The sequence below is a fragment of the Pithys albifrons genome, chromosome 4, assembly GCF_047495875.1.
Source record: "Pithys albifrons albifrons isolate INPA30051 chromosome 4, PitAlb_v1, whole genome shotgun sequence".
Taxonomy (NCBI): domain Eukaryota; kingdom Metazoa; phylum Chordata; class Aves; order Passeriformes; family Thamnophilidae; genus Pithys; species Pithys albifrons.
In genome coordinates, this window is record NC_092461.1 from 41148571 (window position 1) to 41392363 (window position 243793).

The window sequence follows — 243793 nt, forward strand, 5'->3', positions numbered from 1 at the left end:
TTTTCTGCTGTTTATAAATCATTCTATTCTTATTTCTGGTTTTCTATGGGTTTATGCTTAGTTTATGCTCTTAGGAACAGGCAGTCTAATATAACTTGCCATACTGTTTCTCTCCATGAAGCAGATTACCTTGAAAGGCATCAGTAATCTCCTATTACAGATTCCCTATTACAATCAATCTTTGGAAAGCAACTGTTAGTTAAAGTAAAGTAACATTTTTTAGTGCTATGTCTTATTAAAAAAGTCAATTTTTGTCATGTACCATGATAAGATACATCTGTGTCATGGTTATAGGGCTAAGAAGTAACAATAACATACAATAACTAACTTAGATATATGTGCTTAAAAGCACGTAGTTTCCAGTTTAGGGACTCCCTGCTTATTATCACTCTTCTTTTCAAAGATTAAATACTTTGCAATAGATATCATTAGTAACACTGCAAATGGCTGATGGTAGAGCTGCTGCAGTGCACATTCCTGCTTGATAATGTGTAGCTCCCTTGAGAACCTTTGGTGGGTTTGGAGCCATGTGGCCAAGTTTAATTTGGTTCAGCTAATTTGGCCCCTTACTGCTGTGTTGCTGTGTTAAAAAGCTATCGCAAAGGCATGTGGTGTGTGTGGTTAAACTCAACTTCATAATATGTAAGGAAATTTTAAAATTTGTGCCTTTTCTGAAAAATGTACTTTTGTCAACCAGCCAACACTCAAATAATGGAAAAATAAAGTGTAATACAGTAGCTTGAACATGTTATTAATTTTTTTCCTTCTGAAGAGATTAGTCAAGGCCCATTTCATTACACACAATTTAGTACTGGTCATAATTATAGTTAGCCATAACAGCTGAAATACTTTCCTCTCGATACTTTGAACCAAACACATTAAATTCCCTGCTCCTACCTTGTTAAAATAATTTTTGTCTGGAAAATTGAGCAAGCAAGTAAATAATGAACACCTGGGCAAAATTGGAGGGCACCCTGGGAAATTTAAGTTGGATATCAGAAAAAAATTCTTTACACAGAGAGTGATCAGGCATTGGAATGGGCTGCCCAGAGAGGTGGTGGATTCACCATCCCTAGAGATTTTTAAACACAGATTGGACGTGGCGCTGAGTGCCATGATCTAGTAAATGGACTAGAGTTGGGCCAAGGGTTGTACTCGATGATCTTGGAGGTCTTTTCCAACCCAATCAATTCTATGATTCTATGATTCTATGATTATCACAGCCAAAGGAAAATGCATCTCCCAAAGAACATCAAGTGTGTTGTAAAGAGGATTGGGGCTCTGACACCTAGAAGCATAATGCACAAAGGCCTCACTTATATTCTAGGTCATTCTAAAAGCAAGAAGCATCTAAAATTTTGTCTCCCAAACTGCATAGACATTTAGCATTTTGTAACAGAACAGTGTGCCTAACTGGGGATACAGCAGCATGAAATTAGTCTTAAAAATTTATCAGTGATGGCCTGGGCAAAGAGGGTCAGCTGATCAGTGATAAGATTGAGCAAGGAGCATCTGCTGGTTTTAGTGTAGAAAAACACTGAGACCAGTTTGACCAAACTGTCAGACCCCACCATGAGGATATGCAAGGCATGATTCATGACTGAGTCTGGGAGCAGCAAGGAATTGCAGGCTCTGATATGAAGCCTCTGATATGAGAGTCAGGAATGTTGAGCAAAAGGAACTAAGGAGTTGCTAAGATCTCTTTCAGCACAAAGCATATTTTGGTAATTAAGTCTGTTAACACATAATTTAAAAAAAATGCATATGATTGACGGTCAATCACTTTATACTCTAAGAGACCAGTCCTGCTTTTGCGGCTGGAGGACTTCTAGCATACCACCCTAAGATGTGTGAAGATCCTCCTGTTGAATGGGAACACCCCTAAAGGTTACTCCTTGAGTCTGAGCAAGAGATATTTGCCCACAGTTGTTGGTATGAGTGAGTAATATCAAGCTCTACTTCATAATTGTTTAGCTAGCTTTAATATAATTGCTTCAATATTGCTTCAAAAATAGTGCATTATACTAGTAGCTGTAGCTATACATACTAGGTAGCAAATAATTCTGATTAAGCTCTTTTTTCCTAATATTTATAATTATTGTAGTCAAATAATTTAATTTATTTGTATAAATATATTAGGTTTGCCATCCTTAATCCTGCAGGACAAAATTGTATAAAGGTTCAATTACACCTGTGTAATCCTTTAGACATAAACCATTGACAAAGTCTGCAGCTAAGATTTGACACAGTCCCATCCAGGCTCCTCTCTGGGGAGGAGTTTAGAAAGCAAGGGGGTCCTTGTGACTCAACAAGGGAGTTTCTCTAATAAACTTTGTATAAATCACCCACAGTTCCTGCAACACATATTCAGCACAAAATCTCACAGCCACAGACAACCCTTTCTCCCCCAAAGACAGGTTTTCTGCCCTTTGTAGTTGGCAATCTCACTGAGGAAACATGGCACCTTGGCAACATGTTGTTTTCAGTTTTAGAATTTGCTTCTTCCTTCTCCCAAAAAAGGTGTACTAAGCCCTGAGCTGAAGGCAAGCCTGGAGAAAAGTCGTGTCCCCTCTCTTGAAGCTGTACCCCTCCAAGAAGACACTGTCTCCTTGATCCAGGAATATTTTTAATTCATTGTTGTTTAATAAAATGCACTCTACTGACAGAAAAGCCAGAGACATTAAACATTATTCAACAAATTTTGGAATAATGACAGTGGGTATTGGAGTGAATTATGAAGATTACAGTTAGTTACCTGCATTTTCTGTGAATTCACAATGTTTGTGCAAATACTTTGGGAAAATCTCCCCATGACAAATGTTGATGTTTGTGGATCTTGTCAGAAGAGGTATTTTAGCTAGGCAGCTCCATTAGCTGTCATTTCATCTTTGATATCTTTTCCTATCTGCCAAAGAGACATCCAAATAGATGTGATCTTGTCGGCAGCCTTTAAAGCCATGCCAGGCACAGGGAAAACCATGTGCCTCAGGTCCATGAGTGCTTATTTGTGGAACAGTGTACAGAAAAGGAAGGGGAACAGATTCTTTGAGAGGGTTTTACCATCAAAAGTAGTAGCTGAAGAAATAAGACAGAAAGCAAACCTGTCACAGGCAGGGCTAAAACACAGACACACCAAATTTGTCATTGATTCAAACTGGTCTTCTTGACATGGAGACTAGTCTGACACTAGTAAAGTTTTGCATGCTGCCATCACAGTTATATCATTTCAGAAAGCATGATTAGCAAGTTCTGCTTTTATAAGCAATCTACACTTTGCTTTGTCTGAAAAAAATACAATCTTGTGATTTTCAAATTGCCCTACATAACCTTTGAGAGGTTGACCTCACAACAAATGGACACAGCACTTCAAGATGTACTGACTGAATTGGAAAATATGGGATCCAAGATGACATCATCCTCCAAGAAAGCAAAGATGAAGACAGTTGAGAAGTAGATCCATATCTAGAAAGCGTTTCAGCTGCAAAGAGACAACTAAGGTACTCTCAAGTGTTAGGGCTTGTAGGGTACCTATGTTTTGTTTCATTTACTTTGACTCCTACCAAGACATTTGCAACATTGTTGTTTCTATTTCGATTTGTAAATACTTTCCCTATTTTACTGCAAGTTGTTCTGAACTAAGAGTGCTTTTATAGCAATATGGCATAATAGAAATTCTACACAGTCAGGAAAAAATCCCCTTAGGCAGTAGATAAGGAACAAAAGATATTAAACAGAAAGGGGCAAAACATGAAATAGAAACGGCAAGATGGGACTGATAAAATCTAAGGGCAAAGTAGGATTTATGGAATTAAATAGACAAATATAATAAATCTCATTCTAGCAGTCAATTGGGCAAAATGAAGTAAGAATATTAACAATTATAAATGCAATTAAAGAATTAAAAATTAATGACCATAATAATTATTGTTAATTATAGGGATACAGTCCACTAGATATTCATCCATCTTTGTTCTGGTTCTTTGGCTTGCAAGTGACTCTTTTTTTCCCTGCACACCTTTCTTTTCTCACTTGTGTGTTTCTGTCATTTTTTACTGAAAAGCCTCTGGGACAGAAGCCATCTTCCACTTGCTGACTGAAATCCCCGGGCTATGTTAGAGTAATGTAAAATGAATAATCCCACCAAATTTAATAATAAAGTTTGTTACCTCTGTAGAAACGTTAATTAAAAGGGCATTTCAATTATAAAAGGGAAGGAACTGTTTTATCCTGATCCTTAGCTGTCAAGACAAAAATTGCCTTGTCTTTCAATAAAGCCAGAATTCCACTTCATTTACTCGAGAACTAGTTCTGGATTCACCCAGAAAATGGCCTTTTCACAAAATACACATGGGAAGCCTAGAAATAAGGTCACAAATTTCCCGTGTTTGTGTTTTCTGCCTGAGACAAAGGATGGAGGAAGTTGCAGAGGCCCCTATACTGTATCCTTGCAGAAATGCTGAAGGCTTTGGAGCAAGGGACTGGGTTAATGATGCATGCAGTATTGTAGTCTTGCATCTGCCATCTTTGCAGGCTCCCAAATGAGACTGAACTGGCCAGGAAGTTTTGTAAGGGAGGGAATAGAAGCAGGATAATTTGGCCAATATAATTGTATTCATGTTCTAAATTGCATTTTTATGTGCATGAAAAGACATAAAGAAATTATTTCTCCATTATGTCAGCTGGGTAACTTCTTCAACCCAATGTTATTTAAAAAAATTTAATAAAAAGAGTTGCTCTAAAATTTTGGAGAAAAAAAAGTCAAAATCCTAGAGAACTGGAGAACAATAAAGACCAAAATATTCAGAGTAAAAAGTCCTAACATTAGGTCCTCCACCAGCTCACTCCCTGATACACTGGCAGTCACCAACAAAGTAGAGATTGCTTGCAGAATGGTGACTCTCCAGCCTACAGAACGAGTTTCATTTGACCCAACAGGCAATTGTGAGCAATCAACACATCCAGAAAGATCAGGATAATTTCTCCTGATGATTAACTTAGTGACAAAGATTTTATGCTTGTTTTCAATGCCCATCTAGTTCCCAGATCTATAAAACAAAAGGACATAATCAGTAACTTTCTAAGTTTATCTGAAACTTCATTGTGGAAGGGGTCCCAATAGGCCACCTAGTTCATTCCTCACTGTAATGACTGCATCAGTTATCTCTTTGGCTTTCCTGGCACATCTGTCTAAGCATACTTAAAATCTCTGCATGATGGAAACTCCACTATCTCTTTAGGCAAGTCATTTCAGTGTTTATTTATCTTTATCTCAGAAGCTGGAGCTTTCCTTTGCTTGCTTTCTTGAAAACATTTGGATGCACCTCCTCGATACTTCCTTCTTCACACTTTACAGTATTTTTTTTCCATTTCACTCATAAATTATGTCTTTTAGAGCTTTAATGCTTCTGGACTGCTCAAATTATTAAGGAGAGAAGCTCCAAACTGAGTACAGTGTTCCAGCCAGGGCATTACCAGTGCTGAGTACAGCAGGAGGATTATTTCATGAGTCTACAGGCTGTTTATGTTTTTATGTAGCCAAGGTACTGTTTAAAGGGTTTTATAATAGCATGAATTTTTTAATTGTAGAAGGTGTGTGACCTTCCATAGCTGCAGATCGTTTTCTCAGGAGTTACAAGCTAAGGAGTTGTTCCCATGAGCTTTTTATATGTAAGATACTATTTCAACTGAAATATACCATGTGGGAATTGTCCCTTGGGTTTTGATTATTTGGAGTTTTTTGGACCACAGAGGCATCATGTCCTCTCCAGATTTCTTAAATTTAATCCCTGTTTTGACATTTGTGTCAATGAAAACAGCAAATGAAAAAGATGCAGGACAGACTCCTGCAGGTACCATTTAATACAAGCCTTGCATCCTAATAACGAACAACTTCCAAAATTATAAAACAGTGGAATTGAGAATATATTTCATGTGGATTCGAGAAAAATAGAGAACCCTTTTTTCCCTAGAAAGAGCACTAAGAATATAAAATGTTCAACTTCCTTCTTTTCTTTGCTTCCATAGCTCTTAAACAATGGACCAATTCCCACAGTCTTCAGCTGTCTGTTTCAGGACTTTTCCATAAACTTGTCTTTGGAATAGTCACTGCACATGAGCTCACTGATAGCAGTTATTCATTGCTCAATCAATCAAACTGATACACTTCAGGGGGATCTTTCAGCATTTCAATATTGTCTTTCAGACAACTTCCTTAAGACAAATAGGGATATGCTTTTAAAACTATTGAGGGAGCTCTACTTATCCTATCTAAACATCTAGCCCTCTTAATTCCTACCTATGTGTTGCTAAAATTCTTTAGAATCTTCACAAAGAACCCCCAACATGTGCATGGTTTACAGAGCTTGCAGGCAGATAAGACACACTTTTGTGTGAAAATGCTGAAGGTATGATAACACTGTTTTTAAGATTACTTATATTTTTAGACTTCATGTACTTTTTGCAGTCTTCCTAGGAGTACATTACTACCAGCAATGTTGTAGAACTGTCTTTCCTGGATAAGAAAACCTTTTCTGGTCAAGCATTTTGAGTCTCTTACTTTATTTAAGAGGTACTTACAAGGCAAGTCGTGAAACTGTAGAATTTGTGACTTCAGTTTTCATTGCCACCTTCTGCATTCCTAAGTGTCTTAATTAAGGCATGGCATGCTCATACTTGCCCATTGTGTATACTAAACATTAAAAAAACTGTTGGAGTGTACCCTGTCCATATTCAGTACAGAAAGCAATTTAATATGAAATTTGACATACTTCCTCCTATTTTCATGAGTTAAACTACAGTGCTGTATTTATCTATATTGCCTTTTAATAACAGTAGTTAAAATGGTGAGTTTTCTCTTTTGTTTTCCTCAAGCAGTTAACCAAAACCAACTTCCCAGCTAGAGAGAGTGCAGAATTTGCACTTAAACTGCAGCTGTTTCTCATATGGGTGAGCTCTGGAGACGTTATGAGGGATTTGAACCCTGGGAGGAGTCAGACACAGAAGGAAAAAGATCTGTTTCAAGTAATTTTCTGCCTTCTTAGTTACTAGAATATCATAAAAAATTTTAAAACCCTTCCATTAAGGTTTCTATGTTGTTTTTTTATCTGTGCTCTCATTTTCTTTTAATTGAAGAATTTTAAATTCATGGTATTTTGGGTGATTTTTAAAAAGAGGGCAGAAAATGTCGTGCAAGAATGTTAACACATAATTTTGTTCACCATATAAATTATATGTACTTTGTAAAATAAAAGACTTTTCAAACAATATGCAACAATTACCATCAGTCTATGACAGAACTCTAACATAAAGCAATCAAGAACAGGACAGAGAGATCACCACTTTGAGGGTGCATCACTTAAAATGGTTGGCTTTGTGCAGTGAAGTTTTACTGTAGAGTATTTGTCATCATAGAAACTAGTGATGGTAAAAAGCTCTTTTTCACCTCCTTCCTCTCCAATCCCAGCCAGCTGAATTCTTTAATGAACATGTAACACCACTTTGCTTGTTTGCTTGTAACAGGGCCGAAGAACTGATCTCTCTAAAGTGCACACTAATGGCCACTAACATCACCTGCTTCCACCATCACAGATTTTGCATTGTTTTCAGTCTTCTTTCCTTATTTGTCTTCCATTTAAGTAGGCCAAATGTCTCTTTTCCTATAACTTCAAATAGCCCAAGGAATTAGAGGAAATAAGTGTTAGTGATATCAGAATCAGATATTTTATTTTTTTTTATTTGTATAAAACAGAGCATAGACTACTTATGAAAGACTGATAGATGGCTTTCTGACCCTGGAGGTCACTCATATTTAAGACATCCCAGCGCAGCCCTATTGATCTGTATATTCTCTCAGTGCTTGCTGACATATTGGAGATGTGTGAGGTTATGCTTTTTTGACACCTGCAAAATCCTGAGCATTTATCTTGCATGTATGTCCAAATAACATCAGAAGAAGAATAAGTCTTTCACCAGCCTCAGAGTGGAGCCAAATCAGATCCATGGTCTGTGCACTCAGGCTGCCTCCAGCCCTTCTTGCTCAGCAGTTCATGCCCTCATCCAGAATATGGAAGTCAGGAAAGCAAACAAATGTACCCTGGCCAAAAAAATATTAAAAAAAAAATAGTCATGCCATGATATGAATGGCTGTAGGAACTTGATGTAACACTTTCCTATCCCCAGGCTATTCCACTTGAATGATCATGTGCTGAGGACTAAATATATATTCATCTGGGAGTAAGGAAGTTTATGTAATGTTACATTTGACCCACTTACCAGGGGCTGTGGAAATAGTTTAGTCCCTGTTCCAGGGACCCACTTGGTGTGGTGTTATGGGTTCCCCTAGGTGGGCCTAAATTTGGGCTCTGAAGTTTGGATTAGGCCGAAGCTGTCAGCTGACTTGAGTTGGGCTGAGCTAACAGCTGACCTCTTCTAGCCAGTAATTTTATATTCCATACCACATTATGACATCATCTCCAGGGAAGTAGGAACCAGTGTGGCAGTGGTTAAGGCAGTCACTTCTCAGCCCTCCTCTTGGGAGGATGCACGATGCTGTCCCAGGGGGGATGGAGAGGACCAGGCCCACCACTGGCTCACAGGGTATCTCAGGAAAGTAAATTGTGTTGTTCTGGGTCTCCCCTTTCTGCTTGGGTTTGCCTCGCTGGGGAATAAGCTTCTTCTTAAGTAATGTGTAGTAAAGACAGTAAAGTTTGTGTGATCGTTAAGAAGTGAGGAATTTGTTGTGTGTTGCAGACTTGTGTGAGTGTATATATGTACTCTCTTCTAATTGTCTCTTCCTTTCTGTAAAAATATATGTAGTTTTAGTATAAACGTGGTTTGAAGTGTTCTTTTTTCCTTTTCCCTCTCTTTTCCTCCCTTTCCCTGGTGTTAGGAGGGAGGCATTTCTCTCTGTGCTTGGGGGGGTTGGCAGTTGCTTATCTCAAACCAAGACATGTGGTATTGTGAGGTTTGTGCATGAACAGGGCCTTTGGCCCCTTTCTGGTGACTATTCAGGAAAAAAATGAAGCAGAATTTGTTAGGAAAAATACAAAATCACAAAACCTCACTTTCTGGTTGCCAAAATAGCTAAGCATTTTTCACAAGGTTGGTTTCTCACAGAATTAATTGAGTGTCTGTAACTCCACATTTAGGGTGTCTTTCAGAAAGCTGGGACAAAGTTTCCTAAAACAAGGAGGTTGGACAAAATAAGGGGGAAGGAGACATTTCTACATCTAATAATTATTTAAGAAACCCAGTCCTCTTCCCGGTTGTCTGCATGCTTACAGGAATGAAAAGTACCTCAGTAAGTCTGGTAGTCCATTTCCAATTATGAAGGGGTATCGATGATTTACTCCTTGGAAGAAGGGATTATGGCACTTAATTTGAGTTGACGGTTTATGGCAGGACTTGGCTGCTCATATTGTATTCCCTGTAGGTGAGACGCCCCAGAGCCGGACTGAGAAGGCAGTGGAGAACAAGTAAGGTTGAATTAGTCAAGTAAGGCTGAATTACATCAATCAGCTAAACAGGTTCCCTGTTAGCCATTCCAACAATATCCTTTCAAAATCAATAAAGCTTCTGTACTCTCAGTTTTGGTCTCGGAAATTTTCCCATGTGTATGTAAAAATCCCTGAAACTGCATTTACTGTGTATTAGTCACCTTAAAGTAATGGAGTACCTGAAATTAAATGTTATTGAATTGCAATGCCTAAACTTCTCCTACCAAATAATGAAGAAATTTAGTACAAAATTGCAGCTCTTATAAGGCGGACTGGTTCTCTCTGGATTTGCCTGCCTTATGGCAGCATGAAAAGCCCACATGAAGGAGATTTTTGTAAACTATTTCAGAGGCCTGAACAAAAAGCAATACATAATAGCAAAAGGTTAAAAAAATAATTAATACCAAGCCAGAATAACTAAGACAACAAGTGACAAAGTGGAAGAAAACTGATGTTCTGAGACAAGGAAATAATATATGATGAGAGCAAAGGGCCAAGGAAGAGTATCTTTAGAAGTGCAAGAGTTTCCAGGATGCAGATTTGAAAGACATCAGTATGCTGGGCAATGGCTGTCTTTCCTGCCATCAGCATAAAGCATCTTTAGAAGAGAAAAATAAAATGGGTGCAGTAGAAGAAAGCAGGATTGAAAATGTTCCAGGATCAGTGAATTTGTAACCCATTTGCATGAAATTAGTTACTCCCGCACTCTCCCAGAGCAAGTTTGCACCTCAAGGACTCCTCTGAGCTGCTGCCAGCACATACGGGGACAGACCCTTCCACACAGCAGAACTGCCTCCCAGCCAGCAGTGCAGCTGTTTGCTGGTTAACAGCTGTCTGTGCAACAATATGGATGTTATCATTAATTAATTACAAATTCAGTAGATGACTTCCAAACGGAGTACAATAGTTATGAAAATGCTGAATAGTCCCAGATCAATAACAGACAAAAGTTGGGAGCCTCACTGAGTGCACATTGACCACAAGCTGTTGCCAATCATTTTCTGAGCATAGATTTTTTTCTAAAGACATACTACAGTTTTGCTCAGACCAAATTTCTGCAGCTTCATTGGCAGTATATAATGCAGGAGAGCTATATTTAAAAAACAAGATGCTTAATATCCATTGCTTATTTTGTTCCTTAAATCCTACTATCAAACCAATCTTAGTTCATTTGGAAGAGTCTGGCAAATCTACCCCTTCCCTTCTCTTTTCAGGTAAACACCATGTTTCAGACAGCTTGGAACAGTCTATATGGTACTCAGAGTGATTTGCACCATTGACCAGTGCTGAAAACACTCTGGTTAAAGTTCTGGTGGGACTGTTTTGTGATGAGTGCCTTACACTCACCTTCATCTTGACAATGGCTCAACTCTTTGACTCAAAGAGAATTGTTGGGAACAGAAATCACCTTTGCACTTTGCACAAGAGAAATTTTTAACCTAGCCAATGAATAAAAGTGATGACAAATTTCCCATTAAATGAGAATTCAGAGAACTTCAGTGCAGAAGTACAGGAAAATTTGAATTGCATAAACCACAGTTTTACTTCTAACAAAGAAAACCACTTTCCTCTCTGGAGTACTTGCTCTGTGACAGACCAAAAGGGGGAATGGTCTCAGAAGGTTGCTACCTTTGAAGGGGCACTCTCAGGAACGCATTCCCTCCCAGGCTATGCAGAACCCTTAGGCACTATTGAGCCCCTTAGATAGGCAGAAACACAAATATGTAGCTGGACACCTCAGTCAGTTTATGCCCCTTGACTATTTTGTGCAGGCATATATGTGTTACAGGAACTAGAAGTTCCCAGTGAAAAATTAAACCAGTACCTCTTGCACTGGGCCAGGTGGGGGAAGAAATATACAAGCATTCAGTTGGCTGACTTCTAAAACGCTTTGGGGCCATTCAGTCAATTTTCAATCTTAAAAGTGTTTAAATGCAACTCGACTCTTTTCTCAGGTATCCTGCATCCCCTTATAGCTATGTGAGTACACCTGTAGGTTGAAAATAAATGTGAGTGGTTTAGAGGACATTTCAAAGTATAAAGGTCAGTCTAGCAAACCCATCTATTTCCTCCATTAGGTGATACTACGCTTGGGATTCCCACCTTTGAGAGTTGCTTTTTTTGGCTGGCAGGGATAAAACCTGCACAGACAACGTAGAGCGAAAGAGTCTGTAAACCACCTGGGAAATTTTGCTCCCAGGACAAGCAGGGATTATAGAGGATGTGACATTTATCTGTGTCATCTTTTGGGCAGAGAGGAAGAATCAATAAGGTTTTACTATGTCTCACTATTTTGCACATCCTTGCAGCTGTAGTTTGGAATATCCTGGTCTCCCTAGGGCAGTGTCAGCTTCTGCTGTGTTCTCTCAGAGAAAAAATGCTGTACTTAGAAAAATACAATTCAAATCAGGGCTGGCAGAGACACCCCAACTTTTACTGTGACTTAATTCATGATGAGTTACTACTTTGAGTTACAAAACAGAGTTTTTGGCAGGAGCTTTGTAAGGGAGCAGGTGGGAGAATGTATGGGGTCAAACATGATCATTAGAATTCTCTGTCCTAAGAGGAAAAAAAGGAGAGAAAAAAGGAAAAAGAAAATTAACAGGAAATAGAAAAATTCCTCCTCTTGAGGTAGTTTAATTTAGTGCATCTAAAAAAAAAGAGGAGGAACAAAAAGAAAAAGCCCAGAGCAAATAGCCTACCAGCGACTTGAAATGACAGCAAATAACCTCCATATGGACATAATATCACATAATTACTGGGGCAACAATTAATGATTCTTTATGCAATACTTCAAAACCATTTTATAATTAAAAACATTTCTTTGTGCAAGCTATTCTGCTTTTCCCTTTTAAATGACTTGGCTTCTCTGCAGCCTTTAGAGAAAGCCATAAATCCAATTTGTTTTCATCTGGCAGCAAAGAGGAGCTGCAAAAAAGAAAACCTTCTTTTTGTGAAGATGGGAAGCTTGCTCCTGGATAAGTGTTAACACAAAGAAGTGATCCAAATGCTCAAACACCCCTTCCTCCCCAAAATACACCAAAGATTACCATTAATTCTAGTGGGGTTTAGTTCAGGATCCTAATGATTTTGAACTGTGCTAACCTTGGGCCCAGAGTTCCTACCCAAACCCCAGCAAAGGCTCCATTCACATGCACTGTAAATGCTGTGAATGTGAATTTCCTCCACTGCTCTTCTGTCTGTAATGTGTTGCTGCCTCCTGGAAGCACACAAGCCTGCCTTCAGGAGCTGTAGCAGTTTGGCTTGTAATCAGAGATATTTCCCAGCAGCAGGTATGAAGTCTTCCAAAACCTAAAATCCCACTGATGTGGAGAGATCTGCATGCTAGGAAATGTGTGGTTAGAGGGATCCAGAAGGATGTGTATTATCCCACACAATCTGGATTGTGCTTTGACCTGTCCATTATGTGGGAACGGCTCTCAGTGGAATTGCTCTCAGCTGATCAGGACAGTGTCCTAAAAGAAGTTAGGGGATTTCAGCATCAGGGGGCACAGTGTACAGGTCATGATCACCACTGTGCAGTCCTCCGATTTGGATAGGGAGGAAACCACAATTTATTATTCCAAAAGTGCCAATTGTGGAAGGAAGAGCGCCACCAGTACATCCCAGGTGATCCGAACATTGCAGCACTGGGACACGGCACAGAGGAACCTGCAGATGGCTGCTGGGGGCCTGTGGTCTCAAGAGTTAAAGGCCAAATTCTCTTTCTTTAAAAGATCTACTGCCCCTTTCCAAGATGTAGAAAATGACAAGGACTGTATTCTTCATTTTAAAAAGGCTTCAATAAATATAAACTTGTCTCAACTCATCCTTATATTATTTTTCCTTGATAGTCCTATGCTCATTCCAGTGGTAAGGAGAGTGGCAAAGTCAGCTGTCAGAGCACTGCAGGCACCAGCACACCACGCCACCCATGGCTCTGTCAGGAACCATAAGAAAACATCTGGAACAACCTGCTAGATGCTCTGACTTGTGTTTGGAAGCAAATATCACTAGAAAAGCAAGGAGCAGTCTCCTTTGCTGACCTTAGTGAGGTGCTAAAGATGGGAAAGAATATGGGTTTTAATTTTCAGCATAATTTAGTAGTATGTAAGATATGAACAAGCACAAACTCAAGGTGATGCTGGACTGAAATACAATGCTAAGAAGTCAGCTCTTTTCCTGGTATGTGGCTAACAGGCCAAGACAGCTTTCATTTAAATTGTGTTAGAAAGAAGCTTTGCCCAGAACGACGTGGGGAACCTGGTGAACAACATGCTGTCCATGAGCCAGCAGTGTGCCCTTGTGGCCAAGAAGGCCAATGGCATCCTGGAATGCATGAGGAAGAGCACTGCCAAGAGGTCGACGGAAATGATCCTGTCCCTCCCCTCAGCCCTGTGAGGCTGCATCTGGAGTGCTGTGTGCAGTTCTGGGCTCCTCAGTACAAGAGAGACATGGACTTGAACCAGGTCCAGTGGAAGGCTGTGAATATTATTAAGGATCAGGAGTATCTCTCTTATGAGAACAGGCTGAGGGAGCTGGGTCTGTTCAAACCCAAAAAGAGATGACCAAGAGGGAACCTTACCAATGTAAATAAGTATCTGAGGGGAAGATGTCAAGGGGATGGAGCCAGGGTCTTCTTCGTGGTACTAAGCAATAGGCAGAAACTGATGTTCAGGAAGTTCCACCTGAATATGAGGAAGACCTTCTTTACTGTGCAGGTGACTGTGCATGGGAACAGATTGTCCAGAGAGGTTGTGGAGGTTCCCTCACTGGAGATATTCAAGAGCTGTGACCATGACTGGAGTGTCGCTATTGATGACTACAGGCTGCTCAGAAGAGACAGAAGAAGGAGAGGTGGAAGGTTGTCCTCTTGATCAGGAAGTTAATCGAGTCTAGAGCTATCTCTGAAGAACAGCCACGAGCAGGTCAAAACCCTGTGGGAAAGAATCAGGGACTAAGGCAACAAAGGGAACCTTGTGGTCAGTGTCTACTACAGGATGCCTGATCAAGGGGAGCCAACTGGTAAATCCTTCTTGCTCCATCTACAGGGCTTCAGTGATCATGTGTTGGTGGAGTTTGCAGCCTTGAGCAATGTGGGTCAGGTACGGAGTAAAGTTAGGCTACTGAACTTTAGGAAAGCAAACTTAATAAGGACATAGTGGGATCCCCTGGGAGACTGCCCTCAGGGAGAAGGGAGTGGGAACAGAGCTGGCAGATCTTTGAGAAAGTCTTTCATCAAAAGAGCTAACGATGCCCAGAAGTAAGAAATTGGTCAAGGAAGGCAAAAGAGGAGGGAACTGCTAGTTAAACTGAAGGAAAAGCAAATTCAGTGAAAACAAGACAGTTGACTTGAAGAGTATAGGGATGAAGTTCAGTTCCACAGGGATAAAGTGAGAAAGGCCAAGATGAAGCTTGAACTGAACTTGACAAGGGGTGCCAAGGGAGGGCTTCTACAGGTATGTTAACAAGAAAAGGAAGGTTAAGAAGGTGTATCTCCTCCAAAAACAAAAATTCTGGAAAACTGACATCTATGCATGAGGAGAAGGATGATGTACTCAACTTTTTTGCCTTGATCTTCAATAGCAACTTCTTTTCTCACACCTCTTGAGTGGATGGACAGCAGAATGGAGACTGAGGGAGCAAAGTCCTTCTAACTGTAAGAGAAGATCAAATTTGTGACCATCTGAGGAAACTGAACTTGCATAAGCCCATGGGACCCTGTGGGAAGAATCTCAGAGTCCTGAGAGAATTGGCTGAGGTACTTGCCAAGCTACTTGCCATGATATCTGAAAAGTCACGGCAGTCAGGTGAAGTTCCACATGACTGGAAAAGGAGTGACGTTGTAGCCATGTTTAAAAGGGCTAGAAAGGAGGACCCTCGGAACTACCGACCTGTCAGCCTCATGTCTGTGCCTGGAAAGACCATGCAACAGATTCTCCCAGAAGCTATGCTAAGGCACATGGAGAATAGAGAGGCAATTCAGGATAGCCAACACAGCTTCACCAAGGAAAGGTCCTGCTTGACCAACCTGGTGGCCTTCTATGATGGAGTGACTACATCACTGGACAAGCAAAGGGCTACAGGTGTCGTTTATCTGGACTTCCATAAAGCCTTTGATACAGTTCTCCACAACATCCTATCTCTAAATTGGAGTGAGATGGATTCAGTCGGTGGACTATTAGGTGGATAAGAAATTGGTTGTAAAGTTGCATACAGATGGTTGTGGTCTACAGCTCAGAATCCCAATGGATATCACTGACAAGGTATGTCCCTGATGGGTCCTCATTGGGACCACACTATTTAATATCTTCATTAATGACACAGACAAAGGTACCAAGTGCACCCTCAGCAAATCTGCAGATGACGCCAAGCTGAGTGGTGCAGCTGACACCCCTGAAGGACAGGATGGAGAGTAGTTCCATTTAGAAGGACTTGGGGGTGCTGGTAGATGAAAGGCTGGACATGAGCTGGCAATGTGCACTCGCAGCCCAGAAAAACAAATATATCCTGGGCTGCATCCAAAGCAGCGTGGGCAGCAGGGTGAGGGAGGGGATTCTGCTCCTCTACACCCCACTGGTGAGACCCCAGGAAGTGCTGCATCCAGCTCTGGGGCCCCAGGACAGGAGGAACATCAAACTGCTGAAGTGAGTCCAGAAGATGGACACTGTGTTTGGTTGAGCTGGCAAAAACGTCAACTACGTAAACACAGAGTAAGAGTTCCCTCACCCTGCCAAGAAAAGGGAAAAAAACCCTGGAAAACTTAAAACAGGTTTATATATTTATACAGAAAAGAGAAAATTAAAAGTAGACTACAATATAACACACAGCTACACAAGTTAGATATAACAATCCTCTACCTCCTACTGAAAACAGATTTCATCACTCTGGATCCATAAAGCACCCCAAAAGACACCCAGCAAGGAAAAGAGAGAGAGAATAATATTAAAATATTTACTTCCCTGAACTAAAACAAAATGTGACATAAGCCCATGACAGCAGGACACCAGCAGCGTGTACTGTCTCTACCTTGGCCATGATGGGAACTGAGAGAACTCCTCCTACTCCACTGTATTTATACTTGAGGTGATGTCAGAATATGGTATGGAATACAATTGGCCAGTAGCAGCAATCAGCTTTCAGCTGGCCTGACCCAGCTTGAGTCAGCTGATAATCTAAGGCCTGCTCTGAAAACTAAAGCCTAAATTTAGGCCTAGCTAAACCCATGACAGACACCAAGATCATCAGAGGGATGGAGCACCTCTGGAATGAGGAAAGTTTGAGAGAATAGGTTTTGTTCAGTCAGGAAAAGAGAAGGCTCAGGGTGACCTAATTGCAGCCCTACAGTACCTGAAAACAGCCTACAAAAAAGCTGGTCAGAGACTTCTTACAAGGGCATGCAGTGATAGGACAAGGGGGAATGGGTTTAAACTGAAAGAAAGTAGATTTATTTAGATACTAGGAAGAAATTTGTAACTGTGAGGGTGGTGAGGCACTGGAACAGGTTTCCCAAAGAGGTTGTGGATGCCCTGTCCCTGGAAGTGTTGGACATGTTGGATGGGACTTTGGGCAACCTAGTTTAGTGGAAAGTACCTTTGCCCACAGCAGAGAGGTTGGAACTAGACGATCTTTAAGGACTCTTTCAACATAAGCCAATCTATGGTTCTATGATGACCACTGCAGTCCCTTCCAACCTTACCCACTCTGTGATTCTGTATTTTAATCTCTTTGGTATTGAAATCATTGTGTCCAAAAAGATGTATTTTTCTCTAACTTGGAAAAATACTGGGTTTTCCTACTGTGGTAAGAGGATTTCTGGTATTATTGCATTGACTGTAGTGTCTTTGAAAGCATTGAAAAGACAGATATCCTATTATAAAAAGAGTGGAAAGATGCCACATTGAATGTTCACAAGATTAGGGTAATTAAAGAAAGATTTTTAAATCATGCCAGGTGTTGTCACACCTGTGTATTCAGAGCTTTGGGAGAGAGAAGTAGGGGGTTAAGCACAGTACATCTCTTCTGTGGATACACTCCAGGTTTAGATATTTTGGAAGCAGAAAGAACAGAATTGAGATTAAAGAGTAACTGCAGAACAGTCACATTGAAACTCAGGAGCTTTCTTATGGATTTGAGATCACAAATACAAACTTGTGTCAAGTGAAATGCTTGGCTGAGGTGTTGTTTCAACAGGATCTGAAGAATCATGGACTGTGATGTATGAACAAAGAAATAGATTACAGACTCACAACACTAATTGCCAAGGCCTCCGGTTACCATTCTCCATGTTTTGATGTATTCTGTAGATTTATAATGGCCAAGGGCCCCCATTTGCATCACCCAACAGTATAAAGTGAAATAACAGCAGAATAAAAGGATGTGAATGCAAGTGAGAATCTGGCCAAATACCTGTATCTTTTAAAGTTTTGGCTGGCACCCAGAAATAATCTGGAGAGTGAATCTTCCTGCTTATTATCCAGTTGCTGTAACCCAGATGTGCTCGAACAAGGGCACAAGACTTCAGCTGGGGAAAGGACAGTCCTGTGAGGGTGACAAACCTCACAGGAATTTATTGATTATTCTGTTGTTCAGCTGGTAACCAGAGAGATGGGAGTTTGTGGGAGGCATGAGGGTGATCAGAAACAACATAGTGCTGTGCTGCTTGGACTGGTCTTCATCTCCCTTACAAGAAATCAGAAGGCATCTGAAAAACTGATCAAAGAGCCACAATTTTCCCTAGGATGGTTGGCCTTCTGAAAGCACTGAAATCAAGTTGTATGACATAACAAATTTATCAAAAAAAAAGCTATTACCAAAGCCACTCTACAAAGTACAGAGAAGCTTTCCCCACATTTGTGAAATGCTTCCAAACCAAATTGCTGCATACCATCCTACATAACAACCTTTACAACAGTTGCCTGTTCAAATGTTCCTTTTTTCCCAGATCTCTCCTAATGAATACTAAAATTGAGTCTTTCAATCTTAAGCAGTAGCTGCATATACATAACCTTGCCTACTTATCTCAGGAAAGCAAAATATTTTCTTCAAAGTAAAATTTTTTTGAGTTAAAACCAACTCTGTTATCATAGCTCTAATTGATAAGGTTCACATTAGGCTTTGACAGGACCAGACAAATGCAGAAGATTTATATGCTCTACCTGGCTTGTGTTTTATATCTGTAGAAAGATCTGCATTTAGGAAAATTATTTTTCCTATTATATCTAATGTGATTATGAAAGATCTAGCTCTCTGTACAAACCTTCATTTGAATCCTTAGGTCACCACAGCAAACTGGAGATTGAGTAAATTTACTGTTGACACCAGAATGGGCAGGAGTGTTGATTTGCTTTAGGGTAGGAAGGCTCCACAGAGAGACCTGGACAGACTTGATCAGTGGGGTAAGGATAAGGGTATGAGGTTGAACAAGCTGATATTCTAGGTCCTGCACTTGAGTTGCAGCAACTCCATGCAGCACTAGAGGCTGGGGAGGAGTGGCTTGAGAGCAGTTTGGCAGAAAGGGACTTGGGGCTGATAGTTGACAGCTGACTGAATATGAGCCAGTAGTGTGCCTAGATGGTCAAGAGGACCAATAGCATCTTTCCCTCTATCAAGAAAAGTAGAGCCAGCAGGACTAGGGAAGTGATTGTACCCCTGTACTCGGCATTCATGAGGCTGCACCTGGAATGCTGTGTCCAGTTCTGGGCCTCTCATTTCAAAAAGGGCATTGAGGTGCTGGACCATGTCCAGGGATGGGCAGCAAGGTTCACAAAGGGTCTAGAAAACATATCCTATGAGGAACAGCTGAGGGAAGAGGGTTTGTTTAGTCTAGAGAAGAGAAGGCTCAGAGGGTACCTCATCACTCTCTACAACTACATCAAAGGAGGTTGTAGTGAGGTAGTGGCCAGTCTCTTCTGCTGAGCCTGCAGTGAGAGGACTAGAGGAAATGGTCTTACACTGAGACAGGGCAGATTCATATTAGATATTAGAAAAATTCTCTTCACTTGGGTGGTCAAGCATGGGAATCGGCTACCCAGGGAGGTGTTAGAGTCATCACCCCCACAGAGGTGTTCAGCAGGCATCTGGATCTGGTACTGGATGATACAGTTTAGCGGTTAAGGGGTCTCACTTGTGGTGCTGGGTGGATGGTTGGACTGGATGACCTTGCAGTTCTTTAAAGCTTGATGATTCTGTGTAAGCAAGACCTTTATTAGTGTTCTTGAATAATGTCTGCTTTTCTGGGAAGGAGTGCTCTAAGTCTTTCAAAAAACCTGCCTGACTTCCGCTAGGCTATCTTAAACACTTGAAGTTGGCTTTTTCCTGTTATGCAACATTTGAGGATCACGTTCTGCTGCCTTCATCACATTCAGAGAGACTACAAGATGACATGCTTCTCCTTTCATTCTTGACATCACAGAACAGAGACAGCAGGTGACCTTTCAAGAGCCGAACCAAATCTGGATGTCCTGACTTGTCTGGGTCAGAGTCCCAGCCCCACTTGAAACACTGTACAAAAGACCAATAGCACCAAACATCAGCCTTTGTATGTACACCAAAACTCACTGAAAATCAATCTATTGCTTAGTTAGCAACAAGTAAGAAAAACAGTGACTGTAACTATTTTTCAGGGAAAAAACCCTCTGGTGGGTAAAGCATTTGTTTGTTCTACTAACATCCATTCCATTCCTGTAAGTGTTTACTTCTGTTATCATTTGCCATGGTGACACAGGATATAATGTGAAGCACTTTGCATTAAGGACTCTGTTTCCAATTTGTTTATCTGCTCTTTGTGCCCAGAAAATATAACTAATGACAAATTAATCTCAGCAGTACCTGTAGGGACACAAGTATATAAATATCTATGGACTGCATCAGTCTTAATCCAAAAGGACCTTTATGCATGTCATGACCATGTCAGTGATCATGACATTCTTTAATCTCATGTTGAAGGAGAGCATATGGTGGCCATGATGCTTAGGTTTCCATCAAACTAAAAGAAAAATTACATATGTTGATGGATGACTATAAGAGATTGATGGGAATTCACAGCACTAGCTGTAATGACTCCCAGTGTTCAGAAAAACTAAGTTACAACTTTTGATCAGCAAAGGATAGACCTTACCCCTTAAAGTGGTGAGTTTCTGAGACACTTTCCATGGGCCACACAAAAAAAACAGTTTTGAAGGGAATACTGCTCTATTTTTAGGAAACTAGCCTGACAGTAGACCTTGCATAATGGAGGACTGGGGGAAACTCCTATTATAGTTCAGTAAGAGTAGATAAGTTTCTTCAGTGGTATTTTGGGATTGCTGTTAGAGCATGCCACATAATGTCAAATGCTTTCCCATACTCTACAATAGTATGGCTACAGTTTCTTCAAGTGTACTGCAGTGCAGAGGGTGTACTGCATGGTATCCCAGAGGCTGTGTAATACCAGCTCCAAAGGGGAAAAACACATCCTCTTCTTGCTGTGTTTGTCCTAGAAAAAAATCTGTGAAGAGAAAGCAGATGGAAACAGTATTGACAGATCAACAACTTCTTCCACAACTAAGCAAATATTAATACGGTAAAGATGTGTAGATGATATTTTCAAAAACTATTTCTTCATTTACATTAAATTATATTCTTCACATGGAAAGAGATGAAATTATGAAACTTGGAATATATGATTTAGGGCTTGTTTTTTTGAAAATCCTGAGGGTCTGAATGAAAGCCCTCTTTAGTCTGTGGCAATATCCTCACTGAATGCAGATTTGAATAGATTTTATTTTGGAGACTGTTCTCACATGGACTTCTGGTTTGACCAACTATAGCTTATAAAAGATTATTTGTTGACTGTGAATATCACTGGGGTGGTAGACAAGTGAATGTATATTCATATTTTATTTTTATGAGTCAGGGTACCATTTGCAAAATTCAAACATTCGTAAATAACAGAGAAATCCTGATCTTAGATTTTGACCATGGTCTAGGTCTTGTTTACAGGAAGCTGTCAGGTACATAGGATCATGGAGGATGGAAATCTTCCAGGAGTCATCTGCCCAAGACAAGCCGATACTCTTAGACTTTTCTTACTATTCCAATAATGTCCCCTAAGATGTAACCAGCATCTTGTGTACTGTATTTTAAGCCATTTATATTTTGTCTCCTGCACAGTCATAAAGAATAAATTACTCCCTTTTCCTTAAAAGCAAGCCTCTAAGACTTGCTCTTCCTTGTCTCTCCTTGTCCTCAAGGTTCTCTTCTTTAGCTAAATAACTTTAGTTCTGCTTATCACTCCTCGTGGGATAAATTTAACCCTGCCAAAGAGAAATACCTTGTTATTGTTCCTTTTAATTTTACCTTATAATTTTCTTGACTATTTCTGGAGCTTGTCAAGACCATTTTGAATTTCAACCCTGTCTTTCAGTATACCTGTAGACTCCATATCACTTACAAACTGATAATCACACAGAGTATTTAATCACAGCTATAGGAATGAAAAATATGAACAGAATCAGATCTAGAGGAAAAACATCCCGAATATTCAATATTTTTTTTAACAGTCAACCATTGAATAAAAGCACTTTGAAGGTGTTTTTCACAGGTCTGTGACTAATAGAAGTTCCATAAAAATCATATCCTCTTAGTTACTAATGAAACTGGTGTTTGAAAGAGTTTTGGATCCCTCCTACTTTTTCTAGGCCATTTACTGCTTTTGCCCCGTTCCCAAAGTTTGTTTCATATCACATAAAAATATGACTTTTTTGACACAAAACTTTAGTGACAGAGATATGCCGGACAATGGTAATTTCTTTGAGGATTGGTACATTCACCTCTGATATTTATCAGTTGTTTAGATTTTTCAAGTGTTCTCAGCTTGTTTGACTATGAAATTCTTTCTCCAAGAAATCAAGTTAGACTGGTAGGTTCCCTCTTGATTTTTCATTTTACTTTTAAGTTCCATTTAAAAAAAAGTAGATGCTTTTCCCAAGCCTTTTACATCCTTCCCCAGCTATCACAGATTTTTAAAGGTCATTAACAATGGTGCAGTGATTGCTTCAAACTATTTTTGTTGTGTACTGTGTAACAAGAGCAAAACTCAATCTGGTATCTTACACTAAGGCTGATTGGGACTCCACATGCTCATTACAAAGTGAATGAGAACTTTTTGAACATGAAATCTGTGCAGCCTGCACTATTTTCTCACTCCTCTCTATTCTGAACATTCTTCTCTCCATCTGTGACCTAAGGCAAGAGACAGCCCAGGTACCTACACCCCATGTCTGTGAGTTTCTTGGACAAGTTTCAGCAAGTGAGCTCTGCTCTCATACATATCTCAGATGCCAGAGCATTCCTCCTCCAAGTCACTTCTCTCCTTTGCCTAAAAGTGGTGAAGCATTATTCCCCAGTCAACCACAGAACACCGATCACTGGACTCCAACTCTACTGAGGTAGATCTGACAAGGTGAATCTTCCTTGAAAATCTCTCCATTTTATATAAAAAGAATTGATTTACTCAGCCAGAAAGATAACAAAGAATAGTTTAGTCTATTCTAGTGATTTATAGCATTCCTCCCCTAAAAATGGGGAAATCCCTGCTTTAAGATCTAACCACATATTTATTCAAAGGTTACTTCATGTCATATATACATATATGCTTGAAATGTGGAAAGACTCTAGGAGTAGTTGTATCATACCCTGCAAAGAAATTCAGGAGACCAGGAGGATAACATGCTCCCTTCAGCTCAGCCTTGACAGGAGGTGGGAAAGAGAGGTCAGTATGCCATCACCAAAGAAAGGTCTCCCTCATCAAAGCTGAATATTCTAGCTGCTGGATGCCAGCACACTACCATCACACATTTTTTCATCCTTTATTAAAAGTGAGGTCTCTGCATGCATCCATAAGTAGCTTTGAGCAAAAAGCCATGGGCTGAGAGGTACAGCCAGGGAGAGCCACGAGCTATTCAGAGTGCTCCAAATCCAGCAAGGAGGAGGAATTGAATCTTTGTCCTTGTCCTCTGTCTTCCTATAGCCAGTAGATCTTTCTAGGGGCTGCACCATATTTTGTGAGTCACACTCAGAGACCCTCCCAAGCACACTGCATCCAGACACAGTTACAGATTTTCCCATTACAAACAGACAGCTGAAAATAAGACTCAGAGCAGAAGCATGTTCACAACACAACAACAAAAAATGCTTTCAGCCTGGAGGTTAAGGTTTCACATTCTTCTTTTCCTTTTTACTTCTCTGGTTCCCTCTCTTTGTGTCTTGAAATAAGCTTTTACTTATGCTTAATCTGGCTCTCAGTTCTGTTGCAGCTTCCATTTCATTTTTTCTCCACAACAGAAAATAAAATCATATTCAGAGTGTTCTTTCAGCTTATTAGCAGACCTCCCAATGCTGTTTTTGACTCACACCCCTCATACAGTAGTTTTTCCTAGCAGACTTGCCCTGCACACATAGTGCTCTCCTATTATTCCTGATGGGTTTGCTCTTTTCTTGCTCCTTATAAATGTCACAACATCCCTGTGCTCATTTCCTTCATCTGCAGTCAGAGGCCAAAGCTGGCTCAGGTGCAGTTCTCTCACAGGGCTTGCCCTTCCTCCCCCTCCAGCCTGATTCATTCAGATGTCACAATCCAATGTTTATGAAACATCGCCATGGCAGTGAGTCAAACGTCACTGCCACTGCATCATCGAATGAATCAGGCAGGAGAAGGATATAAAAAGGGAGAGCTACTATTTATACACAGACATTACAGTAATCAGCAAAGATGAGAACACACATGGAAGGCAGTCACTAGGCATCATATCCATCACCTTAGGGTATTCTCCAGCAGGTACCGGGAGCAGCAGGATTGCTCCTCTCCTGCTCACCAGACTCTCCATGCAGCATTTGTTTAGAGAGTTTGTGCATTCCCTGGGAGGGAACACAGTGAAAAACCATATGACTTCAATAACCACAAAAGCCACTGAGCATGGCTGAGTGTAGGGAGCATCTCAAACAGAGCCAGGTTGTAGGAGCACAAGGGAAGTGTCCTGCTGGACTCATGATATCTGGCTCTGAGGGATTTGCTTCAGTTTGGAGTGCTTGCTGATTGCAACGGAGGGAGTATTCTCTCTTGTGTAATCATCATTAATGGTTAAAACATTTAGTCTGTAGAGCAACAGGGAAGGAACCCCCCTTTCAGAATTTACTTCTCTCACTTAAACTGGTGTCATATGGGAGTAAGTCCACCTGACTCCATGAAATTATTACAGAATTATACCAGTACAGGCCACAACCAGGCCAGTTGCCAGTCAAAAGTGCTGTTTCAAATTTCATCTCTCACCTGTGGTACACAACACATTTATCTCACAGTGTTTATATGGCACACAACTCACAGGTCCACCATAGTTCCAAGTCTCCATGCTTGTTACCAGGAGTACCGGCAAAAGAAAGGAGAAAAAGAAAGAGAAAAAACAACAGTCAACATCATAGTCAGCCAGTTTTATGTGCTCCTTTGGGGTACATATTTAACCTTGGAGCAGTCTCTCCTCCAAAACAACTGCAACTTGACATGGCTAATAAGTCATGCCTGTCAAACAAGGGTTGCTATTAGTAAAAAATATCAGTCAAATAGATAAAAGTTAGCAGTTTTTAAAAAAAATTAAAATAGCAGGCGATTAAGACAGTATTTTTGATGATTTTTCCTGATGTAGACACTACAAGAACCTGATGAAAATTGAGATTTGACTTGATAATAACCCAAATTAGAAAAGATTACATGATAACATTGTTCTTTGAGTTAAAACAAAAAACAATAAGCCACTTTTGAACACACAACAAGAAGAATTTAGAGCTTGAAAAGAAATAATATTGTAACTCTGACATTTGCCAGTGAACATAGGAGTGGTCCATTCTGAATTCGGATCTCATATTTATTTAAACACTATCTTCTTGGATAAATAATACAACATTCATGTGCTCAGGCAAACAACCTCTGTCTTGAATTCCAGGCAGAAGAGCTCATTTAGGTGTAGTACAAGCTGAGATTGGCTTAAATGGAGCTTTCATTGTTTATAAGAGGACTATAAGGTCTATTCCATCAGTTTATACTAAATTATTTTAGGAAAAATAAGTGAATTGGAATAAAATCCTTCCTCATTAAAGATAGTAGTATTAGACCTGCTATCTCTGATGTCATTGGTTTCCCCTTTGTCCAGTCCCAGCTATAACAAACTTTTCTTTTATGTTGTTCATCCCAAAGTAGTCAGCAGGATGGATATCAAATGGAAAGAAACCTGCCAGTAGGCAACTAAGTGCAAATGTTCCGGGTGAGATTTCAAACCTGTGCTGGACACCTTTGAAAATGTAGCACAGGAAAAGTCACAATGCACAGGCCAAACCAGCTCTGGCACCTCTGCAAAGGATGGCAGGAGCACCGGCGTTCCCTCCCACATTCCCCATGCACCGCAGGCTATGCGAGCCAGCATTGCTCTGCTGAAAGGGCAGAGGCTGCAACTCAGCCTGAGGAGAAAAAAACATACCTGCCCATGAGCAGTATCTGCAGTTTCAGCTTCACAGCTACACAGTGGAGCTGCAAAGGTTCCTGCCAAGGTGTGCTCTGCCAGAGGGCATTAACTGCATAAAAGCAGACATAATGATACTTTTCACTCCATTATCTGACATGGGTAAGGCAGTGTGATGCTCCTATGAGCAGGTTTACGTTACGCTGCCTGTGCTTCCAATGTATAAACATGAGTTCTGATGTGGAAGCCATGGAGCACAACGGTGAGCCTGGTCAGTTAGCCCTACAAGGACGTGAGCTGGGGACCACCTCTGCTCTAGTGCTGTTAGTAAAGCTGCTACAGCATGGCAGAGCATGGAAACTCTTGGTGGTGGAACTGCTTTGTTTCTCAGTTCTTCAGGGTTTTTTTCCCCTGACACAGGACAGATTTGCACGTGGATAGGCAGACAGGCAGAGTGCTACCTGAAACCATCCAGGTATGGTTGAACACCTTACTACAGTAAGTTCTTTTACCACCAATACACATTAGTCAGGTCTCCAATCCAAAAAGGGACATCAGTGGAATTTATGTTCCCTCTCTGGGTGCTGTGGGCTGTGAATATGTTTCCATGTATGTCTGAGAGCTTTCCTGTTTGCTGCCCAGCACAAGGAATGCGTCTGGTAGAGACATCCTTCCTGGGAACACTTCAGTGAAGGACATCCTACTTGACTGATTAGACAACAGAGAGCTGTAAACACTGGCAGAGATCTTGATCTTGATGGAGGACTTGCAAGGTCAGCCCCAGAGAAGGAAGTGAAGGAACTCACAGGCACTTATGAGATAAGGGACTTCAGAGTACTCCAAAAGGCAAAAAGTACACTCCAAAAAAGTGGATATGGATATTTAGATGTGTGCAGTGCTAGTTAAATGCTTATCTTTACATAACAAGGAAATTCCTACTGATACCAAACAACTCGAGACAACAGATTTCATCAGTGAAAATAAAAACTATATTTAAAACATTTGCATTTGAGTTTCAGCTTTGTACAATAAAACATCAAATTTTCAGGTGAATCCCCCTCAGAAGCTGACAAAAAATATTAAATTTTTGCTTAGCTTCTAAGGCTTGGTCACATCTGCAGAGTATCTTCAGTGTCATCTCTGTGACTCCACAAATCAGCTTGCTCCACAAGAGGAAACACAATCTGTCTCTTAGATCTCCTAAGGAAGATAAAAAGAAGGATTTTAGTCAGGTTTGTAAGATGGTTGATCTCAAGTTTTCAGGCTTTTTTCCTCCAGCAAATTCTGTGGGTTTTTTGCATGTGATTGTTCAGTTACATCAGTTGAATCATCAGCACTTGCTCTGTTCCCACTTTTCAGCAGCCTGACAGAGGGAGTTCCTTTGTAGTTATTGTTTTTCACTATGTGTTTGCAGTCCAAGAGGTCTGAAGCGATCAGTTTCAAGACTCACTTGATCTTCTCTAGCTGTTGTAAACCTGGTGCTAGGGTAAATCTCCCAAGCTCCCAGAAGGTCTTACTTTTACACCTCTTTCACACCTAAGCTTTTTTTTTCATTATGTGCTTTATACATAATTAGCGTCATCTTCCTTTTATTTACCCGGAATAATTTTTTCTCAGATATTTAGAAGACCTGCAACTCTAAATCATTTTAAATAATTGTGTAGATTTTCCATTTTTTTCTCATGTAATAAATACTGTGATGACTTCAATAAGATATCAAGTAAGTCCTCAATGGCAAGTTAGTGAATAAGTAATTATACTACAAAAGCAGTGAATATTTTCCTTATTCAACTTCTCCCTAAAATTCAGACTCTTTAGAGGCTTTGATGAAAACCATCTATTATCACTTTTTTAAACTGAAGATTTCAGCTTAGTTGCCTGTTTCAATTGTCTCAGGTTGGAAAGCCGTCTGTATGTCTATTGCTCCTTTTCTTAGTATCTCTTCAACATCTATGTCCTTCTTGGGGACAGAATAATTACAGCCATGCTCTGAATCCCAAATTCTTTGCTATTATAGGCTTGCGGAATGGCACAACAATTTCAGTTCTTTTGCCATCCATTCTTAAAATCTTTTGAAGTCTATTTGCCTTTATAATTGCTTATACATTCAGGAAATGATCAACAATGCCTTTTCAACCAAGTACTATTTAATGATTTTATGTTTGAACATCAGTGGTATTTTTCTAAATATGAGTTACTTTGCTTTGACATTCCCTTTGCTTGTAGACACTTATAAGGTCATTCTACATTCTTTAAAACTTAGCTTTGGGTTTGACTGTCCTAACCCACTTCCTAAAGTACTTGTGTAGTCAGAAAACTGAAAATTAATGGAAAGACCTGCCACACAGCTTGAGACAAGCAGGACTCAGAATTCAGAGAGAAAGAGTACTGCCAAGACAGCAATCACCCAAAACCCAGACCTTTGGCTCAAATTGCTACAAAATAGCTATTATTTAATTCTATTATGCTATACCTGATATTTCTTAATTTGTTTATTTTATATAACTGCTCTTCCTATCTCTTTCAGTTAATTATTTTTGACTGCTTTTTTATAGTAAATGATGAACATGTGTTATGTTCTTATGAATGTAATTTTCTATTAATCATTTCATCATAACTGTTCTTCAGGAGTAATAGTGTATGCAAAAAATAGGAATTTTACATTCAAGAAACCAAATCAAAAGTGATACATACTCCTCATATGTAACAGATCATAACTTTACCCACATAGCCTCACGTTCAGATTCAGATGATGTTTATGCACATGCAGCATTATATTATCCTGAGAGTATTTTCATATAAACATAGTTCAGTGGATATCCAATGCCAAATTACATGCAGATAAGTACAGTATCTAAAATACTGTCACATTAATTTTGTGATCATGTAGGCTCAGAATTTCTCCTACTGCAAAGCTCAGAAAAGCAATGGCTGTAATGGCATACCCATTGCTGCCTGTCATAAAGCACCAGAGATTCTCTTGAATTTTGTGTATTTGCACTATTTTTTCTCTAAGAAACAGATGACATGAACAAACTATGGGGCATCTTCTATCCATAACCAATGAAGTCGAGCTTTGTCTCCCTGGCCTTGCAGCTGCAATTTAGTCCATTTATAAAGAAAGAGTTTCTGAGAACTGCAAGTTCAGAGTTAGATGAAGAAGCTGGTATAACCTGTTGACTTTAGTTTCTTTATGTATAGACATATCCCAGACTATCAACCTTTACTGTTTCACCAAGCAATCACTCCCTTTGGTGCTGAAGGATCTAAAATAGGGTGAAATTTTTGTCCCATGGAGTTCTGCACACAAATTGTATCCATACAGGACTGGGGCAGGGAATATCCAGCACGTAAAGTTTGCTTCTCAATGAACATGGACTAGCATGCACTTTCCTTGAGCCTCATTTGGAGCAAGGAAGAATTTCAAAGCTCCGTTAACAACTCAGAGGAGGTGATGTAATTTGTTTTGGTGATATTTCTCAGTTACCACCTATTTAAGGCTGGCAGTTTTAGATGATTTGTGCTGAACAAATGGACTTTAATCAAACTTCCTTTTTAAAAAATAGCAGAATCAGGTACAACAAGTTGACAGGGAAAATACATAAGTTTAATTGAGGAAAGTAATCTGGATATAATGTTGGCCGGAATACTAATTCAGTTCTTAGCAAAAGACTATCATTTGTGCACAATTGTTCAGCACATAGAAAAGCTGCCAGAAAAAGCACATTTGAAAACATTCATTTAGAAAAAAAAAAAAAAGATATAACCATATGCGTCCAAATCATTCAGCATTTGCAAAACATAATTGATTTTTTTTTTATAGTTCAGAACCTACAAAGAACACAAACTAGTGCTGTCAGAGCCTCAGCTGTGCCATCTTCATACCTTGGACAACTTAAAGGAAGACAAGCTTGCGAAAAACTAGTTGCTGAACTGCATCCCATTGCTGGACCAGTTGCTAAAAAGCAGAGCAATGACCTTGCAGCTCTCTGCTCTTTCTCCAAGTAGCTGCACTGCTGTGTTCAGCTCAGAGGAAAGCTCCTCACACTCTTCCTCACCTGCCCACATCTTGCTCCCAGTTGCCCCTTTGCTCACTTTTCTTGCCTGGAGTCTGGTGGTTGTGGAACCCACCACTGTTCCTAGCCATCTTCCACTCCCTGGCCCCTCCTTGGGTCAGATTCGTGGCCTTTTGGCAGGGACACATCTGACAACAGGAGAGGAACATTTTCTAACTGAAGAACTCATAAGCTTCTCAGAACTTTTCAAGTCTCTGAAGAAATGTGTTCAGAAGAACACCCCTGTGTCATATTATTTAAGACACAGTTGTGCAATAATTAGATCCTCAGCTTCCCGCTCCCCTTCCTCAGCAGCTCCCCAGTTCTGGAATTACCTAAAATTTCAGATGTTTCTCCCAGTGAAATTACCCAGATACTAAACAGTCAGTCACACCCAGAATTGCTTAATTCTTGACAGTGCTGAGAATCCAGACACCAAATTCACATCTGAATTTTGTCAGAATTTATAGTCTAAGCTTCTCACCCGTGTCTAGCAGGACAGCACTGCCTTTTCTGTGTGCATGCTGCCAGACAGTGCCTAACACAATGCAGAGACATAAGAAGGTTCTTCACCCCTTCTTCTGCTTGGTCCCAGCAGTCAGATCACTCAGCTAAGATGTGGGAAGATTTATCAGCAAATTAAGAAACTATAATTTCTCCTACTCTACAAGAAATCTCCCTGGTGTTAGCACCACCCAGCACAGCATAATAGCAGGCTTGCTTCTGTAATACGTGACGCTGTTGAGAGCTAAACAGCCACCCCATTCACGCAGTCTGCATCTGATTCAGTGGTGCAATGCAAATCCTTAATGCTGTATAACTCACAAGCTTTCCAAGTAACTTCAGAGCATGAGAGGATAGGAAATTTTCTCACTGGCTTAGCTCAGCCTTTTCTGCCTAGACACTAGCACAGCTCCCTGCCATCATGACTAAGAGCTACAAGGTTCTGTACCACTTGTCACACTTCTGCTCTTTCTATGTCCCAGTAAATATTTCATGGTTTTCAATAAAATTAAATCGGTGCAGCTTTAAGACTGACTTTAGCAGGAGAAGAAGTGCCCAGGAGCTAGGTTCTCCAAAGTCTATGCCCTTTCATGGATCTAGGCCTCAATTCCGGTGCATAAGTGCATTTTGGATATGATGTTTCTGTCTTCATAGGTGCTGTTCAGAACTGGGAAATGGAGCTTAATCTCCTTAGCTGTTTTTGGAAATCTGACTGGGCAGTAATTTGGACTTTTTGCTTTCCATTTTCATTTGCATCACTTGCATTTTCACTCAGATTCTTTCAGGTTCTGACTATGGAGCACTTTTGAACATGTTATCCATGTACCTTTTCACTCTGTAGACAATGCCCAAGCATGGTGTGCCAGGACAAAGGTGATCATGCTCACTTAAGGGACTTAAAGTGCATGAAGATTGCTATACCAGGCTGGCTTCAGCAAGAAACCTCTGCTTTCTGGCACCATGATCTTACCATGGGAGATACCCTACAGGCATCTTTGCCATCAATGCAGTTTCACAGATGTGAGATTGAGACATTAAGCCTCAAAAGGAGTAAGTCTTCCACCCCATTATGCAGTTTTATGAGAAGAGAAATGCGCTAAAAACTGAATTAATGTGCTGAGCTTTATACTCGAAGGCTTGACAATGAATGGAGGTGCTCTAATTTTCACTTCTAAGCTGCTGTTCAAGCTAACATGAGAAGTGTTTGCTGCAACGATACTGACATTCTTAACTGATTTATAGGAATCCTTCCTCCTGTTTCATCTAACTTCTTCCTCTGCTTTGCATTTTATCTTCTTTTAACTGGGTTTCTTAACATTTCTCAGCAACAGCAAGAGGGTCTATTTGTTTGCAGAATGAATGAATTTCCAGTGTTAGATTTATTTAGCTCTGTACTGTTGTGTATTTGGTCTGATTGTTTCTGGGGTTTAACACATTTTAATTTGGTCTTATTATCCAATGCTTTATCATTCAGTGCTGTGATACTGACAATTATAGGTGTCATGATTAAAATCACAGAATCATAGAAGTTGTTTGGAAGAGATCTCTGAAGTTTGGGGTCCAAGTTTCCACCTACAGCAAGAGTTGCAGATGAGGTCAGCTGTAGCTATGCCTCATACAGCCCTTAAAAACCCCTAGAAGAGACTTCACAAACTCCCTGGGTAACTTGTTCCACCTCTGCTCTATCCACTCAGCAGAAGAAAACAGTAGCTTCCCTTGATCTGATGACCAAGGTTTCCACCATGCATCACAATATGAGGTTTGCTCTGTTTGCAATGAGAGTACAGAGGTGGCTCATGTTCAACGTGGCATCCACCTCCTCGCTCTGTCATTGAGCCAGTCACTTCCCAATCTACAGCCATTCCTCTGGATGTGCAGTTTTTCCTTACTGGTCCTCACAGAGGCTTTGCTGCTGCAGCCAGCTTTACTGGGGTAGCTGTGCTGAGGGCTCACATCCTTCAGTGCCCTTACCTGAAGGCCATCACAGGTTTGCTGAGGGTGAACCTACTGTCCAGGCTGCTGGTGATGCTGAGCAATCGTGTGCCTCAGTATCAACCCCTGTCTTGCTCTCGCATTTCTGATACAATTAGATACACTGTGAGACTTCATCATGGTAACCCAAGAAAAGATCCAAAGCCTAAAGAAGTAAATAGTAATATTTTCAAAGGTTCTGCCAATGGTCTAGTCTTTGGGATTCCCATATAAGATTAAGCTTGTCTTGTAGTTCCAAGCTGCCTGGGCACAGGCAGCAGCAGTTTCAAGCAATTATTCTCATGGCTGAGCCACAGACAACAGTGTGTAACATGTTGGGCCAGAAATTTTACTTCTCTGGGCTGAGGGCCAGGTATTTAGTGACTAGAGGCATCTTGTGCCAAAACACATCTTCACCTATTATGGAAGGTGATAGAATGAATATTACACTAGGGCTTTGCTATTCCCAAATGAAGTGTGGAATACTGTAAGAGTACTTTTTGTTCATTACCAGATGAAGTACTATCTCACAATCACCAGCATCAGTTAAAAAAGAGAACAAGATCACATCATGAATTAATAAAGTAACAGCTAATACATCATATTCCAAACTGTCCTACTTTATTTTTAATAATGAGTTAGTTTTGATTCTTCATGTATACAGATAAATCTGAACTAGTATATTTTGCTTGAAGAGATAAAATGTTACTGTATAGGGACATTGTTCAGACATGTCTTTATGTTTTCCTTGAAAGAAAATCTTTTTTTTTAAGTTGTGAAAAACCTCATTCACTGGGGACAGCTCTGCACTATGCAAGGGACTATGAGTTAGTTGTTCCCCTTCAATATTCTCTACACTTAAGCTCATATGCTTTGAAAAGATGTCTAAGTTTAAAAGAATGAGGTTTTTCTATTTTGCACATGAAATACATACATATATGTTACTCATTTGCCATTAAATAGAGCATGTGGTAGAGTGCAGCAACTCTTCACAAGATTGTATATGCCTGGTTGCATTGTGAACTCCTTTTTCTGTGGCAATTACTTGACCTCAGTAGTAACACTTTTTTTTTATTCTTCTAGCAGGGAACAGAAGAAAGAGGAACACCTGACAGTGGATTAGCAACATGAGTCTATCAGGGCCACCTTGAACTCAAAGCCCAGGCCAGTTCTGAGGACAGTGATTTGTTGGGATGGGTCCATCTGGTGGCTGAAAATCGGTTGTGTGAAAGTTTGGCAAAATGTTCAGCAAAATAGACTTAAATGCAGTAAGGAAATCCAACTGATAAAAGAGAGCAACCAGACCTCATGCCAGAAGACCAACCTGGAGAAACAAAACGGAGAAGCACATCTGCCAAGCCTAGGATGCTCTCCAAGGAAAGACTCACAGGAAGAATGAGGTCAGAGTTGGAGCAGGGTGTGCAGAGTCTAGGAAAGGGGTCTGTAACTTTTCTAGCACTTTAAAAAAAAATATTAATAAAAGTGAATGTGTTTGAGAAACTCTTCTGGTAGTAGTCTGCCTCATATGTCCAGCACACAACATGCTGGAACCAGGAGGCACCCAATTATCACTGGCTTCAGGATTGTTGAGTCGAAAACAAGCAAGCAGAAAGTCTCACATTCCAAAAACACCTTGGAAACCTGGACTAAGCAAAACTGACCTGGCTTTTCCCAGGCCCACTTGGCTCACAAGTACATGGGACTCAGCTATGATTCACAGAGCACTGGTATTCATCCAGAGCCAAGCTGCAACTTCTGCACATCATGTTCCCTGGATGGATACACGATCTACCCCAGTCAGTTAACAAACTGAAAGCATCATTCGGCTCATTGTTACACTGCAGCAAAACTGGGTGAGGCTTCATGGACCTGTGCCAATTTTCAGACTTTGCATTCTGGCCCCACTGAGTTCATCAGGGTGAAAGATTTTATTCAAGTGCTTCAAATCAGGTGAAATTTTTATTTTCTTATTAGAATCATTAATTACTGGGAAAAATTGGGACTTAAACCAGAAACTCTTTAAAAATGTAAGTAAACCAGAATATTTCAAAATGCTACCTCAGCATCATAGACAACCAGAATTACATTAATGTGTATTTCCTTCTCTATGCTGTCTTCTTTTGGAATATCATCTCAGCCTAAAGATCTTAGCATTTATTAAGGTAGTCCATAAACTGCCTCCTTGGTATTTTGGTACTTTTTGGTAGTGTTGTCCAAGGACCATATTCTTCCTTTACATTAAATTCATCCATGCAGGCAGGAATGAATATCTTTCAGGAGATGGTCCACTGCTGCAGAGAAAGTCTTGAAACATGCACTGAGCTGCAGGTATTCTTAAGTCCCATTCTGTGGAACTATTTATGGAATAAAGTTGAAACTGGGAACAAGTCTCCCAGACTAGTTTTATCAGAGAAAGTGGTGTTGCTCAGAATAGTTTTGTTGTGGTTTTCTTTTTCAGTTTTTATTTTGTGCATTTCCTTTGGAACACAATGGGTAAGGCTGCAAAACACTATTTATATGCTGCATAGGGAAAAATTAGTCTCCTCTTTACATATTTTTTCCCATTTTTAAACCATGGGAACCATTAAAGTCTACAGCATCCAGGTGTTTACTATAGCAACACAGACCTGATACAGACTCTGCTGCCACAGGCTGCCACTTTTATATCCTCAAGGCAGAGGAAAGATCTGGTTTAATGATACCCTTTTGCGCAATGCTAAAATCTATGCTCTGGAGAAAAAACAGCTGCAATACAAACACAAAACTGACTGCCAGTTGGCTCTGCTTGCTGAAACAAGAGCAAATCCCTTCTAATGTAATCTTTACCTCAGGAAGGGTGAAAAAAAAAAAGAAAAAAAGACACTACCAACATCAAACAATGTGAAGTATCCCTGTGTTTTGCTTTCCAGCTAGTCAGGAAACAGCACTGTAAAGTTGGTTATTAGCCTTTCAGATTTAAATACACACTAAGACTACAAGCTTTTCCATTAAAAAAGCAAGAAATGCTTTTCCATATTCCTTCTCTTGTCTCTCAAAGGACCACAGAGGTGATCTCCCCTTTCATTCAGAAATAACCTACAATAGGCAAGTCCTTAAAGATAGTAAAAAGCATCTTGTTTGCCAGGTGGTTTTGGAAGGGGGAGAAGATGTTTATAAGAGTGATGAGTAGCTGAAAATAAGGACATGGGTGCTGCAGGTATTTCATGGATGTTCATTCCAGTCAGCTCCAGACTGCCTGTAACAGTTGAGGAGCTGACAGGACACTTAAACTTGAACTTAACTAGTTATATATTTACACAGAAAAGGGAAAATTAAAAGTAGACTGCAATATAACATACAGCTACACAAGTTAGATATAACAACAATCCTCTACCTCCCACCGAAAACAGATCCCATCACTCCGGATACATAAAGCACCCCAAAAGACACTGAGCAATCAATAAAGAGAATAACAATAAAATGTATACTTCTCTGAACTAAAACAAAATGCAAAGTAGCGGCAGGGCAGCAGCCAAGGTCCACTTCAGCAAGACGGCAGCGTGTCTTGTCTCTACCTTGGCCATGAACAGAAAGACCAAACTCCTACTCTACTGTATTTATATCCCAGTTTATGTCATCTGATATGAAATATCTCTTTGGTTACTTAAGTCAGGTGACACCTGTCCCTCCTAATCTATGTAACACTATCAGGCCTAAATAAAATTAAGGCCTACATCTAGGCCTAACTAAAACTAAGGCCAAAACTACCGCAATCTGGACACCAACATGAGCCCATCTCCATCTCTCAGCTCCATCTCTCCGTCTCCTGCAACCTCTCTGTGATGTGAAGTGGTGCTTGGTTTGCTGGGACAAGCAGGAGATAACCCTCAAACTTGCACTCCTGACCCAAACTGGCATTCACACACTGAACAATGTCTGCTGTGAAATATGGCACATAAATGCACTCACATCCGGAGGAGGAATTTGCAAGAAAACTGGGAATTGTAGAGGTAGCAAATCAGTGAAAACCATGGTAAGAGGTTGCTTTCTCTCTGCCTTTATGGTATTTTGCTTCCTCTGCTTTGTTTTCTTCCTATTTGTCCCAACAGCAAAATTAATGCTGTTCTCTTTTTCTTTATCATAGAATTTTATTTTTTCAACACAGGAAAGGACTGTGAAATAAAATTTTGACAGATAAATATGTTGCAAACCATGCTCTAGGGAGACTGCACACACCAATGTGATGTTCAAGCAAATCCCAAGTTTATTCAAAAACACAGGTAATATATGACCTTAAGTGACCCCGCCCCAGGTGCGGTGGTCTGACTCCAATTGGTTGAGGCTGGGAACATGTCCTTTTAAGGTGAAAACGAAACCTGTGAGGTGGTCCTCCAGACCCACCTGAATCAGGGGCTGCAACATAAATAGGTCTTCTTTTAGCACAAGGGAGACACTTGACTAGCTGTGATTTTAAAATAAAAACTCATTTGAAAGATTGCATGCAAAGGGGAAGGAAAAGCATATTTTCTTTGAGTTATTTTTTCTTTCTTTTTAGATGCTGAATAGCACTTTTAGCTATGGCATAGACATTGACATATATAATGCTCTTCTGACACAAGCAGCAAAGAGAAGTCTGCTGCCTCTCTTCTCTTTTGCTGAATTTTTGTGCTATGGTTTTCACCTTATGATGCTTTTGCTACCAGCTTTCCCCTACTTAGGGAAAATGAATACATAATATTTACCCCAAAACACTGAATGCGAATAAAACAGAAGGTCACACTCATCAACAACGTTCAAAACAAACTGAAGATTCACATTAGATACCAATAGTTTGAAAAAACATTTTCAGAGAATCCTCAGAATTAGTTACCAAGAGAAGACTCTTGGGAAGCTCTAATTGCCAAGGGGCTTCAGCAGCAATACCAGCTTAAGGAATTTCATTTTTCTTCTCACAAAACTTTTCCCAGTTCTTCTGATTTCAAAACGTTTTTGAAAGTCATGGAAATGTCAGAAATAGATTTCATCACTAATTGTACCCCAAAGATCTGTTACAGTGATAAACTTCCATAATGTGAAATAACCTGCCACATGCAGTGGTGTATACTATTCCACTGTATGTTCATGTATGCACCCAGTTTCTTTTTGGAAAACAATTATTCTCACAGTACTAGCTGGTCAGTCAGCCACAGGGCCTGGATAAGGAGCTTTTTAGTGTCTTTAAACAATATTAAATGTAGATTAATTCTATTTAAAACAGAAAAAAAGAAGAAAGAAAAATAGAAAATTGCCACCAAGGCCTGAAAGCTTTGTTTTGTGCAGGCCCATTGAAGTAACTGTTACTCTATTTTCATCAAGCTGCCTTGCAGGGCTGTCTCTTCAGTATGAAACTAGCTTTCAACAGGACATTTGAGGAAGTTTGCCAAAATTTTAAATGCTGTAACAATTATTAATGCAATTGTGAGAGGGTAAGGTGGTGACTGTGAACTCACAGCCCTTCCACCCTCTAACACAGTTCATATGCCTGCTGTATCAAGGGGTTTAATTTCAGCCTCTGGCAGCTTTGTACTCAACTGAGCAGATAGAATTAAGGTTCTCTTTCCTTTAGTTTTTAGTCTTATTATACTGGTCTAAATCTAATGTATCCCTTTATTTTCAAAATGCAATGGAAAAAATGGACAAAATATAAAAGAAATAATAAATAAAATAAAATTTCAGTGGCAGTACTCAGAATACATCCATTTCCTCATAATTCCTGGGTCACAGAAACTCACTGATCTCTTCTAGTCCCTATACTTACATCCAATAGACCTGCAGAGATCTGTCAGTGAGGCTTGAGGTAGTGGTGGTTGTGACAGTTCCAAGTGCTCCAGGAAAGCCCAAAGTGACTGTGACCATCAGAGATCAAAGCACAGTAAACCTGTGCCTTGGAATTAAAAGCAACTTCATAGTTTCTTTTTTCTTTTGATTATTTTCTTTCTTTTTTTTTAATAGGAATTAGATTCTACAGAAAAAAGGCATTTAGAAAACTACAGGCAGTTATTCAACAGCTGTTTCTTACTGAGAACTTTAATCTGATATAAATTGTGAAGCATTAAAAAAATAACGCACATCTATGGAAAAATGACAGAATCATGGAATTTGTCACTTTTCTGCTCTTGTCTGGTTGTGGCCATTTAATTGCAATGACACAAAAATGTCTTACTAGAAAAATGTAAGTATGACCTTAGTGTTTGTTCTTACAGAATCATAAAATCATTTAAGTTGGAAAAGACCCTGGAGATCATCAAGTATAACTGTTAAAACAACACTGCTAAGTTCACCTCTAGACCATGTCTGTAAGTGCCACATATACACGTCTTTTAACTGCCTTCAGAGACAATGGCTCCAAAGCTTGCCTGGGCAGCCAGTTTCAATGTTTGACAACCCTTACAGTGAAGAAATTTTTCATAATATCCAATCCAAACATCCCCTGGTGAAACTTGAGGCCATCTCCTCTAGTCCTGTTATGTGTTATTTGGGAGAAGAGACCAGCTCCCATCTTGCTACAACCTACTTTCAGGTAGTTGCAGAGAGTGAGAAGGTCTCCTCTGAGACTCCTTTTCTCCAGGCCAAATATCTCCAGTTCCCTCAACTACCTCTTGTAGGACTTGTGCTCCAGAATCTTCACCAGCTCACTGCCCTTCTGTGGACAAACTGAAGCTCCTCAAAGTAGCCTTGCTGAAGCAGCCAAGTCAGCTGGGCAGCTCCTGTCAGGCACAATGCTGCTGTCTCCTCCTGTGGAGCCCCTGTACCTTTGTTTACAGAGATTCAAATGGATTTCAGATTTCAACAAGAGATGCCAAAATTTGACATGTTGTGACTTGTAAGCAGCAAGGAAAAAAATGCAAAAGAGTTACATTTTAATGGTATTTTTTAAAATCTAATCTAATTGGAAGAAAATCTACACCTAGGAAGTTTATGTTCTCTGGTCCTGTGAGCTCTGGAGGAACATCAGAGATTGTGAGTACATTTATGAACTCTTTTCTTGAACAATTTGGTTACATCTCACCTATGCTTGAAGTCCACTGAAAGACCAGGCTCCTACTCTATCCTCCATACTGTGTTTTTACTCCTCCTACAGCATCCATGTGCTAATGAGTACCTTCTACCCCGAGTTCATGCACTGTGGTAGAGCTGTGGTGTCACATACTGCCATGTACAGTCAGAACAGTCCACTGCCTGCTCCTGAGTCAGCTACATGGATAGAAAACTGGTGAGCCAAGTAGACAAAACAATGCTCGCAGTTGCTCCAGATGTGAAGATGGTTCACTGCTGTGGCTTTGTGTTCCACAAGTGCAGGAGGAAATATTGAAGAAACTTTCTAGCGCGATACTCACTAATACACATATGAGGAGACAGGATCACAAGTGTCTTTTAGCTTTTCAGTGGCATCCGAGAGTCTTTCAGGTAAATTCAGCAGTAATTTCAAAGTTTCTGGTTGACTTCACATAGTTGGCAAAATGTTTGGACTATTTAAGGTACTAAAAAATTTCCATCTGTACCGACCTGATGCTATGTTCCACCAGTGGGATATGCTTCAGAATTTCAAGATGTGTAGTGTGATTTATGCTCTGCAAAAATTGTAGGGGTATTCGCTAGTCAACAACAATTTATTGTACTCCCATAGGGAAAAATAAAATTTGGAAAGAGATAAGAGAAGGATGATCTCAGAATGGGGCCTATTAGAAGATAAGGATCATGATTCCCCATCCCACTCCTAGGAGATTTCATTCAGACCTGCATTTTGGATATAACTCATAGAATATACATAAAATTAGGGCCAGTTCCATTGAAAGAGAGGACAAGGGAATTGGAATTATATCCCTGGAGTAAAATTCAATCACTCTGGGCTTGTATAGCTATATTGTATATGGCAGTCCCAGCCATCACTGATCACAGCAGAAAAGGGAGGATGAATATTTCAGAGCAAAAGGGGGAAGAAATCAAATCCAGATAGAACAAGATCTCACATTTCAATTTGTATCTGTATCATCTTTGAAGCTGTGGTTGCAATTATTGAACGGAGATGACTGGAAATGTCTTTCATACCAAAATGTCTTGGTTGCACTGAGTTTCTCTTTTAGCATGTCAAGTCCATTAGCTAGTGCTTGGACAATGCTTTGAAAAAAGGAAGCAAGATATTATATACACACACATATGTACATGTGTAGTCACACAACCTTCTGTGCAATTAATATTTGTAAGGAGTGGAAATTGATGTTTTAACTTGACAAAGAAGTATATAAAACAGATATTTAAGGCTTAAGTTCCTTGGCAGATTTTATTAAATGTAACAGAACAAAGAAATTGAGTCACTTGAGAAAAAAAAAACAACTGGTAAAAAGGAATAAGAGCAATATATGGAAAAATAAAGGATTTTAAATGTTTTCATTTTAAACCAAGTTTAAGACTGTACTGGTACCAAACAAAATCTGCAGCTCACTACAGTATTACAGGCTTTGGAAAGTAATGTTTCTGTATCTTATATCATTCCATTGTGTTATGTCAATATGCTAGTCTGGTAGTACCAAGGTAAATGTAGCATTTTGCTTTACTTACCATGTCATATTAAAAAATGGCAGTGTGAACAACTATTAATCCAGAAATCAGCCCAAATCAAATATGAAATAAGAAATACGCAACAGTTTTTTATTACACCTACATAGGTATCTTTATTTTATCTCTCTCTCCTGTTTTGTCACCATTTATGGCTATGTAAGTGCCAAAATTTAGCTAGGTGAAAAGTATGGTGAAATTTTGAAAGAATAAGACTGCAACAAAACATCCTATGATTCAAGAAGACTACGCAGATCTTTGAAATCTGTTGCATGTAAGGTGGTCTTTATTGGCACACTATTGCAGGTTTAAACTAAACCTGTGGCTCCAGAGTCATTCTGTAAGTTTTTCCATAAAGTTCCATTTGCTTTACTCTACAAAGATCTCCCCGTCAGTGCCAACACATACTGTGCTGGTTTAAAGGTGAACCAGCAGGGGAAATGAACTCACCACGAGAGAGATTATAAGTCAGACCTAAAATTTAATAATAATATTACAATAGCAACACTGACACACAAGGAAATTGCTTTCAACTCACAAAACCCCAGCAGTATAACCCAGTGTCCTGGGGCACAAACCCAAGGGGGTTTGTTTGCCCTTGTGCTGAGACCCCTGTGGTTCCCCCAAGTCCAGAACAAAAGGAAAAGAAAAACCTGTTGGTGCAGGCGAGGGCTGTGGTCTGGGCGAGAGTGGGGATCTCCTCCTGTCAAGGTCCTGCTGCTGCTCTGGATCCAACGAGAGGTTTCCGAGGTCTTCTTACCCACCCCTTATGTACCCTCAGGGAGCTCTCAGTCCCTCCCCCTGGGCGGGGACTCACACAATGGGTGATTAACTCTGGGAGCCAGGGGGTGTTGAGCTGTTGATGGCCCATTAGCAGCTCCGCCCCCCTCAGGCTGGGTGTGAAAGTGATAATGGCTCCCTGGGCAGCTGCTGCTAATGGCCCATTGACCTTGGGGAATGAATAGAGGGGGTAGAATACACAGCTTTGATCACCCACACACAGGGTTAGCTGGTCCCTCCAGCTGAACCAGGACACATACATAAAAGGAAATAATTTGTCTCTTCTAACAAATTGCTCTAGGCTGATGAACATCACTTTATAATTCAGATCTCAATCAGAAAAAAAAATGTGTTATCTTGGAGTAATATGTATGCATTTTGCTAATTTGATGTCATAATGACAAAATGTACTAGAGATACATAGACAATGAGGTTGTGCCTACCTAAGGACTTTAGTTTGGCTCAGGAGGACACTTCTGATGTGAACCTCACAATATCCCCAACATCACGTGTTTCAAATCACAGAGCAGTGTTATAGTTTCAAAATATTTCATGGAATTTTTTTCTATCCCTTACCAACACAGTGGTTTGGGAGTCGGAGGCCAGGACAAGATGGCTTGTTGAAGTCCAGCCCCCCACTACCTGCTCCCAGAGACAGCTAACTGTCTAAAGTAAAAACAAAGGGATGGATGATAGCTTTGCATTCCAATATGATGGCTGGGGAGAGGACTGGGGGAAGGTGGGGAGAGAGATGTTTCCTGGTGCTTGCCAAGCTCTCTCCTCTGTCTGCTTGGGTGACCAGCTGCTGCTTTTTGGGCTGGTGGAAACACTGGGAGGGCGTTCCTGGCTCGCCCCAGGCTCCGCATAGCCTGTGCCATTCTTCTGGAGAGCAGTCGCTGCTGTCTGGATTCACTACAGGATTATTGACGGGCCAATGCCTTGCGCAGAGGAGTTGCTACCCCCCACCCCCAATGCTTTCAGACAAAGAACGGTGAGAGGGCCCTTGCAATGCCCACAGGAAAGGTTTCAGCCCGTCCCTGTGGCTGCCATTCCCACATGAGTTTTCAGAACTAGTACCTCTCCCTACTCCCATCTTTGCCTCTCCAAAGCACTTGTGTGAGTCACCGCAGCCTCTGCCACCAAAGGCACAGCATCACCTCCCACTGTCTGTAACTATATTTGCACTAAAGGGGCAGCGACAGGACTTGATTTGTTTGAAAATTTTGGTTATGCTGTTGCTGTTTGTTCTGTTCTGATTTTTCTTTTTTTGTTATGCGTATATGTATTTGTAGTAAAGGACTGTTATCCTTTTTCTCTACATTTTCTGATTAAAGTCTCTTAATTTCAAACGTGGTGGTGGTTTTTGGGCAGAGGCTCCCTTCCTAGTCCACAAGGGTTCCTCCCTTTCCTAGATAGACATTTTGATTTCTTTTAAGCTGAGACAAGCGGTTGCAGAGCAGACATCATATTCCCTAAATGAAACAAAATAGGAAGGTCTGCTCCAGCTACTAATGAGTTTCCAGGCCATGGGACCAGACTAGAGCTTGCACTGCAGCGCAAATACACACCTCATGCTGCAGCACCATTTCTCTGCTTATTTGCTCCTGCTAGATGCCACTACTAGCTAATGTGGAAAGCCCCAGAGCATGACTTTAGTTCCTCTCTCCTTCCCATCTCTCTGCATAAGACCATATTTACTAATTCATTTTCTATTAATTTATATTTTCAAAGAGCCTAGGATTTCCAGTGGAATTCCAGGACATAACTGCATTAACTGCCAACACAGAAAACAAGAGCTTCTCCCTAGAGAGCTTCTAACGAACTAAATAAAAGACATGGGATAGATGGAGATGAACAGATCAATGGCTGTCTGAATAACATGAGTCAAATGGGACTGATCAGAGAAAGAAGACACTGTTTCAGTACTGAAAATCAGATAGGTGACAGAGATTAGGCCAAGAAAAACTCTGAGAACAAAGGAAAAATTACTTGTGATGTGATGTGATGTGATGTGATGTGATGTGATGTGATGTGATGGAGCAGTTACAGTAGAGAGGACAGAAAGTTAGGTCAAAACTATGCTTTAGAAAAATGCATTTTTCAGCATCAATCTAGATGGATATAAATAGTCCAAAGCTAACAAAAACCTAACACTGTACCCCAAATGACCTAAACTAAGGCACAAACCTTTGGCACATGATGTCAATTCCTTCTTCTATCCAGAATCACTTAAGAGATGGAAACATCCCCTTTAACACGTCCATTACCACACATATTCCATGTCAACAGCGGAAGCATAATCTTAAAATAAAAATAGAAATGTCCCTTTTCATTTGAAATACTTGGACAGTGGTGCTTTCAGCTGGAGAAGTCTTGTGACATAAAGGGACCTGTGAATACTCAAACAAAAAAGACTATGTAGCAGACAAGTGAAAGAGGATATTGATAGCGTTGTTATCACCACAGTGAAGTGATTTAGAAGGCATGAATTTAATGTACCAGCTGTTCCATTTACTTTTCCTGCTTTCAACACAGCACACATAAGTGAGGACACTGGGAAGATGTCTTTTCCTGCCCAGAACAGGAACATGTCCTGATCTATGAACAAGAGAAAACAAGAACTCTGAAGACACTGAGCTAGCTTGGGTTTCTTTTAGTGACTGAACCTCCCTTAAATTCACAGCTCTTCAGCAAAGATCTTCAGCAAAATGAGCAAAATGCTCAATATATTTCCAGGTTCACACAAAAGAGCCTTAGTGCAAACAAGAATTAGGACTGTAAGTGCAAAACACTTTACTTGGTAGAGTATTTCTTATTTTCAGTGTATGTCAATGAAGAACCATATTGTCCTGTGCACATTCAACACAGGAAATACTTCTAAAATGACCAAATAGATGCCAAAAGGAAGTAACATCACTCCTCATTTTGAATCCAGGGTATATATATGGTCCATCTTTTACATCTGCAGAAGTAGACCATCAGCCTTATCAAAACAGGTTTATTGCTTTGGTTTTTGTTTTGCACTTTGTGGCAAGAACTATTGATCTTAATTTATGAGTTAAGGCTGAAATTCAAGTTTGTCCTGTAGTCACAGCTGTGCTGCAGCTAGTATCAGAATGCACAGGCATTAGTTCCCTGGGTGGTCCCAGAACTAGTCTCTGCAGAGGTGACACAAGGGACTGAACTGAATTAAGAAATGGTGATCAAGCTCTCTGACAGCCTCACAGCAAAGCCTTTTCCCAATTTCTGCAGAAGGTGTCAAGGTGGGAATTTTGGGCAGTCCCAGAAATTTAGTGTTAGCATCTAGAATGGAGAATCAGGCCAGGCTGAGGACTCCTCCAGGCAGCTTCTGCTGTAGAATTAACAAAAGTGTACACAGATATTTCTAAATAGTCAATAGAAACCATTCTTGTAGATGCAGAATGGGACATGTAGAGCAGTCATTTTTACAAAGCCAAGACAGAATTTTTAAGGACTTTACCATAATCTGTAGTGTGGCTGATGCCTGTAATGGAGTGGTCACATAGACCTCACAGCAGTCTGCAGCTTCCTCACGAGGGGAAGTGGAAGGGCAGGCACTGATCTTTGCTTTCTGGTGACCAGCAATAGGACCAGAGGGAACAATATGAAACTGTATCAGGGTGGTTTATGTTGAATATTACAAAAAATGTTCTTCACCCAGAGAATGGTTGGGCACTGAAGTAGGCTCCCCAGGGAAGTGGTCACACCACCAAGCCTGACAGAGTTCCAATAAGTGTTTTCATGATACTCTCAGGCACATGGTGTGACTCTTGGGGAGAATCCTGTGACAGACCAGGAGCTGGACTTCAATTATCCTTGTGGGTACCTTCCAGCTCAGGATATTCTATGACGCTATGTAGAATCACAGCCCTATATAGTCACATGAGCAGAGCAGAAGGGAGTTTCAGGAAATCTTACTCTGTCTGGCTGAAGATGCCCTTGCAAGGACCTTCTCATCAGGGACTCCCATCATCATCTAGGTAGTGATTGAGCTCCTATTCAACAAATTTGACTTCTTGAGTGAGGGTTACCCTGTGCACAGATTCCAGTAAATTAGTTTAGCAAATGCTTTGTCCATGGCTGACATAACTGTAACAACTTATTCCTGCAGGCTGTGCCCACTCTCATCATGGCAGTTCCACTGATTCATAGGAAGGGTTGCTTTCACTGACTTTCTACTTTGCAAAGCCAGGCTCTACAAGATGTCTCTGCAACATGGAAAGAAGTATCAGATATCTTTTTCTTTTGATACAGCTTTAGGAATTTCTACTCTTAATTCTTCTATATGTACACAAAGGGCACCACCCAATCAACTCACTAACCCTAAACTCACAACAATAGCCATAAAAAGAAACCGAAATTTTAGCTCTAGTTCTGTAGTTTGGACAAAGATGATTATTGCTTTTATTGATATTTGATGAAGGTGTTTATGTACTTTCTGTTTTCACCCTGAATGAAAAGGTACAGGACTATTAAGCAAGTTTCATCCAGTTCCATCACAACAATTAAATAAAAAGTCAAATAGAGAACTTCTTGGCCAAAGTCCAATTAACATTATGCTGGTTTACATCACAGCATTATTCTAACTGCCAAAGGATAACGCATTAACTTTAAAAATTAATGAGTAATCCTGAATTTCTTTGGCAGCTTTAGCTGGAATATAGCAAAGGTGTTTGTTGTAAACATTAGGATCACTATGACTTGTTACTCAGGTTAGGTACAGATTAATTCATTGACCCTATTGTAGAGGATATGGCTGTCCAAAGCAGTATTTTAACTAAAGTAATGCAATAAGAGCTGGTTTGCCTGCGGAATTTGCTTGTAAAGCAACAGGGTAAAAGGAATTCTTTTGTTGTCTGTGTATGGGAGGATTAGGTTCACTGCACTCATCTTTGCAGCAATATTAAAGGCTCCATGTTCAAAAATCTATCCTTCTCCAGTGTTCCTACCAACACTCAGAGTCTGAAGAACACAAACCTTTCCCAGAAATGTCTTTTTGTCATCACACTTGTTAATTACAGCAGTAGTTTTACAGTTAATAGCTGTATGTCTGTTGTACTGGCAGCTTTCATTGGAAGCAGTGGTTCCAGTTTTGAGTTACACTGTCCCGCATAAGAAATCACCAACTTTTAAATGCTAATGTCATTCAAAAAAACCCAACCAAACAACATAAAACCAAGACCAAAACAAACAAACAAAGCAGAAATACCACCTACAAGTTCTCTAATAAGTCTTAAAGTACAAGTATGAAGTGTACATGAAGTATAGGAAAACACAGTACACAAACATGACAAAGTAGCACAGAAAAACTACATTGATGGCTGAATTCCTTCTGAAATGAGGCTCATAAAACCTTTATTTACCATCTGATATAAAAATTGCAGGCTTGATTTTTCTTTTAGAAGCCAGCATCTAACTTAAAATCTATTTCTCATTGTCTTGTTTTACATTTTACAGGGCAGTCATACTAAAATAAACTCTCAATTAATAAGATGTTGCATAACCTTTTTCTGATATCTCTAGATAGCATATGTATCTTATCTTCCTGAGGACTGTGCATCATTATAGAAGGTGAAAATCCATATAATTTCAGAAAATCTATTCCTATTTCAGTGTAAAGTTGCAAACACTTCAAAAAGAAAAGTAGAAAGAACTGGGATCTGATAGAAATGAAGGAATGAACAAAGACCTTAAGCTTTGTCCCATGAAAAAGACAGGAACGCTATCAGCACAACTGCCACCACCACCCACATACTAAGGGAGTGTACATGCTTTTGTAACAATACTACTGATCACTGGAACAGCTAGTTGACCAACAATGCTGTAATTAATAACAGATGATCACACAAAACAACTATTGCAAACAAACAAAAACTCCAGGGTGCTTTATACACGTAGCTTAACAAGAAGCTTTAGAACAACTGCTAACATGCCACAATTTGTTTACAATTGAATTTTAACTCTTAAAAGATACCATGTACTTAGCCAAAATAAAATCTAAGGAAAGAGTCATCTGACTTTTCATATTACATTTCTGTAGGAAATAATTCCCCCTTTTTGAAAAACAAGTTGAATTTTAATTAAAAATTTATGCATTCTGTAATGTAATAAAAGCAGAATCTTCCACAGTGTTCAATTAAAACATAAATGTCTGCCCAAATAGCAGGTTACGAAGGAATTCATGTTGGATTTACATTAGCAGCAAATTAAAAACACAAATTTTCTTCAATTTCTCATATTTTCCCCAAGGGTGCTATCTTCACCGGTCCAAACTCTGTTCTATTGTCCTATATTACTGTCATCCCTGGTTTGGACCAGAAATTTCATCCTGAAAAGAGGCACCTTTTCTCCCAAAATCACATCTAGATACTGATCTATTCCCACACACAGAGGGGGAAAAAAAAGGAAAAGAGTATTAACTTTATTGATTTCACGTTGCAAAGCAATTTCCTCAGAAAAATCTGACTAGTTCCTAGAATTAGTTCACAGCAGGTGATAAAATAGCATCATCACCATTAACTCAGGGTCTTCCTCGGGGCTTAGCAAGCAGCCTGGCAGAAGTTCACCCTTTTATAACTAAGCTATAAATCATCAAGGCAGGCAGCTTAGTAATTGTTTACAGCTGGTCATAGAAATTAGCTATTGCTGTGAAGAAATAGCAATTTTGTATTACTAGAGCAACAAGGAAAGTGGATTTTTTTTTTTTACACATGAGACACACGACATGACCCTCTGTGGCTTTACAACAGTTTCATATTGGCCTAATTGTTTATGTCAGGTAACTGACAGGGGAATCAAACTGGTGTGCTCAAATAAGGAACAGCCTGATGCAAAAATCAACACTTAGCATGGGGAAAATGAGACATCCGATAATAATAAAGCAGCAAGCTAAACAGTGGCAGACAGTAGGTAGGGGAGCTGATGTAGGCTCTACCTTCACCCCGTTACTGCTGTTCATCCAGAAATCATATGGTTATGTAATACAGTCAGATTTTACCATGGATATAGACGTAGTAGGAGGGAAAGGAAGGCCTCTTTCATGTTATGAACCAGGACAATATATCTTCCTGTCACTGATGGCCACTTCCAGTCCAGAGTGCTGGCATTGTCATTCTGGCTATCATAACAGAGGATGACAGCACAATAATGAGCTTGAAGCACAGGCAACCCTGCTTATGGTGCAATTTAAAGAATTGCTCAGGCTCTGGTAGTCAGATATGCCTACGCAGTCCTCACCTATTTCTCCAGCCCACGGGTATGCATCTCCTCTTCAAAGGTGCTTTGCACACCCTCCTGCTCCATCACTGTTTATTGCAAGTGAAGGTTTGGAAGTGTTGGCCTTTTAAGTGCCTGAGTTTGTATCCTTGAAGTCCATTTCTCAACTATCACACTCCTTCAGTGCATGGGAAGTACAAAATGAACAGCTCTCTCAGGAGCCAAACTATAAAATTCTGGATTGTTCATCTGTCGCTCCACTAGCTCTTACCTTCTTTCTAAATACAGATCAAGGTCCTATTCCTAAAGTTCCCTTTGTTTGCAATGCAGTGTTATTTAAGTAAGAGAGAGTGCACATAAGGATATCTGCACTGTGAATGCGTGTTGTTGAAGAAAAGGGTATGAGATGAACTCACTAAAGACTCAAACATTACCAGTCTTTAGTATGAGGTATTGCTAGTACAAAGAAAATTTAAATTGGTAAGGCTCAGAAGTTCTAGATAAGTTGTTAAATAAAGGATATGAAACCCAATGTCTCTTGCTCATTGTGTCTCTGCATGGTGGATCCTTTCCTCATCCTTCCTCTGTGCTCTATTATTTTTCAGTGTTCTTTTGGCTTGAATAAGAGTGACACAATCCTCTTATTGTCCCTAGGAAAATTTCCACCTCACAATCCATTTGGCCCAGAAGGCTGCCCTTTCTCCTGCAGGGTTTCCACTGCTGCCCCTTCTCCTGAAGAGTTTCCACTGCTCTAGGCAGGTGAAAGCAAACAGATAAAAGAAACCCCCACCACTGCAGATGACACCATCTTTATCAGAACATGGCACCTGCACAGCAGGCTACAAAACAATACATGGAACATCTACAGCCAACCTTTTGTCTAAAGGCACCTACATGTCTTTTAAAACACTCTAGCCACATACTGCAGTGATAGCTGAAGGACGACTTTCCTAAATTCAGTGAAGAAACTGATATAATTTTATATTTTACACAAAGATGAAGCTCAAATAAATTCTCCACTTGCAGTGATTTAGAAGTCATTGAATATTACATCAATGGAAACCACTTAGATCTGCATGTTCAGGCTTGTCATACACAAAATAGTTTGATAAAAGTTTGCATTTAGGGAAAGAGTTACCTAAGCCTCATAACTTGTGCTACATATGCAGGCATTACTACTTCTCAGCTGACTTGTAGTAACTTGTTTAGATTACAGTATCTTGATCACATGTCTAGGTGTCTGCACAGCATAAGAAGTATGCAAAGGCTTGTAATCCAGGATGGTATAAATCTGAGGAAAAACTACTGCAAACATTCAGGAGTCATATTGAAATTTTACTTACTCTTCCATTGTTCTCCAAGCAGAAGCTTTGTAAAAGCTACTGTCTCGGTTTGAGGGGAAAAAACCAAAATGTTTTACCCACAAACAGGGGAGGGGCCTCCTCCACGATAATCACACCACTCTTTATCAAATTTAAGAAAAGGAATTTTAATACAAGAAGGATAACTGATATATATATATATATATATATATATATATATATATATATATGTAAACAGACTAGTGCAACCCACTTCCCCAACACCACAAGAGAGGAAAAAAAAAACCAAAAAAACCAACAACAAAACCCAGCAGGTTTTTTTCTCCGGGAGGAAAGGTTATACTCAAGTGTTCATATCACAGCCCGGCTGGCTGCAGAGTGAGTTTCAGTCCCTCTCCAGCGAGACAGACGAGCAGTGAGCTTTCAGATGGACTCAGTCTCTTCCCCCTGTGTTCCCCGTCCAAGAAGCAGAAAGATACGAGCAACCAGCAGCAAATCCAAGGCAGGCAGCAGCAGCAGCACAGCACGAAAAAGTAGTCCGAAGTAGGCAGCGGCAAGACAGCCAGGAAAAACCCCAGCAGTAACCAGCAGGGCAGCCTGCCTCCTTCGAGCCCCCACTCCCTCGTTCCGCCAAGCCAAGACTGGGGAGAATATCCAAAAAAAAAAACCAAAAGAGACAAACCTGCCCCCACCCCAGAGATCAACAGTTAACTGCTTCTTTTGTTAACCGCTGGCCTGGGCAGTTAAGTGCCAGGGGAGAGAATTTACATAATAATCCCAAACTACAACAGCTACATACTACATCTGGATGAAATTAGGAATTTGGAATTTCTCAGGTTAAAATTCAGATGATGAGAGATATAGATAAGATCCAGTGCTCTTAGACAGTAAAATGGGATCTGTGAACATACAGCTCTGTAAAACAAACATTAAGAGCACCTGCAAATATGTGTAGCCAAATTAGGCCCATTGACTAAGCACTGGAGGAAGTTTAATACAAATAGGTTGTTCTTTTAATAAAACAGGCTTTAGTAAACATATCTTTACAATTACTTCAAAATTCAGTTATACAAGAAAAAAAATCACCCAAGCACTACTATTCACTCAGGCAGGCTCTGCAGAGCTGAAAAGATGTGCATTTTGGAGACTCTCTGAATGCTACCAATGTAAGCAGTGTGATGTGTCCTAGAATCGATCCTATTGTTCCTCCATACCTCCTGCTTTCCACATGTTCCTCTGACTGCTCCTTCTGGCAAGCTGCAAGACAACACTCACTCTGTGCACTCTGTCTTGTGTGCAGCACTGTGAGCATCACTCCAGATACTCCTTTACACAGCTTTCTTGCTCAGGTCACCCTGATGACCCAGCTAGCAGGGCAGTGGGCTATAAGCTCAGCTTACCTTGAGGAAACTCTGTAGGCTTAGGTGGAAGTAACACTGTGCTAGGAGAATAATATCTCTCCTGATAAATAAGTTGATAGGTAATTCAGACTTTAGGGTATTTATATGAAACACTGCACTGGGCCATGTCAGCCAGGAGTGAGAGCACATCTCAAGATGCAGGTCCATCCCCATCTCTAGCAAGCTCTTTGCCTGAACAAGGCTGAATGAAAGTGCTAATGTTCAAGGGAAGAAGTTCACATGGAGGTATGAAAATGTGACTACATTTTAAGCTGACTCTTTCCTTCAGCTCTGCAGCAAAAATGAAAATATCTACTTCTGGCAGGTTGGAAACTACTTACAGTCAAGTTATCAAATAGAATATACATATTTTAACAGCCAGGATAACTAACATGTGGTGCAACATAACAAGGTTACTGGCAAATCCTCCCCATGTGTGACTTTTTTTAAATCTAGGGGGTTTTGTAAAGGGCAGGGAAGAATTCAGAGGAGGATTCCTTCAAAATGGGTCTGGACCATACTGTCCTCACTGGTCCTCGTGGACTCTCCTGGCCATCAAATCCAAGAAGTTGCTTAATGTATCAATGCAGAAGCTGTAAGATTGTAGCTTGAGTGTGGTGCCAGAAGAATGGGAATGGTTTAGGAAAGAATAATGTGAAGTTTTTCAAGCATTCCCAGTAGAAAGGCATATGGATTCAGGCTGACTGCTGACAGGGGGAGTGGCATGCAGATATATGTCTTTGACCCCCAAAACTCCACCCAAAAATTCAAGCCTTCAATCCAGTCCTTCCAGCTGTTCACATCACTCTGACATTTGGGATAAAGTTTTTGCTTTGCTAGGGATGTTACAAAGCAGCCTTCTCACCTCCTTGTCTAGTTTTCTCTCTCTCTCTCTTTTTTTTTTTTTTTTATAGTTCCACTTCAAGATTTGGTTTTCTCCAGGGCAACCTACTGCTCCATCTGGCTGCACCATTTGACTAGACCCCAAAATAAAATATGGACAGCTAAAATGATTTCCAGGCTCTCCAAGAATCAGGTGGATCCAGCACATTCAGGGGACTCTGGCTAGGATTGAGTCAGCAGAAGCATCCACATGTCTTCCAGGGCAATGCAGCTGCAAAACAGAACACAAAACCAAAACCACCAACAATAAGAGCTTCCATGTCAGCCAGCTGAGTAATAGGAACATTTCCAAAGCACACAGGACACTCTGCTCTTATTCATGGTGTCCAAGAAACGTGATATTCAACAGGTCTCTGTAATTACAGTGTAATACCTTCACTGCTTGGTGTAGTTTTAAAGACAAAGCAGTAGTTTTTTGCTGTTAGAATGAAAAAAGTTCCTTAAAAGTGTGGAAAAAATGTATCTTTTCCATCTAATATCAAAGACCCTGAAAACCAATATCTGAAAGTTACAAGCAGCTCCTTTTTTAGTTAGGTTTAACTTAGTTATGAGTCTTTAAGAACTTCTCAGTCTTGGCAGAGAATCATATAATGAAGAACACAAGTGAACCAAACTTGGTCTTGATGCCTTGAGTATAGAAAGCCTAGGTGAAACTTCTCTTTTCCTACTCCTGAGCCTGCCACTCTTGCCAGCACAAATATTGTTTCCAGACTTGTCAGACAGCTCCTGTCCCCAGAGGCTTGTAGAAGTCCCTCCAAACTAAATTAATACTGGAGTGTGGATAACTTGATTTTTTTTTTTTTTACAAAGGCTCAACATTGTTTCTTTATTGTCACTTATTTTGCTCAGGACATCTTGCTACTCCTTTTCTTTTCTTGAGGAATTTTCAGGGAAATGTGCATGCTCAGCTGTTTGTTTCTTTCCAGGAGCACAGTAACTACACTAATGCATCCTCCTGTCCTGCCTCCTTCTTGATCTTTACAAAGCTGGCCAGACAACCAATCCCCAAGCACACAGATTCACCAGAAACCACCACATGGGCCAGTACATCATTCTCCAATGACAGTAGTCAATAAATTCTCATATAAATCCAATTCTTTTTCCTCTAAAGGATCTGAAAGTCCCAAGACCTATTCACCAAACTAAAATTTCATATATATTTCATTATTTCTCCCATGAGGAAAAAGATACTGCCATAATTCCTGTAATTCCCAGTGAAGATTATCAGTAAATCAGTGAAACTCATTAAAAAATATATGTTAATAAAATCATTGGGGTAACCAGGCTGTTGACTTTTTCTGCCTAGATAAAAAAGATATTTCTGTGTCTATCTCCTCACAAAATGAGATTGTTTTATCTGATATCATGAAGTACAGTGTAAAGCCACTACAATAATGAGAATAAAAGAGAGTTGATCCAAGAACTTAGGACCGCAAATATTTTGACTACTCTTTATACTGCTAAAATCAAAGCAATTTCCTAAGGCATCAACTCTTTTATTGTGTCATTAACAAAACTAGTATTTATTAATTGTTATGGGGCTATTTGCTATTCTGCATATTCTGTACAGTAGAACTGAAAATACTTTAAAAAATATATATGTGAATTAAATATCTTTGTGATGTATTGAAATATTTACTGTTTGTACCATATTCTTTATGCTATTAGCAGAAAAACAGTATATATTCTGGCTGTTAGCTAAAATCCAGTGTCTCTAAAATCCATTGATATCCCTGTGTGTTGTTTGGTCACAGCAAAAGAACTTACAACAATTCCTTGGTTGTAGAAATGGAGCAAGTTAGCCTACTGCCTAAGTTAGAAGTGCATGAGAAAAAACAAGACTGCAGCACAAATGTTTGTTCAGCTCCCATGGTTATTAAAAACATTGACCTAAAAATGAGGCGTTTGCACTGGAAACGGCAGCCAAACCCTACACCAGAGCAGAGCATACATAGCGGTCGGACTGCACGCTGCTTTCTGTGAGGTCAGAACTGTGGGCTGGGGAAGCCAACATCTGGGATACAAGATACATCCCTTCAAACACAAAAGGCTTTGGCAAATTTTAGGAAGAGAGAGACATCTCCTGGATGAATTGTTAATTTGCTACTCCTTCCTCTGTATGCTTAAAAACACAAGATGAAAAGTTACAATGATCTGCAATATAGTTACATAAGAGAAGTGGAATTCTCCTGGTTCCATAATTTATAATTTCAAAATAATTTAGAAGTACTGTGTATTTTATATCAAGAGGAAAATAACAGTGTGCCTACAAAGAAAAGGAAAATTAGTATTGCGATTACAGATGGATCCTTGGAAGAAAAAACTAGGTCTATGCCCTGTCTGAATTATCTTGTCTCATGACCAACATTACTGCAGATCATGACAGTAGTATTAATTTGGGTCTGGAGACAACCAAGAAGCAACAGTGAGAAGTTATACAGCTGCATTTGGCAATTACTGCAGCATTTCCCAATATTTACATTGGAAAAAAATAATGAACTGGCAAAGACAAATGGACAGTGAATGCAAAGTCATTGCTGATCAGCTGTGAATGTCAAAGACTTGCACTCAGAGCCCTCCCACTGGGATTTTACATAGAATTAAGTTGCTGCCCATTAAGGACCCTCAAAATCAAGCTATAATTGTAGGCAAGGGAGACAGAGAGTCAAGTCAGCCTACTTATGTACTAACTTCTCCACAAGGTGCATCAATGTGTTCAGTTATCCCCCACTGACACAATATCACTTTCATTAGGGCTGTAGCCTGGAAGTCCTCTCTCTGTATTAAGATATTTGGTTAAGTATCTAAGTCAAAGTGTGATAAATCTCAGCTTTTGCTGCCAATCCAGAAACAAAAGCACAAAAATGAAGTGGCAGGAACAGCTACAGATAGAAAGTTATTGCATCTTTCTTTGATGTTTAGGTTGATTATAAAGTATATTTATACTCCCTAAACCAAATGATTAAACAAAAACACAGCAAGACTAATGCAGTGCTATTCATACCACTCATCAGACCTGAGTGAATCTGGCTTGTAGAGGAAACTGTTTGCAATGTGTTCAGAATGCTATTGTGGGAATAATTTATTAAGTAACAACTTATTTTTCCTAGTGATTTCAAATTCATGTGCACTCCTAGATTGCTTTGAAATTTTCTGTTCCTTATCAAAGGCTCATCAGACTCCATGGCCTTGATTTGCCACCATTTTTTTTCTATGAGTTTCCAAGATATGTTATCCTCAACAAATCAGATTTCACTTTCCTACTTGTGCCTCGAATCTCTCCAGTTTACTCACAAACTGTGCTTTGCTGTTGGCACTCCCTGCCACTCTCCAAAAAATACTTAAAAGGCCACAAATGTATTGGTTGCAGAAGACAACTTTCTAGTAGCTCTTGACACACACACACTGACATGATAGAATCAAGGTAGTTTGTAAGCAGACTGGTCTCAAGGTGGTGTGTTGCAGGGTCTGAAAATTATATCCATGTATTGACAGTGCAATTCCTACTCTGCCTGCATCAGCATCCTTGAAAATTCTTCTTCTGGATACACCTAAGGTGGTACACCTAAGCACGGGACTTTAGACAGATCCTGTTGCCTGGTTGTGACCCAAACTCCTGAAGAAATAACTTCTTCCAGTCTTACATGCAAAACCAGGACTCAGCATAGCCAGGCTATCCTGGGGAACACAGATGAGACACACAATCCTTTTAAGAAGCTCTTTATCCCTCTGATTTTGTTACCTTTCTGACATTATGGAACAGGTAATTGGGATTTACCTTAATTTTACAGGATCACAGAATCACAGGATGGTTGAGATTGGAAGGACCTTCTTGGAGTTCATCAAGCACAACTCCTTGCTCAGGCAGGATCGTCTAAAACAGATTGCACAGGACCATGTCCAGAAAGCTTTGGAGACTTTCTGAGGATAGAGACTCCATAAGTTCCATTTACTGGTTTTGAAATGAGAGGTTATGTTAGCAACGATTGTTTCCAGGTTTATGACCTCAGGAACATCTGCACCAACACAGCTGAGACGGCAGGTAATTGCAACAGGGAGAGAAAGAGTGTAAAGGATTGTGTAGCTAGTAGGCAGGAACTTTTAAAGCCAGCTTTTTCTCCAGGGTGTTAGTTAACTACACCATGAGTTTGAATGGGAGCCAAGTTCCTGAAAACAACAAATATGCCCTCTATTCAGGTACAAAGATGGAGATATGCAGAGAAGAATGTATGTCTTGGGGTCTACAGTGTGCATTCAGCTTGTTGGTACTGCAGACTGTGGTCCTAAAGTATTTCTATAGATAAGATAGATGGGAGCACCTTGGAAGGGAGGGAACAAACCTGAGCAAGGACTATCCTTTAGGCATAATGGCTGGAAAGAGTAAGCAAGAAATCTCTCCTCAGTATGCCTTAGCTCTTCTTCCCCCATCAGTGTCCCTCAGAGTACTCCTGAAAGAAGAGGACTTGGAAAGGAAAGAGAAAGAGGAAAGAAGCAGAAGCAAGGTATCTCAACATCCAGTCCTATTCCTTCCCCGCTTTGTTGTTGATTCTATCAAAAGACTAACTTTCCTTGCAGCCTCCATCATGTAAAACATGAAGCAAGGACTCCTCCCATGAATCAAATTCTTTTGACGCCTCATTCCCATACGATTTTTGCAGCTTTCCAGTATCCCCTTTCAATGCAATTAACATCTTTTTCATACAAAGAGTAAGGCAGATGTATCTTCAGTGCATGAAGTATCTCGTAGGTTTACATATACTTTGAGAAAAACCCAAAAGACTGAGTTCAAGAATGGCAGAGCTGAGGCCATATGGCGGGGCAATTGTACTGTAACTCTTACTTTCCCATTTTATTTCCATGAGCTCAACATCATCACACGGCAGAGCATGAGGAAGTACAAGACCAGCATAACTCCTGGCAGAGTAATAACAGCAGTTGTTAACAAGTCTACAAGAGGTCTGGGTCATCAAGCTTGGGTTCTGCCAAATTTTCCAGGTCTGACCTTTCTTATACCATGCATAGGTTGACTGCTGGCTTGCCAAACACATTTGGTCTTCATGGATATTGCTTTATTGCTAGAGCATGTACCATGGGTTAGTCAAGCACACAGTGAGGGAGAGTTCTTTGTGGGCACAACATACTACCAGAGCTTCTTGCCTTCCACTTTAGCATACCTCCAACTCTTCCCAAGCCAAGATTAATTTTTCTGCAGTGCTCCTTCTCCTCATATTGTACAGCTCCCCATTCCCAATAGTTCTTACACATATCTTCATGGACCATACTTCTCGTTGTTACTTATCAACACACAAAGAAAAGCCACTTCTCATCCCTATTCTTAGGACTTCAGTCCTTTGACATCTGTTCAGTTGCAACAGTTCTAGTAGCAGTTTTGCTATCTGCAATAATTATTGGTTGGGGGACGGGGGAGGGTTTGCTAGAAGAATAGAAGTGTGAAGTATATCATAGTTATGCATGTGCTTGGTTTTCTTGCATTACAATTTATTGTTTGCACTTTATGACCTTTTGATTAATGTTTTATTCTACTTGGCTTGTAAGACATTGCAGCAGTTTCCAGAATTCATGTCTCTATGAGCCATTAAATGTCATGCTGGTTTTCCACTTCTCTGCCTGATCATGATGGATTATGGTAGTAAAGACTCACAGTGAATTAATGCATTGGCCATATTGGCTTGTCATTCTTAACAGGCTTGTAAATGGAACAATATTATTTTTCAAGACTTTATAAGTGACAGAATATTTTAAGCATTATATAGTCTATGGGATTTTTTGTATGTAAGCTTGATGAGCCTATTATATTGGACTGCAACATTTTCCAGAACTTCTGATTGGTTCTGAGTAGTCAAATCATTTTCTTCTCTCTAGGAACATACAATAAAAACTCATGTCCTGAAGAACTTGTCAGTGATTTCAGAGTCAGTCCTTAATAGCAGAGGAACTATTGCTTTCAGTGGTCAGTAAGGATATTTGGTATTGCATAGAATGGAGAGCAGCAAGCAGATCTCTTTTCAGATCTCATCCAGATGCGATGAAAGTTGATTCATCTGGAAACTGCAGTCCTGACCCCCTATGAACAACAATGGTATCACAACATTTTCTACAAGGAGATATATTAATCTCGGTGTGTGGCTGTGCCCTCATTCATTCATTCAGGTCTGTTCGTTGGACTGACTGGTTTTTTATCCAGTACAGCACAACTTGGCACACTGGGTACTACACTAAGTAGACAGATTAGGCATTACCAATGCATGGGTATTTTAATCCATTTCCCATGCAAGCCTCTTTGTCCAAGTGTACTTTTGGAGAGTAGGTAGACCGCTAATTATCTTTAAATTCAGGGTTTCTAGCTTTCTCATTAACACTCACTCTACATACATCTAGATACATCTATCTTTAGGTTTGGCAAGACAAAGACAGGAGTAGGCCCACTGAGCCAGGCTTAGTACCACCACCCAGTGAGAGATGGGCTCTAGAGAATGGTGGCTGTTTTTGCAGGCAGAAGCAGGTGATACTCCAGAGGCACTGCCATTGTTTCTGTCATCCACCCAACAGCAGCAGGAACAGCAATAGCTATAAGACCCTTGTGCTTCCCTGGCAGGAGTGGCTGGGCCTGGTCCCTCTTCCTTGTTAAATTCAGGAGTCTGAAGCCAGCTTCATTCTCCACATAGACAAGCCTTGGCCTTATGTATAACTGAAACCATTCTAAGGACTATAAAATTGCAATGAGAAGTAGCATGAATTATTTTACCTGTCACATTGAATACACTTTTCTGAAGTGGCGCCCCCAGTAAATTTGCAATGGTGTTTGCTCTAACTGAATGATTCTTGGGGGCAGGTTGTTCTCAAGTCTTGGATATCTGGCTCACTAATTTCATTTCATGAAAAAAATTCGATATCACATATCATAGAAAGAGAAAATAGGTTTCAAATCTACTTTCAAGATGTCTTGGATTGACCATTATTTAACTGAGGGAATACTTTTTGGGAAAATATTTCTTGAGACCTAGCACTTTCCCTCTAGGACAATCTAGAATCCCACTAGAGCTGATGTCACTCTGAATTGTTAAGGGGCATATTCAATCATGCAGCTACAGCTTCAGCACTGACCCTTCCTATCTCTGGGTCAATCTCTGCACCAGCTTCTTTAATCCTTGCTCATTGTAGTGAAACCTACTTTCCAAGCTGCACTTCATTTTTAATGGCTCTTCTTTGCTTGGAAGCATAAACAACAATGGATACCATGAAGGAATACTAGCCAAACCCTGTTCTGACCAAGCACAACCTGAGAATTTAACATGTTTTCTGGTAGATGTTATCCTAACCATTGCAAACTCAGAGAAACTGAAATAACGGTTTTCAACGTATAAAGTGCTCTCAGAGGACAGTGGAGAGCAGTGTCCATACCTGTTTATCAGTCAATGCGTCTCCATAATGACTCTCCAATGTCGTTGTCAACTGGTTGTTTCACAGCTCATGCAACAGCCCAGTTGTGGGGTCATATTTCCCCAGGTACTGTGACACATACAATCTTGAATTTCAGGCACAATGCATCAATAGCTTTTTTCTGAAGTTGAAAAGTTTGAGTTATTTCTTATAACTTAACAGCACCTTGGAGCAGGAATTCATGGATACCCTTGGCAAAACACAAATAAAACCACATGATGAAATACAGAAGGACAAATGTGATAGAGAGAAAGAAAATTGTCACACCCTTGAATTTGATACACAGAAACAATGCCAGAAAATACTTAATATATCACCAGGAGTAGAAAATAAGTAGATATTTCCTTATGTGCTTGACATGTTTCCATACGTATAGATATATGTCTATGTTTCTATGTTACATATGTTATATGTAAAGGGATCCATGATGCCCAACTCATAGAAGAACCAAGAGTACAGAGGTTACAAAACCATGCACTAAGAATCATATTGCAGGGTCCTATTTGTTTCTGTGCTGTGCTCCCCAGCACTCCAGGCTTTTTGACTGGTGTTCTAGTTCAGTTGAATGCTATATCCACATGCAGCCAAAGCAAATAAATCGAGCTGGGCCCAAACTGCCTGTACAGAACCATCTGGAAGTCTCTTGAAGGCATTCCCTTGTGGTTCTATCTTACTCTGGCTGCCTGCCAAGATATAACACATTACTGGGCAGATCTCCTGCACTTCATGACATGGCACCTGAGTACATACCTCCTGCAGACCACACCTAACCCTGCACAAAGCCAATTTATGTATTTTCATCTGCAGAAAATTTAACCAGAGACTGGAAAAACTGTCTGTTAGTAATCATATCTTAACTGTATGACAAAATGAAATTCCATCTTCTCTACTGAGAGTCACAAGAGACAGAGATGAAGCTATTTAGAGAGTTTAGGTTTCAAAAATGCTGGTACTTGATAATAACAATCTTATTGCTTACTTTTCTATGTTTGCTTCTGTCTATACAAAAGTCAAAAAATAACTTTGAACTTCTAGCAGCCTGTCTATTTCAAAAATATTGAATATAAAGAAGCACACACTAAATCTCAGAGGTAATGTCACTCTAGCACAGGTCCTAATCTTCTGAAGAATCAAACAGTTTTGAGATGAGAAATGCCACTTTCTTACTGAGCATGAAACTGCAGGTTTGACTTCTTGATAAAATGTGACTATCCAGGTGTGTCAACATTTCCCCTCTGCCCGAGGCAGGACCTATCAATTCACAGTATCGCAGCTGCCCAACTCACTTGCCTAGGCAATAATAGGTGTCATATCTGATTTAACTGACATTCACAGTCACGTTTCCGCTTCACTGCTTTGGACAGGCAACAGGATCCCTTTGAATAGAATTTATGACTTGTGGTAATACATCTTTGCAGTTATGTGGGCAATTTTAATATGCAGCGTCAACAAAATTCTGTTGTGTACAGGACAGAAATGTAAGTTCCTTGTTTTCTCAAAGTTTTAATCATATGAAATGAATCTTTCATGGGGGTTTCTAAGGTATTTGTCACCATGGTGTGTCAGTATAATTTAGGAATTATGGCATAGGAATGAACTAAACTAAGATCATCTCACAAGCTGCCAATTAGTGTCTTCTCATTGGCAGTACTAGCACCATCAGATATGACAGACATTTAATATTATCACCAGAGCAGTCTTAACCAAATTTAGCAGAAACATTGCAAAATCTCCATCCTGCCATCTGGAGTTTCTCAACAAAAAAAGTAGACCTGATAATGCAATAATTCCATAGGATGGATTTATCTCTCATTATGAGTCAAATCTCAGTGTATTTCAGCACTTTTCTTGAAAGAAGGTACTGGTATTAATGTTCACATAGTGAAAGACTTACTTCCACTACCCCTTCTAGAAACAATTATGTCCACAAGATATTAGGATCTCTGACCACTACAGAAACCTGTAGAACAACCCTATTTACCAAACAAAAAAGACGGCAAAGAGAGAACTTTCCATTTCTTTTGCAGGCAAACACTAATCTGTGAGCCCAGGAATGAGATCACTGATATAAGCTTGATATCAACATTTCTCAGAATACTTAGTTTAGAATTTTTATTTATCATAGAATGGTTTGAGTTGGAAGGGACCTTACAGATCATCTAAGTCCAATCCCTCTGCCATAGGTAGATACACTTTCCACTGTACAGGCTTCCTTAAAACCCCATCCAACCTGGCCTTGAAGACTTCCAGTGAAGTATCCACAACTTCTCTGGACAACCTGTTCCAGTGACTCACCACCCTCACAGTAAAGCATTTCTTCCTAACATCTAATCTAACCTACTTTCTTTCAGTTTGAAGCCATCTATGGTAGTTTTAGCTAGACTTCAAATTAGCAGGCTTGGAGACTCTATGTAGCCTAAGAGAGACAGGTATCACCTGACTTAAGCAACCAAAGAAATATTTCATACCGGATGACACAAACCTGAGATATGAAAACAGGAGTAGGAGGTGTTCACTCAGTTCCATCATGTCTGCAGTGGAGGCAAGACATGCAGCTGCTGCCCTGCTGTCTTGGGCCCTGCTCCTGTCACTGCTACATTGTACTTTGTTTTAGTTTCAGGAAGGTAGAAACATTTTGTTGTTATAATTTCTGTTCTTGCTGGGTGTCTTTTTGGGGTGCTTATGGATCTAGAGTGATGGACTCTGTTTTCAGTGGGAAGTAGAAAATCGTTGTTACATCTAACTTGTGTAACTGTGTGTTATAGTTTTCTTTTAATTTTCTCTTTTCTGTATAAATATTTATAATTAGTTTAGGTTTAAACTTGTTCTGAGTTTCTCGGATTTTTTTCCCTTTCTCCCTTTTCTCAGCGGTGGGGGGAGGAAGGCTTTGACTCTGTATTGAGCAGTTGACATTTTGACAGCTCAACCCAAGACACCATTCCACCTTGTGTTAATACTACATGCCCTTGAAGAAAGTCTCTTTCCAGCTCTCTCATAGCACCCTTAGACACTGGAAATTGCTCTGAAGTCTCCCTGGAGCCTTGTCTTCTCCAGGCTGAAGAGCCCCAACTTTCTCAGCCTGTCCTCATAGGAGGGGTGCTCCATCCCTCTAATCAACTTAATGGCCTTCCTCTGGACTTGTTCCAAAAGGTTTCTGTGTTTCCTGTGCTGGGAAGCCCAGAACTGGATGCAGTACCCAGATGGAGTCCCGCAAAAGCAGAATAGGGGGAGAGAATCTACTCCCTTGACCTGTTGGCCACTATGCTTTTGATGTAGCCCAGGACACAGCTGGCTTTCTGGGTTGCAAGAGCTCACTGCCAGGTCATGTTGTGCTTCTAATCTACCAACACCCACAATTCATTCTCCTCAATCCATTTTCTTCTCAGACTGGATTTGTACTTGGGATTGTCCCAACCCAGTTGTGAGACCTTAAATTTGGCCTTGTTGAACTTCATGAGGTTTGCACAGGCCTCTCTCAAGCCTGTCCAGGTCCCTCTGGATGGCATCCCTTCCCTCCTGTGTGTTGACTGCACCACACACTTGGTGTCATTGGCAAACTTGCTCAGGGTACACTCAATCCCACTGTTCACATCACCAACAAAGTTGGTGACAAGTTGTTGAACAATGTCAGTCCCAATACCAACCCCTGAGGAACAACACTCATCAGTCGTCTCCACTTGGACATTTAGTAGCTTCTATCTTGTTTTTAGTGCTAAGGGAACAAAACAGTCTGAAAAGCAGGGACTGGAATGAAGGTGTGTTTCACATGAATCTCATGGTTTCGGCAGCATTTCAGTATGACTTAAGCAAGACTGTGAATATCTAAGATGTTCATTTTAATACAGATGATTCCTGCATATTTAAATTTCTTAAGGTTGAATAAAGGACAGAAGACAAGTCGTCCTCCTCTAGGGTGTACACTACTAAGTCAGTGTATCAGTGTCAGGCACAACCCAGCATTTTAAAACAGTGAGCAATTCATCTATATCCAATCCCACAATTTAGATCTCAAAGAGCAGGAAATGTATTGGATCTACCAATGTTCTACAGTCTTGTTGAGACACCTAACTCCTAATCTAGGGGACAGATAGACAACCCATCTCCTATCTGTTGGTCGGTTAAGACATCTGCCCACCAACTGAGTCTCAGATGATTAATTTTCATGGCTGTGACAGCAATATAGGTGTTTTGTTGGCAATGGACAATTCTGCTGTGAAAGCACGACAGATAGAATTCAGGGAGATGTTAGTTATGCCAAAACACATTAGCAGGAGAAAAAAAAAAGAAAACATGTTTGGCCATTCCTGCACAGACCTACATACTAATGTCCCTTCAACCAGAAGTTACGCCTAGGCCCCTGGAGTCCAACTCTCAAATTTACTGTCAAGATATATGTGGCCTTTTTTTCTCCTCCTCATTCTCTGCTCAACACTTGAACTTGGATGCAGATGTGTTTTCACTATGTTGAACTCTTCTTCATTTATTTTCCTACTTTTATCTTCTTTTCTGCTTTGAGTTCAGCCAAAATCCACCATAAATCCAGCATTATCTGCTGGGGAAAAGTCATGTGGTATAAATGTGTTGATGGTTCTGGTGACTCTATCATATTACAAATCAATTTGCTTCACTGATAGAGTTGAAAAATTACAGTATCAAGTCCAAAACCATTACTGTCAAACACATCCTTGAGAGGCACATAAATTTCCTATGCACTTCTACATGTTCTTAGTCACAAAGTTATTTTAAAAAATGGTAAGTACCTTTTGCTTCTTACATGGGTAAGATGCTAACTATTTGTCACAAACTCAGCTTTCAATCTTGTGTGCCATTTTTCTTTACAACAGTAAACCTGATCACAGTTCAGCAGCAGCGGGGTTGTGACAAAGAATTTTACTGCAGTCAATTAGTTATTTTCTATTTTCCTTCAGTCTCTATGAGGTACCTATTAGCTCCCATTCTTATTGGTACACTGCTTACAAAGGCAATGAACTCTCTGCTTAGATATCATCTTTTTATTTTATATTACTTTATATTTCTGCACAATGCCCAAATTTGCTCTTGGTCCCAGACTGAGTCCTCATTTTTGACACATTTTAGCCAAGTTCCACTGTCAGAAACAAACACATATTATGCTTTTCCTTTTTCTTTGAGTTTAAGCTTATTCTGAACAAGAATTCTCATATTGTGCCTTAGAGAGTTTTGTGCCTAATGTTTCCAGCTGGCTTCCTATCCAGATACCAGCACCACACGGGGCTTCTGGGGCTGCAGGGTCAGGGAAGGGCAGCCTACATTTAGCCTGGTGCAGCTACAGTGCCAAGTGTGAGAGCTAAACAAGCTATATAAGACAGCTGCCACTACAGTCTACACTAATACCTGGCACCTCCTGAAGGCAATTATCTTTGCCAAAACTGTGTCTTTGTTTCCCTTTCATGTTACTGTGAAGGAACATGAACATTTTGAAATACCAACAATGAAAGTTTCTAGATCTCTCCTTGTAATCCTGTGATAAATGGGGGACAGGGGATTATTATGATAGACTTCCAATGAATTTTTCTACCAAAATCCCTTACATGCTCTAGAAATTCTCTTTCCATCATGAACAATATGACAAATTGACTGAAGTTTACTTCTCCCTGTTCCTATTTAACTGTCAAATTTAAGCTGCGTGATATTCACCAAGGCCATCTGAGAAATGCTTAGCAATATTCCCATATGTTGGCATCTTCCCTTGGAAAAAACAGCTATATATGTTATACCATAGTCATTTATAATTTTCATCATATTCTTCAGAGAAAATATACATCAGTATGTTAATTCATTTCACTTTTTTTTCTTCCTGCACCAACAGTTAAAAGCATCATTGGTTTTTGCAGCAGCTCCAGTAGGATATATATAAGTTTATCACCAGTGTTTCCCCACAAGTGGTGAAACAGCCCTAACAAAATTTTGTTCCCTTTCTAGCTATGTCTATAAAAGTTCTCTACAGGCAGAATTAGCAGTATTGACTAGGGTTCCCCCACTTAAATCTGCCCTTCATGCTTTGGCATACACTTGCAATTTGGGTCTAAGTTTGCCAAACGAAGGGATTGTACACACTCTGATGCTTGTATGGCTAGACTGACAATTACATGGGAAATTAGTGTCTATATTCTTATGAAGAAATAGTGAAACTCTGGGCAAAGCTTTTTTCCCACTCCTGCTTTGTTAGTTCTCCTGATGATACCAGATGAAACAAAACTGCAAAAAGAAGCTTGTGTAAGTTTGCAAATGAGGGAAAAAAATCTCAAAGTGCAGGATGAATTTGAAACATCTGCAACAATCCAAGTGGGCCAGGCATAAACTGAAAGGAAGGCCATAGACTGATTTGTACTGTCACATTTTTGCTGCAGAGTACAAAGAAAGCATATCCCAGCTGCAGGTATTGCAAAGAAATGAGGTCACAGATCTTTGCTCATACTCTGATGAGCTCTAGGAAGGGACTTACCTAACAGCCCATGTCAAACAGAAGATCCCAGGCAGGTCACAGAGCTTAACAGCATGCCTGCACTTTCAGGAATCACAATAAAAGCAGTCTTTTATAAAACCTCTGCCACAGCGGGGCAGTGAGTTAGCTGGACTCCAAATTTGTTATTCCTGCTGGTAGCAGCCATTCTCAAAACAGCAGTGGGTAGCTTGTGGGAGGTCACTCACTCCTCCCAGGTGGCCCTCAGAGCTGTTTCTGACACATGATGAAGCATCAGCTAATCTTCAAGCTGTGTCCCTTCCCACTGGTGGAAGGTCAGGTGAGGACTGTTTTTGGAGATTCAGAAAACCGTTTGCTAACTGCATTTGTCAGGAGTTGCTAGGGTCTAAATTCCCCTAGAGATACACGTTTTAAAAATTACACAACTTCACAAGAAGTAATAAAGTTATAGGAGAACAGAACCCAGCTGCAATGGTATGCCCGGAGATAAAGCACAGCATGGGCTGCAGGCAATGAACACAGGCAAAATATTTAGACCTGTATACCATTATACCAATATAGTCAATAGGATACGTGAATATAAATAAACAGCTACGACCATTTGTCCTAAACAAACTGATAGTCCACTGAATTATTAGCAGTCCAAGTGCAAATCTACAGCAGCTACAAGGGCAACATGAGAGTGATATCAAAAATAGTCTGAAAGAAGGAGGCTAATGGGACGTGGGCTTTCTCCTTTCTTTTATAAATATAGACATGTTAGAACAGGAAAAGTGAGAATGGAGCCCTCATATAAGGAGCTCCACTTGCTATACATGAGATGGGAGTAACGTTTTTTTACAGCAGTATGGCAAGGCAAAAATTTAATTTGGTGGGAAATTACAGGAAATTACTAAAGCTTTTCATTCTTCATGGATAATTGTGTTTAAGTTCTAACTTCGTGATTTGGAGGAGATTTTACTTTTGGGAGGAATCTCTGCAGTTAAGGTTCCCACTCTGATTAAAAAAAAAAAAACTACACTGAAAAGTAAATAAATAAGTGGAGTCTTGTTTAACTACACACTGAAGTATCACAGGGAGACTGTTCCCAGTGATTAATGGGTTTTTGGCCTGCTCAATAATTACATTAATCCGCTTATCAGCATGACTTGCTGTCACTTTTCTCAGCATCAGTTTCAGATGCATATGCAAACTAACTGCCATGTAGAAGAACAGCTTATGGTGCAGAAACTGAGACTGTCTAACCCAATTCAGAAATTTCCATCTAGTTTTTACATTTATTTTTTAAAGAAAAATCTCACTGAAAACACTCCAGGTCCTACGGAAAATATGTTTAGAGAACTTATAAAAAATTTTAACCCACTTTTCCCACAAGCGAAAAAAGTTTGAAAACTATTCTGTACCCACTATAAGGAAAACAGGAAATTAAATATTTGCCTCAAGGCATTTTTCTGGGTTTTATTGAAGTAAAGGTTTTAGCAATGTGTTCGACTGTGTAACACATTCAGCAATTGTTAGCATGAAGCTCCTGCTTTTCTGTACAGCATTTGCTGCCCCCCCTTTAGAAGTCTTCACATCACAAGGGTGTAAATGTTCTTTTTTATTTAAATTATGCTTATTAAGATCTTCAGAATTGCCAGGAGAGCCGCTGTGATGAAAACCCTCTTATATATTTTTCCAAGAAGATTTACAACCTACATTAGACACAGCACTCAGCCATAAAATCAAGAGAAATGTGCAGACTTGACACACTTCCTCTATGCAACAGAAATTAAAATATATATCCCATGAATGTTGTCATAGTAACATGTGGGAAACATTAGAAGAAGTCAACATGATGAACAGGTATAATTTATATTTCTCTAAAATCTGACCCCACACATTGCTCATAAATCATCCAGCGTGAGTCTGTATTACAGAGATGTTCAACTTTCCATCCTCTAGTCATACTGTTCCAACCCACAAAATAAGTGCTGGAAAAAATGACTCAATATCAACTGGGTCTTGCAATCTGCTCAATAATAGAGATATACAAACTTAAAAGCAAAGCCAAAAATGTTGATATAATTTTTACAGTTTCTAAATGGATCTGCTATATTTTGACATCAATAGAATTTACTTGTATGTTTAAATTAGGCACGCACACAAGGTTTGCAGGAGTGAAACTTCAAACAGTGCTCTAAGTGCATCTGGGGCAATACATTCCCATGCAGGCTTTTGGACCCCTAAATATTCCGTACAGCTCATCCTACACACTAATGGAAATCACTGCAAGTGCTTCTTGACCCAGCATTACAGACCACTGCTGCCTACCATTTCGGATGACAACCTCCAGAAAAACCTTCAGGAAAGACAGGTGATCTTAAGCATGTCTGGATTTGGCTGACATTTCTGAAGTGCCATAAAGCAGGGTATTCACATGTGTCTGCAAAGGAGCTCCTGCAAGAGGGGAACACAAAACTTACAGCACTTGGATCCTAGGTGAGCAAATCTTTCCCAAATGGTTTAGCTAAATGAATGGTTTCTTTGGAAAGCCCTGGTCTAATTAGCTGTTGAAGATTTTCCTGTTTCATAAAAGCCCTGTGGTTTACCCATCTGGAAAATAAAAATAAAAAGTGAGTCAAAGCACCTGTAGCCTCCTCTTACAGGGAGTTTCTTATGGCCCTATAACTTCAACAGCCATCAGTACACTGACAGGATACGGTTGGGACCTATAATGGTCCCCTCTGAAAATTACAGTCCACTTTGTATTTTTATGCCCCTAATAATTTAGTCCAATTTAATTTTAGTGTACATCACAGTCTATATTGATGGTAAAATAATTCTGTATAGTTGATTTACATAAAAACATCTTCTTAGACTACCAAGAAAATAAAAGATTTAAAAATATCCAGCCATTATTTCAACAGTTCCTCAAGCATTCGACACATATACAGAAATATTTGCACTGCCTTGTGCAGGATACTTAGCATATTATTTGATGTGGAGTGATGGTTATGACAATTTTTTCCATTTTTAAATCACTGTGGGCCTAAAAAAATTCCAAGGAAATGACATCACCAGATACAGGAAAGTGTTAGAAAAGTCTTCCTTAAACTGAGTAAAGTCTGACTGTTCAAAGCTGAGTGTGAGACTCCAAATTCAACTCACCCTGTTTGAGTTCAGAAGCAGAAGGGTTAGGTTTAGCAAGAAAGGCACTGGGCTAACCTCTGCTGGAGCAAGTGGCACAGCTATGGAGTATCAGCAACATGGAAATGTTGTGGAGCTGCTGACCAGGCACCAGATGAAGGGCAAGGGAAGGTGAGGACAGACCAGGCAGGTACAGGGTCAGGAGAGCCTAGTAGTGGATTCATACCAGCTTTAACCCAATGGTATTTGGGGGATTTACACCCAGCAGTAGAGTGAGCTCATGCATGGTTTTGCAAGGAAAGACTTGCCTGAGTTTTCTTTCAAATGGGAGAAGAGAGAGCAATCCTACAAATTTGTCCAAGAGCAACACAGGTTATGCTGCTGCTTGCTTGTTATGCCAGTAGCATTCAACACATATTGTATCCTGAATACACAGACACCCCAAAAATCATCCCAGAATTACCTGGGGGGTCACGTGCTTTGGGTGGGAATTTTAACACTGACCTCAGCAGGGCCAGGAGGTCTCTTGTGCAGAAAGCCACAGTGATCAGATCAAGACCTCTTTCATCTAGTGTCCTTTCTACCATGGTGGTCATCAGCAACTGTTAAAAAGTGTTTAGGGCATGAGAGTTTAGAAGCATAAGATTAGTTATAAAGATACTCCCTATATTTCAGTGATTATTTTCTGAGTAAAACCTTAAGATCCTTTAAGAACTTTTAGCCTAAGGTTGTAATATTTAATGTGACCAAATCTCTTTGGATTTGCTGAGAGGCCATTTTTGTGTATAATACAAGGATTGCAAGCGGAAGTCAAGTAATATTTTTTTGAAAATCCTAAGCAAAGTATCTCAGGCTTTTAAACATAAGCTTAACATAATTTTGATCTTTACATAAAAACCTATCCTAAAATAATCTGTAAAATAATTCTTTCATTAAATTACTACACTTCTCGGAAGAGAGACCTATACTTGTATTGACTATGTTCTTTTGAAGTTTACAATACAAATTTCTTCTACTGGCTTAGTATATAAAAGAAATAATAAACTAAAAGCCTTCCTTAAGCTTTTTAGTAGCAACTATTAACATGACTTTAATTTTGGGGACAGTCTTTTATAAAGGATTCTTTTTGCTTTGTAAACCACAGTTCTGCTGGGTTTTTTGTTTAGTTGGTTGGTTGGTTGGTTTTTTTAAGGAAGTTCTTTATGCAAATGCCTGTGAATAACATGGTATTTCTCAGTGTTCTATGCAAAAGTTTAAGTATTCCATGTGCTGTTTGACCTATATTCTCCAAAAGACCTATCTTTCCTGACAATCCATATTGAAATAAAATTATTACCTATGAATTTAATTATGTTGAAAGTAATTAACCACAGACCTTTTTGACCTATAAAAATGAAAATCCTGGAAGACCACATCACATATTCATGATGCAAACCATTGAGACATACTGATTTATATCATCTAAACTGCTTTGCTCTATTTTGATTGCTTGCATCCATTTCCAACTGTTTTACAGTACTCCTTTGTTTTTACATCAGAAAGAAACAGAATTCTGAAAGCCTAATTTTCATTCAACTGGATATTTTAGAAAAAATAATGAAAGGTAAGGCATCTAATCAGTGGGATCTTACCCCTTGTTGCAAAGAAACCACAGAGTTTGGAGAATGTCCAGCCTTAAAATTAATGACTCAGTGTGATCCACAGAGAAATAACTTCAACCACAATTTGGCTAAACCTTAAAGTCTGTATTTTTATTGGTTTTGGCATCTGGAACTCTATTTCTAACAGATTCACTTCCCTTGAGATAAGCAGTGAAAGAAAGGTGGCTAGTTCTAAACTTGAACCTTTAGTGGGTTTTTTGCTTTCTTTCCTGAGATTTAAATAGCATTAATTACGGTGTAAGCAGAAAAGTCAATTGTCTCACAGTCTGACAGCATTTGGGTTTGTTCCCAAGATGTTAGTCCTTGTGCTAAGAAGAAATTACATTCAAATGGGACTTGTTCCAACACTGACAACAGCCCTGGGATCAACACTGTAATGGCTTTTGGCTCTCACTTCCCTTGAACGTGGCTTATATAAGCTCTAAAGACCTGTTGAACACAAGACAACCATTACCTTCAGGAGCCATTGAAATGAATCAGGTGCAAATGAGGAGATCAGAGTAGCATACAACTGATCTGGTGAAGCCTTGACATTCTCTTCCTGTTGGACAGCACTGCTGAGGTGATAACTGCAGGTAACCAGCTTGCTTTGTTCTCCACCTAATTTTATATTGTAAAAACGACTATGAAAGCATCAGGAAGACCTTTTTGACCACCATCTTACCCATGAGGAATGGACTTCAACCACTGAAACAACACACAGGGAGGTAAGCAGACCTGTGGACAATGCTATCCACCAAACTTGGCACTGGATGGATGAAGGTGTTTTCTGATCTACAGCCAATTGAGCCATGCATAGCACAAGGCTGGGTGTAAGTGGGACACTTCCCCCAGGCATCTGTTTTGTGTCCCACTCTTAAGGGGAAGGAAGAATCCAAGATTCATAGATGTTTGTGGTCAAATAGAATAACAAAAATCAGAGGATCAACAAAGCTTATGAAGTTTTATTAGTAAATTATACACTTGGCATGGAAATTGGTATGTTATTTCCTTATCTCCTAGTATAAGCACACAGCAGTCTGTGTTGGATACAGGGGTAGGTTGAAAGGGAAAAAAGAGAGACAGATGGATTAAAGAGGTAGAGAGAGAAAGAAAGGAAGATAGAAACAGAAAAAAAGAGATCCTGGGTCCACCATTGATCCAGCCAATGAAGTTTCCAGGTTCTGTAGTGCATTCACACCAGGGCTTGATGGGGGTACCTTGTACAGATAAATAACTTGTCTCCACCCTGAAGATATATTTCTCACTTTCTATGCAAAATAATTATCATCACAGGCCGATCTGTAAGACCTTTCTGGAAATGGGTCAAAGGGCTTTGGGGTTTTTGGTGGTCTTGATCCCTCTCTATAGTCCTTGCCCTTTTCTCGACCTCATTCCTGAGCTTGCACTGTACTGTGCTGTGCTTATCTGCAGGAGCCAGAAAAAGGACTCTTGTCACAGAAAAGTGCTGCCCCATCTCTGTATGGCCACCTTTTCCAGCTTCATGCTGCCTCATGCAATGCCTTGTGTGGATTATAGTAATAGTTCAATATGTTGTAGACATAGGCAGAAAGACCCAATCAACAGGGCAAAAGAAATCTGCAATTCACACAGAATATAATTTAGAATTTCAGAGTTGTGATATCCACAAAGTCTTGGGTCATGTACTTTGTGGAAAGCATGAAACAAACAATTCATGTTGAAGTAGGAGCATAAGGGAAGATGCAGCCACAAAACATTTTCCAAGTGCAAAGACTCTTCTAAGGTTAAAAGAATAACAAACTACCACCAGAGTCTTCATAGGAAGAAAAAAAATCTACATTTAGATTTTTTCCAAAAATTTTATAAAATAAAAATCAAGTACAGAAGGTTAAAAATAGCAGAATTAGTATCACTTTAATATCTGAGGTTATTATGGCAGCCTGGTATTTTATACAAAGGTGAAGGAGACAAATCTGATTTTGACCAATATTTGAGTTTTCCCCTCTCGTGATAAAAGTTCATGCCAGTACTTACGATATTAAAGGTTCATACCAGGACTTGTGACATCCTCAAAATTGCTCAAAAAATAATGATGTCATCTTCATTTTTACAATTTGGAAAGGAAATTGCAAATTCAAAATTTCAAACCATGAATCTCAGGAAGAGTCCTCCTCAGTCTTCAAGGAAGACTGCATTTTCATGTGATATTTTCCTGAGAGTAGAGTGGAAATAAGCATACATGTTGAATTGAAAATGTCCTCTACTCATCCTATCACATACCTTCAGTGGAAGAGAAAATTGAATGAAGTCTTAGTGTATCATCTCTCTGTGCCTGGCTCCCCATGCTAGGATCGCTTTTACTACTTTGTGTCTTTCCTGCCATTCACGTAATTACGTTTCTTTCATCAATATGCTGCCAATCATCACCCTCTGCAGATTTGGTGAGGAGAAATTAAAGTTATTCTGCACCCATGAGAGAAATAGGAAGGGCTATGGGATGTGGGAGCATTAAACAGAACAGGATGAGGGCCCAAGCAAAAATCCATGATACTTAAAGAAGTTAAATGCAGTTGTTTTCTGAATTAAGATGTGCTATCTCTGCAAGAGCCATGCTGCAGAAAAAATTCTTTTCTTTTCCATGCCCATCACAGAGGACTGCTAGGGAGATGCCACCACAGACTGGATTGAAACTTTGAACTCTTTGCAGAAGACAGAGACATTTATTACTTAATCAGATATCAAGGATAATTTACAAAGGCCTTAAAAAGCTTTGGAAAACGAGATCTTAGATCTTGAGTAGAGAAACTGTGATGAGCTGCACCATGGAGCAGGGATATAGTGGTGCTTCAGAGCTGCTTTTCTTTCCCCTTCACCCAGTTTCTGCAACCTTTACAGACAGATATGGTTACTGTGGTGTCCGAGGGACCATCATCACTGTTTGCTCTAGGACAGATTGATGGGCTAATAAATGGGACAAAGAATCTTCTGGCAGCATTCACACTGAGCACCAGAAGGTAGACTGAGCTGTCTTGGACAAGGTGCAGCCCATATGTGTGCTCCTGGACCCAAGCTGACTGCACATAGTAGAACAGTTAATCCATAACCCAGATGAACTTCCAGGCATCTCTGCTAACATGATCATTTTCAAAATCTATTACTTAGTCACTCGATTATATACCCAAAAAGCTGAATACTGACTGATTTTTCCCAGTAATATTCAGTTCAACTTTCTTTATTTTTTTAATTTTGCATAATTTGGCAATATTTGATAGTGTTTTGTAAGTGAGAAATTAAAAGATTGTATTGTAATGATAAGGAAAATATCTGTTGAAGACTTAGAGGCATCCAAAGTTTCTTGTAGCTCTTCTAAGTTTTAAATAACAGGCAGCAATAAAGGTAGAAATTTAAATTATTAAGATAATTAAGGCACTGGGCGTTTAATAACAATCAAATTCCTGAGAGCAATGCAAAAGGGATTTAGAGTCTTTACTGAAAAGATACTTTTAGAAAATATATTTATATCTGAAATTCTAATCTCTATTATATCAATTTTGTGAATTTTTTTCAGTTTGGAGCAACATTTGTTCACTGCAATAAACGGTTAGAGGTTTATATGTATATGTGTGTGATTACATCAAGGGCAAAGCAAAGATGGCTGGAGTCAGAATTACAGTTCCAGCCTATAGCCTGCAGGGCAGATCTGCTGAGTGCATTTCCACTCTCTTTTTATATTTTTCTCATTGTGACAGAGAAAGCTTGTCATGAAGCTGGCTGGGGGATTCCACCTGGATGAGGAGAAATACTTTTTTACAGAGAGGTACAGGCAGCCCAGGGACAAATCCCCAAACCTGCCCTGAATTTGCACCCTTCTTGGTCACCTCACTGTCTGAGCCCTCCGTCCTGATGTTCACCTTTTCACAAAAAGCCCAGCTGAATCTCAGTCAAACTTCTCAATGTGAAAGCCAAATTTCATCCAGTTTTCTCATTCTTTAACTTTAGGTCATTCCGGTTGAAGGTCATGCTGCCCAGCAGGGTCCCCCTCCTCCAAGTACACACTTGGCCATAGGCAAGGGGGTGTAGTGGGGCACATGAGCACATCTGAAAGCACCTGGACCCTCCCAAAATTTTTACAATAAGCAGCTTTCAACAAGTCCCTGTGATGTCTGTCTTGGTCAAGGGCTGCCTAAAACAGCAACATCCCATTCTGAGAATCACCTTCCTTTCTTTTTGGCTTGTTTTTCAATTTCCAAAATATTGCAGAGATGTTCCTGTCCTTTGGGGAAGAGGCTTGTGCATATGCAGTTGCTGTGAACCAATTACACCTGTAAGAGATCTGCTACCTCTGTTTAATTGAGCAATATGACAAAGTGACTCATTTTGGCACTCTCTGAAGTTAACGGGAGATTTATCAGTTACTTCAGCAGCAGCAGGATCAGGTCCTTTGACTTCATCAGGCATGCCATTCATCTTCACATAAACAAGCTGATAGGACAGGAATTGAAATTTCACAGTCTGTGGTATATTTAGAGATTGTTTAGATTGCATTAGGCTATGGGAAATACTGTGCTGATCAAAATAATCATCTTTCAGATATTGATCTAACCCCTGTCTGCTCAAATTTGTTCTTTCAAATCACATTGCCTGCAGCTACCTACCACAATCTTAGGATAATATTGCAGTGACACCGCTGTGATTCTTGTTTTTTCCCCAGTGGAAATCAACAGTGAAACCCCAACTGACTTGAACAGTGCAGGATTGTGTGCTCTGGGTACCATTTTCAGCACCACATTTCCCACTAAAATGGGTCCATGTTTTAAGCTGCAATCCTCAAAATCACACAGTAATTTCCCAGCTCAGACCAATAATACAATGTTTAGCTTTGGGGCATGGGAAGGGAAATACATTGACAGAAATCATACCTACAATGCTACAAAACACTACCTAGACTAGCAATACCTAGACTATCTCTGAACAAATTAGTGAGAATGATCAGGTAATGTGACAAATTCCAAAAAGACTGTAACAAGGCTAACTCACATGTCTACAACAGAGCTAAAATGTCCCCAGGAGAGCTTTGTACTACCATGGCTACACTGCCTCCAGCACAGCATTAGCTTGTTCCAAGACAGCTAAGGTACCTCTGGGTGGTGCTGCCTTGCCATGTTTTGGTTTAGACACATTTTTAGACCTTTGCTGAACTGGGTCGAAACATGTACTTAGTAGAACAGCTCCATAACCTGGATCTCTATTACAACCATGGATTTTAAACGCAACTGTAAAGCACTTTTACTGGCTGAAAAGGGCACACAAAGACAATGATTATCAGCAGCCTGGAAAACTGGGGACTTCGCCAGCACAGCATAAGGTGAAATATGACCAACAGGACTCTTACAGCTGTGCCATTGCCTGTTAGGTAAAAGGCAGGACTAGCAAAGAACTAATTGCAGAAAGAAATAACAAAACATTATGTCAGTTTTGTAAATGCAATTCCTCTAGCAACAAAGGGATACAAATCACAAGACCTGGGGCTAGCACAGGACCTCCGTGAACAGGTCAAAGGATGCTTCAGAAATTAAATTCTGTTTGATTTCCTTAGCGTGCTTTGACTAAAATACTTGCTATGTCAATTCAAAGTATCCTTTCTCCTGAAGGGAGAGAATGCAATTAGGGTGAATTGAGTTTCCTCTTCTAGTATCTTACACACTGCACAAAATAAACTTAAAGCTCTACCAAAGCTATACAGATTTGGGGTTTTACAGTATTGTAAATTATTGCCCCCAGGTCAGAGCAATAGGCTACCTGATCCTTCTTCCTAAGAATTGCTGCTAATTCAAGTAACACTAGACTCCTGAGTCATGCTACTTTTCTTACTTTTCTTCTTACTATTCTTCTTAGAATGCAAGATCTCATGTTTAGCAGATCATGTAAGAAATTAGATGTCTTTTTCTTTTAATTTGTTTTGTGGTAATGTCATGAATAAGAAAATTCAGAGACAAAGCCAGGCTAAGTGTTCTCTGAGATCCTACCCTAGCTCCAGGTCTTATTATCTGTATTTCTTTGTTGCTGGAGGTGTTAAAGGATTTGCTCTATCTTTTGGGCTTTTATTCCAATGAGGTTCAGAGTCCATGTCAACAGTGCACAGAGTACAGTTCAATGCATAGGATTCAGTAGGCCTCAGTGTACTTTTGTTCCAAAAGCAGAAATATTTCCCTCAAAACTCTTAGCATACTCCTACACAGCACTACTTACGCTTGACTATAAAACCTTGTGTTCAGTTTCTGCTTTCATGGATTCCATGACAAGGGTAAGACAACCTGCAAGAACACATGGTTTTCTCCTAAAAGCCTTGTACATCCATACAAAATTTTCTTACAATAAATAATCTTCTCTCTTGAAGCATTACTCCCCAACTCATCAGTGGCTTGGCAATTTTCATCAGTTCTTGAAAGACACATCTCTTTAGCTTCTACATCCTCCAAAAATAGTGGCAAGGAGGGAATATTCAGAGAATTCTTTATCTAGCAAAAGCAGCAAACTGTCCATGTCAGGGTCAAGAAGATTTTAGAACCCATTAATAACATTCTCAATAAACCAATAAAAGATATAACTACAACACTGGCCCATACTTACTTATGGGTTTGATTTTTCTTCATGAAAAATTAATCTCAGTCTGTCATTTTGACATCAGAAGAAAATTGAAGTGGAACTCCAGAAAGTAATTTTAGAAAGACAAAAGTTCATATTGTATCAATTATTCTGAAATTGGGTTTTAATACATGCTGTATTTGCCAAGTACACTCACAGTATCTCACTTCTGATATTTTTGTCTCTTAGATTTGCAATAATGTAAATATTTCCAAGAATTTTCTTTATTGATTTATATATTTTTAAGTTAAATTTCTGAGATCGCTAGCATACAGTTTTATTGCATGTGTTAAAGAAAATGTGCTATTGGATTGCAATTTAGAAGTTTACTTGCTGCAGCTAAATAGATGGGACGTCTGAGGTCATGAATCTGTCACAGAAGAGGCAGATACAGCCTGAGATCAGAATAGGAGCTGAAAACACTCAAACACCTATCAGTATAGTAATAAAAATGACACTCCTAACTTGAGCTTTGGCTGAGTTGGGTGTTGTTTTGCTTTGTTCTTGTACCATACAGATGTCAGAGTGCTGAGAAGCAAGCAGGCATCAAACTTTCTCAAAGAAGAGTGTTTGATGTCAAAAACAGGTCTTGGTCTATAGGAAAAGGTCCAAAGCTTCCAGCTGTGACTAAGAGAGTCTGAGTAAAATCCTCAAATACTCTTGAGATGATCAGCGTGAAAACTTTCATGCTGGGGAGCTATTCAAGGTTTGGGTCAAAGATTTTTGAATTTCTGTCTTGCCTTGCCTGTCACCACACCACCAGCCACCCTAATGTGGGTCAGTACGAAGGATTCAATATCCAGCTCCTGCCATTGCAGGACATAGGTCCTCTCATTAACTTTTCAGGCACGCTCAGGAGCTAAAACCTGCCATCTCCTTTGCACAGATCTGACAGAAAACAAGTGCATGCCCAATTCTGCCTCCCTGTGGGCCCCAGCTCTGGCATCCTTCACTGCTCCCAGCCAGCTCACACTCCTCTAAACACAAGGGTAACACTCTGGGCCAAGATGAAGCCTCCAGTTCCTTGAAGCACATACAAAGACACAAAAGGTGTTTGAAGCCTCCAAGAAGTCATGCGAGAGTCTTTGTGAGCCAGGAGGTAAGTGGCAGAGAGGAGAGGTCATGTTGCAAGGAGGTGAGGCAGCACAGCCACACTCCTCCTTGGTGGGAGTGCAGTGGGGCCTGGGGTGTGAGGAACTGTGCACAGCACCTGGAGGAGAGGAGTAGGTGGTAGAGGTCCCCAGGTGTAGTGGTTTTAGCTAGGCCTCAAATTGGCAGGCTCAGAGAATCTGTGTGGATTGGGAGACAGCTATCACCTGACTGGGTAACCAAGGAAGTATTTCATACCAGATGACGCAAACCTAAGAAATGTGCGCAGCAGTGGGAGGTGTTAAGTCAGTTCCATTATGGCTGGAGTGCAGAGAAGAGTGCTAGTTCTGCTCTGTTGGGCCCTGCTCCTGCTGTCGCTACATCGTATTTTGTTTCAGTTTCAGGGAAGTAGAAACATTTTGTTCTTACTCTTTATGTTTCTTGCTAGGTGTCTTTTAGAGTCTTATAGATCTAGAATTTGTGTTTACTGGGAAGTGGGAAGTTATTTCTTGCTATACATAACTTGTGTAAGTGTGTGTTATGGTTTCCTCTTAATTTTCTCTTTTCTGTATAAATACATGTAGTTAGTTCCAGCATAAATCTAGTTTGGAGGGGTTTTTTTCCCCTCTCCCTCTTCTTTTTCCCTTGGCTGGCTGGGGGGAGGAGGAACCCTTTCTCTCTGTCTTGGACAGTTGGCATTTTGCCAGCTCAACCCAAGACACCAGGTCATGGCATGACCAAGTCACAGACTCAGTTCATCCAAACATGACTAAAGTGCCACGACAGCCAGGCCTAGCTGAATGGAACAGAGAGGTGGGTTTTAGGAGTTAGCATCCTTGACTAGGGTAAAGAAAAAAACACTCTGATCAGGGACAGAGATGAAGAGGTCAGCAGCCATACGCAGAGATGAGGTCTATAAATACAACCCTTTCTCATGTGCAGGCCTGTAGATAGAAATAAGATTTGAGCACCCGATGGAAAATGCTCGGGCTGTCACACTCTTCAAAAGGTGACGGCAGGTGCTCACCACAGCACATACACATTTCACGGCAAGCAACACTGCTGTTCTCTGCCCACAAGAGGGCCCTAGAGCCTCACTTTCCAGACTAAGGAATCTGGTCTGTTAAGGCTGTTCAATAACCAGTCCCACGCTGCCTGTAAGAGGCCACCGTGGGATATGAAAACAGTCTTGCCTGCTATAAAAGTGTAAGTCACTCCAGTGACTCCTTCTAAACCATAGGAGTAGGATCTGAGCCACAGCAGGAAAACAAGCCTCGATTAAAGAGAAATGAATAGTTTTCAGAGACCCTCAGCTAGAGTTGAAAGGTGCTGTTACATGGGACCCATTTCCTAAGTGCCGTGATGTGGCAGGGATCTGTCCCGGCTTGTTTTGTAGAGTTGCAAACAAAAGCAATGGCAGAGAAAAGATAAAGCACACAGTATAAGCAGGATTGGTTTCATCAAGGCATACTGCAGACTTGCATCCACTGGCAGGATAACGAGCAGAAGTATCAGCAGTGTGGATCTCACGGGTGTGTTTCCTCACCTGGCAATGCTGACAGGATGTCACTGCGCAAAAAATGACTGCAAGAAACACAGACTCTGGCTGGTCCCTTTCTCATCATCTCCTGGGCTCCCTGGGGGAGTCCTTTGCTGAGGAGGCTGTGAGGACTCCTGACAAGGTGTGCAGAGAAGAGCAACCAGTCAGGATGAGACACTCAAAAGGGATACAAGTCTCCTAGGAAAACTAGATCCTGCAAAACACAGACACAAAACTGGACTTCTGCTGCAGAACCTAGAAAGGCCATAGAGGAATAATGTCTTAAGAAGTGTAATCTTGGTAAAAGCTTTCCATTACCCCCAAGTGCTTCTTCAAACCAAGAGCTGGGCCCACGCCTTCCGACAGTGAGCTGTAAGTGAAAACCAGCATGACATATTTTCTCCCCGTCAATTTTTCCCATTGGTGTGCGCGGGTCCTGCTTTATGTAAAAGGAAGCAGCATCAAACTTCAAAAGTAAGTTCCAGACATTGCAAATAAACTTATTTTTCCTTCCCATGTGCACTGTTAATACCAGCCAAGAGATTCCCCTACAATAACTTTTTTCAGTGCTGGAGGGAAACCATTTTTGACAGAAAATGTGTTAAAATCATATTTCATGCTTTATATGTCAAATTCTTCAGCTACAATCTTATTTCTTTCTCCCTTAACTTCAGTAAACCATTGAAAATATTTTTAAGGATGATTATCACAATTGGAGTTATGTGCAATCATCTGATATAAAAGAACGCCCACAGGTACACCCTGTGCCCTCTTGAACCTCAGTAATACCCTTTCAGAAAACCAGTGGGTTGACACAACCTCAATCACACTGTAAAATTTCTTTTGTTGTCCCAAAAGTTACGAGGAAGATACAAAGGGATACTTGCAGCAACTCTTAGGACTACAGATCAGAACAGATAGAGTGTTTGCAGAACAGATGAACAATAGACCCTTGAGAAGTAAAAAAAGCAAGCAAGTGGAACAGGCAGCCACACTCAATACACATTAATCCCAAGAAAAAAAGGAATGTTTGTACAAAGCTGCACTACTTACGTGGTCAGTGAGAGGTTTTTTCATCATGTCTTTCATATATTGACTTATTCCAAACATATTTTTCTTGGGTTCACTTCCAGGTGCAGGTATGAAAATCAGCTTACCTCAGAACAATCAAGAGCTCGTTTAGGCATGGTTTAAAATGGCCACAATTTATAGCTTGTCCAGGGCTTGCAGAGGTAATATTTTTGCCAGAATATTGGAGCTCTGGATTTGCCAGCTATTTTCTGCTGCACTGCTGCATGTCAAGTATTTATTTTTTTTCCTAAAGATTTTTGTTTATCAGCGTTTGAAATGTTGTTGTGGAGACACACTCTGGAAAGAAGTAGCCTAATAACAGCTCATAATGAAGTTATTTTAATGCACCATTTGCTTCAGACTCAGGTTCCTGTTTCTATATAGTTTCTTTTACACCAGCTGCCCTCAAAAGTCCTTGTTAAAGGAAAATGAAAAAAACCCTTGAAAAATATAAAAAGTGTCAGTTCTCTCTTCATATTGTGGTCCAAAATTAGGAAGTCATGTCTCAACTACCTCTAGCCAGAAAAGAATTTAAGGCAGCATTTGATACTGAATGCTTGATAATGTCCCACTGAAAGAAAAATAAAACATTTTCTTATACACTGAAGTGGATTGTCTATATGGCTACAGAGGGATTTGGCCATTGAAAATATAATGTCTAATTTAAATTAGAGATTTCACCTACCATGAGAGGAAAGACATAAAACAGCTTCCTTGACCACTCATCCAACACACCTGCATCAGGCAGGTTGAGGGCTCCTTGAATGTCCCTGTCTAACCCTGGGGTCACAGAGGGACAGGCAAGCAAAGCCTGTCGCCTCTCCCAGCTGTTGTCTCCAGTGTGGGGATGTGCATCTGAACACAACTCTGCCTAATGCCTGTACGTGGTTATAATCTGCTCAAGACATTATTCTGCTAAAAACCAGAGGAGCCTCAATAGAAAAATAACAGAAGTAGCAGTTTGTTCAGTGAAAATGTCAAAGTGGCAGCTATGCCACGTTGTGCCACTCCTAGAATCCTCTGGTATTGAGACATGGGGTCATTCCCACATAGGCAGACTGCCTGCCACAGCCACTTCCAGCTCTCCTTTATTAGTTTTTTTTAGAAAGAACATGGCATGAATGATATTGCATTTATTAGTACCAAACAAAAAGTGTAACAGGTCACTTCTTGAGGACACAATTCAGAATTTTCCACCACTTCTGATTCTGTCTTCAGCTCCTACTACTTCAACTAAGGTTCAGAATCCTACTGGAATAATTGTATTATAAAGAGATATTTCCCTGGTCTATGACGATGGATTCAGAAACCTATTAGAAGAAGTGAAATTAATTAATATTTAGAATAAGTTCACAAGCACTTCTGCTTATTTTATTACCCCTAGACATTTTCTGTCTGCTTTGAGATTCACTGTTGGTTATTTAGGTCAGGTTTATAAGCTAGTCTCATTTCAGGCTTCTCTCAAGAATCCTGTGAATCCTGTGCAGAATTCAATTTGCTAAAGATTTATGAGTCCTTCCCATTCCAGAGTCACACGCATCATATGGAAACAACTATGCAATGGAGAGCTTCAAGGAAGTCTCTCCCTGGCTGTCTCCAGAACTGTGTTACAAACTAATAGCTTCTGAAAAGAACCACCATAAGAGTACCATAGTCTTTTTTTCTCTTTGATCTTGTTACATGTAATTTAGGCCCATTTTGCCTGTGCATCTGAATGTTTTCTAACCAAGGCGTTGCACGTTACCAGGGAAGCAGGTGAGGGAAAAGAAGATAGAAACTGCTCTTTGGCTTCTGCCACTGGCTCCCAGTTAGAGCAAATGGGCTGAAATGTCCAAAAATTGAATCCCCTGAGGCTGTAGTCAGAATATTGGTATGTGTATATTCTAGCCCATCAACTCTTTGAATGAAGAGTCACAGTAAAAACATTGCTTTTAAATTAGCTAACCTCTTATAACAGAGTTGTTACCTTGTCCGTAGAAAACATTTAATGCAAAGTGACCAACGGACAACAGACTCATCCAGTGCAGCAGCCAGCAGTGACCAGAAGCAGAAAGCACTTTAGAAAATAGGGTAAATTTAAAGTGGTTATTGCCTGCTTAGCATTACAGCTTCAAGCATTCAGAAGAGTGATATCCAAACCATTATTTTTAGTAACTAGAGACTAGAGTTTAATAACAGTGCTTAATCCTCCTTAAATTAGTCTTTACCCGTTTTCAGCTTACACATATATCTGACCTAAAGGAATACATTTCCAAAACACCATAAAATGTACATACTAGTCTACAGGAAATTACATTAAAAGTCTCTCAGACAAGGAATTTGTAGCTGAAATGTTAATTTTTCACAATGGCTGAGTCACTTTGTTGATTAAAGTATAACTAAGACTCTTGTAGGGCTTTTTTGGAAACACAATAATATCTCAAACATGTTTTAAAAGCAGAATTAAACATTGTGAAACCACTGAATCTTTTTTATTTAGATAAATTTGATTTTTCTCATTTTCATCTCATTCACAGGTAAAGCAATGACTCACACAAGAGCGCAAGAGGCAGTGTCAGAGCCAGGCATAAATATAGACATCCCATCATTCAGGATCTTACACTACACATTAGTTGCAATTTTTTCCCAATTTATTACACTGTGAGACTAAAACAAACTGGAAAGCCTTTAAGTGTGTCCCTGCTTTAAAACACAATGTCCTATGAACCCTTTCTCGTATTCATTATGACTGGAGTTCATGACAGCTGCACAAAAAACCCAACTACTTTAATTCCATGTTCATAAGACACTCTTCATGAAATAATTCCTCTTCATGAGGAATTGCTTTCTTTCCTAATGCATAACTAACATTTTTAGTTAGGCTGATCAAAGGTTACCTACAGTGCTATCCTGGCATATAGTTTATACTTCCAATAAAGTTGCTTTCTGACTGAGACAGGGTATGAACTTCTTTTGTCCTAGACAAAGCAAGGGTGATTTGTACCTAACCTGTACAGTCTGGAACAAAATGGGAGACTCCCTGAGAATTAACAAATGGACTAGCAGCTCTGAATCTAATCTCAGTGCAAGAAGGGTTCTGATTAACCTGTCTTAGCCTATTCAAAAATGTGTTCTTATATGGCTTTGGTGTAAAAATCTTATAACAAGAATTCTGTATTTGCTGAACAGGATTTTTAGCATTCTCTTTGGTAATGATGCAGAACACGTGGAACTCAAACTGAGCATTTTAAAGCTTCTTTTTATTGTATTTGACATCAATGAACCATTTATAAAATCTCCTTTGGCATTCTTCATATGTAATTTACATTGGAATTTCCAGATGCTCTCTCTTTTGTGACAGAAAGCTCTAGGTGATCTGCCAAGTGCTCTGTTCTTTTAACCAACCAGTGGATATTTACAACATGTAATCAAAATGGATGTATCATGGTAATTTATACCAGCATTTCCAATTTAACATACTGGCCCTTTTCCAAATAGTAGAGCAGAACAAATAAATTTCATATCAGATTTTCAATTTGCCCACTCTTTATGTTATTAACTGTTGTAATATTTTTGCCAGGAACAACTGACTGCAAGTAGCACTTGCACAAGATTTCACATGAAATAACTTGATCCACACAACAGTGTAAATGGTTTTGCATATTTTCTGACTGTTCAGAGCACCAGAGGAGCTATTGCCTTTCTAATGATTACTGCTGAAAGACTTTCTCACCAAGAGAATTGAGGCAAAGGTGGACAAGAACACAAAAAAGGAAATTATTATTAAAATAGCACTGCCTGTGTACATGCTGTACCCTGCTCCTAAAGGCTTATATTTGAAGATCAAATCTGGTATGTCAAAATCTTTTGACTTTTTCAATACTAGCAAACATTGCTCTAGTATCCCTATAATATATACACACAAAGGTTGCCAACTTTTGCAATTCTGTCTCCGGTCTCATCCTGTTCTGCAGTTTCCTGCCTGAAGGCCCCTGTGGTAGAACAGAGATCTTCCCTGAAGCTTCATGTCTAAGGTAAATTTCCATCCCTCATGACTACAGAAAAAAACTTTAAGAGGAAAAACATGTCCCTCCAACAAACGGTGAGAGATTGGTAACAAAAAACGGAATTCGGAATATGCTATTATGAAATAATTGTGTGATTCTACCAGGCTGATTTTGCCTGTGCACACTTGCAGAGTCAACTTGGCATATTTCAGTCAGAGAGTGCAGCTCAAAATCTGAGCACTCCAGAGTTGTCCTTACTGTGTTTTTCAGCAACGAACGTCTGTCCCTATATTTACAGGGAGACAAACAGATTACCTAAACTATCCTGTAAGTTCAGTCAAAATGTAAAGACCACTCAAGTTACTGGAGATGAATAAGGAATTTCCTCCAGATACCCTGTCCCTCTCACTTAGTGCTCCAGTTCACTGCTGTTGTGTAGTTGGAAACCAAATATCCCAATCACCCCTATTTATTGCATGTTGGCTCAGTTTGCAGAGTAGTTTTGGTGCACAAGAACTAGACTCCTTTCAGGAGACTATAAACTATGCACATCAGAGCTCTCCAGCCCTTCATGGATGTGGAAGGTGTGACCGGCTCTTCAGACAGAATCAATTCTCACACACAGGGCACAAGTCAGGCTAAACAAGACTGAGCCTAGTCCTGAGCAAAAGCCTAGAGCCACACAAAGTGTAGGCAAAATGCCTCAGCACCCACTACTTTATATACCGAACCCCTCTTACTGCTCTGAATTAGGCTCCACCACTAAGAATTGCTGATTTAGAAGTGCAATATAGTTTTGTTGTTGACCATTTGACTCAAAGTGGGCAAATGAGGTAACTGATAAACCCACAAAACCACACTGATGCCAATCAAGCTTGTTCATTTGTCTGCCTGCTCCAGCCCTGGAGTCAGCAGCCTGGCTAGAGCTGCACTGGGGCACTCCCTGCAAATCATCCCAGACACACAAATTCATTCCTTGGGAACCTCCAAAGACTTTAGACATCTGTCTTTAGATAGCTGTGACAACATTACAGCCATCTGGAAAGAAATACAACTGAGTTATTCTTTCCTCACTTGGGATTATTACAGGAATGGTTAATATTTTGCCACAAAGCTCTTGCATCAGGAGTAGTCACCGGTCCCTCTGTGCTATATGTCCCCAACAGTCCTGCTTTGCCCTCCTGTTGCTTTATCCTTGCTCTGTGCAGATGCACCAGGTGCAAGGTGGGGATATTAGAGAACCAGGCAGGAGACCATCTGAGCCATTAACTCAGATTTTCTCTTCTAATGTCAGAAGATTCAGCCAAATAATTACAGCACACAGCTGGTGTCTGCTAATACACTTCAAATTTGATAATCTGTCCATAAGCAAAAAACATTTTTATTCAATGCAGGTTGAAAAGACAAGGTAAGAGAATTGCATGAGACAAGGTATTTTCAACGTGATCTTTTTCATTATTGTGCGTCAGCTCTATTGACTTTGAGACCAGAGCAACAACTAGTCAAACAAAAGACTTCTTTTTTTTTCTTCAGATGTTACATAATTTAGCAATAATGTATCTTTTTTTCTCCAGACTGGCAGAGTCTTAGCAACTCTTCTTTGTCAAAACAGTGTCTGCCCTCAACACCAAATTTTCTTAATTGCCCCACCTGAAGCAGAAGTGTGCCAATTACATTCTTGTCCTCATTATCAGACAACTCATTGGAATATGTTGTACGAAGAGAAATTCACTTCTGAAGACAAGCCTGTGTGATGAACATTTTAAAGGCACATAGATATACACATATGTATATTTAAAAAAGAGTGTAAAATGAACAGTAACAATAACATCTGGGAAAGAAAAGACAAAGCAGTTCATTGTGTCCCTCTTTTTGTGTGACATAACAAGTGGAGATGCCCCATGCTGAGAATCCTCGGTGGGGCAGAGGGGGGTCTCCTCATCCTGAGGTTTCCCACTGTTTAAATTAATACTGCAAAGGGACTTTTGACATCAACGAACAAGTTTTAAAATTCTATAGTAAAGTGTGTGCATAAGCCTTCTGGGATCCTTTTCCTTATAAAACAACAAACTTGTAGCTGTAGTTGCATGCATAGAGTGAACTATTTGTGTAGAAAGCAAAATTTACTACCTCATTATTAAGGCAGTGCTGTTAAACAACACAGCCCATCATGCGAACATGGGCCTTAAACTATGGAGAAGAACTAATCTTTATTTGGATATCCAGATACAAATTATATGTATTAATATCTCCACTTTGTATGAATTGTCATGGGGTCATGCTGGCAAGCCGGCATGTTGGCAACAGCCCACTGCAGAGCCTCTCTCATGGGAGGCACATTAAATAACAAAACATCATTGGTCCTAATGATCATCCTCCTAGACTGACCTACCGTATATTCAGCTGTCCCTACTCAAAACACTACAGGATGAGAAGAAGGTGAGGATGAAGGCCATTTCCCCAGAAGGGTTGGAGTGAGATACCAGCATAGCATCTGAGGGTTCAGCAGAGGTGCACATGTTACAGGCAGCAGAAATGATGATACTGAGCATTGCCTGTGAAGTACTTGCTTGCTGGCAAGAAGTTCATTCACCGGGTGTAGTAGTTTTAGCTAGGCCTCAAATTAGCAGGCTCAGAGAATCCACATAGATTAGGAGAGACAGGTATCACCTGACTTAAGTAACCAAAGAAATATTTCATACCAGATGACACAAACAGAGGGACCGGTGACTACTCCTGATGCAAGAGCTTTGTGGCAAAATATTAACCATTCCTGTAATAGTCCCCTATATTTACAGGGAGACAAACAGATTACCTAAACTATCCTGTAAGTTCAGTCAAAATGTAAAGACCACTCAAGTTACTGGAGATGAATAAGCTGAGAAACCCTCCATCATGCCTGCAGTAGAGACAGGACACACTGCAGTTGTCCTGCTGTGCTGGGCCTTGCTCCTGCTGCCTCTAGTTCGCATTTTGTTTTAGTTCAGGAAAGTAGAAATATTTTACTGTTATTTTCCTCTCTTTTGCCTTGCTGGGTGTCTTTTGAGATGTTTTATGAATCTAGAGTAATGAAATCTGGGTTTGGTGAGAAGTCTAAAATTGTTGTTATATCTAACTTGTGTGTGTGATATATTGTAGTTTTCTCTTAATTTTCCCTTTTCTGTATAAATATATATAATTAATTTTGGTTAAAACATAGTTTGAGTTTCCAGAGGTTTCTTTTCTTTCTCTTTTTTCTCGGTGGGGGGAGGGAGGCTCTAACACTCCATGTTGGTCAGTTGGCATTTTGCCAGCTCAACCCAAGACACTGGGAATAGTGAAGGAGCACTGTAAAGTATTAGCCTTTGTGCTCAGGCTTAGGAAACATTTTTAAATAGACCAACAGGATAGTAAATGAAAGTAGAAAAGCCTAGTAAACTATGTGTAATAAAATTGAATCTTTGCATGAGAAAAAGATTAGCAAAGTTGCAGTTATTTAAAAATAGACAGTCTTATGGCTGCATGAAAATGCTTAAAACTACCAAGGAGAACTAAAATGAAGATATTTTACCTCATTATATGATATCTTTAAAGGTTAATTATGAAACAGTTGTTTTAAGTAGCCATACAAATCCACAGGTCATTAGGTGTTACCGTGCCAGACAAGCTGTGGAGAGGTAAAAGACATCTCGAAAGCTGCTTGGTTTCTGCTGTAATTATTCACGCCTCAGAGCTGCCCCCAGTTCAAGAGAGTTGCTGACCCAGTATTCCCCAGCTTTGGAAGGTGGGGTCCCTTCTTAGATGAGACAGTTTTTTCCAAACACTTTTTATAGTACTTCTTTGCAGCAATTACAGTTTAAACAGTCCATGTTAGGGGGCAGTTTGTGGCTCTAAACAGCTGAGAAGTGAAGCAGTTTGAGCTCTTACTGCTTTGATCAGAGACATCAAGCTCAGTGTAGCAGAAACACTCTTTGACCTCCACATAGCACTTGTGTACTTCAGTCCAAGGAACCTGGCCTTGTGCCATGCCATATATCTCCCCTACATTCAAGCCCCCCAGGCACACACACAGAGTCCTCATTCCTCTTGCATTACAGGACTTCCATTAGCAGCAGGAGCCTACAGAAAAAAAAAAGAAAAAATTACACTAACAAACACATAAACACAAAAAAGAGACATGCAGATTATGGCATAGAAAAATATTTTCCACAGAGGAGTGGTGGGACCATTTGTAACCTGGGGTAATGAAGTTAAAGTAGTCAAAAAAATGTGAAGCAAGATTGAGGAAGTCATCTTCACAAGGAAGGAGTAGTCAGGCTAACTTCTCTGATCCTATACAGCATGCAGAGACTAGCAAACTCCAGCAGGAATAAATATATTTCAAAATGAACTTATTTCAGATCCCTTTTTCTTTTGCTTATCTGTCATGATCAGAGGTTGGACCTAAGGCTATCTATCATCATGCACAATATCTTTGTTGGAGTGGCTGAGGTAGCTCTGCAGGCTCTGGAAAAGAGCTCTGCACTGCTTTAAGTGTTGGTGATGGGCATGACACAGATCTTGGCAAGTAACAAAAATTTTAGTTTGCTTTCAAAATGTGCTTAGAAGTGAAGTCAAATGCCATTTATCCAGCTAAACAAGCTTCAGCTCTCTTGATAGTTTCTCTGCTCTGCTTTCATTATTTATTAGTATATATTACTGGGATATAGGAATGCCTAACAGCTTGAACCAAGAAGGAATTCTCATTATAAGAGGTTTTGTACAAGCACACAGCAACAGACAGCTCCTGCTCAGAGAGCTCCTGATCTCACCAGAAAAAACTGGCACATGCTGGGAAAGACAAATTGACACACGGATGGAAAGAAATTTGTTTTGCAGGAAAGTCAGGAATGGTGACTGAACAGCAAATGCTGTTTTTACACTTAGGCACAGGGTTTTCAAGTCTTTTCTGCCTTGCTGAGGCAATTTTCCTGCAAAAGATCCCACCTTCGTTTTCTCATCTGGGACCAACTGTGATTATGAACACCATTAGTGAGTTGGCTAAATTCCTCATCATTCCTCAGTGATTTTTTGGCCCAGTTTCCATCTGAATTATGTCATTAATTTGTGTTTATTGAACAGTCAGCTCCTCCCAAATATTTTTTGAATCTTTTGGCTCACAGCAGTCAAATATAATAGAGGGATGAAGGTCTCAACATTATTAAGCTTCTGAGAAGCTCCATAAAAGTACTAAGTGATCAGAGAGAGGGGAGAGACCTCATTAATACCCCTACCAAGAGAAAGACAATACCAGGATTGCTTTCAGAAAATGGGCAATTCCCACAGAAGTTCAGCCTCAGAAGACAAACCCTTAAAAAACAATTTGCCATTAATTCTGCTGCTCTTGGGATAATCTAGTTTTACAAATGCTGATATTTGGGTGATTTGGCTGACAAAAGCAAAAGAACAGAAAAAAACATGTCATGTTCAACAGAAAAAAAACATGTCATGTTCATTGCAAAGATATGTCATTTTACCTTCTCTTCCAGGCATACCACCCTTTCTCAAAGAAGACACCATGAAAAATCCTTCTCCTAACTGCACTGGGACAATCAGAGCTGTCTAAAGGATTCCCAGACATGTAGGAATAGTTGATTTTTCCCAGCCATAAGAATAAATATATGCAGTCCTTATCCTCAAGAGAGTCCCCTAATTTATTGGTGATAGCAGAGCTGATTCCCAGACTGTGAAGGGAGACTGTGGAGAAGGTAGCTCTGGTGAATATTATAGAGCTGGATTCTTTTAAGATGCCCACTGGGATAAGTCTATCCTTGTCTGCTCCCCAGTCAACTCTTCCTGGACCCAGCCCCTCCATCAGGAGCCAGCCCCCACTCCCCTGCATGCCTCCCACCAAAGCTGGCCCCTTTCTCATGTCATGTAGAGGGGTGTGTGTGTGTGTGGGGGGGGGGGGGATGGCTGCTCCTTCCTGTGATCCTGGTGTCATACCTGCCACCATTGCTCTTTGCAGGGCTTTCTTTGTTGAAAACTGAACTGGTCTTAGCTGCAGTGGCACTAGGAGACAAGCCAAGTATTTCAAAGTACAATTTAGCCCAGTGTGAGAATATTTGCTTACATGAGGATATGGTCTGTAATTTGACTATGAAATGCCAGGTCTTGCTGCCTTACAGAGTATCCCAAAACACATCCTCTGCCGTGGCAGTGGATACATCCCGAAAAGAGTGCTGTAAACACCATATGCAAAGCATCTGTCTCCTTCTCCACAGCCAGAAGGGCTGGATACTGTATCAAGGTTGCTGAACAACTGTCCAGGTCTCCCACTGTTTTCTCAGATGCTTTATGTGCAATGTTGGGGCAGAAGAGGAATGATTTAAAGGTAACCCAGCTACAAATAAAAACTCCTGAGGGTCACCTTCATTTCTTTTTACGGATGACTGTGCAAAGCATTTGGTGAAGGAAATCAACAGTTCATCTTAGCCAGAAAAAGTCATGCCTTATGGGTGAAGTACAGAAGAACTTTGTATATGGAAGCCTTTGGGAGAGAAATAGAAGGGTTGGTGTGACTCAATGAAGCAACAGAGACAAATAATGTGACCAAATTATCTTTATTTGTTTGAAGATATAGCCTTAACGACAGAGAAAACTTCAGAATAAAGACAATTTCTTGTTCCTTCACTGTCCTGCACTGCTCATTCCTTTCCCATCTGTGGTACTGGGAACCTGAAGTCTCTGGGACACCAGGAAAATTTTGTGCCTGGGTTTCAGGACAATGGGACATATTCTGCACATTTCTGAGTGCAAAATTCAGTACATGGCACCAGCTTTTCAGCTCAGCTGACATTCCTCTGCAAAGCATTGTCCTCAACAAGCAAATGACCAATTTTATTTCTGAAAAATAAAGGATTACAGGTAGGGAAAGTATTATAAAAAATGAAAGTTAGATGGATTTACTTGTGCAAAATCTGGTCAGCTGGGTATTATTTTTGTGCCTTTTTTTTAGGGAGTTGGGGTGTGGCAAGTAGATGGTCAGTCCGGTAACTGAGGGATTTGGAGTGAGCAGTTCCAGCACTGAGCTTTGTCTCAAAGGCAGCCAGCAGCAAGCGAATCAGCCATACCAACAAGAATGACCAAGAATAGAGAGTAGATTTCCAGTCTTCCTGCTTTGCAGCAATTTTGTTTTTCCCTGCAGTAGCACTGGTGATTACCTTATCTGTGCATACCAGCCAGCCACACAATACAGGAAAAGCCACCATCCAAGAAATACTCATTTAATAAGTCTTGGCATATTGCATGCAGACCCAGGAAGACAGGATGCTGCACAAGAGTATCTTTCTTCAGACAGGCTCCACAGCTACAAATACAAACCTGCAGATATGAGGTAAACCACATTTCCAGGAAGGGAACATTAAATAGAAAATCTGTCCTCTCTGAGAGAGCTTCACAAAAGTCCTTGCTTCTCCAGTGGTAGAAGTTTTTTTCCAGTTTCTGTTTTAGGATTTTTGTCTCCAAACCCACATTCTGAGTTTGGGCCACATTTTTGAGCACCCACTGAGGCTCAGTAGATGGGTATCTGAGCTGTATCCCTCTTTCCATGTCTCAGCTCATCAGGTGTGAGAGATGTCTGCTCAGAGAGCTGAGCAACATATTCCCTGATAGGACCTTCAATGATTTCACATACTGGGGAACCAAAAGTTAACAGTACCAGGAGACCTAGAAAATCTTGGCCAAATAGAGACAGATATTATATAATTGTGCTGTATAAATACATCAGGAAGTTAATTGCCAGTGAAGGGAAAAGGCTATTTAATGAAAAGAATATGTTGGCAGAAGAGCAAATGGTTATGAACTATCTGTCCATGAATAGATTCAGGCTGGAAATTAGAAGAAGGATTTTAATCATTAAAGAAGTGGGGATCTGAAACAACCCCAAAAAGGGAGATGAAAATCCAAAGACAAGACTTGATCCATTATGGAGTGGATTACCTATAACATAGCTGGAGAAGACTGGACCCAGAAGGACAATAAGTCCCTCCCTTTCCTATGCTACTGTGCTCCTGATTCCATTTTGCAGGAAAAAACAAAGCACATACACTCTTAACTTCTTTCTAATCTCAATGCTATCCATATGTCCTGAAATGCACAGACAGGACTTGCATCTCAATGAGTAAAGTAGAGAAACACAGAGAAGTGTTGTCACAATCTAAGGATGTACTGGACCTTTTTCTCCTGCTGGCTGAAGCACAAATGCACTTTATAGCAATCCGAGACCACTGTAAAAATACACCATAATGAGCACTCTGATTCCTGATTACTCTGTTTTACAATTGACTATCTGTTTATTGAACTACAATGTCACAAAATGCTATTATAATATCATTGGTCATTTTCCCTCTACTTTATTACTATTAATCTTGGTAGGACATTGCATTTCTATTACTTCCTACTTATATTACAGTGATATCTAGATATTCCCATTATGTCAGGACTCCATGTGCTGAGCTCTACACAAACACAAGTGACAATTTTCCCACTCCCCCCAAAATGTCTAAAGCCTACAGGATTTCTCATCCATAACACTGTACCAGTTAAAGTTCAACCCTTGAAAAGAGCTCTGCAGCTGAGAAAACAGAAACATATATATTTCTATTTCCAGCATCATAGAATGGATTGGGTTGGAAGGGAATTTAATCTAATCTATTTGATTGTGGTACAGTCAAGCAGTCACTTCTGCTCTGACAGTACAGTGCTGAACAACTCTTGTGTTTCCCAGCCTGGAAACTGCTGGTCCCAGCAAAGCTTTCAGCATAGATACTTTATCCTGCAGTGGCTTAGTAATATCATGCCATCACTCAGCAAAGCACAGCTCACAGGAAGGACCACAACATGTTTTCAAACTGTTCATCTGACCTCACTATTTGAGTGATGTGGGAAGAGGCTTGAGCCTTCCTGAGCTAGGGCATCTTGTACCTGAGAGCTCAGTGCATGCACAGAGCTCCTAACTCTGCAGTTATATGTGTTTGCACTGCTTTGAGCTGACCTTGCACAACTTTAATTTCTGGTTAGATCAGAAAAGACAAACAACAAATACTCAAATGCTGAGAGAACAGGGTAAAGGTACTACTGGAAGCGAGATTCCCTGTTGCCTTGTATCTTGCAGAGTGTTTCAGGTGGAGACTGTCTCCCATCAAGAAGTGTTCTGTATAGAACTTTGCCCTGGAGAAGATGGCTACATAAAGTTCAGTGGAGATCTGAACCCACAATGGTTTGGCCCAGCAGAGTGTGCATGAAGCCTGTAAAGCGGCCACATAATCCTACCTGCTATCTGCCAGCAGTAGGTTTGCTTCTCCCTTACTACAGAGGTGAGCTTTAAATCTAAGCCACAACTTTACTGTTGTTTTACCAGCAGTGATTACACCAGGGCCCACTATCATCAGACTTTGGCTGCTTAGAGAGAGCATCTCTGAGGAACAGTGTCTGAGATTGAAACAGAACGCACAGATTTCATGCAAAAAATACCTTAATTCAGTTCATCAGGGAGACAGATGGCAGCTTCCCTCCTGACAGGCACCATGGGGGCTGAGTTTGCTCAACTCCCTCATGCTGCACTTTGATGTATTCCAGCAGCTGTATGAAATTAATTCCAATAAATTAAACTTCTTGCAGGGACAAATGATCCAGATGAAAACTATAGTGCTAGGGGCAATCAGCCATTTGAAACCTGGTGATCTCAGAGACAGGGAAGCAGTACCCTTGTTGGCTGTATCATAGGCATTTGCTGAAGCAACCAGAAAAGGCTCTGTCAGCAAAGGAAACCCAATCAGGATCCAAAGCTCTTTCTCTATAACCATGGTAGTGCCAAGCCTGAAATTGTGCAGGATCTGCTGTTCCAGCTGGATCCCTACAAATCTATGGGGTCTGATGGGATTTAACCAGGAATCCTCAAAGAGCTGGCTGATGTCATCATAAAACCTCTCCTAATGATTTTTGAGTGGTCCTAGGAATCTGGAGAGGTCTCAGCTGACTGGAAGCTGATGACTGTTGCCCCAGTTTTCAAGAACAGCGAGAAGGAGGACCCTGGAAACTACAGGGCATCAGTCTCACTTAGTGCCTGGTAAAGTTACGTAGAAGATTATTATGGGAGGTATTGAAAAATGCCTGATAGAAAATGCAGTCACTGGTCACAGCCAGTGTGGGTTCATGAAAGTAGAGTCCTGCTAATCCAATCTGATTTCCTTTTATGACAAGGTAACCCAGCTAGCTGACCAAGGGAAGCCAGTTGATGTAATCTTTTAGGATTTCAGTAAAGCTTTTGATACTCTCTCTCACAGGATCCTTCTGGACACAATGTCCAGCATACAGCTGGATAAACATATCATGTGGTGGGTGAGCAATTGCCTCATGGGTCAAGCACTGAGGGTAATGATGAATGGTGTAACATCATATTGGTGACATGCAACTAGTGGGTTTCCACAAGGCTCCATCTTGGACCCTGTGCTCTTCAACATCTTCATAAATGACTTGTATACAGGACTGGAGGGAATACTAAGTGAGTTTGCAGATGACACTAAAGTAGGAGGAGTTGTTGACTCCCTTGAAGGTAGGGATGTCCTTCAGAGAGACCTTGACAAATTGGAGAACTGGACAACCAGCAACCACATGAAGTTCCACAAGGGGAAGTGCTGAATTCTGCACCTGGGATGGGACAACCCCTGTGGTCATACAGATTGGCAAATGAGATGCTGGAAAGCAGTGCCACAGAAAGGGACCTAGGAGTCCTGGTTGGTGTCAAGTTGAACATTAGTCAGCAGTTCCCTGGCAGCCAGGAAGGCCAACCGTGTCTTGGGGGGCATCAAGCAAAGCTGGTTAAAGGAGGGGATTTTCCTGCTCTGCTCTGCTCTGGGGTGGCCCCACCTTCAATATTGTGTGCAGTTTTGGGCACCACAATATACAAAAGATATTAACCCATTGGAGAGTGTCCAAAGCAGGGCAACAAAGACAGTGAAAAGGAGAAGCCATAATAGGAGAAACTCAGCTCACTCGGTCTGTTCAACCTGGAGAAGAGGAGACTGAGACTGTGGGAAGACTTCATTGCAGTTATAACTTCCTTGTGAGGGGAAAAGGAGAATACACTTATCTCTTTTCTGTGGTGACCAGTGACAAGACTCGAGGGAATGGCCTGAAGTTGTGTCAGGGGCAGTTTAGGTTGGGTAGTAGAAAAAGGTTCTTCACCAGAGGGTGTTTGGGTACTGGAACAGGCTCCCCAGGGAAGTGGTCACAGCACCAAGCTTGACAAGAGTTCAAGAGGCGTTTGGATAATACTCTTGGGCATATGGTGTTACTCTTGGGGATGGTTCTGTGCAGGGCCAGGAGTTGGACTTGATGATCCTTGTGGGTACCTTCCAACTCTGCATATTCTGTGATTCTGTGATCTACAGTGATGAAAAATATACACAGACCCCGACAGTTGACCTTCCTTAAGCACCTTGAGGAGTCTCCTTGCCATAAATTCACCCATCCCTTCAAGAGCCACTCCACAATCAAGCTCAACAGAAGGAAGAGCATGTATGTGAAGGTTGATATTCAGCTTAATTATTGCAAATTTAACTTGGAGTGCATCACTGTTTTTACTGCACTTATCCAGCTGGTTGTGTCGGTTGTTCGCTCTGTTTTAGGACCACTTCAATGTACAAAGACTCAAAGGGTTGAACAATGAAGGAGGAGCATCTGCAGCAGGTATCCCCATGCTGTAATTTCTATCCTGTCAGCACCAATCTCTTCTCAGCTGTGTTGCAGGCAACCCTTACACTTTGCAGGGATATTGCTGGATGGCTTTTCTCCTAAACTTTAGAAGTAGGACAATTTTTCAAGAATTAGTGTGGCCACTAATTTCAAACTTGTTTTTTGTGAACATCATAGTAATGTGGTCGACGATACCAAAGCTTCAAAATAAGAAAGAATCTCCATAGATTTTTTTCTAGTATTTCTTAATATCAATCTGCATTTTTTAAAAGTCTGTTTACACTTTTATAGAATTGACCCTTTTATACAATTATTTATACTCTATTGCATGAAGTGCCTCAAATGGAGAATATTTTAATTCTCACAATGAAAAAACTAACATAGTGATAGTACATGAGGAAGGAGTCAGAAAACTTGAGTGCTGCTCTGCTTTCGTTTGTCTGGCTATTAACTGGGTGCAAAAAAGTTAAGCACCTGCTGATAGTGTGTTCTGTCCCTGGTTACACAATATCTTAAGGTTTCTTGACCGAAAGTATGAGAAAGGGCAACAAAGCGCTTGTAGTTAAAAGAGAACTTGATGCTCTTTCCTGTTCCTTTCCAGGAACAAATTACTTCTCTTTATATCCTCTTCTAAGTAGATTTTAACTCTTTGCTTTCCTGTAAGAAGTAAAAAAAATGAGTTGCTGGGAAAGGATGAGGTATGTGCCTCTCAGGGCCAAGTGGCCAAATAAAGTAACGTGGCACAGACAAATTTAGCCTAGCAGATCTTTATGAAAGCATCTAAATATAAACTCATAGGCAATTTTTGTTATAATTTATCACAAATAAATGTGGCAGGAATTGTAAACACAAACCTTTAAGAGGCAGAAGAAGCTTTGTGTATGTTAATGTAAAGCAGCATTTGAACCTGAGATCTTGATGGGATCTATCTCTGCTTATGGTACCCTGGCCCCCATTTTGCCTCAGACTCTCCAAACTAATATATGCCAAAAATCTAGACTGCAAATTACCAAGGTATTTAAATGGGTCATAATTTTAAGCACCAAAGTCTCAATTTCATATATGGATAGGAACAATGTGCATTTAATCATCTGCTTCTGTAACTCACTCACCTACTGATGGAAGATTTTATTTATTGGTATAAAGTGAACATAACAGTCTTGTTCTTACTCAAATAATCAGAGATGTCCCTCTGAAATGATCACCTGAACAAGCGCCAGATTAGTCTAACTGTGTGAGAAATGAGAGCCCTGGATTTTGAAGCTTGATTATTATCCATTTGTGGTTCTCCAGACTGATAATTCAGTCTCACTGACTGCTCACTGGAGTGGATTCCTCTGGTACCAAAGGCAAGGACCGCTCCTTGATGTTGAAGTGTCACACAGTGGATGCAGACACAGCAGAAGAAACATGAGTCAGAGGGACAGCAAAGATGACATGTAATGGGAAATAACCCTGCCCGATGACCCCTAGTAACAAGTGAGTGTGCAGAGACCAAGGTGTGCCTGTGCAAACAGCCACAAATTACACAACTGATTGCAGCGCCAGACAGGAAAGCTCTTTGCAGCACTTACTCTTGTTCCACAACTTGTTCCCTGCCCAATATGAAGGTGGTATCGAGCTGCAAGGGATCGCCCGTCTGTGTCCCAAGAGCAATGACACTGCAGGCAAGTCTTTCTTTCAAACCTTATCTATCATCTCACGATTCCTCTCCAAAAAGGACAGTAAAAGGTGTACTGCTTCTGTCTTTTGGTGTAATACTCCTTTCTCCATTTCCATTCCTTTTCTTTGTTTTATCCTAGGAGTCACTAGAACAGCACCATCCCAGTGGTGAGACGTGTTTAGGGAAACATTGTTTCTGGCAGGCAAATCTGAAGTTTGGAGCCCTCCTCAGCTCCTCTCTCTTGAGAGGATGAGTGCCTCCCAGGAGCTATTGGCAGAACATATTCCCTAGCAGCAAACAATGCTGAGATAGCTGGTGAAATCCAGCTATTTCATATCATGGACATGGAGTGGGATCACCTAGTGTGGCAATCTGAGCTGCATTTGACCCCAAATCTTAAAGGATTTGCTACTCCACATATTCTTGACCCAGCCAGATTCTTTTAATGTTGTCACTAACATCTACTTGAGTGTGGACAGTAAAAAGGAGATAATCAACCCAATGTGCTTAGATTCATTTCTTCATCAGTTCAACCCTACTGGTGTGATGCACTTTCCCACAGGTGCTCATAAACTTGTTCTAATCTCCTGTAATTTATAACCGCTTTTACAAATAATCCATCTTCTCAGGAGCCTGTTAGGACCAAGTTCAATAATTACCTGAGGTTACAGGAATGAGACGTGGGGAAAAATTCAGAGGTGGGATCCAAAGCACTAGTCCCTTAGGCCCAGCTGATACCTCCTCCAAAGTCTGCACATGGATGGGAACCCACTATCCTGGGCAGACCAGAGCCCGCTCTCACTACGGTCCATCAACCAGGAATTTCTCCTAAAAAGCCCCACTTGGTGTTCTCCCATATCTCAGCCTGCATACATATACTCTACACTCTTTTAGAAGGAGGTGGTGTCCCTGTAACACACAGCACCCAAGCAGTCAGAGTGTTGAAAAACAGGATGTCACACAACAGTCATGTTAACCATGAAACCTACCTGCACCCTGGGTTTCAGATAAACCCCAAAAGGGCACCTCACTTGTTTTATGAAGTGTGACTTTTGAATAAAGCTATTGTGAAGAGTCTGGCAGTGACACTGGTGGAATTCATCCTCTGAAAAACTTCACATTTTGCTACTAATTGTTCCAGCTAACTCTAGGGGAAGGGGTCTGAGAAAGAGATTGAAATGCTTGGTAGGTTGATCACACATGAAAATGGGGATAGGCAGAGATTGAGCAAGGAAAAAATAAATCTGTAATTGCCTTTATTCCATTTAATTGCTTCTGGGGTGTAGGACTATGAAAATCCTCAATCTGTTGTTAAACAAATAACTCACACTCATAGAAATATTGAGAATGAGAAATAAGAAGGGAGACAGAAGTAAGGCAAAGGGGTAGGAAAAAATCACATTTTCAGAAACTGTACCTTGTTACCTGTAGGCACTGCAGAATCTTGCAATAGTAGCAACAAGGGTTCTGTAAATCTAGGATAATCCTCCTGCCTCTTTCTTGTGCTTTGGTATGCAAATCTACCAAATCTCTCAGTGCTGGATGGGATTTAGGGCCAAGCAAGCCACCGGTGATGGGTGGGGCAGGGCAGGGCAGAGAGAAAGAGTAAGTACAGAGAGGATAGAGTCCAGTGATTTTCAAAAGGCATCTGAAGTACAGAGATGAAAATTAAGCTAACAAAATATTTCATACAAGATTCTAGGATCTATCATGGAGATGAAGGAAAAAAATAAAGAATTTATTAAATTCAGTATTAAATGAAATTTAACAATAAACATTGAAATTATGGAACAGAAAGTGTGGTCAATGGTTTATAACTGAACCCAAATTCAAGATTCCCATATTTCTAACAGGTCATTTCTAAGCCTATGGTATTTTCCTATCTACTAGAATGCTTACAACACTCGATTTATTGACACAATCACAGACAATTCAGTGCAAATTCTGCCTGAATAAAATCCTCAGGACTTAGCCATTTTGACAGCCTGACTATGGCATTATAAGTTTGACCTAAAAGCTAAAATTATATGGATGTAATCCATATAAATTATGTAATAACAGATGCAGGGAAAATAAAGGCATAAAACGAAACAGAAAGGTATCTGGGCTGTTTTCCAAGGGAATTCTCTGTGGATGAAGCTATTACAGGAAATGGAATTAAATGTGACAAATACATACTTTAAAACACCAGGAAACTGGAAGAATAGAAATGTCAATAAAAATAACTGTGAGGTGAAAACACAGAGAAAGACCTGATAAAACCACCTGTGTTTTGCTACAAGTGTGTTGCTTTGGTCTGCCTGTACCTATTGCAACATGGATGATAATGTTTGCTCCCTGGATAGGAGTTGCAGAAGACAGGCATGTGTGGAATTCCCCTGCTGTCCTCGGGGCATCAGCCTGCCTCACAGCTTCTTTTTTTTATAGACAAAGTGTGGATTAGTAACTTTGCATGCTTAAAATTGCCAAATTTAATCCACAGAGCCCTAAATCCATACATATTATACAGCATTATAAAACCTTTCTTCTTTACAAGAGTTTGGTAGTGTTTTCATTCCAGATGACTTACAGTAAGTAATTAAAGGGATCATTAGCAAAGGAGTGTACAAAAATCCTTAAGCCTCACATGAGCAGTCTGGTTTCTTAACAAGTGGAATTGACACTTCTACTGCCCCATTTAATGTAGATTGGTTTGGGCAAATACCATGTTTTTTTTCCTAGGCTCAAAACCAAAACATCAACTGACCCCATCTGCTGTGTCTCCACCTTGATTGAGTAATGAGTCCATCCTTAAAATGATTTATAACTCGATCAAGGACTTCCTGAGTTACAACTTTGGGTAAACCAAGCATTTTTTTCATTGCTGCAGTGAATTATGATCAGCTTTGTCTGTTCAGAAGCTCTTCCAGGCAGGGATGGTCTCCCCAAAAGTATGTCCTGTACATAGCAAATAGGTGTTTCAACCCAGTCTGGGCCTCAGGATGTTTCTGCAAGGCAAACAGTAACAACTGAACAATATGATGATGTGATAATAACAGTGTCTGCATGTGCCTTAAAATAGAAAATTATGGCCTTGTCCTGTGTCAGTGACAAAGGAATGAATAATCACACTATCCTTGTCCAGCAGCAATACTACCATGTCTCCCTATGCCATGTTTCTCAGCAGCTTCCCTGACTTCTAAGGAGCTCAAAAACAATAATCATTCTCTGTTGAAGTTATAAAATTCCCACTATTACTTTGGGTAGTCCCTTCAGGGTGATTGAACTGCGGAAGCAGCCCTACCAGCTCTCTCCACCACCCTCCACCCTCTTGGCTGGTGACATCACCACAGTCACCAAGGAGGGGCCATGGTCAAGAAACAGGTATGTGCAAGACTTGTTGGGCACAGTCCTGACCACAACAAGGTGCCTATTCAGGATTCTTCCCTCTCTTTGAGCCAGAGCAGCCCTGTGTTTGCTTTTGTTCCTGTCCCCTTCTCTAGGTTGGTCTCTAGCAAGCTGGGCCTCATTCCTGTCTCCCTTCAAACACAAAGTGCTATGAATCAGCCCTGCCAAGTCACAGGCTTTAGTCCCTACCAATAGGTGAACTCCATCTGTCTCCAGCAGGCCTGGTGCCATATAAACTGCCCTATGACCAAAAAAACCAAAATTCCACTAATGGCAGCAGTGAAATTTAAGCCACTTTTTGATCACGTGGGTTTTCCAGTTCCTTATGGTATTCATCCCCTCTACCAAAGGAATCAAGGAGACCACCACCTGTGCACCTGTTCAGGCAACCAGGTGACCCATTGCCTTGAAGTCCTTTTTGACTCTTCTGGTACTTCTCTCATCAACCTCATTGCTGTTAACCTGGACAACCAGTAGTGGGCAATAAACAGAACATGGGAGGAAGCTGGAAGTCAAATTCCTTTTCCAAGCTGAGGTTGCCTACACAGAGGTTACACTGGGAAGCATAAAAAGGCAGGAAGGTGTGTTGCTGGCTATGTGAGTGAAGGGACACTTTGCCCATGGAAATTGCTATACTGGACAGTTATAATCTAGTGCTCATTCAGACAATTTCAATGGCTGTGCTGCAAAAGCTCATGGCAGGAGCAAGGTCTGACTGCTGAGATTTTATACAGCACTGAGGGGAAGTAAAAAGTTTGAACCACAACAAAAGGCATTTATTTAACTCAGGCAAAACACTCATTTGCTTCCACTTGACCATGTCTGGCAAAGTTCATGTTGTCCTCACTGAGGACTTCAGCTGAGTAAAGACTGCCCCTGCAAGCTTTAGCTTTCAAATAGTGAGGAATTAATGATAGGCATTTTTCAATTATTAACTCATACAGTTGATAGTCATCTCCCATTCCTGTAATTAAAGAGATAAAGGTGTTATGGTTAATGTGTGCTTTAGCATGACCTTAATTGGAAATCCTCTCATCAATGAAGTGATTTATTGAAACACCTGTGGAGCAGTGAATAATTTGTCTTCACTTTGAAAGTGAGAACTCTGAGACATAAAAGAGTTTACAAAATTCACAACCACTGTCAATATTCCTATGAAGCCACTTGGCATCCTAGGTCTTTTCCAGCTCCCCATTTTATCCTTCAGGACTGAATATATTTCAGAAACTACCTGACTTTGCATATCAAGGTGAACGAAAAAAAATACTAGTTGAATTACTAGTGTTGTTTTGTTCCTATTACTGTCTTTCTATTCTTAAGTCTGAAAACATACAGTTGAAACAAATTCAGAAGAAATCTTTGAAAAGTCACTATCAGCCATGTATAAGCCTTTGGGAGAAAAACTGATTTTTTCCCAGTTTTCACAGAACATATGAGCTTCCTTAGCTATTGTATTATATCTTCAGAGTATCATCTAGAAGCATTAAAAGGTCATTTGAGTGATCTCTGTTCTGATGTACATTTGATATGACCACATACAGCATATACTTTTCATAAAGAAAACGATCTGGAAATGAAGGAAGAGTATCTCCTGGTCATTATCTCACAGTAAAAAAATAAGAAGAGAAATTTAGACACATTTCTTTTCTGCAAATAAGTAGCAGTGTTTATATTTGTTGTCCACCAAAGGCTATTTAAATAGCTTTTCTGAGAAAATTTGTTTGAGCATATTCAAGCCTGTGAACTGCTTGCAGACTGAGCATTTATTTCTGATATTCAAGCTCTGCCCTTGGTCACCTAAGACACATGATATTGATTCCTTTCTTGACTGGAAAACTTTGATTTTATTTTTGTCACTAATGTGAATAAGAACCATGATTAAATAAGTCCTGTCTGTGAGCTCAGGCTGCAGTCTTTCTCACGCACCCATCTGCACACAAAAGTCTCTCACAGAAATGGCCATGAAAAGTACATGGTCTGATGGATAGCAGCCACCTGGAGCCTCCTGATTAATCTCAGCCAAACACGGGCTTCCAAAAGCCTACTGAGAAATCACAAAAATGCCAGTGATTAAAACTTGTAACCCTGTACAGGCAACTGGATGGGAAATCAGGGTGGCACTTACACACCTCCCTTTTACATACAGTAGTTCATCTCAATGCTGACTGGGTTTTCTGAGCAAAAAATGAGAATATATTCAGAACAGACACTGGAGTAGTTTAAGGCTGTTGCAGCACAAACTGCAACATGAAACTTTACAAAACTCCAGTGTATCCAATATCCTTAAACTCCCTGAATTTATTATAGAAGAGACATGTGGCCAATGCCTTTTTTTATAAAGAGAAAGAAAAGAGAATATCATTGAATGAAACAGTAGATGCTGATCTGAAATAGAAGAAAAAAAAAAAAAAGGAAGAAAGTTAAAAAAAAAAGAAGCAAGAGGGAGTTGCACCCAAAAGTTTCATTGCAAGCAGCAGAAGCAGAGGCTGCTTCTTTGAGTATCAGGGGATATGGATGTCCTTGACCAAACTTAACACTGAACTCAACACATAGGCTGCAAAACCAATGCTCAGAGCTCGGGCTGCAAGGGCAGTTTGAGGAGGCAAGGCACTGATTCCAGCACATAACTTCCATATTCCCTCAGGACACCTGCTGTTGGAAGACTACTAGTAACCTTCTCTGTCTCATCTTTCAGTTTATCTTTCCCTTCTCTTCAACTTCTTGTGAAAATTAGAACCTTTTCTGGTTCTGGTTTAGTCATGCAAGAAATGACTTCTTCAAAGCACTTAATTTTTTTTTTTTTTTATCACTGGGAGGCTGCAGGATTTTCTGGCCTGTGGAAGTATGAAAAAGAGGAAAAAAAGCATGTGACTGTCTTTTGACTATCATATACAATAGTCTGGGACAGAAGTCTCAACCAAAAGGTCAAGGAGTGATATTCCTTTCACTTCACTAAAAGGCATTTCACTAACCATGGGATCCAACACTGAAAAATGTCACCAGCCACACAGTCCAGGGTTGCACTGCTAGGCAGGGCACAATCTGTAATAAGAACCAGAAAATAACAAACCAGTGGGAAAAACCCCCCTCTACTTTTATTCTCTAGAGTCCATGGTTTCAGCCAGAAGCTGCTTGCTATAGAAACAGCAGCTGGCAGCTCCTACTTTCTGATCCTGCCTCCACAGATGCTTCTCTGCACAGACCTCAGCAAGTTGCTCAGCCTTTCTGCACCTGCCATTTTTCTTCATCTCTTAAATTTTCATTTTATTTTGTGCTTGTGCTTCCCACTGTAAAAACCCTGCACTACCCTGCTCATCCTCATCAGAATGCCTCTCCACAGCAGATGAATATCAGTGTTCCTGTTCAATAACATGGAGAAACTGAAGCATAGAAATTAAATTACTAGTCCACAGACTCCAGCCTCTCTGAATCAAAATAATATCTTTTTAGTTTGTAGAGGTGTCCTCTCACTACAAGATCATTTCTTTCCATCTAGCTCAGAGATAATAATATCTCTGTAACTAATGCCTATGGTTGTTGTGAGGACCTGCTGCTCATTGTGTTGAAAATCTAAAGCAGCATAAAATATATTACTGATTGAAGATGATGACAAGGTCACAGTGAAGGTAGAAAATGAGAGTTATTCCTCTTGACTTTTAGGTTTTCATCTGCAGCAACATGGCATGTCTCCTGAAGCCTTACTCCCTATTCTGTTATTGCTATAATGCTTTTCCAGAGTAGCTACACAGGTGGACATTGCTCAAGGAGAAGACTTTAAAAGATAATGTGTTATTCAGAACAGGAATGGACGATCACAATGAGGTAAATTTTTCAGATACAGACAGAAGAACTTATGATCAGATGATCAACTGGAAGAGATGGTGGGAAGATTTCCATGAATTTGACATAATTCAAGAATAATGTTTCTGTAGTCAAGAAAACTCTTTCTAAGCTTTCCTGTCCTTCCCTGCTGAATCCCTCAAGGGTTAAACCACCAGTGCAGCTCTGCCATGGGACCAAATTCCAGGGAGCTTGTGTAAGCCCCTGGAGACCCAAAATATTAGAGGCAATTGTTTCAAAATCAAAGAGGGCTAGACTGTATCAAAATGAAGGGATGAGTGAAGGTGCTGGAGCTCTGGTCAGTGATTTTTAGATTCCAAGCAGAAATGACCCAGAGTTTCTCCAGATGTTAGCTAGCACCTGGCTCTGCTTACAGCAGCTTGCTGTCCCTGTGGCCAGGGAGGGGCTGATTTTAGTACAAAATGTGGAGAAAATCAGGCAGCTTGGTGTACAGACAGCAAGCAAGCAAATGCACAGAATCCACAGCAGTAATGTAAATCTGCTTTTGCAGCCAAGTGGTGTAAAAATTGGCCTTTAAGACAGACAGATGGCGTTACACTTGGCTCAGAGTTCAGGACAGGGATTTGTCTTGTTTATAGCTAAAGCTTTTGCTGGTAAGAACTATGTTGCTTGAAAGCATGAAGAGTTCATACCCTAAAACAGCACATCAGTGTATAGAAAGTCCTTTAATAGCAGGAGTAATAAGTTATTTCACAGGAAATTGGATTGCTCTTATATTTTTCTTTTTTGTTTTCTCCCCACACCCTTAATTCTCAAGTAATTCACCATGGCCAAGGACTTTCTTAGAATAAGAAAATGTACAGGGACCTTATACGCACCAGAGGAAGTTTGTCAATCATTTGAACCATGTAGACACACAAATCCTCTAAGTGGAGACACAGTTTATAAAGGCAAAGGAGATGTATATCTAAATGGCCTGCTCATAACACCAAACTCCTTCTAATGTAGACAAAACTACTGCTTATTTTGTCATTCTGATAAGCACTAGCCCATGATACAATACTGAAGTATTAGACTTGAAATCCTTAGAGTTTGCCCTCTAGTTGCTCTGTCAATTGAAAGAACAAATCTTCCAAGAGAGCCCAATTAGGAGAAAAAAAAAATCAGGCACCACAAAGAATTAGATTCCAAAGAGTTTCATCATGGATAAGCCATAGCTTTTCATCATTTTTGGAAACTTCCCTTTTCCAGTTAGAGAATACAGCTGCTTGAATAGTGTCATGTCTGTTCAGCAAGTAGCAGGCACAATGTGCAAGAACTTGTAGTATCAATAGGGACCATTGTTCAGAAAATATTGCCATTGAAATATTGTAAATGTGAATAGAATTAACTTCCCATTTATCTCTTGCTTTCACACTCTGTTTATTTTACTGCATTGTCTGAATGAAAGTGCAGCCTCTCATATGCTCATAGGTCCTGTTTCACCTAACAAACGTCTGATTGTATTCACTGCTCTTCCCTTCCTCCCTGCTGAGTTTTCAGTGGAGATCAGGGCATTAATGAAACCCCTCCCCAAATTGTACTTTTCCTGCTGAGAATGTTACATAAGGCCTAATTCTTCTTCATGTTATTCTATGCAAAGCCCTTTATATTACTCTTTTACTCAAAGAACAAAAGACACTTGTTCAGCAGCAGCAGAGGAGAATCAAAAGAATATATTCTTTCCGGTAATAGCATGCTTCTGTTAATTGGTTACTTGGTTCTTTCTGTAGAAGAGAGTAACATGTCAGATCTCAGAAAAAGTTAATCACATCTGACTACACTCTGTTCTGAATTATGAGTATCATGAAACAACACAGGTTGATGAAACCAATATTCTTTGATCACTTAATTTCTTTTATAGCCTCAACCTCCAAGCTTTCCCATGGTGTTCTTGAAGATTTAAAGCCGTTTTATCTGTAATGAACAGTCTCATTCTCTTATTGACAGTAAATATGTACCTCCCTTTTAATTAATTTTAGCACTGTAGGATTTACAGTACAGAACTACAGATACCACAAAGGAGGTTGCATATATGTGGGAATTAGTGTATTTATCTGATGGAACGTTGGAAAAGGACAGGGGATAATTCTCTGTTGAGTTACTATGACTTCCACCTCTAATGCTGCAGCTTTTTTTAATCCTACCATTTTCATGGGACCTCTATCAAATCCCATTATATGGGTGGGAATCTTACAATGCACTTCAGTGGAAGGTGGATTAGATTCACATCACTAAACAGTGTTGATGGACAGTCAACACAGTTGTATCTATCACTTACTTATTTTCCAGTATTTGCTAAAAATAGGAGAGACACAGCTGATGTTCAGTGGAGTGCGCTCTGCTGCCCTGCTGTCTGTGAAGAACAAGCTGACTGATGTGTCTAGGAAAGCACAGGTCTTTCCTGACTCTGTCTTCCCTTTGGCTAACTCAGAGTCACAAAATCACAGAACTGCTGGAAGAGTCTAGTCTAGCCTTTTGTTCAGAGCAGGGTGAGGGCTAGTGCAACTTGCTGAGGGCTCTCCTCTTACATGTGCTTCAGCCTCAGACCATCCCAGTGAACTTTAGTGGGGATTACTCTAGTTTGTTAATGTTTTTCTTGCAGTGGGGAGCCTAAAACTGGACACACTGCTCCAGGTGCATTCTTAAAATTGCTAATTAAAGGAGGAAAAATCACTTCCCTCCTGCTAGCTATGTTTTTGGTAACACAGCCCAGTATGTCATTGTTGCAAGGACACACTTCAACTAGATCTTTCCTGTAAAACTGCCTCCTAGCCAGTCAAACCCAGCCTGTACTGGTGCAGTGGGTTATTCTGGTCCAGTTGCAGGAATGAGCATTGGCATTTGCTGAACTTCATGAGTACCTGTCATCTTCACCTCACCAGCCTGTTCAGGTTCCTCTGAATAGCAGCCCTGCTCTCTAGAGTATTGATTGCTTACCCACATATGGAGAATGCACTCCATCCCACCATCCCATTAATAAAGGCATTAAATAACATTGGCTCCAATATCAATCCCTGAGATACACCACTATAACTGGCTGACAGTTATTCCAGGTCACAGATTACTAACAATCTAATTTTCCACCCACCTTGTCATCCACTCATCCAGTCTGTATCTCAACACTTGGGCAATTTTAATGATAAGGTGATCATGGGCAATACGGGGAAAACTGATGTATACAAAGATGTATGTGGGAAAAAATGATCACTATTGTAGGCTAGGAAAGCACAGAAAGGGAATTTGCTTTATTAATGATCTTACACTTCTTTCTGCTGTACTCATCTGTTGGACAGTGATGTTCCCTTCCAACCTTCCTGGGAAACCAAAGCAGTATTTCAAGAAAATGACAATGAACCTTGAATTTTCTTTTTCTACTGGGGAAAACCTGAAAATAATTCCAAGGATCAGAAGAAAAGCGTGAATCCTCTGTCTTTATCAATAAGTGAGTCTGACCAAAACTGATGCAATTTTTATCCAAACATGTCAATGCACTGAATCCAGATGCAATGGCAGTTTGCCACAACCAAAGCTGTATTTCAAACAGAATCCAAAAGGGGTACAGTGACCAGGACACGGGTTATATTTGCACCCTTAAGACAAGCTTGAAACCTTGACTTAGACCACCTAAAAATGTCTACTGTCTGTGATGGGCAGATTGAGCTCTCAGAGGAAGGACCTTCTGCTATCTTGTCTCCTGGTGCTGCTGCAAGGACATAAGTATGTGGCCTACCAGGCACAGTTCAGCAGGGCACATCCTCCCTTCCCTAACTTATTCTTTAATACACAGTATCTTAAAAAATGCACAAGGAACTCCTGTAGCAAAATAATGGAAACTGAAATTTTTGTCTTGAGTTTGCCACTAAAACTGACCTAAAAGAGTGCAGAGGTGATGTGTCACTTTCAGGGTCTTTGGCTCTCATCCCAGGGTTTCATTTGGGACTCGGAAGCAGTTTACAATGCCAGGACTTCCAGGCCTTCTGCAATGAAGCCAGAAGCCTTGTGTGCTTGTGAGCCATGGAATTTAAGCTATAGACATTCAAGTGCATCCTATAGTTACAGGTACAGTGTTGCTGCTGTCAGGGCTTCACCTGGGTTGCACACACTGTCCATTTAGGCACTAGTTGTCTGGGTGGTCCCAGAGCTCTCAGCTAGACTCTGCAGAGGTGACAGAAGGGACTGATTTGAGACAAGGTGATTACCTCAGCTCCTGGACACTCCCACAGCAAAGACTGTCTAATTCCTTCAGGAGGAATTAGGTGGGAGTCAATGTGGAAATTTCAGACAGGCCCAGAGATTCTCCCAGGCAATTTCTGCTGTACTTAGATTATTTTATAGACACTATTTGATCTGTCAGTGTGTTAGTACAAAGGATGACAAATCTGCCCATGCTGGTGACTCCACCAAGAAGTAACTGCTGCAGAACTGACAAACTTCCACTTTGATGAGCTACTTATAAATACTCAGTAGAACTTTTTCTTGAAGTTTCAGCAATGGTCATGCAGAACAGCCTTTTGCACATAGTAAGGATAAATAGGGGATGTTTTGCTCATGGTTTAAGATTATCTGTAGCAGATCATGTAGGACCCCAACCCAGCTGGACTACAGGAACTAAGCAGAGTGGTGGTTCAGAAAGTCTCTGTTCTGGCAGAAGACACTGTTGCAGGGACCTTCACAATAGCCACTCCATTTGCCCTGTGGATAGTGAGCCAAACATCCCATCCAAGAGACGTGATTTCCCATGTAAGCATTACTCTAAGCCAAGACCCCAGTAAGTTAGGGATTTTCTTAAGGAAACAAACACTCTCCATGCGACAACAGATGTTTCACATTGGTTGTGCAGCTGTGCAAAGCTTGAAGCCTTAGAGGTCTACAGATATCGCCAACTAGACCTTGTTGTCCATCACTGCACCAGGGATTGGGGGAGCTTTGTAAGTGTCAAGGAGGCATGAATGCTCAGAGCTGCTAGACTGTCTGCAGAAGGGCACACAAAAGTCTTGTGTCTTTTGAGGCTGGGGGTGCCTCATCCTTACAAACCCTGGTGAACATTTACACCAGTGTTCATATCTATAAATGTTCACATGATTTTGAAACTGCTGCCAGCAGTGGTCCCAGAGAGCTTCATGGCAGTGAATGGAATTGGAATACAGTGCTGTATGAACAAAATGTTTAAAAAAAAATACTGCCACCAGATAATGTTGGTTATCAGTGAGCTGGAGCTGCTACCCTCAAATAGTGCAGGGGATACATGTGAAAAACTAGCAGGAGTCAGACATTAGACTGCTAACCAGCAAGTGAATCTTCATTTTGCAGCATGTAGTGCATGTCCCCATGCAAGACCTTCTCCAGACCTTTATGCTGTGCTCCATGACTCATCCTCTACTGCCCTGGGTTGGTGATACTGATCACTATGTGGGCTCTTCCATGAGGCTAGAGCTATTTTCCCAGACTGCTCTCAGCTCTGCTTGTTGCAGTTCCCTACATTTACTGTATCCCAGCCTTGAAACAACATTAAAGAGTCTGGATAAAAAAAACTAAATTCATTCCCACAGGCTCAAAACAGCACTATCTTTAGGAATTTTGTGTTCCCTGGCCAAGCACACACTCCAATTATACAGACTTATCACTGTTATCATAAAGGCATTTTTAATCTTATAGTAAATGTACAGCAATCGTGCTTTTATTATGTTTTAATAATGGCTTGCTACCCAGAAAAAAGAGAAACACTGCTGTAGGCAACTGGGAAGTGGTCCAGAGCTACCCTCCTGTGTGTTCTTAGTGCTGGATTTCAGAGGCTCACGCTTATTTGTCTCAGTTCAAATCCAGTGAGAAAGTTATTCTGTATTTGCATTAGTATGAAGAAGCATATTCTGCTAAAATCATCCCTTTCTCCCCCTTGTGTTTTGTCTAATTATATGTGATAGAACGAGATTCCCAGAGGAAGTATACTTGGCTACATAACTGCGGTTACTAAACCACCAGTTGTGAAACACATTGTGCAATTTCCATCACTACTCTAATTTGAACAACCTATTTTTAATTTATACTATGTAAATACCAAATGAAACCCTAATATTTCAAAAATCACCCAGCCTTTGAAACTATGTTTTCCATTGAATGTGTTTCAGCACAGTCTATCACCTACCAAAAGACCAAAATTCTTCATAAAAAAAGATGCAAAAGCTTCACTTTCACAATAAAAATAATTTTTAAAAGGATTCAGTCTATTCCATCTTTCTAGAAAATTAGTCAGCATGTTCCATACAAAATATGATTTTTAATTCTGGATTAGATATTAGTTCTGGGTAAAATATGCAAAAATAGATCTATAGATCTACATCATATCAGAAAGCTCCAGCCACCAAGAGCTTTATATCTAGGTAGAGTGACTCTTTGTGCAGAAACAATGCCAGTGGCAGCAGTGAGGGGTACATAGAATGGATAGGGTAAGGTAGGTTAGGGTAGGGTAGGGCAACCTGTGTCCTTATCACATGACCAAGAGTGTGCACAGGATGGAAAAGCTAATGGGGATGTGGTTCGGCAGTACAGGCCAGTGAAGAAGAGATAACATCTTGAGGTTCCTACATCCTCTGTGACTTTCACAACTTTTAATTTCACCCTGAATATTGAGAAATGTCATTGTGCAGCACATGTCATAGTTTCTATTAAAGAAAATTAAAGTACTTTAATCATTAGTGGATAGGGAACTGGGACACAAAAGAAGGATTTGTCCATGGCCACACAGTTTGACAGGGGCTTTCAGAGCTTGCAGGCCAGGGTTTACTCATGAGAAAATACTGACACAAAGACAATCCACAACCAAACAACAACTTAAAAATTTGCTTAAGAAATCTTTCAGGCAGATGGGAAAAGGGCTCAAATGTCTGTCCAAGAATGCACTGTACAATAGGAGGGATTAAAAACAGATACTTAATTGTCACATAACCAATGTCACTTAGATTTCAGTGTAAAATACCTTCACAGTTTCTCAAAACAGAATTTTTATCAACTTTGTCTGTAATTTTCAAATATAGTGGGTTTACTTTCAATAGAAATATCTAACTTAACAAAGAACTGTGGTCCATTTTACAATCTTAGCAGTAAATGTATCTATTGCATGTACAGGATCTGCTCCTGCCCTGCCTCACACACCTTTCCTGCCTTGCTTGGCTTTGATCTTACTTTTCTTTCAGGTGATTCCTGCCCATGGAAGTCTAACTCAGACTGATTACACTAAAATAAGAACACACTTTCAGTGTTTCCCTGCTAGACCTGCATTATATTTTGGTCTGGGCAAGGAAGCACATTGTCATTAATCCCCTGAATATGAAAGTTCCCAGCTAAATTAACTGTAAGCACTTCATGTCTTATTTCTAGAGCACAAGAGAAACATCCAAGAATCAAAAATATAGTGACGCTGACTCTCATTTCTCTGAGATTAGTCTTCCATTGCCCTCCCTGGACTTACATCTGATTTACAATGTTGTGAGAAGAGAACTAGCACAGATATCATGTGAAACAAGAGATGGAACTAAGCCATCAAAGAGCTCAGAAGTGAAACAAACAAAAAAAGGCAATGCCACATACACATGCAAAATAATATTATAGAGGGCCTGGAGGTGAGCACTATTATTTCCTTGGTGGAGCAGGCTTTCTGTGCAGCACAAGGCGTTTCAAGGGAAATCCACTACTTCCCCTCTGATGAGGTCCTGCCCTACCATGGGAGGAAGCAAGATCGCACCTGCTGGTTTGCAGCTCACATTTACTGCCATAGTGCAGAGCTCAGAGGGGCTGCTTGACCTCTTGGCATTCTCTTGTGATGGCAATGAGAAAGGGAGGTTCTTCCTGAGAACACAGAACTGGGACATCTCTCCTTACTGGAATATCAAGTTTCTGCTCCCATGAGGGCAGGAAGGTAAGGGAGCCTTGCTAAAGTCCTGGAGGACTCCTAGAGAGCCATTCTCCTTCAGCAACCAGCAGGACCATGCCACTTCCCTCTCTTGGGCTTGGGCATGCTCTTGGGAGACAAACTTGAGCTGAAGCCATAGTATGAGCTCAGCATCATCTCTGCAGGACCAATCTTGGAAAACAGACTGTTTCCAAATTGCAAACTCCTCTCTTAATTTCCCTTCTGTCCAAGTAATCCACTGTTGTTTCTCACCACTGTAACAGCTTGATTTATAGCCTTGGGAATTGCATGGAAAGGGGGAAAATGACCTTAGTTCCCCTGTGACAGGGTACAGATGGAGCTCTAGGCTACAGAAGGACCAAACTAGCTTTTCTAGCTGAACTACTTTGCAGAAAGGAAACAAACACTTCTGGAACCTGCACAGCAGCCAGCCTGTCTCCTTCTGTGGGCAGCAGGCTGCAGGAACAGATGTCTGGGGACACATGAGCAGTAAATACTGCAGGAGATACCAGGGTAGGAAAAGTTCAAAGACCTTGTGGACAATGTGTTTCACAGGTGCCATGGCAGGATTGGAGTGGAAGACAGGGCACCTCTAAGTGCAACTTGCAGGAATGCAGAGGAGTTGGCAGGTTGAGGACATGAGCATGAAGTTATTGAACTGTGGGGTCAGGAACACATGGTTGTAACACATGACATATCTGACCTCTACAACATTAAAAAAAAAAAAAAAGCTAAGTTAAGACCAGGAAAGAATAAAATGGTAAAAAATGCTTTTTTTGCTTTGACATCCAAACAGATTAATCTGTTTCTGATGAAAAGGAAAACTAGGGCTGAAACATGTTGGAGGATATCTGGGGTTCCACCACCTTTTGCATTATTTATTACACATTCAAGAATTACTGCAATGCAAAACTCTCATCTTGCATTTAGAACATCTTGGACTTAGCTTAGGGAGTGGGGGGAGATTGTTCATCATCATGGCTAGGCTTCATGAATGAAGATTTGGGAAGGGCTCTACCTACGCTTGCTGCAAGCGTGCTGGTGGCTAAAAAGGCCAATGCGGGATAGGCAAGTCCAATTGCAAAAGGCACAGCAGAACGTCTCCTTTGGAGATATTGGCGAGGAACAGTTCTTTCTGCATTGTCTTTTCTCCTCAAGACTGACTCTGCATGTGTTCTCTAAGGAAGCAGCAGAGGCATGAATGGCGTGTCTCCATGAATGCTGATTGGAGGTCAGAGTGGACCATTGATGGCAGTCAATATGGCCAAGGTTGAGGTGTTGTTTCAGGGACTCCTTGTATCTCCTCTTCAGGGCTCCTCTCTTGCGGCAGCCGGTGGTGAGTTCACCATAGAGCACAATCCTTGGGAGGCGGTGATCCTCCATCCTGGAGAAGTGCCCTGCCCAGCACAGCTGTGTTCTCATCAGCATGGCCTCGATACTGGTGACCCCTGCCTGTTCAGGAACAGACACATTAGTCACGTAATCACACCAGTGGATGTTTAGGATTGTATGGAGGCAGCGCTGATGGAAGTGTTGAAGGAGCCACAGGTGGTGGTGATAGATGACCCATGATTCAGACCCATATAAAAGAGCAGACAGTACAATGGCTCTGTAGACACTGATCTTTGTACTTTTCTGCATGTGTTTATTGGACCAGACTTTTTTATAGAGTTTTCTGAAAGCTCTGTATGTCTTTGCTAGCCTGTTGTCTGTCTCTGTCAATCTTATCATCCAAGGAAATGATGCTTCCCAGATAGGTGAACTGCTGGACTGACTTAAGCTCTGATTTGACTATGGTGATGTGAGGATAATGGAAGACTTCCTGAGGTGCAGGTTGGTAGAGAATTCTGTCTTCCTCAAGCTGACTTCCAGCCCCAAAAGCTCAGCAGAGTCTGGTATGCAAGAGATAAAAAACCAGTTCAAGAAACTGCAGGATCAAAGTAACTTGGAATGAAAAACTTAAGAAACTTGCACACTGAAAGAGATCTGCAAGGCAAGTGCAGGACACCCAAACAGGAAAAACTCTGCTATCATGTATATACTGTTATATGAACCTTTATTTCCAGACTTTTTTTGGTTTAGTTCTTTCATAAAATTGCTTGAAGCCAAGGCAAAACTTTCTAGAGTTCTGAGCTTGATCCTGTCTTTTTCGAAGTAATTTTAACCGTATCAGGAACCAGCTCCAGATCTGTGTGCACAAGAAACATGAACACTGCCTGGCACCCACTTCTGCATTTACTTGTGTCAGAGCTGTATTTGCTGAAGGGAGACATTCATTTGCAGTCTGGCCCATGATTCCTTGGCTGTGGGAACTTTTTCTCAGTTTGCCTAGTTAACATGTGACTCAGGTAGGTGCACATACAGATTTCACACAGATACTTCTTTCATGTACTCACAAGTAGGTTCCTGCTTTGAAAAACTGAATGCATAAAGCATTTGCTGGCAAGTAGCTATGTATTCATTCGATTTCTAAATACCATGATGTGTGGAAAAACCTGGAGAGCTTCAACCTAGGAAAAGAAAAACAATGTTTTTGTAATTTGGAAAATAAACAATAATGCAATCTCCAGGTTATGAAGATCTTCAGGCATTCTTGACATCTTCATAACCCCACCAGTGACAATGAGCAATGATTGCTCAATGCTGACTTTAAAGCCAACCTGCTCCTGCAACACTGAGGAAAGGTGGATTGCTCATGAGGATTAGATGGGCTGCCTGCTCTCCACCAGCAGTGCCTTTTGGAAGGTGTGACCATGGCCAGGTGGGAGGTTCCCCTCCCATGCAACAGGGACATCTGCATCAGGGTTGGAGCTTGGCCTGCTGCATCCCATCCTGCATAGACATAGGAGGGGCTGCCATGAGGGAATGAGTAGTTCAGGCGTGTTCCTCAGAAAGGAACTTAACTTGGCAGCTGAATAGTGTTTGGGATCACTGGAGGAACTGGACTCCCTTTCAGCTCTGTCATTTTTTGTCAGATTTCCAGCAATGGCCTTCCGACACTGGACTTCCTTCCTATCTAGATCCATCTGCTGAGCTGGTCGGTGTCAGGGTAACAAGATGGGAACATCATTATCCAGACCTGATTTCATCCAACCTCCATTATCTGAAACATGTTCAAGGATCACAACCCTGATGTTTCCAATTAAAGGGAATTTCTGCTGAGCTGGCTTTGAGCTACTGTTGTAACACCGATAATGCAAAAAGGCAGACAAAGAAGACACTAGAAGGGTTTGAGCATGTCCCAAAAGACCTTCAAAAATTACATCCCTGCTACAGAAAAGAACAGTCATAAAGAAGCCACAGCTATGGAAAGGCTCTCTCATATCCTTACCTTTTCTGCCTGTGAGGAGAGTGGGAGCTGTGTTCCCTGAACCACTGTCTAAGTGGTGAGCTTGAATATTTGGCCTTGCAATGATTTTGCTATCAGGAGAATAGTTTATTTATATAAGATGTGAACACTGACCTCTTTGCCTGAAAACAGAGGGAAAAACCTCAAGAACAGGCAGTGTCCTCACCTGTCTCCAGTAGCCTCTCTATTAAACTTAAGCCCAAAGGACATCCTCAGTGTCACACTCACAATCCCTCCTGCATGGTTTTTCTTCTATTTTTGTTCTTGCATGCACACACAGACCTCAAACCCCTTACCTTGCTTGGACACCTCAGACATCACTTTTGCACTTTATGACCTGGGCATTCTTTGCTGCTCTTGCCCCAGGAAGCTGTTTCTGGTTTTCAGTGCACTGACTTCTTCCAGTTCATGGAATTGTTTCTTCCATTTAGCCCCTTGACCTTAGCTGTGTCCATAGCCTTCTCAGGTCAACGGCAGCTAATAACATTATCTTGCCTAACTATTTGCTTATATAGGATAAGAAGGGACATTAATCTAGTTCAGGCTTTTACACACTTATAAAATACAGTCATCAAAAGATGATTATTTGACTTGTTTGAAAGGCTCTGTTTTTCCCAACAGACTCTTTCAGAAGAACAACTGATGGAGAAAGGCTTTTGCTAAGCTTTGTCTGTGATGAAAACCTTACTATTGACTAGAGATGGGAGCTTGGAAGTACTGAGTACTTTGCCCATCCCATCACATATCCCGGCTTCCTTGCAACAAGTCACACTGAACACTGCAGTTGCAGTGTGGGTATTTACAGATGATGTCAGAAACATCACTGTCAGGAGAAGCTTGTAGCTGAAATTAGGAGTTTGAACTCTGCTATGCCCTGGAAACCTTTAGGGACCAGCAGCTGACTTTGGAGTAAGTTTTACTTGCTGCAAGCCTGAGCATCCAGTAGCTGCATATGCGATTAAACATCTGTTTTTATTTTCTGTTTCTGCTCCTGCTGCATAAACCCAAATTTCAGAAACTACTCCTGTAGGTGTGATTGGCAGACCCGAGGCAGGGTTGAGGACAGTAATGTTGGCAGGGCTACCAGCAGAGTAGACTCAAGGCATCTTTTCTTTCTCACCTTTGTTCAGCAGCCTGAAGTTGCTTTTGGGGTCCACAAAGACTCGGGGTACACAAAAACAATTATGAGCCTGCAGTCCTAAGACAAGGAAGCACAGACATCAGGTATCAATTGCACTGTCTCCAAGAGGGGAGATGATCTGGGACATTGTTTGCCTTGGATCTGTGCCTTAGCATCTCTTAAACTATCTTCTTACTTTTATATTTTCAAGATTAAAACATCACCTCTCTTTTCTTACAGCTCCAAGGTGGGCAGGAAAGGGAAGGAGGAAGCAGTGAAGACTGCTACAAAGTCTTTGGTGTACCAGAGAACCATATATCAGATGCTGGCCCTAGGAAACTTCATTATTTACCTCTGCTGGAATAGGAAAGGAAAAGAGCTGGAAGAACCACAGACCTCAGATACATGCAGTGCAATTGCCTACATAAGGCAGTTCCATGGGAACCCCACTGAAGAGTCAGACACACTCAGCAAATATGGCTCAAACTCTTAGTGTGTGGAAGAAATGTGAGGTATTAAACATTTACCTTCCTTTCTCTATTACCTTTTTACAACAGAACAGAAACCATCTGAATACACTTTCCTTGTAAATTTTCTGAAACTACATTAAAAAGATACATTTCCATTAACAGCAGCACTGATCCTTTACTAATGCATAAAGAAGAAACATGAAATAATTGGTATGAGCTGATCCCTTGGTGCCTGATTTTATAACCTGGCCTGGTCACTTGAGTTTGGAGCTACACAGGAATGTGAGTGCTATGACAATTGGCACTGTAACACCCAATTTTTGCAAGTCTGTCCTTTCCCTCACATCCTTCTCTCACTTATCTGAAGCTGCTGGAACCAAACAGGCATATTCATTAACTATGTTTGGCACCTGGGAATACGATCGAAAAAATACACCAACCTAAACATCCAGAATGTTGTACATGAGCCACCTAAATCAGATAATGGGGAATTAGCTGGACAAAAGGGTGTGTTGCAGCTTCCTCCTGTCTAGGGATTAGGTGCCTTGTTCAGGTTTAACGGGACATGCTTCTTTTCACTTTGGATTCACAGCCCTGAAAACTTAATTATAGCTTTTCACCTTGCATTAATTAACATGAGAAATGAAGAGACCTCTCTTCAGTTTGCTTTTACTCCACCCACCCGTTATCCTTGAATAACCCATTGCCTGTGGATTCCCACTCTCCCTAGGGCCAGGGTTGCATTCCTACTGGGAGGAGGGGCCTGCATGCAGCCTGGGTGAGGCTGCAAGTGAAGGAGGGTTGAAGCTCTTTCTGCTGTCCTTTGGAGAGAAGAGAAAGTGTTTTGTGTAGCCCAGTGCAAGCAGAATGGTCTGAGGGACTCTATTAAACCAAGGCAAGCTTGTCTGGGGACAATCCCACATGCAGGTGCAAACCCATGCTGAGGAGGTGAGTCCCAAATTGCCCACCCCATGTTAAACTGAGGCACATGTGTGCACCTGAAAGCAAAATCTGGGCATCAGAAATGAATGGCATTGCTTTACAGAGAAGCCAGAAAATGCATTTAGGGACCCATATGACTCACATGATCAAAATGATTGGAACTGTAACTACACTGGCTATCTCAACCTCCCTAAAGTGTTGCTCCTACATACACAAAATCCTCCCGAACCGCTGGAGTTTTCATTACACTTTACAAAGGAGTCAAAGCTGCTCTTCAAGGAGCAGAAACAAATGCAATCCAGGAGGTACGTCATGTCTGTACAATCACATTGCTGTGGGGCAGCACTTTCAGTCCTGCTGGGGACATCTCCAAAGAGGCAGCGTGAAAGCTTTGTCTTTTCTGGTGGCCTGAGCTGGATCTTCGAGCCCCTTGTCAGGCACCTGTTGTTTCCTAGAAGGGAGGGGAGAATGGGGAAAAGTGGAAAATGAGAAATGTGGAGTCCATGGGCCTTTAAAATTTTTAATCAAAGAGCACAGAAAACAGTTTCAAAATGTGCAAAAGTATGCGTCACAAGCACTTAACACCTCCATCCTACAAAGCCGTGAAACAACTTGAATTCTACTTCCATACAGCTGAAATTTAACTACCTTTGGGCAACCAATTAGTGTTAATCCACTTTATAGAAAAAATCCCGAGGGAAAAATAAACAGAGTTGGGTTTTCCTTATCGCTTCCCTGCCGCTGGTTTCCTTCAGCCCCTCGCTACCCCCCACTGCAGACGGCAGCCGCCGAGGCTGACAGCGCCGCTCCGGCTCCGGCGAGGCCCCTTCACTATTGCGTGCCATCGCACCCCCGGCTCGAAGTAAGCCGCGGCTCAGCCCGAGCAGTCCCGCGACGTGTCTCCGCGGGAGGGGCGGGACACCCTCCCCCGACACATACACCCCGCGGGCGGTGCCGCCAGGTGCGCCCGCCCCGGCGCGGCCCCGGGGGGGCGGCCGCGGCTCCTCGCCCCACCCCGCCGCGCCGGGAGCTCGCCGCCCCCCGGCTGAAGTCCGGTGCCGCCGCGCTGAGCCGAGTCGGGGGTGCCGTCACTCGGCGGTTCCAGCATGCTCCTAAGATGGCGGTAGCGGCGGCGGGCGGCGGCGGGGGCGGCCGGGCGCAGCGCAGCGGCTGGCTGGAAGTTTTGGTGCGGGAGCGCTGGCACAAAGTGCTGGCCAACTTGGGCGGCGAGGCGCTGGTGCTGAGCGGCGAGGAGCGCCCCGACGGCGCGGCCCACAACGGGCTGGGCGGCGATGGCACGGCGTGCCGCGGGGCCGAGGGCAGTGGGGGCGCGGCGGCGGCGCGCACCGCCTTCACGGACCCCCCCGAGCAGGTGCCCGAGGCCGTCTCCAACAAGAAGCGGTGCGTGAAGGTGCTGAAGCAGGAGATGGGTGGGCTGGGCATCAGCATCAAGGGGGGAAAGGAGAACAAGATGCCCATCCTCATCAGCAAGATCTTCAAGGGGCTGGCGGCCGACCAGACCCAAGCCCTCTACGTGGGCGATGCCATCCTGGCCGTCAACGGCACCGACCTGCGGGATGCCACTCACGACGAGGCGGTGCAGGCGCTCAAACGGGCCGGCAAGGAGGTGCTGCTCGAAGGTAGGGGACCGGGGGCCGTCCAGTTCAGTGCGCCTCAGAGCGGGAGGCTGCAGGGTGGGTCGGCTCGGCTGCCGAAGAGGCGGTGGAGTCGAGCCGGGAGTTACGGAGGTGACGCCGCACATGTCGTGCTGCTCCTCCGTGCGTCTTTCCAGCGGGGAGAGCTCATACCCTCTGCCCTGCGCCGCGTCGGGACCCTCGACGGCATCTGTTACCAATGCAGCCCCTCGGGAAGGGGCAAGTGGGATGCTGAGTTCAAGCCGGGCTTGAACTTTCCGCGCTCGTATCCGCCAGCGCAGCCCCCACAGCCTCGTCCGGGCGCTGCCAGTGGAGCCTCCGCAGTCCCGTCTGGTCGCGGCGGCGGGTCGTGTTCGGGGCTGAGAGCTCCCGGTGGTAGCCTGGACGACCTCCCTCCAGCGTGAGGGATCTTCACGGTCTGCCGTCTGGACATTTTCGCATCTTTTCAGCCCAAGAAACGAGGGGGCAGTTGAGTACCACGAGAGAGAGGGTTAAAGAAGTAAAGGGCCCCCTCCTCCCCTGTCATTAAGAATAGGGCTTGGGTGACTTTTCTGTACGCACTCGAAACGCCCAACACCTCCCTCTCTAGTTCCTCCTTCCACCACCCCACACCCGACTAGGCAAGAAGGGGCTGCAGATGGACTTGAAGCTGGCGGTGGCTCATGGACACATCAGCCATCCCTGCAAAGCAGTGCCTTTTCCTTTCTCAGGGGTGACTGACAGTTTTGTAAGAAGTAGCCTTAGAAACCAAGCCCAGAGAAAGGAACAATCGCTGGTGTGCGTGGGGAAGACTGGAGCGTGTCCCTCCAGAACGGGGCGGATGTTGGGGAGGGAGTACCAAGAAGCAGAGAGAGCTTCCCCAGACCGCGAGTTCATAAGGAGAAAGGCGTTCACAGGCGTTTAATCCCTGTCTTCTCACAAAGACCAATTTACCTGCTCCACCTGAGAGAATGAACAGCTTCAGGAATGCCCTTGGCGCTTGTTTGATAAAGTGATTACATATTTGCTCAGAAGTTCATTTAACCCGAGGTCAATGGCATTTGAGGCATGCTGCTGAGCTGCCTTGTGCTGCCCTCCCCTGTGCCATCTCTTTCCTCCGAACCACGGGCACTCCCCCCTCACTGTGCCTGTAGCCCTGTCGGTACCGCACGTTTTTTCACGTGTATCTTTTTGATGATTATTCTGAGAAGCAAAGAAGGTGCTACTGGCAGTTGGGAGGTGCCGCTGAGGATCAGCCGTGAGCAACCAACTATGGCATAAAGTTGCAGAAAAAGTTTGAAGGGGAGGGAAGGTGAGAAAATTCATCCTTCAGTAGTGTGTGCTGAGAAACACACTACTGGTTTGAGTTAGTGCCCCTTGAGAATTTAAGAAGGTGAGGGCAATTATGCCTCCTCTCCCTGCGAGCCCCGCACTCCCCATGGGACCAGAGTGCATCCCATCCTCCCTCACTGCTGCTGTATCGTTTACAAAGATACCTGTGAAGTCTTAATATGAACTTCTCTGTGGAGTCTGAATTGAGACTCTTGCATCTAAATTTTGTCACTGGTTTGTTTGTGCAGTTTAAGGGCTTCCTGGGGCGGAGGCCAGGTAATGTTTGAGCTTTGCTGTGATCTCATCAGTAACGTATATAGTGCTTTCAAGTCTCCCTCCCTCTGTGTAGTGCCTGCAGTAACAGCACCTGAGCATGCTGCTACTGTGTGAGTCTTTAAAACACCTCAGTCTTCTTCCTGGTTGGGAGTGAAGATGAAGCTGTTTCAGTGTGGACTCTTGGCATCCTTTTGACATCGCACCTATCTTGTGTTTCTTTGCTTCGTGAAGTCTGATGTGCCTCAGTAGCTGTTTCCATGACTGAATTTGTAATTTGTGAATTGAGAGCATACTTCAGTAGTAATCCCTGTATAGAATTAAAATATTCTGACACTGAACTCAATATTTTGTCCTGCCTTTCTCTTGCTATTTCAAACTGAGAGTTGGCTGCAGCATTGCCCTGGGAAGGCTGCTCCCTGCAGCAGGGACTCACTGTATGTGAATAGCTTGTATAAACAGGCAGCTTAAAATAATTCTCTGTGATTTTATTGCCCAATTTGTAGTTCATTCTTTAGTAGCACAGTCTAAAATGGTATTTTTATTACTGAAGGATGGAAAATCCTAAAGTTCGTTTTACCCTTTAATGTATAAGAGGGAAAGACTTGATTTTCCTTACCTTCCAGACAATAGGCATTTGCCATTTCCTGACTTCTTTTAGATATATGGCAAAAAGCAGTCTGCTCTGGGGCAGGGCAAGACCCATGCACAGCTCCTCTCTAAACTCCTCCAGTTCACAGAGCAAAGCTGGCATGTGTTTCCAGGGTCAAAATGCAACATTTACATTTTTAGGGAGATTTTGAGATTTGCTCATGACTTCCAGCTCAGGAAAGCTGAGTTTGCAAAAGGCATGGTAAGATGTGAAGCACAGAACGCAGTGGAGCAGGGCTCTGAATATTGCCCAATGTGTTGTGCATTCCTGGAAAGGATCTTATGATTGAGAATTTCCTAGAAGTTATTGCAGAGAAGATGTGGTCAGTGTGCCTCAGTACACTCGAACATCAGAGTGCCAGAGCCCGCCTGTTACACAGTGTCCTGCCTAAAATCGCTTGCTCGGTGAAATGAGGCATTTACCAGCTCAGCACTAAACTGTAGTCTCTCCTGCATTCCTGTGCGGGGAGGAGGGGAGCGGAAAATCCCTCCCCAGACCTCTGCACCCTTTATGGGACGCAGGGCTGGCACCTGGATGGGTGGCAGTAGGAGGACGGTTTGCAAAGAGAAGGAATGAGGCAATGCTTCTTTTTAACACTTGCCCCTTTTGCTGCATTGATCGCTGTCTCTGAGCTGGCGGACACAGAGATTTGCAGAAGGGTTAGAGGTGGTGTAGCTGCAGTAGCTGTGCTGGTTAGGAGTGACATAGCTGTAAAGCCCGGTAGGAGTAGTCCTACTCTTGAATTTAATACCCATACTGTGTTGTTCTGTCTTCTTATTTTCCATCCCTGAAGGATGTCAGTCTGTTGCAGATTTCAGTTGTCTGGTCCACTTACTAAGCTAAAATTCCTTCTTATAGGTCTGTCTGTGGAGTTGTCCGGAGTGCCTTAAATCAGGTAGAATTTGAAAAATGGAAGGGAAGTAAAGTAACAGGTGATATTGCCATAAGAGGAGCTGTAGGGCAGAATGTTCAAAAGGAGAGGGAGGTGATGGTTGAAGAAGGACTTGAGCCCTTAGAAATCTTGCTCTCTCCCCATCTGCAGGGATGGACTGCTTCTGCCTTCAGGGTTTAATTGCCTGTGAGCTTTCAGTCACAGCTTGGGCATGGGTGTGGGGAAGCAAAGCAGGCAGAGTGAGCAGGGACTGGTATTGAGCTTGTCAGCCCTGGGTGACTTCTCAGGTGTTCAGTACAGCAGGATGGAGCTTCTTACCAGCATTCAGAAGCAGAAACAGTTTCCCTACATGAGAGATAAGGCAGCCTCCTTCTACAGTGTGTATTTGAAGGTGTGGTAGGAAGCTAAAATTACCATGACAGCTATTGTTTGTACATATAATTTCCCTGTGGTTCTGTTTAATTTCAACTTCTTAAATAAGCACTTTGGAAAATCAAGCAGCTGTGTGAAGCACATTACATTCAACTGATCCTCAAGACACAAAAGGTGTTTGTTTTTATCAAAGCATCCTAGATGAGAGCTGCCCCTTGGCATGCTCTGTAACCGAGCTGGTTGTGCTTTACTTGTAATCTCTATGTGTTTGGTGAAAAAATGAAAAATTGAAGTAGCCTGTGCTAATATCAGGTGGGCCCCCTCTGCATGATGCTGTACTGGAAGAAAAAAATCCACATTAGTAATTTTGGTAGTTTTCTGCAAAGTATTTTTCCCCACTTGTTTAATGTGTGCAGAAGAGCTAGCAATGGTGGTGGAAAGTATGTAGTAGAAAAAGGAGCATTTTACTTTTGCTAGAGTTTTTATTGGTTTTCAATGCTTCCTTGTTAATGCAGTTGCAGGTTCCTGGAGAAGTGGCTTTGGCAGCCTCTCTGGGTTTGCTTTAATTTCACACAGGGACACAGCTCCCTATATGGTGAATTTTAACATTTGGACAGTAGACTACAGTCATCATCTGTATCCCTCTTGGAAGTAATATGCAGCTCTAAAACAACGTAAGACTATGCATGATGCAGTTTGTACTGTATGAACATGTATTATTTTCTAGACAATATTTTTGTAGGAAATGTAAGAATTCTCCCCTTCCTACCATTTTTACATTTGCTTTGGCTAAAGCAAAGCAATTCTGCCTGTGTGAACTACATGTTGAAATAGTATGAAATAGGCACTGTCTGCTTGTTTGCTGTCGTTTTCTGTCTTATCTATCTTTTTGTGTTTCTTTCAGTAAAGTAGTGACAACAGGAGATTTCTGGGGGTAAACAAAATACAATATTAATCCAAAAAGTATGTCTCTTGCAAGTATAGAGGAAATACCAGGCACATGGCACTTTGTAAGTGCCTATGTGGCATAACTACTTACTATAGTCAGGTCAGGGCTGTTAATCTCAGTGATTGCAAATTGTAGGCAGTTACCTTTTACACTTCCAGTAAATGTATGGAGAAAACAGTGTCCTCTTTTTGTCCTCTTTTTGTCTTTCTGGGTCTCTTTTGCTTTTCCTTTTAATTTTTGTACCAGCAAATACGCAGTTAGGGAAATGTTTTGTATTTAGAGGCTATACCATATTTCATAGCCTGTGGAGCTGCTTTTGGCACACGTTAGTTTGAAAGTGAAATTGAAAGGGAAAAGAGCAGGTAATGTTATTCTCAAGAGTTCCAGGTGTAAGCAATTCCTAAGAATCTCAGTTTTGATTATTTCAGCTGCCTGCAGCTGATGGCAAAGCTTGAGTGGCAACACTTGATGTGTCTTTCATTGATCAGATTAGATTACAGGCTAATTTAGCAGTCCAGACAGTCTGTATCACCTTTCACAGATAAAAATCGGTACATCCTCTTTGCAGTAATTCTCGTATGAGTCCTCTTTCTCAGTTACTGTAAAGAAAATAAGGCAGCTTGGGCAACACAATTCCTGGATTTATTTGGACCAAGTGCAAGGTGTCCCATCAACCCCCTCACCTTGGAAATCATATACTGAGCCCTCTAGAAGCAATTTTTTATCATCTCCTAAAGGATGCTTAGAAGATTAAATGTCTGGAGATTGAATTGCACGTACAGATTATACATGTTAAGTATCATTAGAAAAGAAAAAAGCATGTTTTAAAATCCCAGTTGTAATTCCTTGATGGGATTTTAATATGAAATCTTGGTAATAACTCTTTGAAGAATCTTTAAACCATTAGAATAAAATTGAAAGCTGAGGGCTTTTGCTATGGATAATGAAACAGTGTGTCTCTATTTTGCCATGCCAAGTACCTTTTCTCTGGAGGTGAGTTCCACCCTCCTGGCAAGGCATTTTCACACAGGAGATACCAAGGGCACTGACCTCTCCCAATCCCTGCTGTGCACTGGGTTTGGGTCAGAAAGGCTCACTGCATGTCTGTTCTGAGGGAGCTGATGAGGTGTCCATAATTCAGACTAGTTTGGGTTTGGGACAGGTGCTGATCTCAATAGGCTGATGGTTTCAGGTATAAATTGGGAATAATTTTTAATTTTTTTTTTTACTCTCTTAACCTGTTTTCATAGTAGAGGGTGTGGAACTTCTGGTAATAATGTTTCTATCCGTAAATTTGGCTTTAAATATAGCATCTATTTTTGTTCATTCAGAGTTTGTAAGTGTTCGACAGTTTACCATATTTGTTTGTAAACTGTTCCAGTAGTCATTCTACTTCTACATTTTAGGAACACGTTAATTCAATTCCATTTTTCTAATTTAAATTTCTGATCATAGGATTATTTTTTAGTTTATTCTGCAAGATTATGTTGCCATGGCTACTTGTTTTAATTGGTACAGCTACTTCAGGAGAAGGGAAATTGGAGGAAACAGTAGTTCAAGAGAGCAATAGCATAAGTAAGTGAACAAAATGTGATGGGGAAAAAGCTGTCCCAGTACTGCATGGGAGACCAGCTTTCCAGGTCTGAAACAATTCTTCAAGCATCTCAGAAAAATAGTGAAGGGATGATAGTGGTATTTCTAGAACTTGCAAAAAATCTTTTAATTCCTATTGGTACAGAGTTTGTGAGTAGCCTGTAGAACACAGCTCTGCTGGCCTTGATGTGGTGGGTGGAGGTGAGAGATTCTTCTCTCTTACCACCTACCGGTGTCCTGCTGCTGTCACTACAGCCGCTGTAGCTGGTGTGAAGTGGGCTTCACTTGGCTCAACTGTGTCACCTCTCCAGACCCTAAGCTATGTCGAGCAGATTAAAATACTACTGTCAGCATAAGGTGCGTCTGTGCTAAGGGTCTTTGCCAGGACAGCAATCGGGGAGAGCATCGTACTGTTACGGCAGGTTGAGTAAGATTGAATAGGAGGAATAGTCTTGTTTTGGCAGGGACACAAAAGATTATTGTAAAGATGGGAAGGAACTTCAGGGGAGTGGCAGCATTTGGTACATGCCTTGAGGAGTGTCACTGCCAGCAAGGAGGGAGTTTAAAGGTGTTCAAGGTGAGGCACAGCTGACTGGGGCTAGAGATGTCTGTGAGAAGCTGCAAGGTATGTAGAAAGCATAGAGTGCTACTTGTCACTCATGCTTCTTATTGGAAGGTGTGTTGTGAACCTCCTTCAATGCTCTTAAATAAATATCTGTCAGCTGCTATTTTGCAGGACCAGGAAAGCTGCTCTATGAGACCTTGTCTCTGTGCTTTACAAGATGGTTAATGGCCCAGCCCTGCACTTCTAGGAGAGAGAGGAGTCATTGAAATTATGGCATCCAGCATCTTGCAGTATCTTGGAGTCCAGCAACACTGAGTAATGAACTAGTACACAAAAGTTTTTACCTTACTTAGCTTGCAGAAGATGTTGGGAAAAGACAAAATTGATTTGTTCACCATCCACTTAGCTATCAAAACATATTTTGCTTGAGAAATGAAGTTAACAAACTTGCTTACAAAAGATTTAATCAACTGTGACTAGTTCCTCAGATTGCTTCAACATTAGATACTGCCTTGCTGTTAGGTTAAGTTTGTTCCTTCACATAAATTCAATTAAGGGACATAATTTTCACATAATTCTTTGGCAGACATGAATTTCGGTGTGCTGCTACTGCACACTTTTGTTACTGTCTGGCTTTAATTTTGTCTGCCTAGAACTTGACCTACTGAACTGGCTGTGGATTTGATTGCATGTATACTAAGGGTGCAGTGAAGTTGGTCACCATCAAAGCAGCACAACTGTATTGTAGCTATTGGGTAAAATGGAATTTCTAGTTGTAAGGAAATGAGCCAGAAATGTAGACATGGGTAAACTGTCTCTGATTAGAAATGACTAACAGACAGCACACTCCTTCTAAAAATGCTGCGCAGCTTTTTCACGAACTGTTGGAAGTCATGCTTCTTGGCATAGTTCTAGAAGTCATCAAAACTAAAGCTGTGGCTATGCTTATTTCTCACTGCTTTGGGATATTTCTTTGTAAAGATGATACGTGTTTGAGCAGTGAGGCTGCATCAAGGCAGCACACAGGTGAGTAACTTGTCTGTGTGTGTGTCTGTATAAACAGCTTCTGTTCACTTTAGTGGCAGACTAAAAATTGGTAAATTTCTGGTATGGTGGTGTACGTACTTGAGAAACAGAGTCCTTTTTTCAAGTATCAGAAAGTTAGAAATATATTGTAATATGAAAATAAAATGCAAAAAAAATTTTTTTAAAAGGCCAGTATCAGAATGTAAGTTATTTTCTGACAGGGAGGCACAACTTACTTGGTTTGTTCCCACAGATAACATTACCTCTTTGGAATATTCATCAGCCTCATATGCCCTTTCAGGGAAATAGGGCCATAGTTAAGCTTTATGTTCCATTTGTCATAGGATATACAGCTGGTGCAGCACTTATTTTGGCTTTTAACATAATCAAGTAGTTGTGAGAGAGTATGGCAAGCTATACCATAGAAATAACATACCTCCACTTTTGTCTGAGTTATTTCAGTAGTAGCTATTTCCAGGATGATTTACTATAGTGAAACGTTTTAACTGCCCCTGGCTCTGGATTCAAGCAGAGCAAGAGGCAGCTGTGTGAAGATGAAGATGCTGGAGAGGTTTAGTGTTATCCAGCCTGTGTCTTGCGAGGCTGATTTAAGCTAATAGTTTTAACTCAGACAGTGAAAGTTTAATCTGTTTATCCCAGACTTCGGACTTTAGTCCCTGCAAAGTATCCTGAAGGGACAGAGCTGATAGTAGGGCTGGCAGGATGTAGTGGCAGATGTGATTTCCTTCAGAGCAGGCAGCTTCTTGTTGGTTTTACTCTTCCTACGTAGGAACCAGAAGGGTCCTCCTCCTGCAGACGTGAAGCCAAATGAGGTATTTTATTATTGGGTGTTGAGAAGTATTTTACTGGAATAAGGTGAGCAGGGTTTTCCTTCAGTATTTGCTACTTGAATTCTTTGTGAGTTTTTTTTGTTTGATTTATTTTGTGTGAGGTTGTTTGTTTGTTTGTTTTGTGGATTCTTTTTTGTTTTTTTTTCTGTTGAGGATCCTACAGACAGAAAAAAAGGCTTCCAAATAACACTTGTTTTCCACAGAACACATTATTCTTGATAACCACCTGCCCCTTTTAGCTTACTTGTCCTGTCTCATGTAGTGCCAGACTTTCCTAGTACCCAGTCTCTTTGATCAATGATGTGTGACTGGGATGGAGGAGCATCTCCAGAGAACCAGCAGGATTCCTACCACATATGTACATCCTTACGCATGGAGACGCACAGTGGCAGATGTATTTATGTACATACTTCTGTAATGAACAGTCCCATCAACAGGCATTTCTTGTTTGGCGCTTGACCTTCATATGTGCTTAGGGCCAACATGGTTTTACCAAATTTCGGCTGCTGGGGCTTTGCCAGGTCTGGAGAGGCTGAGATGATGCCTGTGTTACCCCTTGGGTCTCTCTGCTGTGAGGGTGGTATGGTGGGCTGTCCTAGCTTGAAACTGTATGGAGAGGTTGTGGAGTCTCCCTCCTTGGAGATATTGAGAAACCTTCTGGATACAGTTTTGTGCAATGTGCTCAAGGAAGACCCTGGCTGAGCAGGGAGGTTGGACTAGGTGACCCTGCAGGTGGTCCTTCCCAGCCTTAACCATTCTGTACTTCACTCCTGGGAAGCCTTTTCCAGAGCTGAGGATGTAGCTGGTTCTGAACTCATGTCATATGAAGTCATGAAGATGTGTTACTTCAAGAGAAGGGGAGCAAGCTTCAAGCTGGAATGACTTGAATGTTGACAGCTGGCTCTTCATTAAGAGCTCCAGGTGTTACTACTGTGCATTGCCAAAATTAAACCCTTCTGCATTTTAGAAGCTCAGGTAAACGGCTGGTCAGACAGTTAATATAGCCCAAATTCTTGAAGTCCTGAGCACACTGGTGAGAAAAAACACAAGCAACACTTAAACCTGCTGACAGACCTCAAGGTCCTGCAAGTGCCACAGCTAATATGCATGAAACCACTGTTGCTGTCTTGGCTTTTGTTACCCTTTTCTTTGCAAGAGTAGCCGGTTTGGGTTGGTTTGGGTTGCAGGGTGATGCTCTTGTGATGTTTGTAAGATACAATTCTCATCTAGCTTTGGGGAAGACTGTATTCCTGCCTTAGAAAAGGTAGGAAAAACTCACAGTAACTTTGATATTCTTCAGGTTTGTGGAATGTTGGAGAAGTGTCAGGCAAAAAAAGGCAATAAAAGAAAACGTTTTAATTCAGGAAGAATGCAAGTGAAAGAAAATAGTTTTAAGTGTCCTTCCATTCAGTGAATGTCTGTCTACATAAATAAGCCAGACCTAGGGCAGGTCAGTGATGAAGAAAGCTCTGCAGGAACAAACCGGTGGAATTTCCATGTAACACATTAAAATCAACCCTGAAAGGCTCCATTAAGGAAAGCCATAAATTGAAATTCTGAGAAGTGACATATAAAATTGCCCTGAAACTAAAAATGATCCTCTGTTGGTTTTATGTTTCCCTTTGACTCTGTTATATCTGCTTTAATAAACACGTGGGAAAGACTGTCAAAAGAGCAGCACTTTGTCTGTGAAGCCTTGAAACAAATAGCGAGTCTGGGCATATTATGAATTACACCCAGTAAAAATAAACTGAAATTGATTCTGGACTTTGCCTATGTAAGGACTGCATTGCTAGGATCATTCTGTGTTGATCTTGATTTATATATATTGAACTTTTCTGCTAGGCATACCTTGAAATGTTAGTATTTAATGGTTGAGTTTTTGTTCAACTGCTGCCAGAGCTTTTGGGCTGTGTGCATATGTAATATTAAGACCTTAGAGAGGTTTTAAGGTTCATTCTCTTAACAAAACACTGAGGAGCAAATACCCTTTGGTTTTTCAGGGGTGAAAGGAAGAGCTGACTTGAAAACATGTGAATGGGAATCTTGATGTTTTAATTTGAAGTGGCATTTTATATTTAAGAATAAAGCAAATTGCTTTCAAAACGCTGATTTGAACTTACCTTTAAAACGTTTTGCAAGTAGAATTTTTATGTGGAAAAGCATAGAATTACCCCACGTACCATCTCCTCATAGAAAATCTTTGCAATCACATCACATTAATCACAGGAAATTTTCATAGCCAAAAAGTTTTGACCAACTGAATCTAGTACTTTTTTCCCATTTTATTAAAATTCTTAGTTAGCTTCAATAGGCACAGGGTTTTTTCAATTCTTTGGGAGCTTTAGATATGCTGTTCCCCTTAATCACTTTGTTCTGTTACTCTTCTATCAATATACACATCATGTGAAGTGGATAAGGATGTATGTTTGGTATGAGCCAAGATCAATGTACTTCCAGTGGAGAAGTCACAAGTGATATATTATATGAGTTCCCATAAGATGTTTATGTTTGATCTTTTCAGTTAGTCATAGTTGTGGGGCTGTGCTTCCTTGTTTCTGTGAACCTCACAGTCAAAACCTTGAGTACAGAAGGAAACGAGAAAGAAACTTCTCAAGTCTCTAAAACTTGCATAAAATAGCTCTTCTAGGTGTAATTTTAATATCTCCTCAATGCAGCTGTGAATTAAGTTGGCCTCACTACCTTTTTAGCTTTTGCCATATTTAAGACTTTGTGTAGAACTCTATGTGAGGAAATCAAGTGTTCACGAAACCATAAAGGATGGAAAATTACTTCTGTGGGGGGAATATGCAATATGTTATTTAATTTCTTTATTTTCGCTTCACTTTCTGTTCACTAGTGCATTGGCTGATGTTGGTTTAGGAAAACCTTAAAATGTAGCTGTTTAATTCCAAAGCACACCTAGCCCTAGTGTGGGCACAGCTGTAAATGCCTATCAGCAGTACTACAGAGGCACAAGGTGCTGGTGGGCACACACATACAGCTTGCATGCATGTTGTACCTGCATTTGCTGAAATCCACGACAGAATTTGTTTGTTGTTAGTGCTATGTAGATTGTTAGTTGTTTTTTGAAAATGGAAAAGTCTTGATTATACCTGCACTGAAGGAATCTCTGGGTTGATTCATTTCATGGAATGCTTTACAGGATGCTGCACGTGCAATTTTGGCTTTTCTCAGGCACTGTGTTCTCCACTCAGACCCTGCTGTCCTTGTCCAGTTGTCTGGGGCCAAGCCTCTGTCAGTGAGTGGGTGATGGTCAGGCTGTTGGGGACAATCTGCTGTTGGCCAGAGAGCACCAAGAAGGGAAGTAAACAGGGAGCAGGAGACGGGAGACTGAAAGCCGCCTCTTCTTCAAGTTGGCATGAATTTTCCCATTGATTTCCATGGGATTAGGATATTTTTTTAGCAAGCAATATCGACATGAATTACTGATGGGGAAAAAAAGATGCTGGTACAGCTTCATCCTGTCCCTGATACCTGTGTAGTAATTTCCCTTTAGAATATTATGGTCAGGTCTTTGGTCCTCACTGGGGGACTCACTTCACTGGTTTCCTGCATGCCTGAAAAGACCTGCTTGTGAGCTTTTCAGTGGAGTCCCTCTGTTAACATGCTATTTTACTGTGCTTAGCAAACCTGACTCTATTCTCTGCTTCTGCTTCCTCAAAGACCAACGAGCAGAAGCTTTGTAAAATAGATGTGGCAGCAGTTCAGTCTCTGAGTTCAGTCATTTTGTGCAATAATAATTGATTAAACAAATGTTGTTTCTTTAGCTACTGTTCCGTTGACTCGGTTTGAGGGGAAAAAACCAAAATGTTTTACCCACAAGCAGGGGAGGGGCCTCCTCCACGATAATCACACCACTCTTTATCAAATTTAAGAAAAGGAATTTTAATACAAGAAGGATAACTGATATATATATATAGTGCAGACTAGTGCAACCCACTTCCCCAACACCACAAGAGAAAGAAAAAAAAACCAAAACAACAACAAAACCCAGCAGGTTTTCCTCCGGGAGGAAAGGTTATACTTAAGTGTCCATGTCACAGCCCGGCTGGCTGCAGAGTGAATTTCAGTCCCTCTCCAGCGAGACAGACGAGCAGTGAGCTTTCAGATGGACTCAGTCTCTTCCCCCTGTGTTCCCCGTCCAAGAAGCAGAAAGGTACGAGCAACCAGAAGCAAATCCAAGGCAGGCAGCAGCAGCAGCACAGCACAAAAAAAAAAGTAGTCCGGGGAAGGCAGCAGCGAGACAGCCAGGAAAACCCCAACAGTAACCAGCAGGGCAGCCTGCCTCCTTGGAGCCCCCACTCCTGCGTTCCGCCGAGCCAAGACTGGGAAGAATATCCAAAAAAAAAACAAACCAAAAGAGACAAACCTGCCCCCACCCGAGCGAGCAACAGTTAACTGCTTCTTTTGTTAACCGCTGGCCTGGGCAGTTAAGTGCCAGGGGAGAGAATTTACATAATAATCCCAAACTACAGCATTATCCACCCCTAAATTCTCTTCCATGCCGATACTCTACATTAAACTTAAATTTTCTTTCAAATAATTAAGTGTTTACAAATACAGTAATATGAGTCGTTTACCCAGAGATAAGTTCCCCTTGAGGTACACATCGTGTCTCTCCATCTTCCTGCATCACCCACCAGGTGGAACCAGATCCTTGAGCAAAGACAACCCCACGAATGGGTTTGCCTTTGCCTGAGGCAGGGTTGATCCAGACTGTTTTCCCTAGCATACCTCTCAGGTGTATTACAGGGACTTTGTCTCCATCTACAGTGTGAAGGGGTTCTGATTGGGCAGGACCGCCTCGATTGACAGAGCCTCTAGTGTTGACTAGCCATGTAGCCTTTGCTAAGTGTTGATCCCAGTGTTTGAAAGTCCCTCCACCCAATGCCTTCAAAGTGGTTTTCAGCAGTCCATTACACCGTTCAACTTTCCCGGCAGCTGGTGCATGGTAGGGGATATGATACACCGACTCAATGCCATGTTCTCTCGCTCAGGTAGCAACTAGGCTGTTCTTGAAATGAGTTCCATTGTCTGACTCAATTCGCTCTGGGGTGCCATGTCGCCACAGCACTTGTTTTTCCAGGCCTAGGATGGTGTTCCGGGCAGTGGCGTGAGGCACTGGGTGTGTCTCCAGCCACCCTGTGGTTGCTTCCACCATGGTGAGCACATAGCGCTTGCCTTGGCAGGTCTGTGGCAGTGTGATGTAGTCAACCTGCCAGGCCTCCCCGTACTTACACTTATCCCAGCGTCCACCATACCACAGGGGTTTCACTCTCTTAGCCTGCTTAATGGCAGCACATGTCTCGCAGTCATGGATAACCTGAGATATAATGTCCATGGTTAAATCCACCCCTCGGTCTCGTGCCCATTTATAAGTGGCATCTCTACCCTGATGGCCTGAGGCATCATGGGCCCATCGAGCCAAGAACAGCTCTCCCTTGTGCTGCCAGTCCAGATCTGTCTGTGATACTTTCACTTGTGCAGCTCGGTCTGCCTGTTGGTTGTTGAGATGTTCCTCATTGGCCCGATTTTTGGGCACGTGTGCGTCTACGTGGCGGACTCTCACAATCAGCTTCTCTATTCGGGTGGCAATATCTTGCCATATATCGGCAGCCCAGATGGGTTTCCCTCTGCGTTTCCAATTGGTTTTCTTCCATCGGTCTAACCATCCCCAGAGAGCATTGGCCACCATCCATGAGTCGGTGTAGAGGTAAAGCTTTGGCCATTTCTCTCGTTCAGCAATGTCCAGGGCCAACTGCACGGCTTTAAGCTCTGCAAACTGACTCGACCCACCTTCTCCTTCAGTAGCTTCTGCAACTTGTCGGGTGGGACTCCATACAGCTGCTTTCCATTTGCGATTAGTCCCTACAATGCGACAGGAGCCATCGGTGAAGAGGGCGTAGCATATTTCTTCTTCTGGCAATTGGTTGTATGGTGGAGCTTCTTCCGCACGTGTCACCTGCTCTTCCTCTTCATCTGCTAGACCAAAATTTTCACCTTCAGGCCAGTTTGTGATGATTTCCAGGATCCCAGGGCGATTTGATTTTCCTTTACGGGCGCGCTGCGTAATCAGGGCAATCCACTTGCTCCAGGTGGCATCAGTGGCGTGATGTGTAGAGGCAGCCTGTCCTGACAACATCCACTTCAGCACTGGTAGTCGACGTGCCAGAAAGAGCTGTGCTTCTGTGCCAATCACCTCTGAGGTGGCTTGAACTCCTTCATAGGCGGCTAGGATCTCTTTCTCTGTGGGGGTATAGTTGGCTTCAGATCCTCTGTAGCCTCGGCTCCAGAATCCAAGTGGTCAGCTTCGAGTCTCACCAGGCACCTTCTGCCAAAGGCTCCAAGACAGGCCATTATTCCCGGCGACGGAGTAGAGCATGTTCTGTATGTCTGGTCCTGTCCTGACTGGTCCAAGGGCTACAGCCTGAGCAATCTCATGCTTGATCTGGTCAAAGGCTTGTTGCTGCTCAGGGCCCCAGTGGAAATCATTCTTCTTACGGGTTACCAAGTAGAGAGGGCTTACAATCTGACTGTATGCTGGGATATGCATCCTCCAGAACCCTATGGCACCCAGGAAGGCTTGTGTTTCCTTTTTGCTGGTAGGTGGAGACATTGCTGTAATCTTATTGATGACTTCTGTTGGAATCTGACGGCGTCCATCCTGCCACTTCACTCCCAGGAACTGGATCTCTTGGGCTGGTCCCTTAACCTTACTCCGTTTGATGGCAAAGCCAGCTCCCAAAAGGATCTGGATGATTTTCTCTCCTTTCTGAAAAACCTCTTCTGCTGTGTCCCCCCACACAATGATGTCATCAATGTATTGCAGGTGTTCTGGAGCCTCACCCTTCTCCAGTGCAGTCTGAATCAGTCCATGACAGATGGTGGGACTGTGTTTCCACCCCTGGGGTAGTCGGTTCCAGATGTACTGCATGCCCCTCCACGTAAAAGCAAACTGTGGCCTGCACTCTGGTGCCAGAGGAATGGAGAAGAACGCATTAGCAATGTCAATAGTGGCATACCACTTTGCTGCCCTGGACTCCAGTTCATACTGGAGCTCCAGCATGTCCGGCACAGCGGCACTCAGCGGTGGGGTAACTTCATTCAAGCCACGATAGTCCACAGTCAATCTCCATTCTCCATCAGACTTATGCACAGGCCAGATGGGGCTGTTGAAGGGTGAGTGGGTTTTGCTGACCACCCCTTGGCTCTCCAGTTCACGGATCATCTTATGGATGGGGATCACAGCATCGCGGTTCGTTCGGTATTGCCAACGGTACACTGTCATGGTGGCAATTGGCACTTGCTGTTCCTCAACTTTCAACAGTCCAACAGCAGAAGGACTTTCTGAGAGACCTGGCAATGAGTTCAATTGTTCAGTCCCTTCTGTCTGTACAGTGGCTATTCGAAAAGCCCATCTATGCCCCTTTGGGTCCTTAAAATATCCATTCCTGAGGTAGTCAATGCCCAGGATACATGGGGCGGCTGGACCAGTCACAATGGGGTGTTTCTGCCAATCTCTCCCTGTCAAGCTCACTTCAGCTTCTAGCACAGTCAACTCTTGAGATCCCCCTGTCACCCCAGAAATAGAAATAGTTTCTGAGCCCACATGTCCTGATGGCATTAATGTGCATTGAGCGCCAGTATCAACCAAAGCCTTACACTTTTGTGGGTCTGATGTACCAGGCCATCGAATCCACACAGTCCAATAGACACGGTTGTCCCTTGCCTCTACCTGGCTAGAGGCAGGGCCCCTCTAACACTGATCCTGGTCATAGCGGTCAGAACCTTTTCTCGATGAGTACACCTGGGAGGTGCCCTCCTGTGGGTCAGATTCTTGCCCGTGGGAAACTGGGACTGCACTTACTCTCACTGACCTTCTTCCATTCTCCTTCAGTTCTTGTACTCGGGCTGCAAGGGCACGGGTGGGTTTCCCATCCCACCGTCCCATGTCTTCTCCATGTTTGGCCAGGAAGTACCACATCTCAGTTCATGAGGTCTGTCCACTTCCTTTGGCTGGGGGGCGTCTGGCTCTGACTTCAGAGGTCCTCATTCGCACTGGTGCCACTTGGAGACTTTCCCTAATTTCCTCTCTGATCGCTTTTACCTCTGCAGGCAGCGTCTTGAGACTCTCAACCAATGTCTCTACAGCAGAAATACGGGCCTGCATTGGGCTGTGGGTCATGCCTTCATATATCCGGGGCTTATTTGCTACAGCGCCCACTGTTTCTTGGTTCTCTTCCCTATACATGGATGCCAGGAAATCGGTGTATTCAGCTGGCCCCGAGTGTGAAAGGTTCCACCACATATGTGGTGTGCATCTGACCTTGTCAGGGTCATTATTGGTTTTCCCACCCCTTCCAAAAAGCACGTCCATCATTGCCATCTCCCTCAGACGTAAAATTCCTTCTTCCATCGTCTTCCAAGTCTTCCTAATATGATGTTCCTGCAGGATTTCTCTATAAACAAACTTCTCTCTTACACTCATTAGAAGTCGTGCCCAGAGTGAAAGGGGCTTTGATTCCCTCACGAACACCTGTTCAATAGCCACATCCTGGGCCAGAGCCCCCAAAAACCTGGCTTCAGCACCATCCAGTTGTAAGGTTTCACCCATAAGGTCCCAAACTCGGATCAACCAAGTCAGGATGGGCTCACCCGGGTGTCGAGCAATGTCTTTCCGCAAACTACGGAGATTATCAAATGACAATGACTCAGTGATGATCTCAGGCTCTGGGTCTGCTTGCTGTGGAGGTGCAGCAGCCCCCTCATCGTCCGCTGGATGGTCTAATTTGGTCTTATATTTCCTTTTCTGGATAGGGGCAACTTCCATAGGCTTGGCCTGTCCTCCTGGTTTAGCCTCGTCCTGCGTCACTGTAACATCAGAGGTTTTACCCTCTTCCCTTTTTTTAGCCCCATCCTGCATCACTGTAATGTCAGGGGTTTTACCCTCTTCCTTCTCCCTCTTCACTGTAACGTCGGAGGTTTTATTCTCTTCCTTTTACCCCTTCACTGTGGCATCAGGGGTTTTATTCTCTTCCTTTCCCCCCTTCACTGTGGCATCAGGGGTTTTATTCTCTTGCTTTTCCCCATTCACTGTGGCATCAGGGGTTTTATTCTCTCGCTTTTCCCCCTTCACTGGGCTAGGCTTCTGAATGCATTCTCGAAAAAACCTGGCCCTACCTTCAAACATTCTGTAAGCCGCAGGGATAGAACCTTGCAGAAAAACCATAAAGAGCAAGATATCTCTGGCATCCAGGGAGAATTTAAACATCTCAAAAGCTGTTGTAGCAGCCTTGAATGGGGAATGGACAAAGGGTTGGGAGAAGAGATTCCCCTTTGTTCCTTCCCAAGGGTCCGTACTATTATCACTGAATCCCCAGAGGTAGCAGCTTAGGTTGCGGCAGGAAAACAGCCTGGAGAACACCACCCACATGACATCCAAAGGCATCGAATTCATGGCACCATAAATCCAGAGTAAGAACTCAATAATAATTGCGGCTATTTGAGTTTTACTCATTGATTTGTTGATAAGACTTAAACCTGCCGCTCCTTTTGGCATGAATTTGTACCAACAAAAAGCCAATATATTATACAGGATGGTCCTGATGAACCCTAAACTCAAGACCCACATGGTGCCACAAAATAGCAGTTATCCTTCTTTGTTTACAAGCCCCACACGTTGGGCGCCAAGAAATGTCTCGGTTTGAGGGGAAAAAACCAAAATGTTTTACCCACAAGCAGGGGAGGGGCCTCCTCCACGATAATCACACCACTCTTTATCAAATTTAAGAAAAGGAATTTTAATACAAGAAGGATAACTGATAAATATATATAGTGCAGACTAGTGCAACCCACTTCCCCAACACCACAAGAGAAAGAAAAAAAAAACCAAAACAACAACAAAACCCAGCAGGTTTTCCTCCGGGAGGAAAGGTTATACTTAAGTGTCCATGTCACAGCCCGGCTGGCTGCAGAGTGAATTTCAGTCCCTCTCCAGCGAGACAGACGAGCAGTGAGCTTTCAGATGGACTCAGTCTCTTCCCCCTGTGTTCCCCGTCCAAGAAGCAGAAAGGTACGAGCAACCAGAAGCAAATCCAAGGCAGGCAGCAGCAGCAGCACAGCACAAAAAAAAAAGTAGTCCGGGGAAGGCAGCAGCGAGACAGCCAGGAAAACCCCAACAGTAACCAGCAGGGCAGCCTGCCTCCTTGGAGCCCCCACTCCTGCGTTCCGCCGAGCCAAGACTGGGAAGAATATCCAAAAAAAAAACAAACCAAAAGAGACAAACCTGCCCCCACCCGAGCGAGCAACAGTTAACTGCTTCTTTTGTTAACCGCTGGCCTGGGCAGTTAAGTGCCAGGGGAGAGAATTTACATAATAATCCCAAACTACAACATCCGTGCTAATCACAAAGGTTAAATTACTCAGCACAGTCACGTCTGTGTCTAAGTTGTAGGTCCTTGTCTTATGTTAGAACAGTATCAAAATGTTATTTCTGCAAACCTCCATTCTTGCCCTAAAATTCCAAGGTAACAGATACTGTATCAACAGCTTTCCAAAGGATGTTTAGGTCTTATTTTTTGTTCAGAGATAAGCTCTGACCTCTTCAAAGGAAAAGACACACTAAAAATAATATTTAACTGGAGAAGGAAGCAGTCACTTGTTGTGGAGACAACAAAAATGTAGTTTCAGGTGAATGCTGGTTTGTACAGTCATGTTTTCTCCAAAGAGCTGCAGGTATCAGAAATTTGACCTCTCTCCTGTGGAATGGGAGGTTTCTAAGCACTGTCAATGCATAGAGGATTCTCCAGGAGAAATTTGAGTTTGCTACTACATTTGTGTCACTGCAGTGTATAATGCCAGACTGTGACAGGGGTATTCTGAGTTTACAGGGTATACCAAGCCTGAAGTCTGTGTGGTTTGCCCCTGCCCCAACAATGCAGTGCTTCACTTCCCACTGGATTTTTCTGGATATCATTTGCCTCCTTTCTGGCTTCTTGACTAAATCATTTAGGATTGGAGGCATCACCAGAAAAAGTTTGATATTTATCAGACTGATTATGCAGGAAACCTGCAGTTGTAGCTGAACAAGTACTTGCATAATCAAAACGTTGGCTTGCTGACTTTATCCCGGCTGCCTGATTTGTGTATGAGAACGCTGGCAGATCCCTGCTGGGGATGAACTGTGCTTCTGGGCAGGCTCTATCAGCTACTGATGGCGACCTGGCTAGCAACCAAACCTGATGGTTTTCCTTAGCTCTAAAGAGGTGCACAGTCGTTGACCACAGTTTAAAAGTGATTGAAAAGTGACAGAATTGGTATCATCAAAAGAAGGTACATAAATTGCAAGTCTGCTGTATTTTGTGTCTGAGTTCTTGGGAGAACCTGAGGTCTCCAGCCTGGAATGCAACCCAATTACCTTATGAGTTTTTTTTCTTTTAAATATATAGGCATCATTAGACAATATAGTGAGTTGAAACTAAGATGAAATGTCAAACCTGTAATCACAGCTTTGGGAGAGTGTTGCTGAGAAAGCTGTTGCAGTATTACGAAAAGAGTACCTAGTTAAAGCCTTTTGAACATTATTTCCTTTATAAATGTTAGGATAAAAAAAGTAAGTCTGATTCAACAGCACTTCAGCTGCAGTGCCCCTGGCACTGACTTGTCTGGAGTTCAGTTCTGGCTGAAGGACCCCTGTGGTGCATCTTCAGCCCTCTGAAAAGTTGTGCTGAAGGGCATTTGTGTATGAGCTACAGTGGCCAGTGAGTCTGGAGAAAAAAGAGAGCCTGTTAACCTCAGCTTGCTTTGGGGGAGGAGGGGTTTATAAAATCACAGAATTTAGGTTGGAAAAGCCCCTTAAGATCATCAAGTCACACAGTTAAACCAGTGCTGCCAAGTGTGCCACTAAACCATGTCCCTAAATGCCTGAGTCACACATCTTTAAACACCTTCAGGGATGGTGACTCCGACACTTACCTGAGCAGCTTCTTTCAATGCTTCATAACTCTTTCCGTGAAGAAATTATTCCTCATATCCAATCTAAACCTCTCGGCACAACCTGAAGCCATTTTCTCTTGTTCTGTCACTTGTTATTGGGAGAAGAGATTGACCCCACTTGGCTACAACCTCCTCTCAGGCAGTTGTAGGGACAAATAAGGTCTCCCCTGAGCCTTGTCTTCTCCAGGCTGACCACCTTCGGCTCTCTCAGCTGCTTCTCATAAGACTTGTGCTCCAGACCCTTCACCAGCTTTGTTGCCCTTCTTTGGACATGCTTCTGTCCCAGAACCACTTTCCACCATGTCCCTGTTTAGTATAGTAGATGGTGGAGGGGTTGGAGCTGCGCAGGGCAAGAGCAGCCCCCTCAGACCAGCCTTCCTCACAGTTGCCTTGTGCTAGAGGATCCACATTTCTGGACCCATGGCTGCTATGCACAGGTGCTCCCTGAAAGTAAGGGAGTACCTGCAAAGCAAGAGGGAAAATACTCCACTTTGTAGGCTGAAGCAGGGTGGGCAAGCAGCAAGGCCAGGCAGAATGTCCCGTCCTGCTCTTCAGGGTGTATGTAGGCTGAGGTTTGTATGTACTGGCTCCTCTGTGCATGCCCTGATCCTGTAACTACATAAATGAGGATGACCTTTGCACACATAATGTCTTTCACATTGAGTTCATTGAAGCTAACTTTGGGTAAGGCTATGCAAGAGGAGAGCCATGATTTTGTTTTCTTTCTCCTGTGGGCATGCCCGTGCTAACTGTACTATATAAAGCTGCTTGCTGTTGAGTCTGTCCCCGTTCAAGGTGAGGAGAAAAAATGTTTGTGTATTTTTTATCATTCCACCCTCTCTTTCTGTGCTGCATGAAAACAAACAAGCAAATGGTAGTGATTGCCAAGGAAAGAAGCAGCTTTTTGCAGATCATAGCTTTTTCTGCAGGGAAAAAATGTAGCCATGATTAATTTCTTTTTAAAGAGTGACAAAGTTGAATATAAAAATTAAACTCGAATTTACACAGTTGAGATTTCCATGAGCACTTCACACAAGTATTCTTAAACTGTAAGGTTTTGATATAATGACATTTGTTAAGAATGGTCTTTGGAGAAATGGGAAAACCCTTGTGTTTTTACCCTTCCCGCTTTGATGTCAGCCTGTGTCAGCCAGTGCTGGGAGCCAGGCAGGAGGGCTGTGACCAGCTCTGAACAGATTAGCCTTTGTGTCCCCAGCACAAACATCCCTCTTCTTTCTGAGGGAATGGGCAAAATGGGTTCTGACCCAGCACAACCAGCTGTTGGCGGCTTGTCTGTCAGCAGGAGAGAGACAAGTGGCTCTTCTGTGTCCCTGTTAAAATGCTCCTACAGAGTGAAGTGTCAAGCAGGCAGTTAAACAGTTCAAATCTTTACAAGCTAAAGTTTAATATCAGCCATAATGTACTTCAGCTGTGTCACAAGACTGCCGAAGTTGCTCCGCAGAGGTTTTCTGCTCTGGTTAGAGGCTCAGAGCTGCTTTGCTGCCCTGGAGCTCTGAGCAGTGCAGAAACACATCAGTGCCCGCCAAAGCTGCTGCTGTTTGTTTTCTTGGCAACTTAAGTCTTCGTGGTTAGTGGGAATACCTCTTGTGGGAACAACTTAAAAACTACAAAAGCCAGTAATAACCTCTACCATTGTTACTTTGGGAGGTGTGCCCTTGTAAAATTTAGGAGGAGATTTGGAACAATGTAACAAGTCTAGGACTGCCCTTTTCATTTGTATGATGTCTTACACTGATACTATTCAAGTACTTGATATTTTTACTGTTCCTAAGTAAACTCAGACTTAAGTTACTTCCCAGGGCCCAAGACCCATTCCCCATTTTTCCTGTGCATGATGTAGCTTGCAGCACCTTTTACCTTCAGCAGTAGAGAGGTAGGATGTCTAGGACTGTAGTTTCAGGCCTTGGCAGTGTCATTGTCTGGTTCCTTTGGCTATATCTCAATAATGCCAAGGAGGAGGAGGAAGATGCTTAAAAAGCCATTACTAGCCAGAGCACTGCTCAAATGCTGCATCAGTTGGGATCCCTGCTGCCTGCCCTTGCACCTCAGCCTGGCATATTGTAAGCTGCTGAGGTTAATCAGGCTGAACCTATCTGTAGCAAAGTTTCACCTGCTGTGTAGGGAGAGTGGTCTGATTTCTGTGTTCACTAGTAGTGCTCCAGATCTTTCTGCCTTAGTTAATGACAGGGAGCCAGGCTTGGCATGTGGACAACCATGAAGCTGGAGCCTGAAAGAAAATATGTACATCACCTCCAAATGTCTGTCTTTTCCTTTGCAGCAGTGGTGATGGACTGTGAGAGGTGGGCCCAGCAGCTGGCTGCCAGGGGAGGCAGTATTATTAATGTCCAGTAGCACCAATTAAAAATCGAGTGCTGAAGAAGATTTGTGCTGGAGTCAAAGTCCATTCTTTGTTCCTCTAGCTCCCTTGTTAGAGACTGAAGCCTCTCTGCTCTCTCTGGTTGTGGACTGGGATGGGCTTCAGCAAATAAAGCCAAGTCAAACCTGTCTTTTTAGGCCTGGTTTGGCATGTTCAGTTCTGGGTCATGTTTTTGGTTGTTCATGCTGTAGAGGTAACAACAGAGGGGAAATGTGATCATGATGCCTTGGCCTGTGGGGTCCTGTCCCAGTCTTTCCTCTGGGGTGAAGGATCTCTGATCCAGCACAGTATGAGACTGGATCGTGGCTTGTATGCTATCGTCACCCAATGGTGTTTTTTATATCCTGTGGAGCAGGAGGGAAAATGCTTTACTGATAACGTCCCTGTACCACAACTGCCAGAGAAATCTGTTTCCTCAGTACTTTCAGACCTTGCTGGGCAGCCAGACTGCAGCCCAGGCTTCTAGGTAGACTTTAATTTGCTATCAAGAACTATCATATTAAAAGCCTAATTTCTTTTAAAGGAGCTGTGAAGGAGATGTCATCATTTTAGCACTCACGGAGTACAGAAAAGAGCCCTTTGGCTCCTAATTTTTAATGTTCTTGAGTAATTGTGAGATATGCTAACAGGGATTGTGTTTTAACAAGGATACAGAGCTAGAGACCACATGAAATGAAATTTTAATCAAGGCCCCCATCAAGCTGTAAAAAAGCATTTTACTTTGTTTTGAGGGGTAATGTATGGGATACAGCCTTTGCTTTTAAAGGAACATTAATTACTTTGGGGTTTTGGTTGAAAGAATAAATTATTCTAACTTTTCCTCCTTTTATTCTTCCTTTTATTTATAAAATGGGCTTGCTTGTGTCTTTGAGTGCTTCCTTTTGCTGGTTTTATACCATGATTTTTAATGATTGTGTTGTGATCTTTGCCACCTCCAAAATCTTAATTTCTAATTCTGAGCATTGAGGTAATAAGTGTTTGTGATTTTGGTTTTGTTTCCCCTTTCTCAGGTGTATTCAGACCTTTAGAGAGGATTCCTCTTATATTAGGCATTTAGGCTATTCTGAGTATCTGCTCTCAGCATGGGCAGCAGAGAGGGAAACAGCCTGAGTGTTCTTGAGTGATGCCACTCTCCTTTCTCATATACTACAGGAATATGAGTTTGGCTTTCACTTACACTTCATAGGGGTTTACAGCTATGTAACATAGATTCCCTTCCTTATACTGTTTTTCCAGCTTTTTCTTTGCAACCCAAGGACAGTCCTCTGTGTCTTAATTCTCACTCAGTTACATGTTTCTCCAGAACTGGGATTTTGTGTTGGGCAGGGTATAATCCAAAGACCCAAAGACCAGAAAATGCTACATATCTTTGTTGCAAGTAATACGAAAAAATATATACTGTTTGAGAATATTACTTATAATTGTGTTGTACGTTGGCCTTGGCAAGAGCCTTTAATGAGAGAAGCCCATCCTTGTGCTGCAGTGCACCTCTTTCTGGTTGCACTGACTTAACTGTGTGCGATGCCATGCCAGAAGCAGATTATTTTTAACTCATATGGGCTAAATGTATGCTTCAGAAAAGAAGTCATCTCAAATGCTTACTTTTTCTGTGGTGGAGTTTACAGAGGAGACTGAAAAGCAGTTGTGTCAGCAGAAGGGAGCTGTGGACTCCAGCACAAGGCAGAAGTGCTGAGGTTGGAGGAAGAATCCAGCAAGATGGTTTTGTCATTGAAGCCAGCGTGTTACGAAACTACAGCCTGAGCTGATCGGGACTTTCCTGCCCTCCTTCTGGCCTCGTCAGCTCATTCGTGCTCCTACACCTGACCTCTGACAACTGCTCCCCTGTGACCACGCTGTGTGTTGTGTGTTCGGGGTCTCCCAGTCAGCTCTCTGGGTGGCAGCAAGGTCATAGGAAGCTTGAGTAATTGGAGGTCCCTTTTACAGGACTGCTCATATTTAAGATCCATGTAAAACCATTGTGAAACTACACCCATCGCGCTGAGGCTTTTCTCGCTATTGTAAACATGCAGTGGCCCCAGCAAAACCAACTTAAAATGCTCAGTGATGAAACAGGGCCAGGATCCCTCTTAGTGTTGCAAATTGTGCCACAGCTGAGAAAAAAGTCAGCTTTATTTTTTTTTTAAAGCGACAAACTTCTGAGTGACAACCTTGAATTTTCAGTGTTAGTTGTGTCACCTACAAGTTAAAGTGTGCTTCTTACCTACTTTGTATTCTGTATATCCCAGCTTTTATATAACCTTGTGTTGCTGTACGAAGGATGGATATTAATCTTTCATACACACTGTCTGCTAGATTGTGTGTGGGAGTGGGAAATTCTGCAGAAGTTAAAAGTACCTGTCCTGAACAAAGGCTGGGTTGATTTGATAGCAGGAGCAATGATTTTACAGTTGAAGGGAGGAGCAAGAGCTAGAAAATTAGACAGCATCCGCTACCTCTGATGGGTGAGAAGAGGGACAGCTGAGTCTTATGGTGCCCAGGAGCAATGCACAGACTCAGCTGAGTCTCCAGGGCTGGGCATATCTAGTTGTTGATTTGCATCAACAAAGAAAGGGAGACTGAAGTGCAGCAGCTTTACTTTTATACACCTTGCTTAGGGAATAAATGCACCTTATTAATGACTGAGTTTATGTACAAATACCCCTTAGTTTCATGCTCTCACTAGCCATATACAGACATGTCTTAAAAGCTTGAATTTCACTGATTTCCTGGGCGTGCTGATTTTGGTCCACACTGTGCAGCTGGTCACCCTTCAAATGTAGGAATTCTGTGATTTTTTTTTGTGTGTGTGTGTGTGTGTGTGTGTGTGTGTTTTCATGGATCTCAGATGTGGATGACTTGTCCTGTGCTAATAGCAGCCAAGCTGTAGTTACTGTTCCTTGAGGCCATTTAAAGACATTGACTCTCCTGCCCATTTCATAGCTATTTGAGTTGCTTTCTGAGGTCTGCAGCCTTTCCAAATGCTCTAGTTTATTTATGTAAAAATTTTTGTCAGTACTATTTCCTTCTGTATTTAGTCCCTGTCCGATTAGTAACAAATCTGATTTTTTTAAACTTGTTGCTTATCACTTCTCTTGTTTATGCCTTCTTACCTCTGAGTCTTGGTGACTCCAGCATAAATGTGCTGGTTCTTTGCACTTCCATCAGTGGTTTGTTCTGTTGCATGCTGTTCCAACATAGTAATGACCTGGCAATGCTACTCAGAATACTAGGTCTTGGAATGCTTAAAAACTTACTTTTTTAAAGAAATATTTTTTAAAACCAAAAAAAGCAGAAAGCACCCCCAGAGTTGTAAGAAGCTTACATTCTTTAGATAAATTAGAAAACCGTGAAGAGTTCCAAAGATAGGAGAAAAAAGCGACAAAAAGAAACCCAGAAAAAAAATGGCATTAGCAGGCTTGGAGGGGCCTGAAAGGCACTTGGGAACTTGACTCACTACTTGGATTGTGCAAAGGGGTAGTGACCCTTGGGTTTGGTTGCAAGACTGACTGCCTCATGCTCACAGGATGGCTTTGCATGTTCTTATTCAGGAGTTACAACATATTTCTTAGCATGAGGCTGCTTTACAGGTCAAGGCTCTTCCAGGAGATTGAGTGCTGCAATGTGGAAATGCAGTTTTCCATAATCTAGAGACTTCAGCGTATTGATCTGGGGTGAGTTAATACATGTTGGGGAACTTGGGGTATGCTTGCATTGCACTTAAAACTTTTCAAATGGTTGCTACTGTGGCACTGATCTCCTTCCATCCCCAGCTGTTTGTTCCTGACTCTTCTTTGCATTGCTTAGGCCTTTATATGAGTTTCTAGGGGTCTGCTTCAGAGAATTAATCCAGCAATAAGCTAGGACTGTTGCACTGGCCATGCTGTTCTGAAATGTCCCTTATATGGATGCTGGTGGTGTTGCAATCACTCAGGGAGTTGGTTCACCCAGCTGAACATGAGGAGTGTTCATATTGTTTCATCAACAGGGTGAAAAAGATTCTCTACCTGAACATCTCTTCTGATGCCTTTGCTGGCTCTGGCCCTGCTATAATTTCTCCCCTAATATATTGCCCTCAACACAGTAGAGGGGGTGGGAAACAGTGATTCATGGATAGGACTGAGAATTCGGCATGGCACTTCTTAAGCCTTAGAGAGAAGTCATGGTTACACGCTAACCAGTTTCAGCAGGAGAGCAGCCACTAAATGCAGTGCTTTTGGAGGCAGCAGCCTTCTTCACATACTTATACTTTGTTCTGATTTGGTGTTTTATTTCTTTCCCCTTGACTGATACGTTTTACAATAATACCAGTTTACCTGAAACTTTCAAATTCTGGGAAAGTCCGAGAAACAGTGATTAACTGCTTTTTTGGGAGGTTATTTGAATTAACTGACATGACTAAAAAGCACTAGAATGGGCAGACTGTGGAACCCCCTTGCTGCCAATAGCCCAGATGGCATCTCTCCAAACTCACGATTTGGGCAGACAGACCGCAATACTTCACATGTCCCTTTCCATTATGTTTTATCATGGTTTTTTTGAGAAATCTGTGCAAAACTTCCCTCTTGGGAGAGGATTGAATTGCATTAGGCCTTTTCTGAGGTTTTGTGCGAGGTCACAGCCAACAGTGAAGGCAATAAGCCTGGAGATCAGCCCAGCTACACGAGTTCCTGGGTTCAGGTTACCTTTCAAACATCCCTAAACAGTGTTAGTTTAGTGCCCGCAAGAAAGTACACAGTGGAGGCAGTCAGAAAAACTTCAGGGAGCTTTACGTGTAGAGCAGATGAATAGTGGCACTGTGTTCATTTATCTTAACCGTCCATACAGCAATATCACATTGTTTTTCCCTCCTCTCTCCTTGTCTTCTCTTTTTCCCGGTCCCCTGTGTCTGGTGTGAGCTGCCAGAGTCCCTTTTGTTCAGAGCTGCTGTGGGGTGGTGCTGGTGGCACGTGGCACAGTGCAAACATGGAGGACCAGACTGTATAGTTGTGCTTGGTGCACCTATGGTTTTTTTCTGTCCTTTTCTTCTGTATATGAATATCGAATCTTTCACACTGCATCTCTGAATGTATTCCTGTAGTTATTCTTGCTCTTCCAAACTCTTTTACATGGCTCTGCAGGCTAATTTCTCTAGACCTCACAAGGTCTTTGTGTCATCTCTTCTTTTCCCTTTAACTTTTTCTTTCTTTTTTTTTCTTCCCTTTAAGCTACCACCAAGGTGGCTAAACACTAATTTTCAATAAAAATGTTTATCTTTGTTTTTCTGAAGTTGCCCTCTCCCTATGACCTGGGCTGACAGAGGTTTATGCCCTTTACCTAAGGGGGCAAAACCAGGTCTCAGTATTAGTGGAGGAAAAGCCAGGTCTAGTTGCACCTTTCTCAGCTCCTTGAAGAGAATAAAGATATTGAAAGTTCAACATTCCAGCACCTCTCCCTTTCACATAGGACAGAGGGGGTGGGAAGGTTGTACTTCCTTCTTGCAACAGCACAGGCAACAAAAAGTGCAAAATGTGAGCTTGTCTCAAACATTTTTTTATTTTATTGTGGAATTAAGCAGGCTGAATCTGGAAAGGAATTAAGACATTAGTCTGCCTTAAGTTGTTTTGGAAAAGGGTAAGCCTTCTTTATACCAGTAATGTTATTTGAGGAACATCATGGACCTCAGAAAGTATGGTTTTATATGCCATAGAAGTTTGAGTATTTCAATTTTGGTGTGAGCAAACTTAGCAGAAATTCTAATAAATGTGTGCAATATTGAAATCTTTGTAAGTACTGATGTTTACTCCTTTTGGTAAAGCTAAAAATCTGAAATGGATGTGCAAGTGAAGAAGCAGTAAAAATATCCTTTATACAGAGAAGCATTTCTCAGTGAGTAAAAGCACATCTCCAAATCCAGTAAAAATTAGAGATGAAGAGTCATCTGTCATCTAATCCCGGGGACCTGCCAGAGCACAGCAGTGAAACTAGCAGCCCTCACTTCAGTTCAGGATTTCTGATGATTTAGCTTGAAAATACCATCCCTAATTTCCATGACAGAAGAATACTGTTTTACAAATGTTTTCAATTCACACATAAAAATAGATAAATGGAAATTTTTACCATCTATTAAAGCTTCAAAGGAAGTAGTTATGTTTAGTTAATTCTTTTTACTGTTTAAATATCTACAATCCATCCCTTACCAGCATATAGATTTAGTAAAGAATCCATTACGGAAACAATGGCCTGGGGGGAGTGTGTCTGTCCTGTAAACCCTTTTAGTTGATGGATATTATGAATGTATGTGAAATGTCAGCTTTGTTCAAATGCAGGAATAAAGAATGCTTTCATAATGTGCATTCTCTTAATCTGATGCTTGATCAGAGGTTTTGGCTTCACAAACCAAAGAAATAGAGTGCAGAGGAAATGGTGTAGAAACCAAAAAGGAGCCAAAGCATGTCCCTTGCAAAATATTTGAGGCTGATGCCTGAAGTGTTTGGTAGTAAGGACATGAGGTCAGACCAGCACACTGTTGTCTTCATGTTGTCTGTCTGCATCTGTGAAGTAGTTTATGAACTCAGCCTTCATCCATGTCAATGAGGAGCCCAGCAATTCTCTGTTTGCCTTGCCTCTCTACTTTCATATCTTCTGGATCACTGTTGCATGAATGTTTTTTTCCTGGATCCCTCTCCTTTGTGTTGCCTGGTGCAGCATCACTGAACAAGCCCTCGTCACCTCTTCCACACTCAGACATGGTTAAGCAGCCACTGGTGTTTGGGTAAGCTGCTTACAGAAATGCATTGGAGCTGTTGGCTTTGGCTTTTTTACTCAGAAGTTGAACTGCTTGAAACACCTGTTATTTTGAACCTGCACTTTAATTATAAATCTTTTTGCTCCATCTGTTTTATGTTTGCATCATAGTAAATAACATGTAGTTTTCTCTGCCTTTCACAAACCTACAGAAAGTGCAATTTATGGACACAGTTCATGTTTAAGGATTGGATCTGTTACAGACTAAGAAAACTGTACGATTCAGAACAATGGTACTTTCTACTGTGTTGTTTATCCTATGGGTTGCTGAAAAAAATGTGGAGAATGCCTCCATCAAAGCAATGTATTACAAAGTCAGGATTAATTGAAGGCTGAAGTTGTGCATACAGGTGTTTGTGCATTTCTCTGCATAGGTTTAATGTCTTTGAAGCTGAGCAACAGAAGTCTGCCTGCTTTTAAAATCAGCAGTCACTTTCGAAGATGTTGATTTTCGTGGGACTAAAGCACAATGGGGGAGATCCAATGATGGAAAATGAAAGCAAGAAATAAAGTCTGCAGAAGTTGTTTTGGCAAAGCTTTGCATCCACTCTGTTTTTAATATGAAATGAGTCTTAAATGGTAAGGAAACAATTATTATGGTTCATTTCAATAGGATCTTTAAATACGGTTAGTGTTAATGTACTTGATTTGCTCTAAGAGTAATTTTTTGAATACATTGTTAGCAGATTCCTTTGAATGCACTGTGTCTGTAGGAGATTAAAAATGGAAGTATATGTGTTTCCTTGAGTCTCAATCACATATTGGAACATAATTCAAAGCCTTCTTTAAGTGAGAAGTAGAAAAGAATCTTTTGATTGACTTCAGGTTTCTTTGGCTGAGTCTTCAGAAGAAAAAAATCATCTGGACAATTTTGTTCTTGATACAAATACGCAAACATGAGTAATATATGGAATTGGGTTTGTGCCTACGCATTTTTAAACATTTTGGTGGTTGTTTGGATGGTTAGGAGACAAATAGCATTTTACTTGTGTGAAAATGTGTGTGTTCTTCAGGTAGGTGCCTTTACTGGTGAATAGGATTTAGTACTTTTTTTCTTGTGGCCTCCTAATAAACTGTTGGGAATGGGACACACCGTATCCTTGGCATGTTGAGTGCTCTGAACTTAAAGACCTCGTAAGACTCTTCCCTTATTTGTGCGGCAGTTAAACTGAAGCAAGTTTTGAACAGTTTCAAACTTCCTCTATTTACACAAGAAAAGTTTTTTTGAAAGTTGCCCATTTTATGTGGGACTAGTAAGGGTATTGGTATTTCAATCACCATTATGGTGGCTAGGAGATCACTACTGTCAGGGCCGATTTGATTGATTTTGTCAGTACTTTTTTGCTACTTGAAGTAACAAAGGCTTATTTAGAGCTGTAGGGGGACTAAGAGAAAAATGTCCTGCCTTGCAATAGTTTTCAATGCTTCTGGGAGATGCAGAGTGTTTTGTTGACCCAGCCCTGCAGACACATCAGAGATGTATTTTGTCTTGATCTCATTATAGTGAAGGTATGAGATTACCTCTGAGAGGTGGAGAGCTAGAGAGAAAATTAGTCTTGGGGCTTACTCAGCCAGTTCATCTCCAGCTGAGTCATTTATATTTGTCAGTACAGTGTTGGCTTGGGGATTTTTTTGCACTTGTTAAAAATAAAGACAAATCTCAGGGGGGTGGGGAGTCTGGACAGCAACACATCAGAGTATGGGAACAGCGTGGGCATTTGGCCTCCTTGTGACATCCTGTTTCCCCAAGTTATCACAGCAAGTCTTTGCTCTTTTTCCAGCCAGGCTTCCTGAGTCCCTCCTACATTTAACTCTTTTTCTTCCTACCTAGGCTGGGAAGAAGGACTTGCCTGCTGTGTGCAAGGCTTCTTTTGCAGCTGTTCCTGGAGGTGGATGATGGAGAATGAGGAGCTTGCCTGGTGTGAATCCAGAAAATGGTGGGTGGGTTAGGACACTACCAAAACGTAGGTCCTTGGGGAATGGGAGATCTGTAAGTATTCTGGCTGTTGGCATCATGTCTTTCCGGAAGCACACCAGTTGGTGAGCACCTTTGGAGTACATCAGTGAGTTAAAGGCTTCACCCTTTGCCTGAGATGGGTGGTGAGCACACCTCCAGCCACTGGATGCTCTCTGAAGGATTTGTGTTGGCAATGTGTAGGAAGCACACAGGGCTGCTGTTCATGAACAACGTACTTTGCAAAGCCGTGGTAAAGAGATCCTTGTCCTGCAGCTCCCCCTGGGCAGGGACTGTCATTAGATAAACTGTGTTGATCCTGTGCATGGACATAAATACCCATATGGCTGGATGTCTGCCACCCCAGGATTCTGTCTTATACTGACCAGTTAGCTGGTAGTTAAGGAGTGTCACAGTTTAATCCCAGCTCCACTCAGCACTCACACCCTTATCCCTGTGGGTTGGGGGAGAATCAAAGAATAAAAGTGAGTAAACCCACAGATTGAGATAAAGACAGTTTAATAGGCAAAGCAAAAGCTGTGCACACAAGCAAAGCAAAAACAGGAATTCATTCACCACTTCCCATGGACTGGCAGGTCCATTCTGAGAAAAGCAGGTCTCCTTCATGAATCATGGTGACTTGGGAAGATAAATGCCATTGCTCCGAACTTCTATGCCTTCCTTCTTCTTCCCCCCAGCTTTATATGCTCCGCGTGATGCCCTATGGTGTGGAGTTTCTCTTGGGTCAGTTGGGATCATCTGTCCCAGCTTTGTCCCCTCCCAACTCTTTGTGCACCCTCAGCCTCCTCACTAGTGTGATGGGGAGAGGGACAGAAAAGACCTTGATGCTGTGTGAGCACTGCTCAGCAATAACAAAAACATCCCTGTGTCTGTCATCAACACTGTTTTCATCACAAACCCAAAACAGCCTCCCCCGCCTCACCCCCCAGCTCCTATGGAGAAAATGAACTCTGTCACAGCCAAAGCCATCAGGGGAGGGGAAGTATAAAAATCTGCCTAAGGGTGAGCTGCTGCTCCTGCTGTTTGTATCCCCTTCTGCCTTTGGGTCATTGGCAGCTGAAGACTGCTGGAGCCAGGAATTGTACCCCAGCCACTGCATGTCATAGCCACCACCAACCCAACCCCCATGGATTTGTTTGAAGTGTCTTTTTAAGCTTTGGAATACCCAAAGCTATGCCTGCAATGTCTTGCAGCAAGCACATGTATTACATGGAAAAAGTACTCTTTTTTAAGCTGTCTAGCTGAAAATTTCACCGCATGCTCATTAATTCTCTGGTAGGAAAAAATTATGAATAGTTGTTGTTTTCTCTGTAATTTCTATCATCAAAAACATTTTGTAACGTGTCCTGGTATATTCAGTCTACTGATATGTCTGGAAGCTGACACGCCCTTACAGCCATCCTTTTAATTCTCAGTGCCTTTTCTTGTTCTACTAAATCCATCTTGAGATGGGGTGACCAAGAGCAAATCCTATCTTGGAGGTGTATTTCTCTTTCCTGCAGTCCCTGGTTCTGATGTTCTCTGAACCTTTTCCACTGTCACCTGTAGATTTCTTCACTGAGTGTAAGAGCTAATGTTAATCTCATCTGTAATCCCTTATGGGAGTATTTTGATGCCTGTCCAGATGGGTTTAAAATAACCTTGAAAGACTTTTTGTCTGGCATAGGACTGGGAGACAGCATCTCCATGAAGAACTGAAACACCAGAGTCCATGGCAGAGGGAAAGCAGGGGGGTTTAAGAGTTGATGAGTGAATTTAACTGCCTTGTAAAGAACTGCTGCCAGCTCCGTTTGATAGGCATGCTAGAAATAATAATTTTTTTCACTTCACCCCTGGAATAACTTCAGTGGGTATGGCATAAGGCACATGGGGAGTTTTTATTAGTTCTCTGTGACCTTCTGATGTACTTCTGTCAGTGATTCTCCAACTCAGCCCTTCTGTCTCTGACCAGATTCTTAAAGCCTGACACAGACCCTTTCCCTGGTGATGTGGCAGTACGTTTGTCCTTTGGCTGTATTTGAGCATCTAAATTACACCAAGAAGAAACTGCTCTTCAATTCATTGAGTTGCATGGCACAATTTCATCCTCTGTGTCTGAATTTCATGAGGGACAAGGATGGAGTTAGAGGGATATAAGGTGAAGTCCTTCAGCAGACAAATGCAAACCCTCTGAGTTGGAGGCCAGGTCATGAAGGCTGTTTGCATCAAGCCCCCTATAACTTTTTAAAATTAATATATTAATCTAACTGGAAGGAGAAAGAGAAGGAGCCCTGGAGCTGAAGGGGAGGAGCAGGGCCACTTCTGTGGAGGCCCAGGTGAACCTGCTCTTTGTTTATTTGGAACAGGCTTTTTCCTTATTTTGTCTCTGGATCCTCAATGTCATCGAAGCAGAGGGACAGAAATAATAAATTGTAGTAATTAGAATATTTTTACTGTATCTGTTTATCTTCTTACAAAGAGGAATGTACTAAATGTAATGTCACAGTACATAGCTGCATGTCAATCTATTTTGATAATTCAATACTCACTGTTAGATAGCTTTCTTTAAGAAACAATGCAAGCTATAAACTGAAGATTTAACTTTATAAAAAATGCAAAATAGGATAAAAATGTGATGTTCATTTAAATCAAGGCTTCCCACTGCTTTCATTGCACTAGCCAGCCTCTTCCCATTGTCTCATTTGACTGTAATAATCTTTAAGCTTGTGAACAAACTGTACTACTTACGTATTTGTAAGCTCTCACTGACCTATAGTGGTTTGTTGTTTGGTAACATCTTTTAATTAATGAGTAAACAATCCCTCTGGAGAGACTCATGAGCTTATCCATTGACAAATGTCTGACCCTGTTTGACAGCATGGCCTGCTCTGGTTGGGTTATGGTGCCTGGAGAAGGTTGGGTTGTGCAAATATAGGGAGGAGGAGTGTCCCTTCTTCAAAGTGCCCATAGTCTAAATAAACAATACCAGTGAGGGAGAGGGGGAAGAGGAAGTGAAACAGTATGTGCCAGTGTACTGTGTATTAGCTCCACAACTTTTATTTTAATCTTTTTTTAAATCTTCATTTATGGCTTTGCCCTCCAAGTAACAGACTTAAGGAGCCCACATAGCAGCCAGCACTGCTGCTGCAGCTTTTATGGAAGCAGGTAATGCCACAGGTGGTGCAGTGCCTGCAAACTGGAAGTCAGTCACCCTTCTTTTCTTTGGGCTAACACATGGGCAGAATTCTGCTTGCAGTGCCTGGGACTTTGTAGAAGAACCAGATGCTTCCTTTTCTGTTCAAGTCATGTGGGCTCTTTACTGGGCAGGCCAAATGGCAGTAATGGAATTATCTCTGACTTGGTTTTTCCTCTCCCTTTTTCCCTTCTTAGTAATTTCAAAAGTAATGGTTTGAGAATTGCATCTCCTGAGAACAGACCTTTTACTTGTAAATGTGCTATTAAGAAAAACTTGAAAATAAACACTCAAATCCGTGCTCCTAGACTTTTTGCAATTGAAGCAGGTAAATATACTCTTTAGATGCATAAGGTAAAACTCACAGCCTCATTCCACTTACATTTGTCTATACCAATCCATCTAATCTTGCTTTTACTCAAAACTGGCAATTAGTGTTTTCTTCAGGGGAGTTCTAATATGCTGGTAACCATGGCTGTTTTGCGAGACTGTCAAAATAATAATTTGGGTGTTCTGAGTATGGTACATTGCCCCAGCCTCATTCCCACAAGACTTGTGAGGGTACATATCAGCGGATTAAAAATATCCCACCGATACGGTGGAGAGGTTTCCGCTTCCAGGAGCCAGGCTAGGAAAGCGACAAGCAGGGCTCCCTAGGATCAGGCCCCTTAGAAGCGAGGGACGGCTCCTCCCGCCCCCGGCCCGGCGACCGCCCCGAACGGAACAACCCCACACTTGCCAGGAGTCCACGAGGAAAAGCCAAGTTTATTGCCGCGCGCTGGCTTTTGAGGAGAGCATGAGAATTCCCTGGATGTAGGCGGGGAAGAGGGGCGGAGACGGGGCGGAGTAACACAGTTCATTGGGTACATGCGAACGAAGGGAAGGAGGGAGGGGAGGAGCGGCAAAAGGACCAATGGGAGAATGAGATGGGCGGGGAAAGTCTACGTAGGGCTTCAGGCACTTCGAGGCAGGGACAGCCCCCGCCCGGGCTCCAGCGGCGCCTTGTGGGCGGCCCCGCCGGCAACCGCCCCCATGGCCGGGTCGGGCCAGGACAGGGGTCTGCGACCTGGAGGGTTTTGTGGGAAGAGGGAACCCGGACAAGGAACTACCAAGGGAAAAACAACCAGGGTAGACACATTGGGGTGTATAACATTCAAACTGGGGAAACATCAATATAGGGTGTGAACATTAGAGTCCTTATAAATCTCTCGCAGAGCTTCCATATTTGGGGAGCCGGGTTCCTGGACTTCGGTGTCCTCGTCTATCCATCTCTTGTAGTATTTTTGCCACTGTATAAACCCTGGGTCTCCTCCGACAGGTACATACAAAGCCTGCTTGAGCAGAAAACTTGGGGTAAAAGGTTCTTGAGTGTCTGTGCTGGTAAACAGTGCTGTCAGGTTTGACTGTCCCAGAAGTTGAAAACTTTCGTCCCAAAAACTTTCACCATGTATTGTTGTGGTACAGTCTTTAGATTTTTTCCCTTGAGCATGCTGCAGACTTCATGTCCCCTAACCTGAGATGTATCCCTGCCCAGTTCTTGGTATGCCAGCACCCTTGACAGCATTTTGTTGATTGGTCATAAAATTGAGAATACAAAAATAAGGCCTTCCATTTGTGTTTGAAATTCAGTTCATGTCAGTAGTGACTGAATCCTGTTATCTGATGGTTGTTCAGTGACCTTTCCAAATTAATAGCTAATTTGCTTTCCTTGTAGTTCTCAGTAGATAAAATACTTACGTTACCAGGGATACTTATTTATGATACTTTTCTGATTTGTGCCAGGTGGGTGTTTGGGTTTTCTTTCTTCTCCCTGAAAGATTTCACCTCTTTTGCACTTCTAGAGAGAAATGATTGTTGAATCCACTTTTAGTAATGGCTTATCTATACAAGCTGAGCCATAGCTGAAGTGCTGGTTACATTAGTAGGGAGATGTGTTTATATATTAAAGGTGTGAAAGCTAATGCAAAAACATGCTCCTGCTGAACACAGGAGGGATGTGGGACAGTACCAAAATCCAAGTCTTAGACTAAGGAGAGCTTAAAGTTATGATAAAATATACTGTGCTGATTTAGAGGCAGTTTTGGACTGTGTCAGATAGGCTTTTTTTGTGTGGTTGGTTTTGGTTTGGGTCTTGGTTTGGGTTTTGTTTGTTTTTTGGTTTTTGGGTTTTTTTGGAAAGGACCACACTGTATTTGACTCTCATGCCCTTTTTCCTGCCAGTTGCAGATGTGCAGCTTTTTTCCTGTCTGTCTGAACCCAGGAGGCAGACGGATGTTCAGTTCCTCTTCCAGTCCTGTTTGCAGCCTGTCTTGTTGCCTGCACCAGCTCCTGGCTCCCTGACTGCTTGCTGGATTATTTGGAGCAGAGAAAAGCCCTGTTGTCAAAGCGTAACAGGTTATGTAAGCATTTTGAAAGTACACCCTCTAAAAGTCTTTCAAGTGTTTAAAAAAAATAAATTACAGACTTGCTGGGTTTTCCTGCCTGGGCCTTTTGTATATGAAAAGATGGGATTGTTGGTAAGATTATCTGCTGCCCTCCCAAAAGGTAAGTGGCCAAGGTCTTTCTGCTGCATTCATCAGTGGCTTTATATAAAAAGCCAGAGATCGGGTGCTGGCTGACTTGGAAATGAACCACTTAGAACTGGAGTGGGTTGACAGATCATAGGCTTTTTAGCATTTCCTTTTTGAGAAAAAACTGGAAATATGAATATTAATAAGTAGTAGGTATTTTTTTCTTCTGCCCTTAAAGTTTTGTAGGAAATTTTTACCTGGATATAGAATTTAAAATGTAGTTTAATTCAGCCTTGAGGCACAAGAACTGCACGCTGTATTTCCAATTGAGAGACATAAGTTTTGGAGCAGGTAGACTACTTTAGTACTACTTGCAAATAATAATAATAATAATAATAATAATAATAATAATAATAATAATAATAATAATAATAAAAGCCCTTCAAAACTGCTTTAGTCTTTTGATTACCTGCTGTGTATTTAATGTTTTATTCATGTCTTATGCACAGTCTTTCTGTCTCAGGTACCAGATGATTCTACTTATGCCTTGGCTGCGGATTAAACTGTGTTGGATTTTGGGGTTTTCATCACTGTTTCATAGGTAGTCCTGTGAGGCTTTCCTGTGAGCTGGGAATAGTAAGAGAGCATCAAGCATTCTGTTGAAATGGTCCAATTCCTGCAGGCTACATTACAGGCATCATTTTGTTAGCCGTGTGAGGCCAGAATGGCACGATGAACAGTAATCCCAAAGTCAAAATATCTGTGGTGGCCACAGATTTTCAAAATCCCAGCTGTCCTCTGCAAATTTGTATATCTTAGTGGATGATGATAATGTGGCTGAGGGACAAACAAATCCAGGAGTCATGTGTTGCTTGGTGGTCACATTTTTCCCAAATTAGCTGAGCATGCTTGTTTCTCCCACTTTCCTGCTTTTCTGTTCATGTTAATGAGATGTAAGTTCAGAGAAGTACCTTACTTGAACAGATTCACTGTATGTTCTTGCAATCTAATGCTGATAAAATTTAGCACTTTTATCATATTACCACCTAATGGTTGTTCTAGACCTACAATAACCTTTTGTTACCTTGATACCTCAATAATCTGGTATCCCAAGGTGAATTTTTCATAAATATTAATACAGCAAGTCCCAGGTCCATTCTTCCTGTTCCCTAACAGTCTTAACCTAAAATTATTCAGTTGCCCTCCTTGTAATCCACTTTGTTCATCTGTCTTGAGGTGAAGATTCATCAAGATGACTGTAATGAAGTTTGATATCATGAAGAACAATCCAAGAGATCTCAAGAATAAACCACCAAAAGCCAGCATTTTGCATGTTTTCATTGTAAAGAATGTGTTTTGCTGTTCATGTTTGCCTTATATCAAAAACCTGAGAAGTTTTCTAGAAGACTTTCATGTCACTTGCATGTCTTTCCTGTAAAAGTATCAAGGAAAGTCTTCAGTTTTTATATTCTGCACGTTCTTATGTACTTCACCTTCACCTTAGGGGTGAACTTGTTGACTTGTCGGCATTTAAAATCACATTTATTTACAGACACATCTTAACTGGAATAAAAATCTAGACTTAGGCGGTGATACCTTTGCAGGCCAAAACGAGTAGTGTACTGTTGTCCTGGTATTGATGAAACAAATGGCAGAATGTGCAAAAAGCAGCAAGTGACTTTCCTATGGAAGAGGAAATATTCTTATGCTGTTATTAGTAGGAGACTGTTGGTTGCCACCACTGAATAGAGTAAGAACTGGATAGGTAGCTTTTGGGGTTTAATTTTTTGTTTTGTAGGTGAATGTAGTTGTCATTTTTGCTTCGATAAACAAACAATGTGACTTGAGCTGACTGATCTGTTTAAAGTTTATTCTAAAAATGACTCTCTGTTCTGACTGATCTCTAACAGGGACAACTGAAAGAAAAAAAAAAAGATCACATGCAACCTAAATGTATGATACATGACTTGCACTAGCTCTTCCTGATGGAAATAAGGGACAAACTCTCTGCACCTGATTTATAAAAACTGATATATACATTTTATGCAACAGACATTCTTCCTGCTTTGGGAAATAGCTTCTAATATTGTCTTTTAATGTTGTTGTCCTGCTTATTTTTGTGCTTATTGCGATGAAGACAAAATCTTTTCTTTCTTTTAAGAAATAGAATTGTCAACTGACAGTCTTGAAATTAAAATATACTAGCATATTTTACTTGGGTCAGTATTATATTAGAAATTACTGTGAAACTGCAGACATGATACCTTCTAATATACAGGCTTACAGCCTGCATAATTCAACAAAACTTACAAAAATATTCAGACCAGCCTAAACATTTATTCTGCTGTTGACCAGAGTTTATTTGGTTTCCTTTGAAGTTTGACTTTTTAAAAAAAGAAACAGTTCTACAGTTGAAAAGAGAAACATCAGGGACAAATTTAATGGTGCAAGCAATTCAGAAGCATTTCCTGAGCTATTTCATTGCGTCTGCTAATTCTTTGCATAATCTTCTCTTCAAAAATCTTATCTAACTAATTGTATCCAGGCAACATATTTTGAGCCTTTAATCTTCAAAATCCACAGTGTGTGAAACTTAAAAATTTCCTAAAGAGTTGATTAGTGGTAGAATTGAATACAAATGCAAACAAAACAGAGGCTTCTCACAGCACTGACCCAGGCTCCAGGTTGGATCCATGGTCAAAAGCTCCCTGGGCCATTGGCCAAAATACATGAATCGGCTCTGGTAACAGTGGGAATGACCATATGTGTGTGTCTCCACTACTGAACTTAGTTGATGTAGATTTTTTTCCTTCCCCAAGTCTACTTTCTTGTCTGTGTGCTGAAGAGTTGGGATTTGCCAACACTTGCAGTTCTTAAGGCTTCAAATAGCCGTAGTTGATATTTTCTAATTTTGCAAGTTGAAACAAGGGAAATTCCAATTCAATATAAGTTAGAAAATCTTCAGAATGTGAGGTCAAACACTGGGACAAGTTGTCCTGAGAGTCTGTATAATCATCGTCCCTGGGGGAATTCAAAACTTGCCTGGGCAAGGCCCCGAGCAGCCGACTCTTGAGGGAGATTGGTCCTACTTTGCACAGGGGCTGGACCAGGTACCCTCCATAGATCCCTCCCAAATTCTACAGCTTTGTAATTTTCATTCAGTGATTAATTAAATTCTTCTGGAGGCTTGCGAAATGAATCCAAGATAAGGAAGGTAAATGTAGATTCTTTGGTTTCATTTATCTTTCCTTTCATCGAAAATTGAGCATCTTACTGCTGGTTAGAGAAGATGTTTTCAAAGAAGTATGTGTGAAACATGAAGAAGGCAGAAACTGGTAGAAGGCAAAGTTTTTCTTTTGGTAATTTGCTGTTAACCACAGAATATTAGTGCAAATACTGAAAAGCTAGGGAAAAAGACTACTTGTCTTCCTAGAGGAACCTGTATTTGCTGCCTTTATTCAGCCTTTTGTTGGGATTGGCAGTATTTCTGTAGTTAGGTCCTGTATATCCAGACTGTTCTTTATGTCTCTGATTCTGGTAAGCAAACCCAAGCGTGGCAGCAGCCTGCCCGCTGTATGTGCCAGCAAAGCCTGTATCAAGAGGATATTCAAAGTCTTTAATCTTGTAAAGAACTAGCTTATAAATGCATGCCCAAGAATTCCTGCATGCAACAGCAGCATTTCCCTGAGGGCTTCTTTTTTGGTAACAGCTAAGCTGAGTTCTCCTTTCAGCTCTGGTTGTTACAAGGTTCTTCATATTAGAAACTAATATGAGTATTTTGTGACCTTCTCTGGGATTAGTGGTTTTTTTCCTTGCTGTACATAATTTTCTCATTATCACATTTCAGAATTGTAGAATCATCAAGGTTGGGAGAGACTTTCAAGATCCTCTACTGCAACCATCAACCCAGCACCACCATAATCACCCCTAAACTATATCCCCAAGTACCACAATCAGACACCTCTTGAAGACTTCTAGTGATGATGATTCCACCACGTCCCTGGGCAACTTTGTACTGTCTGCTGGGTTAAAACTGGCTGAATGGCCAGGCCCAGAAAGCGGTGGTGGATGGTGAAGGGTCTAAAAGGCAAGTCCTATGGAAAGGGCTGAGGGACCCTGGAGAAAAAGAGACTCAGGGGAGGCCTTATCGCTCTCTACAACTACCTCAAAGGAAGTTGTAGACAGGTGGTATGGCCTCTTTTCCCAGGCAACTAGCAACAGGACAAGAGGAAATGGCCTCAGGTTATGCCAGGGGAAGTTCAGGTTGGGCATCAGGAAGAATTTCTTCACTGGCAGGGTGGTTAAGCATTTGAATGGCATCCCCATTCCAGGACATCCTTAAGAAATGACTGGACATGGCACTTAGTGCCACGTTTTAGTTGACAGGTGGTGATCAGTCAAAGCTTGGACTTGATGGTGTTGGAGATCTTTTCCAATCTTAGTGATTCTTTCTATGTGGTTTGTGTCTGTGAGCAAAAAGGCTAACTAAAAGAGAGAAGATGAATGAATTTTGGTTGAACCTCAGCAGCCATACTGGGTCCTCATAACTAATGCTTGATCAGCTCTGTTTTGTCAGCAGGACTTTTGGAGAGAGCACCAGGAAGGGGCGTGGGCTGTGGTTTAGCCAAGGCATGTAGCTCTCTGTAGCAGATTAACTGTGATCTTGTTTATATTATAACCAAGACACTGTCTCAATAGAGAGGATGTCTGCATGCAAAGAGGATTTGCTTCATTGTTAGAACAACTTTTGGCCCCTGAGCGTCTCCCCTACATCTACTAAATAAATTCTTTGGACCTCTGCATTTCTGACCATTATTTTTACCACCCATCCTTGACTGAGGTTATGGCAGAGGGTTCAGTGCCCTGTTTTTATTGCTAGGAAATAAAAAAGGGTTTTCTGTGCAAACTAAAATACGTTCTTTCGTGCTCTGGTCAGCTCAGACCTCTGTATGGTTTTGGGTGTAGCATTGGAAAATTTTGCGTTTTCTTTTGGTTTTATTTATACCTTGCCTGTGTTGAGTTGGATTTTCTGTGTATTTTTTCCCTATAGCTTTGAGGAGGCTGAGGGGGACCTCATCACAGGCTACAACTTTCTTGTGAAAGGAAGACGAGAAGCAGACACTGATTTCTTCTCTGTAATGACCAGTGACTGGACCTGAGGAAATGCCCTGAAGTTGTGTCAGGGGAGGTTTAGGCTGGATATTAGAAAAAGGTTCTTCACCCAGAAGGTGGCTGAGCACTGGAACAGGCTCCCCAGGGAAGTGGTCACAGCACCAAGCCTGACAGAGTTCAGGAAGTGTTTGGTCAATGCTCTCAGGCACATGGTATGACTATTGGGGATGGTCCTGTGCAGGGCTAGGAGCTGGACTCAATGATTCTTGTGGGTCCTTTCTAACTTGGCATACTCTGTGATTCTGTGAATTTCTTACTTGTTAAACACCCGTGTAACTCTTGACATTTGAAAAGTCAAGTTCTGTGCTCTCCCCTTCTACATCCATTTTTTAGCATTTGGAAATGAAGATTCCAAAAATAACTATTGGTCTGTTAGTCAATACATATTAATGTGCCTTACCAGCAGTAAAGAAGTAAGAAGCTTTAACTTTTTACTTGTATCTTGAAATTGTGCATATTAGACTTCAAAATACACAGCAATGTGAGCCCAGGGAATTAATATGATGAAGACCTTGGGCACAGTTGCTGGTTCTCTGAATTGGCTGTTCAGAACAAGGTTCCCATGACACTGGAGTTTTTCACAGGGTGAGTTGATTGTACTTTGAGGATAGTAATTGTTACATTTGAATACTAGTTCACACTACATGCTGAAATAATGGTGTTCCAGATTAGTGCTTGCATTAGAGAAAATTGATTTATAATAGCTGAAAAATTTTTGAATATGGAATAAGGTGATTCAGTTTCTCCTATGCAGTTAAGACAAATTATTGTAATTTTACCATATAAAGGGGAATAAGGTGGTAGCTGATTCAGTGATGGAGAAGGATTTGGCGTACAGTTCAGATTTCAGCTGTATAAGTAAAATCTCTTTATTCTTTTAAAGAGAAGAAAACATCAATTAAAAGACAGGCAACACATTATCTAATTCCTGCAAACATTCTTTTCCTTTTCTTTACTTTAGTAGTATTAGATTCTGAGTTTAATTCTTCCCTACAGGCAGTCCTCACTGTTCAGTGCAAATGCACGAGTTCATTGGTTTCAGCAGTAAATATCTTCACTGTAAACATTGGCAGTAATAGTTAAGAGAAGTTAACAATCGAATTTGCAGGACTGTGTGTGACTACACTGTGTCTTGACAGCTTGGTCTTTAGTTTTCTTACTAATTTCATTGGAAAGCGTCACTGAGCAGAGCAGTGGAGTGAAGACAGTCAGAGGCTCAAAATGTGTCATCTACACCTGGGCTGGGAGACTGCCCCGTGGTTGGGATTTGCCTGTTCAGCTCTTGGGTGTAAGCAATACATACATTGCTGTGGCATCACTTAGGATCTTCAATTTGTGAAGACAAAAAGCACGACATTTGAAAATTCTTGGGCTTCCATGAGAGATTTCCAAGGAGAAGAAGGCATCGCTGAAGGGGCTGTATGTGAAGGTGTATGCTGTATGTGACAGGGTGGCTCCTGAATGGTCAAGGTGCATATTGAGTTGTGTAGTATATTGCTTGGTGACAGGGATGTGTAGCTGTGTAACTCTATATGAAAAAGGACAGTACATAGTTTATTCTTTGATGATCATGATCTTTTAAATTAGTATTTCTATTTAGTTACAGAGATAATTACTTCAAAAAGATTATTCAGTTTTACACAGCAGGTGTGAAGTCTTTTTTTTATCATCCATACCTCACTGTCTGTGCAAAATATGATCAAAATAAACTTGCCCAGAAGAATTTCTGAATGGCTCTGTCCTGTCTCTGCCTTTCCAAGCTTCATGTTGGAGATAGGGTAATCAATACATTTGATTTGTAATAGGTCTGGGAAAGAATGGGAAAAGGAGGGATGGATGGGTTTGAGCTGTTTGTTTTTTTAAGATCCATTAGTTGAAACTTGTGAAACATAATGAACTGCCTTGCTATCTCTGATTATGGTTTGCAGTTAAAAGAATAATGTATATGCATGTGATTTGGGTATGGTAATGTAATCAGAAAAACCTTATGGAAACTCCAGAGCGTTTAATTTACTCTTATTTTGCTGTCTCCCAAGTCTTCACTTCAGCATTTACAAATTATAATTGGATGATATGACCTTGGATTTAAAACACTGGATTTGATGTAAAATCAAATATAGGTTGATCAAGTGGAGTCTCTTGGTCTTCTGTGTAAAGTTCATCCCTCCGAACTTCAGCTAAGAGCTTGACAGCTAACTAAAAAGAAATACTGACTCTTCCCAGTTGTTAACAGAGAAAAAGAGAAAACGTGACAGGTCCAAAAGTCGGTTTCTTCCCACTTTACAGTAACTGCTGCATGAATTGCCCTCTTGAGAGGACTGTTTATGTCTGTGAACTATAGAGATTGCCAGTTTCTAACATAGTAGTTTTAACTCAGTAGATGTCTCCCATTATGCCACATAGTTAGTTGTTTTCATTTCAGATGTTAAGTTGTGTTAAAGGCCTCCTTCTCCCCCCAGACTTCTCATTTGTCGTCATTTGATTTTACTAACTTGATCACCAAGGGAATAGCAGCAGCATGTGTCTACCAAAAGTGTGTGCCAAAGCAAGAGAGATAATTAAATCATCTCCTGAAGTCTTGGGAGCTCAGCCAGTGCCTGGTTTCTGCTCTGCAAGAAGACTTCCTTGTATTTTTCGTCTTAAAAGACCAGTGTCACCATGGTTAAGCATAGAGATTGATGATGTTGGTGACTCAAATCCAGAATAGGGTCAGCTGCAGGACTGGATGCTTCAGGAGCCCAGCTAGTGCCTTGACTCCAAACTGAAGGGCACTTCTAGAAAGAAAGGGTGTTATGGTTCTTCAGGCCTCAGTTTTCTGCTCAGCTTCCATCAAGGGCTCCATCTGGCCCAGTTTGGAGCATTGCTAAGTGGGAATGACTTTATTTATGAGTACTTCTGGCAAGGACTTGACACAAGCTGAAGGCAGCTGCATGTCTTACACAAGTCAGTCTCTTCCCATTGCAAGGGAACAGAGTTCTGTTCAGACAAACTGTTATTTAAGACTTGGATTCTCTCTGTTAATTCATTGAGGAATCCAATGTTCTGTGTTTTTTTCCTGTGCATGTAATTGGACTTCCTGGTTACTTGCAAAAAAACTCAGGTCCGACAACTCCAGAATTAATGGAGCCTGGTTTTCAGTGAATCCCGTTTCATGGTAGATTTACTTCTTAATCTAATTAATCAGATAGAAATATTATAAGACTGTGATGGGAACTATGTCTTGTAAACATCAGAGTCCAGTGTCAAGAGTGACAATTGAATGTCTTACAGAGGAAAAGTTTTGCTAAGCTTTTATATCTCTTTAGCAAAGAATCTGTAAGAGAAGAAAATACCCCATTTTCATTCTGTAGATCTTCCAGTGTCTAAGGAGGGTTTGCCTCTGGTGATTTCCTTTAGCAGGCCACTGATAAAGTCTCTGTGCTCTGCTGTATTTGATCATTGTTTCCAAGGAGGTACAATATATTGTCTAAGGTTTGAGGTGTGTTTTCCTTCCTCCTGGCTCTCCAGCTCTCGGCAGGATTGCTTGGACATCTGTAGTGGTAGCAAACCAAAAGCAAGACAGACTTCCTTTCATCCTAGAAAACATCAGGATCCTATCCCTGAAATGCTAGACAATCAAAGCACTGCTTTGAATGAAGTGATCAGCATTTAAAGATGAGGTGTGACAAGTGTATGTAACTGTTGATGAGAATAAAATAGGGATGAAAGGTGAGAATAATAGTGAAAGATGAGGAGCAATTACACAGACTTAGTTTTGTGGAATTACTCAGTCCTGACCTACCTAATTGATAGCAGGAAATAAGTCAAGACAGTAAAATAGAGCTGATCTCTTTTATTCTTCTTAATGGTTGCCTGTAGGTTTTGTGTCAGAATACAAGCACAAAGGGGTATCCTTACAAAGTAATATAGTGAGCACATTGAAAGCAAAGGATAGTAGGAAAAAATAGTTTTAACTGAATGCCTGTTTGGGGCTATTGAAGGACTGCGGAGTAGCAAACAGTATGTTGTGTTGGAGAATATGTAGGAAAAACCTCACTGTGCATGTCTCTGTTTCTGCACTGGTATTTCTGAATCTGAAAGATGACAGGGGCAGGCAGCATTGTGTGAGCAGCTGGGGCTTTGCTCTGTGTGTGCTCAGGGCACTGAGCAGGACGGCTGGCAGGGCAGGCAGCAGGACTGCCTGTACACACACTGCCTTTCCTCCTACTGGAAGAGCCACTGTGGAGTTTAAAGAAAAACCAGAGTTCTTCTAAAAGTGATAGCCCATGCAAAGGGACCTGCTTTTCATCACAGTGCGGAGTCAGATGCTTGACTCCGGACCAAGGCAATAGTATGGCCCTTTATCACTCAACCATGTTGCTCAAGAGATTCTCCTCTACCACAAAAACTCTGGTCATGAATTTCGAGGTAACTATACCTGCTCGCTCTTGAGCCTCATTGGCAAGTGTCAGCCACGTATTCCTCTGTGTGTATTTAAAAAATAATTGTTTCTGTTCACATGTAAGAAATAGCAAGGTAGGGGTGCCATAGGAGTGGGAAATGCATGTCTGGGAGAGGAGCTGTTAGTGGTTCACTGGGTTAGTCTTTCTGGAAAGTGAAACATGACTTAATTGCACGAGGGTTTCTGTTGTTGTTTTACTTCTCCTGAAGAACGTCTTAAGCTTTCCATCTCTTGAGCACAGCAGGCATCTGCACGATTACTGCGGCATGATGCAAAGAGAAGCGGGGAGAAAGTGTTGACTGGGGGATCCTGACAAACATTATTTAAACCATTGGAGAAGTGCAGCAGATTGACTTCCCGGCCATCACTGCTGATAGTGCTGCTCGTAGAGCTTGTCAACATTCCAACTTCATGTTTTTATAACCATTTAATTACTGCCTGTATTGAATATAGCTGGAATTCACCATTGCAGCTAATGCTCTGAAAGTGCATTGGAGACTAAGAAAGTGGAGAATTTCAAGGAGACAGGCTGTAATGAGCTTGCTCATCCTGTTAGGTAACATCTCACTAGCAGCCCCAATAACCATTCTATTTGTTTTGTGTTTGGGTGTTTTTTGTTGTTGGATTATTTTAAGGATACAGTGTCCTTGATGTGATGAAGTTTTCTTTCCCGTTAAAATCACAATCCATTTCCCAAAACTTAATTTGACTGTATATTACTAAATATATTTTGTCTTTAACTTTCTTCTAGCTCCTCATGCCTGAAAGGGAATGGTGGTGGGCCGTGCTGTGGTCTAGCATGGAGACCTCACTGCTGTTTTATTGGAGGCTTCCCCTTGTGTGGAGCAGTGCAGACCTACTGCTGCAACTTGATCTTACTGTGGTGGGTGCTGAGCTCCTGTGAAGTGATCTGAAAATACTGATGCATAGAGAATGCTCTCTGAATATTGTAAAGATATTGTGTTAGGGAGGCAACATTTCTCTGTAATGGTAGACAGGGTTCCTTACATGAACCTGTTGTCATCATTCACCATAGTACAACACGTAGCTCATGGGATGCTTCGGCCCTTGCTGCTGGGCTTTGTCATGGGGACAAAAGCTGCACAGCACAACCTGGGAGCTTCTTGCAGCACATGACCCAGCACAGGGGGCTACTGGAGCGGGAGAGGGGCTGGAGTCTGGCATCAGCTGCTGCTCGCTCTGTGCAGCCTTGTGTACAGAAGGAAGGGGGAGTGGGCAAGGACAGCCTGGCCCAGCAGCACTGGTTTTCTCTGCCTCCTCCTTTCCCTCCTTCCCCTCCTTTGCAGAAGAGTTCAGAGGCTGCTGCTGTGTGAAGGAAAGGGTAAAAGGGAAAGTGAAGTGTTTTGGGCAGGGAGGGAAGAGATTGGTATTCGATGGGGTGAGTGAGAGGGGTGTGCAGTGTGTGCCCATGGGAGGGAGGCAGGGAGGGGGCTGGGGTAGATGCTGGCTGAAGGGGAGACTGCTGCTGCCAACCAGTTCCTGGCAGAGGAACAAATCCAGATTTAGTACCAGGGGTTGAGGGGGTTGGACTACTGTGATCAAGTTAAGAGCTTCTGGAGGAATGGGGAGCCAGAAATCTCTTGCTGTCTAACAGCACCCTGGGACATGGCATATGTTGTTGAGATGCATGTATATCTGCATGTATCTGCAAAATGTCTATGCATTGCTATATGGGCTTGCATATGTATAGTTGCTCTGCTGTATATCTGTTGCTAATGAATTATCTTGTTAACACTTTTATTGAAGAGGTCTTTCAAGTCATTGATCATTAATGTCACTGCATGTTAAGCACAAACCCTGTAAACCTCAAAGTGTGAGCCAGGTCTGGTGTTTGTAAGCTGAGGTGCAGGGATTGTGCTGTCAGTCTGGAAGAATCCCATGAGTGTTCTAGTCTTGCCTCTAAAGGTGGTGATGATTTGTCCCTTCAGTGGGCTGAGACTAGGCAGTGTAATATAAATAGTGTGAAAAACGGTCTTGAGGAAGCTGAAGTGACCTAGAAACTCTTTTTACAGGCGCATACTTGAGAACTGGTCTGCCCTCTTTGCAGTTAATAGGCTTGTACACTCTCTAATCTATCATGCATTTAATGAAAGAGTTACAGAATAACCTTTAGTTAAACAAAGAGTGTATAAAGCACTCCAGCATTCTCAGCTCCTAACTTGGGATATCTAGTGGGCCATTATTTAGCCACCAGAATGAATTTCAAACACTTCCTGTGGCGGAAGAGGTGTAAATATCACAGGTATACCTTTGCCATCAGCTAGTTTAACATCCTCTCTTAGGTCCTCATTGTTTTTTCTTATATCCAATAAACAACCAACCAGACTGGTTCTTACATTCCTCAAAAGTTTTGCATTAGGCTCTTAATCTGTCACCAACTAAATACTTCAGCCGCTTATGGCTTCAGGAAGGGGAGAAATTGCAGAAGTGGTCTTTAAAGAGCTGGAGATGAACATGGTACAAATACTATTTGTTTATCAGTTTCTAATATTTGCTGCAATCTGGAGTTTCAAACATGTCCTTTAAAAACAAACCTACAATGGCAATAGTGCCAAGGGTCAGCTTACTTAAGTGTGTGATCTTTAGAAATATATGTCAGTAATATTCTGATGGCCTTCAGTGTTTGAGACGAGAGAAGAGTCACCTTGGCTATAGGGACACAGGCAGGCAGTTTGTGATCCTGCACCAAGGCACGGTGTAAGGCTTAAGTCAAGGCTCTTTTCCAGTCATCCTCTTTGGGATATCTCTTGTTGAACTGGAACTCAACAGCTACTCATGCAGCTACCTGTGAGGGTTAGTTTTCCTCCCACTTTCCCTTCTTTCCTTCTTTATAGACTATTCACATCTTCAGTTTTGACCATTGGACCTGACCTAATTCCCACTGAAGATGAACCCAGTGACTTTGGTGGAAGTTGTAAGTGACTTTAAGATCAGAAGCTCTTTAGGGGAGAAACAGTTCTTGATATATTTTTCCCCTCTGTGCCCATCAGTGCTGCTGTTAAAAAAAAAAAGGCAGCAGCACTGATATAATCTGATTGTGCTCTCTGCAAGTAGCAAGAGAAACCTGCCCTTGAGCTAAATAAAGCAAACAAGCCTCAAACAGATAGTTATCCCTGTTGTGTATCCCCAAGCCTCTGTAAAAGCAGAGATGATCTGGATGGGAAAACTGTGCTTTCAACTTCTCATTTCAAAGGTACTCCCATACTGGAGCATAAAGAAAACCAGTTATGCTAATGGAAGGATGCACATGCCTTATCCTATGCTTTCAGTCTGCCTTTGCCTTGCAAGCGTGTTTACTTTGGCAGCAGGATTGTTCCCAGGTCTTACAGGACAGACATACAAGCAAGGGGTTTTTTCTCTTTTGTGGGACTTGGCCTGAACATGTGAGGCCAAGACAGAGATTGTGAGGTTTAGCAGAGCTGCAGTTAATCTGCACATGTGTTTAGAATCTTCATTATACGTGCCTCAGGGCTGGTCCCCCTGTCCATACAGGCTCTGCTGGGCATCCTCGTCTGGCTAGCTGCTCCTAGTTGCTTGAGTTGTCCTTGCTTCAGAAAAATACTTTTATATCTGTAATAGCAGAATTCAAGCAAAAACTCCAGTATGAAAACCTTTAATGCCTGAGGTCATGCTGAAAGTTTATCTTGATGGATCCCTGCTTGGGAAGCTGCAGTGATAACCACACGGGGAAAATTCTTGCGACTATTAATTGCAAATGCATCCTAGCAACTGTATCACCCTACTTATATTTCCTTTTCTTCCCCATGTTTTTCCAGTGTTTTTACGAACAGCACCTGCTACTGCTGTGTCCCTTACAGGGAACACAATACAACTGTAACAACACTGGGAGATACATGCATAATTTTTTACCTTGGGCTCTTCTGCCTGCTTATTTCCTTGTCATGTCCCTATTGTCTCTTGTACTCGATTTCTAAGATCTCTGAGAGGGGAAGAGCTTTTTGTTCTGTGTTTGCACAGCAGCTGAGGCTGTCATGCCCCGGTTTGTCACTAATCCTGGTAAATGCTCCAGTAGTACAAATGGCAAATAAATTTGAGATACAAAGAAATTAGTATTCTTCTCACCGATTAAACAAATGGTTTTTCTCTGTGATGATTTGAACGGGAGTTGCATTTCATTACAGCCCTTTGAAGCTCAGCTTAGAATTGCCAGTTTCTTTTCCAGCCTCTGTTATCAGCCTCCTGTACAAGTTGACCAAAAAGTACTTGGCAGGCAGTTTGCAGACTCTGAAAAACAATAGGTTGTACTGTTTTAACCTGGCTTTGACCTAACCTGGAACAGTCAAAACTGGCATTTGGCATAGTGAGCAAACGTGCTTTGATGTGCCGAGTCAACTGCACTTGATGAGAGCAACCTATGCCTGTCTTGCCCTATAGAGAGGTGTGGGGACCATGCTGGCACAGTACCAGGACAGTCCCAAGTAATTCTCTCTAACAGGGCTTGAATGAAGCATGGAATTTACCCTTAAAATTAAGATTAATATGATTTTTTTCTGGAACAGAAAACATTGCTTGTTTTCTGGAAGGATAAAGTGTCCACTGAAACAGGATTATATTTACATTATTATTGCAGGGTGATCTGTGAAATAGGCTTTCTGTTCCTCAGTAAAGAGCCATGACCCCTCACAGAGTTATCTTTTAAGCTGCATGCTAAACCCACAGGGGCTTATGGCTCAAAGCTAATGGGGATTTAACTTCTCACTGAAAGGAATTTGAAGCCTAACCCTATTTAGATGCTCTTTGCTCTCATTGATTAAATGCCCAGTCCACTGCAAGAAACCTAATAGAATCATAACTGTACAAATTTTCCATCTGACAAAATGAATGCTGAGAAACTCTCTGCAATATTTATTAGAAAAGGAGTTTGATCTTAAAAAGGCATTTTAAATCAAAATATCAATTCACAGTTCTGTTTTGTTTGTAGAGAAAGAAAAGAATTTGAATGAAGATGTATTTTTCAGAGCACCTCAGTTTCTGAATTTAGTATTTTTATGTGGATTTTCACTGCTTTCCTCGTTCCCTGTGTTCACATTTTTGAGATCCTGTCTGTAGAATAGTTTTAGATGATACTATGTAAAAGTAATAAACCTGCAAGTATTTCTTTTCACCCCAAACTGCATTACGCACTTAAGTTCCAGAAGGACCGTATTCCATCAGGGAACATTGACAATTTTTAAGATACAGTAACTGTAACTCCTTGGGGATGAGAATAGAAGAGCTGTCATCTTGGTAAGAGACTGAGCCGTGAAGAGCATCTCATGATGCCATCCATGGTCCTGTGGCAGCACAGTTAGGTTTTCAGTCTCAGTTTCTTTGTGTGCTTCAGTTCTGAGAATTTCCTATGCTCAAAGTATAGGTGCTTTCTGAATATCTTTTAACCAGTGCTAATGACTAGTGTACTTATTCTTTAATGGTTTTAGTTTGTTCTTAGGATTTTGGTGGCTTATTCCTAGAAAAAACCATAATCCCTGTGAGAAAAGAGTTCTATTCAAATGGAAGCTAAAGAACTGAGGCACAAGGATGTGGTTTAATGTTTCATTGTCATCTCTTTTCATCACCTTTGCTGGATATACAGTCCTGCTTCCTCCACTTCTTCAAATACAAGGGGTGGTGTCCTGTGAGTTCTGTCTACCTTCCAGTGCCTCAGAGAACAATCTGCCTACTTCAGGGTAGTTTTCTCCAGAAGACAGGTGTAGAGCTAAACCGCGTTCCAGGTCTGCCACTTTCCTGGATGGTCATCTTGCCAATTACTTTATGTGGAGTAGAGGCAGTGTGAGACTGTGCTTGGACTTCAGAACTAGGCAAAGGTGGTCTTGAGCTATCATTATACTACACAAATAAATAAAAATAGAGTTGCTACATTATGCTCACCTGTGATCAGAAACACTCATCCCAGTTCCCCATGATCAGTCTAGGGACTTGCTTGGATTTGTGTTTCTTTGTCATTGAGCTTTTCTTCCTGCTTGCCTTCTTGCTTTCTTTCCATACCTCAGTGGGTAAGTATTTATAATCTCTTGCAGTTGAGTGTTGTGGATGTGGCCATTGGTCTGTCCTGTTGGTAAGGCTTCCCAAAAACAAGGACTTGTACCGTGACCTGATGCCGTTTGGTCCACAGCCCAGCCACAGCAGATACAGCAGTTTCTTAGTTGAATGTGTGCTCTGCGTTTGTTAATTTTCAAAGCTCTTGGTATTGTCTAGTGAAGAATGAAGAGGATGAACTGAAATTTTGCAAGGGATTGCAGCCCTGCTCTTCAAAATAAATCCTGGAGATCTTAGAAGGTCTTCAAGATTTTCCAATAGGGATAAGACTGTGAACATTGAGAATCCAGTTTTCACTGACACTGGGATCTCTGAGTTGTTTAAAAAGAAAAAAGTCATGAAGAGGTAGAAAGTAAGTTTAATGCAGAGAACTCTGTCACTGAATTACTGCATGACTTTGAAGAAGGCATTTTAACTTGCCTGTGTCAGTTTAGCTATCTGTAAAACAGGTACAGTCATACACAGCATAATAATTTCCCTCTCAATGAGGGCCATTTTCAGTCCATCCTGTACTACTTAATGATTTGTGTGACTGCTAAAATAGCAGCATCCTCTAAAGCCGTAATATCCTTATGTATTTTTCACATAATCACTAGCAGTTGAAATATTTGGTCTGACACTTGAGATTACTCATGTAAATAGAAAAATTATAGCATGCTGGCTCTGCCAGACACCTTGTATTCCATCTGAGCATGTGGGTGATTGGAGAGGGATCTATAAATACTAAGAGGCAGGGAAACAAGCATAAGCAGCACACAAGAAATTCTGAACGAAGTTATTCCTGAGATTTCTGGTAAAAGATTTAAAAAAATAAGGTCAGTTTCAGGTAGGAGATGGCCCTTAGAAATCTGAGCACTACAGTTCTACTGAAGAAATGTATTTCATTCCATTTCCCTGCTTTACATGAAGTCACATTTTTCTGTTGTACTTTGAGTGGGGTTAGAATGAGTATGATGATCTACTCCTAATATCATTTGATTAAACCCAGTTTTTTTTCTTTTTGATTTAGGAAACATTCTGCCTTAGAGACAAGCAGAAGCTCCAGTTTCATTATCAATGAGTGACTCACAGGTCCCACAATGCTTTTTCTCAAAATGTGACTGCTAATTTCCATGTTCAGCTCCCAAATTGCCAGTTTCAGATTTTTTCCACTTCCATTATAAAAGATCTGCATAGTTCCAATTGTAGAGTTTGTAGTGTCATGTAAAAATGTAGCAAAGAGCTGTGTAACATTTTACATAACAGTGTAGTAAGTTAGATAGCTATGGCTTGCAGTGTTAGACAGTAGTCTTTTTCAATTTGTAGTTTATTTGATGAGACACTTGTGTAGTGTAGCTGCTTCCTGTTCTCCACTGAGTAATGTTTCTTTTGAGAACAAGCTCTTTGAGATACTATCAGTGTCTCCTAGATAAGCTGTAAACATCTCCTTTTTAACCAAACCAAACCAAACTAATCCCTTCTGGGATTTACAGGATATTTACAGGCTAAAATTTGTTTTTTTGAAAGAGATGAATAGCTTATGGGACCTTGCCATTAGAATGCATACAGTTGTCCTTAGTGACATATAAAAACTCAGAACTGAGTACATCCAATTGATTGAAATAGAAACTTTGAAATTTAAAATGAACTAAATTACTTGAAGGAAGTTGTAACACATTCAGTGTAGTAGGTATGAGTAATGGAGACATTATAATGGAAAGTATATAGAAAAAACAACTGGAAAGACTCTGCCTTTAATTTATTATTATTACTTTACCACTCTGAAATTTTTATTTACCAGATTGCTGACAGCCTGGGACTACTTTTGATCACTCCATCAGCTCAACTGCTGATGTCACATATTTAGAGCTTTGATCCAGCCTCCGGTTTCATTGTGATTCTGTCTGACACAAGTTTGTGTCTGTTTAGTTTCTGTTAATCTACTATGAACAGAAATACAAAGAAATCTCACCCCCGTATTGAAACTCGGCCTGCTTCCTTGAGCAGCTTCAAACATGGACTTTATTATTAGGCCATGGAAGTGTAACTCACGAAGGAGCTGAAAGGGGATGGTCATCAGAGACCAGCTCCAGCTGATCTCAGGTAGAAGCTGGTGGGAAGTGCTTACTGGAGGTGAAGTTCTCAGGCTGTCTGGTATAGTCTAGAGGGAGGTAAGTTGTGTGCTTTACTCATGCTGTGGAGTATAAAACTGTGGCTTTGTGGAGGAACGAAAACAGATTAATACTTACAGGCTTTTCAGTTAACAAAATTGATATGCTGCGTAAGAGAAGAGATCTAAAGCTTTCTCTCTCCCTAGAAAACATTTGTGCTAAGAAAAGTCATGAAGGATTGAAGAAGTGTTTCCTAAAGGGGGACATCAGGCCATGGGAGTCAGTGGCTGAATCAGCCCACATTGTAGGCAAAGCCTCAGGAAAGGAAACTGAGGGAAAGTAACTGCAGTGATTTTGGCGTTACACAGAAATATGGGATAGTCTGAGAGTGCTATCTCCAGCTCCACAAGTGCTGAAATCAGAATGGAAAAGGGAGGCCCCTGGTGCCAGTGGGAAGGAGAAAGCACCCACAGGGGCTGCCCATGGCTCCAACCAAGACTCACGCTGGGTTTCCCCCTGTGATTTCTTAACTTCTAAGACAGTTTTGGTGGTGAGTTATGTTTTTTGAAACATGATATGGATAACACAGTGTAGCTGGTCACTGTGACCTATTCAGGTTATCAAAACCATGAGGTTTCACAAACTGCACCCTTGCATGGCTTCCTGAGAGCAGCCCATATTGTACCATTTTCTGCTGTTTGGTGGAGCCCAAATCTTCTTGCCGTACTGACAAAGAAATTCTCTTAACCACACAAAATCACACGTTGCAAGGCACTTTGAAGAGGAACTGCCTTCATTTTTTGAGTGCAAGAATGTGATAGTGCTTATAACCCTGCTTTACATTGCTTCACCTTTTCTATAAAAGTGGCTGCTAATTTTAATTTACATTGTAAAGTATTCTTTATATTTTTAAAGTGAAATTGTTAATCTTTTTAACCCAGACTGTTTGTAGCCCACTGAAAGCTCAGGCTTCAAGCCTGATTGCTTACCAGCCAGCAGCCACCTTTTATATTTGTATTATCGTTTTAAAATACTTATTTGTGTTTTTCATATAAAAATATAGTTAATTGCAAACATCAAATATATTTTATAAAGGATTTAAAAGCAACCACTTCCTTACAATTTAGGTCCAAGCCAGCCCTATAAGAGATGAATAGAGAATACACTGAATTCAGCAGAATTACTTTAAAACCAGCAGAAAATGGGAAATGGAGCATAGTCTCACTCATCATCATCATGGCTCGGCTTCACGAACGAAGATTTGAGAAGGGCACTACCCACGCTTGCTGCAATCGTGCTGGTGGCTAAAAAGGCCGATACGGGATAGGCAGGTCCGGTCACAAAAGGCACAGCGGAACGTCTCCCTAGGTGACATTGGCAAGGAACGGTTCTTTCTGCGTTGTCTTTTCTCCTCAAGACTGACTCTCCATGCATTCTCAAAGGAAGCAGCAGCGTCGTGAATGGTGTGTCTCCAAGAATACCGATTGGAGGCCAGAGTGGACCATTGGTGGCAGTCAATATGGCCAAGACTGAGGTGTTGGTTCAGGGAGTCCTTGTATCTGTTCTTCGGGGCTCCTCTCTTGGCGGCAGCCAGTGGCGAGTTCACCATAGAGCGCAATCCTTGGGAGGTGGTCATCCTCCATCCTGGAGACATGCCCTGCCCAGCACAGCTGTGTTCTCATCAGCATGGCCTCGATACTGGTGACCCCTGCCTGTTCAGGAACAGACACATTAGTCACGTAATCACACCAGTGGATGTTTAGGATTGTATGGAGGCAGCGCTGATGGAAGTGTTGAAGGAGCCACAGGTGGTGGTGATAGATGACCCATGATTCAGACCCATATAAAAGAGCAGACAGTACAATGGCTCTGTAGACACTAATCTTTGTACTTTTCTGCAGGTGTTTATTGGACCAGACTCTTTTATGGAGTTTTCCGAAGGCTCTGTATGCCTTTGCCAGCCTGTTGTCTATCTCTTTGTCAATCTTACCGTCTGAGAAAATGATGCTTCCCAGATAGGTGAACTGCTGGACTGACTTAAGCTCTGATTTGGCTATGGTGATGTGAGGATGATGGAAGACTTCTTGAGATGCAGGTTGGTAGAGAACTTCTGTCTTCTTCAGGCTGACTTCCAGCCCAAATAGCTCAGCAGCCTCTGCAAAGCAGGATGTTAAGCACTGCAGAGCTGCTTCTGTGTGAGCAACGAGGGCGGCATCATCAGCAAAAAGCAGCTCACGGACAAGGTGATTCAGGGTCTTGGTGTGGGCCTTCAGTCGCCTTAGGTTGAATAGGCTTCCACTGATACGATATCGGATGTAGATGCCGTTTTCTTCATCGAGGTCTGCTGTGGCTCTTTGGAGCATCATGCTGAAGAAGATTGTGAATAGAGTTGGTGCAAGAACGCAACCTTGTTTCACACCATTGGTTATTGGAAAGGGCTCAGAGAGTGAATCGCCATATCTGACTTGTCCATGCTGATCCTCATGTAGCAGGATGATCATTTTGAGGAACTTGGGGGGACGTTCCAAGATCTGCCACAGGCCTTTTCTGCTCACAGTGTCGAAAGCTTTGGTGAGGTCAACGAAGGTTACATAGAGACCTTTGTTCTGTTCCCTACACTTCTCTTGCAGTTGTCTGAGAACAAACACCATATCTCTGGTGCTCCTATTGGCTCTGAAACCACACTGGCTTTCAGGTAGAAGATCTTCTGCAATAGTGGGTACTAATATATCAGAAGTATTCTTGCAAGGATTTTACCAGCAATGGAGAGCAAAGTAATACCTCGGTAATTTGAGCAGTCTGATTTTTCTCCTTTCTTCTTGTACAGGGTGATGATGACTGCATCATGGAGATCTGGTGGTAGTTCCCCTTGTTCCCAGCAACGCACAACAAGCTCGTGGAATTTGGCATGGAGTGCTTGACCTCCATGCTTCCAGATTTCAGGTGGAATTCCATCAACCCCAGCTGCCTTGCCAGTTTTCACCTGTTGTATGGCCTTGAGTATCTCTCCCATAGTAGGGGCTGCATCCAATTCATGTTTCACCGGTTGTTGTGTAATGTGCTGAATTACTGAGCCTTGGACTACATGGTTGGTACTGAAGAGAGTATGAAAGTGCTCAGACCATCGGTTCAGGATGGAGGTTTTATCTGTTAGAAGCAGTTGACCATCTGCACTGAGTAGGGGGCTCTGAACCTGGTGTGTGGGTCCATACACTGCTTTCAGGGCCTCATAGAATCCTCTTTGGTCACCCAAATCTGCGCATAGTTGTATCTTTTCTGCTAGGTCGAGCCACCATTTGTTCTGGATGTCTCAAAGTTTCTGTTGGAGCTTACTGCATGCAAGACGAAAGGCGGCTTTTTTTATATGGCAAGATGGCTGAGCAAGGTGTGCTTGGTGAGCAGTTCTCTTCTTCTTCAACAATTCCTGGATCTCTTGATTTTTCTCATCAAACCAGTCTTTGTTTTTCTTGGAGGAGAACCCTAGGGACTCTTCAGAGGACTGCAAAAAGTGCCAAAGTGCTTCAGGAGAGGGATCTATGGGATTATCTTTAAGTCTAGTTTGAAGGTTTCCCTGGAAGCTGTGTCTCACTGTGGCTGTTTGAAGATTGCTGACTTGGAGCCTCCTCCTTGGAATGCCGCCTCTCTTAGGTTTGGGCTTGAAGTGGAGGTTAAGTTTGCAGCGCACAAGGCGGTGGTCTGTTTGACATTCTGCACTCAGCATCACTCGGGTATGACGGACATCACTGACATTTCTCTGTTGTACTAAGATATAGTCAACGAGGTGCCAGTGCTTGGATCGAGGATGCACCCAGGTTGTCTTCAGGCTGTCTTTCTGTTGAAAGATAGTGTTGGTGATGGTGAGCTGCCGTTCTGCGCAAAACTCTAGCAGGAGGCGTCCGTTGTTGCAGTTTTCAATGCCATGCTTGCCCAGGACTCCTTTCCAGGCTTCAGAATTCTTACCTACTCTGGCGCTGAAGTCACCAAGGATTATGATCTTATCATCTGCAGGAACATTTTGGGTGAGGCGGCGCAGGTCTGTGTAGAATTTGTCTTTTTCCGCTGGGTCAGCTTGGAGAGTTGGGGCATATACGCTAAAAAGAACAACATGTTGCTTGTTGTGTAGAGGGAGGCGTAAGGACATAATGCGATCGGAATGACCTGTTGGCAGATTTTCAAGTTTGGAGGCAATGGAGTTTTTAATCATGAAGCCAACTCCTGAAAGGTGTCTTTCGGTTTTGGGTTTGCCTGACCAGTAGAGTGTGTAGCCAGCACCATGTTCTTTAAGGCTGCCTTCCTCATGAAGACGAACTTCACTGAGAGCAGCAATGTCAATGTTGAGTCGTGACAGTTCATGGGCAATTAGAGCAGAACGATGCTCAGTACGTCCACTATCCCCAGTATCAAGCATGGTTCTGATGTTCCAACATGCGAGTGTTAGTTTGAGCACACCTTTGCAGGCAGGTGTATGCCTTTGAAATCTCTTTGTTTTTGTTTGACCGCATGGAAGATGCCGGTTGGCCGTGGTTATCCAACCGGGTGTGGAGATGAGCTTTGTTTAGGCCACCTTTGCTAGGCCCCTCTCCATGTGGAGCAAGCAGTGCTGTCCCTAGAAAAGGCTGCTTGGTCATTCAGGATGCTGCCGCAAGAGACTGTCATCTCCAGGGTCAAGTCTCTAATGACCAATATCCTGAACCGCCTGCATGCAGGGTTGGGTCTGTGGCTTCCAGCTGCTTCCTATCACCTGCCGTTTTCGACCCTCACCTGTCGCTACAGGGCTTTGCAATGTGGGTGAACCCTTCAAGCCTGCGCAATGGATTTTTTAGGTGAGGCACAGCGTGCGCAGAACTGGCCCCACCCTTTACTCCTAAGGTTCATCTGCCGCGGCCTAGCGAGCTTGGACGGTGACAGCGAATACCTCAGGACGTAGGTTTGGTTAGAGTATCCTTCTCCTAGATGGATGGCCTTACAGGGCTAAACGAGCTCCATCTGTCTGGGTTTGGAGTTAGAGTTGTCCTTCTCCTAGGATGGTTGCCAGACGGCTAGAGAGCCCATCCTGGACACACTTTGTCTGACCCTTCAGCTGAGACCTGTCTGGCATGGGAGACCCTACCGGCGGCACAAACCACCTCCAGCATAGCTCTCAACCTCATGAGGGCACGCAAGCTTCTCCCCCGCGACAAGGGGGTGTCCCCGGAGAAGATAGTCTCACTACAGAGTGAGAAATGGCCAAAGCATAAAGGGGATTTGAATTCTCTCAAGGTGTTTAATTTGTATCATCTCCCAGAGGTGAAGATCTGATTCTCTTGGCAGATCAAGAGGTTTACTATTTCAAATCCCTTTCAGCTCAAGGGAAAGTAGATGATATTAGTGGATGTTACTTGTCTGAATGTAGTAACAGATTTTTCCATAGGAAATATAGTCGAAACATTCATAAGCAGGATTGTTGACTGTTTTTTGGTTCATGCCCACATTAAAGCTGCTGAAAGGGTCATGTGACACACCTTCATTAATGATCTGATCATAAACTCTTTTTTTCAAGTATTTGAGTCTCAGATTTGATGGTGGCAACAGCAGCTCATCTCATTTGTATATCAGATTTTTATACATGTGTCCGGTATAGGGTGTGCAGTTGGCTTGAGTTTAGTGGAAATTTGATCTCTCACATATAACTTAGCAGGCAAATTCTGGTATCATGGTAGAGGGTACTCTGTGCTTTTTCCGTGTAAAGGGGAATTCATTGATCTGCTGTCTTTGAGCAGATTCAGTCATGTTGTGCCTTTTACTTTCATATTGTAAACCTACACATCCTGTCCTCATTCCTAGAGTAACAAAAGAGTTTTCCTCAGGCTTGCTGGCTTCTCTTCAGTGGTCTTTGTCTTCCCTCCTAGGAAACAGTTTGAATGTGTCAGAAGAGTCCCAGTTCCTCAGAAAGGCGTCTGGCCAAGAACCTGACCAAGTTGGTCTGTAGTATTTCTCTCATTAAAAGCCTGCTTCTTCTCCCCTCAAAAATCATCTGTGAACAGTAACAAAGGATTAATTGTGGAGTCTTGGGACTTGGCAGAAGTGCATATAAATGAATTACTTTTTTGGAAGCTACATTGCCTGTTTTGAAGATCAAAAAATATATCCAAAATAGTGTGTATCAGTGGATTAATTCATTTGACTGCCACCTCCCTTCCTTTTCTCTTTGTGGGGAGGAGCACTCAGAGATTGGAATTTTAATTGCCTGACCGCAATTTCTTATTAGTGGTGCACCAAAAGGGTATGGATCATTAATTAGTACTGAACATGAGGATCTCTGATGTTGAGCTATACCATCAAACAAATTATTTTAGACAACTCTCAAGTAAAATTACAGTCTATCAGTAAATTGAGTTACTATAACAATGAAACCATTAGAATTTCTTTCTGAGCCCTTGCATGGTGGTTTCTGTGTTTGCAGAGAATATTCTGGTGATCTTAAAGATTTTGATGTTTTTATATAAACATATATTTAATATTTTTATATATATTAAAGATATGTATCTATTCAGAAGACATCTACATATATACATGTTTATAGTATAGTTATACATAATTCAGAGTTGTTATACAATGGCATGCCTTATTTAATTTTATTAAATGCCTTGGGGTTTTAATCCATTATGTAGTTTCATTGTCAATGTATAAAGACAGTTTCCTTGATAGCTGCTTTCTTTTTCAGTCAGTACCTGAATGTGCTACTGTATCCAAAGGAAAATCTAGCATCTTGAGTGTAATGATCTGAAAACAGAATATTATCCACATTATTACTTTAATGTCCAATAGTCTAGATCATATTTTTTCTGGTTTTAAAACTCGATGATGGAAGCGAATTGTATCCCTTCTGTTATACTTTAACTTTGCTGTATCTGCGTTTCTCAGTGCAGTGGGGAATAGAATTGTTATCAACTTGTTTTCTACTATGTGGATTAAGAATTGGTTAGAGGACAGGCTGCAAAATGTAACCTGTAACATGAAGTCACCCTAAATTGCTGTATATGTAGTAGAGTTACTGGTGCATTGTTATAAAATTCCCTGTTCTGAAGTATTGGCATCCAGAATTTAGAGGAAAAATGGGAAATAATTCTTCATAAAACTTATGAGTCATCTGAACCCAGTGTGCCTTATTTTGGCTAAATTCATAAGCTGAATTTTGGTTATAGACATGTAATTATGCATATTGATGAAGCAAATGGAAAACAGTGGCTCTGAAACTTAAATAATAACCCAAAAATTTATAAATGGATCATGTTCTGCCACCTGTTCCATTTCTATATTACATTTGTGCCTTTATATATATATCCATTTGGGGGCTTTTAAAATATGAAACATGTTTGGATATGCAACAGCCGTAAAGTCTGGGCTGTAAAACCCAGCAGAATTCAGCCAGGAATCTGGAGCTGTGCTTATATTTAGAAGGAAATACAGGATAATTAGTAGACATTACCAAAATCCTTTTTTTCTTTTGACAGAAAATCTATATTCACTTCATTTTCTGATTCTCCTATAGAATTTCATAGGAAGATGGTGTTAGCAGTTTATCAGTATGTTAATGGGCCTTTATTCTTGTAAGTCTCTGGGGCTGAGCAACCATCTCCTGCTGAGAGGCAGTAGAAACTAGATGTCTGGGAGCTCATTATTTGAAAAAGTTTTTCATAGCATGTTTTTCCTCAAGGTGGTTTTATTGGCTTTCACTGTGTTTGAGACCCAGTTTCTGGAAAGAGGGTTGTGTTTCTGCTCTCTCCTCCTGGTTCTGCTTCCTCTTTCATGAGAGTTTCTGAAATATTTCAGCTGTCTGCCATGAATTCACCAGTGTGTTGCATGGAAACTTGGCTTCTTGGCACCTAGAAGGAACAGCTCTTTTCTTCTGTCCCATCTCTAGGGAACTAAATTCACATTTTTAGTTTCTGCTTAGGTTTGCAGCCAATTTCTTTACTTCAGCTTCCTTCCTCCCCCTCTCTCTTTTCCTTAATTAAAATATGCTAAGGTTGAACACGTATAGCTGCAACTGAAAAAAAAATGAAAATAGCACAGATGAAACAGTTACACTATTGAGTCCTGGACCTTTATTTAGCATTACATTTGCTGGCATGTCCTGTAACAGGGTTCAAAAGCTGACAGGATTACTTTTTTCAACAGATTAATTGTTAATCTCTAGTTTTAAGGAGAACAAAATTTTGTTTCCAGTCGAACATGATTTTTACAGCTTCAGCTGTTCCTCCTGTCTAAGTTAATTACAAAGTCATATTTGTTCAGTGTAAACAGGAATAGATTCAGCACATCTGTACATGTTCAGTTTCTTGGCTTCTGAGTCCACACATGAGGCTGTGAGTACATCCAAACTGAGCCAGCAGCTGCTGAAACCAGTATCTCTATGACACTGGCTAAAACTGCTTATTTTCAGCATCTTTGAAAATCATGCAATTTATGGACTACCCAAGGATGACCATTGGTTGTGTGAGTTAGGTGACACAGGTTTTTAGATAATAGATTTCAGGTATATGTCTACAAAAAGATTAAAAACCCCATAAATTGCAACATTTTTTGTCTTAAATAGTTTCTGGAAGCCTTGTGTCAGCTCTTCCCTGAGCAGGGAACCAATGAATTTTAAAAAATACTCAGAATAGGATAGGACAAAGAAATCAAAACACCACTTTTGGGTGGACAGCCTTTCTGATAAATCACAAATGATACTTCTCACAGAGGAGTATCCTGTAACATACCTGAACACAGAAGTCCTTGTAATTGAAGTTAACAGATTTTTCAAGAAGGAGGGGGCGAGCAATGGCAGATTGTGAACTAAGGTCTTTTACAGAAAAAAATGGCAGTAGATGCTCACAGAGCCTGGACTCCAGTTTTGCACTGATTTTGCATTTGGTAAAACTGTTATGAAGTGTCTTGAAAATAGTAACGCTGAAATTAATCTCCTTATCTGTGGGTTTGACAGAGAACTCGTTCTTCTCCACTTTTCTTGCTTTCTTTCTGAACTTAAAAACTTGAGTAGGCTTTCCCTAATTTAATGTCCTTCACCACAGTGGCCCTTTGTAATTTACCCACCTTTTTGCTACTCAGTCCTTCCCAGCTTCTCCAGCTGAGCTTGACACAATGATCTGCGCCATTTCCTTGAAATGCTGTCTCACAGTGTTTTAATAATTTCCCCAAATAATTTCACAGTGCTCCTGATCTTTCAGTTCATGTCACTGCTGTTTGAGTCCTGGGTACAAACAAGTGGCCACAGCCAGTTAGGCAGCCACAGCTGCAGTGGGGATAGAGGCTTAATCAGGGCACTTAAATGTGCGGTCTTTCCTTGGCTGAACTCCATCAGGTTTGTGAAGGAAAGGAGGCTGTGAATGCCAGATTTGCCAAGCATACGAAAAGGAAAAGCAAATACAATCTTAAACTACCAAAAGAATTTAAAAACAGAGAAAAATGTTGCAATATTTGCCTGCACAATAAGAGGAATATGAGGTATACCTGTAAAAGATGTATTGATTTTGAATACATTAAGATCATTTCAGAAACCTACATTCCCTTTTCCTATCCATAGTGGGAAAAAACCTGGAACAGTATGAGAAGAAATCTAATCTGACACCTTCATTCTCACGAAAGACTCAAACTCAATTTTATTTCCCCAAGAGAAGTCTAAGAAGCGAATTGGTTTTTGTTTACTCCATATATATATGTACAAGTAGATTAGCTAAAACTGCTTCCCAGCAAGCAGAAAGAGCTGTTGAGATCAGTGGTGAGACACTGAAAAGCGTGAACCAGAAGCAAGATGTGAGTTGGTAGCACTGGAAGTATTGCTGAAACATTTTAGATAGGGGATTAATAGGTTCACTGTCACTTGATTGAATGTCTGTCTTAAAAACTTCCATGTACCTCAGACAGCTCACAGCTTCTGTACGTAGGAATTGCTGCATGAGTACTTCCAGGCTGTGTATGGAGGTGGGATGGCTCTCCTAGCCTTACACTAGCTGTATATTCTTGTTTTGCCTATTTTTCTGTTCTTTTCCCTTATTTTACTTACTGCACCATACTGAGACTGGCAGCAGTCAGATCTCTGTCTTCTGTATTTGCACAGCTTTCAGTGCTGGGGTGCTGGGTGAGCAGAAACAGTGAAAGGCATTGAGGGTTAACACCAGTTCAGAGAACTAACATGGGGATGCAACTACTGAATATCCATTTATTTATTGCTTTCCTTTTTTTTATTTCTCTTTTCCATAGTGAAATACATGAGAGAAGCAACCCCCTATGTGAAGAAAGGCTCACCTGTGTCAGAGATCGGGTGGGAGACGCCTCCCCCAGAATCTCCCCGCTTGGGCTGTGCCTCTGCTGACCCAATGTCGCAGCTTTCGCTCTCCATCCACAGAGACAAGAAGACAATACCACTCAAGATGTGCTATGTGACGCGCAACATGACAGTGTCAGACCCCGAAAACAGGTGAACTGGGGATTTGCCTGGGGTTGGGATTTTGCCTTTACGTTGAATTGTTGTTGACCTTTTCAGCTATGGGGTTGGTGAGCAGGCAGCAACCCAGCAAGGGAAGCAAGCACTGGTTTGGGAAGGGTGGGTGGTAGGGTCTGAGACATGTGGTGCCAGTTTCAGGTTTTGGGTTGTGCTAGAGAAACTCTTCAATGTGGTAATGCAGCATTTTTATTAGAAATAGAATCTCAGGGATTTGTTTTCATCCTGATTAAATGTCTGCTTTTGAAGGAAAAGACACTGTACAATTCTAATTGGTTACATCCTCCAGGCTGGCTAGATCTGATTCTGCTAAATTGCATTTTCTTTCCTTTCTCTAATGAATATTATTTTAAGAATAGTCTGTTTTGTCCAATCCATTCTGGACATTAAAGTCAAGAAGAGGAGAAAAGTTCCACTTACAAGGCATTAATGGGGAATTTTTGTGACTTCTTGGTTTTTTTTCAAGATGTTAAAAATAAGATGTGCTTTTACCAACCCTTATTTATAACATATGTGGAACAGCTGCACCACACTAGCACACTCCCTGATCCCTGCTCTAACAGCTGCTAATAAAAAAGGGACCAGTCAAGTCAGTGATGCAGACTGATTCTCCACCCAAATAATGGCCTTTTTGTTTTTCTGCAGCGTGCTGCCTTGCTCTGAAGCTGGGTGTAATGTTTCTGATTCTCAGAACTTATGTATAGGCATAAACAAAAGTTACATTTTCATTTGCAAAAAAGGTTGACGAGAAGAGCAGAAAACAGAAAGGGGTTTGAGGATCCTCTGTAATCTCTTACACTGAAATTCAGAAACATCAGTATCTGTGTAATCCTCCATCATTCGTTTGCATATTTGTCTAACCTTTTAATTTTCCCCCTCCATGCTTCATTGTTTAGTATTGCTTTACTCTCCTTCTGCTCATCCTCTCACCAAGTGGTTACCACCACAGTAAGTGATAACTGACACTATAGAAATGGGATTGTAAAACAGAAATTACCCTAGCAGTCTGTCTCATTTTTAATCAAGATGTTTATTGTATTGGCCCCCTTTTTTCCCCTCATGTATCTACAGAGTTTAAGATGTGGAGATTTGACAGGAGTATCATTTGGCTGAGAGTTTGTCATGCTCTCTGAAATGGAGTATATTTTACAAATACCCATACAGGTCACATTATTTGAATCAATACAATGTAGTGATATTTTACACATTTTCATTTCATTTTCTCATAGTTTTTTCCCCTTTTTTTTTCCTACCTATATTGTAGTTTTCAGCTTCTGTCACTCTTCAGGTCTTCAGATTGGTTTGAGGGACAGAAGGACTGACTCAGAGGGACACATGCTCATTGCTCATGATACTTCTGCAATGGAGCTGACTTTTTTGAAGCATGCTACAAGTGTGTGTGTTCTTAGGTGTTACTAGGAAGTAATGTGTGGGAGAGTCATACTACTTGTTACCATGTTTTTCGTTTTGTGTTGCTGTCATTTCCTGTGGAAAGAGTGACTTCTGATTTTTACTGTAGTCCAGCACAGTGCAGTCTAAACTGGATTTTTCCATCAAAGCCCACAGTATCTTACCATTGTCATAGCTGCAGTGTAATAGCAGCACCCCATTGATTAGCATCTTCACTGGTTTCAGAGTTTTTTAGCAATTCTGAATACTGGAAGTTATTTCCCAGGAGGAATGCTATAACAATGCAATGACCCTTTCCCACTGGAATGCATCCCAAGATAGTATTCTGATCCACAAAATAATTCTATCTTCATTCACAGCAGAGTCCAGTCCATGTCCTTACATGCTTACAACACTTCTGTTTCATAACCCAGTGACCTGACACACTTAGATGTTATAACTGATGGTGTCACTTTGCTGGATGGCTTTAGGAGAGCACTGGTGGCAGGCTGCCAAAGCATATGCTGGCCATAGAAGGCCTCCTCTGGACTGTAACAGAGTTAGTTTTCATCTAAGAATAAACATGGCCATGAAAAGCCTGAGTTTCCAGTGCAGCTATTTCTTCAGTGTAGGCTGGGGAAAATGTGATTCCAGTATTGTAGGACCAGGCTGGACTGGTTAGATGTTCAGCATGAGAAGATACCTATGTTAGAAGACCTAGAAGGAAATACTTGTTTGTTCTCACTGACTTATCTCCAGGTCTTAGAAAGCTGCAGTGAAATGTGGGTTTAATGGACATGGAGAAGTATTGTTTTTCCCATTATAGCTGGTAGCCCTGCATAGAATTTCTTCATGTCCTGAAAGACTGACCCCAGTTAAGAGATTCTTAAGTCTGAGTCTGATCTGAGCTGTTCTGGTGAGCTTGTTATTTTGGAGCAGGAGTGAAATTTGGTGCTTTTAGAGCCAGTGGTTCTCAGATGTTTCCTTCACCTAACTTGCCTGTGGGTTCACTCTGGAGGAGGTAGGGAATTGTCTTCTTTGTCACCTGATTAAAAAAGCTGTAAGATACCAGAGCTTCTGAGTGGCATCTGTGTCATTCTCCTCTAGACACAGAGCCCATTGTTATAATTTAGGCTGGAAGAAACCGCTTGAAATAATTGCTACCAAAATCAGTTGTTTGCCTGTGTTTTCACTGATAAATTACCTTCTTGGTAGCATCAATAAAGGTTAGTGTCAGGCCTCACAGAGGAGCATCCCCACGCAATGAAGGGACATGTGAGAATAGTCACATCTAGTAATACTAATAAACAGTATCTGGTGATGATATAAAGGAATAGGAGACGAAAAAATAGGTCTCTGAGGTGAATGTTCTGTTGTTGCTTTCCAAGTCTTGGGACATAATACAAAGGTACTTCTTTACACAGCACAGGAGACATGACATTCCTTGGAGGAATGAAGCCATGTTGTGTGGACTGAAAAGATTTTGTCACCTGCTTTTGAAGTCACTCTAAAACCCTGCTTGCACTTCTTTCTGCCAAATCCAGGAGGTGTGGGCCTGATCCTGTCACCATCACTGTGCTGGCACCACTGCAAGATGCTGGAGCTGTGTCAGTCCTGTGTGGACATGAGCAGCTCCGTAGGGCTTCCTGAGGAGGTGGAAACTTCCTTTTCCTAGTGGACAGTACAGATTTAGCAGGACTGGGCTCTGGTTTAGGAAACTTGAGTCTTTTTTCTGTTACTGTGAGCAAAGGAAAAACAAAGGACTTATGTATACATGGGGGATAGAGCAAAGGTAGAGATATATAATGGATACATTACCAGTATTAAAAAACCCCTCTCCACGTCTCCTCAAGGAATTGCTCTTTGTGTTGTTACTGAGCTGCTCTCTGACTGTAGGCAAAATCTTTGTGAAATGGAAAGACCATACTTAATTCACAGTGGTGTTATGAGCTACAGCTTGAGATCCTTGGATGAAAGGCATTTAATTATCACTACTGGTACAGACGTATTTTACTATTTCAATATCAATAAGTCCTCTGAAGAAGTTATTGAGCCTGATAGAGTCAAAGTCCTGATTTATATCAAGAATTTTTGTTACATTTTTTTTTCTCCTGGTGGGCTGTGTTTATTATCTGTTTAGATTACTATGTCAACAATCCAACATCAAAATAAAGCAACTTGAAAGAGTGCAATTCAAATCCAGAAAATAACAAAAATTACAGTAATCAGGGTGAAACTGTGGTTGACTCGCCCCTCATCCTTAAACTAGCCTGTTGTTCTGTGCTGTCTCAGTGTGCACGGTCTGTTTGAGAAGGACACTGTCATTCATACTTTTTACATCCTTGCCCATGAAGGGCTGTGAATTCAAGGTCAAAATGTAGCATGTTTTTTTAACTTTAGCTCCAAACTATTTTACTGTGATGGGTCCAAATCCGCCTTTTGTGTGACACTGGATGTCTCACCATGTTCTTGTTTATTGTACTGTAACTGCTAATATAGTACTGTAGCTGCTCACAAAATCTGCTCTTCATTGGAAGGGATAAACAAGTAGGTGGCACTTGGGATTTATCTACTGTTCTGTCTTTCAAGCTGAGAGAAGTTAGGTAATTTAGCTAAAAAGGCATTTGCAGCTTCTGCTTCAATACCCTGAGGGTAGAAGAGGGAAGAAGTTGGGGTATGAGGAACAGGAGTAGAGTTGTGGGACAGACCATGGAGAAGGCCTCCTCTTTCTTCTTGATATATTGCATGGCTGAGAGACCCTTCTCTCTAGAGAAATGGATTGCTGGGGGAATATGCCAGGGTTTGAGCACAGAGTGGGAACCCCTGAGTTTTCCCGCAGGGTGTTGGAGATACTAGTGTAGAATTGGAGAGTTACAGCATGTTGTGACTGACCTTCAATCTGTGCAGGTCCTGGTGAATCTGGGATTAGTTGTCTCATTTTCTTGGCAAAAGCAAAAATCACATCTTTTCTCCTAGCATAATGACAGGGGGCTTTCTCCCTTCCCCAAGAGCAGTGTGAATGCTGCAGGGCAGGACGGAAGACAACAAATAGCTGGTCATGTTTTTATGTGTGTCTGATGTAAAGGTATTTAAGTGCTGACGGGCACGCCCCCACGTGGGGAGAGCCCTTCCCAAGTCTTCGTTTGCGAAGTTTGGCCATACATACATACACAAGTGCTGACATTCAAGTTGCTACTAAACAATGTTGAAGAGCAGTTTTAAGACTAGTGATATCTTCCAAACAAAGACAGCTGATGTGCAAGGGTTTCAGTTTCCTGCCGTGCTCTCCGTCCCCACAGTGTTTGTACTATGGCTTGGAGACAGTGACAAGCTTGAGACCCTTTATGCTGCTCAGCTGTTGTCCTGTGCTCAGTGCTGGGCTTTCCCTTGTTTATCAGTGGGTCTGCAAATAGGATTTCAGTCTTATAGCTCTGATCTGGTCTGACCTGCCATTAATTAAGGAGCAGGATTTTCAGATAGTATATTTGAAGCTGCTCCCTCCTGCACATTGTGTAGTCACTGGTATGGCAGCAAATTACATCCACAGCATGAGCCTTGGATGGTGGGTTGCCACCATAGGTACCCCAGCTCAGTGTTCGTAGATGCTGAGGCTGATCCTTTGTCCTTAGGTTGTGGATACATTGCCATTTTAGCACCCTGAAGTCACTTTGAGCTTTCTTCCACATGGATTTCAGCTGATGGAAATTCCTGTTTTACTGTAGTAGGAGTTATGCTGAAGTTGTTACTTCTTCTCATCACTTATGTACAGGTTTTCCATCAATCTCTGAGTCTATTCAATGGGAAGACAAATTTACTGCCAGTAGTGAAAGTCCCCAGAGAAGCTGTCAGTATCTCGAGGAGGCTGGCTCCCAGGTGGTACTTCTTCCTACAGCATGCAGAGGCCAATAATTGATCCAAAGTGAATTTGTATCTTTGTCAACATGGCTGTCTGATTTCTGTTTTGCTTCCCTTGGTAACTAAGCAGTGATCCCTGGGATTCTTGACCACGAAAGCCAAAAAGTAGGCATGTAAAACAATGTGACACTGAGATATGTCCTGCTAGATAAGGTGGACCTGCTCATTCTTCCAGCAAGACTTTCCCCTGTGACAATTCATCCACAAGGCAGAGCTGATCTATCAGCAGCCATACTCAGTTTTCCTGTTTCACCCATGCTTGTGGATCATGTCCTCTTCTTTCATTCAGGGTCCTACTACAGCACTGCCTAATAGCAAAAGTGGTGTTCCTTCTCAGAATACATCTAATTCTTCTCCAAGCCCGTGATCTCTTATTTATGCAGCAGCATGACATTCTCCACCCTCATCTGCATTTGAAGGGATCATTTACCACTATTACCAGTCAGCTACTCTTTGCTTAGCCTAGGTGCAGTTGCAGCTGCAGAAGGTTTGCTTTGGGGGGAAGATGCTTTGGGGTTGGCTTTACTTCAGGGAAAGCAGCTGCTTCAGGGAGCTGTGGTCAGTGTGTTGACCAGACCCATCGCAACATTTTCTGGCCTTAAAGTTTGACAGTCTTCTAAAGGTTAAATCAAATTCCTGCCATGCCTATGAAATAATGCTGTTTGTGGGAGGGTTTTCTGAATAACTTACCTCAGCTGCTCCTTGATACAGCATTTTTGCCATTGTTTGGTGCTGAATCCATTGTGAAGAAAACTGGCCTGTATATTCCTGGGTTGCCAGCATTCAGCACTATTACAATGAGGATATAAGAGAAATATTCAGAATAGTAAAAGATAAGAGGTCTTCTGGGCAATGTGGGGTAAGAGTCCTTCTCCTTTACATCCATATACATTTAAAAACTATTCAGTTACTTTTGTAGTTGTTCTGGGTGGAGAAGGCAGTGTGTGATGTGCTCTGCAGATCAGTTGGCATCAGCACACAGCTGTGTGAGCAAGTCCATTACAGAGCCAAATTCTTTCTTTACTTGCATGTGGCGCAACTCGCTGATATCACTTTTATTAAAGCCCAGCTGGTGGCAGATAGGAACGAAATCAACTGTGACAGCTCATTAGTGATATATACACCCTCTGGCTGGACATCCCTCTAGTCAGCTCCCAAGAAACGAATATCTACATCATTTTTAACCCTGTAAGTTGAAAATCATCAAGTGACTGTTAATACCGCAAATACCCTTGGTGACAGTGAGGGGACTGAGGGACTTTCACACAGAAAAATTCCACTTGATTCCCAAATAATGCTTGCTCAGTAAAATTGCTTTCACCTATATTTAGGTTTATCAAAGGAAGATGCTTCGTCAGAGTATGCTGAGGAATATGTTATAAGCCTAACAGCCTCTCTGGAATATGTTCCTCGCAAACTAAACCCAAAGTTTTCATTGCTTAATTTTAATGTATGTTGTTCCTGGTTCATATCCTGATGCTGCATGTAGAATTCAAAACAGTTTTTTAAAGTTTATTTAATAACAAAACCTGCAACAATTTAAATATAAATCAAATTGTGTTCCTCTAAATCCCCCCTTTTCCCAGAAAGGCTCCTATCCTTGTACACTCAGAAATAAACAAAATTGCTTGCTGTGGTTTCATGTGCAGACAATGATGCAGAAGGTGAGCAGTTTGGCCTTTGATTGATTTTTAAGTTTGCAGAGTCAGTGACAGACTGTTTTATTCCTGACGATGCCAGTGCGAAATCAGTGATGGGTTCGAATAACTTATCATTAACTTCAAGGGATTTACTCGGCACTTCAATCAGTCACTGAATGCATCATCTGACCTGGGAAGAGGCATGAAGTGTAACTCAGTGCCTGATTTGGTCCTGAGCCAATGCTGGTGGGAGAAATGCTTTCAAGAGTTTTGATAAAAGTTATTTCTTAGATAATGAACCCTCCTACAGAAAGAGACCTTATCAAATGTGGAATGAGTATGGTCTATCAAATGTTTGCTTTCAGCTTCTTCTGATCCTCTGTACAATAAAGAGTCTGGATGATGAAGCGAGGGAGGGAGTTTTCCTCTTATGTGCCAGGTTCCAGCATTTGGAGACACTGGGTTTTGTGTCACCTCCGTGTTCTGCAAGTGGAGAAGGGAATGCTGGAAACACTCCCGGCTCGGTGAGACTCTTTGAGAAGGAGAGAGAAAATTACTCTTTTATTATATGGTTTGCCAAATGATCTCTGAGAAAATGTGATATCATTCATATGCATTGCCAAGCTGGAGGGATGCCGCACATCTTGGCAGTCATCTAGAGCTAACATATAATTCCTTTGGGTTGGTATGGGCTTTATCTGAAACAGCTCCATATGCAGTATTTACATAACTGTGGTGGAGTGTGAGAATAAACACAGCTGTGGCATTGCCCTAAATATTTCAATTCAGTGGGGAATTAAGGGAACTTTATCACTGAACTGCAGATAAACAGAAGTCAGTAAGCGGTGGTCAGTTTAGCCAAAGAACAAATCAAAACTACAATGGCTGGACTGCTGGAAACATTTAAGTACGTTGTAGTCTTGAAGTTTACTAAGGTCACTGGTATTTTTTTGCATTTCTAAAAGTATGGAAATGCCATCAGTCAGCTGCTAAACAGAAAAAGCATCATCGAAATGGTGTGGTGAATCAAAGTAGCGTAGGTTGAAAGGCAGAAAATGTAAGAGTTTATGGGGACACAGCACTTTCAGCATCTGATTGCAGTCACAGGCTATGGGTTTCCAGGAAGATTTTAAGTTTGTTTTATTATCTCCATCCCAGTTGACTGTGGAGACAGCAGTCATGGGTCTTCAGTGGAAATCTACAAGCTTGGATTCCTAAGGTTTTCTAGTATCCAGTCCTTATGGCAATAGTAGCAGGTTTCAGGCAGTTGAGGATTTAGACTTTCATCCTTAAGGTGTGTAAATAAAAGGTTCCCTACCAAGCAGCGTTCACTGGAATGATGCTTGCAGACATATTTCTGGGACTGGACACGTGCTGTGAATAAAAAGATTCAGGGCTGTCAAAGCAGCATTTATTCCTGTTTTGAACTAACTTTTGAGAAGTGTATCATGTATTGTCCAGTCATTCTGTTACTCAGCTCAGGGAGCAAGATGGACTTTCTGCAGTTGTCAGTGTATCACCATCACACTTTGATGACTGACAAGCATCCCCAGAACAGCTCCATTAGAAGTCACCAAGGGGTGATATTTTAAGAGTATTTTTGCAAGCATGACTCAGATGCATGTATGCATATGTATACTAGAATATATACCTTGATATCACATTTGACTGTGTAGATATTGGAATATGCATGGTTTAGAACCCCTGAAACAGAATGATTAACAGCTGTCTAAATGTTCATTATTTTAGAGGACATAACTCTTGTACCAATACTTAAATAGTCACCATCAAGGGAAATACACTTTGTTGAAGGCCCAAGTTGTAAAATACTTGTTTGTATGTTAATCCACTTGCTTTAGGGAAGAATTTATAAATTGGAGGTAAGCAAATTGCCATGTGGAAGCTCTTTCAGTTCTAGATAATTTGTTTTTAAACCAAAGCCTGCTACCACTCTAACTTAAAGAAATCACACAAGTTTGCTGCTGCTTCTTTGCAGCTGAAAAAGCAGCACATTCTTCCAAGTCTTCATAGTCTGTGTTCAGCACTTTGTTTACTGTGCGATGTGCAGTGACTTTGTAGGTGGGAGTTCCCATATAGAAACCACAGGCTTTGTAAAGAGCATTGTTTCACACAATCCATATGGTGTATTAACATTTTTCAAAAATAGCACAATACTGCTGTGCTGACCAAATAATTTTTGGTTTTTAACAAAGTATTAAAATGGGAGACAGAGTGCTGAAAATCCTGATTTCTGCTCCTGACCTGTTCCCTGGCTTGTCTGGATTCTTCACTTTTCCACTTCTTTTGCTGGTGAAATGAGGATGCTGTCACTGACCTCATTTGTGAAATGCTGTAAGATCTCCTGCCAAAAAGGGCTCTGTAAATAATAAGCAACATTTCACTGATTACCACAATGTACTTTGAAAATCCAAGCCTGCACAGTTTGTTTTCATTAATGGCTGCCTACAAGAACAAGCTCAAACTCCAGTTCAGACGGCAGTGAGAGTGCAGTGTTTCTGGTGGAAAGACAGATCAGGGTGTGGTAGCTCTGTATGATCATAATGATCAGTGAACACAAATGGCTAAATCATAACCATCAGGGAGATGGCTTTTTCTCGCAGTTTATAGAAAAGCAGAGTATGATTGAGAACATGCCTGTCTATAGACATAGTTTTCTTATTCACCAGCCCAGTATCATCTGACAAGGAATTTTACTTTTGGTACCTGAAGTTGGATTTTTGGTGCATCCTGAAGCAGTTAAATAAGAACCCTTATTTTCTGACAGTGCTGAGCTGCAGCAGTTCTACTGAGGAAACATGCATTACTGTGCTGGCTTAGCACTTTCTGAAAAATCAACCCACTTTCTAAGCTATCCAGTGATTTAGGACCCTGAACAGTTCAGCTGCTGAGTTTGGAAAATCATGACCTTTTCTATCTTTAGAACAGTCTCTACGTGGAGACCTCCCCTTCCCAAAATGGGCAAACATGAAACCAACGTTCCATGCTCTCTGAGCCTCAGAGAGCTGTGCAGAGTCACCCTCTGTTCTGGATTCTGCTCTGGTTTAAGCAATTAATTAAAACCTCTTAATTGTTAGTTAAGTTCCAAATGGCAGGATTGTGTAATTGTGTAACAAATATTTGCATTACAGTACTGTTTTGAACCTCAACCTGAATAAATTCCACTGAAGTAATTAATTTTCTGCTGCAGAAAGGAGTCATTGTGTGTCCCAGAGATTGGGCAGCCATACACAGGACAGAAGTACGTGCTTAGGCTCAGATCCCAGGTTGAATTTTTGAGGGTAACATTCAGGGGCAGTCACTGTACCTTCATTTAAAAAAAAGCACAAATGTGATACAGAGTTGAGTGATGGGCAGTGACCAGGGCTTGGTTTTATAATTGCCACATAAAGGTAAACAAGACTATTACTTTCTGGGTTATTTATCAAATGTTCAAATAAAAAAGGCCCACAAGGCTATAAAGAGGACATAAAGCCCTACTAATAACTTCACTGAGAACAAAGCTGAAATAGCTGCATCTGCCTGTCAAAGCATTTTCGTTGTTATTGTTGTTAGCAAAGGTGTTGGCACGGGTCCCATAACCACAATGAACAGGATTCATTTTCCTGAAAACTGGGTTCGTTTGTGCTTTTCAAACCATCATGGTAGGGTGGAAACTCACAGGATGGTCTTGTAGGTGTAGTTTTTTGTGAAAAAAACTCATCTGTTTCCACAGAAGTTTGAAAATGTGCAGAAGATGCCTGCCAGCAGCAGTCATACAGTTCAGTTAGCACGTCCTTGCTGCCACTGTTAGCAGGATCTAAGTGGAGCATTGAGGATGCTGGTAACTTCCGGAGAAAGCCAGTTGCAGTAGCCTCTGCTAATGCACAGTGATGTCACTGAAACCACAGTGCAGCCATAAGATAATGCCTCTGTTTGGGATGAGGAATGGTTTTCATTTATCTCTGTATGTGTAAAATAAACACATTGAAAAACTCTGGTTGTGCCATGATGGCCAGCTAAAGCAGGCAGCAGCATATCCTTGGCTTCTCCTCAGTTATCTTCCATGCATTTCTGTGTGGCTGCCATGTCAGTGAATGTTGCTCTTGCCTTTATGTTTGAAACTCCCATTGGCATGTATGTGGGGTTGCATGAGCATTGGCAATTCCCCTTCTCAAGGATTTTATCATAATGCCAGTACAGACCTGGCTTCAGTTAAGATGTTCCTACTCTACTCAGGTCTTGTAAAGGTAAGTTTTTAGTGCTAGGTATCACTATTAGTATCTTTCTGTTTAACTCATTGTTATCACTAAGCAAGGTAATAAATTTAGCTGCATAAGAGTATATGAATGAACATAATGTTTTCCCCCCTCATTTTTCTAGACTTATTGAAGTTCATTCACCTGATGCCAAGCACACCGTGGTGCTCAGGAGTAAGGATTCAGCTACAGCCCAGGCCTGGTTCAATGCCATCCACTCCAGTGTGAATGAGCTCATCCCCAGGGTGATTGCAGAGGTCAGAGACCAGCTGGGTAAAACAGGGATTGCTGGAAGTCGAGAGATTAGGCATCTAGGCTGGCTTGCAGAAAAGGTAATGAAAACATTCTTATTTTCATTTCAAAGCTCTCTTTTTTATCACTTGCACTCTGTTCCTGAATTCAGACTTGTCTGCAAGTGGAGAGACTAAACGAGATGCTGGGGTTTGATTTAGCTTTTCTTGAAGACCTTTCTTTTCTTAACATGCCAATTTTTGTGCACTAAAAAAGACAAAACCCCAGAAAACTAGAAGGTCACCATAGTCTTTGCTTCTGTATGCAAATTAGCAAAGACTTTCCTGGGAGATCAAAAAGTCTCATGTCAAGTTCAGGCATGAGACTTGAGTCACAAAAAACTGACACCAGCCTTGAGCTCATCTGCAATTACAACTCCCGTGATGTATATGAGTTGTCACCTTCCAGCTCCCAGCTTGGGAAGTACCCACTTACTTGGTCCATGGTCCACCCCCACACTGTGCCTGGCCAGAGGAGCTGGGCATGGTCGGGAAAATAAGGTGGTGTCCCCATTATACCTAGGAGCTTGTTTTTTAATTGTAATCCTGTGTTTGAGCTGAGCATCATAGAAGGCTGAGCTTGCAATTGCAACTCTCCCCCATCTTGCAGTTTGAGTATCAAAATGTTTTATGCCACAGGGGAAACCTGGTGTTCAGTTCGAAAGTAGTTTGGGATCTGTTGGCCCATGGAAAGATCACCCAATGAATGCACAGAGGTAGTATCAGTATGAGAAGATCGGTTTTTAAATCAGAATTTGTTTTAGGCACTGTACTGATAAGTGTGGATTTCCTACAGCAAGAGTGTTAGAATTGTGCCTAGAAATAATTCCCATCCAGCTACTGCCTGGGCGTCTGTTCAGAGCATTTGTGCCTCTCCAGCTGGAGTGTGTGGAAGAATGGCCAGTATGTACCCACTGCCCCTTCAACCTGTGCATCCAAGACAGATGTGGAAAACTGACTGCAATTGCCCTGAAAAAAATATTGTATGTTTTAACTCTCCCTTGGATTTTGTAAATGAAAATACGGAAGCCAGATACAGGTGTCATATTTCTTTCTAGTGTCCTTTAAGAAGGCACACCATTAATTTTTAGCAAGACACAGGTCAGTCCACACCTCTTGCAGTGACACAAAGATTGCAAAACCTTTCAGGCAGATTTTGTATGTTTTCCTGTCCCTCCATCCAAGCACGCGGAAGGGGAACAACAGCACAACTCTGTGGCTTAGTGCTGTAGAAAATTTAAATATTTGAGGGAATAATTTGGTGTTAAAGCACCAAAGCTTTGGTAAGTAAATTTGAACAGTATTGAAATGTACAGCCATGGGATCTTTAGTCTTGTTTTTCCTTTTGTATTTCTATAAACTTGTGAAAAGCTCACTAGTAGAGGCCTTTTCTGTTGCAAAATCCCTTCTTCTGAAAGGGTAACTGCTCTGTAGCAGATCATATAGATCTTGTGTGTATAATAATCACAGGTCATCTTAATGGACACATGGCATGCTTCCGGTTTATGAATTTCCTCTTTTTACAGTTAATACACAATATCCCATTCACATGCTTTTTCCCCCTTTCTTTTATTTTTTTCCTCACGGACTGAAATCTTATTTTATGTTACTCCTTACAGATTGTTTCAAGGTCTAAATGAATTTAATGCTAAAAATTGTTTTGCTTTTAGGGTCAGGCTGTGGCTCTGTGCATGTTCCCGTGTATTTACGGTGGCTGTCACCAAGAATTAGCCTTGAGAGATTTGCAGTGCCATTGTTACTAAAAAGCCAACATGTGTTTTTTCACTAAAAACTATCCAGAGCTGTGCAGTAGTAATGGAGTGAGGTCAAAAGTTCCCACCTTTCTCTTATGTTGGAGACCTGTTGAAAAGCAGAGAAAATTCCAACATACAGTGTAAAGCAATGTGAAATTCCTTTTATTTTGTTACTGGACTGAGGGCTGCAAAGCCTGGATGAAAGAATGATAACCTGCAGGATGGGAGAGGAAGGTGCATATAGTCTGTATATGAAAACTCTTTATATATACTGTTTCAGAGGTGGTGTTCAAGGCAGCAGCGTGGGGTGCTGCCCACAGATGCTCCTTGTGTTAAAACAGGATTTATCAGTGGTGAGATTAAATTCTGCAGTGATTTGTGAAAGCACACCATGAATACCAGTGTAGGTCAATTGACCCTGGTGGGACACCAGATGCCCACCAAAGCTGTATCACTCCCTTCTTCAGCTGGGCAGGAGAGAGAAAATAAAGCAAAAGGCTCATGAGTTGAGATAAGGTCATGGAGAGTTCACTCACTGATTACCATCATGGCCAAAACAGACTTGACTTGGGGAAAAATAAATTGAGTTTATTGCCAAACAAGCCAAAATAGGGTAATGAGAAAATAAAACCAAACCTTAGGAAAACCTTCCCACTGCCTTGCCTTTCTTCCCAGGCTCAACTTCATGTGTGATATTCTCTACCATTCTCCCCTCCCTGTGGCACAGGGGGATGAGAATGGGGGTTCTGGTCATTTCATCACATAATTGTCTGTGCTGCTTCTTCCTCCTCAGGGGGAGGACTCCTCACACTCCTCTGCTGCTCCAGCATGGGGTCACAGAATCACAGAGTATTCTGAGTTGGAAGGGACCCATAAGGTTCATTGAGTCCAACCCTTAGCCCTGCACAGGATCATCTGCAAGTGTCACATCATGTACCTGACAGTATCGTCCAAAAGCTTCTTGGAACTCTTGTCAATCTTGGTGCTGTGACCACTTCCCTGGGGAGGCTGTTTCAGTGTCCAGCCACCCTCTAGGTGAAAGAACCTTTTTCTAATATCCAACCTAAACCTCCCCTGACACAGCTTCAAGGCATTCCCTTGGATCCTATCTGTGGTGTCACCACAGAGAAAAGATCAGTGCCTGCCCCTCCTCTTCCCCTCATGAGGAAGTTGTAGCTGCAGTGAGGTCTTCCCTGAGTCTCTTCTTCTCCAGGCAGAACAGACCAAGTGACCTCAGCCACTCCCTCCCCAAGGAGATAGTCCTCCATGGTCCTCTCCAACGAGTCCTTCCCATGGGCTGCAGTTCTTCACAAACTGCTCCAGTGTGGATCCCCTCCAGGGTCACAAGTCCTGCCAGCAAATCTGCTCCGGGTTGGGCTCCTCTCTCCACAGAGCCACCAGTCCTGCCACGAGCCTGCCCCAGCTTGGGATTCCACAGGATCAAAAAAGCATCTTAGACTGTAACTTTTAAGACAGCTTTTATGGTATTGTATTATGTTACTTACGTAGCATATCCTTACAGTGAATTCTCAGCAAAATGAAACAACTGTAAGTGAGATGAATTCCTCTGCTTGTTTGTGGAATGCAAAATGTAATCCCATAGAAATTTCACTGTAATTTGCTGTGATTACTCTCTGCTTTCATTAAGCTATTTCCTGGTTTGACATTTTTTTATGACTCTGCTCTAAACTTAGCTCTAAACTTCAGCCTTCATGATACTACATAAATAGATTCATTAGGGGAGCCTCCCTCAAGAGGGTAACATTAAAATAAATAGTAGGTTATCTAAGGTTCTAAGCATTTGCATGCTAACAGGATTCTACAACCTTAACTGAACTTCCCTGTGAAGACAGCCCTAAATTTGTGGTCTTTAACCTGAAACATCCACCTTGCAGGTCCACCTTCAGGTCCCTGGCTGTGCCCTGGGGTAGGACGTGAGGGTCCACCTGCAGGTAAAGCAAAGAGCTCTGCATCACTTTAAGAAAGCAAATGCTCGCTGTCACCTTCTTGTAGGTAAGGAGAAAAACAGCCAGAAGCAATCATTAGAGATACCATATTCCTGCTTTTATTAAGGAAGTAACCTTGTCCTGACCTTGACCTCAGGAGAAGGGTTTCTAAAGTGGACTAAGGATTAAGGAGTTATATTAGTCACCAGTGTTCTAAAACTTGTTTGTAACTAAGAGACATACCAAGAATGAAGTGTGTGTGCTCCTCATCACCTTGTATTTCCCATATTTGTCTTTTTACTTCAGCAAGTCCTGTGCAATTAACAGTTGTGCAAAGGGAACAAATTACATGTGGGTCTTAATCTTTCCAGGTCTTGCCTTTTTTTACCGCTTCCTGAAAAGATACTTTTAGCACCCAAATAAAAAAGGAAGTTTGTAATGTCATCCAAATTGAGGAGCTTTTCCATGTGTGTGTTAATTGTTCCTTTTCTTTCCAGGAATGCTTTCAATCCTTGTAGAAATGTCTTCTCCAGTTCTCTTTTCCCCTCTTTTTAATATTTCTGCACATCTCATGACTTACAGAAGAGCTGAAACAGGCATCACTGCTCTTCTCCTTATGCTTATTCACCCACCACTGAGTTCCTTCAGAAGCAGCAAATTCTGAGGAGAGATAATACACTGCGGAAATGGTAGTTTATCACTCTCTAACGTCTGCTCAAATAGACCAAGGTATCATTGGCAAAAGCTTTATCTAAATTTTTGCCTCTTTAATGCAACACAAAAAGGTGTTCTGGCAAAGGGGGTTTTGCAAAAGAGCTTTTTTCAATTCAGCAGTCAGCAAAAGCATTACTGAGTTCAGGGGCAGCTGAAGCTCTAGCCAGGCGCCAGCTTCAAGCTGGGTCAGTTAAAAAAAGCCCCAAAACTAAATGAAACCCTGAGCTGTGCATCTCTCCCTGTCCTCTCTGTGCCAGTGACACTTTAAATGTAGGTTTGGAAGGAGGAAAAAGCGCTTCTGCAGCCAGGGACTGTTCTCTCTTTTGGATGTCAAATATCTTACAGGCAGTGGACATTTTAAAATTATCTCAAAGCTCCTTTCAGAAACTTAAAAATAGGAATTGCTGCAGGTTGTCTTTTAGAATGATAATTTTTGAAGCTGCAGAAAAAATGCCCTTATGGGCTTTTCTCACTAGAACTTAACCTGAGTACTTGATTTCTATTCATGTTGCTCTGCTCTGCCTGGGCAGGGCAGGTGTGTTGCTGCTCCCACAAATCTGGTGTAGGTTTGAGAGGTAAGAAAAGACTTGATTCTGGAGGGCAAATAACCAGAGGAGCACAGTGAATCGCAGTTGTTTTTCAGCTCCTGACATTATCTCCAAAATGAAAAGTGTGTTAATATATTACAGGCTGTTCAGTCTCCTCAGACCTTAGATAACCATGTCATTCTGTTAGCGCTGAAGTGTGAGGCATGTCACAGCAGAGTCATCTTCTTCAGTATTGAGCTGTATGTTGCAGTATTATATTTATCTTCCTGCTCTCACTCTAATTCAGAGGAGCTAGTGATAACAGAAATATTGTGAGACATGCAAGCTGTCCAAACAAGATTTAAGCAAATGACATGAGAGCATTTGAGGTTGGTTTTTTCCTGAGAATGAAATGAAAACGTTTTTGTTTTACCATTTCCTTTGGAAGCATGTTCACTGGTTAGCAAAATAAGGGGACAGCAACAGAGCTGCATTGTTATCACAGACAAATAAATTTTCAAAGAAGTGGAGAAGATCTTCAGTTTCAAAATTTTATATAATTTCCAAATGGTAAAACTGAGCTTAAAATATCTTTGCATGAGAAAACCATCAGCCCATCACACAGTTAAAACATTTTGCCATTATTTAATAAGTATGATTTTATCTGATTTTATTTATTTATATCTGACTTTAGCCACCTTCCTGTGAAGCACAGCATCTGCTGGGCAGCATTTTAAAAAACATGGCATGGCCATGTCCAAGATTGCAGCTGGTTCCCCTTAGCACTCCCGTCTCTTCCATCCTGGTGGTGGAAGTGCTGATAGAAAACTCATTACTTTCAAAGGGACACCATTAGCTTTCTGCAGGTTTAATGCCAAAGGCAGGTACCAGTGCAAGACAAGGAGTGAGAACCTGTGGCAAGAAGAGGGGATTGGGAAGCCACTGTCTCATTAGGCAGTGTGTAACTCTCTCTCTGCGGTGACTGCCTCATCAGGCTGCACAATCTGAACCAGCAGCGTTTTCAGGAATAAAATCCAAGTTACACTAATCCCCATGTCTTTCTTCTGGACCTGGAAAGTACCTGTGCATGTTTAAAGCTGAGATTGCAGCAAGCTTTGGGTTGTAGTGTTCTTAATCCAATACAAATCAGTGTATGATTTTACCAGATAAATAACCTGCTGGAAACATGGGTAGTGGTGAAAAACTCATTACTGAAGTGCCTAACTTATCTGTAAGAAAATTACATTCTTGTTGTGTGGTCTTCGTTGAAATGTCTAGTCTCTACAGGGATTTTTTTTTCTTTTCTAGAAATCCCTGTTTTCTTTACTAATGATTTAGGCAGGTTTGGAAATATTACCCACTTACAGTGTTCAGAAAGAAGAGCAAGACACTATGGTCCTGGCCTCCCATTTTCAGTATTTAGAGAAGCACATGATTTCTCATATTGGTAATATCTGGTCATAATCTTAAAATTAATCTAACCTTTTGGAGATTACACATATCTCAAATTGGAAAACTTTCTCTGTGTCCTAAATAAAAAATTGCACTTTAAAATACCAGCTACTGTTTTGCTGTGGAGCAGTTACATCCAAGTGAAGAATCCTGCTTTTGCCCTATCTCACTTAACCTTGCAGGTTATTAATACCGGAACTTATTTCTTTGCTTTGTAAAACACCAGAAGAGAGCTCTTAATTACATTAACAGTCTTCATTATCTGCAATAACAATCAGCCTGTTCTTAGGAAAGACGTAAACCTGAAATAGCATGAAGAGTAATTTCCTCTTCCAGCTTCAGCAAAGTTCCCTCACAGGCCACTTTTATAAGCAGTGACATCATTCTCTTCTTGCTTTAGGGGTCTTCAGTAAATGGCTGAAAACAGCCTTTTCATTCACTGTACTGTTTTAAAGGCTTTGCCAGTCTTTATCTGTAACACATGCTATTTCTTTCCATACCAATGAGAGATGAGCAAGTCACAAAATTAAGCCAGGTAGAAGTACTGCAAGGGGATTGCAGAGAAGTATAAGTAAATCATGAAGAGCTATAGTAATATGATGGTAAATGCATGAAGAACCTGAACTTAAAAATCTGTAGTTCTGCAATACAGCTGGTTGTTATAGTGAAGGAAAACCCTCTATCATATGGAGCACAGTTAAATAGTGGGTAAACACTGTTGTGCCTGTGGTAGCCTTTCAGTGTTAGATTATTCTTGCAGAAACTGAGCTACAGTGTAAACTGGGCCCTATCCCCTTGCCCTTCTCATGAGGGCTGCATTAGTTCTGGTTGCATCCCAGCAGAGGTAATCACATCCTTTCCAAATATCCTCTGCCTCAGTTTTCATCTAACCATCCTTAGAGCTGACTTAACTTTTCCTGTAAAATACAATGTATTGCTATCACTGTTCCTATGAACCCCAGGAAGGATGAGAAAGTTCCTTTTTATAGTGATCCTGCCCTGAAGCTTTATTTAAATTCTCCCTTCCTGCATCAGGAGGAATTCTGAGCCCAGAGACGTGGTTCCTGCTCTGGCAGCTGTGCCTGTGCAGGGAGGAGGACATGAAAGGCAGGTGGGACCCATGGTGGCTCTGCTGTGAGGGACCTCTGCAGATGCCTGGTCAGCAAACCCAGGACAGGGTTTGAGAGGGGAAGTGATGGGCTGCAGCTTGGATGGAGGAAGGGAAGCCAAAGCCAAAAGGAAATGGGGAGTTTCAGTTCCTCCTTGGGATGTGGGAGCTGTGTGTCTCAGTTTCTCCAGCATGATAGGTGGTGGGATCACCAGTGTGGTCCAGAGCACATCCTGATGTGGTCCTGAGCACTGGCTGTTTACAGACAGTGGCTGCCCTGGCATGAATACTTAACGTTTTCTTCTAGATAACCTAGACTGGAACTGCTGTTTGCCTGGGTTGGATTTTGCTGGATAAGGAGCTTTCTAGATTTTGGTAGATGAGGAATTTTCTTCCTAGATCTTGCTAAATTTTCAGAATGTCGTGCCTCTCCGTCTTTTGCCTTGGCAGCTGCAATTGGATCCAAAAGGGTCCATTTCCCCTTGTGCATGTGCTGGGTCAGCTCACCTTTTGGGGCATCACAGGTTTGAAAACCTGTGTTTGAACATATTTGCAGTGAAGTTCAGTTGGTAAAAAAGCAGCAAAGATACAGGTATGATGTGAAAGAAGGCTTTGATCCCCTTCCTTCAGACCCAGGAAAAGGCTTCCTTTATTCTCTCAGCCAGCCTCTGACAGAAAATATGTCAAGAAAGACAGTGAAGAAATTGGAGACAGCGATGCTCCTTGGTTTTCAAATGTGATTTAAATGCAACATGATCCCCTTAATAAAACACATGTTGTGTAAGAAAGCAGTGACCTCTAATGAACCCATACCTAACCCTGTTGTCAGTGGGGAGTGGAGGGTGTCCTTCCCAATTATTTTAAGCACTTAAGTACCAAAACAACTGGTCTGCTTCTGCTCCAGTGTGTTTCTGCCTCCTCTTACTGATGCAGGCAGGGTGTCAGCATGGAGTGCTTGTCTTGCCCAGCTGTGAGATGCAGGGTGGCAAAAGGCAGACCAGCATGAGGCTGAGGAAGGTGTGGAGCTCATTCCAGGCATTTGGAAATGCTGTGCAGTGGTTATTGAAGGCTAAGAGGCTGCTATTGAGGCCATGCTTTGGAGCAAACTCAGCTGAAACAAGGAGCAAGGTAATTGCAGTCTGAGCAATTGGAAAGCCCTGACCATTGACCCTGTTGACTGCACTGACCTGAGCAGCACTGTGGGTGCCCTTCAGCCCCCACATCCCACTTCACTTGTGTGGAACAAGTAGACTTATTCTTACATTCCCATCCTGATCTACCCTGAGTACATATTGGTGCAATGTGAAGGGTGCTGGGAAACAGTTTTGCAAGAGCTGTGCCCTTGCACTCTGCTCCTTTTTCTGATTACAGGCTGCATGTTAGATGCTTGAAAAGAAAGGGATTGTCTATCTTAGAAAATCCTAGATTTTCCAAACATTAATTTCCCATAAAGCTGCATTTTCTGTGTTCAAGTTTATATTGTTCTCATTTGTTGGTTTTGTCTCATGAAGTTAAAAATCACCTTCAGGGGAATAGAGGGGCCCATTAGGAGTGTGTTGACCTCCAGGCTTTGTCCAGTATGAATTCCTCTAACCCAAGTCATCGTTTTGGACTTTTTTCTAGCACAACAATACTCCCATTTCAGCTTTTTGATTAATGGCTTGAATAAATAGATCAAAAAGCAGCAGAATAGGCCATAAAAAAGCCTCTCTGCCCTGCAACCATTTCCACCCCAGGTCCCTCAGCTAATCCCCAGAGAAAACTGGCAAAACTGGAGCTATTTTTAGTAAAACTATTCTATTTTAGAGGGAAACATTTGGGCTTTTCCCTATCTCTTTGCATAGTATTGCCCCATTCTGCTCACCCCCTCAGCTTGCAATCAGAGGTGTGCTGCCTCTACCCACAAGTGCTTTTAGGAGAGACAAGCTGGTTAATGTTTGAGGGGTGTTGCAGAAGAGCAGAGTGTCACTGCTGGTACAAGCAGAAGCAATATATGCCTTGTATGCTGTTTTGCCAAACAACTGTTAACAGAGAAAAATAAACAGATTTTCTAAATATATCTTGAGGAGAAGTGTGTGTTCTCAGCTGGAAAGAGGGATTGACCTTTGGAAGAATAAGAGAGCTTAAAAAAATAACGAAGAGGGAAAAGTTACGTGCGTTACAATTTTCAGCATGGCAAGACATTCACTTAGTGCAGACTCTACAAATCGAGTTTAATTTTAGTGCCCAACCTCTGTTTATGTAATAAGTTCCTAAGGCTATTAATATCAGCCTTTTACCTTATTACTGAATCCTGTAAAAATAAAATTATATTCATAATACCATGACAGCCCTTAGAAAAATATGCCATAAGACAATTGTGTTGAAACACAGCAACTCTGTAGACTGCAGGGAAGTATTTCTTGCACAGTGTAATTGTTGTATCAATAGCATTTTCAACACCCTTGGCTACTGAGTAAGAAAGAACATGCTGATACTATCTATAAAATAGCATATTTTGAACTTCTCATTTCAAGACCTGACCATGGCAAAAGTGCTTGAGTTGTGAGTAAAATCCTTGTAAGAACTGGACTTGAAACAAATTCACAGTTGAAAGGTATCCTTCCTCTCCTCACTCCCACTATTAAACTAATGATTGTTTTACTTTACTTATTTTAAGACGGGAAGTGTTTTGACAATGGAGTTTTAACTAAAAGAAGTAATAGTGCTGATTAAAATTAAAAAATCCTGTTATTCCCTTCCCTCAGATTCTTTAGGTCTGAAGATTTATTTCTGCCTGCAGAATTATCCCTTCAGCTTAAATGGACAGTAATTGATAATGCACATCATGATAATTAGTCTAATGAGTCTTCTAAACCCCAAACCCCACAGATACCCTTAAGCTCCACATTGTTTTTATTGTAAAGTAAATAAAAGCATTAGGAAAGGACTGAAAAAAAATTGATAGTGAGGGAGCCTCCTTACCCTCTCCAAGGGGTTTCCTCTGCTCATTTTTAATGAGGCCTGTATTAGTTGTCATTTGTACCTTCCCTGATAAATAGTTTGGAAGAAAAGCTTTCTCTGTGCACAGCAAAATTTGTGCCAAGTTGCTGACCTTTGCTTTTGGTGAGACCTCATTTGAGTCTTAGTTCCAAGCCCAAACATATTGTTGGATCAATCATGTTGATTTTTGGCTCAGATAGCAACGCACGGCTAATGAGTTGTACTGTGTACACATTAACCTCAGACCCGGCAGGGCTTGTGCCAGGCACAGAGCAAAACTGTGCTGGGGCTGCAGGAAAGACACACAGTGCTGGCATCTTAATAGAAGGAGACAATTAAAAACAGCAGAGCAGTATCACAAGTTCATTGCTTGTAGGATGTAGCATTTAATCAAAGCTGGAAAAACAAACTGCCTTCTATCTGTTTGGGAAAAAAAAACCAACCGCCAACCTCTACACCATAAAGGTGCTTTATGAACTGTGAAATAGAGAGGAAAACCTGAATATTTAAACAGTAAGACAATGATTCTACTACCAAAAGGGAAGCTACTTCGGGGAACAGCCTTTGAATAACATTAGATTTAACCTTGTCAGAGCTTATAATCTAATAACTATTGTGGCATTGCAAGGATTTTAGGAGAATTGATATATTTTTTTATTAGTAGTAGTAGATACCTTATTTAGCAATACTTTAGAAAAGTTTTCCCTTCTTCACAGGTTAAAGCCCTGAGACCAATTGTTGAATTACAATAAGCAGACAGCATCACTGTTTCTGATAATTTCCAAAAAATAACACTTCTCTTGAAGGATCAGATTTTCATCTCATTTTACAATTCTAAATCTAGGAAGAGATAGTGTTTTGCTAATCATTCTTGTAGAAAGATAGGTCACAAACCTAACAAGATGCACAATATCCTTCTCTTGACTGTTTTCCTCACTTGAAGGATAAGGAAAGGAAAGAAGAGTTGCTCAATGACTACATAAGGAAACAACATTTCCAATTTTAGGGTAAGCCCTAAACAACCAGATGGCAGGGAACAGAGAAATAGAGACAGGATAAATTAGATTTCTACAGATCACACACTGGTTTGTGCCCTCCTCTTTGTGCAGTGAAATCTGATCAGTAAGGCTGAAAGACTGTTACTACTTCAAATAGAAAATCCAGTGAAATCCAATGGAAAAACCTGAAATACAGAGAGATGCAATATTTGGTGTTCACGTTAGACTTTGGATGGAAGATAGGAAACAGATGAAAGGGACAGGGTGAGAAGGGGAGTATCCAAACCAGGATCTACTAGAAGAGTAAAGTTCTCTAGAGGTATGAGAAGCTGCTCCATCCTTGTATTGTTCCTGGTAAAGCTCCACAAGTGTGAAACATTTTCAAGGTTGGAGAGGGTGGATGTGAAAGTAGTGAAGTGGCTTCACAGTCACATGAGGCATTGAGAACTCATTCTGTCAAACATAAAGAGGGTTAGAGAAATTAGGTACTGTTGTGTCTCACTTGATCTCATGGAAGAACCTGTTGGAATTACACTGGATTTTTTCTGGCACTAGCATGGCACACAGAAATTATGAAATTTTGGCAGAGTTGTGTTACACTGTCCTTAGTAATAACCACTCAATAGGATCCATAGAAGACTCTGCAGTCTATTTTAGAGCTGTGCTTGCTGAAATGTCCCATGAAGTCCCTTTTTTTTTGTCTAATAGTGTCATGAAGTATTTTTCTGTTCTAACAGCTTAATCTTTTTTCAGAAAAATCAGACAACAGCAGTGGAGTCACAGGTATAGCAAGTGATAGAAGTTAAACTTTTTGGAGATAGCAATCAGAAGAGTCATTGCTAAAAAATGGTAGTACGTAGATGTCACGCTGTTACAAAGAGTGAGCCATCTTGTCATCAGCTCCAGCAATTTCAGCAAAAGCAGAGCCATTCTCACCACTTCCAACTGCAGGATTGTTGAGGACCATCTTGGAGACCCAGGTGGATACCCTGGAACACTTTTTTAAGTACAGGGGTTTCCCCCACCTTCTTTAGAAGGGTGTATTGGCTTATTCATTAGTCAGAGTACAAAAAGGGAATTGGGGTCTGGAGCCAAAGTGGCTCTTTCTCTGGCTGTACATCTGAAGGACTATGTGGGGGCTTGGACCTTCTACTCCCAGTGTAGTGACATTGCTGTTGAAGATAAATGGACTTACCAAAGGTTTTTCTTGGATGTTATTTGGATTCCCTGTGTTTCAGGTGCTCCTACAATAACAGTATCCCTGCTGGAAGGAAGCACCTGGGGTTTAATCCCTAATGACTGTGAGCTGCAGTGAAAATTCCCAAAAGTGTGTGAACATATTGTGTTATTATTGGAGCTTTTTTTGTTTATACATTTCTGCTGAGCAAATGCAACTGTGCAAACATTCATTTGTGGATCTTGTGCTGAAAATACTTGGAGACGTTGGCCAGAGTAGCTGCCGATGTGTAGTGTGGCTATAGCTGCTTTTTGTACTTCGTGCTGGAAATGCCAGTAATGTTTATGGAAATGGCTCTAAAAGGTTCACTTTGAGGAGAGGCCAGCTATGAGAATAGAAGCTTGTCTATTTATTTGTGAAACGAAAAGCTTGTACGTTATTGTGAAGTCTTTTATGGTGTTATCTCTGGCTTCTCTCACCCTTTGAGGCTTAGTGCGGGGCTCTTCAGGTTGGGGAATGCATCAAAACTTCATGTTTGAACACACACACTTATTTACTCCACTTAAAAACTGCTTATATGTTCTTTGGATCTCTGAATCTCAGGATTGAATAATACATTAATGTTCTCCCACCTAAAATTTCAAAACAGAGGCTTAAATCTGCTTGCCCAAAACTTGCAGGCAGGTGTTAACAAGGCAAAGGCAACTGCAAGAAGTGGAAGAAGCTGGAAGTATTGCAAAAAGAAGTGTGGAGAGAGGTTGCACAGCTGCATGGGTAGTGTGATAACCTTTTATGTGATATTTTTGTCTGGATGTCCCCCTCTTTTTGTGTTTTGGGGAAGCTGGCTATTGAGGATGAGCTGACTTGCTATTGTATTCTTTGTTGCTGCAAGAATTTGAAACGAGGAATGAACAGCACTGATTTAGGGGGTGATTGTCATGGATAATAACATAAGAATTACGTTAGTATAACAGTGCCTAGGGAATAGCCAAACCTGCAATCCCATGGTGTGAGATTGCAACATAAATAGTACCAATAGCAGTAGACTCTGTTCCAAACTATAAGCATCTGAGTAGGCCAGAAGAAAAAGGAAACATGGAACCACGTATCAGATGATGTGTCTCTGTTGTGATTTTTGTTCTTGTGGGACATAAGCCAAAGGGATGAGTGCAGAAAAACGAACAGGGCCTGGGAGAAAGGAAGTGGGAGACAGTACCTGTCATAAGTATCTAAGATTAATTCTTCACAGCTGCGAGGAGATCTCAGAGAGACACTTTAGCTTCTCTGTCATCTTTCCCTTCAGATTGGATAGAGGGGTTGTTTGCATTCATCAAAGGTCATGTATATCATCAGTTTCCATTAGCCTGGACGCATCAAGTAAAACTTCAGTCTCTAGCCCCTTCAAATAACTTGAAACAGCTGGTAGGAAATTTGCAAGCAAGAGCAGAAGGAATGGGTTGTGGTTACAGGATCAGATCCAAGTGAGCGAACAATTCTGAAAAACAGTGACAAGGAGACAAGTACTAACTGATAGTGGTTACACACCTGTAAGCTGTGTGGAGCTGCAAAGGGGTTCATAGTTTTGGAAATAACAGCACTACAAGACTGCTCTGCTAAGAAATGCAATGTAAGAATACCAGTCTCAGAAATAACACAGACCTCATACTGCTTTTCTACCAAAGAAGCAAATAGCCACCATGTTGCCTTGTGTTAGGCCCAGAGGTTATCAGCTTGGTGCCCAGGATTCAGTAGTGATGAAGGTTATGCGCACGTGCAGATAACAGCAAATGAAATTTGCTCCAGATCTCTTTCTCTTCCCCTTCTGTCACTCTGCAGCTCTGCCTCAGCATTACCCATCACTGAGTACCCCTTCCTCTGATGTTTGCTGGGTTATCTGAGCATCCCTGCTGTCTGAGAATGCACTTTTGAATAAACAGTGCTTTTAAAGGGGTGCTAGTTACATGCATGAAAATGTGGTAATAGCTAGCCAGATTCCCATCTGGCATAATTTAGGAGTAAATCTGTTGACGTCAGTAGAATTGAAAGGATATAAAGACAATTGAAGTCAGATCTTGTATTTTGAAAGTTAAGCCTAAAAAATGCTGTAACTTACTCTCCCCCCTTCACCTTCCTTTCATCTTTCAAGATCTGCCACAAATTTAAATGTCTTAGTTGGGATTTCATCTATTTCTGCCCAGTTTAATCAAGGATCTGCCAGCAGGGAATTTTAGGAGATGCAGAGGTGAAGCCTTGCTGACCCCCTACCTATCTTTAGAAAATCTCACTGGCTGCTGGTTCTGAAAAACCGTGGCAGCAGTTGTTCTTTTTTGCCCTGGTCAGTTGTGTCAAGCCATGTATCTGTAACTATGTTTAGTTCAGAGCACAAACATGAGGCAGAAATGGAAGCTTTTTGGCAAGCAAAGAACGTGGGTTTCAGCCCATGCACACAGAATGGTGTTAATTAATAAGTTGTTTTCTGACAAATACTTAATTGTGCCTGACTGTTTTCCATATAGCTAAGGAAATAAAAAAGCCAGCGAGGACATGGTATTTAAAAATCCAGAAATTTTGGTATGAAACTGCTGGTGTGATATCCAATGCAATCCCATTTGTTATACTTCTGAAATGGGTTATGTGAATATTAGCATATGACCATGTAATGAAATACAGTTTCCTATTTTCTTTTTGCAGTGTTACTCAACCAAATTACTTAAAATTTTTTATACCAGCATATATATTTAGATCAGTGCAAACTGTGAAAGAGATCTCAATGAAAAGACAAATATCTATCTCTACCTTAGGAATAAAACTAAAAGAAATAATTTGTTAAATTTCCCAGTGACTTCAGGGCAAGTACATTTCTAACTCTAAGGGTGGAATTAGGTCTAGTCACTTGGTAATATTCACACATGTTTGTCTTCTTGGAGTTTCCAGTTTCTTATAGGTGCAGAAGCAATAGCAGCACTGTGATGTTCCTGGTATCCTCAGCTGGTTCATATGGTAAATGGCTGACACTTGCTACTTGGGGTGATTTATTAGCCCACAGCAGGAAAAAACTTCCATTGATCAAAGCAGTTGGTTCCTGAGATCATATGTCCCTTGTGCTAAAAATAATTTCTCTTTGGTATGTGATATGTTTGTTAAGAGATCTAAAAGTCTTATTTGCTGTTATGAGGAAGTTTTTCATTTTATTAAATAATGTATTCCAGGGATAGTTTTTCAGTCTGAAGTCTTAGTTTCCCATCCTGGCACCAAGCAGATAACCTGTAGCATACAATCGGGTTATACTAACTTTGGAAATTAACTTTAATCTTCCCAATTTTTTCTTCTAGAATAATGTTCAGTTCTCAGTAGAATTTCCTGTGTGTAGTTAAATTCTATAATTATTTTAAAAATATGAAACACTGAGAATTAGAACCAGATAAAGAGCATTAGCTTTCAAAATTGCATATCTTATTGCATGCAATTTGCGATATTTGTAGGATTTGTGTCTATAGATTGATGGCCCTAACTGTGTATTTTTCAGTAATCTATGACATAACATGACACAGCACTAAATCCATTTGTCCTGTGTGACTAATTTAAAGTTCAGGATAGGTAACTGCCAAGTAGAAGATTCTTTATTTGTCTTGCTTGTGTGACTCTTGAATATTCATAGTTTCTATTAACACATGCTCTTCAATATTTGCTAAATTTCTTCGTGATAGGTAGTAGATTAATTAAAGGAGTTGTGATCTTGTCAGGTCTTGTAATATAAACAGTATCAGATCTGGGAAAGTGATGCCTGTTGAGAAGTGGCATTTGACATCCTGACCATAGGTGCAAACCTTATAGCTTGAATATTTTTACTTTAGGGATATTTCTTCCACTGCATCTTCTGAAATAAAGAGGTTTTGTGAAAGCTGAGCTCTCATTTTTATTGTATGTTCCTAGCCACGGAGAAAAGCTTGAAACTATGGAATGTCAGCAAAGCAAAAAGGCTTGATGTATCAGCAAGAATTAAAAATGTATTTTAAATACCAAGCAAACCTCAGACAGATTTTCAAGCCCCACTTGACATCCCCAAGGGAGCTTTGGCTGGCTAGAGTTGGTAATAGTGGTTTCCTATTAAGCTGCCTTGTCAGTTGTTTTTGCAGCATTGGGGATGTGTGTGTGTTTCTTCATGTACCAGAGCGTTAGTGGTGACAGCTGTCCAGCAAATCAGACTGATGACTCACTGGATCCTGCAACTCTGAACCTTCTCTCCTGCATTCTTCCCATTTCCCTGTTTGCTCTGTGACCATTGCTCTCCTGAAATTACTTTGGCAGTGTTAGTGTAATGGCCATCTTGAAACTACATTTAGCTAAAAAAACAGATTTGAGTTTTCTGTTTCTTTCAAAGCATTTAATAATAGCTGAACTCACAGTATCCCCAAGATTACAGTGGATGTGCTCCAGTATGGACAACAACTTCCTAATGGTGAAACTGGCCAAGGACTACGATAGAGTAGCTTGGGATTTCTGTCAGGGAAAGTTTTACAGAACAAGCTAGACAAACCTTGGGAACAAGGTCTGTCCTCTCCTGAGTAGAGTTCACCTTTTTTCAAGTCATCTAAGAGGTTCCTTAGAGGTCTTTTCCAACTAAAACAATTCTATGATTCTATAGCCCTCTTCCTGTGAGTCTAGACATTTATATTTCTGAACTAGTGATGGGCTTAAGCCTTGGAAAGCAGAACAGTATTTTCAGCTTTTCAGTGGGGCAAGTGGTACTTCTGTTTAAATACTGTTCGTCTTCTTTACAGATCCTTTAGAAAACTAACAAATCCCAAATCAAACAGAACTCTCTGAAAGGGCAAAGATTTTAAATTCAGTTTTGCCTTGGTTAAGTAGTGAAAGAAAGTGAATTGGATATTAAGTGGAATAGCTATTCATTTCCTACCTTTATGGGCACCGTGGGATCCACTAATGCCTGGATCCACCATAGAGACCTGCTGGATGATCTCCCAGCATTCTGCACTTGTTGCCAAGGTGAAGCAAATTCAATACCTGTTTGCTGAATAGTGTCTCTTGGAGTGCAGGTGGGTTTCTGGGGAAAAAAATCATCCTGCCAATCAGAAAATTATGAGTTTGATAAGTTAAAATGGAAACTACATTTTTAAGTTCCCTTTCCCTGTCCAACCCCCTTCTGCCTCCCCCCACCCCCCCAAAAAAAATAAAAAGGCAGGTTGATGGAGTCTTGGATAGCTTGTGGAGGTCTGTCGCAGGTTTGGCCTGGCTGTTGCCAACCCTGGACTGGCCCCCCTTCCCCCCTCCCAGAACCTTCTCAGCAAAGGAAAGGGGAAAAAAAAACCAGAAAAGACACGCACTCTAAAGAAACTGAACTGAATAAAAAGAATAAATTATATTTACTAACATTTACAAACCACACTGTATATACAATAAATAGGATCCCACCCCCCAGGGGAGAGGGGAAGGGAGAAAAGGGGATTGATTAGCCGGAAAATAGGGAAGACACCAACCCAACCTAAAGAAACCGAATGAATCAAAACAAACACAATTTAAAACCTCAAGGAAAGGGAACAAGAATGAAACAATCTCACCCAGGACAGGAGAAACACCAGGGACCAGAGGGACCAGACTTCCACCACCTCCCTCCAGCTCCTCAGCCAAGGACAGGGAAGGCAGAAACAACAAAAACACTCCCCCTCTGCTACGTGGAAGACACGTGTGGAATACTTGTAACTTCCTTAGATACAATGGTTACTGAGGAAGCCATGGGTCAAACCATTACATTCTCCACCCCTTATTCCACACTGGTCTTTCCACACAATCCTTGTATTGCATTTGCTTATATCCCACACATATATATATATATAGTCCATATGCGGTCCTTCGAGGCAGATGTCTTGTCATCAAGGATCAACACCATCATCAGTTCAGCTTTAGTCCTTTGCCTTTTGGTTAGAGTCACAGTTCCAAGTTGAGGCCTAGTCCACAGTTTAGGGCTGCCTTATCGTTGGACATCATGGGATACCAGTACTGGCTTTGTTTGGGTCTTTCTCATCTCGTGTCTGGTTTCCTGCAAAACACAACTCAAAGCACATAATTAGTTTTTCCCAAAGGCTAGATTGCCTTGGGGCACACACTGGATCTCACCATCTTTCCTCATTACCCACCAGGTGTTTCCGGACCCTTGGGCAAAAACAATCCCACGAATGGGTTTGTCTTCGCCCGAGGGAGGGGTAATCCAGACAGATTTCCCTTACATGCCTCTCCAGTGAATCGCTGGAACTTTGTCTCCATCTACCGTGTGGAGGGATTCTGCTTGGGCAGGACCAGCTCGACTGACAGAGCCTCTGGTGTTAACCAACCAGGTGGCCTTGGCTAGATGCTTATCCCAGTTCTTGAAGGTTCCTCCACCTAGTGCCTTCAGAGTTGTTTTTAACAGTCCATTGCACCTTTCAACCTTTCCAGCAGCAGGTGTGTGATATGGAATGTGATACACCCATTCAATACCATGCTCCCATGCCCAAGTGGCCACTAGATTGTTCTTGAAATGAGTCCCATTATCTGACTCAATGCGATCTGGAGTGCCATGCCTCCACAAGACCTGTTTTTCAAGGCCTAAGATAGTATTGCAGGCCGTTGCATGTGGTACTGAATATGTCTCTAACCATCCGGTGGTCGCTTCAACCATGGTAAGCACATAGCGCTTACCTTGGCTAGTCTGTGGCAATGTGATGTAGTCAACCTGCCAGGCCTCTCCGTATTTATACTTGTCCCAGCGTCCACCATACCAAAGGGGCTTCAGTCTTTTTGCCTGCTTAATGGCAGCACAGGTTTCACAATCGCGGATAACCTGGGAAATAGTGTCCATGGTTAAATCCACCCCTCGGTCTCGTGCCCATTTATAGGTTGTGTCCTGGCCTTGATGGCCTAAAGCATCATGGGCCCATTGAGCTAGGAACAATTCTCCCTTTTGCTGCCAATCGAGGTCTACTTGTGACACCTCAATCTGTGCAGCTCGGTCTGCCTGTCTGTTATTATCTTGTTCCTCATTAGCTCGGCCTTTGGGCACATGGGCATCTACATGGCGGACTCTCACGTTCAATTTCTTTACTCTGGCAGCAATGTCTTGCCACAGATCTGCAGCCCAGATGGGCTTCCCTCTACGCCTCCAATTCATCTTCTCCCACCGGTCTAGCCATCCCCAGAGGGCATTTGTTATCATCCATGAATCGGTGTACAAGTAGAGCCTTGGCCATCCTTCTCTTTCTGCAATGTCTAGGGCCAATTGGAAAGCTTTGAGTTCTGCGAACTGACTCGATTCGCCTTTCCCCTCAGTGGCTTCTGCCACCCGCTGGGTGGGATTCCACACAGCTGCTTTCCACTTCCGGCTCCTCCCTATGATACGGCAAGAACCATCAGTGAAAAGGGCATAGCGTGTCTCTTCATCTGGCAGCTGATTATATGGTGGAGCTTCTTCAGCTCGACTCACTGACTCTTCCTCTTCTTCATCTGCCAGGCTGAAGTTCCCACCTTCAGGCCAATTGGTTATAATTTCTAGAATTCCAGGGCGATTCGAGCTCCCAATTCGAACACGTTGTGTAATCAAAGCAATCCACTTGCTTCACGTGGCATCGGTGGCATGGTGTGTAGGGGGCACTTTTCCTTTGAACATCCAGCTTAACACCGGTAGTCGAGGTGCCAGGAAAAGCTGGGCTTCAGTACCAATTACCTCTGAGGCTGCTCGTATGCCTTCATATGCCGCTAGGATTTCCTTCTCCATAGGGGTGTAATTGGCCTCAGAGCCTCTGTAGCTTCGACTCCAGAAACCAAGTGGTCGCCCTCGTGTCTCACCAGGCGCCTTTTGCCAGAGGCTCCAGGAGGGACCTTTATCTCCAGCTGTGGAATAAAGTACATTCTTCACATCTGGTCCTGTCCTGACTGGTCCAAGAGCCACGGCATGTGCAATCTCCTGCTTGATCTGCCTGAATGCCTGTTGTTGTTCAGGACCCCATTGGAAAATGTTCTTTTTACGGGTCACAAAATAGAGAGGGCTCACGATCTGGCTGTACTCTGGGATGTGCATTCGCCAGAAGCCTATGGCTCCCAGAAACGCTTGGGTCTCTTTCTTGTTAGTTGGTGGAGCCATTGCTACAATCTTATTGATGACGTTGGTTGGAATCTGGTGACGTCCATCTTGCCATTTCACCCCAAGGAACTGAATCTCTCTGGCAGGTCCCTTGACCTTGCTCTTTTTGATGGCAAAACCAGCTTTGAGGAGAATCTGAATAATCTTTCGTCCTTTTTCGAAGACTTCTTCTGCTGTGTCTCCCCATACAATGACATCATCAATATACTGGATGTGTTCTGGGGCCTCACCCTTCTCCAATGTGGCCTGGATCAGCCCATGACAAGTGGTTGGACTGTGTTTCCAACCCTGGGGCAATTGGTTCCAGGTGTACTGCACGCCCCTCCAGGTGAAAGCAAACTATGGCCTGCACTCTGGTGCCAGAGGAATGGAGAAGAACGCATTAGCAATGTCAATAGTGGCATACCACTTTGCTGCTTTGGACTCCAACTCATACTGGAGCTCCAACATATCTGGCACAGCAGCACTCAGCGGTGGCGTAACTTCATTCAGGCCACGATAGTCCACAGTCAGTCTCCATTCTCCATCTGATTTACGTACAGGCCAGATAGGGCTGTTGAAGGGTGAGTGTGTTCTGCTGACCACCCCTTGGCTCTCCAGCTTCCTGATCATTTTATGGATGGGAATCACAGCATCTCGGTTTGTACGATACTGTCACCTATGTACAGTTGCAGTGGCCATCGGTACTTCTTGATCTTTGACTCGGAGTAATCCCACAGCGGAAGGGTCTTCTGAGAGACCAGGAAGAGTAGACAACTGTTTGGACTCTCCTTCAATCACTGTGCCTACACCAAAAGCCCACCAGTACCCCTTCGGGTCCTTAAAGTGTCCTCATTTTAAATAGTCCATACCAAGAATGCTAGGGGCTTCTGGGCCTGTCACAATGGAATGCTTTTCCCATTGGTCTCCTGTTAGGCTCATGTCAGCCTCTACCACCGACAGGTCCTGAGACCCTCCGGTAACTCCAGAAATAGACACAGTCTCTGTACTCTCATGTTCTGATGGCATTAATGTACATTGGGCACCAGTATCTACCAAAGCTCGGTATTTCTGAGGATCCGATGTGCCAGGCCATCGAACCCACACAGCCCAGTAAACCCGATTATCATCTTCGTCCCTCTCCTCCTCCTGGCAGGAGGCAGGGCCCCTCAATTGTTGTTCCTGGTCAGAGCATTCTCCATCTGACGTGTGCTGGTGGAGGTACAGATTTTCTAGCCATTTTTAAAAAGAAGATAATGAAAAAGGTCTCAAATACTTGAATGTCTTTGAAAAATGACAACCAGATAAATAAATAAATCACAAAAAAGACAAATATAGGATTTTTTTGTGATAAATCTTTGCTTAGGCATCTAAATAAGTAGATTTGAATTCCAAATTGTTACTAATTTTCACCAAATTTTTCAGACATCTGTGGCTGCTCCACATTTTTTTCAAAATTAAGGCAAATAATTAAGGATTCTATTTGAATTTTTGCTTTTTCAATAAGGCTTCCAAATATGTCTCAGCAAGTTCAAAATTCCAGTTGTTACATCACAGCCTACAGATTTTAACAGTGTTTTTTGAAGATAATATGTTTTTTTGCCAGGCATGTAGTGAATTCATTCATTTGCTTGAGGTCATTAGTTGCATTGCATTCCCTCAGTATTCTAGAATATTGTTCAGTGGCACACAGACTGAAATGACACAGTATTCTGGACTGTTCTTCAGACAACATAATAACAAAGAGAATAAAACATCTTGTTCTCTCTGTATTGCTCCCCTACTATTTTTTCTTCCTGCACTTGTGATTTATTATGAACCTTGAGTAAAGTAATCAGATCTGTCAGTCTTCAAAAGGTGCAAGTCATGATGAACCATTATTTCTGAGACTGAGTATTAGGAGAGACAATTTGATAGAGAAAGGCACAGAACATCTCCTGGGACAGATTTCTGTCACTGTAGTTTTAATGTAGACATCAATGATTATCTGTCCTTCACCAAACAGACACTGTAATAATTTCAAATGGTATTTTTTCATGTTTCAGCCATCATTAAAATCTGCAAGCTCCTTTCAGATCAAAAGTCCACCTCCAACATTCAGATTTCATTGGATACTGTTGAAAATTGTTCTTGAGCTGTTGTTTAGAAATCCACACACTTCTACTGAACTGAAAGATGAGATGTATGTATCTTTTGAGGCAATGGGTATTATTTACTCATTTTTCCTATTGTGGTACCTGTTTGATCAGGAGAGGTCAGACTCAATTGTAAGTTATAGACTCTTCAAAGACACTGAGTTGAAACTCAGTACAGTGGTGTCTGTACATGGATTCTACTCCTGTAAAACTACTATTATGCTGCAATGATGGTGATGAGCTCCCTCGAAAAATGCTTTGCCTTGGCCTAAACAGAAAACTCTGCTCACAGCAAAACTCCAGCACAGCAGAGATCCATGGTCAATCTTGGTATCCTGGAACAACCTGTTTTCCCCACCACTGTGTCACAATATCCATTCTTGACTGGGATGTGTACCACAGGGGATGTGGTACAGCTTCTAAAGCTCCCTGTCTGTTGTTGTACCTCTAACACAAAGCCATTCACAGATATGATTCCTTTTCTTCTGTGGCTGACCATGATGTGCAAAATAGCTTCACTGACTGAAGTGGGAGATACACGACCATGCCATGGTCCTTCTTAGTTTTTTAATTAAACATTTTTTTAACTTTAGGCAGCTGCTATCACCAGCTTTTTGGTGATATGTTCATGAGATATGTTTCAGAAAGCAGGTTTATAGCCACTTTCATGTACAGTCTGAAGAGCACAGGCACCTAATAAATAAGCTATGCATGAACACACAACAGGTTCAAAGTTGTCTGCTAATAGCAGCTTCACTTGTATCCTGAATGTGTGGTGTGAGCATGCTGGAAGAGAGAGAGATTGCTGTGTGAAACACAGGTGCTGGTAGGTCAAACAGTTGCTGGCAGTTCATGGAGGTAGGCAGTTGTGACTGCCCCCACTTTTACAGAGGTTTTTGGCTTTAATAGAACAGATTTGTGCTCACTTCCATTCTTCAGGTTTTCCATTAATTTGTTCAATCAGTGTAACTGAATAGAAAAGCCTGAGGTTTGTCCTCCTTCCCCAGTGCCTCTTTTATAAGCAGTACTAAATGTGACCTCTTCCAGACCACGTTTGTTCCCAATCAGGCATTTCTTGAAGGTCAGTTGAACTTTAGCTGTCCACTGTCTCTTGATTAAATGCCTCAGTGGCCAATGGAGCTGGGCTGTTCTGACCTTCCTCTGTGTCTGACTTGCCTTCTGGCTCTGTCCTTGTGACTTAAAGGTTCAGCAGGTACTGCTTGCCACAGCCCTTGAATGATGGAATGTCCTCTTCCCTTTCCTGATCTCAATGGCAGTTTCTGAGAAGCAATAAAAGTGGAAAAAAAACAAAGAAAAAAAAAGGCAACACACAGGTTTTTTTACAGAAATAATTTAGTTCAACACTGTATCTTTTCAGGGGTAAACCTTTGCTATTTGCAGAGCCTTGCTATCATAAAGTACCATTACTCTAATTTCAGACAGTGCTCTCATGGTCTGAAGATTCTGCTACAGAAGAAAATCTGTTTTACCCAGGAAGCACCAGCATACTTCTTAAAACACAATGGTCACCTTCTCTAAGGTGAAAAGCAGTCGGTGTCTTAACAAATGGCATGGGGCATTTGCCATCTCCTTGTGTACTGCCTGTTTATTCTTCCCTGGAAAGATTCCTGACATTATCAGAAATTTAGAGTCTCCTGTCTCACTGCAAAATCTCTCTTACTTACTGATCTTCAAATCCCAACTTCATACACAGCAAAAGGATCATGGATCACAGTAGAGGCTTCTGAAATGTATTACCATTTTGTCCCTTTTTGAGTCCCCCGGACTTGGATTACTGTGTATTTAGTTAACCTCTTTGGGTCCACAGAAAATGCAAAGGAAATGCAGAATGTTAGACTCTATCACGTCAGAAGGATCAAGAATGTTCATCTTATACAGCTCTAAAGGATTTAAGGTTAGAAGTAACTGCAAATCATCCTGCACACCCTTAAACAGCAGTAACTATTTTATATGACTACTTCATTTATATTGACGCAAGATCCATGCAACACATATGCATGAAGAACTGCATGTGTACAGAAATACACGGAATTATACAACCAAATTTAACTCAGGGGCAACTTAAATGATGACACTGATCCAAATCTGGAGTTCTTCCATTTTCTCTGGTGTTTTATAGACTCACAGAATAATATAGGTTGGAAGGGAGTACGTGGGCTTCAACCCCCCTGCTTTATGCAGAACAAACTATACCAGCTTGTTTAGGGCCTTGCCCAGTCAAGTTGTGAGTATCTCAAGGAGTGGCTGTTTCACCATCTGTCCCAGTTTTTGACCACCATCACACACTGATAAAGTTTCTCTGAATATCAAATCAAAATTTCCCTTGCTTCGATTTGTGTGTATTGAACACCATCCTCTCACTGTGCACCTCCGAGAAGAATTTGGCTCCATCTTCTCTGTAGCTGGGAGATATGCAGCCCTCCAGGCTTATTTCCCAAGGGCCTACTCTAGAATGACTTACTAGAAAAACTCCAGCTGACTTCACCAAACTCTGAAAAAGCATTTACTGCAAAACTGGGTTTGGGCATTCTTGTGTGGCTGCAGAAAAGGTCTCAGATCACCTGCCATTCCTGTGTGGGTGAGTCCTGAGCACTGGGATGCCTCTCTTGTTTTCGAGGTATTTGGATATGAGCCACAGCTGTTTGAAAATCCCATTAGTCCAGAGTCAAGACAATGGCTTGAAAGTATTGCTGTGTTGATGTGGTTGACTGTGTTAATTTTGAGAAACGTTGGCTTGTGTCCTTTCCTTCTGCAGGATAATTAGAAGGAGTTCAGACTTGAACAGATCTGTTCTGAGAATGAGTGTCTTGTCCATCCTCAGTAGTGCCTGTAACTGAGGCTGTCAGTGCATCCCTGGGCTCTGCTCAGGATAGCACAGGCGTTGGATCCACGTGGTCCCTGCTGTGGTTCTCACCTGACCTGCATGGCTCTGACTGCTTGCACAGCAGTGGTACCGTGGCTAAGCATGTGCATCAACCACTTGCTGCTCACTGCTTACAAGAAGCAAATACTGTGCCCTTTGAGGGATTTTAATTTATACATTGACTCTACTTCAGGTCTGATAATGGCAGAAGCCACCTTTGAGCCATCACTGAGGTCAGAGAGAAGACACATTTTCTTTAGCTTTTTTTTTGCCTCGTCTCTGAACAATACGCACATTATTTCCTGTTTAACACTACAAAGTTTAGCAGCAAAACACATCTCATCTGTGTGTGGTATGGGAGATGGTGATATCCCCTGCCTGCGGCTGTCACTTCCATCCACTCCTGCATTGCAAATTGCCTCCCATCAAATGAGCTCACAGAAATACCAGCGTTGTTGCATATGCTGGGATTTGCAGGATGTATTTCTGCATCCCTGCTGTTCATCTTGCAAAAGTCCTTTTCAGCCGCAGCTGTTATTTTCAGGAACTGACAAGTAGGTTTCTGTAAATTAATCAAATTTATTCTGAACATGGATGTAACCCTTCATCAAAAGACAACAGAAAGGCAAGAAATACATAGCAGAACATATCCCAGCCTGTGTCAAATCTGGTTTGTCAGCACAGAGAGATTGTAAGTAAAAGGGGAGGGAAAATAGCAAGTAAATTCTTTCTTCGTTGCTCTTCCTGTGGTCTGTGTAAGGGACAGGTAGGTCTGGAATCTGAGAGGAGGTGATGAAAAAGGGGGTTAAACAAACCACTTATTATGAACATAAACTTGCTACCTTCACAATGATGTCTAAAAAGACACATTTTGGACACTTGCTGCAATGGAGTCTGCTGGCAGTTTATAATTTGTTTACTAAACAAGGAATGTAATTGGAATGTCCCTTTTGAGGTAATAAACATGTAAACCAGCTTCTCAGAGCAGACCAAGGCCTCTAATTTAATTATCTGCGAGGCTCATAAATTAAAAATATTCTTTCATCCATTCCTGGGAGCCTGAAGTAGGTGAATTAACTGAAATTGAAAAAAAACCCCCACCTTGTGAAAAGGAGAACTGGCAGATAAAAGGCAAAGTGCCAAAGAGTTTGTAAAAGGATTTATCTCCACTGATATGCAAACTAATTACATGTGAAAACTGTTGAAGATTTGGAAGCTGGGATCCCCATTGAAGGGTCCCCATTGCTTTGAAGGGTCCCCATCGCTATAGGGAAAGCAAGCTGGCTCCTCTGAAATACTGTTCCGCTGTGATCAGAGGAGTTACTCTTCAAGGGTACATAGTGAGCAGTGACATTAAGCATGTGAGCAATTGCCAGAAAACCAGCAGGAGCAGTCCTACAGGTAGGGTTGAGCTTGTGTCATCATTTGCAGTCAGTCCTTCACACTGCAGATCCTGCCCTAAAACATAGCCTGGGGCGATGCTGTCCCACCTCTGCAAAGGCATCCAGCCCCAGCTCGGTGGGGTCTGATGCGTCCTGACACTGCGTGAACCATCTGCTCTCTGCACCAGAGCACGTTTGCTCCTGTGTCAGCCAAAGGCTGGTGGGCAAGTCTCCAGGTAACTGCTTGAAATACAGCAGCTGTTCTTGCACACTTTCTTCTGCGTCCACATTTACATCTGTTCCTGCTGTGTGTGTTATAGGAGCACTTACCATCCCAGCAGAGACTGTGTCCGTATGGAAACACAGAACATTTAGGCTGACTTTGCAGAACAAGCCTGTGGCTGAACAAGTTATGAGCACAGGTCTCCTCTGGTGTCATCCCAGGCCCAACCATCATGCTGTTACACACCAAAAACTTGAGATTTCGTTTCTGCCTTACATGGAATATTTTCTGAATTTGGAAAGGTAAAGCAGGGAGGTGCATATGGGAAAAAGTAGCATTGCCACTTAATGGGGTGAGTAAATGACGAGCAAAGAGGTTTGGAGTAGCAAAAAGGATTCTTTACTGCACTTGGGTTTTCTTTTCTTAGAGTGTGTTCTCCATTTTCAGGTTTGTGCTTGAAGACTTTGGTCTAGAGACACAGTGAGTCTAGGAAAGAAAAAAATCAAGTTTGCTTCTGGTATAAACATTTGCAGCTTCATTGGCTAGAAGTGGAATTTCATATGGGAATGTAAGCAGTAACCCCAGTGGTACCTGTTGCTTAGGGGTCCTTGAACAGTGCCGAGAACACTGCAAAATATTTGCTGGTTCATTTCATTGTGGAGTACTGATTTTTCTTTTGTGTAGTTCATCTAGATTTGATCTAACCATTTTGACTTCGAAAAAGAGTTGAGTTTGAAAAGTTTTTTAGACTGGATGGTGTTTTTATTTGTCTGCAACACAGATCAGTGCACTCTGAGTTGTACATGACAAATGGGAACTGGAGCGAAGAAACTGTAGTGCAAGTTCCAGAGTTCTGTAAAATTCTGGCTAAGAAGCTGCCCCTAATCATTTTCTAACAATGCTTTTAATATGTATTTCAAATGATGCTTAAATTTATTCTTACAGAAGTATTTCATGTTACCTTTATGATATGTCAGATTTTAAAACCTTTAACACTTGAACAAATCCTTCACTCAGCTGCCCATGAGCTATATGTTTTTTGGTTTTGTTTTGTAATTTACAATAATACTCATGCTTGGTATGACACTTGCTTGATTTGGATTAATTTCCCATGCTGTTTTGTGCTGAATGTGCCCTGTAGGCTAATGGTGCATTTGCAGCCTCTCTTCCTTTGTAAAATCTGCTATTACCATTTACGGCACAATGTTCTCTTTGACACCTCCCAGAAGTGCGAGCTGCTGTTGAACAGCACAGCATCAGCTGCTACAGCCTGATCCAAACCCCAGCGAAATAGGGGAACAATAATGCAATTCAAAGTTTTTTAAGGAAAGGCAATATCTTTTATTAGATCAGCTGTTAAAGATGGAAAAAAAACAGACAGCCTTTCAGGCACACAAATCCTTCTTCAGGTCTGACATAGCAGCAGTATTGCTTACACCAACATTCCTCATCAATGAGGCAGCTATGGTCCCAGCAAGGTTTAAAAAATGTGTTTAAAAGTGTGTGTATTGCATGGCTCTTCTCATGGGAGAGGACTTCCTAGCAGGGCACAGGAAAACATTATTCCCTTCCTTTCCCCTTCCCAGTACACACCATACAAACAAGGTCATGTAAGATCACTTATCCTTGAGCAAAAACCTTCAATACCACATGGCCAAGTCATATCTTCTCCAGTCACCCTGCTGTAGGCAAGGACTGGAGCAAAGCTGTGGGATTTGCTGTGCAGGTGGTAACCTCAAAATCCAGACTGAAAATTCTGTCTCCTAATGTTTACAGTTGTCCACCAAAAAGTTGTGGGACCAGCTGGCAAAATGAGCTTAATGCTCATTCTTGTGGTTGCTTTACAGGGATCAGTGTTTGCCAAAGTTTCTGCAGTCACAGTTACTGACCAGCCACTTGATAGCAAAGCTCATGATTGAAAATGCTACACAGGCAGGATAGTTCTGTAGAAAAGGTATGAGCAGTTTCCCATAGACTTTGTACTGCTTGTGGTCACAGAATTAAAAAATAAGAAGAGCCCAGTAGACTGCCTTCTTACTCCTCCAGATTAAGGATCTGAGTATTCTGCTTTTTTGTCCTATGAGAGATTTTGTACTTATCTTCCTTTTCTGGAAATTTTCACAAGTATGTACTAAAATCTTTGTACTTAAAGAACATAGGCAGGCACTCCAAAATTAAATATTAATATTAACCATAATATTTATTTAATGTTAACATTAACTGTAACACTCATTTCTATATTCCCATACTAGGAACTGGGGTGTTAGCTGTAGTTAATAGCTGTGGCATTAGGAAGCAGAGGGTGCTTTTTGCTTATGTGAATATTTCCATAGTCCATGGACTCTGAGAGCTCTGGATTTTGCATTTTTTCTGCAGTGTTTAATTATTTGGCTTCTCTATTAAGCCCTATTTGAAAATGAAAGGTTGTGTTTCAAGAAACTGTCATGACAAGAAAATTGTTAGTAAGAATTGACTCTTCTGAAGAAATTGAAAGGATGAACTGTTTGTTACTTTAGGTTGATTCTTGAACGGCCAGTGGGCAAGTAATGCTGTAAACAGGAATATGATTATTGAAAGAACTTAATTCAGGGGGGAAAACACATCTCTAATATTATACGAGCCAAAAATCTTAGTTTAAGATCTGCTTTAGGCATTGGTGTTCTGGTGTGAAGTTATATTACATCAGTCTTGAAAGCCCTTGAAAGCTTAGAAATTTGTAGGGCCCTATCTTTGTATAAAATACATGTGTTTCACATGTGGTTCTCAATCTGAGTCTATCAGATAAGGCATATCATACTTGAGGATCTGAATGACCCTTCCTGGCTGTGCCACTCCTAGCCTGCCCAAACTTTGATCCCTTTTATATGTTTCTCCACCCAATAATGTGCCCAGTGACACATGCCCATGGCATGTAGATTGGCATCAACCATAAACCAGCACAGACAACTGCTTCTTTAGATCAGAGAAGGTTTTAATGGAGGAGTCACGTAGACAAACAGATTCTCTGGTGAATCTCAGAATTTGTTTCATTCCCTTTAGTACCCAGCCAAGATGTTTGAGTTTGAAAATGTGGTTGTGTTATTGTGGGCTGGGGTTTCTTTTTCTTTATGTGCACCAAAAAGGAAAATTATCGATTTGTCTGTGAAAGAGCTTAATTCTTACTTGAAATTAAGGCCTTTTCATATTCTCATCTATTTTAAGACTCTTCTATGCTGCCAGAGTAGCATAAGTAGAAACCAGGATCCATGCTTGGTCCCCATAATGGTAATTTTGTTGCCATGTGGACTGTCACACATCTAACCTGCAAAATAGAATTCCACATCTGGATTGTTTGGCCCCTCAAGGACTCTCATGTCTCAGCCTTTAGACATCTTTGACACATGGGTTTGAAATTTGGAGGCAGGTCCATCACTGAGTCAATGCTTGAGAACAACCCCATGTTTAGGTTGGATCTCTTTACAAACAGGCACATGTAAAACTGAAAGAATGGTATGAACAAAGGAGAAGCAATGAAAACGTGAACTGATGAGGAAAAAAGATCTGCTCCCAAACCACTAGTTTTTACTTCTTGTCACTCTTTATAGTGATAACATTTTCAGCTGATTTCACTCACGAAAATAAAAACAGCAGCAGCAGTGTCCAGCACTCAGATTAATGTGCCAACTATACATGAATGGTGCACATTATAAATACACATTTAACATCCTTTCATGCATGCCACAGCTAAGTAACAGCCAGCTCCACCTCAGTGTTCTTCCAGCACTGCACTTACGGAGTAGCCTGTGGTAAGGAAATGCTGGAAATGGCAGTGCTAATGGGAGCAGCAGATGAAATTGCACTTTTCTCTGCTGCATCTGGTTATAAATCCAGGTAGAAGATGACAAAAAGTCAAAGAAGTCAAACACTCCTTTGTTCATTTTCTCACGCAGCATGTTCACACAGTCAGGCTTTGCATGATGGTAGCTTTGTTTCTTGTTTCACAGAAACTTTGCTCTTTTTCAGGTGCCAGGAGACAACGAGAAGCGCTGGAAGCCAGTGCTAGTGGTTTTGACAGAGAAAGACCTCTTGATATATGAGAGCATGCCCCGGATGAAGGAAGCTTGGTTCAGCCCTCTGCATACCTACCCCCTGCTAGCCACCAGGTACCTGTGCTTTTTGAGTGGGAAGAGCTGAGTCAGCCAAGAATAGGTAGAGCTGGTGCACAGCTATAGATCACACTTGAAATGTTGTGGTTTGAGAAGCAGGTTCTTCAACTCTTCTCCTCCACTTCAAATTCTGGCTGAGGCTGATGGCCAGAAGCACAGCAGGATTATGGATGTGACCGCCTGGCCTGGATACAGAGACAGGAGTGCCGAAAAAGCTGAGAGCTTGATCTCCTGAGATTTCTATCTCAATGTGCAGACCCGAGGGCTTGGCAGAAGCACTCTGATTTCTAGCTGCTCCTCCAGGGTGAAACAAAGTGAAATTGGCCCTGAGTTGAACATGCTCCTGTGGCAGTTCTGCACCACTGGTCTGGGGCTTTTGTAGGGTTGCATATGTAATGGAGACACTTTCAGCACAACTTCTCTTCCTGCCCTAAAAAATTAATTCCTGCCTTTTTTTTTTTTTTGCTTAAAATGGTAAGCTTGGAAGACACATTCTTGAATCTAGGTTGGAAATAACTATTCGCATTATTTTGAAGGTATCCGTCAACACTAGTTCAGAGAGAGCTTTCCCATGGTTGTCTTTATGCAGTAGAAACTGTCTGTGCTTCTTGAAGTGAATCTTAATCATGTTTCTCTGCCAGTATGGTCAAAGGGCTTGAGAAAGAGCTCTTGTTCCATTGTTTTGGCCTTGCTACAGGCCTCTATTATGCGATTTTCAATGAGTTCTCATTCAGAAGGGCTGGTTGCACTTGGCCAAAAGCAATGGTCTCTTACTGCACTCTCATTAGTTAATTTTTGTTTTCTATCTCTTAGTTCTCTCCCCAAATGAACTGAGGCTTTGCTGCTGAGTCATTATATTAAAAAATAAAATTGAACTCAGTGAATTACCCTGATGGATTGTTTGTCCTGCTCTACATACCCATGATGGAGCTTTCAGACTTCCTGGGAATCCAGCTTCTGACTCACCCTTTGTTATCGTAACATGAGGCAAGAGACACAAGCTTTGCAGCTTGCAGCCTGCTGCATGGTGTGGTGATGAATGTTGACAATTCCAGATGACAAGTCCCAGTGAAAACTGGGTAGTATTGCAGCTGGAGGGTGTCCAGGTGTCACTAAGTCTTACAGTTTGAGAAGCAGGAGCACCCCAGCAGAAGGTGATGCATTTACTCCCCGCTGTTTCGGGGTTTCATTTCTACATGGACCCAAGTCCTCCTTAAAGTGACAGGAGATCCTGTAGTGCACCCTTGTCCCTTCCTGCCCACATGTTGTCATGTGTAAAGACAACTCTTTGGTGAGTACTGCCAGGCCCCATCATCAGTGACTACCAATTTTCTGCATCCAGTAGTCAGTCCTCATCTTGGAGGGCCTCTTACTTGATTAGTTCTCCTCAAGAGGTGGCATTTAATAACAGATCGGCTTCCCTTGGGAGGGGATAGTCATCTCCCTATCTCATGGGATACCTGCCTGAGTGGAGAATCGTTAGTCTTCAGGCTGGAGGGGAATGAGAAGTTGTGTAGCACATGTGTCAGGCTGCTGAAGGGAGGGTCTTTACAGGCTGGGAAAATGGTGTGTTAGAAAACCAGGATGCAGTTCAGAAAGGACAAGTGTAAAGTTCAGTGCTAGGGAATAATCAGCTGCATTGTTGTGGGGTGGAATATGGGTGACTAAGTATTTGTTCTTCTGGGAAGTACCTGGACAGTGTGGCAAAACTGCTTAAATTTAAGGTGTTATGTTTTTGAGATGGGATAATAAAGACAATCATTTTGGGTTATAGCAGAAGTGTTGCATGTTAGTCAGATGTAGTAATCATACCTAACTAAAGTCTCAGGTGATACACCACCTTCATGTGAGGAATTGCACTTCCAAAAAGATGCCAGTTAACTGTGGAATGTCTAGAAGAAAGCGATGCAAATATATACAAGCACTATCAGTAGGGGAATTCTTAAGAAACTGTGAAAGTTCAATCTAGAGAAGACCATGGAAAACATGTCAATAGTTTTCAGGTATGAAGATAAGACACAAGGAGGAGGACAGGGGACCATCTTCTCTTCTCTAGGTCCGTCCTGGATACAACAGCACATAGTTGACTGCACTTGTGGCAGAGTATATCCTGTGAAAAACTTGGTGTGCAGGTGAGGTAGTGGATTAGATTTTCTAGGAAAGGTGTACAATCCTCGTCACTGGTGACTTTGAAGGATGGATGACACAGGAGTGTGTCGGCAGAGTTAGCTGCGCTCTGCGAAGGGGGAGTTGCTGGGTGACCTCCTGAGAACCATTGCAGCCCTATTTCTGTGATTTCTTACTAATATCACTGTGAATTTAACACTCAGGTCAAAAAACAGCAGTTGTACAGAGGCTGGCATTCAGACTGGAGTCACAATGTGATAAATACATATAAATACATGAATCCTCAAGGTGAACAGGTTACATAAATTAACAGTTTCTCTAAATCATTACACTTACCATTTGGGATGGTTCTCATTAAAACCCTGCAGGGTCTTGCTTTCATTATCTGTCACACTGAGTACAGTTAGAGGGTTTGCTGTTGGTATTGACTGCTGTGTTCATTCTCGGTCAGTGATCACCCTCCTCGTGACAAGGTTTTTTAATCCCCTCTGTGCATTGATCAGTGCCATTTACAACTTTTCACCTGGAAAGTTTGCAGAGCTCATATTGTAATCTTGGCTGCTCCCATCTTTCAGATTTTTATGAGTCCTTGGAAAAACATTTTTGCTTAGCTAATGCATATTTGAAAAGCTGCTGAAACTGGAAAACTTCAGTGCCAGATACTGTACAGAGTCATGCTTAATCTACCCAAGACATAATGAGCAGAGAAAATTGGAAAGTGGTAGAAGGATTACAATCTTCTTACAGTCCTTTAACAACAGAATTTCAACTTGCCCTTTTTGTTTGTTAAAAGTTTGCCTTCAACCTCTGGATGCTATTAAGACCTAAAAATATTTTCCAGTCAGTCTTTTTCAGCTTTGTGTGGAATATAAGTAATAGCTGAAATAAAACTGAGATCAGATTTAAGTTGTTCCTTTAAATCTCTGCACTGGGAGGCACAGAAGCTGGCACACAACCCTGACTCCAAGGACCTTTCCATCATAATCTCTGTTTCAGTGTTTCCTTATGCCTGAATAACAGTGCCTCCCTCTAGCATGGGAATGGGGCTTAAGTAATTACATCTTATATGTTTGCAATCAAATTCCGTTATCTATCATAGCCAGATATGAAGTGAAAGGTTAAAAAAAAAAAGCAGCCCATGTTGGGCCCTTATTAAAGATCAGGTAAGTAACTTTTCTGTACAGCTGATGTCTGTGACCAGAAGGTATTAAAGCAGTTTGATAGCTAATGACATGAAAAATTGGGGAAGGAGTTTGGGCACTGATTAGTTGTCTGGGCAGGTGGACAAAGGGACAGGCAGAGAGCACTGGGTTCCTTGAGAATCCTGAGCAGGTGTATGAGATGCTGTGCAAGTTCTCTGCTTATCTTCCTGAGGCAGTGAGGGTGGCTGTGACTCTCTCCATGCCGATGAACTGAGAGCATGTGCATAGTTTTCAAGGAGTACAGCCGGTCCAGAGCAGGCTTCAAAGGCTAAGTCAGGGTGACATAGAAAGGTCAGATGATAGTGGTGTTCTAACCAGCAGAGCTATGAGAGTGTTGATGCACTTGTAGCATGGTCTCTTCTGAGATAAATCTCAAGTGAGCAGCTGAAGGCTTCCTTTGAATGTCAGTGCTGGTTTCACTGTCCTTTCTGAAGAGGCCACTAGATTTGGCTGTTGCAGTACATTGTTGAAGCTTTTTTCATAGCATTAGGATGAGAAGCAGGTCCCAGTGCATCTCACCCTGCACCAGCACTTCATGTTGGACCATACCCATCCTGCTATCACACGTTTGCAAAGGATATTGCCGAAAAGGTCCCCAAAATGTAGAAAGACAAGGGAGAAATGAGAGAAGATTAGAAGTGTCTCCCTGGCTCCCTGGAGCGTGCCCAGAGTAGTATTTGCTGCCGCTGCAGTTCCCCGCAGGCGGTGCGGGGAGACGCGATGGTGACCAGCCTTCTCCCGCCCTCTCGCGGCTCTCACTGTGCCGGCAGGAGCGTTCGGTGCTCGGTGATGGGAGGCAGGGGTGAGGGAGAGCCTTCTCTGAGATTTCTAAGGCTATTTTTCGCCTTTTAAGGTATTTTGGTGGTCGTTAGGATAAAATACCTTCTATGTAAAATGAAGCAAGTCACATGAATGCAACTTTACTAAAGCTTGCGAATCCTTTGATCTGTACCCAGATACATCAGTACTGACAGCTGGTACATAAATGCTATTAAATATCCCCCTGCATGTTTGTCTAGTTCATGTTTAAGTGCATGACCTTCCAAAGCATGATCTGGAGTTGTATGATAGAAAAGGATTTTTAAATAGCAAGACTGGATTTTTAATAATGAGGAGATACTAAGAGAAGGCAGGCAAGAATAAATGTTCATGTTGGATGTGTCCATATATACTTATATTTGTAAAATACATCTTCATTCTATCCATATGCTGAAAAACCTACAATGCCAGGGATATGAATAAAGCAGGAAGGTATAGGGGGAGTGGGTGGTTGTGTGTGTTTTTAGAGGAAATAAAACATTAGAATCATCTGTTTGTCTTGAATTCAGTGTTGTAAGTATGAAAAAAACAATTTTTAACACAGCTGATGAGTACTGCATACAGGAGAAGGAATGATGCAGGGAAAAGATGGAATAGTTTTATTTTTAATGACAAACATAATGTGATTTTCCAGGCTGCTTTCCCACAGCCTGGCAGCAGAAGGCAGCATGAGAGTGGTGGCCATGCCTGTGCTTGGGGGACAGGCAGCAAGCAGATGTCACTAGAGATTTCAGTTCCCTGAAAGATGGAACTTCCACTAAGAGTTTGCACCCTCTCATGCCAAAGGAAAAGGAATTAAAGTTTTTGGATTGTTTGCTTGTGACTCACTGCCCAGCTGCAAAATTTTCTCAGAGTGCACTTAGGAGGCCCTGAGTATCAAAGCTGAGTGGGGCATTAACTCAGCCCTTCTAGGGGGAGAAAAGCCCTGCTGTCATGCCCAGACACAGGGCAGCTCTGACCAGGATACTCTCCATTTCTCTTCCCAGTTGCTCTTGGAACGATAAAATCTAGGGGAATGCTCAAAATCCAAAGGAAGTTTCCATGAACCTGAGCACAAACAAATCTTGCAAACCTTCTAGCAGGATATGAAAGAGGGGCACTGTGTGTGCATCCCACACGTCAGCACAGACCATCAGGAAACTGAGGAAAATTTCAGATACCCTGTGATTAGTGTTTCAGTAACTGAAAAGCTAAAGTTGTACTTTCTTCGTTCTTTCCTTTCTGCCTTTTTTCCCTATTAAAACATCTCTGTTTGATGGTATACTCCTACAGTGTCAGCTAACAGCCAACTATTCTTGCAGATGCAAAACAGTAATTTGAGGGTAAATTAGCATTGAGTAGATGATGAGTATAATCTAATGTTTTATCCTTCAGCACAAGTGTTCTACAACATGCTACATACTTTATAGTCTAATATGAAGTATATTCTTTGCCTGTAGGAAGGGAAACAGGAGACACAAGACAGAAAAAAGCTTTTCAGAAGAATTTCGTTTTGTGATTACCTCTGAGGGTTAGTCTCTGAATCTCAAAGAGTGATGAGCTTCTCTGGATTATTCTTTTTCGATGAATCAGTGTTGTGTCCCTGAGTGAATTCTATATTGACTGTCCACACTTCTGCAGGGAAAAAAGCAACAGAAAAGGGCAGTCTTAAAGAAGAATTAATAATTATGAGGTATTGATTTTCTCATTCAAAAATATACCCTGTGATTTGTGTTTGCTCAGATGAACACACCTTTTCTGGTCACAGGAGATCAGCTGTTGATGCCAGGCAAAAAAATGTTAATTGTAGACAAATGTGAGAGAATTTCAGATTACAAGTAGCTGCAGCATTTTGCATTTTACAGGTTTCTTATGGGAAAAGTAGTATGAGACAGTACTTGACATCTGCATAGTTTACATATGCATATACATATTTTATACAACAGTATTTATCATCGAGTTTGTCTGCAGATGTTTAAGGTTTAGGGCAGATGCTGCTTCACAGTGAAAGTTGGATGCAGCTGCCTCATCTGAGGGACCACTTACTTGCATCTGTGAACCAAACTCCATCATTACAGACCAGTCAGTGATTTCTCTCAGTTCCTTGTCCAAAGGGGTGTTTTGCACAACTAAGTAGGAAATTTCGGGACATCATGTCATCACCTGCATGTCCAGCTGCTTCTGAGCTCACTGCCTTGGACCTTCACTCTTCTGAGTTTTCATGCTCCCAACCATGTGCATTTAGGAATGTGCAGAGCAGAGCTGTGCTCATGTGGGGATTTGGGGGCAGTGCACTATGTAAGTGTTAGAATTCCTTAATGTGTTTTCAAATCCAATTGCAGGTTGGTTCATTCTGGCCCAGGAAAAGGCTCGCCACAGTCAGGGATGGATTTGTCTTTTGCAACCCGCACCGGTACAAGGCAAGGTATTGAAACCCATCTGTTCAGGACAGAGACCAGTCGAGACCTCTCACTGTGGACGAGGAGTGTGGTGCAGGGCTGCCACAATTCTGCAGAGCTCATCACGGAAATCACCACATGTGAGTAATACCCACAACGCCACGTCTACACACCCTTCTTGTGACGCTCATGGCAGCTGGAGCTCCTTCTGCTTCATGTGATTAATGTAAAAAATGTGCATGTTTAGGGTTCTGTGTTATTAAAATACTGTCCCCTTGGTTTCTTAGCCAGTCCCAGCTGATGTGCTACCTGTGGCCAGTGACACAGCCACTATCATGCTGACTTTTGGGTTTGTTTTCAGCACGTTTAGACAAAAGTGTGTAGTCAGCCATGTAGGCCTTAATGTCAGGGAGGGGTGATTGTCAGAGGTTTATCTAGAAACCCACAAAAAAGAGCATTTTTCTGACATTCAGGAGACTCCTGCAAGCCTGGCAGGAGTCTCTTGCCGAGGGAGGAGACAGAGGAGGACTGGGATATTCGCAAATACGAACTGGTCATTTATTCACCCAGCTCTGCACACTTGAGAAGAGTGAAAAAAAAACCCAAACCAGTCTAATAGCCACATTTTGATGGGTAGTTATTTCCCTCCCTGAATATCAGGATGCCACTTCTCAGCACTTCTATGCATGCAAAATCGACTGGAATAAAAGTAATCAGCTACAGATGCTCTGGAGTGATGCCCCATTCTGGCCAGGTAGCTGCTGGCCTGGGGTGACCCTGGGGCTTTGAAGCTGTGCCTTTCTCTTGCATGTCCCCAGGACTTGCAGTCCTTTTCCTGCTGGCCCTATGGCTGGCAGGGCTGTTAATGTTGAGCCTCATCTCCACTCATTGCCTAAAAACGTGAGAGCAAGAGCCAAAGCACAAGTCAGCCAATGAGAAGAGGCAGTTATGGTTCCTTGAAGCATCAGTTACAGCCACGTGCTGCTGAGCATGGGAACTCCTGCCCACAGGCTGCCTGGCCTGGTGCCCATCAGGGAACTCAGGCTGCTCTGGGAGGACCCTTGACATGGAAACCAACCAGGGTGCTCAGTGGGACATGTCCATCTCCTCAGCACAGTGACATGGATGCCATTCTTTCCAAAAGCAGGAGAACATCAGCCCCTTCTTTTATCACAGTGCTTTTATTTCAGTGCCGAGGACCTTCCTTGGCAGAATTGTTCACAGGAAAATGATGGAATAGAGAATTTGGGATGTGACACCGAAACTCTTAATTTTTTAATTCAGATCATGGCCTTTGTTTCTGAGCCGAGGGGTATATGCAAACTTTCTGCTGCAGTAGCTGTTATATACAATTCTCTAGGCCCTTTTTCAATTACCATGACACTAGTGATGACTCAGGAGTACCTTCATCTTTGTCAAAATACTTCAGGGAAACCCTTTAGAGCTTCTAATTTTCTCATGCATTGTGCATTGTGTTTATTGATTTTGGCTGTGTCTGTGAGACGTAAGAAGGAAAAGTAGCTGTGACTTTGTCAAGGTTTGGAGGGAGGAAAACACCAGTCTAAGCCTTCTTAAACTTCAGTACACTGGAGTTTTGTCAGTATGTAGATGTTCACTGCAACGTGAAGAATGAAGCGAGTAAGTGAAAAGATTTCCTCAGTCCTGCTATTGCTGAGCACAGTTTTAGTCTGTTGTGTTTGCACCATAACTTTACTTGGACCTTGCACAACAGAAGGATTTCTGTTGTTTTTCCAATTCTGTGGGTTGATAGTTAGAGTGTGATTAGCCCAGTTTTAGGAAGGGTTAGTTTTCCACAAGGTAGCATTGAGATCCAATGTAAAATACAGATACCTGCAGCCAGATGGAATTTGCTCCTTTTAAGAACATTACAGACTAAAATTTGAATTCCTCTCCAGCTTGCACATACAAAAGCCAGGAGTGCCGCTTGACCATCCATTATGAGCATGGATTCTCCCTTACAACTGAACCACAAGATGGTGCCTTCTCCAAGAAAATTGCACAATATCCATTTGAGAAACTGAAAATGTCCTCAGATGATGGAATAAGGATGCTTTATTTAGACTTTGGAGGAAAAGATGGAGAAATTGTAAGTATTATGTTTACTATCTCTTTGGTCGTTGTACAGGCTCTGGGGGTAGAGAAGCACTAATGAAAGTTGGACTAAATGATCATTGTAGATACCTTCCTACTGAAATACTTTGTTCTGTTTTGTTCTGTTCTATTCTAACAGTTGGCCAGTGACAAGTTTCAGTACTAGTATTTAGATGCTGTACTTTCTAGTACGGCATGATAGTCTGGTTGTAGAAGAAGATATACTAAAAAGACAGTTCAAATCATAAAACCATGCAAAGAGGGATGAAAGATTTGTCCCATTTAAGAAAAAAATTGTACCTCTGAATAGCCAGATATTAGAATTTTTTTATATATCCATTTTACTTTTTAAGTGATTGAGGGTGAAAAAATTTTAGAATGAGATCTTTTTAATTCCATTGTATACATAGGCACTTCATGTTGTGACAACAAGCTATGTTTTAGAAATTTTTGAACATGTAGTTGCTGAAAAAAAAATTAAGGCTACAGATGTAGTGCCAACTGCCTGCTTAAGCCTCTAAGTTGTCACAATGCCTAAAAACAAGGCACATTTTCCAATAAGCAGTTTAGATATCATTCATTATGAATGTAAACATGGTCTCTCCTCACATATTTTTTCAGCAGCTCCTGAGCATGTTGAGTGCTTAATTCTTCACGTCATTTTCATATATTCTGCAAATTGCTTATTGTCAGGCTTTTTGTTACGAGCTCTCAATAAAGTTGATACATGACTGGTGGAATGGCAGATCTGTTTTGTTTTGTTTTAGTGGGGCACTATTGTTGAACCTGCTGTCCACACCAACCAGCCTGTCATGATTAGCTACTAATGGTGAAATCATCCGAACCATGACTATGGGAAAAAAGACTCACTATAGTGTCACTGCTGGCTTTGAGAACAGAGGAGCAATTCTGTAGCACCAGCTGAAGGTGTTTCAGCTGTGTACCACAGCAGATCACTGGGCATCAGACAGAGCAGTCCCACCACCATCCCTGGTCAGAAACAGACCTGAAAAGATGGGAGGGGTTGAACCTCTGCAAAAACTGCTTGCAGCACCTGATTCAGTTTTCTGCTGCTCACCCAGGTGGATGCAAGGCCAGAGACATCAGGAGCTCATTTGCTCTCAAGATGCTTATTTCTTACTTTTAATAACCTAAATGTTTGCAGCTGAAAGCAAAAGAAAAACAGTATGTTGTAGAGAAGGGTTGTTATTAGTAGAAGCCTGTTCAAAATACCAGACAGCAGTTCATTGACTACTTCATAAATGATTCCTTCTTTGAGCTGTATTCTCATCTAATAATTCTGAAATCGTTATTTTTTTTTCTGCTTTCAGCAACTGGACTTCCATTCCTGTCCAAAACCAATTGTTTTCATCATTCATTCCTTCCTGTCAGCAAAGATCACGAGACTTGGCTTGGTGGCATAAGTGGGATCCATCTGTTGCTTTAAAGAGAGACGGAGCAACCATGTTAATGTGAAGTACAGTAAACAGGAGGAACCCGTCCGAGCTAGCAGCAGACACCAGCCTGAGGTTCAGGACTGGGCCTTGGTCATTTCTGCAGCCTTCCAAGGCTCAGGTTTCATTTTGATCAGCTAAAGAGATGGCATGACAAGAAGACAGGGGATTTCATTGTAAATAATGAGATTTTAAAATCCCACGTGAGACCATAAAAGCGAGTAGTACTATATGTGTAAATGTTTCAGAATCATAAATTGTGCCTATTTCAATGTACTTGTTTATACAGAATAAGTAAAGGGCTAAGCAGGCAAGAGCATGTTGGCTGTAATGCAAGCTCAAAGTTGGTTGAGAAGTTCTCCAAACAATATTTTTCCACCACCCAAATGTAAAAGATTCTTTTGGCTGTAACCTGTGCACCACTTACAGAAGGTTTGTCCTTTGGAGCACTGTCAGAACCTCTTGCATGAATACCCAGCAGAGCATGCAAATACACACCTTAGAGTTTGACACTGAAGCAGTATAGCTGTGGTGAGGGAACAGCTGGAGGGCCCCTGCCAAGGGGCATTTTCAACTTAAACAATAAAGATGTGTTATATGTACATTCCGAGCAATGGATCCAAAGTAAGACCAGGTACAGCGATGTATTGAGAGCCAGCTGTCAGCAGGGCAAAGGTAGGAGTGTACTGTGTTAATGAACACAGGATGCATTTTTATAGTGACTTCCTAGAATAGCATAGCGAATTCCAGCTATCTGGGATCCCCAGCTCAGGTAAAAGTTACCTGAATCCATGGTGAAATGTGATGGAAGCTTCTGCCAGCATATTTCCATGTCAGTTTTCCAAGAGAAAGCCATGGTAAGCTTCGTCTCCTACCCCTACTGTGTCACCCCCTCTGCTCAGAGGAGGCTGCTTGTGTGGTCTTCATAGAAGAACAAATGCGATGGAGGAGGAGGACTTGATTTCATGAGAGTTTTCAGAAAAGTTACTCAAGCAGCTCCACAACAATGATGAAGAATACACCAGGGTGGGAACATGAGCTGCACTCCTTAACATGGAACTGCTCCTATGGGTATGACTTTTCAAGTCCAGATTTCTTGTTGGTGAAATGTAGGACATTCACCTCTGTGCCCATAACTTACTAGTTCCTGTTTTGCACCTCAATTTACTGCTTCAGGTCAAAGCATGCAATGCTCTTGAGGTTCAGCCTTGTTCACAGTTATGTTGGGCAGCACAAAGCAGGCAGGAATGCTGACCTTCATAATCAGACATGTTAACACACAGCTTGCACCTGGAAGTAATAAACTGTCATCATGTGATCAGGTAGGAATATGAAGCAGAGCAGGGATGGCATTTACATTGCTCTTCCTTTGTAAAAAGAACTGCTTCATATAGGGAGTGGGATTTGTCTGCTTTTAGAGTTTTGCCCTAAATTCACACTTTGAAGGACAGGAAGTGTACAGGAAGCAATAAATCCGAAGTTTGTGGATGTTCAGTTGTCGTATTACAACATTTATTCCTGAAAAAGCACATAAATTTCAACTTAGCATCACTCAGCTAGTGAAGAAGAAAATGAAAAACACAGTTTGGTTCCATGTTGTTTTTAAGATAAGAGTTAAGCATCAGTCATGCTGTTTATTCAAAACATAAGAATTAGTTCATGGTGGTTTCCATAGGTATCTTAATCATCAAGCTAATTAAAAAATTAGGATGATAGACTGAATTCATAAACATTAAAAATCCATTGAAGAACAGCTAAATGCTCCTTTGGAAGAGCAGCCCCACTCCCGGCACCTCTCACCACTCACAAGCACGCCTGGGAGAGATTCACCTGGCTGTGTACTTTGGTTTCACTGTCATGGTACTTACACTTAAAAGTTAATTCCTCATGTAAATTCACCAGGTAGGAGGTAACATGTTACATAACTTAGCGGGAATTTCCAGGTGGACATTTCTCATTCAGCGAGCACTGCCATGCAAATAACTTCCTGTGGCAGTTACTTGGGTTTCCTTTGGCTTGGAGGCATCTCAGAGCATCTGAGAAGTGAAGAGCAGTCGGTACGCTGGGGATGGGCCTTTGGGCAGGAACTCACGTCACATCGTCAAGTAAACTGTTACAACAGTTGTGTAGGTTTTAAAACAGTGAAGGTTTTAAAAAGAAATTCAGAACATTTTCATCACCATTCAAAAAAAAATTTGGACATGGGCTCCTATAAAAGTTTCAGAGGTTAAAGTGAAAACTTGCATTCTGTGGGGTAGTTTAAATACATGTGTAAACTATACTGCACTATTTCCTTACTCCTTTAACACTTGCAAATCACTGGAATGTTATACCTAACACGTATGTGCATTGTAAATATTACAAATTCCTATGTTAGTATGAACAATTAAATGACACAAAATGTAATCTAAGGTGCTGAGTACTATATGAAGTCTAAGTGAATAATTAAGCAGTTTGCAAAGAAAATTCATATTATATATATTTATAGAAAAAATAATTATAATTACAGATGCTCTTTCTTCATTTTCAGTTTTTGAACTGATTCATATTTGGATGGGATAGAAAAATGAAATATGGACCTACTCCACATTTATAAGAGTATAGTGAATATTTATATTTTAGAGGAAAAGAATATATTTAATAAAGTCATTTATTGGATTTTTGTGAGGTGAGCTTACTTTCTACCCAGACAAACTATTTGGAAGGCTGTCCTTTTGTTTTGGGCTGGGGAAAAATACATTTAAGCTTCAGTCTGTCTGTGAAGAATTCCATTACTTGAGAGAACTCTTCATTGCATTGATGGAATGACTTTTAAATGTTTGAAAAGAATGCTCAAAGCCTACAGGGAATGTTCCAGGGGATTCAGACTCCACTGCTGAATGCTTTCTCTGTTGGTTACATTGAACTAGGCAGTTACAGAAGTCATTAAAAAAAAAAGGGCAAGCAGAAATTTCTCCTCAAACTTCTGTATTCAGAGACTGAGGCCAACATGTGCCTTGTTTCTCTTATGAACAGTTACGGAGAAAAAATGGTTTCTTTCCCTTTGACTTTAATTCTTAACTTAGTGGCCCGAACAGAAAACCTAACTGGGAATTTAAGCCTGTTCTTTCAGTCTGACATGAATGACAGCCCAGCCTCATACAAAACCCCAAAGAGGAATATTTCAGCGTTAGAAAGATTTTGATACATATTGGAACATAAATGTTACTGGAAAAATGTGATATAAGGTGTCTGTTAGAAAAAAAGAAGAAAGCTGATCTGATTGGGTTCAGGGAAACA

The 243793-nt window shown here is 41.5% G+C and overlaps 1 protein-coding gene across 1 annotated transcript; it reads left to right on the forward strand.

Moving 5' to 3' along the window:
• The first annotated feature begins 121114 nt into the window (after positions 1-121114).
• SNTB1 (syntrophin beta 1) lies at positions 121115-243172 on the forward strand. The gene is made up of 7 exons (XM_071553912.1): positions 121115-121770; positions 187152-187368; positions 198717-198924; positions 230280-230419; positions 236892-237088; positions 238865-239055; positions 240392-243172. Exons 1-7 carry the CDS (start codon positions 121248-121250, stop codon positions 240482-240484), a joined length of 1569 nt encoding a protein of 522 aa, XP_071410013.1. The 5' UTR covers positions 121115-121247; the 3' UTR covers positions 240485-243172.
• Positions 243173-243793: the final 621 nt, after the last annotated feature.

Bases quoted from the DNA above. Each gene is read 5' to 3' on its own strand.
- SNTB1 (XM_071553912.1), top strand. From the start codon at position 121,248: ATGGCGGTAGCGGCGGCGGGCGGCGGCGGGGGCGGCCGGGCGCAGCGC. The intron at 121,771-187,151 runs GTAGGGGACCGG...TCTTTTCCATAG, and splicing joins CAAGGAGGTGCTGCTCGAAG to TGAAATACATGAGAGAAGCA. The intron at 237,089-238,864 runs GTGAGTAATACC...ATTCCTCTCCAG, and splicing joins CATCACGGAAATCACCACAT to CTTGCACATACAAAAGCCAG.